Below are 288,358 nucleotides of genomic sequence, written 5' to 3'. Positions count from 1 at the left end.
AGATAAGTTTTTCTAGGAAAACTCTCTTGATCATCCCAGCTCACATCTATCTCTTTTTATGATTTTATTCCCAACAGGCTACAGAATACTCTTCACCTGATGCTATTACTTCTCTACATGCAAATCTTCCGTTCAATCTTACTGCACACTTCTGAAGAAGAAGAACCTCACCACCCATCTATAGAGTATCTTCCATCATACCTAGCACAGAGCTATATCCATTTGGAAAAGGATAAAATTCGAGGGAAAAAAATGGACCATATTAACAGTTAATGAGGGAATCAATTAGATGGGCCCCACAGAGGAGACAGAGTCTTCACAGGGATAAGCCTTGGACAAGGCATTTGGAAGGTCTGCTTGCCAAGACTCTCTTTGATTAGAGCCCATTAGCTCTGGAGAAAGTAGGGAATGCCAGTCAAATCACTTTGAGGAGAGCTAAGTCTGTCCACCTTTTCCTCCTATTTCAGGGTGATTGGTAAGAATAGAGGGACCTGCCTTCAGCACACTTACCCTTAGAGGTACTCTGTAGGAGACTATAATTTATGGTTCTGAAATAAACTTGGGTAGATATTACTCTCCTAGCTGATTTTTCATTATAGGTAGAGCCAGCTTCATTTGGACAATACTATCAACCATAACTCTAGCTCTAATGAACTTCTCTTTTTGGCTTCAGGCTATATACACTTACAGAAATTTCCTAAAATCCTTCCTGGGAGAAGATAAAGAGAAGTGAAGTCACTCAGTCGTGTCCGACTGTTTGTGACCCCATGGACTGCAGCCTACAACGCTCCTCCGTCCATGAGATTTTCCAGGTAAGAGTACTGGAAGGGGTTGCCATTTCCTTCTCCAGAGGATCTTCCCAGCCCAGGGATCAAACCCGGGTCTCCCGCTTTGTAGGCAGATGCTTTACCATCTGAGCCACCAGGGATGGCAAATGCCTACTTGAAGATAATTTGAGTCATTCTAAAAATCAAACTTAAGTGACATATGCTATTTAATTTTTCACCCTTAGTTCTATATTTTCTCTTGCTATTCTTCATTTAATCCATTTTTTAAAATAAAAATAATATTATACTTTTAGAAATTATAAACAAAATACATGTTTATTTATGCTTACATAAAATGCTTAAGTAATAAAGGAATTATTTGAGAGTCCTATTTGGCTGGAATCTTCTTAAACAATTTCTACCTTTATTATGTAACTATATATTTACCTGATGCACAGTGCTTGTAGGGCTTCCCTGGTAGCTCAGCTGGTAAAGAATCTGCCTGCAGTGCAGAAGACCCTGGCTCAGTTCCTGGGTCAGGAAGATCCTCTGGAGAAGGGATAGGCTACCCACTGCAGTATTCTTGGGCTTTCCTGGTGGCTAAAATGGTAAAGAATCTGTCTGCAATGCAGGATATCTGGGTTCAACCCCTGGGTTGGGAAGATCTCCTGGAGGAGGGCATGGCAACCCACTCCAGTATTCTTGCCTGGAGAATCCCCATGGACAGAGGGGCCTGGTGGGCTACACCCAGACCACCAACATGCTGGGCTGGATGAGGCATAAGCTGGAATTGAGATTGTGGGGAGAAATATCAATAACCTCAGATATGCAGATGACACCATTCTTATGGCAGAAAGCAAAGAAGAACTAAAGAGCCACTTGATGAAAGTGAAAGAAGAGAATGGAAAAGCTGGCTCAAAACTCAACATTCAAAAAACTAAGATCATGGCATCTGGTCTCATCACTTCATGGCAAATAGATGGGGAAACAATGGAAACAGTGACAGACTCTATTTTCTCGGGCTCCAAAATCACTGCAGATGATGACTGCAGCCATGCAATTAAAAGATGCTTATTCTTTGGAAGAAAAGCTATGACCAACCTAGACAGCATATTAAAAAGCAGAAACATTACTTTGCTAACACAGGTCCATCTAGTCAAAGCTATGGTTTTTCCAGTAGTCATGTATGGATGTGAATGTTGGACCATAAAGAAGGCTGAGCACTGAAAAACTGCTACTTTCAAACTGTGGTGCTAGAGAAGACTCTTGAGAGTCCCTTGGACTGCAAGGAGATCCAACCAGTCCATCCTAAAGGAGATCGGTCCTGAATATTCATTGAAGTGACTGATGCTGAAGCTGAAACTCCAATACTTTGGCCATGTGATGTGAAAACCTGACCCCTTGAAAAAGGCCCTGATGCTGGGAAGGATTGAAGGAAGGAGAAGGGGATGACAGAGGATCAAATGGTTGGATAGCATCACCGACTCGATGGACATGAGTTTGAGCAATCTCCAGGAGTTGGTGATGGACAGGGAAGTCTGGCATGCTGCAGTCCATGGGGTTACAAAGAGTTGGACACAACCAAGTGATTGAACTGAAATGGAAAGATATACCATGGTCATAAACTGAAAGACACAATATTATTAAGGTGAAAATTCTCCCAAATCTACCTATAGATTTAATACAATCCAAATCAAATCCTACCAGAATGTTGTAAAAATCAGTTGACTGATTCTCAAAATCATATAGAAATGCAAAGTACCTAAAATAGCCCAGACAACATGGAAAAGATAAAGCTGAAGAATTTACAGTGCCTAACTTCAAGATTTATTCAAAAGCTACAGTGATTGTGGCGTTGACATCAAGATATACCAACAAGGCATTGGAAAATAATTGAGAAACAAGAAACAGATTTATGCATATAAGTCAATAATTTTCAACAGAAGTATAAAAGGCTATTCAATAGAGAAAGGATAACATTTTCAACAAACAGTGTCAGAACCATTGTATACCCATTTTAAAAATCCTTGATCAATATAATTTACCGTAAACATCTAAAAATCTAAAACTTCTAATGAAAGAAAATAGGAAAAAAACCTTTGTGAATTAGATAGGATAGGATTTTCTAGATGTAACACCAAAATATAATTCATTAAACAAAAATTTGATAAATTAGGATTCATTGTAGTAAGAAATTCTTCTCTTTGGCAGACAATGTAAATGAAAAGATAAGACACACTATGATAAAATATTTGCAAGTCACATATCTGATACAGAACTTGCATCCACAATATAAAATGAACACTCAAATTATACAAAAAAAAGTGTCGAATACTCAATAAGAATGAGCAACAGACTTAACGGACACTTTAGCAAAGAAGATATGGATGACAAAACATATGAAAATGCTCAACATCATTATTCATTAGAGAAATGCAAATTCAAGCCACAAATCATCTTACCTTTTAAGATAAGTAAATAAGTGTTAGTCGCCCAGTTGTGCCCAACTCTTTGTGACCCCGTGGACTGGAGCCCACCAGGCTCTTCTGCCCATGAGATTTCCCAGGCAAGAATACTGGAGTTGTCATTTCCTTCTCCAGAGGATCTTCCTGACCCAGGGATCAAACCCAGGTTTCCTGCACTACAGGCAGATGCTTTACTGACTGAGCTACAAAGAAAGCCCCAACCTTTTAAGATGGATAATATTAAAAAGACAGATCTTGCCAAATGTTGGCAAATATGTGAAGCAACTGGAATTCTCATATACTCCTGGTGGAAATGTAAACCACACAACCACTGTAGAAAAGAGTTTGTTGGTTTCTTAAAAAGTTAAACATCCCGCCTTTCACCTGACCCAGCCTTGTCATTCCTACACATATATCAAGAGAAATGAAAGCATATGACTAGGCAAAGGCTTCTACATGAGCATTCACAGCAGTTGTAATTGTAAAAACTGGAAACACAAGTGTCTATCATCAAGAGTAGGAATCAACAATTTGAGAAATAGTACTGAACAATAAAGGATAATGATCCATGCAACAACATGGATGAATCAGAAAATAATTACACTGAATGAGAGAAGCTAAAGGGAAAAAAAAAAGAGTTCACCCTGTATGTTTCCATTCACATAAAATTCTAGAAAATATAAACTAATCTATAGTGACAGGAGCATATCAGTAGCTTTCTGGGAGTTGATGGGGGATAGGCTGGGAGGAGGGCTGAAGAGGGGTGAGATGAGAAATTAGGAAGAAACACAAGGAAACTTTTTGAAGTAACAAATATTTGTTATCCTGATTATGATAATGATTTCACAGGTGTATATATGTCAAAAATCATCATATTATATAATTTGAATATATGCATTTTGTTTTGTCACTTACATCCCAATAAAGCTGTTAACATTTTTAAAAGGTGTTTAACTAAAGGAGTAGAAAGTCCAATTCATTCAGTAAAAATTGATTGGATTTTAACTGTTGATCAGGTTTTTTAAAACAGGAAATTTAGAGTAATTATCTAGACTGATTAAATGCAGATAAATTTTAAGTTGAAGAAACCAGAAAAGGAATAAAATAAAAAAGTATAGCCTCTGCAGTTAAAAGGATGTAGGTTCAGATCTACGCTCTTCCACTTAATGCCTATGTGACCTTTGGAAAGTTGACTAACGTCTCTGAGTTCTGTTACTTCATCTGCAGAAGAAAGAGGCATATATCTGAAAGCCACCATGATGTTTAGAAAGCATGTACACAAAGTATCTGGTGCAAAGCCCTTAAAAGAAAGCAGGTGTTAGTTGCATTTGTGAATAAATAAGAAATATATTTTTGTTGGTCAGACATAAATAAGGTTATAGAGGCCAAAATCAGGGAAAGGAGACAAAGTAAAAGATGTAAGATACCTGTCGTTGTTCAGTTGCTAAGTTGTGTCTGACTCTTTGTGACCCTATGGACTGTAGTACACCAGAATTCCCTGTCCTTCACTATCTCCCAGAGTTTGCTCAAACTCATGTCCACTGAATTGGTGATGCCATCCAACCAGCTCATCCTCTGTCATCCTCTTTTCCTACTGCCTTCAATCTTTTCTAGTATCAGGGTCTTTTCTAATGAGTCAGCTCTTTGCATCAGGTGGGCAAAGTACTGGAGCTTCATCTTCAACATCAGTCCTTCCAATAAATATTCAGGGTTGATTTCCTTTAGGATTGACTGGTTGGATCTCCTTGCTGTCCAAGGGACTCTCAAGAGTCTCCTCCAGCACCACAATTCAAAAGCATCAATTCTTTGGCACTCAGCTTTCTTTGTAGTCCAAAATACTTTGAATTTTATATAAAAAAGACAAGATGTTGTGACTAGTTATGTTTTGGAAATATGGGAAAGGCAAGTATCAATTACTAGAAGAATGATAGCTCCATCACTAGAAGTTTTTCTAGTAATCCGGGGAAAGGGTCAAGGTCTATAGGAGGATGATTAGAATAGTGTAGACTAGATTATCCACACAGATAGATCCTTCAAGTGTTGGATGCAAGTCTGAAGTTGAGTCTACTATATGCTATTAATAATTGGAAATCTCCCTGGCTTCAAGCCTCACCAGCTTTGTGTTCCTGCAAAGGCTATCACAGCTCCAAGATCCAGCATTGACCAGAGTGGGCATCTCTGGGAAGGTGCTTCCTTGCTGCAGCTGCTGGAGACCAGAATCGACACATTCTACGGCTGCCACGGCAACCACCGGCAACTGTGAGTAAGCACTGCCCTGTGGGGTGGGGGAGAAGGTCCTACCTCTCTCCTGCTTTCTGACCACTCCCTGGTGCCTCTACGGCCCAAGTTAACAGAAAACCAGCTATTGAGAAAGCCGAGGGAGGAGAGAGTTTGCTGATCCTCAGCCCTGGCAGCACAGAGCAGAATATTAAAGGGGACAGGTAAATAACCAGCACAGCCTCTGTAGGAGTCACTGCAGAGAGAGAACAGGAATGCAGCTAGAAATTGCAGCAATGGAGAAAGAGAAATGGTTAGAAACAAGTGAACCAGAAAAATTAAGTGTCCCAAAAGTCCAGTGAAGAGAGAATTTGAAAAGGCAGACATTCAAAGGTATCCACTGCCAGAGAAAATGCAAGGTCTAAGAGAAGGCCACTAGATTTGATGATTAGCAGTCCTACTTACCTTGAAAATCTAGTGTTAGTTTCTCAACTAGATTTGCAGGAGCAGATGCCAGATTTCTTAAAAGGATCAATTTCAGTATATAAGATGGTGAGCATAAACTGCTCATCGTTAAGTTTAGCACGAAGTGTGAGAAGTCAACTGACTTATACATCTTTCTCAGAAACTGTACTCTAATAGGGTGAGCAACCTTCTGCATTTGTCTAGAACTTTTGCAGACTGAGCTTGGAAAGCTCCTGGTCCCAGGACCCCTCAGTTCCAAGCAAGCTGAGATGGCTGGTGACCATGACCCAGTCCTTGACCTGGGCCGTGACCTGCCCTAGAGAATGTGCTCAAATGAGCTATGTTCAGACTTCCGCAAAGGATGTGGAATATTTGGTTACATATAAGTTCTAATGCCTGGTGGCTCAGAGGTTAAAGCGTCTGCCTATAGTGTGGGAGACCTGGGTTCTATCCTTGGGTTGGGAAGACCCCCTGGAGAAGGAAATGGCAACCCACTCCAGTACTCTTGCCTGGAGAATCCCATGGATGGAGGAGCCTGGTGGGCTATAGTCCACGGGGTCGCAAAGAGTCAGACCCGACTGAGCGACTTTAAACATAAAGTTCTAATGCATTTCCAGAATAACCATTGTTTTGCTCCCTGCTTCACTAACAGTGCAGTCATTCCATTTGACTTTAAATGTGATTCTTCTTCATTCGGGTCTCACCCTCTTTAGTCTGTCTACTGCCTGCAATGACATCCCAAGAGAAACATCCTCCTACTTGGCTTTTTTCAAGCTCAACATTTTCACGACACCCCAGTTAATTAATATCTGCCCTGGGTCACCCTGGAGGGAAACACATTGAGCTTGGAGATTTCCATTTGAACATTGAACCCCAGGAAGGAGCAAAGCAAATTTATACCAGTGGATCTAATTGCTAGAAAAGTAATTCTGCAAAGATGGAAATCAGCTGAAAGATTAACACTGCTCTACACCAGCTAGAGTGCCCTGGCTAACAGAGAGAAAATAATGTTTCAATTAAATGAAAGGATACTGAATTAGGTAGAATACTCAGGAGACTGGTAATGGAGTCCAGAGCCTTTCACCTCCAGGTCACCATCAGCAATCTGGTCCAGGGCAATTCTAGACCATAGTTTTGAGGGGCTGATGGCTCACCCCAGCCCTTACTGTCTGCAGCACTTGATGAACTGGTTTCCCAAAGCACCTGCATCAGCCTCACAGGTCACTGTGGTTCACTGAAGATGTAAGAGGAGGCAAAGCCCCTCTTTGGAGGGGAGAGGCTGACCCTGAGGGTAGCCAAGGGCCACTACAGGGAAATTAGGATGGGGAGATGATTGAAGATGGGGAGCCACACAGAGAGGGGACTTAGATTTCAGTTCACACAGAGGGCAGTTAACCATTTCATCTGAATTTAGGGTTGAAATGGAAGTGAAAGTGGTCATGATGAGTTTTCTTTTTGTGTGTTGGGAGGGAGTGGCAAGGGATGAGATTTGCATTTAGAAGTCAAAACTTCATTAGAGGACAGAATACAAGCAAAACTGAGTCATGAAATCACCTGTTATCACCCATTTAACTATGTCCCAAGGCTTATCTCATTTCACACAATATTACCACAGATGGATAAAGTCCGATATGAGGAGATTAGCTTAATTCCTGATGCCATTGTAACAAAAGTCCTCCCCTATTATGGAACCCATATGTCAGCTGAGGTCTCTGGGTCCTTTACATTCCAGATAAGACGGTCTCAAACCTTATATTCCATGCTTTGTGGGAATCTAAAAAGTCCCCAAGATTTCTGCAAATTCTCAGAGGTTGCCTCTGAATCAAAAATCCTGCTTTTCTTATATATGTTCAGTGGACAGGTTATCCTACCAATCTGGGCTTGCTGTATTCGAGAAGAGCTAAGCAAGAAACTAAGCTTTTTCCTACATCTCTTATGATTATTGTATTAATATACACAGAAACTCCATTCAAAAATGGGATATGGGGTGTGGATGGGGTGGAAGCTGTTTCTATCATAGGAACATAGACCACAAATGGGTGGAGCCCCTATTTTAAAAGTTTGAGAACATCCCACCATAGGGACATTCTCCTGGCCCCATCACTCAGACTGTTACTATCCAGCTGACTTTCTTTTTTCCCCTTGACCCTTAAGAGTGCCCCAGAAACCCTACATTCTTATTTCCTTCACATTTCTCTCTTCAAAGTCTCTGGGACTTCCTCGTTGGGCCTCTTGGCAAGGCAAAAGGGCTTCTAAGTCAGAAATCTGCCCTGTATAGGATGTGATCTGGGTTTTAAGAAACACTGTTTTTCCTTCCCATTACAGAATTATACCAAAGAACTATATCAACAATAGCCCAAGAGACAAAATTCTAACTTAAAAAGATACTCACACCCCTGTGTTTATAGGAGCACAAATTACAACGGTCAAGACATGGAAACAATCTAACTGCTCATCAGTAGATGAATGGATAAAGATGTGGTGTACACACACCCACACACACACACACACACACACACACACAATGGAATACTACTCAGTCATAGGAAAGAATGAAATAATGCCATTTGCAGCAACATGGATGAACCCAGAGATTACATCTCATACTAAATGAAGTAAGTCAAAGACAAATATCATATATCACTTATATGTAGAATCTAAAACATAATATAGATTATCTTATGCATGAAACAGAAATAGACTCACAAACACAGAGAACAGATTTGTGGTTGCCAAGCGAGTAAGGGAATGTGAAGGGGTGGATGGGGAGTTTGAGATTACTGCTAAGTCACTTCAGTCGTGTCCGACTCTGTGCGACCCCATAGATGGCAGCCCACCAGGCTCCCCCATCCCTGGGATTCTCCAGGCAAGAACACTGGAGTGGGTTGACATTTCCTTCTCCAATGCATGAAAGTGAAAAGTGAAAGTGAAGTCGCTCAGTCGTGTCCGACCCTCAGCAACCCCATGGACTGCAGCCTTCCAGGCTACTCCGTCCATGGGATTTTCCAGGCAAGAGTACTGGAGTGGGTTGCTATTGCTTTCTCCCTCCGAGTTTGAGATTAAGAGATGCAAACTATTATATACAGAATGGATGGATAACAATTTCCTACTGGATAGCACAGGAAACTTTATTCAGTACCCTATGATAAATCATAATGGAAAAGAATATAAAAAAGAATATGTGTATATATATATATATATATATATACACATACATATAACTGAATCACTTTACTGTAGTAACATGACATTGTAAATCAACTACACTTCAATAAAATAATTTATTTTAAAAGCCTGAGGAAAGGAACTTCCCAGTTCAGCTCAATTCTTAGGACATAAAACAGAAATACATAAATGTAGTAACAGTCTAATACATTGGCAGATTGAGTTCCCCCAAGTAGGATGTATGACTAGAATTTTGGCACCTTGATGAAGAATTCCATGCAATACTGAGCAAGGACTGGCTGTGACCATGTTACTAGACATGAGTGATCCTACAGTAATTCCACATTGATGAACCAAACCTTTAATAAACACAGTTTGGGGACATTTGTCTTGAGAGGGACTACTTAGGGTTGGGTGTCTTGGAATGTGTTTCTGATGGTGGAGTGAGGGGAGACTTGTTACTTCACTAGAGAATGCAAGTTTATCATCACTGGCTGTTGCAAAAATCTATAAGCTCCAGTGCTGTTTTCTAAAAGTATAGCATTTATCAGTACTCAGTTTTTCACTTTCTTATTAAATGCTATAGCAATGTGTTCTTTAAGTATAAGATACTGCTGAAAATACCTACATTCTCATCTAACTCAAACCTTCATTTTATAGATAAATAAACTGAGGCCCTAAGAGGCTGATGGACCTGGGGCAGGCAAAGGGAGCTTTTCTCCCTATACGCTCATGTTACCATCCCCCGAGGTCTCATGCATTAAAGCCTTGTAGATTTATAAGAGCAAAAATGATTTATGGATCCCGGGGAATGACAACAAGGAGAATTTTTTAAACATATGTTTAAGTATCCCGTGCCCTTGATTTGATGGGAGATGTAACAGAGTAGGGGTAAGTTGACCTATAGATCATTGCGATGATCCAGTTGAGCCAAATAAGACAGCTTTTCATTAGCTGGGTACTTTGGAGTAGCTGGGATACTTTTATTCTGGTAATAGAGAGATAGATATGGCCTCTGGGAACACTTCTTGAAAATTGTACTTTCTCCAGATGCTCAATTTGGGTGTGGGACAGATCGGCTTCGAGGCCAAGAGCAACAAACATTACCACAATCCCACTGGTCAGAGAGCGGAGGCTCTTCAAAAGTCTGGAGGCTTGCCATGAGACCCTTGGGTTTTTGTCATCAGTCTGTACAGCGACCTTAAAATTCTTAGGACAGCAATAGCCATCAAAGCTGATGGTCAATAGAGCCTGCACAGGCAGAAGTGAGCCATGGCTCTCGAGCTCTGGTTGTTAATGCCCCTCTCCAGACACTCACTCCATCAGGTTCCAAGATCCAAGACAGGCACTGAGCAAGGTCAGTCATTTACCTAATGATTCCCTAGCACTAAGTGGGAGGCAATAAAGTCCCTCCTGCCTCAGGCTGCCACATTTACTGGTAGAAACTAGTTGGATAGAAAATATCTGGGAGTATTTTTAAGTACATGATCTGATCCTGATAAGTGGTTATCTCAGGAAAGTCTTCTAATATTGAATTTTATTGAATCTTTTCAAAAGCACATTTAAAAGTGGGGAGGGTGAGTAATACAAGAGATCAGAAGTCTATTATATGGGCAAATATAAACATCAGCCTCAGTAATAGATATGCACAAAGGTCCACACATTGGTAATATAGTATGAAGAATGCAGACAGTTCTTACCCACATCTGTATGGCAAGTCTGTAGGGAAATAGAGTATATGCGAATCAGTAAAAAATAAATAAATAACCTCTATGTGCAGCAAAATACATACTCACAAAACATGTCATTCTAGTGTCAAAAAATTTCATCAGATAATTGCCCTCTTTCTTGTCTGACTTTCATATACATCAAACCCTCACTTATGGTATGTTGGCACTTGCCTTAATCTAGATAAACCTGAATTCTAGAATTTGTTGGAAACAAAAGCTGTTTTGCTAGTTTTAAGAATGTACTTATCTGTGTATTTCAGTGAACTTTCTTGCAACTTATTTTCTTTTAGATTGAGGTAACACTGGTTCACATTGTTATACATTTCATGTGTACACACTATATTTTGACTTCTGTATACATTATAGAGCGTTCACCAATAGTTTAGTTTCCATCTGTTACCATATGGTGATTGCAGCCATGAAATTAAAAGAGGCTTACTCCTTGGAAGAAAAGTTATGACCAACCTAGATAGCATATTCAAAAGCAGAGACATTACTTTAGCAACAAAGGTCCGTCTAGTCAAGGCTATGGTTTTTCCAGTGATCATGTATGGATGTGAGAGTTGGACTGTGAAGAAGGCTGAGCACCGAAGAATTGATGCTTTTGAACTGTAGTGCTGGAGAAGACTCTTGAGAGTCCCTTGGACTGCAAGGAGATCCAACCAGTCCATTCTGAAGGAGATCAGCCTTGGGATTTCTTTGGAAGGAATGATGCTAAAGCTGAAACTCCAATACTTTGGCCACCTCATGCGAAGAGTTGACTCATTGGAAGAGACTCTGATGCTTGGAGGGATTGGGGGCAGGAGGAAAGGGGGACGACAGAGGATAAGATGGCTGGATGGCATCACTGACTCGATGTACATGAGTCTGAGTGAACTCCGGGAGTTGGTGATGGACAGGGAGGCCTGGCGTGCTGCGATTCATGGGGTTGCAAAGAGTTGGATACGACTGAGTGACTGAACTGAACTGAACTGAAGCCTTTCCTTAAACCCCCTTCCTCTCTGGTAATCACTACTCTGTTTTCTGTATCTATGTGTTTGTGTTTGGTTAAGTTTGTTCATTTATTTTTTTATTCTACATATGAGTGAAATCATATGATATTTGGATTTCTCCTCTGACTTATTTCACTTAGCCTAATACCTTCAAGGTCTATCATGCTGTCACAAATGGCAAGATGTCATTCTTTTATCTGGATGAATAATATTCCAAATGTATATATATAGAGAGAGGGAGGGAGACAGAGACAGAGAAAGAGAGAGAATTATTTAAATATCCAGAAGTGGAATAACTGGACCATATGATAGTTCTAACCTTCATTTTTTTGAGGAAACTCCATACTATTTTCAAATTGACTGTACCAATTTTCATTCTTACCAACAATGATGGTTTCCATCTATCCACATCCTCTCCAAAATGTATTATTTCTTGTCTTTTTGATAATAGCCATTCTAATGGCATGAGGCTATATCTCACTGTGGTTTTGATTTGCATTTCCCAAAGAATTAGTAATCTTGTATATCTTTTCATGTGCCTGTTGGCCATCTACATAGCTTCTTTAGAAAACTGTCTATTCAGATCCTCTGCCCATTTCTTAATTGGGTTATTCATATTTTGTTGTTGAGTTATTTGAGTCTTTTATATGTTTTGGAATTTAACCTCTTTCTGGATATATGACTTGCAAATATCTTCCCTCATTTAGTAGCTTATTCTTTTGTTTTATTCAGAGATTTCTTTGTTGTGCAGAAACTTTTTGGTCTCTTGTAGTCCTATGTGTTTATCTTTGCTTGTTTCTTTTGCCTGAGGAGACATATCCAGCAAGACATTACCATGAATTATGTTCAAAGTGTGTACTGACGTGACATACTGCTAGGATTCTTATGGTTTCGTTCTTACATTTAAGTCTTCAATCCATTTTGATTTCAGTTTTGTATATGGTATTAGAAAGTGGTCCAATATCATCCTTTTTTCTGTAGCTGTCCAGTTTTTTTAATTTCTCCTTGAATTTCTTCATTGACCCAATGCTTGTTCAGTAGCATGCTGTAATAATCTCCACGTATTTGTGATTTTTCAAGCTTTCTTCATGTAGTTGATTTCTAGTTTTATATCATTATAATCTAAATTTAAAAATAAGTTGCTCATCCTTAAATATGAATTTATCTGATGATGATTCCAGCCATTTTATAACCTAAATTCTTAATTTTCTTCCCATTAATATAAAAATAGACCTTGGCCTATTTCCTAACCAAAGACATACCCATTCCACTGAGTTTTCTACTCTGCTCCCCTGCTTTCATTGCACTTCTAGTGGTTTTATCTTTCTACTTGACTTACTCTTTTCTTGTTTGTTTGTTTTGTTATTTTTCAGGAACATCTTAAAATTGAACTAAGATGATTTAAATGAAGAATGTCAAAGCCAATTTTGGCTTGACTGGAAATAGTTGAAGATTTGATAGATATGATGTAATAAGAGTTCTCCCTCACAAAGAACATGCGTTTTTTCCAATTGATCTCATTATGAAGATGGCACAACTTCTATATAATTGACTTATTTTATAGGCAGGATGGTGAGTTGAACTGAAGGACTAACTGCTTTCATCACTGTCAAGTCACCACAGATGTTCTGCTGAAAAAAGAGAAATAGCCTTGCTGAATTGGTTTGAAGCAGAGACTAATAGGCAATTAGTCTTGGTCTGGTCTGATGGCTTGGTGTAGCAAATGCCGGCAACCAGTGTGTTGTATTAGTGAATGCCCAACAAATGAAATGGTTGCATCACTCTTCTTAAGCTGCTCGTTCAACTCCGTCATCTACCAGAAGCCAAGGGAGAAAAGAACACTGATTGCTAAAGGTCACAAACTTTTAGCAAACATTAATGTGCAAGTGTGATGGAAAATTTTATCTAATGAATTCACCTAAAACAGAGCTCTTATTTTACAAACATAGAGGATATTTTATTCACCTCAAAGCCTGAAAAGACTATGGGGCTTAGACCCAGAAGATCTGCATCAGATCTGGCCCCGCCAATAGCTAGCTGTGCAACTCCTGATTTGCTAGCGTCTACATCTCCAGAAGTTGCACCATGCGGTGGCTCCAATGGTAAAGAAGCTGACTGCCAATTCAGGAGACACAGAGATGCAGGTTCAATCCCTGGGTCGGGAAGATCCCCTGGAGGAGGGCATGGCAATCCACTCCAGTATTCCTGCCTGGAAAATCCCATGGACAGAGGAGCCTGGTGGGCTACAGTCCATGGGGTTGCAGAGTCAGACACCACTGAAGAAACTCACCACACAACCATGCACATCTCCAGGAGTTGCATCCATGACACAACTACTGAGAGAGGGAAGGCATTAGTGCCTGGGAGGTAGAAGCTTTCGATTGCCGTTTTTGGTTGTTGGTCTGTCAGAAAAAAAGATGTTCATTATCCTGAACCCTCCCTGGTGCCTCCCTTTTTCTCAGTTTCAGCCCTCTCAAATCTTTCCTTTGCTATCCATAAACACAGAATTCTAAAGTGAGAGGCTTTCAGGATATATTGTACTAATACATCATCAACATTGTCATTATGATGTATTAACACAATGCATCATCATAGGCCTGTCAAAGCTGTGATTTATGACTCAGAAGTGTGTTGTGGTGTAGCAAGGCATCAGGGACTTCATTGACTGAATGCTTGTTTATTTTTACACTGAAGGGCTTTGAAAGTAAGTTTCACACTACTTTTCCAAAAAGAAGAATTAGGGGAAGACTTTGAAAGGAAGACTCCATTGCAAAACACTGAAGGGGCCAATGGGTCACACTTAAGATATATAAAGGTTTGTGTTTTCCCAGACCACTTTAAATTCAGAATCAGACTTCCACACTCCAACTCATTTGGTTCCCACTGGAAGAATCTAGTCTTTTCCATACCTTTCCACCCCTCTATTTAAACTCCCTTCAGTTAAGTGTGTGAGGTATGGTAGGAAAGGTATACATTAGAGGCTTTCTTTCACTGCCAAAAGTAATAAGGATAGTGTTATATTTTATGAGAGTAATTAATGTGATTTTGCAGGGAAAATCTGCTTGCAATGTAGCTGGGGACTGGCATTACACATTTTCTTTCTGAGCATTAAGTTCTTTCATAATGTCCTTCTCAAAGTATTAAGCACATACTGCATGAACCACATACACCATTGAGCATGGTGCCAAGAGAAAGACAGAAGAGTTAGGTGGAGCCATTGCAGAAAAATAAAAAGATATAAGAAGGGAATTTAAAGCCAGCTAAGGAGAAATATACAGAGACTTCCCTGTAGCTCAAATGGTAAAGAATCTGCCTGTGAGGCAGGAGACCAGGGTTCAATCCCTGGGTTGGGAAGTTCCTCTGGAGCAGGGAATGTCAATCCACTCCAGTATTCTTGCCTGGAGAATTCCATCGACAGAGAAGCCTGGAGGGCTACAGTCTGTGGGGTTGCAAAGAGTCAGACACGACTGAGTAACACACAAGGAGAAATATTGTATCACTCGAATTATAATAGCCCCTTGAAAATGACTGAGATGGAAGAAGATTCATCAGAAAACGCTTCTGGAAAAGATGAGTCATTGGGCAAAGTCCTATGTTAAGGAAGAGATGAGAAGGATGTCTGATTGTCTCCAACTCTAGGATGATAGTTCTTTCTAGAATATAGTCATTCCTTGGCATCTGTGGTGAGTTGATTCCAGGACCCCTGTGGACACCCAAATCCACAAATGCTCAAGTTCCCTACATAAAATGGCAGAGTACAGTTGGCCATTGGAATTGGCATCTGTACACTTTCCCCTCCTTATTCCCCAGAGCCTGGTTTCTTAAGAGCTTAAAGGATATTAAAGCTGGAGTCTGAAAAGTTGGTTTGACTGAGGTCCTTTTAGCCTCCTCTGTAGAGCTCACCTTCACCTTTCAATTTGTCTAGCCAGCAGCATTATCACTTTCACAAGTAGCAAAATCTTTAATCATTAGAAAGATAGAAAGTGCCTTTGGCCAAGTATTTTTATTGGATGCAAGGACCTAGGGCCCAGCCCCCAAACTGGCAGATCAGAGTGAATGTCACCTTAAGGATATCTGAACACTATGACACACTTTTTCTTATTGCAAAAAAAGAAAAAAAGTTCTTAATGTAATTACAGCCAGGCCTGGTTTATCCAGGCTTATTCATCCCCCTGTCTGGGGAGCCGGAAATGTAACTAGCAAAGAATTCACTAGCAGGAGAGGCAGGGAATTTGCCAAGAGTTTGTTAATCTAAGGGTTTATTTTTTTTTTTAATCCAAATGTAAAGGGAGTTTGCAAACTGATTCAGATTAACCGGGTCAAGTTGTATATTTTATTAACTTTAAAACATTTTTAAAAATCCTTTTCACATTAAAAAAAAAAAGTGCCTAGAGTTAGATGGGGCTGGTAAGGGTGAAGGAAGGTTGTCTGCTTAATAAAAGTTTAATATAAGGAGAGATGTGTCAGCTGCTTCATTTCCACTTTCTGGTTTCAGCCAGAAACAGCTGCAAAATGTCTACTCTAACTCAAGCCTTTTTATGACTTTTACTAACTTATTCAAAAATTCCTTTTATTGATTTTTCTAAGGAATCTCACCACCGTGGAGAGAAGAAAGAACATATAGAATACTTTATGCCTCATTCACCATCACAGATGAATCAAAATATTCAAGATAAGTTGGTTATTGGTTTCAGGCATTTCTGTTGACTTTTGTATTTTCCAGAAAAGCAAAATTACCCTGGTTCCTCATTGCCTGCATCCTAATCACTGAAATGGCTGCCATGATTGAAATTCATCCTTGGAGCCCTATTGTCCCCAAGATAGCATCTACCTCCCTGGTATGGATTCAAATACCTTCATGAATTAGTCTTTCTTTACCTGTATCCTCCATTATTTTCATGCCTAAATTCTTGCTATCACAAATTATTGACTGTTTCATACTTGGCCAGCCTCTCTTTTGTCTCTGAGAATTGCACGTGCCATTCTCTCCATCCTTCTTGCCTCAGCTTTCCCACATTTTGTCTGGCTCACTCCTCTTCCTCTAGGTTGCAATTTGGGCACCACCTTTCCCAGGATGTTTTCATTATCACCTTAAGACAAGACCTCGTTGCTCCATCTGTGTGCCGTCATGTCAAAATTTGCCCAGATGATCAATTTTTCCACAGTGATCATACTGGAGTGGAATCATCTTACTTGTATTTGTGTTCCTGACCACACAGTTGGCCCTTCCAGTTCAGACTGTGTCTGAATCTTGGCTCTATCTCCCAATAGTACATGATGGCTGTACTATTCATCCCTCAGATAAATATTAATATCTATTGTAAAATGAACACAGATAAATGAATAAAACACATATATCCATCCCAGGTCTTGCTGCAAACCTTGCATTAACTTATATGACTTTATGATCCAGGCAGATCCCCTGGAGAGGGAATAGCAACCCACTCCAGTATTCTTGCCTGGGAAAGCTCATGGATAGAGGAGCCTGGTGGGTTATAGTCCACAGGATCGCGAAGAGAGACACGACTTAGTGACTATGACTGAACGACAACAAAAAAATTAATACATTAATTTATTTTGAGCCATTTACACAGTAGCAAGACCTCTTATCTTCATCCCAACACAAAGCCTTGGACACAACCAGTGCTCAATCAGTATTAAATGATTGACTAATGAACTGAAGTTCATTATGCCCCGTGGAATAACTGACATCTTTGTTAAGCAGAACCAGAGACCTTGCCTAATACCCTGTGTTACTGCTATTTGTATCATGTTGGAATTCTTGATTATTGAAACACTAACCTTTTTTTTTTCTTTTCAGTTAAGCCAACTTAGATATAAGCTCCTTGGGTATTTACTGTCTTGATCAAAATTTGATTCATCATAAGGAAGACTTTGGTCTGGTGCAGCTTTTATTTTAAGAGAGCCTAGAAAAAGGCACAGTTGTCTCTTTATTACCTTCTCTTAAGTGTACTGGCTTTAAATGTCTAATGAGGGTTTTACCATTTGAGTTTAGGGCTTTGATCTCCATAAAAATGTTGACGGCTCCTGGCAGAGAGGTTCTTGGTCTGCTTAGTCACCAAGACCCTAACATTGGCAACAACACACTAACCTCTCTTAGATAGGTTTATTATCTTGATTAAGATCCTTAGAAGGCTAGACAATTAATCCAGTAGCAGGCAGTGTCTGCAAAGCCACAGCCTCATAACGCCATCTGGCAGAGAGCAAAGTCCAAGGACATGGGATTGGAAGTGGTAAGATTCAGCAAGGGGGCAATGCTTGGGGAATGCTCAGATGATTGCTCTGACTAAGGGCGGTGCCTTGGGATACTGATGTCTGGAGCAGAGTCAGACCTGGAAGGGTGTAGAAAAAGGAAGGAGAAGGGAGAGGAGAATGCAACACAAGCTACACAAACTTCAGAGTTTCTAACTATGCCTCGGCCAGAGGTGGCATTTGGGAAAAACAGCAATGCTAACCCTGGTAACCACCTTCAGCTAACATAAGGATACCTTAGGAGCTCAGTGGAAAGAGTGGGGATATTTGAATCAGAAGGATTCATGCTCCCTTTGGTAATTAGCTGATCTTGGACAGGTCATCTTAAAGATTGGTTTCTTCATCCCTAAGTAGGAATCGCAATGCTTATGTCATAAGCCATTCTGAGAACTGGAAGTAATATACACCTGACAAATACTGGAGGTTTAGTAAGTTTCCTTTCCCTTCAATGGGATTGCAATGCCTTTTCAATTTGGCCTTTAATTCTGAGCTATCGTCACTGTTGGCCAATAGAATGCTGTTACAGCCTTTTTACATAATGAGAGGAAAAATAGGGAATATCCATAATTGAGAACTCAGATGTAGAGGTGCTTGTTACCAACACTATAAAGTGAATCCCATCTTTGTTTTGTCCATGACACTGGAAAAAAAAAAAAAAGGTGAAAATTCAGCCAATTAATTGTTCCCTCTATCTCCAAATATCCAGGTATTTAAAGTCATTTGAGAGAAACAGTATATGACCTGATGACTTTTCCATTGATCATCTGTACAACTTGGCCTTTTAGAGGAAGAGTCATCAATATAGATACCAATGTCATTTTGAGTCTTCAAAAGACTCAAAGATTTTTGTCCTCATCAGTCCAGATCATGGGCCAAATTACTGACTCTTTCTTGCTCCCTCAGAAGGTCCAAGTGTGTAAGTTTGTTAATATTTTAATGAGTCTTTTTGTTCTATTTCAGAGCAAGGTTCTTTAAAAAGAAGATTTTTTTTTTAATTTAGATTTTTTAAGCTGCATTAATTTGTTTTGCTAACTTCTGTTGGACTATTTAAAAATTCTCTGAGTGATGATATTTTTCATGAATATCACTGTTTTTAAACTCATACTTTCTCGGCATGTTTGGGATGTCTTCTGCCAAATCACATGTAGAATTGCCAACAGTTAAACAGGTTTTTTTAAGAGATGAGTCAGAGGAAAATTAATCGAAGACTTTGAGAAATGAAAGAACCTCCAATTTTCTAGCCCAATTCTTCATTTCACAGATGAAGTTGAGACACAGAGTAGTGAAATGATTTGCCCAAGGTCACATAAATAAACTATGGCAAAACTGGGATAAAACTCAGCATTTCCAAGTTCAGTTTCCTTCCTCCTAAAACAGAAACAAAAATCCAAATGTATGGAAAGAAGCAATAAATTTATATTTTAAAAAAAAAGAAGAAGAAGAAGCAATAGCTAGCACAGTCATGACAAACTACTGGAGGAAACTGGGACAAGGTCCACACCAAAGAACTATAAACAGCAGTTTTAAAGGACACGGGGAAGATGTTCATCAATAAGTAATGGTACGTGCCCCCAGTTCACTGCAGCACTATTCACAATAGTGAACATGGAAGCAACTGACGGGTCCATCTATAGATGAATGAGTAAAGATGTGGCGTATATGTATATAATGGAATACTACTCAGCCATTTTAAGAATGAAATAGTGCCCTGGGCAGCATCATGGATGGACCTAGAGATTATCATACTAAGTGAAGTAAGTCACACAAAGACAAGTATCATGTGATATCATATATATGTGGAATCTAAAAAAATGATACAAATGAGCTTATTTGTTAATTGTTGTTCGGTCACTAAGGTGTGTTCAACTCTTTGTCACCCCATGGACTGCAGCATGCCAGGCTTCCCTGTCCTTCACTATCTCCTGGAGTTTGATCACACTCATGTCCATTGAGTTGGTGATGCTATCTAACCAGCTCACAAAATAGAAACAGATTCATAGACATAAAGAAATAAACTTATGGCTACCAAAGGAGAAAAAGAAGAGAGGGTGAGATAAATTGAGTTTTGGATTAGTAGAAACGAACTATATGAAATAGCTAAGCAACAAGGTCCTACTGTATAGCACAGGAACTATATTCAATATCCCTGGTAGCTCAGTGGTAAAGAATCTGCCTGCAGTGCAGGAGACCTGGGTTCAATTCCTGGGTAGGGAAGATCCCACGGAGAAGGAAACGGCAAACCATTCCAGTATTCTTGCCTGGAAAATTCCATGGACAGAGGATCTGGCTACAGTCCATGGGGTTGCAAGTGTTGGACACAACTTAGCGACTAAACCACCACCACCATAATAAATTATAATGGAAAGGAATCTGAAAAAGAATACATATTTTATATATTTATGAATCACATTGCTGTACATCAGGAACTAAAACAACATTGTAAATGAATTATACTTCAATTCAAAAAACAATAAATTTTAAAATCTGTAAGCAGTTGGGGAAAAATTCAATAAAAATAAGTAACGGTGAGCCAGAAAAAGCAGCGCCTCTGACAATTCTAAAACTCTTATAACTTACACTAATGCAATGGTTCACAACTAGGGATGGTTTTTGTCCCCCAGGGCCTATCTGGCACTGTCTTGAGAAATTTTTGGTTGTTATATTTGGGTATATATCAGGGGAATATTTCTAGCATCCAGTAAGTAGAAGCCAAGGATGCAGCTAAGGATCCTACAAAACACAGGATAGATCCTCACAACAAATAATAATCCTACCCAAAATATCCATGCTGCCAGGGTTGAGAAGCCCTGGGCTAATAGTCTGCAATTTTATCAGAACCAACATCTACTTCTTATAACCACTTTTACTATCTGAAAATGAAATCCATATGAATTATCTGCATCCCTGACTAAACATAAAAGAGAAATAAAAGCATAATAGTTTATAAGAAAATTATCTATAATTCAGTTTGTAAAACTCAGAGACAAGGACACTGGAAGGTGTTTGGACTTACTCACTGAATCACCGCTAAGTACCCTACCTATGGAGAGCTGCTGGTGGTGCAGGTACCATAAATGATTTTGCTGCCAAATATATGACTTTCTGAAATGATGATCAAATCTTGATAAACTTGGAACAAACTATGATAAGATAGAATCTCTCACTAATTTTAGTGTCAGTATATGTTAAAACCATGCAAAAAATGTTCTGTACTTCCATTAATATGTGTAACAGAGGAGGTGTCTAGTAAAATGCCCAGAAGTCCTGCAGGTCATGGCCAACGGCATTTTCTGTAGGACACTCTCCAGCATATCGTATCACATGCCACATCCCTGACTCCCATCTGATTGCTGCCAGAAGCACATGCCAAATATTTTCACAATATTTCCACCCCCACACATATCTAAAATACCTCTGAGAAGGCAAAACTGCTCCTTTTAAGCACCACTAATTTGGACAATAATATAAATGCAGGCATATCCTGGTATCTCAGTGATAAGGCATCCTCCTGCAAAACTGAAGACATGAGTCTGATTCTTGGGTCTGGAAGATGACCTGCAGAAGGAAACGGCAATCCACTCCAGTTCTCTTGCCTGGAAAATCCCATGCAGAGGAGCCTGGCATGCTGCAATCCACGGGGTCTCTAAGAGTCAGCCATGGCTGAGTGACTAAACAACAGCAAGTACATAAATAAATTTAATAATTGTCTTGAATATAAAACAGCTTTCTAAACAATAACTTTATTCTTTCCTTGGTAGGCCCTTCTTTGGTTTTAACAAACAGCCAGATTGACTCCTAAAGCTTCCTGTGCCCATATTCTTTCTTTCTTTCTTAAAAAAAAAAAAAACAAAATCACATGGCATCTCTCGCAATAATAAAAAATGGTGGTTTCTCTGATGATCTTATTTCCAAATAAGTGCATTTTTTCTTGAAAATGTCTCTTGTTAATGAAAGAACTTCAGATTTTTTTTTTGATGAATTCCACAACGTTTAGTTATAGATGTGATAAGTAAAGCATAAAGCAACAACAAAACCATCCATTTTCTAAAAAACTGCTTCTTCAATGAGTGATAAACATAGTAATTTCTCTCCCGTTAGAATGAATGTGTGTGGATTTTAATAGTGCAGTGAAGGACTATATTTCCTTGCCATAATAAGATTTTACAACAGCAAAACCTCAGCAGTTGATTAACTTCTGTTTTTCAAGCCAAGACACTATTTAAAAACACCAATTGCTACTGTTTCTCGATTCCTAACTGATGTACAAATTGGAAGATTTAAGTGGTCATTTCATAGATCTGGTGGAAGAGAATATTTTCCAGGTCTTTTACTTATTCTTGACTAGATAGCTTTAAATCTTACTAAAAACAAATCATTGACAACATCTTAAACCATGGCCCAAACATGTTATGTGTGCCTTAAAATAGAGGGTGGTGATAAGAAACTGGATGAGCTTGTGAGGTTTGTAGGTTATTTATACTCATAATCCTTCACCTAGAGCCACATCAATTTTATCTGCTTTATTTGTATGCTTCTGCTAGATTTTGTTCTAACAAAGGATTTCTCCATCTAAAAAAATTTGAGAACCACAGCCCTACAGAAAATTAGCAACAGATGTAAAGAAATACAATATAGGTCAAATTTCATCACAACAAACATTATTGGGTCAAAAAATCTCTATCTAGCAAAAGATTTCTTCAGTTCAGTTCAGTTCAGTCGCTCAGTCATGTCTGACTCTTTGTAACCCCTTCACTTCTCTTTGACTCTTTGCTCCTCTTCACAGCACGCCAGGCCTCCCTGTCCATCACCAACTCCGGGAGTCCACCCAAACCCATGTCCATCAAGACAATGATGCCACCCAACCATCTCTTCCTCTATCGTCCCCTTCTCCTCCTGCCCTCAATCTTTCCCAGCATCAGGGTCTTTTCAGAGGAGTCAGGTCTTCGCATCAGGTGGCCAAAGTATTGGAGTTTCAGCTTCAACATCAGTCCTTCCAATGAACACCCAGGACTGATCTCCTTTAGGATGGACTGGTTGGATCTCCTTGCAGTCCAAGGGATTCTCAAGAGTCTTCTCCAACATCACAGTTTAAAAGCATCAATTCTTCGGTGCTCAGTTTTCTTTATGGTCCAACTCTCACATCCATACATGACCACTGGAAAAACCATAGCCTTGACTAGATGGACCTTTGTTGACAAAGTAACGTCTCTACTTTTTAATATGCTGTCTAGGTTGGTCATAACTTTCCTTCCAAGGAGTAAGCATCTTTTAATTTCATTGCTGCAATCACCATCTGCAGTGATTTTGGAGCCCAGAAAAAGAAAGTCAGCCACTGTTTCTACCGTTTCCCCATCTATTTGCCATGAAGTGATGGGACCGGGTGCCATGACTTAGTTTTCTGAATGTTGAGCTTTAAGCCAAATTTTTCACTCTCCTCTTTCATTTTAAGCATTACTTTACTAGCGTGTGAGATGAGTACAATTGTTCCATAGTTTGAGCATTCTTTGGCATTGCCTTTCCTTGGGATTGGAATGAAAACTGACCTTTTCCAGTCCTGTGGCCACTGCTGAGTTTTCTATACTTGCTGGCATATTTATTGAGTGCAGCACTTTCACAGTGTCATCTTTCAGGATTTGAAATAGCTCAATTGGAATTCCATCACCTCCACTAGCTTTGTTCATGTCCTAAGGCCCTCTTGACTTCACATTCCAGGATGTCTGGCTCTAGGTGAGTGATCACACCATCATGAATATCTGGGTCGTGAAGATATTTTTTGTACAGTTCTTCCATGTATTCTTGCCACCTCTTCTTAATATCTTCTGCTTCTGTTAGGTCCCTACCATTCTGTCCTTTATTGAGCCCATCTTTGCATAAAATGTTCCCTTGATATCTCTAATTTTCTTGAAGAGATTGCTAGTCTTTCCCATTCTATTGTTTTCCTCTATTTCTCAGCAATGATCACTGAGGAAGGCTTTCTTATTTCTCCTTGCTATTCTTTGGAACTCTGCATTCAAATGGGTGTATCTTTCTTTTTCTCCTTTGTTTTTTGTTTCCCATTTTTCACAGCTATTTGTAAGGCCTCTTCAGACAGCCATTTTGCTTTTTTGCATTTCTTTTCCATGGGGATGGTCTTGATTCCTGTCTCCTGTACAATGTCATGAACCTCCATCCATAGTTCATCAGGTTCTTGGTCTATCAGATCTAGTCCCTTAAATCTATTTCTCACTTCCACTCTGTAGTCATAAAGGATTTGATTTAGGTCATACCTGAATGGTCCTATGGTTTTTTCCACTTTCTTCAATTTCAGTTTGGATTTGGCAAGAAGGAGTTCATGATCTGAGCCACAGTCAGCACCCGGTCTCATTTTTGCTGACTGTATAGAGCTTCTCCATCTTTGGCTGTAAAGAATATAATCAATCTGATTTCGGTGTTGACCATCTGGTGATGTCCATGTGTAGAGTCTTCTCTTGTGTTGTTGGAAGAGGGTGTTTGCTATGACCAGTGCATCCTCTTGGCAAAACTCTATTAGCCTTTGTCCTGCTTCTTTCTATACTCCAAGGCCAAATTTGCCTGTTATTCCAGGTGTTTCTTGACTTCCTACTTTTGCATTCCAGCCCCCATATGAAGAAAGATTTCTTAGCCCTTGGCAATAACCCATTTGTCTTAAGAGGTATACAATACAACAAAATAAAATCACGTGGACCATGTTTGTTTGTTTATTTTTAACAGTAGTCTTTGACTTGTGTTCTTTGCAAGGCAAAAGAGAGAATCTGTAAAATGGAATTCAGTGTTGTTAGTTTCCTCTAGGTGTAACCACTTTCTTTTCTATCTGCTTGATGTCTGACAAATATTTATTGTGAAATAAAATACCTGAGTGGTTAAAAGGCCACACCTAGAAGTGTGCTTCATAAACTCTTAATTATTACTCAACTTTGGTGGCAAGAACAAGAGGAATGATAATCATAAAAGAAACACTGAGGTCCAACAGGATTAGGACAGCTGGTTGCCACCCAGTTTCTCCTTCTTCCTTGTGATCCAAAACCTGATTTTACCTGCAGACATTAGCATCTGACATACAGCCTACTCCTTCCAGCCTCCCTTGATATTCAGTATAATGAATGAAATATACAAGTGTTGGGTGGGTCTTCAGAAAAAGTCACTTAAAAGGAAAAGTCTAATAAAGAATTACCACCTCCCTTCCTTTTTCTAGAAGTTAGTAATAATGGCTAGAATTTCCTCTTCCATCTGGGAAAATTAGTTGTCCTTGAAGATGAAAGCCATGTGTTGTGAAGTTGAAAAATAGAATCTTGAGTTCTAGTGATTTCAGAGAGCCACCAAACAGCCCTGGACTGCCTATCTCTGAACCACTATTGCAGAAAATAATAAATGCTTGTTAGATTTATCTTCTAGAATTGGGATTCTGTTACTAGCAGTCAAATAAAATTGATACATCATCCTATCCTACCTGGTATATCCTTCTTTTTTCATACTTTGGGATTATATTGCTTTTATTTGTCTATCCAGTCAAAATATACCATGTACTTTCATGATGACCCAGGATCTACACTGAGACTTAAGGTTTTAGCAACTGAGATAAATGACATGCAACTTTCTTTCATGCAAATATCTCTAACTCAAATCATTCTGCTAAACAACATTATAACCTTATTGAGATTATAGGGCCACACTGAAAAATGCCTTGAAACTATAAGATTTTCTTACATGCTAATGCTATTTCTTAAGAACTTGCAATCATTTTCAGGTTGATTGAAGTATGATTGATACAATAAGCTGCACACTTTAAGGACATAATTGAATAAGGCTTGGAATATGCACACGTCCATGAAATCATCCACACAATCAAGATAGTAAATACATCCATCATCCCTAAATATTTTATCGTGTCCTTGCAAAAACTTCCCATCAACCCTTCCCACCTTCAACCTACTCCTCAGGCAACTATTAATCTGCTTTCTTTTCCTATAATATTAGCTTGTGTTCCACTTGATAAAGTTTTATATCAATGAGCTAGTTTTGTTTTGTTTTCTCTTACCAACAACTCTGATGGTAAGGCACATGGTATAGACTCGCATGTTTTTCTCTCTCCAGAGTGCTCATCTGTTTTCCAGATTTCTAAAATGGCAAGCTATTCCATTATTGTTTGTTTTCCTTAATTTATAGGACTATATCTGAGGTTAGCTATATGTAGATAAGAAAGGAGGAAACTTTGATGTTCATCCTTTCAACCATATTCATGATCAATGATAAATATTCTTATTTATAGGTATGGATGGATGCCAAGGTGAGACTTACATTTTATGATTGCTGGAACAGGGAAGTTACTAACAAGAATTCCCACTGAATTCAGGATTCTTCCTGGCTTCTAGACTCTCTATTTGTATCTGAAGGTATTACGAGTGCATGCACATGTATACACACACATACACGCACACAGAACTCTAACTTTTTAAAAGAATTTCAAATATCACAAATAAAAGAAGATTTATGGTATCATATATTTTTTCCTTAATGATTTCAACTTGTATATTTGACATACAAATAAACTCTTGGTTAAACTGATAAGCCAAATAGTTCATAGTACTTGTGGGATAAAATTTCCCAAGATTATCTTTGATAGAAGGTATTTTTTAAAGGAAGAGGAACTCCTTATACTACACAATAAGGTTCTGGAAATTGAAAGATGTCTAATTCCTACAGTTTTCTAGCTCTGGAGAACTTGCACGGTGCCAGGTTAGGAAACCCTATTTGAATGGATTTGACTAAAACTCATAAACAATCCCATCCCATGTGATGGGGAAAACAACTTAAGAAAGCCTCCTTGTAAGCTGCCCGACTTCCTGTTTCTTCCAGGTCATTAGCCACTGATGACTGCTATGCCAAAGACAGCAGATGGGGGGGGGGTGGTGTGGAGTAAGCTTTTGGAGTCCCTTATTCTTGAATATATTAATATTTCCTTCCTACTCTTGGACCTCATTCTGAATTCCTCCAAGCAGTGTTGTTTAGATGTTTGGATTAGACTCCCATACTGCCAACAGCACATCTGTTTTCTCCCTCCACTAAAGAAATCAAGTGTAGGTTGGAAACAGCTCATTGACTATGTAAGAAGATAGGTCCCTGAAAACCAGAGCAGAGCCCAAACCATTAAGCCATTACATTTTGTATTCTCATGTTTTATAGCCCTCTTATTCACCCTCTGCAGTGGGAGATTTTCAGACGTGTTTCTGACCTCTCAGGGATAAGTCATTGACACTTCAGCCCGTGGAGTAAGCACACAAGGCTCTTTGTTCATTACATAGGATGTGCCACCTGACCTTGTGGTCTGGGCTCACGTAGGAAACAAATTAGATGGTGTGATTTGAGGGGTGCTGGGAAATTTTCTCCCTCCTTTTCTTTTTCCTACCCCCCAGCTGCCAGCTTACTAAATATTTAAAATATCTCCCCAACCACTGATACCTGGTCACCAAGTCATCTTAAACTGTCAAGAGTGCAAGTGGTCCTCACACTGGAAAGGATGACCATTAATATAAATGCTACCTGATTAAATTCACAGGTTAGAGAATACTGATTATACCTCTTAAAGCTGTTGATAGGCTGTCATCCATTGCCACTTCTCTGATTCTTTCACAGTGCCCTGCATTTATTATTTTTAATATAAATTTATTTATTTTAATTGGAGGTTAATACTTTACAATATTGTATTGGTTTTGCCATACATCAACATGAATCTGCCCCAGGTATAAGTGCTCAGTATTACTTGTTTACTTGACAAAAACAGATGTGAAAAGAGTGCATGAAACCTGACAGGTGAGCTCTCACGTAGTTTGCTAGACACACAGGGACTTACCTATTTCCTGACTGGATGAATATCCACTATGATATTTGACCAATTTGCCATAAATTCTCCTCCAGTGAATTTCTAACCTGAACTTTCTTAGTGTCCATCATATCTTTCCTGTTCCTCTTAGACTTGTAAACACACATCTCCAAAGGTCTCTGGACCCACAAGAGCAAATTAATCAGGAACCTATTTGAAAAATAAAGTTCATTCCAGCTCACTCAAGGAAAGACAGTAGAAGATAGTTGCAGGGACGGTAGACTAGAAACCAAGATTTGGAGAGCAATCTTTGCTGTGCTGTTCTGAGGCCACCACTGATGGCCGTCATGCAATTTATTGTTCCAAAAGGACAATGAAAATTGCTCAGAAAAACTAAGCTAGAGCAACAGGTCTACACTAAGCCAACCAGAACACAATGTCACCCACAAGCTAGGCAAGTCAAACTCTGGGAACTTCCATTTCATTATCTATAAAATTGAGAATCAGACCAGATTATCAGCTTGTTTTCCTCAACTCTAAAGCATTTAGTTGAGATCCAATCTTCATTTCCGGAGAAGGCAATGGCACCCCACTCCAGTACTTTTGCCTGGAAAATCCCATGGATGGAGGAGCCTGGTAGGCTGCAGTCCATGGTGTCGCTAGAGTCAGACACGACTGAGTGACTTCACTTTCACTTTTCACTTTCCTGCATTGGAGAAGGAAATAGCAACCCACTCCAGTGTTCTTGCCTGGAGAATCCCAGGGACAGGGAAGCCTGGTGGGCTGCCGTCTATGGGGTCGCACAGAGTCGGACACGACTGAAGCGACGTAGCTGCAATCTTCATTTCTTATTCCTAGCTTCTCAGCTACACTTTCAAATAGAAATACATACTTTCTGTCTTTTCAGTTCTCTTCCATGTCTATTCAATGCAAACTTCTGGCCATGCAAAATCCTCTTGGAGATTAATTTCAGGGGAGTCAGTTTTTCCAGTGGTCTGTCTGTAGGTGGGGAGTAGTTTTCAGCACATCAGATATGATGTTATTCAGAAAGCCAGTATTTCCATGAAGTCTTCCCTGAATATATTTTCAATTAATTATAGCAGGAAAAGAGTGATGGAAACAGTGATGGCAAGACTGTTGCAAGATATTTATTCTTCACAGCTAACCCAGTTCTATTCCCTTGGACTCCTGTTTTCTAGAACTGCTTTATTTCTGTTCATCACCATCCTTCAGCCACAAAGATGCATTATACAGTTTTATTCTGAAATAGCCAGTAGTTTACATATGGGCCTTCTTCCCAGACAACAAGAAAAACAATTTATTGTTTACACATGTATTACTTCACTTGATCCTCACATCCACTCTGCGAAAATTAGATGATTCAGAGAAAACAAGTACTTATCTAAAGTGACATAGCTGGCAAGTAGTGGTCAAAACTGGATCCCAGTCCAATTTTGTTATGCCATGCTGTCTCTCAGGAAATCCTATGATGGATGAAGTAAAAATATTCATAACACTCAGTAATTTTCTTTTATAAAATATTTAAATTATTTTTAAATATCAGAAATATGACCGTACAAAGGGCAAAAATATGGTCAAATACGGTCCAGGTGTGAAATTCTTTGTAAGCAGCATTTAATGAGTTCTTCAGACTTCCCTTGTGGCTCAGCTGGTAAAGAATCCACCTGCAATGTGGGAGACCTGGGTTCAATCCCTGGGTTGGGAAGATTCCCTGGAAAAGGCAGAGGCTACCCACTACAGTATTCAGGCCTAGAGAATTCCATGGACTGTATAGTCCATGTGGTCACAAAGAGTCAGATACAACTGAGCGACTTACGATTATACAGTGGAAGTGAGAAATAGATTCAAGGGATTAGATCTGACAGATTCAGTGCCTGAAGAACTATGGACAGAGGTTCGTTACACTGTATAGGAGGCAGTGATCAAGACCATCCCCCAGAAAAAGAAATTCAAAAAGGCAAAATGGTTGTCTGTGGAGGCTTTACAAATAGCTGAGAAAAGAAGAGAAACAACAAAGGAGAAAAGGAAAGACATACCTATTTGAATGCAGAGTTCCAAAGAACAGCAAGGAAAAATAAGAGCCTTCCTCAGTGATCAATGCAAAGAAATAGAAGAAAACAATAGAATGGGAAAGACTAGAGATCTCTTCAAGAAAATTAGAGATACCAAGGGAATATTTCACTCAAAGATGGGCACAATAAAGGACTGAAATGCTATGGACTTAACAGAAGCAGAAGATATTAAGAAGAGGTGGCAAGAATACACAGAAGAACTATACAAAAAGGATCTTCATGACCCAGATAACCATGATGGTGTGATCACTCACCTAGAGCCAGACATCCTGAATGCAAAGTCAAGTGGGCCTTTGGAAGCATCACTATGAACAAAGCTAGTGGAGGTGATGGAATTCCAGTTGAGCTATATCAAATCCTAAAAGATGATGCTGTGAAAGTGCTGCACTCAGTTCAGTTCAGTTCAGTTCAGTCGCTCAGTCGTGTCCGACTCTGCAACCCCATGAATTGCAGCACACCAGGCCTCCCTGTCCATCACCATCTCCCGGAGTTGACTCAGGCTCACGTCCATCGAGTCCGCGATGCCATCCAGCCATCTCATCCTCTGTCGTCCCCTTCTCCTCCTGCCCCCAATCCCTCCCAGCATCAGAGTCTTTTCCAATGAGTCAACTCTTCGCATGAGGTGGCCAAAGTACTGGAGCTTCAGCTTTAGCATCATTCCTACCAAAGAAGTCCCAGGGTTGATCTCCTTCAGAATGGACTGGTTAGATTTCCTTGCACTCCAAGGGACTCTCAAGAGTCTTCTCCAACACCACAGTTCAAAAGCATCAATTCTTCGGTGTTCAGCCTTCTTCACAGTCTAACTCTCACATCCACACATGACCATAGGAAAAACCATAGCCTTGACTAGACGGACCTTAGTCGGCAAAGTAATGTCTCTGCTTTTGAATATGCTATCTAGATTGGTCATCACTTTTCTTCCAAGGAGTAAGCGTCTTTTAATTTCTTGGCTGCAGTCACCATCTGCAGTGATTTTGGAGCCCCCCAAAATAAAGTCTGACACTGTTTCTACTGTTTCCCCATCTATTTCCCATAAAGTGATGGGACCAGATGCCATGATCTTCATTTTCTGAATTTTGATCTTTAAGCCAACTTTTTCGCTCTCCTCTTTTACTTTCATCAAGAGGCTTTTTAGCTCCTCTTCACTTTCTGCCATAAGGGTGGTGTCATCTGCATATCTGAGGTTATTGATATTTCTCCCGGCAATCTTGATTCCAGCTTGTGTTTCTTCCAGCCCAGCGTTTCTCATGATGTACTCTGCATAGAAGTTAAATAAGCAGGGTGACAATATACAGCCTTGACATACTCCTTTTCCTATTTGGAACCAGTCTGTTGTTCCATGTCCAGTTCTAACTGTTGCTTCCTGGCCTGCATACAGATTTCTCAAGAGGCAGGTTAGGTGGTCTGGTATTCCCATCTCTTTCAGAATTTTCCACAGTTTACTGTGATCCACACAGTCAAAGGCTTTGGCATAGTCAATAAAGCAGAAATAGATGTTTTTCTGGAACTCTCTTGCTTTTTCCATGATCCAGTGGATGTTGGCAATTTGATCTCTGGTTCCTCTGCCTTTTCTAAAACCAGCTTGAACATCAGGGAGTTCACGGTTCACGTATTGCTGAAGCCTGGCTTGGAGAATTTTGAGCATTACTTTACTAGCATGTGAGATGAGTGCAATTGTGTGGTAGTTTGAGCACTCTTTGGCGTTGCCTTTCTTCGGAATTGGAATGAAAACTGACCTTTTCCAGTCCTGTGGCCACTGCTGAGTTTTCCAGATTTGCTGGCATATTGAGTGCATCACTTTCACAGCATCATCTTTCAGGATTTGAAACAGCTCCACTGGAATTCCATCACCTCCACTAGCTTTGTTCGTAGTGATGCTTGCACTCAATATGCCAGCAAATTTGGAAAACTCGGCAGTGGTCAGAGCACTGGAAAAGTCAGTTTTCATTCCAGTCCCAAAGAAAGGCAATGCCAAAGAATGTTCAAACTACTGCACAATTGCACTCATCTCACATACTAGCAAAGTAATGCTCAAAATTCTCCAAGCCAAGCTTCAACTGTATGTGAGCCATGAACTTCCAGATGTTCAAGCTGGATTTAGAAAAGGCAGAGGAACCAGAGATCAAAGCGCCAACATCTGTTGGATCATAGAAAAAGCAAGAAAATTCCAGAAAGACATCTACATCTGCTTTATTGATTAGGCCAAATCCTTTGACTGTGGATCACAACAAACTGTGGAAAAATCTTCAAGAGATGGAATTACCAGACCACCTGACCTGCCTCCTGAGAAATCTGTATGCAGATCAAGAAGCAACAGTTAGAACTGGACATGGAACAACAGACTGGTTCCAATTTGGGAAAGGAGTACATCAAGGCTGTATATTGTCACCCCACTTATTTATCTTATATGCAGTGTACATCATGCAAATTGCCAGGCTGGATGAAGCACAAGCTAGAATCAGATTGCTGGGAGAAATATCAGTAACCTCAGATATGTAGCTAACACCACCCTTATGGCAGAAAGCAAAGAAGAACTAAAGAGGCTCTTGATGAAAGTGAAAGAGGAGAGTAAAAAAGTTGGCTTAAAACTCAACATTCAGAAAACTAAGATCATGGCATCTGGTCCCATCACTTCATAACAAATAGATGGGGAAACAATGGAAACAGTGACAGACTTTATTTTCTTGGTCTCCAATATTACTGCAGATAGTGACTGCAGCCATGAAATTAAAAGACACTTGCTCCTTGGAAGAAAAGCTATGACCAACCTAGACAGCATATTAAAACGCAGAGATATTACTTTGCCTACAAAGGTCCGTTTAGTCAAAGCTATGGCTTTTCCAATAGTCATGTATGGATGTGAGAGTTGGACTATAAAGAAAGCTGAGCGCTGAAGAATTGATGCTTTTGAACTGTGGTGTTGGAGAAGACTCTTGCGAGTTCCTTGGACAGCAAGCAGATCCAACCAGTTCATCCTCAAGGAAATCAGTCCTGAATATTAATTGGAAGGACTGATGCTGCTGAAACTCCAATACGTGGGCCACCTGATGTGAAAACCTGACTCCTTGGAAAATACTCTGATGCTGGAAAAGATTGAAGACAGGAGGAAAAGGGGATGACAGAGGATGAGATGGTTGGACAGCATCACTAACTCGATGGACACGAGTTTGAGCAAGCTCTGGGAGTTTGTGATGGACAGAGAAGCCTGGCGTGCTGCATTCCATGTCGTCCCGATGAGTCGGACATAACTGAGTGATTGAACTGAACTAAACTAGTGAGTTCTTCAAGGTTGCTATCCTTAATCCCCAGTTTAAAAAAGTAAAAGTGTTAGTCAGATCTGACTCTCTGCGATCCCATGGACTGGGGCCTGTCAGTCTCCCCTATCCATGAAATTCTCCAGGCAAGAATCCTGGAGTGGGTTGCCATCCCCTTACTCCAGGGGATGTTTCAGACCCAGGGATCAAACCCTGGTCTCCCACACTGTAGACAGATTCTTTACCAGCTGTGCCACCAGGGAAGCCCCGGTAAAAGGGATGCTATAAGTATCTCGTATCTCGTTCTTGCAAGAGATTGGAGCCAGCTCTTGCAGAGAATTCAATACTGTTATAACCTAATTAAAAAAAAAAAAACATTTCTCATTGAACTGTAAATGGACAGAATGGGAAAAAGTATTCAGTGTTACAATTGCAGATTTAAAAGGAATGAAAAGGATTTCAATCCTTGAACTTTTAAAAGCCATATAAAATACCTCATTTTAAAAATGGTGAACAATTCAAGGGCTTTTACATGCTCATTAAGAGAAAGAAAGTTAATTAGACTAAAGACTCCCTGGAAAAACCCACTGGGCTATTTGAAAGTATCTTCCTGTTCCCTGTTAGGACTGCCAAGGAAACTGAGTTAACAATCTCCCCAGAAAAGACGTGGGATTGATTTCAAAGTTTAGATGCTTTAAATAAGCATGCAGTATATTCTGATTGATGTTAAATGCTGAAGTATTCATAAATATTTATTTTAAATACATAGTTTTTTAGTTCACCCAGACAGGTGCTGGGATATATCACTTGCCAATAAACCGTCAGAACTTTTCACAAAGAGTCATCAAACTGTGGCAATGATTTTAGAAGAGCACAGGTCGTTGTGCGACATAAAACCCAATGCCAAGGAAAAGTACCAACTCCATTGGCAGTAACTCGTTAAAAAAAAGATTTAAAAAGAATTTTCAAATTTCTGCAGATGTCATTTGCCTTGCCAAGAAATGTAGTCATGTAAACCATTACTATGCCTGACTTAGCCTTAAAACCTGCTGGACCTAATAAACGATCAAGGTGTGGGAACCACAGTCTAAATTCTGGTTCTCCAAGCTGAATTATGAGCCTATGACAGATTCAAGTAATCTTTGCCAAAGAACAGTGAAGCCACAAGAGATTGGAATCAGAGAGGAAACATGCCAATACGCTTTTGAAGAGTCACAACATAAAACAGGAAACTTAGAATAATTGTTTAGAGTGCTGTTGGAGCATTAAATTCATTACATACATCAAAGTAACCCCTCTCATAAGATGTGTTTAGTCTATGGACTGATTCTGATATTTGTTTTGTACTTTTCTCAGCTTTACGCAATAGGTTACCAGGATCAGAGATAAATATGCTCAAAGATCACAGGTGAGTTTCATGTTTATCAATCAGCCAATATTTACTACAGACTCAATAAAGACAAGGGGCTCCTGCTAGGAATCAGAGGACATTTTTTCTGAATAACGTGACTCAACAGCAATGACAACTGTGGTGTGACTTTAACTTTTAGAGTCCATCCTCTAGCTGGGGGAGTCAGATTACCTACCAAGAGAACCCATAAGTAAAGATGATAAAAGGTAAGAGCCCAGTGGAACCAAGACATAACTGTTGGAGAAGTTCAGGAAAGGAGTAGGTCATTTTAGGAAGGAGTGATCAAGAAACGCTTAATATAAGAGGAAGGTTTGAAAGTGTTCTCTGAAGAATGTAAATAGAGAGATAAGGAAAATAAAAATAAAGAAGTAAGGAATATAGTGCTAATAGGGAAACAGCTAAAGTAAATGAGCAGATGTGAATAATGCGTGATTTGAGTGGAAAGTAGAGAAAGTAGTGAAATTTTGAGTAGAGAAGTTTGATAACAGAGACAGAAAAGATGAGAATCTTTAATGCAGGTTAAATAGTTTGGACTTAAAGGCTTTAAAAGTCAGGGAAGATTTTTGAAGTGGAAAATATATATGAGGCCTTCCCTAATGGCTCAGATGGTAAAGAATCTGCCTGTAGTGCAGAAGATATGGGTTCAAACCCTGGGTCGGAATATTCCCTGGAGAAGGGAATGGCAACCTACTCTGGTACTCTTGCCTGGAAAATTCCATAGACAGAGGAGCCTGGCTGACTACAGTCCATGGGAATCACAAAAAGTCAAGCACTATATTTAATTACCATATGAGGTTCCAGTTGGATTTAAAATACAAAAGTTAGAGATGAAGATACCAGGTAAGAGTTTATTCTGAGTCTTAGTTTGAGTTTAAAATTCAGAGAATCAAAATTATGGAAACCATAATCCAAATTATATCTGAATCACTATAGTAGTGGCTCCAGGACACAGGGAATTGGAAAACAAATCACTTTCCTTTGAGAATTAGGAAAAATTACCCTGGAATATCAAAAGAAAAAAAATATCTCTAGTTATGCCGGTAAATTCTTATACTCAAGTACAAGGCATGAATTCTATGGAACAGGAGTGGAAAAGTCATATGAATAAAATAAAGTGAAAAGGTAGCACAATGGTAAAAAAAAATATGACAGAGTGAGGAAATTACAAATATTACAGTAAGAATAAAACATCTTGAAGGTGAAAAGATACAAGATTATAAAGAAGAAAAAAGAAAATCTGTAAAACGGTGGACAAATTTAAGAACTTATTTTTAAGAAAAGAATATGTAATATAGATAATAAAACTTCAACAATAGTATTGATTGGAAATTACAGATTATATGAACAGGAGCTAAAATCCAAAAATAGAGGAGACTTGAGAAGAAATAAAAACTTATATAATGCCCCCTTTTATATAGTAAGAGATTAAAAACTATAATTTTTGACTCTAAAATTAAAACAAAATAGATTAAAGAATGATTTTGAACAATTGAAAAATAATCAATAACTGAATTAAAACAAAATATACTCTTCCTAATACACTAGAAATTAATATAGCAAATAAAATATGGCTTATATCTTGAATTTCAGAAAATAATAAAATATAAGAAAGCATTATTAAAAGAATTATAGAAAGTGACAGAAGGACAAACATAGCAGTTTTAACAAGTATAAAAGTGTTAAATATTCCCTTTTTAAAAACATTCAGTTTGAAGAAAATAATTTAACTGCTTCAATTAACAGGAACATATCTAAAAAGCATACAAATAAGTTAATAGTAAAAAGTTGAACAAAACAGATTATATAAATAAAAAGAAATGGAAAGGTTACAACAGTAACATCATATCAAATATCAAGGTAAAGAAACAGAAAGAGATACAGTTAATTAATGCTAATACAGGGTTACTAAATGCATTACTATAATTTGCCACATAAGTAATTTTATTATATCAAAATATGATATATAAAATATAAAACAAATATACACAAATAAATTTTTAAAAAGTCAATAGAAGAGAATCAAGACAATCTTCGATGAATCAAATAGCAAAACATAAATATAAAAAAGATATAATAATATAGATACTTGGTCTAATAACTATATCAGGCTTTGTATCCGCCAGTGAAAGAATAGAAATAAACTTTGCTTTTGTTGTTATCCTTGTCTATGTTTGGTTTTGTTTTATTTTTATAATATCCCTGTAAAATTTACAAATTCAATCATTTAATTGGTTATATACATGCATACACACACATATACACAGACAGACACACACACACACCAATCTCAGCAGAGAGAGCACACAGAGAGGCACATTCTAAGGTGGAGATTATCATTTAGGAGGTTCAACATTTATGGGGGAGAAGGAAAGGAGCCAGGATTGGACGAGGGAGTAACAGAGCTGTGAGTTAAAGAACATAGACCAGTCTTTGAATTTGGCTCCCCAGGGAAGGGAGTAAGACATTGGGCAGGACAGCCTTTCAATGGTGACCATCTCCAAGAATTGTGATGTTGCTGTTGTGTTCAGCTTTTTTATGACCCCATGGACTGCGGCTCATCAGGCTCCTCTGTCCATGGGATTTCCCAGACAAGAATACTGAAGTGAGTTACCATATCCTGCTCCAGGGGATCTTCCGCATCCAGGGATTGAACCTGCATCTCCTGCATTAGCATGCAGATTCTTTACCACTGAGCCATCAGGGAAGCCCAAGGATTGTGATAGCTGAAAGGCTATTTACCTGCCTCAGTCTCGGCAGGAATAAATGTATTTTTCCACTCCTAAAAGAGAGCCTGAAGTGTGCATCATGTCTATCATATAAAGATTAAAAAATTAGAAATAATAAAACAAATAGAAAAGGAATAAACAGGCTAAAAATAAAATATAAATTAACTCCTAAAACTAGAGTTTTAAAATCATGTTTCTAAATAAATTTGTTCAGAAAGAAAACCAAAATTGAAATTACTTTGTATTAATTAATAATGAAAAAGAGTAACATACATATCAAAATATAAAATATGACTAAATATACGCAAAATAAGATACATATTTGAAATATTCTGTTTAAGACATATTACATCAAAATATTAAATAAGTAAACAAACTGAGGACATGGAAGAAATATTTTTAGTGCATGTTTGACAAAGGATTTGTATACATAATATATAAAGAGCTCCTACAACTTAATAGTAAAAAGACAAACAACTTAAAAATGGGCAAAATATTTCAATAAACATTTCACAAAAGATATACAAATGGCAAAAATGCACATAAAATGACTTAGTCATTTTAATGACTTGATATTAATGGCTTAATATCATTAGTCATCAAGAAATGCAAGTTGAAATCAAAATGACATACTGTCTCACAGAAAATTAGAATGGTAAAATTAAAACAGTTGAAAATGTCAAATATTAATGAGGCTGTGGATCAAAGGGAATTCATATACAATGTTGGCAGTAATGCAGAAGTTACAACCTCTGGAAAAGTGGTAGTTTCTGATAAACTTAAACTCATTACTTGCTCTAAGATTCCTCAGATTCTACTATTAGGTATTTAGAGATTACTGTAGGAAAACTTGCAGAAGAAATGTTTAAAGTAACTCTACTTATAAGGGCTTAGAACAGGAAAGAATTAATATTTCATCAAGAAGAAACTAGATGAAAAAATTAGTGCATATTCATACAATGAACTATGACCTGGCAATGCAAAGTAATGAATCATGAATATATGTAACAACATGAATTTCAAATGTATGATTTAATTTATATGAAGTACAAGAACGGGCAAGTGATGAAAATCAAAGCACACACCACTGTGAGGTGGAGCAGTCTGGAAAGTCACATGACAAGACCTTCTGGGATGGTGGAAATGTTTTAGGTCTGGATTTGGGTGTGAGTTACATGAGTGTATGCATTTGAACTGCACATAAAAGATCAAATGCATTCCATTTGGTGCATTCCACTCTCTGCAGATCATTCAGAAAGAACAACAAAAAATAGTGTTTTTCAAAACTTCATGAATTTGATTTCTATGTTATTTAATTTCTTAGCATCAAAAATATGGAAATCCCTTTCATTTTCTAATGTTCTTGTACCTCTGACTATAAAACCAGGTATCATGGATGAAACATACACACACAACCTCTACCAAGTTGAATCTAATGTTATGCTAAAAGAACGATAAATTATGAGCAAATGACCTTTGTTTCTGGAAAATAAGTACAACAGCAAAATCAAAGTGTTAGAAAACACTATTATCTGATAGGTGCCATAGAAGAACTTAATAATAGTTAATATTTATTCTTGACTTTAAAATATAGCTAGATAGGGTAATAAGGCAATTTATTAAATGTTAAAAGTCTATCATAGCACACACATACTCAATATCAGAATAATGTGAAATATTGGAATCATTTCTGTTAGATTCAGAAACAAGATAAGCCTAATATTTCAAAAATTATTTCTATTCTTCAAGTTCTATTGTAATAAAACAAGAAATAAGAAAGAGTACAAGCTTTGCTGCTGCTGCTGCTGCTGCTAAGTCACTTCAGTCATGTCCGACTCTGTGGCCCCATAGGTACAAACTTTAAAAATGTGAAAATAAGAAACAACTATTAACTTTCTTGTATGTGTTGAAAGGATGGGTTCCTTAATAATTTCATTGGTATAACTGCCTAATATTAAAAAAAAATAAATTTCATAGCACATCATAAATAAATTAGAAATAAGTTGCATTTTAAATTAAATGCAAACAACCATAAAGCCACTAAAAATAATTATAGGTTAAAATACACATAATTTTACGTTGGTTGAAAATACTGTAAACTTGAACTTATGGCAAAAGTCTTAAAAAGAAAACAAACAAAATCTGAGCAAATCTCTTTTAAAAAGTCAAAATTTTCTAAAGGATTTTTTATCACAAAAATATGAAAAGCATTTGTTTGTAATTGGTGCAAATTATAAGCAAAAGATAATATGAAAAATAGGCAAATGACATGATAGAAAAATGAAAAATAATAGATAGAAGTAGCTAAAATTTCTTGCTTAATTTCTAGCCAGTAAATTTAATTAACTATTTTAACCACACAAATCAAATTGATAACATTTAAAATAAAAATTACCATATCAATAACCAGCAATACTTTGAAAATGACCCAAATGAATAGAAATATGTAATTGGCTAAACAAATTATGTTATGACTGTGTCATGAAAAATTATGCTTCAATTATAATTATATGTTACATAAGAAAGCATCAGTGAAAATACAGAGAATTATTGTGTCATGAATAAAATGTTACCTAATACCTTTGTATTTGACATCATTTTTTTGAAAAATAAATATTCATTTTCAAAAAGACTAGAGCATATACACCAAATGTTAAAAACATTTTTCTTCTGAGTAATAGAAATAAGAATGAATAATATATTCATCTTGGTGGGGTTTTTTGTTTTTTGTTTTTTTTTTGGCTGTACTGTTTAATTTTGTCTGCCTCAAAGAAGAAAAGGGTTTTTTGCAGAAAAAAATACCCAAACAAATGATAAAAATCTGTGCCATAAAATTTTAAAGCTAAATATAACCCTGATTAATGAAGGTAAATATTCTGTTATTCTTCAGCTGAAAAAGACACAGATGCATTTTCTAATCCTAATATACTGTTTAAAGGAAAAAAAGAAAGAAGGAAAAAGTAAAATAAGGAACATCAGCCTAAGTTCTGACAGTAAGATAGATTAATTTTTTTATTTCAGAGTTTTATGGGTTTTTAATACCAAAAGTCACAATGATAGAAAGTATCCAAACTTAATTACTGCTATAGACAACTTTAGGAGAAAATAGGAAGATAGTTATCCAGAGTTAGATCCTACAGAAACACATATTTCCCTCTTATATAAGAAGCAACAGCCATACATTGTAGGTTATTTTTAAAATAAGCTAGGCTTCATCAACTGGTGTGAGTGAGAGTTACACAGACTATAGAAATTTAACATGACCACTAATGTTTTCTGAAAACATTTAAGTCTGAATCCAACATGAACTATCAGCATGGATACCTGTGCTAGATCCAATTTTCTGTTGGCCCTAGGAAGTAGAAAAATATTCTCCCAAGTGTCAGCAGTGTTTGCAAGGTAGTAAGCACAGAAAATAGGAAATAATTTAAAGTGGCTCTACATGGTACTTGGGAAATGTATTTTAAAATAAATCCTTTCTGACTCTTCATTATATTGCACAAATGAGAGGCCCAAAAATTATGGCTTACTACCCATTTTACATTCAAGGTCAGATGGGCAACAATCAGGTGATGATATTTTATTCTCCTACACATATGAAATTCTGTTTAAATTCATCAAAGTGAATTTATAGATGTGCTAAACTATCCAATAAGAAGATCGGGTGGAAGTGGGACAAGTTCCCTCCTTGGTTTTCTAATGCAAGTAAATTACTTAGCCAGGCTTGATTTCACTTGATATAGAGGGAAAAGTTAATAATTTTTGTCCCAACCTTGACCAAAACACAGGCCTGAATTTTTGAGGACAACATATTTTAAAACCTTGGCAGTGATCATTCAGGGATATTTCTGAATAGGATACATTCCCATGAAGCCTTTATCCTTTTGCCAGCATCTCTACAACTACTAGGAACTTGGGAGAATGAAAACAAAATATCTGAGTGTAAACCGAACCAGAGTTGGATATTTATCCACTGCAATTTAATCTGAAGAGATGGTCTTCTAGCATTTAGGGTTTGGCTGATTCCCACAAAACCCAGCAATATTTAGAACTAAAATGGCCCTCTGTCCTTAGTTCACCTCCCAATATCAGACTTATGTGGGTGCAAGTGAATCTCATGATGTCAAATTCCATTTTGACATCCCTTCCATTCTAGCAGATGTCAAAATGGAATTTAACATCTCCATTGTGGTTGAAATCGTGTTGTATTTTTAATTCGAGTGTTTCTTCTTAATATTTTAGAGGTATAAAGTTACAGAATCCAAAAATATTCCTCTCTGGGTATAGAGCAGAGGCTCTGAGAAGGAGAAGGACACAGTCTTACAAATGAATAGTCAGCTGAAGAAAATGTTTCGTTAATCCTTAATAGCAAAACAATAGAGAAAAGATTTGAGGATACCCCATATAATTAATAGAGTAGAACTAAGCATACCACACACGCTTCTAAGAAGATCGCAAAATGCACTGTGGATAAAAAGCAATACAATGGTTAATCACCTCAGAGAAATCATGCAGAAAGTACTACATGTACCGCATCCAAGATAATGACCAAACCTCTTCAAAAATCATCCCATCTGGTAAATCTCTTCCAAAGCTCCAATTGCACCAGGCCTTCCTTTATCCATCCTTGACCCTTCAGGCCCAGAGAGCTAATTTTACTTCCACTGCTTCAGCAATGAAAGCAACATGCAAATCAGCAACAACAAAATCCTCTCGCTCATCTTAAAGACTCAAGAATGTTTGTAAGCTTAAGAATGAAGAGGGGAAAGGTTGGCAAACTACCAACTTGGATTTTCAAAGGGGATGAAATGAGACAATGGCTTTTGGGTCACACTAAGAACACACACACACTGACCTCACACACGAGGAAGATGATCCAAACTCAAATCAGAACCAGGCGTTTCAGAACACTCTCAGGAGCAATACGTGATCTTCTGGAATAATGGAACTAAGAGCAAATGAGTCATAATCATGTTAAATATTTATGGTTTTAAGAAACAGTCTTTTCCATACGAATTATTGGTAAACCTACCATCCAACTCTAAGAGAGATTTTATGTCTCTGTTGTAATTCTTGAAATCACCATTGCTATCCAGTGTTACCCAAACTCATAGGATTGAGCTGTATGATTTTAATTGAACTTACAAAGTGGCATATTAAGAGCAGATCTAACCAAAGAGACAAGGAAGCAAGAGGGTGAGGCTAAAACAATATTAACAACTAGTGTTTTGTGGTTTCTCTTCAAATATCAAAGGAGATTGAATTGGAGTGAGGGAAATATTGGCCAATAAATTGCCAGAGGGAAAAGAAACTACCTCTATCTTCAACGTGTGAGTATGAGGGTGAGGAAGCACTTTAGTTCAATGTTGTTTATAATGTTTTTCTTAAGTTCAATTCAGCATAATGAATTTGGTGACACCCCAAGGAGTTCTGCAGCAAGGTTAAATTTTGCACCCAGGATATTTTATGTTTACAGCATACACTTAGAACTGAATTTTCTTAAAATATGCATAAAAAATTCAGAGGAAAATGCCAGTAGATTCTTAATCTTGGAGGGCTAAGTGTACACCACTGTCTCCTTCAAAATATAGACAGTCGAAAATGCTAAACAAAAGGTTACAGGTCAATTTTACTTCCTTCTTCTTGCAGCTCTTAAACAAGTTACACACATAAGTGATACTATATGCATACGATTTTGCATTTAGTTGCAATGTCAGATTTGTTTATAAAAATCATGTTTTTAACCACTGGCCCCTGGGGCTCTGTTTTGGGCAGTTACAAGTTCCAACCAGTTCAATTCTGAATTTTAAAAGATAGTTCTTGTTTCCATGAACTTCCAATGGAGACATTTCAGGCCTTGGCACAAAACTTTTGGTTTATACTTTCTGTGGCCTTACAAACTTACAATTAAGTTTATTTACTTAGCACAGAAAGCACACTTCTGTTTGCCATGACTGGAGGGTGACCGCTGCCAGGCTTAGGGGGATCTGTGGAGTTTTTATTCCTTTTCTTTCTCTCTCTCTTCCCCTTCTCTCTTTCCTTCCTCTGCTCTGCCCCGGGTCTGGGCACCACTACTATGAAATATTTCTTCATAGTGCTTTTGAGAGTATTTACCACCTTTTTTTTCCTATTCAGAACTTTTAACTCCATTCATAAAATTAGTGGTCCCACAGTAGTTAATAAGGGGCAGAAATCTTTATAGTCTTTTCCACTGTGGCTGAAATCGTGGCTTCTGTAATTTATGCCCAAGCATAACAAACTCATAAGCAGTTGTGGAAAATAAGAACTTCCATTCCTGGATTTGCTGCCACTTCAAGGAAAACGCAGAGATGTTGCTGAATATTTATGAGAAATAAGTCCTTGTACTTGCTTTGCAGTCCACTCTAACATGGCAACACTGTGGAGTTTTTGCTTTGGTCTTACCCACAGAACTTAAATTAACATTTTTCTCTATCCATTCCCCACCCCCCACTCCCTCCTCTCTTTAGCTTAAGAGCACCAAAGCATAAAGTAAACGTGATCATTATGAGGTTCTAGAAATATATTGTAGCTGGGCTTCCCAGATAAGATGTTCATTAAAGGGCTAGCCTTTTATGTTATGAACACTATGTGGATTTCTATAATAAGTCTTAAAATGTCAATATGGGTTGGGGGCCAAATGGTCATGCCTCTCACAGCTAATTACTCATGCTCAGTCCAGGAAGTACTGTTGTTTGCAATGTGTCTTAGGCTAGTATAAACTTGATTCTTTGATATTAAAGAAATTATCCAGGGCAAAATATGTGTGTGATGCAGCTCCACAGGGTAAGTGTTCAGCTTGCATTGACTCAGGGAAACGGGAAGAATGGAGACCTTTCTCTGGGCCGCCGTCTACAACTTCCTTACCATCTCCCCTATCTATGCTCCTCTGCTGAAGCCTATCCAGAGAACTCTAGAATATTACCTGAGTTGCTACTATTTACAAGGCAATCCCTGAGTAAAAAGAAATGTCATTTTTTTATATGGCAATTTCTACAACCTCTGGAACTGAGTTGAGAGGTGGCGCTAAGTGCACGAGGCACCATCTGTGATCACTCATTTCATAATGCAGTAGTGCTAGACCTCAGAGCTGTGTCATGGAAGCACAGCAGTAGGGAGGCCAACAGGAGTTTATCTAAGTCCATCAGTGCCTCCTGGAAGACTCCCTAAGTGTAGACAGTTGTCTATCATCTTACAAAAGACCAGTGTCAACATGATCAACCTCATCACCAATTTCAACTCCAGCATAAAAGACTATTTACAAATGACTGCTTATCAATAGTACCAGGATAGCCCTCTTATTTAAAATATAAATAAATAAAATATATGAGATGTCACCGTTGTCCATTAGAAAAGCCCAATCTAAGACACTGTAGTGGATAACCATATATTTTTTTTAACTTCGTGCCCATTTCTTCTTCTTGGTAGTTCTTAGGTTTTCTCTGGAAGAAACTATCTGTTTTCCATGGAGAGTAGTTTGAGCAGGATGGTAAAGCAACATTCTGCTAGAGAGATGAAGTCCTTGGATATTTTTTCCTCTTTTATTTTCTCAGGTCTTAATCATGATCACATCACACAAAAATCCCCATGAGTATAAGCTAAAAATTTTGGAGACATTTTCATTTCCTGAAATCTCAACTCCCATAGCCATCAGACTCTGTCAATCAGTCTGTAAATATTTCTTGAATCCCCTTTTTATCCCCATCTCTCCTGCTACCAGAGTTAGGGCCTTTGACATGGGTCCCCCTTATTAATGGGATGGTTTCCTCAACAGTATGCCTGTCTCCCATCTCTCTCCACTCCAACTCTTTGCAGTAATAGAAGTAACTCTTTAGTACATGATGCCTTATTATGGACCAGCTTAAAAGTGCACTTTTAAAAATCTAATCTTCATAACCCTCCTGAAGTAGATACTACTTTTCTCATTTTATAAACAAGAAAACCAAGGCTAAGAGATATTAAAAACTTAGCTATGATCACGCAAGTACTACCTATTCTAGCTAAGATTTGAATTCACCTCTGCATGTTCCAAATTCTTTGTTTTAAAAGATATAGAAATAGTCACTTTGTACAAACGTCATCACTTATTCCTCTGTTCACAATTCTGTGTGTGTATGTGAGTGTGAGCTCAGTTGGGTCTAACCCTTTGTGACCCCAGAGACTGTAGGCCACCAGGCTCCTCTGTTCATGGAATTTTCCAGGCAGGAATATTGGAGTGGGTTGCCATTTCCTACTCCAGGGGATTTTCCAAACCCAGGGATTGAACTTGCATTTCTTGCATCTCCTGTACTGGCAGGTGGATTTTTAACCACTGCACCACCTCGGAAGCCCCACTCACAATTCTAGTGGTTCGTAATGCATTGCCTATACAATAAAGTCACAAACAGTTGGGGCTTTCCAGAGTCTGCCATTATTTAGGCTTTCCAACCACCCTTCTTGCCAGTCACCATGGTCACCTGAGACACAGACATCCAGCGCTCCTGAACTACTTGGTGTCCTTCAAACAAGTTACATTCTCTCTGCCTAGCCATCCCTTTGTAGACACTGCTCCTTCGGTCAGCAATGCTTGTTCTGTTTTCTTCCATCTGAAAAATTCTCATCTTCAAGATGCATTTAAGGTTTGATTGCTCTCTGGGATCCTCCTTGGACCCTCTGGCCAAGTTCATTTCTACCTCCTTGAGGTATCCATCACCCTTTGAAATTCTTCTCCTGATTCTTCCTCTGAGCACTGTACTCTGAACACCTATGGGCATGTCTGTTTCTTTGTTGGGTTGTGGTTTCTTCAAAGATGGGGGCTTCGCTGGTTTCCCTATGTTTCCTGTTTCTACTCTGTCCTACCTTGTTCTCCACATATGTCAAGTCATATCATTGCTCTATTCAAAATGCTCCAACAATTGCCCATTATACTAGAATAAGACCAGAAATGCTCAACAAGTGCATGAAGCCTGATGTCACCTGAACTTACCCACACCTTCCATGCCTCTCCGTCTCCAGGTTCAGCCACATGGCCTGCAACATGCCTACTCAGAACTCTGACACTGACCACTCTCTGTGCCTGGGAGGCTCTTTGCTCAGAGGTCTACCCAGACATTCTTCTCAATTCATCAGACCTTGGGCAAATGCCAGCTCTTCAGAAAAACCTTTCCAGATCAGCCACATCATATATAGAGAATCACAGCCACCATCCAACCCCTCAGTTCAGTTCAGTCACTCAGTCATGTCCGACTCTTTGTGACCCCATGGACTGCAGCACACCAGGTCTCCCTGTCCATCACCACTCCTGGAGTTCACTCAAATTCATGTCTGTTGAGTCAATGATGCCATCCAACCATCTCATCCTCTGTTGTCCCCTTCTCTTCTGCTTTCAATCTTTCCTAGCATCAGGGTCTTTTCAAATAAGTCAGTTCTTCTCAGCAGGTGGCCAAAATATTGGAGTTTCAGCTTCAGCATCTGTCTTTCCAATGAGTATTCAGAACTGATTTCCTTGAGGATAGACTGGTTGGATCTCCTTGCAGTCCAAGGGACTCTCAAGAGTCTTCTCCAACACCACAGTTCAAAAGCACCAATTCTTCCATGCTCAGCTTTCTTTATAGTCCAACTTTCACATCCATACATGACTACTGGAAAAGCAATAGATTTGACCAGATGGACCTCTGTTGGCAAGGTAATGGCTCTGCTTTCTAATAAGCTGTCTAGGTTGGTCATAACTTTTCTTCCAAGGAGCAAACATCTTTTAATTTCATGGCTGCAATCACCATCTGCATTGATTTTGGAGCCCAGAAAATTAAAGTCTGCCACTGTTTCCATTGTTTCCCCATCTATTTGTTATGAAGTGATGGGACCAGCTGCCATGATCTTAGTTTTCTGAATGTTCAGTTTTACGCCAACTTTTTCACTCTCTTCTTTCACTTTCATCAAGGGGCTTTTTAGTTCTTCACTTTCTGCCATAAGGGTGCTGTCATCTGCATATCTGAGGTTATTGCTAGCAATCTTGATTCCAGCTTGTGCTTGCTCCAGCCTAGCATTTTTCATGATGTACTATGCACATAAGTTAAATAAACAGGGTGACAATATACAGCCTTAACATACTCTTAGCACTGACCGTGATCTATCATTATACAACACATTCAGGTGCAGACCTCTCTGCTGTGTCCATTGTAGTGTAAGCTGCATGAAGGCAGGCCTGTGTCTGCTTTCTTCATTGCTAACCCCCACAGCTTTTGCCAACTGCTACTAAGTCAGCACAGATGAATTAAGCAAGTCTCTTCTCGACTTTCTAGTGTTTACGTTGCCCATCACACTGCAGTGGCTCAAAACATACTTAGTATACAGGAGTGGGTGGTCGTGCAAAGGACAAAGAATTGCAATGGAATATCTCCTTACCAACCTGATATGTCAAAGCTTCTTACATCCAAAGGGACATTTCAGAAGCAAAGAGATGATAAGAGGATGCTGACTTGATAGACAGTTGAGACAGAAGAGAAGGCAAAGAGAATTACAAAATGAACTCAGGGAATTTTTCAGAGATGTCATATTTCAACATCTTGTGATCCACCCTGTCACAAATGTCTTCTTTATATCTAAGTCCTTCCTGGCGTCATCTCCAGATGGAAAGCAACTTCTCCTTGTTAGCCCATGAACCCCTTCACAGAGTGGAATGTTCTAAATCAGGAATTCCTAATCCTTTCCTCTCTAAGTGAAACAAAGCTGGCATTCTCATCTGGGACCATGTCCCAGAAGTGCATTTAAGTCAATTGCGGCCTAACCTTTGAGCTACCATTAATTCTTCTTGACCTTTAAGAAGCCAGGTGTCGTGAGAAAATACCTCTTTTACTGTCTGCAATGATTTTCATGATGTATTAGGAGACTCTAAGATCCCGTCCCAACTTTATTCTTTCCTAGTTTCTAAATGTCCTGTGAGTTTGGTATACTATATTAATCCTTCATCTATAAATGACTCCAGTTTTCTCTTTAGCAACAACACTACTTACTTGATATTTATGTCTTGTAAATATAAAATATATGCTATATATTTCAGTTCTCAGTTCTCTCTCATGCACATGCACTATTGATACTTAGAATCTGAATGAGATGTCACTATATCAGAAAGTCTAAAAAGCCTGGGAGAGAGATTTAGTTTTGAGGGAAAGGGGATGAATTTTTGTTTTGAACACTTAGATTTCAAGATGGTTTTGGAAAGTTAAATTCAGCTTCTCCAGAAGCAGATAAATGTTGGTGCCTAGAGCTCTAGTCATACTCCCTGCCATTTCCAATTCACCCCAAACAAAAATAAGAGACAATTCTTGCTCCAACATACCTTGGTGATCTTTCCTCCACTACTAAATGAAAAAGAAAATTCCCCATAATTCCAGAGATAAACCAATCAGACTCAAACCTAGGTACTGAGGAGCTCTTGTGTTCTGGCATCATCGTTAAATTTTTTATATATACAAGGGCCGACATAGTTCCAAGCCATTTAGTAGTCACTCAATAAGTATTACAAGGTCTGAGTCTTTAATTCAAAGACTGAGTCTTTTTTCATGTTGAAGATGGGAAACCCTAGCACTTAGCATTCAAGTCTCATATGTTAGCACATCGTTTCCAAGTCTTGAGTTTTGTCCCCGCAGACTTGTGTCTCGCCCAGTTTACGCAGCTTGCTCCAGCTGCCTCAGTCTGACCTAGGATGCTCTCCTGGCTCCTCTCCTCAGTCTCATCCTCTCCTCAGAATCCAAGTCCCAGCTCTTCCAAGGGACATCTCTGAGCGACCCCACTCTCTCTGATCTCAGCGGGCTCTAAAAGTCTGGCCACGGCTTCAGCATTTCCGTATACGCCCTCACCCACCTTTTGCTCTTTCATGTGATCTAGTCATCCCTCTTTGACTTGAGTGCAGATTCCTACAAAACAGCAAACCAGCCTCGCATTCATTTGAGCTTTAACCTCTTTTTTCACAGAACTCCAGGAGTACTGGTTGTTGAAATGAGCCACCAAAGTCCCCAGGAGAGCCATGTATATTTGAGAGGACAGAGTACTTATGTTCTGATGGAATTATCCCAAACAAGCTCTTGTTCTAAACGAGTTGCCACAAGTGACTCCCTAGACTAGACCACAAGGAATAGGGTAGTAGACTAGCTGGAGGATCTCCCTCTTGCACCAGCAACTTGGTGGGGAAGGGCCTCCAGTCCATTCCAACCTGGACTGAGAGATGGCTTCAGCAGTACCTGGAAAATAGGACATAAGGGAGGTGTCAGCCAACACCCTTGGCGGGTGGTTCTGGGCTGCCTCACTTGCAGCTGAGTGCCAGGAGATTGTAGAGTGAACTCAGACTTTCGGAAAGGAGGGGCCCCATGGAAGAAGTGTTCCAACACACTCTACATCCTCAGAATCTATTTCAAGATTGGCAGCTCACCCATTGCTCTGCCCAAGCTCACTCCATGCCCTATCTATCTAAGTGCTTCCTTATTCCTCTCAACTCAATCTGAAAGAAAGGCTCCAAGTCATTTTGACAAATGGGAGAATCTTTCTCCTTCATTTTACCTACCCCTCCTGATTAGAATGCTTTTTACCTCTTTTTCTCCCCTCCCCCTTCCCCTCTCTTACCTTCTTTCTCCTCTCCCCTTCTCTCTTCTCTTCTCCCTTTCCTAATCATTTCTGTGTCCAAACTCAGCCTTCTCTGTAGCTCACCTTCAGCACAATGACATTTTCTTCCCAATGGCATTGACAAGACTTGTGTTTGTTTTTCCCACTTGTTTGTCAAGTTTTCCAAATTGGACTGAACTCTCTCCTTCTATTTGCTTTTACAACATCACAAGGCATGCAGGGTGAGGTGAATGACTTGGCAACATCCCTTATAACTCAGGGAAAAATTCAGCACAGGGCTAGCTCCAGCCAGCTGCTCTCTGGACTGACCTCATTCACCTTGAAATCAGGGCACTGTAAGCAGGAAGGGGAGAGGCAAGCCATGTGCATGGCTGTGTCACTACATACTCTGCTAGAACATGTCTGCATGTAGTGGGAGTGAGAAAAGATCTTTGCACAGAGAGGAGAAAGCTACAGTAGTGGGGTGAGGGGCAGACCCATCTTTGTGGCTGTGACAAAAATCAGGAGAAATATTCCACTCAAAAAACTTCTCCTGTACCTGCACTAGAGGATGGCTAATTCTATCCTACAGCATGAGTTGCCTCATTTTTGCTGATTTATAATGTTAGGTCCATAGGCATGCAATTAAGATTTTCCTGGAATCACCCCACTTAACCCAATGACAATGGGGAACAGGATTTCCCCATCTTAACAGCTGGTTCAGAGCCCAGGTGGCAGTCCACTAGCAGCCAACGCTAGAAGAAGCTGAGTGGCAGTTCTAATTGACCATTTCTACCCAGGCTCCTCTTAGGAACATACAATATGAGCTGTCACAATCTCCTGCCAATCACAAGAAATCTGACCCAGAGAAAGCCCCATCTCAGAGTGAGGGCTGTTTATACATCCAATGAATTCAGTTTCCATTGAGTGATCTTATTTTTAGGCCATGGCAGAGAAGAGCCTGCCTAATCATATCATAAAATCATGAACTTAGTAGATTATAGATGATAACTTCAAATCTAAATCTGTCCTCTGGCTGCCTAAACAGGCGGCCACTTAGCGTTTGACCTCATCAACTCTTAGAGCTCTAAGACTGTTGTTGGGGGTTGCTCGGGAGCTTTCACAGAGTTGCAGCTTACCAAATACTCAGGAGGCATTGCTGTTTTATGACACAGAAAAAAGAAAGACAAATCTGCATTTTGATGCACAGTGGATAGAACTACTAAACAAGCTGTTTTCCTGAAATGCAAGGGATGAAGGCAACACGGGAAATTTATACAGACACGTTCCATGCCACATTTGCCCATTTTTCTCTCAGTCAAGAAGAGATTTTTTCACTCTGACACCATTTCAACAACACACATGTCATAAGCAATGGGGGCTGGAAGGAAAGAAGCCCGCAAAGGCAAACTAACTAGACAGATAGCAGCTCATTGGTGGCACATACGCGTGCTCAGCTCTGGTGGAATGATCTGGCTGTAATAAGGCTAGACACATGAATTTCTAAACATCTCTACAAGTAGTTAGTTAGCAAGGTGGCCACACAGTCACAGACGCACTGACAGGGGAACAACAGGGGAAAACATGGTATTTCCGTTTGCAGCTGTCATCTCCACTCCACTGAGGGGACACAGCCAGTGTCTTTTCTCTCCAAGTTAAGAGGAGGCTGGGGAAAAGATAACAGAGCTTCAGATTCCCCACCCACTCAGCAGGAGGAAAAGAGGGGTGATCAGACCAAAAAACTGCTTCCGAATTCTCCATCTATGGATGGACACACACAGCTATGCTTCCGTTTTTTCAGGCTTACATCATTCAGCTTGTTTCTGAGCAGTGATGAATTCTGCAGGAAAATAACTATGGCAGCATACTGTTTCCAAATATACACAGGCTCCTCCCTGCAGGAAAATCATAGTTCAGTCCCTTATGGACAGGGCTTAGCCATGCAACCAACTCTAACCAGTGAAAACTGTGGAAAGTGACTGACATGCAGAAGTTTTAGGGCTAGTATGTAATCCCCAGGGTCTCTTTTTCCTTCTGCTTAATGACCAGCAGTGTTCCAAAGAGGAATTGCTCTATTAGCCTGGGTCCTAGAGTGAAAACAACACCAAGTAGTATTAGCATGGACCCAGGATGAGTATGAGCAGGAAATGACTTTTATTGTTGGGAACCACTGAAATTTGGGTGTCATTTGTTACTGAAGCATCAAATAGCCTAGCCAATTCTGAGTCAATTTAAGAAAGCTAATGCACCACCTATAATAGATATAAGGGTGGGTGACATCCTTGTTTGTGAATGTCACACATTTCCTTCCTCTTGTCATGATCTCTTTCTTATCTCTAGTCAGTCAGTGTCTGATTTAGTTCTGTCCTTGGTTTATTCGCCTGATCTTCCTCAAGTGCAGTTTCAGGCTGGGCAGCTCTCTTGGGCCTCAGGAGTGAATACATGTTAGGCTGATGCTATGACTAATTCAACTGGAAGAAGCAACTGTGGATCTGACTATCATAGCACATAATTATCCTCTTTGAACATCGGCTTATTATCTTTGCAATGGACACATTTATCCAGTTTTACACAAAAGTATGGCTCAGTGGTAAAGAATCCATCTGCCAGGGCAGAGGCTGCAGGAGACAGAGATTCAACCCCTAGGTCAGGAAGATCTCCTGGAGAATGGAATGGCAACCCACTCCAGGATTCTTGCCTGGAGAATCCCATGGACAGTGGAGCCCGGCGGTCTGCAGTCCCTGGGGTCACAAAGAGTCAGAAATGACTGATCATGCATGCACATGTGAAAGTATACAGATGTTATCTCTTAATATTAGAATGATATGTCCAGAGAGCTATATGACAAGAAGGACCTATCATAATATAACATAATCGTTTTAGACATTATATACAGAAAAAATGTTAATATTAAAATGATTGGGAATTAGGAACATTCTAAGAATTAGAGTAAATGGTGGATTTCTAGGCATAAAATCACTGCATTGTAGGGTACTTTTATCTTACTTAATCCAATTACTATACATCAATTACCCTCTATGGGCACATCATTATGCTTTTTCAGGAAAGAGATTTGAGGCTCACCCATACCCTTTATTTGCTAGCAAAAGACAATGGCTACTTATATCTCATCCAAAGCTCATAAAATTTTATCTTATTCTTCTCCTTCAGATTTTTTTTTCTCCTTCAGATTTTAAGAGTTAAATCACCTCACCAAGGAGATCTAGATCTCAGTGGGTAAGGATTTCTCAGGGTTTAGCAATTACACCATTAATTATAAAAGACAAACAAAGATAGGAAAAGTTAATGGCTTCACATCACAGGAAACAATATTCTAGAACCATGGAATATTGGATTTGACCAAGAGGATGTATATGAGATCTTGAGACACAGAGAGGTTTAGTAACTCACAGACAGTAAGCCCAGAGCTTTGGTGTCCTCCCTAGCACATTGGTGCTTTACTTATAACTGTGTGCTGAGGATGGGCTAAGGAATCCCATTCAAGATGAAATTTGCTTTAAAAAGAACATAGAGAATAGGAGAATTAAGAATATGGGAATCAGGAGTACAAGTAATATCCAGAATAGGTGCTATATTTAAAAAAAAAAAAAAAATCCCTGACAGTCTTAGCCTTTGCTTGGATGCAAAATGACCAGACACTCCTCTGTTCTGTTGTGGGACCTTACTGATTAGTAATAAAGAAAAAACACCTTCTTAGTGGGCTTTTAGGAGCAACTGCATATCCAAGGAGCAGTGGCTGCACAGGTGCAGGAGGGCCTAGAGGAGCTATTCCACGTTCAAGGCCAGGAGGGGTGGCAGTGAGGAGATATCCCTTGTCCAAGGTAAAGAGCAGTGGCTGCTCTTTGCTGGAGCAGCCGTGAAGAGATACCCCACGTCCAAAGTAAGAGAAACCCAAGTAAGATGGTAGGTGTTGCAAGAGGGCGTCAGAGGGCAGACACACTGAAACCATAATCAAAGAAAACTAGTCAATCTAACCACACAAGGACCACAGCCTTGTCTAACTCAATGAAACTAAGCCATGCCTGCAGGGCAACCCAAGACGGGCAGGTCATGGTGGAGAGGTCTGACAGAATGTGGTCCACTGGAGAAGGGAATAGCAAACCACTTCAGTATTCTTGCTTTGAGAACCCCATGAACAGTATGAAAAGGCAAAATGATAGGATACTGAAAGAGACTCCCCAGGTCAGTAGGTGCCCACTATGCTACTGGAGATCAGTGGAGAAATAACTCCAGAAAGAATGAAGGGATGGAGCCAAAGCAAAAACAATACCCAGCTGTGGATGTGACCTGTGATAGCAGCAAGGTCTGATGCTGTAAAGAGCAATATTGCATAGGAACCTGGAATGTCGGGTCCATGAATCAAGGCAAACTGGAAGTGGTCAAACAGGAGATGGCAAGAGTGAATGTCGACATTCTAGGAATCAGCGAATGAAAATGGATAGGAATGTTCGAATTTAACTCAGATGACCATTATATCTACTACTGCGGGTAGGAATCCCTTAGAAGAAATGGAGTAGCCATCATGGTCAACAAAAGATTCTGAAATGCAGTACTTGGATGCAATCTCAAAAACAACAGAATGATCTCTGTTCATTTCCAAGGCAAACCATTCAATATCACAGTAATCCAAGTCTATGCCCCAACCAGTAACACTGAAGAAACTGAAGTTGAATGGTTCTATGAAGACCTACAAGACCTTTTAGAACTAACACCCCAAAAAAGATGTCCTTTTCATTATAGGGGACTGGAATGCAAAAGTAGGAAGTCAAGAAGCACCTGGAGTAACAGGCAAATTTGGCCTCAGAATGCAAAATGAAGCAGGGCAAAGACTAATAGAGTTTTGCCAAGAAAATGCACTGGTCATAGCAAATACCCTCTTCCAACAGCACAAGGGAAGACTCTACACATGGACATCACAGATGGTCAACAATGAAATCAGATTGATTCTATTCTTTGCAGCCAAAGATGGAGAAGCTCTATACAGTCAACAAAAACAAGACCGGGAGCTGACTGTGGCTCAGAACATGAATTCCTTATTGTCAAATTCAGACTGAAATTGAAGAAAGTAGGGAAAACCACTAGACCATTCAGGTATGACCTAAATCAAATCCCTTATGATTATACAGTGGAAGTGAGAAATAGATTTAAGGGACTAGATCTGATAGATAGAGTGCCTGATGAACCATGTATGGAGGTTTGTGACATTGTACAGGAGACAGGGATCAAGACCATCCCTATGGAAAAGAAATGCAAAAAAAAAACAAAATGGCTGTCTGAGGAGGCCTTACAAATAGCTATGAAAAAAAAGAGAAGCAAAAAGCAAAGGAGAAAGGAAAGATATAAGCATCTGAATACAGAGTTCCAAAGAATAGCAAGAAGAGATATGAAAGCCTTCCTCAGCAATCAATACAAAGAAATAGAGGAAAACAACAGAATAGAGAGACTAGATGTCTCTTCAAGAACATTAGAGATACCAAGGGAATATTTCATGCTAAGATGGGCTTGATAAAGGACAGAAATGGTATGGACATAACAGAGCAGAAGATATTAAGAAGAGGTGGCAAAAATACACAGAAGAACTGTACAAAAAAGATATTCATGACCAAGATAATCACAATGGTGTGATCACTCACCTAGAGCCAGACAATCTGGAATGTGAAGTCAAGTGGGCCTTAGAAAGCATCACTACAAACAAAGCTAGTGGAGTTGATGGAATTCCAGTTGAGCTATTTCAAATCCTGAAAGATGATGCTGTGAAAGTGCTGCACTCTATATACCAGCAAATTTGGAAAACTCAGCAGTGGCCACAGGACTGGAAAAGGTCAATTTTCATTCCAATCCCAAAGAAAGGCAATGCCAAAGAATCCTCAAACTACCACACAATTACACTCATCTCACACACTAGTAATGCTCAAAATTCTCCAAGCCAGGCTTCAGCAATATGTGAACTGTGAACTTCCTGGTGTTCAAGCTGGTTTTAGAAAAGGCAGAGGAACCAGAGATCCAATTGCCAACATCTGCTGGATCATGGAAAAAGCAAGAGAGTTCCAGAAAAACATCTATTTCTGCTTTATCAACTATGCCTAAACCTTTGACTGTGTGGATCACAATAAACTGGAAAATTCTTCAAGAGATGGGAATACCAGACCACCTGACTTGCCTCTTGAGAAACCAGTATGCAAGTCAGGAAGCAACAGTTAGAACTGGACATGGAACAACAGACTGGTTCCAAATAGGAAAAGGAGTACGTCAAGGCTGTATATTGTCACCCTGCTTATTTAACTTCTATGCAGAGTACATCATGAGAAACGCCGGACTGGAAGAAACACAAGCTGGAATCAAGATTGCCAGGAGAAATATCAATCACCTCATATATGCAGATGACACCACCCTTATGGCAGAAAGTGAAGAGGAGCTAAAAAGCCTCTTGATGAAAGTGAAAGAAGAGAGTGAAAAAGTTTGCTTAAAGCTCAACATTCAGAAAACAAAGATCATGGCATCTGGTCCCACCACTTCATGGCAAATAGATGGGGAAACAGTGGAAACAGTGGCTGATTTATTTTGGGGGCTCCAAAATCACTGCAGATGGTGACTGCAACCATGAAATTAAAAGACGTTTACTCCTTGGAAGAAAAGTTATGACCAACCTAGATAGCATATTCAAAAGCAGAGACATTACTTTGCCAAAATGGTCTGTCTAGTCAAGGCTATGGTTTTTCCAGTGGTCATGTATGGATGTGAGAGTTGGACTGTGAAGAAGGCTGAGCGCCGAAGAATTGATGCTTTTGAAGTGTGGTGTTGGAGAAGACTCTTGAGAGTCCCTTGGACTGCAAGGAGATCCAACCAGTCCATTCTGAAGGAGATCAACCCCGGGACTTCTTTGGAAGGAATGATGCTAAAGCTGAAACTCCAATACTCTGGCCACTTCATGTGAAGATTTAACTCATTGGAAAAGACTCTGATGCTTGGAGGGATTGGGGGCAGGAGGTAAAGGGGACGATAGAAGATGAGATGGCTGAATGGCATCACTGACTCAATGGACGTGAGTCTGAGTGAACTCCAGGAGTTGGTGATGGACAGGGAGGCCTGGCGTGCTGCGATTCATGGGGTTACAAAGAGTCAGACACTACTGAGCTACTGAACTGAACTGAACTGTACTGAAGCTCATGAAGCTAGTGATCAGATTGACCAACCAGACCCAAACCCAGACCTGACTAATCTCAAAACCCAGGCTATTAATCCCCAAAAATGTGCTCTAACCCATCCTCCTAAAATATGGATAAAATGGCACATTTTACAAAAGAGTAGCAAACTACCATGAATTAGCTAATGCAGCCATCTTAATATGCGTGCACACATCTTGGCAGGAGATCTCACTTCTTTGCAACCTAAGACCAGAACATATTTTGCAAGAAAACAAAGCTCTTAGGAGGAATGCGTCTCATATTTTAGGCGGCAAAAGCTTTGTGTGTTTTCAATAGTCTCTCTGGCAAAAGCAAATCAACAGCAAGGTGAAGAAAAGAGAGGTTTCCTGCATTCTCATGATTCTCTGTCCCACTCAAAATGGAAATCTCTGGTCTGGACCATCCCAGATTCATGAGTATCCAGGGACTTTCCATTAGAGAGTGATGGTTACAAATTGTTGTGCCTTTGGCATATCAGGTTTATTTTTGTTTCAAAGCAGTTTGCGTAGTCTCTGCTCTGTGCTTCTACATTTGCACCTTAAAGACTGGAGCTTTTGAGCTTAAGACTCATGGATTTTTTTTCTTTAGAAAAGGGTGGGCTATATTTTTTTCTTTTGGCAGCTCTTAAATTAGTCAAGTTACCATGTAATCTTTGAGTTTCACCAAGTGGCTTCAAGGATTAGATACTGAAAGCCCAAGAAAAGTGCTTGGATTACAAACTTTCAATATGTTGCAACTTAAAGCTGGTCTTTTCTTTCTTTTACAATCCAGGAATATATTTCTACTATATTTTATATAGCATTTTCCTGAAGACAAGAAAAACTCTGCTAGCAGAGGTAAGGGAGGAGTCACCTGGCATTTAGAGGGTGAAGCTCTTTTGGCAGAAGAACTCACATTAAAACTCATCATAATTTCACTTTCATTTTTAAAAGTAAGAGTCTTTGATATTGGTCTCTTTTTGTCAGTGTAAATGTCTCTTCTTTCCTTCCTCCTGGGACGATCTCAGTTCTTCTCTGTAGAGGAGACAGAGAATTTTCTTCGAATGTACTTCTGAAAAGATGTCTCTTGATTTCATCATTTACCCACCCCCATGTCCCCAAATGTTTCTTAACGTTGATTCTCCCAGTGCTTTTCCACCTACTCCTAGTGACTTGTTCTCACTCTTCCAAGAACAAGGCCTCGATCAACGGTAACAGAAGGGAGAGCTGATTGAGCTCAGCACCATTAAAGACAGACCAGAGGATTTCCCTGGTGGTCAAGTGGTAAAGAATCTGCCTGCCAGTGTAGGGGACATGGATTCAAGACCTGGTCTGGGAATATTCCACATGCCACAGGGCAGCTAAGCCCATGCACCACAACTACTGAGTTTGTGCTCTAGAGACCATGCTTTGCAACTACTGAGCCTGCCTGCTGCACCTACTAAAGCCCAAGAACCCTAAGGCCTGTGCTCCACAGCGAGAGAATCCACAGAAGTGAGACGGCCACACAACCTGACAAAGAGGAGCCCCCACTCACTACGACTAGAGAAAGCCTGTGCGTAGCAACAAAGAGCCAGCTCAGCCATCAATAAAAACTAAGTCAAAAAAAGAAAAACCGGAAAATCCAAGCCCTTCCTAAATCATGCCAACTCCTCAAACTGCCCAGTTGATTTCAAAGTCTCTAGTAGGGATCAGAAAACTTTCCTTGTAAAGGCACGCTGGCCATGAAACGGAATAATTTTTGCTCTTGTGTACCATGGTTTTCCCTGCCTGACTAGCAATATCAAATAGGTTTTAAGAGAATTAATTGAGATATATGCCTGAAGTCTTTTAAATCATGGTAAGATGGCTCAAAATTCAAAGGATGAATATTACTACTAAGTAGGAGACCACGATCAAAGCAAAAATCCCATCCAAGTAGATGTGAAGAGAGAAGATGAATCAAATAAACAGCCCTCGGACCAAACACTAGCACTTCTTGGAAACAATTCTTGAACCTCAGACTTAGCTGAATCACCCTCACCTGGATTTTTCCAATGAACTTGCACAGCACTTCTTGTGTGTTCTCTCATAGCAACGATTGGGGGTTTTCTCATCTGTTGCCCTATTGTATTAAAAGCTCCTTATAGTGGACAGAAGCTCATTTGTCTCTGTCCCCAGTGCCTAGCGCAGAGTCTGCTACATAACAGGCACCCAATAAATGCTCATTGATTTAATTAATGAGTTAGCTAATTAATAATTAACACAAGCCAGCATTTACTGAGTGCCAAATAATAGACAAGGACTTCCCAGGTGACTCAGTGGTAAAGAATCCTCCTGCCAGTGCAGGGGATGCAGGTTCGATCCCTGGGTTGGGAAGATCCCCTGGAGAAGGAAATGGCAACCCACTCCAGTATTCTCGCCTGGGAAATTCCATGAACAGAGCAGCCTGGCAGGCTAGGGTCACAAAAGAGTCATATATGACTTGATTAAACAACAATAATTCATATAATTCAAAGGATAGCTGGTAAAACACAAAATACATTAGTAAGATAAAAGATTTATAGAATAGCTTGGAATTAAAAGAAACACAGGGATAAAATCCATCAATCCATTCATTCAATAAGTATTTCATCTTACTACAAGACAAAGAAATGCATAGACTTGGGGATTCAGTTTCAAGGAGGGGAGATGGCAAATGAAAACCTTGGAAAATCCTAAAATATGAATATATTTAAGCAATGAGCAAAGAGGTTTGTCTTTAGATGCAGGCTAGTGTCAGATGGTGCCTTGCATGAGCTGCTTGGCTAAAAAGTTTGTAATTTCTTCTACAAACCACAAGAAGATAGTTTTCAGAAGGACAAGATAGATGGGTTTCAGACAGCAAGCACTAGAGGCATGGAGACCTGTTAGGAGGATATTATAGAAAGTCACAGAAGAGGGAATGGCAGTCTCCATGATTAGGCTACTAGGTAATTATCCCCTAGGGTCTCTCTCCCTGCCCTAAATTAAGCTGTAGATGCTCCTGCTACGACATCATGCTTAGTTGCTTTTTAAGATAGACCTGGGCAAGAGGAAGAGGAACCTGTGGGTATAAAAGTTAAGAAGCAACATTGAATTCAAGGCTTCACACTATTTCAGCTTGGGGGCAGCATCACTCAAGTGGTTAAGGAGACTGGTAAATCCTAGGGGTAGCTATCAGCTCTCTCCTCTTTTAGGCTTCCCTCTATAGAAACCATGAACATCTTAGTTTGAAAAGACACGTATTAGACAATGACGGTGCTCATTTTCAATTACATCTTTATTTCTGATTGGAATTAGATTACAAACATTCCTTGATAATTCATATGTTCACCTATTCATTCACTTTCTACTAGGATGGTGAAAATGAATAAAACATAGGCCTCCTAAATTATTAATTTTCCCTTGAAATTTAAAAAGCAGAATTGATCCTCCCAATGAAACACTGACATGATTATTATTATTTGTATCTTATAAAGTTTGTATTTTAGATAAAATTTATAGCCAATTCAAGAATATTTTTAGGATATTTAGAATCATTCAAGAAATGCCTCAATATATTTTAAGAAAATAAAATTTTTCCTTCTCCTAGCAGTTGGGTCAAGTGACAGAAATACCCAAATCAAATGACAGCCTTATCTTCCCAAACATTTTCCAAAAGGCTCTTGCATTTGGGGTCCAACAGTTAATTCTCTGTGACTAGTTCTCCTATGTCATCCCTCCATTCCTATTTTTACTTTAAATGCCATCTCTTTTTGCTGTTTCCCACAATCGTTTTAGCCTTTCTTGGTAATCTAATGCCCCAGCCAATTTCCTGAGGTAAAGATGTGTTTATATAAAAATTGCTATCAGGAAACAGTTCAAGTATTGAGAAAAGTCAGTGTACATTTTAACTGACAACTCCATAAATAGATGAAGATGGAGTCACATTTCAGGATCCTGAATTGCTGGGTACATTGCCTTGTCCCCTTGCCTGGACCTAAGCCTGGATTTCGTTCCCACAGAAATTTATTCGTTGGATGTTTTTTGAATGCCTACTATGTGCTGGTCAGCGAGGCTGCATCAAGAGGCAAAATTGTAAATTACCACAATAGGTGCTGCTTGCTAACTTATACTTTATCTGTTGATACACAGGAATTACGCTGGGTTAGCCTAATAGTTCATTCAAGTTTTTCTGTTACATCATATAGAAAAATTTGAACAAAGTTTTTTAAGCAAACCAATGCTTTCCCAACTTTTGATTTTAAGTTCTGAGAGGGCAGAGACCATGTTTCATTCATGCCTTATTTACCTCTGCTTTTCTTAGACTAGGCATGGACTAGGGTGTTAGGGTGAATATTATAGCGTGGACGAGACATGGACTAGATAGCAACAAGGAAAATCAGAATTTCCTTCTCTAGTGATGTCCCTTGCTTAGAATTCCTTCAAAATGTCTATACTTACGTGAGTTGTCTAATCTAGGCTTTGACATGCCAGTAAGAGTTGGCTATTTACACATGCAGAAGTTCAGCTTTCTCATCTCATCTCTAATGACAGTTGTGCTCATTTTAGGTGATTATCTTGAAGCTTAAATAATAGAATGGCCCAGTAAAGCTTTTTGTAAGTTTTTAATAACGTAAATGTAAGAAATTATTTTATATACTCTTAAGACGACTTGGAATTGTAATTTAGTTGTTTCAGAAATGAAAGCTTTAGCTCTTTAAATAAAGCACAAAGGGCTTCCCTGGTGGCTCAGATGGGAAAGAGCTTGTTCCCTACATCAGGAAGATACCCTAGAGAAGGAAATAGTAACCCACTCCAGTACTCTTGCCAGGAAAATTCCATGGACGGAGGAGCCTGGTAGGCTACAGAGTCGCAAAGAGTTGGACACGACTGAGGGACTTCATTTGCACTTTCACTTTTAAAGCACAAATCTCTTCGAAGACTATGCTTAATATCCCCCAAGGCAATGGTGGGCTTATCAAAAAACATGGAAGAGGAGAATGAATGGGTGAATGCAGAATATTGGTTCCAGTACTCGCCTGGAAAATCCCATGAATGGAGGGGCGTGGTAGGCTGCAGTCCATGGGGTCGCTAGGAGTCGGACACGACTGAGCGACTTCACTTTTTTCACTTTCCTGCGTTGGAGGAGGAAATGGCAACCCACTCCAGTGTTCTTGCTGGAGTATCTCAGGGACGGGGGAGCCTGGTGGGCTGCCGTCTATGGGGTCGCACAGAGTCAGACACGACTGAAGCGACTTAGCAGCAGCAGCAGCATGGTAATATCTAGTGCAGAAAGGCATGCACACAGAGCTGCCAACAAGAACATGAGTGTATTTAGAGAGCAAACCAACCAGGCAGTGAAATATATAGTCTCAGTTACCTCATATGGTTGCATTTAAATACATGTTACACATGAACCAGTGGAATGTGGCTAGTTGGTGAACTGAATCTTTAACTATTGACTTGTAAATAATTTAAATGTAAATAGCCACCTGCAGCTGGTTACCACTCCACCAGACAGCGCAATTTTCAATCTCAGCTTGGCCTTTAGTTATGCCATTAGCTGTGCAACTCTGGGAAAATCGGTCACCTTCTCTGGGCCTCAAAGTCTCAGAGGAAAATAAATTAAATCATCTCCCAGGTATCTCTTTCAGGCAAAATGTTGTGTGAATCAAAATACAAGAATAATATTTAAGACACAAGAACAAGTCTCAGCTCCCTTCAGATTTCCTAGTTGCATGAAGCACGTGAAAAGTCTGTCACCGCTAGTTTAAAACATTTACCCCTCTGTGCCTCTGTTTTTTCCTTCTATAGAGAGCATATAGTAAGAAAAACTACCTCTTGGGGTTATTAGAGTTAAATAATTTAACAAATAGAAAGTAATAGCACAGTTCTTGGTACACAGCAGTAATAAAATGTTATAATAAACATCTAAGTCTGTTTCACTTTCTCCATCTCGACTGCAGAGGCTTTCATGAGAATAAAACGAGATGATACACACAATCAAGGTGAAATGCTGAAAAAAAGAAGCAAACATTAGTCATCTTATTTTTTACAATTATGAGTTTAGTTATGCTTAGACTCTCAGTCATGTCTAACTCTTTGTGACTCCATGGACTATAGCTCGTCAGGCTTCTCTGTCCATGGGATTCTCCCAGCAAGAATACTAGAGTCAGTTGCTAAACTTGAGATTAAATTCGATGTCTCATCATGCATTCAACATATATTTATAATGTGCCTACTATGTGCCAAGGACTATTTTTTTAAGCTGAAGTTTATAGTAGAGAGCAGAACAATGGCCTGGCCTTGGGGAGTTTGCTTTCTGATTTGTGGCCATGCATGTGCCTGTGCTCACACACACGTGTACACACACACACACACACACACACATTCTTTCTGTCTTCTATAGAGTCAGCCTGCCTTAGTTTGAATCCTAGCTCTGCTACTGACCATCTGTGTGATTCTAAGCAAGTTGCTTAACTTCTTTAAGCCTCTATCATCTTCTCCGCAAAAGGAAGCTAAACAATGAAAATTTTAAGGATGAAATGAAAAAGAGTGTAAAGCCCTTAGCACAGTACCCAGCCCTCTGTAAGTGGTACATAAATTATTGTTTTTATTATTAGTGCAGAGACAATTTGCTTTCCTCCCAAGGCTCAATTCTTTGCTGGGTTGTGGGAAATGCATGTGAAATAACAGCTAAGAGGCCATAGGCGACCCCGTTTCTCGTTTTCCATGTTCCTCTGCAATTTCTGATAGAACACTCAGAAGTACTAGGCTTTGAGTTCTTGGGATAGTTTTGAAGAAGAGGGATCCTGATCTATTCTGCCTCGGAAAGTGAGTCTTCCTAGGGAAGAAAGGGAAATGGGGAGAAATAAATAGCATGAGCATTAAGAGGGGAGAGGGAAGTCCATGGTAAAAGTGGAGGCGCTTACTGCCTCCTAGTCTGTGATCCCCTGGAGAAGGAAATGGCAACCCATTCCAGTATCCTTGTCTGGAGAGTTCCAAGGACAGAGGAGCCTGGTGGGCCCAGTTTCTGGGGTCACAAAGAGTCGGACAGGATTGAGCAACTAACACTTCACTTCAATCTGTGCTGATCGATCTCTGTATTTCCCCAGTTGTTTCCTGAGCTGCTTTTGATGAACATCAGTCAATGCCTAGAAGAGAAACCTATAGGGGAAGTAGAGGCAGTTCTGCCAGCTAGTTATTAAAATAATGGCCCTTGACTCACTGAACAGGCTGCTAGTAACACAGCAGCAGAATCAACCATGAGGACCCCTTCTCTTTTCTGTATTTGACATAAAGAATCTTTTTTGTGATGTTTTCCTCCCTTTTATGACTCAATTTGATGCTCGTTTTAGTTTCATTTTTTTCAATGCATGCAAAGAAGTGGGAGCTGAAGAAGGAAGTACCTTCCTAAAAGATGATACAAAATCCTCGCTACTCCCAGGAGAGCTTGGGAGTATCCAACTCCCAAAATCCATGACAAATCAACAGAGCTGTGTTCTGGGAACAGCCAAGCCAACTGTGCAGAGGTGGCTGCTGGGAAGCAATGTTTAAAGAGCTAACAGAAACCTAAAATGTATATATCACTGTTTATATCACTGCCCCCGTGTCTACAACGTCACGGTTGATTCTTTCCTTTGAATCATGGCATCGAAGACCTCAGATAAAACAGGAGACTTGCCTGGGAACTGAGCTATGAGACCTCATCAGTACTTACTCCTCAGAGGTCCACATACAAGAGGACTTGGATGTGGGAGAAAACTAAGGTGATGGGTCCAGGAAAACAATGAAAGGCTGCTCAAGTGGGTGCGCTTCAAGAGATCAGCATCAGGGGTCCTGACTGTGGGGCCTTAAGTGCTGGGGTCAAATAAGGACAGGTACAAAATAAGGAAAGAAAAAAATGTAGGAAGGAAACAGAAATTCATCTCTAAGATCATCACCTTCACTATTTTGCTAAGGGAGCAACTAACTGCCTCATTACATAAAGGACTGGTCAGGGTAACCCCATAATTCATGGAGTTTATTTTTCCTTTCTGGAAGTTGCAGTGGTGCACTTTGGAGATCTGGCAACAGGAGGCAAAGATGCTGCCAGTGGGAGGAAAGATCGAGTGCAGCCCCACATGGGCCATCGCTTGCTCAGATCTTACAGAAACCTTGCCTTGTATGGCTTTGGAGCCATGGCTCTCTTTCCATCAGATCAAGTCCTCCCTTAATCCCTTGTCTGTGTCTCCAGTCGTGCACTCCATAAACGATCATAGCTGCTCCACAGAGTGTTTAGACAGCAATGGAGCAGGGGCTCAAAGCCTGTGAGAGCACGGAACTCACTCACTCTTCCTCCTTGAAAGCCCTGGGCTTGAACTTCAGGTTCTGCTCCCAATGTCACATGTGGATACCAGCCCCCTCCTGTTGGGATAATTTAGTAAATCTCTTTGCCCCCAGTAAAACCATTTGAGAGACTCGAAATTTCTCAGCAGACACTTATAGTTAAACAAAGCATGTCACATACCTCTAGGAAAAGGGTGACATTTCTTTCTTTTTTTTTCCTTATTCCTGAAGCAACTTTCGTCTCAAGGCTGAGAATAGAGAACAGTTCAGAGAACAGGTTCAGAGAACAGTTCCAACATGGCAGAGCTCACACTGCGTTGAAGCTGAAGACGTCACCCACAATAAACATGAACTGCTGTGACAATGAGAAGGGAGGGGAAGAATTGCCTCTCTGAGTGGGGTCGGGGTGCTCAACTCAGGAGAAAGGGAAAGATGCATTTGATTGTGTTTACAAGATTCATTCACAGCCCAGCAGGCAGTATTCACACTATAATATTCACCCTAACACAGATAATTTGATTTTCAACCTGGTTATCATGCATTCAGACATAGCAATACATGAAAATATATGCTTTAGCAGTGCATTTTAAACAAGGTTGCACACTTTAAGTCGGAATATATTAGAGGTGAATGCTGAAGTTAGTTGATTGTAGAGGTCTTGGAAATCTCCATTCAACACATGGTGTAGGTTTTGAAACGACTCAAAAATTTTTTTACATTCTGTTCCAGCTGCTAACTGTATATTTTTATATCAATCTACATACAGGATGCAGTGAAACTGATAAACTTGCTTGCTTTTTAAATGTTTCGTGGTTTGAAGAGTCTTTAACTTTCTTAAGAATCCCAAAGCAAAATGGAAACGTAACCCCACCCATACACCTTGAAATGATAACCATTACTATTATAACTAAGTTGGGGATGATGGATCGTCAGGCCCCGCCTGAGCAGGAGGCTTTATGTGACTTTTCCAAGGTCACACAATTAATAAATGAAGAGTTGAGGTTCTACTCTGTCCCTTTCTGCCATCCTGCCTTTGGAATACACGCGTGCATGCTAAGTTGCTTCAGTCGTGTCCGACTCTTTGCGACCCCATGGACCTGTAGCCCGCCAGGCTCCTCTGTCCGTGGGGTTCTCCAGGCCAGAATACTAGAGTGGGTTGCCATGCCTTCCTCCAGGGGATCTTCCCAACCCAGGGGTCGAACCTAGGTCTCCTGTGGCTCCTGCATTGCAGGTGGATTCTAAAAGCCTTGCCTTTAGAAGTAAATAAGTAAATTTACTAAGTGAATAAAAATAAATAAATAAAACATGAATGATAATGTATTTCAATCATATAGTTAAAATCAAAGTTTTCTTCTATGGCCCATACCCACCAAGGGTCCATTCAGCCTGGCCTCTCGACCTCAACCCTGAGAGTCGGCCAATACTTTCAAAAGATTAATTCACTGCAAAGATGACGTCCCCAGTGCCTTCATTCTTTCACTGCTATTCTGTTAGCCAATCATGGATATTTCTTGACTATGGCGAAGCCAGAATGGATAGCACTGGTCTTGGAAGACCTTGGTCTTATACCACTATAGTGTGACCTTCTGAGATGATTCAACTCCCAGAGAAATACAACTTGAAGGTCCAACAGATTGTCTTGTCTTTTCAGGCATGATAAATCTCTTTATCAAGTGTGGTGACTACAGACCTTGATTTGGGTCCTGGGTCAAACACTGGCCCTCCGCAAGCTGAAGATAATTCCTCCCTAACGTTAACGAAGTGGATAGATGGCTGAGACATATCAGGAGACAGGAGACTTCAGGAGGAAAGGGGCACCTGGGCAGGGGAAGGGGAGGCCCTTGCCTCTCCCTAATCCACACATTCTGGAGCTTTCCATACTCTGCGGGAGCCACATTCCGTTCACATTACAAACTACTGAATTAATTTGCTCTCAGACTTCTGAGCAGTTAGAAGTCAATAGCGGGACTGGACATCACCCAAGAGGCTCAGGGAGCCACTGAAGTTCATGAAGACATAAGAAGGGGTGACCCAAAGCCTCCATCTCCATGAGCCCTGGGTGAAACCTCTGGGGGAAACGATGTAGGCCACTTGGGAGAAGAGAGGTTTCTTTTTATGCCTGTTGGAAATAGGCATTTTAGAATTGTCAGGTCATAAAGTGTTTTAAAAATGAATGTTTTTAAACAGTCTAGGAAGTAAATGAATCCTGAGCAAGCCATTAGCAACCATGGGCTTTGTGCAGGCTGGGATGCAGCCTGGTTTGATTGGCCTCCAGCATCTTCTCACAATGTAGTCTTTGGGAAGTTACTGAACCTCTCTCTGTGCATCAGATTCTCCACCTGTAAAACTGTCATCTCTCCCTTATTGGGTTGTCAGGATTTAAATTATCTCATTAGAATAGAGTATTTAGAACAGTAGTTGTTGTTATTGTTCAGTCGCTCAGTTGTGTCTGACTCTTTGCAACCCCATGGACTACAGCATGCCAGGTTTCCCTGTCCTTCACTGTCTCCCGGAGTTTGCTCAAACTCATGTCCATTGAGTTTGTGATGCCATCCAACTGTCTCATCATCTGTCGCCTCCTTCTCCTGCCCTCAATCTTTCCCAGCATCAAAGTCTTTTCCAGTGCCTGATGCACATTAAGCACTCAGTAGAATGTCTGAGTCCATTTGTTATTCTACTTTGATACAAGGGTTAGGCCACAAAAAAAAACATGTCAATGATGCTTTTTTTTTTTTACCACTCAATTTATTCATAAATAGTTCCGAGAACCACCAGGCTCTGGTATTTCTTCTGGCTCCACCCTCCAAAATAGGCTGATAGTCTCTCAAATTGCATCTTGCTTTAGAGGCTATGGGGCATTCGTGTGGTGGGTTAGGGCATGCTGCTTGCCTGTACCACACAATTAATAGTGTCTTATGAGCATTGATATTAGGATGAGAGTGGTGACAATAAAATGGAAGGAAGGCAGACAGTATCAGCCAGCCATAAAAGGAAAACGCTAGTGCCATACACACCCTAAAGGCAGAGGCAAAGCCATCGTCCCTCCTTCCTATTTTCTTGGGTTTCCTCCATACTCTGAGCTCTACCAAGACAAAAGAGAGAAGCGTTCCATGGAAAATGACAGTCTCCACGGCTGCTTCCAACAGGGCGCCCTCATTTTTCTAGAATCAGAATGTGGACTTAGCCAAGCCACCGTCTGCTCCTAGAGGAGGACTGCCCAGGAGGCTAGCATGGGCCCAGGCTCACTTGGCTCCTGCTGTGCTCCTGCAGCCTGCCTCCTCCCCGCACCTGCCCCGCCCCCATCTGAGCAAACCTTGGCAGGCCCCACATTGCCAGTCTGCCCCTCTGTATAATGTGGAAAGCATCAACTCAGCGGTGGTTTAAGTGCAGCAGCAATGCTTTCATCAAAGCCCCTGTTCCCACCTTGCACTCAGGAAAGCAGCTGGTGAACGTCGTGTCCTGTGCTACAGATGGACCGGTGGAGGCAGGCCCAGTGCTCAGTCTATCAACTTAGACAGGTGTGTGAGTCTGCGTTTTCCAGGTGGCCAGAAGGAAGCTGATCATTTGGTGAAAGAGGAAGTCATGCGGGAGAGGAATAGTTCCCCCACACTGGCAAGAGCACAGAGCCAGCCACTTGGCTTTCATCCATCTGTTCACCAGACATGGTCTTAAAGCCAGCACATGTTCCCTTGGGGGTTCATTCTTCCTTTGAATTTTAATGGCAAGTAAGGGGATTCTGCTGTCAGCTCCCGCTCTTTCAGTGAGAATGGTCTTTTGGTCTGGGGAGTTAACCAGGTCACCAAGATTAGTGGCAGCTGGCATTTGCAGTCGGGGCATCTCAGCTCCATCAGTCCAGGCTGCCAGGTGTGCTGTGAGAAGCTGAAGGAGACGCATGGTGTGTTTCTCTTCCTCTGTGTCCACCTTCATGAGTAGAGGGCAGTGCAAGGGACACTTTCTGGCCCCTGGAATGACAGATGCTATCCACAGCTAGCCTAGCCAGGAAACCACAAACAAAGACAAAACAGCTGCTCCTTGGAAGGCAAAAAGCAAGGAAGCACCCAAGAGCTTTTTTGCAGCAAAAAGATTCACAAATGATGTTTCTGTATAATCAGAAGCAAAGGGGATCAGTAACCCCCTCTATTGGGAGTTTCAATGACCTGAGCTCCCATGACTACACAAGGTAAAAATGCCCCAAATTTCCAAGGTGAACCCAGGAAACCCAAAAGGCTAATTGGGAGAATTTAAGGGAATGATAACAGGGGATTATTTGTGTCATACAAATGATACAATTTAAGGGAATGATACACAATGATACAAGGGAATGCTCACAAGTGTAGAAATTAAGACCAGAAAAGTCCTCCAGGAGGACTTCCAGAGAGAACAGGGAGGGGAGAAAGCAAGCCTGCAAATCCCTGAGAACTCCTATGAAGGAATTTGGCACTCTGAAACTATCTTCAAGGTGGGGAGGTAGAACCACCTTTCTTAAGTTCTGTCCAAGAGTTCAGGGTAAACAGAGTACATTTGTCATAACATAATGGGAGAAAGGGGCTCTAAGTGGGTGGGAAGGGGCCTTCTCATAAGGCCACCTGCCCCAGAGCTGGCACTGTGGGGCTCTGGCTCCTTCTGCTTGAGTCTCGTGGGGGGTAGGAAGGCAACTGTCAGTTTTCACACAGCACTCAGTTCTGGCAAGAGAGCAGACTCAGTGGAAGCCAAGCCCTTGTCAGGAGCATCCGTCAGCCCCAGAATGCTGCAGCCTCCACTTACTGGTCATGGGTCACAGGACTGTGGGAGCTTCTGGCCTCTTACCTCTGACCAGAGAAATCATACTCCCTCCCCCGGAAAGCCCAAGGAAGCCTGTTTCTGGGATTTGGGGTACAGAATCAACCTGTCCAAATAAGTGAGAGTATCCCAAAGATCAAGGCTGGTGCCATCTATTAGCATTTATTTATAACTCATATTCTAAATTCTTTCAAAAGAGATCAAAGAATAATATATAATTGGGCTTCCCGGGTGGCTCAGATGGTAAAGAATCTGCCTGCAATGCAAGAGATCCAGATTCAACCCCTGGGTAGGAAAGATCCCCTGGAGAAGGGAATGGCTACTCACTCCAGTGTTCTTGCCTGGAGAATTCCAAGGACAGAGAAGACTGGTGGGCTACAGTCCACGGTGTCACAAAGCGCTGGATGCAACTGAGCAACTAAGCACACGTATACACATGTGCACAGGTTAGTCCGGTTAAAACAAGGGTGGCACTCAGCCATGACTCTATTAAAATTTGGGTTCACATGGCTCCTTGTGTGAAGCCTGAGGATGTCCTGCACGTGTGAGATGTTTAGCTGCATCCCTGGCTTCTACTGGGAAAGATTGAGGGCAGGAGGAGAAAGGGACAACAGAGGATGAGATGGCTGGATGGCATCACTGACTCGATGGACATGGGTTTGGGTGGACTCTGGGATTTGGTGATGGACAGGGAGGCCTGGCGTGCTGCGGTTCATGGGGTCGCAAAGAGTCGGACACAACTGAGTGACTGAAATGAACTGAATTGAAGTATAAGAAACACTCTAAATTTCAGAGATCTACTGAAATGATATTTTGACTATGTTGGATTAAACAGAATACATTGTTAAAATCAACTGTGCCGTTAACAAATTTTTTAATGTGGCTACCAGAAATTTTAAAAATACAGATGTAGCTTGCATTAAATTTCTATTAAACAGTGCTGTGCTAAATAATACTATCTCCCCTTGCATCAGTTTTAAGAAAGGCTGAAAAGGAAAAGAATGTACTGTGGGCCAAGAGGTAAATACCCTTAGCAATGGAACCAATATCATCACCTTTGGTCACCAAACCAGAAATAAATACAAGTCAAATCAAAGAAATCTTTTCTTTGAAATAAAGTTATCTGTAAAGTTGGTAAAGAGTCAAATGAGAAAAAATAAAAAAGAGTTTCAAAGTATTTTTTATCAGGTTCATATATCAGCACAGTTTTCCTCTTCATTGATATCAAATGCTAAGTTCTTGGCCCCGAATCAGCCCTGAGTAGACCTGCTGCTGGGCCAGCTTAAGCACACCCTCATTTTCTTCCTCCTGATCATTCTATTAACTTCATCTTTGTGCATTTCAGCTGGTCCAGGGCAAAGGGAAATTTCCAATCATCATATAGTTCCATCACTGGCAGATTAAAAAAAAAAAAATCATCCATGGATATATCATTCAGAATGAGTCTCAGGGGCTTTCTTGCTATTTGTTCAACCCATAAGGTCCCTTGTGCCTTCTCCCCTTGTCTGGAGATACCAGCTTCCATCACAATCCCACCTCTTCTCCAAGGCCAGGCCACATGCTCAGTAGGTAAGCTGGTAGACTTAGGTGTCCTGACTCTGTTTCACTGTGATCATGGACTAGATCTGCAAAATGGGCTTGATGGTAGTACCAACTTCATAGAGTTGTTGCAAGGATTAATATATGAATGCACATACAACCTGTGGAACACTACCTGGAGCGAGAGTGCTAAGTGTTTTCTAAATTCAGGTGCTGGCATTTTCAGTTGTCTTTGCATTGAAAGGGAACTGAACTATGTAGGTGAGGAAACTCCTGTTCCCATTAACCCATGAACCTGAGCTAACTGTCTGAACCCCTGGGGAGCTCAACGTGACGGCAGAGAGCAGGCAGTGCACTAGGGATGGAGCTACAGCAAGAAGAAAGCTGCTCCTACCACATTGTTATTAGTGCCTGATGAACAACTCTGATCATCACACAGTTTAAAATTATGGGATTCGGGGCCAAAACCAAGGGATTTGTTTCAAATCAGTAAATCCCCTGAAGAGGAAGTCTCCAAAGCAGACACCAGGAGAGCACACCCAGAAGGCTCACACAGAGAGCTGCAAAGGGCTTTGTTGGAAAGGGATGGAGGTTGTGTTCTATTCCAGTGTGGGGAGGGTTACAGGATAGAACAAAAATCAGGCAGGCAGGATATGGAAGAATGGTATCCCACCTCCCTCTTCGATCAATAATGGGAGATGGATGATGGTACCCGCTGAATAACCTCACTTTACAACTTTTATGCGAAGGTTTGACAAATGACACCAGTGAAAGGTACAAGGGAGTGATTAAAACCAGCCCTTGTGAAAGACAGAGATAACTGTCCCGGGGCTCAAGCCTCCATGAATTCCCCCCATTCTCACCCCCAATCCCTGACACTGCCATGAGTTTTCCAGAGTTTTCCAGAACCTTTTCATCTAATCACATCCTTCATCCCTCCCTTTACTGCTCTCCATACACTAACTGTCTTTAGGACCATTTTATCTAGTCCAGTCTGTCTTGCTGGACTTAGAATAAAAGCCTTCACTCATTTGTTCATTCATTCAGTCACCAAAATACTCATCAGCTTGCTATTGAGGCAGGAATTTTCTGTGTGTGTTTAGCAGTTACAACTTTTCCTAAATCCTTACAAAGAATTTTTCCTATTGGGGAAAATCACCTGGAACTCCAATTAGAAACAGATTCTCAGATCTCAAAGGAGATTTATTGAATCAGAATCTCCCTGGGAAATGGTGCTTTCTGGGAAGACCCAGTGAATCTCATCACCTGGGAAGAGAGATGGCTGAGCTTTCTTGTGCCACTTCATCTGCAGGGACGTGTTGCTTGGGGTGGAGAAAGTCACTTATGCTCCGATCTTTAAGCTCTGTCCCTTACTTGACTGAAACTCTGAGTCAAACTCTGATTCAAATGGTGACCCATGAAATAGACAAAACCAGAGATTTTTTTTTTTAACCAGCTGAGCCATCAGGGAAGCTCACGAAAGAGGCAAAACCCATTAAAGGCAAAATCACAGGGATCCAGACTTGCAGACATGTGAACGGCTCCCAGGGATGGAAATAAACCAGATCAGAGCCATTGCAGCTGAGGGCTGTGCCTACGAAGAGTCCAGGATGTGGCGAGAAATGTCAGAAGGCATTCTGACATGGAGAGGAAATGAATTATACTCAGAAAAGGCAATCTTCAACATGGTCTTAGTCTTCTCTGCATTACCCAAAGGTGTTGGAAAATGTCACCCTACCTGCTGGTAAAGTTGCATCTTTACTTCCTTCTACTACACTCATTGGCAGGAAAACAATTCACACAAGCCCTGTTTTTTTTAGCATGTTCTGACCTGCTTCCCGGAGTGAGAAGAATATGGAAAAGAGCTGCATATAAACACCTTGAGAAAATATGCTCAGGAATCCAGGCCTAAAATAACAAATGACTTGACTCCAAATATGCGGGCAGCTTGTCAGAAATCAAGCCCCCCTCCTGCCTTTACCCTGAGTAAAAGGAGACACGGACTATGCTTTAAAAACCTTTCCTTTGTCCAGGCAGAGGCCTCACTGGGCGCCACATTGATTATTTCCTGCAAAAACTTGGCGGACGATGCTAAGATAAGCCAGAGCTAGGTTTAGCACGCAGTTTATTGATACTGGCTCTTAAAAATAAATAACAAAGTGACTCCTACCAACTCTATCTTCCCTGTCCCCAACTATCTCCATATGCTCTACATCTGCTGTATTAAACATAATACAGCTATTATTATGTGTCAGTACATGCTCAAGAAACCCTGGGGGGAGGGGCAGGAGGAATAAGTGAGCACCCTTCCAGGGTGGCCCATGGGACATGAGAGGACAATTAAGGCATTAAGAGAAAGGATCAATGAGCAGGATTCTCAGGAGGCCCTTGTAGCTGCTACAGTTGGTAACACCTGTACAAGCTAACATGAAAAGTAATGGAAAGGTAAGATGTTTGAAATTAAGAAACACTTGCTCTCTGGAAGGAAAGCTATGACAAACCTAGATAGCATGTTAAAAAGCAGAGGTATCATTTTGCCAACAAAGGTCTGTATAGTCAGAGCTATGGTTTTTCTAGTAGTCCTGGACAGCTGTGAGATGAGCACTGAAGAATTGATAATTTCAAATTGTGGTGCTGGAGAAAACTCTTGAGAGTCCTTTGAACCACAAGGAGACCAAACTAGTTAATCCTAAAGGAAATCAACTCTGAATATTCATTGGAAAGACTATAGATGAAGCTACAATACTTTGGTCAAATGATGCAAAGAGCCGACTCATTGGAAAAGACTCTGATGTAAGGAAAGATTGAAAGCAAATGGAGAAGGGGACGACAGAGGATGAGATGGTTAGATAGTACCATGGATTCAATGGACTCGAATTTAAGCAAACTCCAGGATATAGTAGAGGACAGAGGAACCTAGTGGGCTACAGTCCATGAGATCTCAAAGAGTTGGACAGGACTTAGCAACTGAACAATAACAAAAACATTCCTGATCCTTAAAAGAGAGGCCAAACTTGTTGAAGGTGACAGCTGTTATTAATACAAATGTTTATTTCACTGTTTTGCACATGTGCTAAGTCACTTTAGTCGTGTCTGACTCTTTTTCGATCCCATGGACTGTAGCCCATCAGCCTGCTCTGTCCATAGGATTTCCCAGGCAAGAATATTGGAGTGGGTTGCCATGCCCTCCTCCAGTGGATCTTCCAAACCCCAAAGATTGAACCCATGTCTCTTAATATCTCCTGCACTGGCAGGTGGGTTCTTTACCACTAGTGCTGCCTGGGAAGGTTTTCACTATTATGGGAGGGGGTTAATCTTAGGCACTGGAAGGGGCAGGATGACCTGGAATACAGAGGAAGAGCATTACATGAGCCCCAGATCTACCCTTGGAACAAAGAGACAGCCACCACATGCCTCAGACTGTGGTTCACAAATGATAACTTCCAGAAATTCAAAGAAAGAAAACTCCTGGGTGAAAGAATGAGCTTGGTGTTACCTGCCTAGTTGACGACATTTTCCCTTTTATTTATTTATTTATCTTTAACTGTCCTTCAAGGGGACAGAAAAGCAATTTTCATGCTATGGCTCTAAACATCAGTTTATTCCTCCAACAGTGTTCTGAGCATGCCCAGTAGGAATGATTTAACACTGTACTGACGACTTGCTACAGAAGAACGTCATGTGGAAAGGTAGTCTGCCACAGCTAATGGGCTCTTGTTTCAAAGGGATGCTGTGTGTACATTACCAGTGTATGAAGAAGGTGCAGAAAGGCCCAGGCAGCCATTAGGAATGGAGTGTTGTTGATGATGAAAAGGCACTTTGCCGGGGAGGGATTGGTGGGAGAGAGAAGGCTTATCTGTCTTTTTGATTAGAAATGCATGCTTCCTTTCATCATCTGAGCTGAAAAATTGGCTTCTGCTCTTGGTTTATGAAACCATTTTTCTTTTTCCTTTCTTCTCAGGTTTGCAAACTGCTTAATAAATTAGTTACTGTGAGGTACATGGGTGCCACAATAACCTTAGTGGCTTTTCCCAAATGCACCCTTAATATTTTATAAGTATTTAAATAGATTTATTCAATTTGAGCCAGCTGATTTATGAAAGCTGGCATTCTGGCATGAAAAGGGGGTTCAATGCAGATTAAAGCTGATCCAAACAAATTTAACAGGTATTCCCAATTCATATGATTTTTTTCCTTAGGAGTTAGAGTAAAACTTTTGGATAAAGTTAACTGTGCAAACAATGTAAAAAAACATCTAAGGCTAGAAGCTTAAAGTGGGAGCATCAGGCCTGTGGTCACATAGAACATTCTGAACAGTTCATTCATTGATTGATTCATTCAATCAACCTAACAGAGAATGCTGGGAATTGTGCTAGGTGCTGGTGCCTTTCTGTCCATCCGTTTGGTCCACCTTTAAAAGTTTATATGATAAAATGAAAGTGTCTATACAGCTCTCAACTCATGGAAGAAAATAAGAGTCAAATCATCTTGTATAAATTACCATTCTAAATCGCATATATGTTACCACCTCACCCCACCCTCTCACCCCATTTGATGGAAAGGACAAAGATTTTGGCTCCAAACAGTGGTTTTCATCTCCAGTGAAAGTGTAAGAGTCTGGTGGGAGTTCCTATGAGATGACTCCCAAGCAGGTATGGGTTACACAACACCAATCCCCCAGTCATACGTTAGGCATCCATTACATCCTCTGCTGGAACTAGTGCTTCCAAAGAACATCCAGAGCCTCTCATCAAAATCAGATTCCAACTGATTCACTTTGCTGTATACACAAAACTAATTCAACATTGTAAACCAGATTATTGTTCAGTCCCTAAGTCATGTCTGACTCTTTTCGACCCTATGAACTGCAGCACACCAGACTTCCCTGCCCTTCACTATCTCCCAGAGTTTGCTCAGGTCCATTGAGTAGGTGATGCCATCCAACCATCTCATCCTCTGCCGCTTCCTTCTCCTCCTGACTTCGATCTTTCCCAGCATTGGGGTCTTTTCCAATGAGTTGGCTCTTCACATCAGGTGGCCAAAGTACTGGAGCTTCAGCTTCAGCATCAGTCCTTCTAGTGCTATTCATGGTTGATTTCCTTTAGGATTGACTGTGTGATCTCCTTGCTGTCCAAGAGACTCTCAAGGGTCTTCTCCAGTACCACTGTTCGAAAGCATCAGTTCTTCCATGCTCAGACTTCTTTATGGTCCAACTTTCACATCTGTACATGACTACTGAAAAAAACCATAGCTTTGACTATAGGTATCTTTGTCTGCAAAGGGATGTCTCTGCTTCTTAATACACGGTTTAGGTTTGTCATATCTTTTCTTCCAAGGAGCAAGTGTCTTTTAACTTCGTGGCTGCAGTCCACAGTGCTTTGGGAGCCAAGAAAATAAAATCTGTCACTGCTTCTCCTGTTTCCCCATCTATCTGCCATGAAGTGATAAGGCTGGATGCCATGACCTCTGTTCTTTGAAAGCTGAGTTTTAAGCCAGATTATTCACTCTCCTCTTTTACCCTCATCAAGAAGCTCTTTAGTTCCTCTTCACTTTTTGCCATTAGAGTGGTATCATCTGCATATCTGAGGTTGTTGATATTTCTCCCAGCAATCTTGACTCCAGCTTATGAGTCATCACATAAACCAGCTATACTCCAATAAAAAAATCAGATTCCAGACTCCAGTGTCATCAGACACTCAAACAGAATCTCTCCCTGTATGTCCAAGTAATCTATACAAAACTAAATTCTATGCTATGACTACAAAAAAAAAAAAAGCAGACTTGGAGATTTATATCAGGTCATGAAAGCTTCGGACAGTATTGTGTATGTGTGTCTGTGTCTGTGTGCATGGATGCCCAGTTGCTAAGACATGTTTGACTCTTTGTGACTCTATGGACTATAGCTCGCCAGGCTCCTCTGTCCATGGGCTTTTCCAGCCAAGAATACTAGAGGAGTTTGTCATTTCCCAACCAAGGGATCGAACCCAAGTCTCCGGTGTCTCCTGCATTGGTAGTCAGATTCTTTACCAATGAGCCATCAGGGAAGTCTCAGAGAATATTAGCCAGAATTAAAGAAAATATAAATCATCTTCTCAAAATATATTTTTTGTTATTTACCAAATTTCTACAGACATAATATTTGTCAACTTCTAAATCTAAATAGTCAAATCCAATGGTAAAGAAGATGAAATATATTAGAAAGTACACAATGATCAATTTCAAGCAGCATAATAGATAATACCCTAGTGATCCTTTAGAGAGTATATGAACAATTAAGGTAATTATCCATACCAAAAACTATTTTATGGAAATGTGCTACAAAGAAACAAAATTACATTAAAGTCTAAATGATCAAAAAGCAGCAACCATGTGGGCAATCTTTCTAAGGCCTTACTTTTTCTTTTCTCTACTACTATCTGTTGGACTAAGAGAGCTGAAAATTATACCATTTGTGTTAGTATCAAATGCAAATGGAATAATTGTCCCTTCTCTAATCAAAACGCATTTGTGGATTGAAATACCACACAGGGCAATTTTCAGTTAATCATGGATGTTAATAAATATGACTCTAAGCTCATAAACAAACATTACTTTGGCTAATATAATATAGGAAATTATTGTTAAGCTTGATCAGACATGTAACAAAAACTGAACTTTGAAGAAAGTCAGCAAATTAGCTATCTGAAATAGAGATAAGCAGCAACAGTAATGAAAGATTAGATTTAGCTAAAAAGCTTCGACAAATCATGCATTAGCACTAGGAAATATTTAAAGCTGGCTTTGCTGAAAATGGCAAATATTAAGTATTATTAGAGTATTAGCTTCTTTAAAGAGCAAAACCCAGATGCTTAGCGATTGGAGATTTAAAAACTGGAAAATCAGGTTTACCAAAGTCAGTTACCCAGAGCCTGAATTATATCAAAGCCCCTAACAACAAACAGTGTTTTCAAATGAAATAGAAATATTTAATACTCATTCTATTTCCATCACTGAGCTTATAAACCAATATGAGATTCCTTCCTTTAGCCTTTTCTAAATGTAAAATAGGTATTTATTTTGGTGACAAAGTATCTTAAATGTCTATAAAAAGTATTCCAATCATATATAAGGCCAGGGCTAAATTCAGACCTGTAGAGACAGTAATACAAGAAAACCTTATGGCACTATTTCTGCCTCTTGCCACATATTTAAAACACTAAGCTTAAACCCCAGACTTCTTAGGTATGCTAAAGCCAAAAGATCTTTTTTCTAGGTTTACTATTTCAAATTCTAATATGTTTCTTTAGAACAGTTCTAATATGAGCTTTTCTCGTTTGCAAGAGTGAGGAAGCCTCCACTTGCTTTGTGAGTACCCTCTGCAGAGTCTGCTGTTAGGTCACAGGAGAGAAACGCCCTTGAAGCAACAGTAGGGTGAGCAAATATTAACATATAGGTTTTAGAAAGAAGAAATGGTGTTTTATCTGTTACAATTTATTTTCATCTCTAGGTCAATCTGCAGATTAATCTCTACAAATCTAAGCAGATAAGTGAAGCATAAGATCATATTCTAAGCATCTATGAAGTGCAAGCTTTCATCTGAAAAACTGCAGTAAGGAAACCCCCAAATTGGCCCTTCCTTTGGATGATTTGGGTAGCTATCTCACTCCCTTGCTTTTATTGAAAATGTAGAAGAAAATCTAGCATTTCCTGGAGCCTGAATTGTATCAAAGCCCCTAACAACAAATGGTGTTTTCAAGTGAAATAGAAATATTTAATACTCATTCCATTTCCATCACTGAGCTTATAAACCAATATGAATAACAGATGAGTTCATACTAAGGGGGCCATTTTCAATATGTGTGGAATCATTTTATGAGCTACTTTCCACTTTTTTAGAAACTCCAATATTCTCAAGGCTGGCAATCAATCATACGATTGGTAAGAATAATTGTTTCTATTTACCAAACACTACATATTAATATATATCAGGCTTTATATATCAGGCTTTGTGTTTCTGTTGCTTTAACTTTCTAAACACAACAATCCTATCAGGAAGATACTATTATTTAACCTGCATTTTTGAGATGAGAAAACTGAAGCCTAGAGAGGAAAAGAAATTTATCCTAGTTAATGGTCTAGTTGGGATTTGAACCTAACCAGACTTTGGAACTGCTAGTGACAATTAGTGAAAGCATAACCTTTTTCAACATACACTGTTAGTATTCTGAATTGCTTACATTAAAATATTCTGTGCAAACCAAAATTGCAAAATGTCCCCATTCTACACTGAGTAAGAGAAAATAATTACCTCTATTAAAAAAAAATAGAATTTCTGTTTTTAGCTTTAGGATCACAGCTTGTTGCCCCATTTTCTCCATTATCATGGAAATAGAATAAAAGAAATATTTATTGTGCTGTGGGTCCTTGCCTGAGTCCACTTGTCCTCCTTCCTTACTGAAAACCAGACTAAATATTTTGAATATCTATATTTTTATATTTCCAAAAGTAAGGAATAAATTGTATCTGGAATTCTCTAACCAGTTCCCCAAACGGTTAGCAGGCCCCACATTCTATTGATATAATTGCACCAGTGCACACTCATGGCCTGACTCTTTCTGGGTCCATCCATCCTTGGACCTTCTGATATGAAATCCATGAAAAGTGCTGGATGCTCTGAAATTCACTGTTGGAAGACCATGAAGAAGACAATGAACTTTCAAGGCCGAGTATCTTAAAGGGACCTATAAATGAAATAGGTCAAGGATGAGGCACGTAAGTGGCTAAGGAAAAAGAAATCTCCGTTTAGTTTATACAACTTCAGCTTCCCTGTCTGTTCAGAGTCCATATAAGGAATAGTAACTTTTCAAGCCAGCGGGCCTGGACATATTTCTTGGCCTTATAATTCTCACAGTTCTAGACATTCCAAGGTAGAGGGTCATTCAAACAGAGTTGTAATTTCTTGTGTATATTTATTTCCAAAGTATCTTATGCATAGTTTCCCAATGAAATCATAGAGGGGAGTTGGGGAATGTTAGCTGGGTTTTTTCCAATCATGCCCAGAAGAAACAGTCAAAAGGACTTCTCTGGGCTCCTCAAGCAAAAGGGCCAGACTGGAATTTCTCCCATGTCCCATTCACTGGAACTGCAGCTTTTGTCTTGGAGATGATGTAAGAAGAGGAGAGAGAAGAAAGGCTTTCATGAGATTTAAGGAATAAACTTCCCTATAAACACTTAAACCAGATTTCTAGGTTTATGATAGAGTCCAACGCAGATATGCTGAGAGTCCAGCCACTGACACACCAGCAACTCAAATTCCAACCACTCGCTGCCTTCGTGCTTGGTCACCTCATCTGTGAAACAAGCAGGACAGATCAAGATGGCAGCAAGCCATTACATTTTCAAGAAACTCTTCCTAATTATATGACAGAGACTACAGAGACGGTAAAGCGTCTGTCTGCAATGCAGGAGACCCAGGTTCGATCCCTGGGTTGGGAAGATCCCCTGGAGAAGGAATGGCAGCCCACTCCAGTATCCTTACCTGGAAAATCCCATGGACCACAGAGCCTGTAGGCTACCATCCATGGGGTCGCAAAGAGTCGGACACAACTGAGCGACTTCACTTTCACTTTCACAGAGAATATAACCTGGTGTTGGAAAGCATGAGGGAGTGAGTGAAACTCACTCGGTCATGTCCAACTCTGTGCAATCCCATGGACTAGAGCCTGCCAGGCTCCTCTGTCCATGGAATTCTCCAGGCAAGAATACTGAAGTAGGTTGCCATTTCCTTCTCTAGTTGGAAAGTTTAGGTGTAGCCATTTATTTTTGCTGTGACTTTGAGCAAATAATGAACCTGCTAGAATTTGAGATGGAGAAAATCTAGCACAGATTGAGGTACAGGGATATTTGGGTGCAGGGAATCCTCAATTGTATGACGTAAGTGGCTGCCTCCATCTGCTACTATGTTCAGCATGGAGGTTGGTGAGAGGGACATTATACAAGTATCCTTGGTTCCCAAAGCTGGGCCCATGGCCAGTCAGAGATCTAGCCTTGAAAGGCAGGATCAGACACCATGCACGTTAACACTCAGCCATAATTTAGCCCACATCTTGCATGTGTCTGGCTGCTCTACACCACCCCCACCCTCAGACCTCCTACCTTTTTGTTACAAGGACTGCAGGATACAAGATAAGAACTGTGTCTTAGAAGACTCCCGAAGAAGGCTTCCATGCTGAAAGCAAGCAAGTATCCAATGGAGCCTAGAGGGCACTATCTATGATACCCAATTAACTGGGAGTTCATTTAGCAAACACAATTCCCTTTATTTGATGTGGTTTCAACATTGCTTATGAGCTATATCCTACTCAGGAGTATGAACTCTCCAATTATTTGCCTTACATTATGAATCATTTATCTAGTCAATCTAATATTCTTCCCTTATGCATCTTAATACCTCAATTAACTATTATGAGTCATTTGTTATTTGTATACCAGAAAACTGCTTTTCAACTTATTACTTATTGGTCATAATCAATTAGGGAAGTTTTAGACTATGGCTGTCTTATATAAATACACTGGTAAAGTTCAACTCCTATGATTTCTGACAATTAAATTGTTCTGTCACTTGGGGACTCTCATTAATCTCAACTTGTCATCCTTGTTTATGCAGGTTATAATGGGCTATGTGTGCAAGTGAAACGAGATGTTAAAAGCCTTGGGCTTTTTAACTCTTTGATGAGAGTAGAATTGAAATACTTTCTTAAAGTGGTCACTTTGATTAGTACAGTCTGAAGAAACTGTGTTATAGATAGCAGCTCATCAATTCTGCTATAATCCCCAGCAATTTTTATGTAGATTTGTGATTAAGAAATCAGAAATAGATGAGTTAGCTCCTACCGACCTGAGGCTCTTTTTTCTATTTCTTTCTGTTTTATTATTTTTTTAATTGAAGTATAGTTTATCTTGGGGCTTCCCTGGTGTATGGATGTATATTCTTTTTCAGATTCTTCTCCCTTATATGTTATTACAAAATACTAAGTATAGTTCCCTGTGCTATACAGTACCAAAGGGGAAAGGAGAGGGGAGGGATAAATTAGGAGTTTGGGATTAACATACATAAAATATATAATGAACAAGGACCTATTGTATAAGCCCCTAGATTCTTGATGCTTCTTTGTCCAGAAAAGGAAATCTCAGAAAAATATCTACAAAAAATCTAATTATATTGCTCTCTGTCTTTACCAGTCAACTTTTAAAAGCTCTGGATATAACTATTACATAAGTGGGTGAAAGAAAAGAGGCAACAGAGTGGTCAGAAAGGTCCTGGGGAAAAAATGTAGATGCCAAGTGTCATCAAAAAGGATTTGATCCATGGCTGGGATTTAAATGCAGGGAGTTGTTATGAGGGCTACTACGGGATTAGTATTAAGATACAATTTATTGGACATCATTATTTATGATGTGAAATATGCAAACAGTGCACTAATTAAATTCAGGTGTTCCTACCTATAGCAAAACCTCTGACGATAATTAAATTATACAAAGTGACCCAAGTCAACAGATTAGAAATCTGAACAGAAATCTAAGAGCTTTAATAAAGTCATAAATCACTGTAAAGGAAATGGTAGGTATTATTATTACATTGAGAGTGAGCCTGAAAAGAATGTGTAATAATAGAGCTGATGAAAAACGGACCTGAAATAGAACTGTAAGGAACAAGGGGAGTTCATTTGCTCAGATCAAGCTGGTAATCAGAAATTGGTTTGAAAAAAGAACAATTTGGCAATTTTTTAAAAAAAAATTTTTAAAGAGTCCACATTCAGCACTGTTGACTTTCCAAGATAATTCAAGCTATCTCATGTTTATTAAGCATGGTAGAGGAGGACCAAGTTCATTCTTTGGACCAAGCTTTAGTAAGAGTGTTCTGAGTGCTGTGATACCTTTGGACTCACTTCAGAAAAGCAGTCACTCTTACGCAAGGACTTTGCTCCCAAAGTTGGAATAAAATCACTACTTAGCATCAAACATCCTTTGTTGTGACTCTGTGATTCTATATTACTATTCTGTTCTCTCCTGCACACAATGCCACTAGTGACTTTCCTATATCAATACAGCAATCATTGATTGAGTGCACTGTACTACATTCTAATTTATGTGCACAACAACCCTAAGAAGCAGATATTCTTATCATCCCCATTTTATTCTCAGATAGGAAGGTTCAGTAATTTGCTCAAGGTTAAGGCAAGGATGTGAGCCCAGTCTGCCTTCCTCCAGACTCTAAGTTGAGCCACTCCACTAGCTTGCCTCCCCTGCCTAATTTACCTTTGAACCCCATGTCAATCCCCACTGACCCTTTCTGGACTAAGGACCTTAATAGCAGCTGAGTTATCTATGGTGTCAAGCCCTTGTCAACAAGAACAGTGCCTTGTTTACTCTTAAATCCCTCTCCCCCACAGCACTAAACCCAAAGTGGTTATTGATAATATTGGAGGGAGATAGTGAAAGAAAGGGGCAGCTCACAAGAAGGAACTGTTAAACTTAGTGACAGTGTACCAATTCAGCATGGAAGGCACTGTGATAAAGAAATGCAATGGAATATCAGTTAGGAAACATGGTGGCTCACCCACCTCTACTACTAGGCGGTGTGTGTTATTGAACAATTTAGCTTATCTCGGCCTCCATCCCTCATGTGTAGAATGAGGGGTTGGCCCAAGTGACCACTCTGATCCCATGCAGCTCCCACATGCTCTGATCTCATACTCATTTAAAGGTGTTTCTTCACAGCCCCACCAGTGACCAAGATAAACCAGTCTTGCACAAAATCGTTTCCATGTTCCAAGCACTTTGTATACATTATCTTCCCGTTATCCTTGTAACAGCTCTGTAAGGATAGTATCATTCTTCTCCAGCAGAGAAAGTGAAGCTTAGCAGGTTTACAAGCTCAAGATCATGTGGTCAGTGAGTGGCAATAAGGTAAGCCTGATCTCATACATTTAGACATTTACAAGTCTACCAGAGCTTGAGAATTGTTGAAACTCTTAGCTAAATGGCTTCTTAGAAAGCACAAATACTATCCTGTGACCCCAAAAAGTTTCCAATGTGTTTTCCTCAGTCAACAGAAATCTGGGACTTGACTTGAGAAAATGAAATGATCACTGAAATGTGATTTTTGGAATTGCAATGTGCACAGTCACAGCTACATCTCTAACCCTGGGCAAGCATCTCACAAAAACATCAGATCACTGCAAACCTGTCAACACTTGGCTGTCCCCTCCATGTCTCCAAAGGCTGGGCCCCAAGGGTACTTTCTGTCTGTACTATTTGGTTGTCACTTAATCATAGACTCCCTCATCTAGCCTGTTGCTTCACGCGCCTTACTCTGGCCTGGCCAACACAAACACATATTCCTTAAGAAAAGAAACTCAGCTTTGTATTTTCTTCCAGACTTACAGTATCCACAAGCAAGTTGAGCTCATTAAGTGGTCTTCCCTTTCATCCAACTTATTTCATCACATTTTCAGCAGAGGATTGAGATACATGTTCCTGCTCTGCCCCAATTCTGATGCCCTAAGAGTACTAGGGACTCCACAGTTCACTTGTTACTTAACTGGAAACCACCACAAAGAGTGTTTGGCATCACATCGTGCTGCTGAGCCTGGCATTTGAATGCCAAGGAAAGCATGGTGTCAAGGTGAGAAAGATGAGAAGAGATGCCTCCTGCCTTCCAGAGGGGTTTGGTTTTAATAGCATTCTTCAGGTGATAGCTTCCTATCAGTTCAAGGTAAGCTTAAAAACAGGCCCAAGAGAGATAGAAGATGATGGAATCATCCAAAGATCTCAGGGAATCCTGCCAGTCCCTTCCTTTCCAGTTATGCTGTCCGCGCCTTACTCCTATCCAAGCTGAGGGCAAACAACCTAAGATTCCTTCTACTTAGCAGTCCAGATGACACATTGCCTGACTTCTGGTTGAACAAACAGTGCACAGCAGAAAAATTCTTCAAAAATCCTAAGCAGACAGGATCCCAGGTTTTTGTTTTTGTTTTTTAATGTATTCACTTAAAATCATATCTCTGCCTAGAGAGCAAATGGGGCTTGGGGTAAAGGTCTTCGAAGACGATGAGCTTTGCAAATCAAGGGAGAAAAGTCTTAATTCAGGAAGATTCTGCAGTATGACAACAGGCAGTTGTCACATAGGACAAAGTTGTTTGATTCCAATAACAAAATCAGAGAGATCCTCAGGATACATCCTAGAGTATAACTGCTTTCTTCCTTACATCTGGAAAGTTCAGGTGCAAAATGTTAAGATCTATCATGGCAGTTGTAAAACAATTTGTATTTTTATTCACCAAAGAAATAGATATCAACTGAAGACCAAAAGACACTAGAACCAAGGATGTTCAGTAAAAATAGCTACTGTGTGCTAAGCATATACTATATGCCAAGCTCTTTGATATGTATATTTTTTCATTAAATCTTCACAAAGACCCTATGAAGTAAGATCTATCCTGTTTTTGTACATGAATACTTCAGAGACCTCTAGTCATAGTGATAGACCCTGCATTCAAATCCAGACCCTTCCACCTCCAAGTCCAGGCTGTTAATCACCAAAATTCAGTCTGTATCTATCCTGACAGATGATCAGACAGATGAGCAGACTGATTCTGGTGTCTGATTTGCATGATTAATAAAGTTGAAGGGATAAGGAATGATTGCCAACTTCCCTCGACACCTCCACTGTGCTGAGCAGGAGCTGTGGATCCCTGCAGATTTGCTAGTAAAGGCATAGTGCAGTGATATAAGGCTGGAGTGAAAGGGGAGGCTGGGAGTGCTGACTTTGAACATGGTCATTGAAAGGGCTATTACTTGAAAAATTTCACAGTGTCAGGGCTGAGCAGAGATCCAGCTGTGAACAGCCCTCTGAAGAGTGTTGATAGAATCTGGGCTGTCCAGCTGTGGGGGGCCCGGAAGTGCTTGAGAAGGTGACAAGCACTGGAGTCCTCCCTTAGCCCTTCCCGGCAGCTGTGGCCATGAACAACAGAAGCTGCAGAGACTCCCTGCAGTCCAACAGAAGAAAGAAACTTCTTCCTGGATGGCAGAAAGAGAACACAGAGGTCCATACTGGAAACTTGAAGTGACTGCTAAACTCAGCTCCAAATGAGCAAATTGGGAGATTAGCTTCCTTAGAGCACGTGATTCCACAGTTGGCAGATGGGCTGAGAGTGAAGATGCATGATAACTCCAAAGCAAGTTGGGGTATTGCCCTTCATAAAAGTAGTATGTATACTGCACAGAGAAATCAACCAAAATCTGCCATTACATCCAAGCCCCAGGGAACAATGGCCTTATATCCTGTACACATTTACTGACTTTCTTTGCGTCACTCATATAGTGTTTATGAACTTGGTATTTTAGGTGAATGATTAGTGCCTCAAGGGCAGAGATTGCTTTCAATGCCTTTGTCTTCAATCACATTGTCTTTCACAATGCTTTGCTCTCAGTGAGTAAATTAAGGGGATTTCATAGAAATCAATGAATTTAACACACACAACCATTGAACATGAATAATTGAAGTCAAAAGTTGAAATAGTTGACCTGTAGAAGAGATTAAGAGGAAACAATGTTAGACTTATACGATTTCTGGAGGAGTGGAAGGAAAGGAAGTCAGGAGCTCTTTATTCAAAAATTGTTGTCAGAAATCCCCAAATTCCTTAAGGAATTTATTAAAGAGATTGAAAGGGCACATTGCTCAAGACCACCAAAAGTCCTTCATGGAAAGGAAAGCGGAACATTTCCAGTCAAACCATCAGGATAAATAACTAAAGAAAAATATTTCCAAAGGTGAAGGAGGCAAGTGAATTAATTTTAATGGAAAGAATAAGGAGTAGGGAGAAGGCAAAGGCTCTGAAACAATTTTTTTAATGGTTTTCTGATAACTCTATCAAGAATTTGAGTGGGGGAAAAACTCAGATAAGAAAGAAATTTACTTGCAAAATTACCCAAAAAGTCTGTTTGCAGGATTAGATCTGGTCACCATCAAATCCTATATAGAGGAAGTCCTCATAGCTACATGAGACAGAAACATTGATTAAGTCTCTTAACTACATTCACACTCTTTTTTAATTAACCTTTGGACCACCAGGGTCATGGAGTGTAGATTGCTTCTATTTTAGTAGATTGCTTCTATTTTATTAGCAATCACGAATTTTACCTTGTCAGGACTGCACAGCACACAAACAAGTGTAAGAAATTCATTACAGCTCTATTGTTGAGAAAGACATTTCAACTAAGAATCTCCTTTTGAGAAAAAAAAGCTTTAACATGTCTTTGGGTCAGGAGAACATGTGGCTACATAGAACAGGAAATGACCAATCTATGTCCAATGGGTCAAATTCAACTTGCTGTCTGTTTTTATAAAGTTTTATTGGCATAGAGTCATGTGCATTTGCTTACCATTATCTAATGGCTGCTTCTAGAGCCTGTATGGACAGAGTGAAGTAGATGCAATAAGGATCGTATGGTCCAAAAGGCTTAAAATAAATTTATCATCTAGACTTTTTACACAGTCTGCTGATTCTTGCCATAGAAGAAAGAGAATCCCAGCCTACAGAAAATGAGTGGTTTTTCTACTAGTTCTCAAAGAATCAGGCATGTATACAGCAAGATAGTGGCAAGATAGTTTGCCATTCTCAGTAATGACTTAAGCACTGTGAGTAAAAAAGCAAAAGAGAGAAAAAGAATACAGGAGGTCTTGTTGCTGGAGAGAAGTTTCACTGAGAAACAAAAATGGAGCAAGATACAGGAGGGGAAGGGCATGTTGGACCTCTTCAGAGAAAGAGAAAGAATGAAAAGAGCAATTAGTAGAAAAGCATCCAGAGCCTTTGTCTGCCTCAAAGTGTTTCTCTTGCCTGCTCCTGCTGCACATTTGAATGTTTTATTTCTTCGACCCTCCGAGCATTACCAAACAGTTATTATCTGAGCTTCTAACAAACAATTATTCCAGCTTCTAATTTATATTTCAATCATTTTAACTACTGATCTTATGATCACATCCAGGCTCTGATCACATTAGTGTCTATTAACTATGCAGCAACCAATAAAATCTGCATGAGAGACTTATTTCATATATACTCCCTTAGAGCAATTTATTAAAATAATGTAGACTATTAACATTTAAACTAAATGTAATATATATATTTAATATAAAAATTCTCATTACTGTGATTAATAAAATTTTTAGTGTAAGCTGATATTTAGTTAGAGAAAATGAACAAGTGAAGCCAACTGAACTATTTCAGTTACATTAATTTAATTAAATATGACTTTTACATGATGTAGGATTAGGGACATACCACTGATAACTCTAACATATTTAAAGGATCAAAAAGTTGAATCCCACTATCAAAGTTATAGTCAAATCACCAAAGGTCATTCTAGATAAAACGTTTGAACTTCTCTCACTGAAGCACACTCACTTTTCTAAATATGCATCCAAGAATTCCAAAAATTAAAAAGTAATGTAGTAATACTGCACGATTTTCCTCCTATAAAAGTTTCATTGTTCAACTTTTTCTTGTGAACTGCACTAGGGCCGTGTGTGTGTGTGTGTGTGTGTGTGTGTGTGAATGTAGGGAAGAAAGAGACAGTAACACAGAGATAAAGACAAAAACAGATTTCATTCTGGTTCTTAGAATGATCTCTATTTATATAGAAATATTTCCCAAAATGATTTTCTAGGAAGTACTGGCTGGTCAAACACCACTTTCTCCCATCAGGACTCTCAGAACCACCTTGACATGGGCTGGTATAACTGCCCTGACACTTCCTAACTTCACAAACTTTGGCAAATAACTACTTCAACCCAATGTCTCTATCAGGAAAATAGGAATGAGGGATTGTTAGGTTAGAAAAAAAAACCTTACATCTGATTGCTGTCCCTCAGAACTGGATGTCTTTGTGCCTGCTTCAAAAAATGTGGGCTTCCCTAATGGCTCCAATGGTAAAGAATCTGCCTGCAATGCAGGAGACATGGGTTCAATCCCTGGATCAGGAAGATCCTCTGGAGAAGGGAATGGCAACCAACTCCAGTATTCTTGCCTGGAGAATTCCATGGACAGAGGAGCCTGGTGGGCTACAGTCCATGGGGTAAGAAAGAGGCGGACACGACTGAGCAACTATCACCAAAAAAATGTTATGTTTTATTACTTTTTCTTTCAAGCATAATCTCATGACCAGTGTGGCTATATTTTCTACATTTCAAAATTCTTAGATTGCCAAGACCATGAACCCATCTTTCCTTTCTCCACCTTCATCTTTTTCTACCTTGTCTTCTATGCTATTGGTATTTTACTGACACCTAACTTGTCCTCTGACCATTTGGGGCTAAAAGGTAAGAAAGGAGATTGAGGAGAGCATGAACACAGAGGTATGGTGGATCTGTGTTCAAGTCCCAGTTTACTTGCTACAAGGCCTTGGTTAAGAGCTGAGTCTTTTTTAAGTCTTGATTTCCATCCCTGCCAAATGCGGGTGGTCAATCATGATACCTACTTACAGGGTTAGTGTGAATACTGAATAGTTACTACCAAGAGTGCTTTAATTGTGTCTGGCTCATATTAAGAGCTTAATAATAACACTATCAATAATAATGGGGATAGTAATTCTTAGAATAAAATCACTGCTCTTCTGGAGACTGGTTCACACGTTGCTGATGAGTTCTGAACTTGAGGAGACCCAGAAATATCTCTGCAACCAGCAATGTACTCTGTGACAATTCAGTTCCCTAGATGGGAGAGAGAGCTCTTTCTCTAGTATCCCAAGGACAGTCACTGATGCCCCCTCCTTTGGCTTGAGTGGTTTATTTCTAAAGTGTGTGCTTAAGAATGATTGAAGATACTAGTACAGCTAGAAATACAGTTAAGATAAAAGCAAAATGAAGAAAACTTACCCTAAAATCTCCCACTGTTGGAAATGCACTAAGAGCCCTGATGTCCAACAATCTGGTTTCACACACAAGGCGAGGTACTTCTGCCTCTGCTGATAAGAGGGACAAGGATGATGTGCAAACAAAATGCTGACTTTCAGGCCTATGATCAACACTCATTATTGCAATTCTGAAACCGGGAGGAGAACCAGAACCCAGGCTGAATTATCACCCAATCTCCTTAATAAATGTGGACAGAGAAATCTCAAGAAAGGTGCTGGCTAATAGGCTGGAACAGATATTCCCACACCGAATCCATCCCAATCAGGTGGATTTATTTGGAAAGGACAGTCAGGCAATAATGGGAAGCAATTATTAAATGCACTGCAGCGAACTTCTGGAGACAGAGAAGAGCCTATGGCTGCTATTTCACATCCTTCCCTGAAAGGCCTTTGATCACCTGGCCACTTGTTCCCTCCCCTTCATTTAGCAATAATTTAGACTGAAGGCAGCATTGTTCAGGTGGAGCTCTCAGGCCTAACAAGTCCTCTCCTCCCCTTCTGTAACAAACTAGTTAATAGGACTTGTGTCATCACCTTTGTCAATTTCCCCTGCCCTGTGACCCTTATTTTATTTCAAAGTTATGTTAGAAAAACTTGCTTGGCCAATAAGCCCATTAATTTGAGGAATCCATCTCTCGTTGGCAACTCCATTATAAGAAGTTGTTTAGGAACCCATGACATGGAGTCAGACTCCCTGATCTGAACTCTGGACCCAACACATATTAGCTGGGAAGTATGACTTAAACTTTCTGAGCCCAGGGTACCCATCTGTGAAATGACGATGACATAGTACAAGCTACATTGCGCGTGTTGTACAAATGATTCATGAAAGTTAAGGACAAGTTAATTAAGTGAATGTCTTTCTTATGAAAAGTGCTCAGGAAATTTTAGCGATCATTGTCATCATCACTGTCACCATCGTAATAATTATCATTATTCTGGGAGTTATGTTTGCATTTGAGACTCCATATTTCTTGGAATTTGGGAACAAGGAAAAGAATCTGACACTGGGAAAGACTGAGGACAGGAGGAGAACGGGGCGACAAAGGATGAGATGGTTGAACGGCATCATCAACTCATTGAACATGCTGCTGCTGCTGCTAAGGCGCTTCAGTCATGGCCGACTCTGTTCGACCCCATAGACGGCAGCCCACCAGGCTCCCCTGTCCCTGGGATTCTCCAGGCAAGAATACTGGAGTGGGTTGCCATTTCCTTCTGCAGTGCATGGAAGTGAAAAGTGAAAGTGAAGTCGCTCAGTCATGTCCAACTCTCAGCAACCCCATGGACTGCAGCCTACCAGGCTCCGCCATCCATGGGATTTTCCAGGCAAGAGTATGGAGTGGGGTGCCATTGCCTTCTCGGCAATAAACATGAGTTTGAGCCAACTCCAGGAGATAGGGAAGGAGAGGGAAGCCTGGTGTGCTGCAGTCCTTGGGGTCACAAGGAGTCATACATGAACGAACAACTGAACAACAACATCATTTAAGATCTTAGAAAGATTTATGACATGGGATTGTGGCTGAAGCATTAGACTGGGTTTAAATACCTGACCCTTTGTAAAATGTACACAAATAAACAGTTATTACAGGGAACTTAAGGACCATCTTATTCAGCTGTAGAACAAGGACAGAGAATTAAGTCTACTGAATCATGTTTCAAGGCCTCACATGTCTTCCTTGGTCTTCTTTGCAGTCAACCACTCATTTTTTGACTAGGGTGAAGTATACGGTCTGTGCACATGATCTGGGACCAACATGGTCCACTTCCACCTAATTATGACTATGCCTTGACTACTGGAGCAGTCAAGACATAAACTCCACCAAACAAATCATACCCTCCACCAAGAAGCCAGCACTGTGGTTTCACAATCTTTCTCAGACTTTTGTCTCACTGTCCTTCATGGTCATACTACTATTTGGCTTCCCCAAGATACCACATAGGACCTTTGAGTTATTTTGCAAAAGGAGGGTTATATCAATCATAAAAAGAAGGATCCATTTCAACAATAAATACAAAGTAAAAGAAGAAAAAACAGCTGTCTCAAAAATCAGACATTCTTAAAACCAATTCTGATTTTATGAATGTACCATGATTTTCAAAGCCAGCAGACCTTGTTTCCTGTGCCTTGTTGCCATCTGCCAAGTTAAAGCCCATGAGAAGCTTTGAACCATCACCAACAAGATGCATCAAGACCTAAAAAACACCAGTAAACACCATCTTACAAAATCAACCTTCCCCAGAAGGATACTCAACTCAAGTCTTTACCAAACTTAATCAAACTTATGTAAATAATCCAATCTCAGTAGCTTAGTGCCAGAGAACTTCCTCTTACCAAAATCCATGCAGGCCCAGATATCATAACAGGATTAGGACCTGCTTTTCAGTAGATAAAACATGGTTTTGTTTCATTAATGAAATAGCCTTGTGTTGTCTGAAACAATAAAGACAGAAATTAACTTGGTCTGGGTGGCAGTTTGAGCCTGCATTTTGAAAAGCTGTCTCTTAATTTCACTCTGAGTTTAAAATAGGGCACACCTGGACATTCTGGTTCTCTCCAGGGAACACACTAACTCAGGGTTGTTTTATGCATTTGAAGTCTACCATATGGAACAACTGTGTCATTAAAATGGGCATTAAAAAGATTTGTTCACTCAGCTAGATTTAGACAGATAATAATACTTGGCACTTACATAGCACCTTTCACCTGTCCATCTCAAAATAAGCCATTTGTAAACATGTATTGTTACAAACTCTGTATAAAACAAGACTCTATTTGCCTTTTTCTCTCTGCAGAAAACATTTCCAACACACCATACAAGAAGTCCACACCAAGATAAAAGATGGTACAAAAATAACAACAATGACAACAAAGCCATCCAAGAATGTTAAATGTGTACTATGTTAAACAGTAATTACAATCTGTCCACCCCTGGCAGACAAAGAGAGGTTCTGCATATATCTCAAGAATTTGTTTTCTTTTGTCTCACCTTGGACCCTTCATAATAATGATGAATTCTGTTAGTAATATTTAAATTATCAGTGAATAAAATTGGTGGAAATCTCACCACCACTTTCACTTTAGTAATTCACTGTTTTGATGGCAAAAATTAATAGGATATCTATTCAATTTCTATTTGGATTTTCATAACTGTCATACTATTTGTATATCTAGATCATTAGGTTTATTTCTTAAAAGGTCAGGACTCAGAGGACTATTCATTGCACCTTCCAAACTGTTAATATTCTTCCTAGATTTAAATATATGTAAAATGTATTAACATGTATCTTTTCCCCTAACCCCAGTCTCTGTGATGCATACAGTGCCCATCTTCTCTTAATTTGCCATCTTTATTTGTGACTTCTTTGCTTGCATGGTACAAAAGATTTCTCATAAATATTACAAAACCAAGAAAAAATTCTGAGCTTCAGACAGCTCATTTATCAAATCATATGTTACTATAAATTACAATATATAGATAGATAGATAGATTTAAAATCTATCCTATATATGTACAGCAGAGTTTGTCAGATGGGATAGGACAAAGATCATTGTATAAAGCTCAGCTACTAATGTGTGCAAAATGGATCAATGATAATAGTAGAAGCTTGTATGCAAGGGAACATTCCACAAAATATAAATGGATAAAATATAACAGCCAATCATACAGTATACCAGGCAACAGGAAAAGAGCCCTGTAAATATAGTCTAATTAATATACGTTTAATGTAAGAATCTTGTATTCAGTTCAGTTCAGTCTCTCAGTCGTGTCCAACTTTGTGCGACCCCATGAACTGCAGCACGCCAAGCCTTCCTGTCCAAAACCAACTCCCAGAGTTTACTCAAACTCATGTCCATTGAGTCGATGAGCCATCCAACCATCTCATTTTCTATCATTCCCTTCTTCCCCCACCTTCAATCTTTCCCATCATCAGGGCCTTTTCACATGAGTCAGCTGTTCACATCAGATGGCCAGAGTATTGGAGTTTCAGCTTCAGCATCAGTCCTTCCAATGAATATTCAGGCCTGATTTCCTTTAGGATGAACTGGTTGGATCTCCTTGCTGACCAAGTGACTCTCAAAATTCTTTTTCAACACCACAGATCAAAACCATCAAATCTTCAGCGCTCAGCTTTGTTTATAGTCCAAACATAACATCTATACATGACTCCTAGAAAAACCATAGCTTTGACTAGATGGACCTTTTTTGGCAAAGTAACATCTCTGTTTTTAATAAGCTGTCTAGGTTGGTCATAACTTTTCTTCCAAGGAACAAGTGTCTTTTAATTTCATGATGGCAGACACCATCTGCAGTGATTTTGAAGCCCCCCAAAATAAAGTCTGACACTGTTTCCACCTTTTCACAATATATTTGCCATGAAGTGGTGGGACCAGATGCATGATCTTAGTTTTCTGAATGTTGAGTTTTCAGCCAACTTTTTCTCTCTCCTCTTTCACTTTCATCAAGAGGCTTTTGAGTTCCTCTTCACTTTCTGCCATAAGTGTGGTGTCATCTGCATATCTGAGGTTATAGATATTTCTCGTGGCAATCTTGATTCCAGCTTGTGCTTCTTCCAGTCCAGCGTTTCTCATGATGTACTCTGCATAGAAGTTAAATAAGCAGGGTGACCATATACAACCTTGATGTACTCATTTCCCGATTTGGAACCAGGCTGTTGTTCCCTGTCCAGTTCTAACTGTTGCTTCCTCACCTCCATACAGATTTCTCAAGAGGCAGGTCAGGTGGTCTGATATTCCCATCTCTTTTAGAATTTTCCACAGTTTATTGTGATCCACACAATCAAAAGTTTGGCGTAGTCAATAAAGCAGAAATAGATGTTTTTCTGGAACTCTCTTGCTTTTTCGATGATCCAGCAGACATTGGCAATTTGATCTCTGGTTCCTCTGCCTTTTCTAAAACCAGCTTGAACATCAGGGAGTTCACGGTTCACATATTGCTGATGCCTGGCTTGGAGAATTTTGAGCATTACTTTACTAGCGTGTGAAATGAGTGCAACTGTGTGGTAGTTTGAGCATACTATGGCATTGCCTTTCTTTGGGATTGGAATGACTGGAAGAGACTCTGATGCTGGGAGGGATTGGGGGCAGGAGAAGGGGACGACACAGGATGAGATGGCTGGATGGCATCACTGACTTGATGGATGTGAGTCTGAGTGAACTCCAGGAGTTGGTGATGCACAGGGAGGCCTGGCATGCTGTGATTCATGAAGTCACAAAGAGTCAGACATGACTGAGTGACTGAACTGAACTGAACTGAACTGAACTGAGTTCCTAAAGGTCTTATAGGTCTTCATAGAATCTTTCAACTTCAGCTTCTTCTGCATCACTGGTCAGGGCATAGACTTGGATTACTGTGATATTGAATGGTTTGCCTTGGAAATGAACAGAGATCATTTTGTCATTTTTTTAAAAATTTTATTTATTTATTTGTTTGTTTTTTTATTTTACTTTACAATTCTGTATTGGTTTTGCCATACATTGACATGAATCCACCACAGGTGTACATGCATTTTGATATTGCTTCCAAGTACCACATTTCAGAATCTTTTGTTGACTATGATGGCTACTCCATTTCTTCTAAGGGATTCTTGTTCACAGTAGTAGATATAATGGTAATCTGAGTTAAATTCATCCATTCCCATCCATTTTAGTTTGCTGATTCCTAAAATGTCGATGTTCACTCTTGCTATCTCCTGTTTGACCACTTCTAAGTTGCGTTGATTCATGGACCTAACATTCCAGGTTCCCAGGCAATACAGATCTTACAGCATCAGACTTTATTTCCATCACCAGTCACATCTACAACTGGGTGTTGTTTTTGCTTTGGCTCCATCTGTTCATTCTTTCTCAAGTTATTTCTCCACTGATCTCCAGTAGCATATTGGGCACCTACTGGCCTGGGGAGTTCATCTTTCAGTGTCCTGTCTTTTTGCCTTTTCATACTGTTCATGGGGTTCTCAAGGCAAGAATACTGAAATGGTTTGCCATTTCCTTCTCCAGTGGACCACATTTTGTCAGAACTCTCCACCAAGACCCGTCCATCTTGAGTGACCCTACACAACATGGCTCATAGTTTCATTGAGTTAGACAAGGCTGTGGTCCATGTGTTCAGATTGGTTAGTTTTCTGTGATTGTGGTTTTCAGTCTGTATGAACAATTTCCAGATAATAAAATTTTAAAACATCAATTTTAAAGAGGTTTTAAAGAAGTTAGTTATCATTCATAGAGTTCCCATAGTATATTAAAAATGACTGAAAGCTTAAATGGTAACAGGCACTAACTAGTCATCATTAATGAATGACACGTGCAGGTGTACATATAACATCGCGGAGTGCATTGTAACAATAGTGTGCTGTGATGTGTATCCTAACAGAAAGTCTTCTTTGAACATATAAACATATGTTCATACATACATTGTTGTTATTGCTTAGTCTCTCAATCATGTCCTGCTCTTTGGGACTCCATAGACTGTTGCCCACCAGGCTCCTCTGTCCATGGGATTTTCCAGGCAAGAATGCTGGAGTGGGTTGCCATTTCCTTCTCCAGGGGATCTTCTCAACCCAGGGATCAAACTCATGTTTCCTGCATTAGCAGACATTGGCAGGCAGATTCTTTACCAATGAGCCACCATGGAAGCCCTTATACCTGCATCAGTTCAGTTCAGTTCAGTCGCTCAGTTGTGTCCAACTCTTTGCGACCCCATGAATCGCAGCATGCCAGGCCTCCCTGTCCATCACCAACTCCCAGAGTTCACTCAGACTCACATCCATCAAGTCAGTGATGCCATCCAGCCCTCTCATCCTGTGTCGTCCCCTTCTCCTCTTGCCCCCAATCCCTCCCAGCATCAGAGTCTCTTCCAATGAGTCAACTCTTCGCATGAGGTGGCCAAAGTACTGGAGTTTCAGCTTCAGCATCAGTCCTTCCAAAGAAATCCCAGGGCTGATCTCCTTCAGAATGCAGTGGATGGATCTCCTTGCAGTCCAAGGGACTCTCAAGAGTCTTCTCCAACATCACAGTTCAAAAGTATCAATTCTTCGGCACTTAGCCTTCTTCACAGTCCAACTCTCACATCCATACATGACCATAGGAAAAACCATAGCCTTGACTAGACAGACCTTAGTTGGCAAAGTAATGTCTCTGCTTTTGAATATGCGATCTAGGTTGGTCATCACTTTTCTTCCAAGGAGTAAGCATCTTTTAATTTCATGGCTGCAATCACCATCTGCAGTGATAAGTTTAAAAGTAAATGCATGGTAATTAAATGCATACACTCACACATATATCTGCCATCATTTTTTAAATTAACAAGGGTGAATCCTATTGAGACAGAAAACACACATGTACCTTTGAAGGGAGTAGCTGCTCCTCAGTACTAGGTAACCACTTCTATGCGAGAATGAAGGCCCAGTGGACAGATATTCTGACCTCCCAACAGGAACTGAAAATCTGAATTTTTTAAACTTGAAAGCTTTTAATCTTTAAATGTTGGCTCCAATGTTTTAAAAATCCTATACCTTTTGATCAAAAGTACTTCAGTAATTTAGTATCCCAGCACCACAGAAATATTTATAAGTTAAATTTACTATTAGAAATAGCTATGTTTCACCAACAAAATGAAGAGACAGTTTGCAGAATAGGAGAAAGCATTTGCTAAACCATATATCAGATAAGGATTGGTAACTAAAGTAAAAAGAATCATACAACTCAATAACAAAAAGAAAAAGACCCACTTAAAAATTGGACAAAGGACCTGAAAAGAGATTTCATCAAAAAGGATAAGAAATGGTCAACAGACACATGAAAATTTGCTCAACATCACTAACCATCAGGAAAATGCAAATTAAAACTACAATGAACTACCACCTCACACCTGTTTAGACATCTATCACTTAAAAAAAAAGATAATTGTTGGAAAGGATGTGGAGGGAAAGGGTCCCTAGTATACTGTTGGGAATGCAAATTGGTTACAGCCATTATGAAAATCAGTATGGTAATGTCTCAAAAAATTAAGAATTAACCTACCATATTATCAAGCAATTCCACTTCTGGATATTTATCAAAAGGAATTGAAATCAGAATCTCAAAGGAAAATATCTGCATTCCCATGTTCATTGAAGCTTTACAAGTATATCTTATTTTTTTTAAGTTTCCTTTACACCACTTTACTTCTACAAAAGACCTATGTTAGTAACTATTTTCACTAATAAACAGAAATACAAAGCAAATTTTCACTTTTATGAAAAGAAAGCAAAATTAGTGACAAAGAAGGAGTGGAGCATCAGACAATAGTATGTAAAATTGTTCTAAAAATCTCGTTTCTAGAGATCTGTATTAGAAATAAATCTGCACATATAAGAAAATAATATATCTACAAGATTGTTCATTGTGATATTATTCCTAATATAAAAGATTAGAAACAACCTCAATGCCCAGCAATGGGCCACTGTTGAATAAAGTATAATATATACACAAAGAATACCATGCAGCTGTGAAAATAATAAAGAAGGTGTCTATGAACCTATTAGAAAAGATCTTCAGGGGAAAAAGTAAGGAGCAAAAATTTTGTTACAAGAAAGGGAGGAATAAAAATAGCATATCCACATGAATTTGCTGGGTTTTGGATATTTTTTCATAAGTACTTGAAAATTAAAAGTTAGAAGGAGAGAAAAGAGATAAGATGGATTGAGGAATGAGTGAAAGTGAGATTCTCATTTCAATAATGCTTGACCTTTAAAACATGGTGTTAAATATTTTTTAATCTAATTTTATTAACTCTCAAAAAAATTAAAGATATACATATAAACCATTGCTTGGTAATTCACCACTGCAAGAGCAACAGCAAAACAGATAAACTGCAAGCTCACAACTTTTCTTGATGCCATTAGACAACTGTAGTCACAGAACTAATTAGCTTGAAATCTACAGAGAGACAAGTGCTGGAGGGAGTAATAGGATGTGAACACATGCTTACTTAGGACAGACAGAGACAGACACAGGAAAGAAAGAATCTGCTCAGAATGTCAACAAATTTGTGGAGAACACGTTTAGGTTATAAAGAGAATTGTGGAGCCACTTAAGCTTTAATAAAGGCAAATGGTATCCATTTCCATACATAAAAACTATTTACTTCAGTTTCTAGTATTCTACATATGATTTCTAGTTTTCAACAAAAAAATATGAAACGTGAAAAAAAAACAATAAAAATCAGTCAATTGTCAAGAGACTATACAATCAATAGAACCATACTTGCGTATAGAACAGATGTTAAAAATATCAGAGAATTTAAAATAACTATTATACCTATATTAAAATCTCTATTAGAAAAGATAAACATGAAATACCAGGTGGATAATTTCAACACTGAAGAAATGATAAAAAGAATCAAATGGAAATGTTATTAACTAGAATATAGTAAGAGAGATGAAAAATGACTTCAACAGTGACTTCACGTAAACTTGACAGCCTGCAGAAAGAATCAGTGACCTTAAAGGTATGTTAATAGAAGTCACTCAAGCTGAATCACAAGAAAAAGTGTAAAAATAAAGGGACAGAATATCTAAGAACCGTGGGATAATATCAAACAGCCTAATATATGTACACTTGGAATCTAAAAATGGTGAAAGATTAGCTGCTTTAGAGGCAAGAAAGCCCTCTCTCAACACTTTTCTCAGTCCTGTCAGACTCTTTGCAGACCCATGGTGTGCAGCACACCAAGCTCCCTGTCTGTCACTGTCTCCTGGAGTTTGCTCAGAATCATGTTCCATTGAGATGATGATGCTGTTCAATAGCACACTGAAATTCTTAGCCTGTGCAATAAAGAAAGTAAAAGAAATAAAATTCATACATATTTAAAGGGAAGAAATAAAGCTATTCACAGACAACATGCTTCTATACATGGAAAATGCCAAAGAAAGTTTTCAAAAGCTCCTAGAAATAATAAATGAGTTTAGCAAATTAGCAAGATATTAGGTCAATAAACAAAATAAATAGTATTTATATATCTGAGCAATAAACAATTGAAATACAAATTTTCTAAAAAAGTGCCTACTACAATAGCTCAAAAGAATGAAATTCTAAATATAAATCTAACAAAATATATTCAGAATCTGTATTCAGAAATCTTTATAAATCTATAAAACCTAAATAAATGAAAATATATATCATGTTAATAGTTGAAGACTTGATAAGGATAAGGCAAGCATCGATTCTTCCCAAAACTGATCTATAGGATGAATGTGTCATTGTTTTTACTCACAAGTTTCTCAGGCAATACTGAAGTGTGGATCAATTTGCCACTCCATAACAATAAAAATATTAAAAAGCATTTAAATACATCTCATGCTTTTTAGGATGACTGCTATTTGTCTTGACTACAGTTTCTCAAGTTGTTGTTCACTGGGCTTTATTAGCCTCTTCAAGTTTATTGTTAGGATCATCAGGCAGGAAAATAATACCTGCCATAGCCTCAGTGGTTTCCAAGAGTTCTAAATTTCTCTCTTAAAAAAAAATAAATAAATAAATAAATTTCTCTCTTTATTTTGCTCACTGAGGAATTATCTTCAACAGTTGTGGGTAAGTTTATGTTCCAAATATGTTTACATTATTAAACATTTAAAAGGCAAAGAAAAATAGCCTGCAAATTCTAGAGTTATCAGGGTTTTTTTGTACTACCAAAGAATTCACTGTGGAGGGAAATAGAACTAAAAATAGGAGTATGTTTGCAAACAAACATTGGAGTATAATTATAGCAGAAAGTTGAACAAATACGTGGGAAACATTTTGCATGTGTACAACCAAATTTAAATATACATGATCTCAGGGGACAAATTCATGTTCCTAAAATCCTAGTCATGCAAATCTTCTGGGACTTATCAAAAAAACTCCCCTTCTAGTTGGTTATATCAGGACACACATATTGGCCCTAAGTCATAGTTCTGCGACCTCCCTCAATATCATCCTCAGTTATTTTGGATGAATCCGCAGCACTAATGTAATGAGGACATGCTCATGCTTGCTCCGTGTGTCTGACTCTGCAACCTATGGATTGTAGCTTGTGAGGCTCCTCTGTCCATGGAAATTTTCAGTCAAGAATACTGGAGTTGCCGTTTCCTACTCCAGGGATCTTTCCAACCCAGGGATCAAAGCCATGTCTCTTGAGTCTCCTGCATTGGCAGGTGGATTTTTTTTTACCAGAGGGCCACCTGGGAAACCCAATGTAATGAGAGCACAATGGCAAAGTACTACATTTTGCAGGTATTCACTATACATGAGTGTTCTACATTCTGTGTTTTTGTGAAGGATTCAAAATAGTGTGACATGGAAAATGGAATTCTGCTAATTTGTCTGTATATGCAAAATCACATTTACTCCTCCAAATCTTTCTTTCAGAGCTTCACATGACATTGATGCTCCTGGGCACATTGCCATGTCTATCCTGCACGATTACATGACACCTAAACTTTCCTACTTAGCAAGCCATCTAATCTCCAAGGCTAGTGGGATCAACCTGAGAAGAAAAGCAATGCACCATACTTTAGTGGCAGCTACCTAGTAACTTGTACAACAACATCATTACATCATTAAGATGCCCTAGTGAGTCATGACTAAATATCTCAAATTAGCAAATCAACATGCAGAATCCTCTACATATATTTGACTTTCAAAGTGAGACAGGAATAAAACACACACACTGGTTGAAGCAACTATTATTTCCAGTATATTTTTAACGAAATAGAGAGGGAAAAGAGATTTTTGACATACTAAATCAAAATTCAAAAAGATTTGCACATCAAATATATTTATGACTATATATATCAGTTCAGTTCAGTTCAGTCGCTCAGTCGTGTCCGACTCTTTGCGACCCCATGAATCGCAGCATGCCAGGCCTCCCTGTCCATCACCAACTCCCAGAGTTCACTCAGACTCAGGTCCATCGAGTCAGTGATGCCATCCAGCCATCTCATCCTCTGTCGTCCCCTTCTCCTCCTGCCCCCAATCCCTCCCAGCATCAGAGTCTTTTTCAATGAGTCAACTCTTCGCATGAGGTGGCCAAAGTACTGGAGTTTCAGGCTTCAGCAATATGTGAACCGTGAACTTCCAGATGTTCAAGCTGATTTTAGAAAAGACAGAGGAACCAGAGATCGAATTGCCAACATCCGCTGGATCATGGAAAAAGCTCTTGAATTCCAGAAAAACATCCATTTCTGCTTGATCGACTATGCCAAAGCCTTTGACTGTGTGGGTCACAATAAACTGTGGAAAATTCTGAAAGAGATGGGAATACCAGACCACCTGACCTGCCTCCTCAGAAATCTGTATGCAGGTCAGGAAGCAACAGTTAGAACTGGACATGGAACAACAGACTGGCTCCAAATAGGAAATGGAATCCATCAAGGCTGTATATTGTCACCCTGCTTATTTAACTTATATGCAGGGTACATTGTGAGAAACGCTGGGCTGGAAGAAGCATAAGCTGGAATCAAGATTGCTGGGAGAAATCTCAATAACCTCAGATATGCAGATGACGCCACCCTTATGGCAGAAAGTGAAGAGGAACTCAAAAGCCTCTTGATGAAAGTGAAAGAGGAGAGTGAAAAAGTGGCTTAAAGCTCAACATTCAGAAAACGAAGATCATGGCATCCAGTCCCATCACTTCATGGCAAATAGATGGGGAAACAGTGGAAACAGTCGCTGATTTATTTTGGGGGCTCCAAAATCACTGCAGATGGTGATTGCAGCCATGAAATTAAAAGACGCTTACTTCTTGGAAGAAAAGTTTTGACCAACCTAGATAGCACACTGAAAAGCAGTGACATTACTTTACCAACAAAGATCTGTCTAGTCAAGGCTACGGTTTTTCCATTAGCCATGTATGGATGTGAGAGTTGGACTGTGAAGAAGGCTGAGCGCTGAAGAATTGATGCTTTTGAACTGTGGTGTTGGAGAAGACTCTTGAGAGTCCCTTGGACTGCAAGGAGATACAGCCAGTCCATCCTAAAGGGTGGTGGGTGTTCTTTGGAAGGAATGATGCTAAAGCTGAAACTCCAGTACTTTGGCCACTTCATGCGAAGAGTTGACTCACTGGAAAGACTCTGATGCTGGGAGGGATTGGGGGCAGGAGGAGAAGGGGACGACCGAGGATGAAATGGCTGGATGGCATCACGGACTCGATGGACATGAGTTTGAGTGAACTCCGGGAGTTGGTGATGGACAGGGAGGCCTGGCGTGCTGCAATTCATGGGGGTCGCAAAGAGTCGGACACAACTGAGCAACTGAACTGAACTGAACTGAACTGAACTGAACCCTAATTGACAAATGACTTCATATCAGATATGCATTGCCCTTAACCAGCACACACTACTATAAATCAGAACGCAAACACCAATCAGGTGGTGTTGCTGTTCAGTCACTAAGTCGTGTCTGACTCTTTGAGACCCCATGAACTGCAACACACCAGTCTTCCCTGTCCTTGACCATATCACAGCATTTCCTTAAACTGATATTCATTGAGTCGCTGATGCCATCCAACCATTTCATCCTCTGTCATCCCCCTAATAAGGTAGTACATTAGAGGTAAAATGAGAAGTGATCTATGAGTAGATGGATGGGAAATAACAAAGGAAGATATCTATACTGATGAAAATGTGTTTTCTGTTCTATGTATACTAAAAGCTTTATCATTTGTCTTTATTTCATTTTAGCCCTCTTCTTTCTTAGCCTCCCTTAAAAACTAAAAAAGCCCTCTCTTTTGTCATTCTTTTGTAAAAGTGCCTTCATTATTAATTCCAAAAATAGAATTCCCTTTGTTCCCTTGTCTTATATGTTTCCTCCAACTGTTCACTGCTTTGCTCAAGGCTGACCTGTGCTCAATGTCAGATTTCTCCCCAAGCATTGCACCTGCCCTGATTATACCTGACTTCTATCCCAAGGGCTTTTTCCTGGGGACCTCAGGTCCCTCTCCAGCTGAAGCTGGACTACTGAAGACAAAGGCAGGCCATTTAGATGGGAATAGGGGGAGTACTCATTTGCTTTTCTTGCATCACATCTCAACAACTAATGGTATTTACTTTGTAGCTGCCCATATCTTCTTGTTTTTACCCTTCTCTTGGTTTCACAAAGTGCCACTTAGCTATGCCTTGAACACCTCAGGAACTGCTTACAAATGTCCATCCAATTTGTTCCTATGTCATTGTTCGGAGCTACCCATGCTGCAAACTGCCAATGTGCCCTTCCTTTCATCTGGCATTCCTCAACAGTGATCTGAGCCCTTTTCTTTCAAAGCATCTTCCCATGGGACAGAGACCAGAAAATTCCTCATAGTCATCAACTCAGACTGCTGAGTCTTCTGTCTTCAAACTCATGTCAAGCTCTATCACACCTACATCTGCAAAAAGTCAAGAGTATTAGGACTCATTTGACAATCCCTGCCACCAGTTATTAATAGCATGTTCAGGATAAAATGAAAATAGTGACACATTTTTTATTTCAAACAATATGAAGTTGACATATGTCTCCCTATTCCTTCTCAAGTACAGCTAAATCCTTAAGTGTTATATATAAGAAGACACTGAAAGGTAGGGGAAAAAGGCAAACTGGCTAGGGAACTTGGTACTCAAGACATGGTAGTATGTTTCCTATATTTTCTTCCCACTTCCTTTATATCCCAGACTGGCAACTGGAGAAGCTTGTAACATGGTATATCTACTTTGGAAAAAGTACTGGCAGTTTTTTATAAAACTACATATATGCCTACTCTATGGCACATCAATTCCAATATTCCATTTATGCAAATTAAATTAAATCATATATCCACAAGGGACATAACACTCACAGTAGTTTTATTCATAACAACCAAAAACTTGAAACTGCCCATGTGTCCATGAACTGAAGAATGAACTAACAGTGATTTACTTTACACTCTCAATATATGAAACAATATGGATAGATCTTAAAGATGTCACGCTGAGTTGATGAAGCTAGACACAAGAGTAGACACAGTAGATTCTATTTATATGGAATATTAGAACAAGAAAAGTTTCTGTGGCAAAAACAAATCTTAATTCTTGTATCTGGGGAATGGGACAGAAATTGGCATAATACAAATTTCTGATATAATTAAACTATTGTATAATTTGAGTGGATTGTGTATCATAAGTTTATGTATTTTTCAAATTTCAGCAGATTTAATTGTTCATTTCATTATATGTAAATTTTACATCAGCAGTAAAGAACTGTAAGGAAATATTAGACTCTAGCTAATGGTAGCAATGTTGAAGTATTTAGAGGGAAGTGCAACTAACACTTGTAATTTACTTTTAAATGCCTTAAAATATATGATGTTTGAATGGATGAATAAATCTATGATAAACAAGCCTTGTTAAATGATAATAGCAGAATTAGGTGGTGAGTATTACTCACTGTAAACTTCTTCCAATTTGCTTTATGTTTGAAATTTTTGTTGGGTGAGAGATTGACCATGTGTATGTGTACGAGTGGTTGTCTTTCAAGACGTTTTATTCTGTTATTTATTTATTCTTCAATTAATACCACACTATCTTACTTACTCTAGCTTTATATTAAATTCTTCTTCAAGATCATCTTCACCACTTTCAGCCATTGCTTCAACTATAAATTTTAGAATCATATTGTCAATTTCTACAATAGATTCTGTGAGATTTTGATGGGATGGAATTGAATCTCTGGATCAATTTGGAGGAAATTAATTTTAATTTGTGAACATCCTCTGTTCCTCTATTTCTTTAATATCTCTCAATAATGTTCTGAAGATTTTAGTGTAGAAATATTGAATCTCTTCTTGGTATGTTTTCTCAGGTACTGGAATTTTTAATTCTTTTGAAATGCTATTTTATTTCACTTTTGTAGCATAGTACTTCCCTCTTATTGGCAGAGGACTTGTTACAAAACCCTAATGGATGCCTGAAACTACAGATAGTAGCAAACCATTCACATACCATGATTTTTCCTATACATACATACCTACAATAAAGTTTAATTTGAAAATTAGGCACAGTAAGAAATTAACAACAATAATAATAAAATAAAAAATAAGGGAATGTAGTCTCCTTCTCTCTCTCTCTCTGAGTATTTTATTGTGCAATTTAATGCTTTCTTCATTGTAACTAAGCACTTACCATGCTCTGTGGCCATAAATTTGCAGTTTGAGATGTGACAGTAGCAAAACTAACATGAATTTCTTTTTTCTTCTTCACAATTTCACAAATGAAAAACTCATTCTTACCATAAATCTTAGCAACCACAGCATACATTTTTTTCTTTCTTTTCTGAAGACCCCAAATAGCCAAAGCAATCTTTTTTTTTTTTTCAAACCAGTCTTGAGAAAGGAAAGATTGACTTCAGAGCATACTGCAAAGCTTCAGTCATCAAAACAGTATGGTATGGGCACAAAAACAGAAACACAGATTCAATGGAACCAGACAGAAAGTCCAGAGATAAATCCATATATCTATGGTCAACTAAACTATGACAAAGGAGGCAAAAATATACAATGGAGAAAAGATTGTCACTTCAATTAGTGATGCTGGGAAAAATGGGTAGATACATGTAAAAGAATAAAATTAGAACACCACACACAAAAACTCAAAATGGATTAAAGCTTGAAATATAAAGCCAGACATAATAAAATTCTTCAGTTCAGTTCAGTTCACTCTCTCAGTTGTGTCCAACTCTTTGCGACCCCATGAATTGCAGCACACCAGGCCTTCCTGTCCATCACCATCTCCCGGAGTTCACTCAGACTCATGTCCATTGAGGCCATAATGCCTCATCCTCTGTCATCCATCTCATCCTCTGTCATCCCCTTTTCCTCCTGCCCCCAATCCTTCCCAGCATCAGAGTCTTAACCAATGAGTCAACTCTTTGCATGAAGTGGCCAAAATACTGGAGTTCAGCTTTAGCATCATTCCTTCTAAAGAGCACCCAGGACTGATCTCCTTTAGGATGGACTGGTTGGATCTCCTTGCAGTCCAAGGGACTCTCAAAGAGTCTTCTCCAACACCACAGTTCAAAAGCATCAATTCTTCAGCGCTCAGCCTTCTTCACAGTCCAACTTTCACATCCATACATAACTACTGGAAAATCCATAGCCTTGATTAGACAGACCTTTGTTGGCAAAGTAATGTCACTGCTTTTGAATATGCTATCTAGGTTGGTCATAACTTTCCTTCCAAGGAGTAAGTGTACTTTAATTTCATGGCTGCAATCACCATCCACAGTGATTTTGGAGCCCAAAAAATAATGTGCCACTGTTTCCACTGTTTCCCCATCTATTTGCCATGAAGTGATGGGACCAGATGCCATGATCTTTGTTTTCTGAATGTTGAGCTTTAAGCCAACTTTTTCACTCTCCTCTTTCACTTTCATCAAGAGGCTTTTTAGCTCCTCTTCACTTTCTGCCATAAGGGTGGCATCATCTGCATATCTGAGGTTATTGATATTTCTCCTGCAATCTTGATTCCAGCTTGTGTTTCTTCCAACCCAGCGTTTCTCATGATGTACTCTGCATAGAAGTTAAATAAGCAGGGTGACAATATACAGCCTTGACGTACTCCTTTTCCTATTTGGAACCAGTCTGTTGTTCCATGTCCAGTTCTAACTGTTGCTTCCTGACCCGCATATAGGTTTCTCAAGAGGCAGGTCAGGTGGTCTGGTATTCCCATCTCTTTCAGAATTTTCCACCGTTTATTGTGATCCACACAGTCAAAGGCTTTGGCATAGGTGATAAAGCAGAAATAGATGTTTTTCTGGAACTCTCTTGCTTTTTCCATGATCCAGTGGATGTTGGCAATTTGATCTCTGATTCCTCTCCTTTTTCTAAAACCAGCTTGAACATCTGGAAGTTCATGGTTAACATATTGCTGAAGCCTGGCTTGGAGAATTTTGAGTATTACTTTACTAGTGTGTGAGATGAGTGCAATTGTAAACTCTTAGAGGAAAACATACTAGAACACTCTTTAACATAAAACACAGCAATATTTTCTGATCCACCTCTTTGGTTTAGTAGCTAAGTCATGTCCTCCTCTTGCTGCCCACTGTAGCCTGCAAGGCTCTTCTGTCCATGGGATTTTCCAGGGGAGTGGGTTGCTATTTTCTTCTCCAGGGGATCTTCCCAACCCAGGGATAGAATCTGTATCCTGCACTGCAGGCAAATTCTTTACTGCTGAGCCACCAGGGAATTCCATATATATGTATCAGATGTGTGTGGGGGTGTGTGTGTGGGTGTGTGTGTGTGTAGCTGTGTTAAGCCTTGGAAACCCAGCATGCATGTCATACCTACAGTACATCTCAATTTGGACTAGTCACATTCAAGTGCTTTGCTTCAGTGGGACCAGTGACTGGTGGCTCCCATGCAGGGCTCTAGACTTGGCCCATACTGTCCCTTCTGCTGGAATTGCCCCCCATTGAAGCCATGCCCACTTCACTCACTCCAGCCTCAGAAGTCTGGGATGCTTCCCTATCAGATGCCAAGTCATGGTGTTCCATCCAGGTGGGAGAGTCATATCTACAGGGTCATGTCACCCTCACAGGGGCCTCTCCTGCAGGACCTCACCAGCCCACACCTCCTCTGCAGGGTCTCTTTCATGCTCTACACAGAGAAGGTGCTGAGGAAATATGTGCTGAAATGAAATGACAGTATGTTTGCATGTTTTCTGAGCTTGGCTTAGGATGGCTCCTTCTTTCAGAAAGGAAAGTCAAGGCAGTGGCTGGATGGGGTGGTGGCAGTGGGCAGGGGAGTGTTTTGCAGAGGTTTCCTAGGCTTAGCTTTTTCTCCTTAGTAAGTTGTCTTTTCTCCCCATAAAAGACAAACAACTTTGTCAATGTTTTTTAAAATTCAAATGCATCATGTCCATTTGGAGAGAACATACTGAGTTGTGAACTGACCGCATTTTTATTGAAACAGTTTTATTCTGGGCATCATTAGTGGGAACCAAGCTGGTGATCACATAGGGTACAAAGCACATGAGGAAGGTGCCTATGAAGATGCTGATCTTCTTGGTGGCTTGCTCCCACCGCCTCTTCTGCTCCTCCAGACAGCAGTCCCACACACTACACACAAGAGAGAGAGAAGGTGAGTAACGGGGCAGGTCTGCCAGTTACAGGGACTTACTGTCATGAATGCTGAGTAATGAAAATAAAAATAAATAAATGGGGCTGAGTTAAACTTAAGAGCTTTTGCAGACCAAAGAAAACAATAAGCAAAATGAAAAATGAGCCTACAGAATGGGAGAAAATATTTGCAAATGAAATGATCAATAAGAGATTAATCCCCCAGATATACAAATGACTCTTGCAGTTCAATATAAAAACGACAACAATCAACAAAAACTCAATTTAAGAAATGGACTGAAGATCTAAATAATCTTTTCTCCAAAGAAGACATGGAGAAGGTGGAAAAAGCATATGAAAAGATGCACAGCACCATTAATTATTAGAGAAATGCAAATCAAAACTACAATGAGGTATCACCACATAACAGTCAGAAGGTCTATCATCAAAAAATGTACAAATAATAAATTCTGGAGGAGGTGTGCAGGAAAGGGAACCCTCCAACACTATTGGTGGGGCTGTAAATTCAGTTCAGTCACTATGTCTGACTCTTTGTGATCCCATGGACTGCAGCATGCCAGGCTGCCCTGTCCATCACCAACTCCTGGAGCTTGCTCAAATTCACCTCCATCAAATCAGTGATGCCATCCAACCATCTCATCCTCTGTCTTTCCCTTCTCCTCCTGCCTTCAATCTTGCCAGCATCAGGATCCTTTCCAGTGAGTCAGTTCTTTGCATCCGGTGGCCAAAGTATTGCAGTTTCAGCTTCAGCATCAGTCCTTCCAATGAATATTAAGGACTGATCTCCTTTAGGATGGACTGGTTGGATCTCCTTGCAGTCCAAGGGACTCTCAAGAGTCTTCTCCAACACCACAGTTCAAAAGCATCAATTCTTCGGTGCTCAGCTTTCTTTATAGTCGAACTCTCACATCCATACATGACCACTGGAAAAACCACAGCTTCGACTAGACAGACATTTGTTGGCAAAGTAATGTCTCTGCTTTTGAATATGCTTCAGTTCAGTTCAGTTCAGTCGCTCACTCATGTCTGACTCTTTGAGACCCCATGAATCGCAGCAAGCCAGGCCTCCCTGTCCATCACCATCTCCCGGAGTTCACTCAGGCTCACGTCCATCAAGTCCGTGATGCCATCAGGCAATCTCATCCTCGGTCGTCCCCTTCTCCTCCTGCCTGCAATCCCTCCCAGCATCAGAGTCTTTTCCAGTGAGTCAACTCTTTGCATGAGGTGGCCAAAGTACTGGAGCTTCAGCTTTACCATATTCCTTCCAAAGAAATCCCAGGGTTGATCTCCTTCAGAATGGACTGGTTGGATCTCCTTGCAGTCCAAGGGACTCTCAAGAGTCTTCTCCAGCACCACAGTTCAAAAGCATCAATTCTTCGGCGCTCAGCCTTCTTCACAGTCCAACTCTCACATCCATACATGACCACAGGAAAAACCATAGCCTTGACTAGACGGACCTTAGTCGGCAAAGTAATGTCTCTGCTTTTGAATATAGTATCTAGATTGGTCATAACTTTTCTTCCAAGGAGTAAACGTCTTTTAATTTCATGGCTGCAGTCACCATCTGCAGTGATTTTGGAGCCAAAAAAAATAAAGTCTGACACTGTTTCTACTGTTTCCCCATCTATTTCCCACGAAGTGATGGGACCAGATGCCATGATCTTTGTTTTCTGAATGTTGAGCTTTAAGCCAACTTTTTCACTCTCCTCTTTCACTTTCATCAAGAGGCTTTTTAGTTCCTCTTCACTTTCTGCCAAAGGGTGGTGTCAGCTGCATATCTGAGGTTATTGATATTTCTCCCAGCAATCTTGATTCCTGCTTGTGTTTCTTCCATGCGTTTCTCATGATGTAATCTGCATATAAGTTAAGTAAGCAGGGTGACAATATACAGCCTTGACGTACTCCTTTTCCTCTTTGGAACCAGTTTGTTGTTCCATGTCCAGTTCTAACTGTTGCTTCCTCACCTCCATACAGATTTCTCAAGAGGCAGGTCAGGTGGTCTGGTATTCCCATCTATTTCAGAATTTTCCACAGTTTATTGTGATCCACACAATCAAAGGCTTTGGCATAGTCAATAAAGCAGAAATAGATGTTTTTCTGGAACTCTCTTGCTTTTTCCATGATCCAGCAGACGTTGGCAATTTGATCTCTGGTTCCTCTGCCTTTTCTAAAACCAGCTTGAACATCAGGGAGTTCGCGGTTCACGTATTGCTGAAGCCTGGCTTGGAGAATTTTGAGCATTACTTTACTAGCATGTGAGATGAGTGCAATTGTGCGGTAGTTTGAGCATTTTTTGGCATTGCCTTTCTTTGGGATTGGAATGAAAATTGACCTTTTCCAGTCCTGTGGCCACTGCTGAGTTTTCCAAATTTGCTGGCATGTTGAGTGCACCACTTTCACAGCATCATCTTTCAGGATTTGAAACAGCTCAACTGGAATTCCATCACCTCCACTAGCTTTGTTCACAGTGATGCTTTCTAAGGCCCACTTGACTTCACATTCCAAGATGTCTGGCTCTAGATTAGTGATCACATCATCATGATTATCTTGGTCATGAAGATCTTTTTTGTATAGTTCTTCCATGTATTCTTGCCACCGCGTCTTAATATCTTCTGCTTCTGTTAGGTCCAGACCATTTCTGTCCTTTATCGAGCCCATCTTTGCATGAAATGTTCCCTTGGTATCTCTAATATTCTTGAAGAGATCTCTAGTCTTTCCCATTCTGTTGTTTTCTTCTATTTCTTTGCGTTGATCACTGAAGAAGGCAATCTTATCTCTTGCTATTCTTTGGAACTCTGCATTCAGATGCTTATATCTTTCCTTTTCTCCTTTGCTTTTCGCCTCTCTTCTTTTCACAGCTATTTGTAAGGCCTCCCCAGACAGCCATTTTGCTTTTTTGCATTTCTTTTCCATGGGGATGGTCTTGATCCCTGTCTCCTGTACAATGTCATGAACCTCCATCCACAGTTCATCAGGCACTCTATCTATCAGATCTAGTCCCTTAAATCTATTTCTCACTTCCACTGTATAATCATAAGGGATTTGATTTAGGTCATACCTGAATGGTCTAGTGGTTTTCCCTACTTTCTTCAATTTCAGTCTGAATTTGGCAATAAGGAGTTCATGATCTGAGCCACAGTCAGCTCCTGGTCTTGTTTTTGTTGACTGTATACAGCTTCTCCATCTTTGGCTGCAAAGAATAGAATCAATCTGATGTCGGTGTTGACCATCTGGTGATGTCCATGTGTAGAGTCTTCTCTTGTATTGTTGGAAGAGGGTTTTTGCTATGACCACTGCATTTTCTTTGGCAAAACTCTATTAGTCTTTGCCCTGCTTCATTCCACATTCCAAGGCCAAATTTGCCTGTTACTCCAGGTGTTTCTTGACTTCCTACTTTTGCATTCCAGTCCCCTATAATGAAAAGGACATCTTTTTTGGGTATTAATTCTAAAAGATCTTTAGGTCTTCATAAAACCAATCAACTTCAGCTTCTTCAGCGTTACTGGTTGGGGCATAGACTTGGATAACTGTGATACTGAATGGTTTGCCTTGGAGATGAACAGAGATCATTCTGTCGTTTTTGAGATTGCATCCAAATACTGCATTTCGGACTCTTTTGTTGACTATGATGGCTACTCTATTTCTTCTGAGGGATTCCTGCCCGCAGTAGTAGATATAATGGTCATCTGAGTTAAATTCACCCATTCCAGTCCATTTTAGTTCGCTGATTCCTAGAATGTCGATGTTCACCCTTGCCATCTCTTGTTTGACCACTTCCAATTTGCCTTGATTCATAGACCGACATTCCAGGTTCCTATGCAATATTGCTCTTTACAGCATCGGATCTTGCTTCTATCACTGGTCACATCCACAGCTGGGTATTGTTTTTGCTTTGGCTCCATCCCTTCATTCTTTCTGGAGTTATTTCTCCACTGATCTCCAGTAGCATATTGGGCACCTAATGACCTGGGGAGTTCCTCTTTCAGTATCCTATCATTTTGCCTTTTCATACTGTTCATGGGGTTCTCAAGGCAAGATTACTGAAGTGGCTTGCCATTCCCTTCTCCAGCGGACCACATTCTGTCAGACCTCTCCACCATGACCCGCCCATCTTGGGTTGTCCCACGGGCATGGCTTGGTTTCATTGAGTTAGACAAGGCTGTGGTCCTAGTGTGATTAGATTGACTAGTTTTCTGTGAGCATGGTTTTAGTGTGTCTGCCCTCTGATACCCTCTTGCAACACCTACCATCTTACATGATGCTTAGAGCCATCATAATTGGTGTTATTTCTTCTTTAAATTTATGGAAGAATTGATCAGTGAAGACATCTAGGTCAAAAGATTTGCCTGTGGTAAGACTTAAATTGCAGATTCAATAGTATTACTATATCTGCTGCTGCTGCTTATTTGCTTCAGTCATGTCTGACTCTGTGCAACCCCATTGACTGTAGCCCGCCAGGCTCCTTCGGCCATGGAACTCCCCAGGCAAGAGTACTGGAGTGGACTGCCACTTCCTACTCCAGGGGATTTTCCCAACCCAGGGACTGAACCCAGGTCTCCTGCACTGCAGGCAGGTTCTTTACCACTGAGCCACATCTAGGACTATTTATATGTTCTATTTCATCTTTTGCCAGGTTGAATATGTTTTGAAATTTTTGTAATTAATGTAATTCAGATCCTCAATCTTATTGCCATAAAGTAGCTCTATGTCTTCTGTTTTGCAAAGCCAAACAGCCTGTAATGATGACTTATTTTAACTCCTGACATTTATTTATGACTGCTCTCCTTTTTGTTAATCAAACTTGCCAAGAGTTTATCAGCAATTTCTTTTTTCATTTTAAAGATACAGCCTGTGGTCATATGATATTTCCAAAATCTAGTTGAATGTGTATGAGAAATATATGTCTTCATACCCAGCATTATGAAATCCCCAAGTATTCATATTTATAGGAACAACAAAGTTTAAAAAAAAAAACACTAAAAATGAAACAAATCAAAACCCCTTTTTAACACTGAGCATTTAAATAGAGAATAGTAGAAGGCATTATGGTAAGGGAAAAAGCTAAACAGAATATCTATTTGAAATTAGTGTGATTTCATGCAATAAGGGATGATAACTAATAAAAATTCTTTCTTGCAAGTTGTCCAGTTGTCCCTTGGAGCTTCATCTGAGATGAAGTAGACTGGCCAAAGAAGTATAAAAATTATGAAGTAGTCATCCCTTGAAACCAATCACTAAACTTTGGTGAGGAAATTGAAAAATACACATATACCCCAATGTTCACTGCAGCACTATTTACAATAGCTGGTACAGAGAAGCAATCTAGATGCCCATCGACAGATAAATGGATAAAGAAGCTGTGGTACACACATATAATGGAATATTACTTAGTCATAAAAAGGAACGTGTTTGAGTCATTTCTAATGAGGTGGATGAGACCAGAGCCTATTATACAGAGAGAAGTAAGTCAGAAAGAGAAAAACAAATATCATATATTAACACATGTATATATGGAATATAGAAAGATGGTACTGATGAACTTATTTGCAAGGCAGCAATGGAGACACAGACATAGAGAACAGACTTATGGACATGGGGTGCAGGGAGGAAGGAGAGAGTGGGATGTACGGAGAGAGTAACAGGGAAACATATATATTACCATAGCTAATGGGAATTTGCTGTGTGACTCAGGGAAATTAAACCAGGGCTCTGTAACAACCTAGAGGGCATGGGATAGGGAGGGAGGTGGGAGGGAAGTTCAAGAGGGAGAAGACATAGGTATACCTGTGGCTGATTCATGTTGACATTTGGCAGAAACAAACACAATATTGTAAAACAATTATATGTCAATTAATAATAAATTTAATTGTTAAAAAATAAACTTTGGTGAGGATGATGAGGAAAATCTGTAAATTTCCCTGGAAGCATTTAAGAGCAGAAAGTTTTCTCACTGCTGTATCTGTGTAGAAGCTGGGAGTACTGGATTGAAAGAGATGACTTAAGGTTTCCTCTAGTTTGATTCATTCATAATACTGAGAATAAAATTCAACTTAAGATATTGAGACTTTTGGATTGATTTCAACTCATGTACATTGAACTTCAGTTGTGAAATTGCCTTGAGAAATTAAAAACTCTATTAGTGAATTATTGCCTGTTAGACAATCATATCAAAATACCATTAAAAAGCTCATGAACATGAATAGCAGGAATAGGAACTTCTAACATATCTTGTATAATCAACATACATAAAATCATATATACATATATATGTGTGTGTATATATGTGTGTGTATATATATGTATATCCATGTATATATCCATATGCCCTTCCATTAAAAATAAAAAGTATTGTCTTTAAAGAAAAACTATTTCCTAATAAAACTACACACTGACTGCTTTGCCAGACAAATGCTCCTCAGAAATTGACACATTTCAGTCTATCTATATGTACGGTGTGTCCTACATCACAATGCTAACACAGGCATCTTTACTTTAAATGAGACAAAACAAACAGAAAATTAACACTGGTGGGAACCCTCTGCCACTCAGTTTGTATTGGGTTTAACACCTTCTTATTTTATATATCCTTTCACATAAACAGTTTTATATTAGCCCCTGATATGGTACCTTCCAACAATTCAGTGTTGAGCTGTTTAAAAGCACTAATTAGCAGCTTAATATAGAACATATATATTAGAAAAATCTTGCAAACCTGAAGTACCCTTTGGGCCTTGTCATTTGTGTGTGAAATAACTCAATAAAAAATATACTATATTGTTAATCACAAGACCTTCCAGGAATATAATCAATCACACAAGAAATATAAACTGTACCTTTATAAACAAAAGAAGAAAAATGATAACTCCATTTAAGTTGAGCACAGGAATCATCATAATGAGCAGATGCATTTATAAAACTAAGCACACTTCATAATAATGATAAAAAATATTACAACTGTATATACATATAAATGACGCACATGTATCGCATTCAATTTTAGCACAACTGGCAACACATTTATTAAATTAACACTTCATCTATTTTTTCCTATCGCTTCCAACAATACCAAATCCATATCTACTTATACATAAACTTTAACAGAAAATAAATAATCATCAAGTATTTTACAAATAAAGAAATATTTAACATTCAACGGATTCCAAGAACAAATTTTTCTATTATCTGGAATGCTGACATAGCCTAATTATTTTTTTAAGCAACATTATAATAGCTTATCCATCTATAATTTCAAGGAATATTTTGCTTCTCTCCAGCTTTCACATACCTTGATCAGATAGTTCTAGTTAATATTTCTAGTACATGTAAATAATTATATCCTTGAGTGCTTTAAAATTACACTAATTCCTACAACATTAAGGAAGGAAAATGTTTCTAGTTTTTGATGCATTATGAGTGGGAGATATTAATTTCTAGATGAAATTATGCACAAGCAGGGGAAAAGCTTTGTACCGTGATAACATTTAAACATAAAATGTTAAGTATCTCAGGAATTATGGATGATTAAAAGCAAATAGGACAACACGATCATATTGTATTTGGATTGGGGGACCCTCTCCCATCTCTGCAAACTTCTAGTCCCCAAGGCAAAAAGCATCTTTATATTTTAAAATTGTTTAACTATCAGAATAGTTGGCTCGAACAGTAGCAAACACTCAAAATCAAGGAAATGACATACTTCAGTAAATATGTTTATGCTGTGTAATATAAACGAATTATAAAGAGTAGAATAACCTTTTTTGTTTTCATTTGCTAATATAAAAGCATTTTGTTTTCATTTGTCATTTGCACAAAACTGCCACTAAGCAATATGATTTCTAAAGCTAGTTTTGAAAACTTGAAGGAAATTAACTCATACCAAGTTATTTGTGTTATTTACTAGTATAGTACTAATAATACTTTACTATTTTAGGTAAATAGCTTTTTAAAATTATACTGAGATGATGAAATTGCCCCTTTTGGGGTAGAAATTTATACATAATGGGTAATTTCAAATCGTTCCAGCTTTATCCCACTAGTAGGAACAGATCTAGTCAAAGACCCTACATATTTGCTATGAATATATTTTAATGTATTTTCTCCAAAGGAATAAAACTGGCTGACACATAAGTTTATTTCTCCCCTCATGCCTTAATGTTTTATAATATAGAGTAGTGAATATTTTATGAAGTACATAATGTGACTTCAGTGTACTTCGTGGGCTTCCCAGGTGGTGCTAGTGGTAAAGAACCCACCTGCCTGTGCAGGAGACATAAGAGATGCAGGTTCGATCCCCAGGTCGGGAAGATCCCCTGGAGGAGGATATGGCAACCCACTCCAGTATTCTTGCCTGGAGAATCCCATGGACAGAGGAGCCTGGCAGGCTACGGTGCATAGAGTTGCAAAGAGTCAGACGCGACTGAAGCATCTTATCATGCACACACAATGTACTTCACCTACGATGTTTCACTAAAAATATTGAGCACTGGTTTGGGCAGGGGGAGAGGGGGTTCCATGACACTGATGAGCAATTTTACACAGACTAGGAGTATATTTAAAGATAGTGAAGACTTTTAGGAGACAGGTTCTCTGTTTCTGGGGAATATGGAGCTATACTTCTTTCACAATCTGTTGACAGGTGACACTGTCTCTTAGTAAACACTTTCTGCCTATGATGATAGAATTGGAATAAGACTATAAGAGTTTAAGTCAAATACAAAAGAGAAGGTTTGCAGTTGGCCTGGCGTGCTGCGATTCATGGGGTTGCAAAGAGTCGGACACGACTGAGCGACTGAACTGAACTGAACTGAACTGATAAGGCTGTGATGTTGAATTATAGAACTATTATGTTCATTTCCTAGGACTGCAATAACCAAGTAACACAGAGAAATTGACCATCTCATAGTTCTGGAGACCAGAAGTCCAAACTGGAGTGTCAGTGGAGCCTTGCTCCCTCTGCCATCCAAAGGGTAGAATCCCTCCTGGTGTCCTTGTAGCCTCTGGTGGTGGCCACTGATCCTTGGTCTTTAGTTTGTAACAATGTAACTAATCTCTCTCTCTCTGAAGTCACATAGTAGTTTCCCCTCTGTATCTTCACATCATTTTCCTATAAGGCCACTGGGCATAGTGAATTAAGAGCCCACTCAACCCCAGCATGACCTTATCTTCATTAATTACATCTGCAACAATCCTACTTCCAAAGAAAATCACATTCTGAGGAACTGGGAGTTAGGATTTCAGCTTATCTTTCATGGTGGCTCAGGTGGTAAAGAATTTTCCTGCAATGTGGGAGACCCAGGTTCAATCCCTGGGTTGAGAAGATCCCCTGGAGAAGGGAATGGCAACCCACCCCAGTATTCTTGCCTGGGAAATCCCATGGACAGAGGAACCTAGTGGGCTACAGACCACGAGATCGCAAAGAATTGGACAATACTGAGCAACTAACACATATCTTCCATGGGGACACAATTCAACCCACAGCACCATGGTTCAGTTCAGTTCAGTCTCTCAGTCATGTCTTGATTCTTTGTAACCCCATGGACTACAGCATGCCAGGCCTCCCTGTCCATTACCAGCTCCCAGAGTTTACTCAAATTCTTGTCCATTGAGTCGGTGATGCCATCCAACCATCTCATCCTCTGTTGTCACCGCAACCATAGTTAATATCAGATGAAACCTAAATGGGGAGACTTAGGCCTCAATTGCTAGCTAGAATTATTCTCTGGATCATCTCTTCTTTTCCTGGAAGAGTTCCATTGCCTAGAGATGGAAGGCACTTTTCACATCACAGAGGGAGGCACTTTCCTCCTTTAAATACCAATCAGGAGGAAGAAGAAAGAGTAGAGCAGAGAGGTTAGCACTGTTAAGAATCATTCATGCTCCCCAGTGTATCTACAAACCTTTCATCTGTAATGACTATCTTTCTGGAGGAATTAATGAAGGCAATGGCACCCCACTCCAGTACTCTTGGCTGGAAAATCCCATGGACGGAGGAGCCTGGTAGGCTACAGTCCTTGGGGTCGCTAAGAGTCGGACACGACTGAGTGACTTCACTTTTACTTTTCACTTTCATGCATTGGAGAAGGAAATGGCAACTCACTCCAGTGTTCTTGCCTGGAGAATCCCAGGGACAGAGGAGCCAGATAGGAGGCCGTCTATAGGGTCGGACAGGACTGAAGTGACTTAGCAACTAAGCAGCAGCCAGACAGAAAAAGTAAGGAAAGAACCACCCTCTCTCTTGTGGTGGTTAAAGGTTATATCTAAAAAGTTCTTTTGGAGGGACTTCCCTGGTGGTCCACGGGCTGAAACTCCATGTTCCCAATACAGGGGTCTGGGGTTCGACCTCTAGATGGGGAACTAGATCCTGCATGCCACAGCTAAGAGTTTGCATGCCTTAACTAAAGCATCCACATGTCCCAGCTAAGACCCAGTGCAGTCAAATAAATAAATATGTCAAAGAAAAATTTAAAATTGCTTTGGAGAACGATTCCATCAGTCCACTAGGTGTGGCTTGCTTTCTGTCATCTCTACCCTGTGGAGGTCACTAATCTCCAGTCATTAACATTCTCCAATTCAGCAACAGAGGAAAGGAAAAAAAAAAAAAAACACCATGAAGAAAGGGTTCAAAAACAATGTGTTGGGGGTGGGGGTAGATTTGCATTACTTCCCACTTTAGTCTTTGTCTTCAAAGTCCTTTCTGCAGAGTATTAAATGGTGTTTGGCTTTTCCCCATTTCTGTTTTTCTCCTTTTAGAGGGGAGAAGTCAATGAGATTTTTGAAAAGGCTCAGAATAGAGAGGTCACTTTTGAACAAATGACATGTAAGGCAAGATAAATTTACATTTTTCGGACCTCATGGAAAAACAAGGCCAGCTTTGTCTGGGATTCTCTGACAAGTCATTGAAGGTAAGCATCAACTGCCCACTGGTCGTGATGGAGCCAAACCCAGAGAAACATGAGCTAAAACGAGTTTCTCTGTGACCGTAGGTTGATCATCCCCAACTTCCCACAAAGGCCTTTCATTCCCATCTGGAGTGAATATAGGATAACCTAGATGGGCCAGCCCCTCAGTCACCAAGCAAAACTCTTGACATTTGCCTAATTATCTTTTCTCATCATCAGTCATTTCTTGAAGTCTCAGCTTCATTCAGATGCCAGGTATTTCCGAAATTAATCATGTCACTGAAAGCGGCATCTTTTCATGTAAATGGACTTTATTATGTGGATAAGAACACCCCCCTCCTTTGAGCAGTGAAAGCCCATTTGTAGAGAAAGTGTCTGAAATCTGACATGCTGCCTTCCCAAGAAAGATTCTTACTGTTGACCTCCCAGCAAGCACCAAGCATCAGTCACTGTGAGTGTGACTGTGAGTGTGAGCGTGTGTGTGTGTGTGTGCGTGCATGTGTGTGTGCTTGTGTGTGTAGCTAAGAGCCTGGGGCTGGCTGCATGCTAATTTGCCCCATTGTTTCAGGGTGACTGCCTTTCCAGTATTTAAGAACAAAGCCTTTTTGCATAAGCCCCTACATACAATTATTTTATACTTACTTCAAGGACCATCATCCTATCTTCATTGAAACTATAGCAGGGACACGCCAAAGTTTCTTTGTCTCCTTTTAAGGCTGCAGATTACAGATAGGGCAGATACCAACACACTCCCCTTTCATTTGAAAGCATTTTTTAAATGTTTGAGGACCCTGCACTTCTTCTACACGTGACTTTGCTCAGCCTTTTTGAATTCAGAAAGAGGAGGAGGAAAATGCCTGTAAGAATTTGGTTAAGTGCCATCAGATTCGGTTTTCAGGTGTACAACCTATAGACATAAAGAATGGGGAAATGAGGAATAGAAAGCAAGAAATTCCTACTTGTAGAAGTTATCACCAAACTGTAACATGGTCTCTAAAAGGGTTACATACTCAGCTTCACAGCACTGGCTGGGATGTTATCTAATTAGCAAGTAAGATGCCTGACAACCAACCAAGTCCAGTAAGGCCCCTCGCGTGTGTATAGTGACACGTGGGGAAAGTTCTTCCTACATCTCAGAATCACTTTTCTTTTGTCCTGTTCTTTAACAACCCAGTGTTAATGATGGGGTATTTTTCCTCTGGGAGGAGTACTGAAGAGATATTAATTACCTGCAACCCTCCTCTTTTGTGGAAATAAAATTAATGTTGTGACATAAACTGACAAAAACCAGGAAATTAAAAGTTAAGGCTGAGACTCCTTCATGATGTTTTCCCTTTTTTGGTCATTGAAAAATGAATATAGGGAGGATAATTTGCTAGAGGAAAGACTGGATCATGGAGTTCATCAAGAAAGAGGAAAAAATCATTTTTAAAAATCTCTTTGGCTCTCTTCAATACCAACTTGGTTTTGTCTGACAAACAGAAGCAAATTTTTTAAAAAACAAACTTGTTTCACAATTTGCTAGGGTTTGGAACCTAACCTGATCCCAAGCTGTATATTTACATCTGGGTGGTCAGGTAAACAAGGGTAAAATTTTCAGTTCATATTGTCCTAAGAAAGAGATTTTAAAAACACTGGTTAGTGGATAAGAATGGTCTTCTGAAGACATCTCACATGATTTCCCATTGATAATTGCTGTTTCCTTTGATAGAAATGTTTAAGCATGTTTAAGTCTTCCTAAGTTCAACATTACAGATAATGTAGTAAGGATCGGATTGTGTGTTTTCAAATTCGTTAGTGCCAATTTCACACTTTATTTAGGTTTCCTTAGTTTCTATCAATTGTTTTAAAAGTATCTTACTTTAAAAGGTAAAAACTATCATGAATAAAATAAACTAGAAGGATATATAGTACAAGACAGGGAAATTAGCCAATATTTTATAATAACTATAAATGAGGTATAACTTTTAGACTGTGAACCACTATATTATACACCCATAACTTATATAATAGTGTATCTCAACCATGCTTCAAGGAAAAAAGGTCACTTTTGCTCATCCACTTCATTTTCATGAATCTGAAGTCTTTCTGAAACCAAGGGAAAACAAAACCGCCTCTTCATAGTCTTCAAAAACGCTAAGCAATACTTTTTTCATCATTTTGAACAGCTAGACACTCAAGAAAGTCAAGAATGTCCTAAATTGGAATCGGTAGAAAGCACAGATGGTCTTGAGAATAGTTTTGGAGTGTTGCATCAACATCCAAATTCCTATAGGAAAAACAAATGCAAAAATCAACTCTTGAGGGGCTGTATTTCAGAAAGGACTCAACCCCTCCATTCTTTTGTAGCGTTTGAAGATTAGCCAAAAGAGAGAAAAGGGAGTGTAAATTCTAGGATGAAGCTTTAGGCTATAGGCCAGAAACTGTGAACATTCATCTTCCCCCCACCTCCTTTTCTGAGAAGAATGTTTCTGGGGAAGACGTTCCATGAGGGGCTTTTTGTACTTCTAAGGACTTTCCTGAACTTTACCTTCCTCTTCGCATCTGCCTTCAGTCATATTAATCTTGGGTTCCTGTCATCTTTTGGCTGCCCTCTCACAAATGCAAACAACTCATTCTGGTGCATAGGAACGCCCTGTTTCGCCATCTTTTCTATTTGGATATATCATTTCCACTTTATCTTACTTTGCAGCAACAACACCACCTCCTGGGTCACTCATGATTTCCATAGTTGTCTGCACAACATAGGAGAAAGTTGCTAAACCCCAAAAAGAATTGTTAACCGTAATAATTAGATTATAAGTTTCTTGAAGACAAGCTTCTCAAATTCAATGGCAGTTCTTACCAAATCAAAGGGCAGGCCACATGGTCTTACAAAGGATACCTTTATGATGGATGAATTTATTCAAATAGAAAAAAAATGACATGACAAACAAATGTAACATGGTATCCTGGAGGGGATCTTAGAAAAGCAAAAGTACATTAGAGGAAAACTGAATAAAATGTGAAATTGGCACTAACAACCTAGAAAACAAAATCTTTGTTATGTTACCTATAATATTGAACCTAGTAGTACTTATAAAAATGTTTAAAATTTCTGTCAAGGAAAACAACAATTATCAGTGGGGAAATTATGTGAAATGTCCACAAGAGACTATCCGTGGCCACTAAACAATGATTTGTATTTATTTTTTACAATAATATGAGCTGAAAATGTTATCCTTGTTCTCCTTACCACACATATGTATTAATAGATACACAGGGATCAGGTCAGGACTCAAACCCTAGCAAATGGTCAATTGTTTTTTTTTTTAATTTTTCTTATATTTGTGAGACTCAAACCCAAGACTGATGGGAAAGGTGGGTTGTGTTTTAATGGAAGTGGCATACCTAGGAATTTGGGGAGTTAGCAACATTCTGGATAAGAGGGTGTAGGAGGGTCTTTGACAGAAGTGCAAATCATCTAATGTAATTATCAAGGGGGGCTGTCAGAAGACAGGGAGCAAAGCAGAGTTTAGCTCTGATATCAGTTAAATTCATCGTCAGGAATTCCAAAATTATTCTGATTTGAAGTCATATTCCTGGGCTGAGGGTTTTTTTTTTTTTTTTTAAGAGAGAGAGGAGGGTTTATAAGCACTAGAGCCCTCTCTTCTCTCTCTACAGCTACTGTGAAGAAGTAGAAAATTTTTCCTGCAAAGTGAAGTCAAGACATTAAGAATTGGGTCTGCAGATCCCATCCAAAGTGTCTGGAGCTTAAGGGCCTTTATGTGCCATAGTCCTTGTCTTTAGAGTTCAGAGGATGGAATTACAAATGTAATTCAGCTAAATGTCATTGTATAATCTGATATTTCAGAGCTAAAACACTGTTTATCACTTTGGACCTCTATTTCTAGACTGTGAAGTCCCCCAACACTTTTTTTTAAATTAAAAACCCAAATTATTGTTCCTTAGAAAAGCAATATTCCTAAAGAATTTGGTAAGCTTCAAGAATCATACTGGCCATCATACTAGCCATTTCTAACATGGCTCCAAAATTGAATTAAATAGCATTTTTCTTGCTTCTCAATCATCCTAAAACCAGGGAATCTGTAGTTTCATTGTCTACCTTAATTTCAAATGAATAACAATCTCAGAGCCTAGGAGGAAACATTCATTGCTTTTCATCTTTCCTAAACTGGAATAGTTACAGCAATACTGAGAACAATTTCACACTTTATCCAAACCTCTCCTCCCCAAGTCTACTCAGGGTTCAGCCCTAACTAGTGCATAAGAAAATGAAATCGTTTCTCTACCTCTGAAGAAAAAGTCCATATATTTCAGTCAGGTCACCTGCATAATGACAATGGACCTGTTTGTGAAATATCACCCATAATCAGGAGAAACTTGGGAATATGCACCATCTTATAGCTTCATAGTCCATCTTTTCCTCCGCATATTTTTAATAAGAATGGTGGAGGAAAATCATGCAATTTAGTTATTAGACTATTCTAGGTCCATGGTTTGTTCCTGTTACTTTGTTGCTAAGTCATGTCCAACTCTTTGCAACTCCATGGACTGTAGCCCTCCAGGTCTTTCTGTCCATGGGATTTTCCAGATGAAGAATACTGGAGCGGGTTGCCAATATTCTTCTCCAGGGGATCTTCCCAACCCAGGGATCAAACCCACATCGCCTGGATTGGCTCCCCTTTACCACTGAGCCGGCAAGGAAGCCTCAGTTCTATGGTGGTTTGTGACAATAGATACGCTGCTAAAATGTATAGGTAAATCCTTTCCCTCTTTTTAGTTTTTGGTAAACTCAGTCTTGATTTTACATTTAATTTATTGAATTTCAGAAATTGTAGTTCTTTAGTCTGAAAAATCTTCCTTTTTTACAATTAATAAATTCTTCAGGATTATTTCAAGATATTTAATTCACTGAACATTCTCCGATCTGTATACATCAGACAAGAGCTGGGGGAAGTCATGCTTTTACGGAGAGCTATAAAATCACACACACACACACAGATTTTTAATAAAAACTCTTTTTTTTTCATAAAAGCAGTCTAGCTGATTGTTAAGGTTAGGGTTTCATTACCAAACTATCTGTGCTCCAGGCCTTGGTCTGTCACCAACTAGCTGTGAGGCCTTGTTTGTTTTTCTCAGATGTATAATGGACATGATAATAGAACCTAGTCAATTATATTCAGCAAGAACAATGTCTGTGACCTAATAGACACTGAGTTAACATTAGCTAATATTGTTTACACATCTATGGACAGAAATAATAATACTAATTTTTCTATAAGATGATTGGGAACGTTAGATGGTTTCAGGAATTTGAAGTTTTTTGATGCTGTCATTATTATAATCAGCATTAAAGATGTATTATCAAAGTACTATAAGGAGGTTGAGGGTTAATTTATTAGATGGAGAGTGTTGGCAAAGGTAAGAAGAGAAATCCAAAGTTCTCTAAAGGATGAGTAGGATTTTGCTATGCAAAAAAAAAGAGGAGGGCTTTTCTGGCAAAGACAAATGAAAACAGTCTGAGTAAAGTTCCTGAGAGAGGATAAGGCGCTTTGGGTAGATGTGGTTTCCCAGGTGGCACTAGCGGTAAAGAATCTGCCCTCTAATGCAGGAGACATAAAGAGACATGGGTTTGATCCCTGGGTTGGGAAGATTTTCTGGAGAAGAAAATGGCAATCCACTCCAGTATTGCTGCCTGGAGAATCCCATGGACAGAGGAGCCTGGTGGGCTGCAGTCCATGGGGTCACACAGAGTTGGACCCAACTGAAGCGACTTAGCACGCATGCACAATTGGAGGGCCATAGGTGAAGGCTTAGGAGAGGAATTTGAAAGTTAGTCAGGAAAAGTGTATTTAGATCTTATAATTGAAGGCCTTCAGTAGTCTGCATAAATAGTTAAACAAACAAATAAATGAACTTCATCCCTGTAAACATTTTGAAGTGTCTTTTTTAATGAGAAGAGTCATGTGATGGAATCATTTTAGATAACATTGGTAGCAGCATGGAAAGTAAATCAGACAAAAAGTATAGAAGCAGAAAGTTGAGCCACAGCAATAGTGTGGTTAAAAGATTAGTTGATAAGCAAACAGGAGAGGCATAAAGTGCTTGGCATGGAACCTACAGATCAATAAAACATGTTAAGATCTTATTTGGAGTCTAGCTGGAAAAAATCTTTCTAAAAACATTTATAACATTTATAAGACAATTGTAAAGATGGGTAGTGACTAGAAATTCTATGAATTAAGAAGTTATTACTATTTTTAGAAGTGAGGGTAGTATTATGGTTTTTTTTTAAAGTGTCCCTATCTCATAGGGAAATATATTGACTTATTTATAGATAGAATTACATAATGCCTGAGATTTGCTTCAAAGGTGATTTGGGATATGGAGCAGGATTGATTTGGGGGTCTGGAAAATGGTTGCATGTGATTTGTTATACTCTCCTGTGTACTTGTATGTATGCCAAAATTCTCCATAATAATAACTTTTTTAAAAAAATAGGAAGAATGCTTTAGCAATGGGACCCTTAAAAGAAGAGGTGGATATCAGAGCCATGGCAGAGGTAGAAATAAAAAACACTGGCAGTTATTTGGAAGAAGAGATGGAGAAACAGGATTTAAATTTAATCCCAGATTTCTAGTTTCAGTGACTAGTTGGTCGATAATGGCCAGGACCTAGAAAATAATAATGTGATCTCTCTGAAGAAAGTTCTTAACAGTTTGCAAACTGCTCTTGAGTTTGCTATTTTATTTAATCCTCAGAACAGCTCTTTGAGATAATACTTCCATTTGACAGATAAGGAAATTAAAACTCATGAATTTAAAATATTCAAATAGAGAGATAGGTTTTAGGGTGAAAGACAGTAAATGGTAGCAGGGCCATTTCCTCTGAAGAAAAATATTAAATTATGTTTTATGACTGTGTTGGTACAAAGTATGTACTAATATGACATATTAAGACATTTTTCTTTGGCCTAGAAGTTCACTTTTTATTTTAGTTTTTAAAAAAATTAAGACATTTTCTGTGGACCCCTAAAAGTATTGTGGCACTTGGCACTATGTGTAATACATAAGGTGGCTTTGAATGGAGGGTGAGGACTTCAGGACTCTTTGAATGGGAAATGCTTACATTTTCCAGAGTCATCCTTGTGAATAGCTCATATTATGACAATTAAAAACTTAGGCAAACTTGAAGAGCTCTGTTTTTAATTTTTTTAATTTTTAATTGATGTATAGTTGATGTACAGTATTATGTATGACCTTTGTACAGTAACATACTGTTATTCAAATTTTTAAAATATTATACCCTATTTATAGTTATTATAATTATAATATATTGGCTATATTCCCTCTGTTGTGCAATATATTCTTGTAGCTTATTTTTCACGTGATAGTTTGTACCTCTTATTCCCCTACCTCTCTATTGCCCCTTCCCCATTCCCTCTCCTCACTAGTCTATACTTCATATCTATGAATCTGTTTCTTATTTGTTATATTCATTAGTTTATTTTTTAGATTCCACACATATGTGTGTCATACAGTACTTATCTTTCTCTGTCTGACTTATTTCACTTTAGCATACTATCCTTTAAGACCATTTGTGTTGCTGCAATTGACAAAATTGTATTCTTTTTCATGGCTGAGTAGTATTCCATTGTGCATGTATATATACATGTACTATACATACAAATATATACACATACACAATAAACATTGGTGTTCATGTATCTTTTCAAATTAGCGGTTTTGTTTTTCGCATGTATATACCCAGGAGTGGAATTGTGGATTATATTGTAGTTCTATTTTTAGTTTCTTGAGAAACCTCCATATTGTTTGGCATAGTGGCTATACCAATTTACATTCCCACCAACAGTGTATGAGGGTTCCCTTTTTGAGGCAGCAGTGCATTTTAAAGATCTACCATTTAATGATCTCATTCTTTGTTGCCTTAAAGGGATATATGCCTTTCTGATGTCGAAAATTCCCTTAGAAGGTTTCTAAGTACAATTTCCTTGACTGTAGAGTAATCATTCTCATTTGATAGCTTACAATTTTACATTAAAATGTGAGATGTCAAGATGACATTATTCTTGCATTAAAATGGCAATTTCTTCAGCAATCTCTTTGTAACACCCCTTTTCAACCTTCCAGATCACACAATGGACATCACATGCAGGGAACTTAAAAGACTAGAAAGGGGAACATTAAACTTAAATCTTGATGATTATTCTCGGGCAAGTTAATGTTGGGGTGTTGCCATGCAAATTAGCGTCTAGTTGAAATTTCAAAAATCTCGTTTGAAAAATTCCTGAACGCCATTCATAGCCAATCATTCTTTGAAGATTTTCCCTTCTAAGTTCTACTGTAAAGAGAAAAATAAAGGAATAATAAAGATGAGGGCTATTTATTTTAGTTTAGTAATGTGTGACTTCTCCATTATTTTCTTCAAAAAATCTGGTTCTCTAATGATAATCATTGCATCATCATATTAGTTAGTCATGAAGCTGAACTTTAGGTTTTGTTTTGTTTGAGCATTCCTGTTGCTTAACTGAACTCAATGAGTGCTGTCTTTTTTACTTCTGAAAAATTCTTTAGAATCATAGACTATTGTATCCTGAGGGAACCATTCATTCCTTCTCATTGTGCTGAAAGAGGAGAGCGAAAAAGTTGGCTTAAAGCTCAACATTCAGAAAACGAAGATCATGGCATCCAGTCCCATCACTTCATGGGAAATAGACGGGGAAACAGTGGAAATAATGTCAGACTTTATTTTTTTGGACTCCAAAATCACTGCAGATGGTGACTGCAGCCATGAAATTAAAAGACGCTTACTCCTTGGAAGAAAAGTTATGACCAACCTAGATAGCATATTCAAAAGCAGAGACATTACTTTGCCAACTAAGGTCCTTCTAGTCAAGGCTATGGTTTTTCCTGTGGTCATGTATGGATGTGAGAGTTGGACTGTGAGGCTGAACGCCGAAGAATTGATGCTTTTGAACTGTGGTGTTGGAGAAGACTCTTGAGAGTCCCTTGGACTGCAAGGAGATCCAACCAGTCCATTCTGAAGGAGATCAACCCTGGGATTTCTTTGGAAGGAATTATGCTGAAGCTGAAACTCCAGTACTTTGGCCACCTGATGCGAAGAGTTGCCTCATTGGAAAAGACTCTGATGCTGGGAGGGATTGGGGGCAGGAGGAGAAAGGGACGACTGAGGATGAGATTGCCTGATGGCATCACGGACTCGATGGACGTGAGTCTGAGTGAACTCTGGGAGATGGTGATGAACAGGGAGGCCTGGCGTGCTGCGATTCATGGGGTCGCAAAGAGTCGGACATGACTGAGCGACTGAACTGAGCTGAACTGAACTTCTCATTGACTGTAAGCCACTCTCTGATCCTTCACCAGCCTCCATATATAAACACACAGACCTCTCATAAATTCCTTTTTCAATTATTTTTTGAAAATTGCTTCAACATAAGACAATTTTTGCATATTTTACCAGAAAGAGAAGATTCTATTGATCCTGTGGCTTGACATTTTAAAATGTCGAGTTCTGCTACCCTATGTGAGATAAGGTATGTTTTCTCATTTTTATTACAGTTATTTTCTTTTCATTGATGGAATAATTTTTCCAGTTATTAGTTAGTACATATAAGGTGAGAACCATCCCTGCCCCTCCATTCTTTACATTAGCCATGTTTTCGATATGTCACCCCAGCACATCAGCCATCTAAGTTGTCTTGGGCTCCAGAACAATTGTGGTCAACCCACAAATCTTCCTGCCTAGGATGGCAATACTCCAGATTGATTTCTTCAGGATCCACTTCTCAGGGAATGAAAGATTTCAGTTCAGTTCAGTTGCTGGGGCAACAAAATGGGCTTCAGTTCAGTTCAGTCACTCAGTTGTGTCCAAATCTTTGCAACCCCATGGACTGTAGCACACCAGGCTTCCATGTCCATAACCAACTTCCTGAGCTTACTCAAACTCATGTCCATTGCGTCGGTGATGCTATCCAACCATCTCATTTTCTGTCATTCCCTTCTCCTCTCACCGTCAATCTTTCCCAGAATCAGAGACTTTTCAAATAAGTCAGTTCTTCGCATCAGGTGGCCAAAGTATTGGAGTTTCAGCTTCAGCATCAGTCCTTTCAATGAATATTCAGAACTGATTTCCTTTAGGATGGGCTGGTTGGGTCTCCTTGCAGTCCAAGGGACTCTCAAGAGTCCTCTCCAACACCACAGTTGAAAAGCATCAATTCTTTGGCACTCAGCTTTCTTTATAGTCCAACTCATACATCCATACATGACTACTGGAAAAACCATAACTTTGACCAGCAGGACCTTTGCTGGAAAACTAATGTCTCTGTTTTTTAATATGCTATCTAGGTTGGTCATAACTTTTCTTCCAAGGAGCAAGCGTCTTTTAATTTCATGGCTGCAATCACCATCTGCTGTTATTTTGGAGCCAAAAAAATTAAATCTCTCACTGTTTCCATTCTTTCCCCATCTATTTGCCATGAGGTGATGGGACCAGATGCCATGATCTTAGTTTTCTGAATGTTGAGTTTTAAGCGAACTTTTTCACTCTCCTCTTCCACTTTCATCAAGAGGCTCTTTAGTTCTTTTTCACTTTCTGCCATAAAGGTGATGTCATCTGCATATCTGAGGCTATTGATATTTCTCCCGGCAGTCTTGATTTCAGTTTGTGCTTCATCTGCTCAGCATTTCTCATGATGTACTCGGCATAGAAGTTAAGCAAGCAGGGTGACAATATACAGCCTTGACATACTCCTTTTCCTATTCGGAACCAGCGTATTATTCCATGTCCATTTCTAACTGTTGCTTCTTGAACTGCATACAGATTTCTCAGGAAGCAGGTAAGGTTGTCTGGTATTCGTACTGTTGAAGCCTGACTTGAAGAAGTTTGAACATTACTTTGAAATGAAAGTGAAAGGGTAGAGTGAAAAAGTTGACTTAAAACTCAACATTCATAAAATTAAGATCATGCCATTTGATCCCATCACTTCATGGCAAATAGATGGGGAAACAGTGGAAACAGTAGCAGATTTTCTTTTGGGGGGCTCCAAAATCACTGCAGATGGTGACTACAGCCATGAAATTAAAAGACGCTTGCTCCTTGGAAGAAACGTTATGACCAACCTAGACAGAATATTAAAAAGCAGGGACATTACTTTGCCAACAAAGTTCCATCTAGTCAAAGCTATGGTTTTTCCAGTAGTAATGCATGGATGTAAGAGTTGGACTATAAAGAAAGCTGAGCACCGAAGAATTGATGCTTTTGAACTGTGGTGTTGGAGAAGACTCTTGAGAGTCTTTAAACTGCAATGAGATTCAACCAGCCCAAACTAAAGGAAATCAGTACTGAATGTTCATTGTAAGAACTGATGCTGAAGCTGAAACTCCAATCCTTTGGCCACCTGATTTGAAGAACTGACTCACTGGAAAAGAATCTGATGCTGGGAAATATTGAAGGCAGGAGGAGAAGGGGATGACAGAGGATGAGATGGTTGGATGGCATCACGAACTCAATGGACATGAGTTTGAATAAACTCTGGGAGTTGGTGATGGACAGGGAGGCCTGGCATGCTGCAGTTCATGGGGTCACAAAGAGTCAGACACGACTGAGTGATTGAATTGAACTGACCTCGCTAGTATGTGAGATGAGTGCAATTGTGTGGTAGTTTGAACATTCTTTGGCATTGCCTTTCTTTGGGATTGGAATGAAAACTGACCTTTTCCAGTCCTGTGGCCACTGCTGAGTTTTCCAAATTTGCTGGCGTATTGACTACAGCACTATCACAGCATCATCTTTCAGGATTTGAAAAGGCTCAACTGGAATTCCATCACCTCCACTAGCTTTGTTCATAGTGATGCTTCTTAAGGCCCACTTTATTTCACATCAAGGATGTCTGGCTCTATGTGACTAATCACACCATCATGGTTATCTGGGTCATGAAGATCTTTTTTGTATAGTTATTCTGTGTATTCTTGCCACTTTTTATTAACATCTTCTGCTTCTGTTAGGTCCATACCATTTCTGTCCTTTATGGTGTCCATCTTTGCATGACATTTTCCCTTAGTATCTTTAATTTTCTTGAAGAGATCTCTAGTCTTCCACTCTATTGTTTTCCTCTATTTCTTTGCACTGATCTCTGAGGAAGGCATTCTTATTTTTATTGCTTTCTTTTCTCTTCTTGCTATTCTTTGGAACTCTGCATTCAGATGGGTGTATCTTTCCTTTTCTCCTTTGCCTTTCACGTCTTTTCTTTTCTCAGCTATTTGTAAGGACTCCTCAGACAACCATTTTGCCTTTTTTTCCTTTCTTTTTCTTGGGGATGGTCTTGATCACTGCCTCCTATACAATGTCACGAACCTCAATCCATAGTTCTTCAGGCACTCTGTCTATCAGATCTAACCCTTTGAATTTATTTGTCACTTCCACTGTATAATCATAAGGGATTTGATTTAAGTCATGCCTCTATGGTCTAGTGGTTTTCCCTATTTTCTTCTATTTAAGTCTGAATTTGGCAATACAGAGTTCATAATATGAGCCACCGTCAGCTCCCAGTCTTGTTTTTGCTGACTGTATAGAGCTTCTCCATCTTTGGCTGCAAAGAATATAATCAATCTGATTTCGGTATTGACCATCTGGTGAAGTCTATGTGTAGAGTCTTCTCTTGGGTTGTTGGAAGATGGTGTTGGCTATGACCAGTGTGTTCTCTTGGCAAAACTCTTTTAGTTTTTGACTTGCTTCATTTTGTACTCCAAGGCCACATTTTCCTGTTATTCCAGGTATCTCTTGACTTCCTACTTTTGCATTCCAGTCCCCTATAATGAAAAGTATATCTTTTTGGATGTTAGTTCTATAAGGTCTTGTAGGTATTCATAGAACCATTCAGCTTCAGCTTCTTCATCATTACTGGTCGGGGCATAGACTTGGATTATCATGATATTGAATGGCTTGCCTTGGAAACAAACAGATCACTCTGTTGTTTGTGAGACTGCATCCGAGTACTGTCTATTGGACTCTCTTGTTGACTATGATAGCCACTCCATTTCTTCTAAGGGATTCTTGCCAACAGTAGTAGATATAATGGTCATCTGAGTTAAATTCATGCATTCCACTCTATTTTAGTTTGCTGATTCCTAAAATGTGGATGTTCATTCTTGCCATCTCCTGTTTGACCACTTCCAATTTGCTTTGATTCATGGACCTAACATTCAAGAAAAGGCCTGACTCACAGTAGAAGTGGCTTTCCAAGAATATGCTGACATTTCTAGATGGTTGGAATGGTCAAGAAGATCCAAGTTGGAAAAACCATCAACCTATTTAGTTTATAATTCATAGGGTTTCATGTCTTTGCTTTACTACATGTAGTAATGTATTCAACTTGAGTATCTTGAAATGATAACATTTTAAATGGGAAGGGGGTGGAGTAGGGAGCTAGAGAGACTAGCTTGAATAGAATATACTAACAGACACACACGCACATACACACACATGCACAAAATCTCCTTAAAACTATTGCCTATATTGGGAAGTAAAAATTTATAAAAGAGAGGCAGACATAAAAGAAGAAATTGTTTATTCATTTGTTTGCCTTTATAAAACTCATTTGGGAGAAGCATCCATATATATACATCAGTTATTCAGCTTGTTCTAGTTACATTGATGTTAGAGATGTCCTTTGTTAGAAATTAATGTGTGTAATAAAGTTTTACATTTTTCATATGTTCTGAAGTATATGAGCTATATTTCTTTTGACTGCATAATTACTTTTTGTACACAAGAAAAATGAGGTGCTTAGCCCTAAGTAAATAACCTCAAAACAAACCAAGAGTAGTAGTTACATTCTTTTCATCTCCTAGGCTGCATACAATAAATATTTCCAGAAACTTTTTAAGTTACATTATTGTGACTTGTTGCAAAAAAAAAAAGAAAAAAGTCCAAAACCCCAAAACAAAACTCTTTTATTTAATCAGAACTAAACTCAGACAAAAATATGCCCCACTCCATATTAATATTTTGTTGTTTGTTGAGAACTGAGACTAATTACCATTATCAGGTTTTTTTTTTCCTGGTTTATGTTAATTTCCAAAGTATTTTCCCTTTATACTGCAAAAGCATCTCTCACTCAGAATAAACATTTTGGGAAATAAAACTATAGATTTATGGCACTTTAAGTAGTTTATTTTTTTGGATAGTTGTTCCACTAATTCCTAAATGTTTGTAGAGTAGAATGTTATCAATAAAATGTCACTATATTGATCAAAGTTTCTATTTTTTGCATAAACTGCATCTTTAAGGCTAAGCATTTAGCTGCTTCTAAACAATGGGGAAGGCAATGGCACCCCACTCCAGTACTCTTGCCTGGAAAATCCCATGGACAGAGGAGCCTGGTAGGCTGCAGCCCATGGGGTTGTGAAGATTTGGACACGACTGAGTGACTTCACTTTGACTTTTCACTTTCATGCATTGGAGAAGGAAATGGCAACCCTCTCCAGTATTCTTGCCTGGAGAATCCCATGGATGGGGGAGCCTGGTGGGCTGCCATCTGTGGGGTCGCACAGAGTCGGACACGACTGAAGCGACTTAGCGGCAGCAAACAACGGGGCTGCTCTCTTTAATAAAGGAAACTACCTCTGTCATTCACAACTTGAAGAATCAATTTGGGTCTTTAAAGATATTTATGTGTAAAATCTCAAAGTAGGAAGGGGGTGGACAGTGTTACAAAAGCTAACAGACTTTTTGAGACCCTTAACTCTTTCTGGTAGCTGGCTGCACTGTAATTACCAAACCACCTGTTTGCTTTTCTCTCTGCAGTACCACCTGTTACAACCTTGATTCTCTAAAATGTATTATTATTGAATTTAGTAGAGAAGTTCTAAGTTTTGCCAAACTTAAATAAACCAGGAAAATATTGATATTTTAATTTACTCATGATGGACTCTATATAAATATTCATGTCATCTATTTTCCCCTCATCTTGAGTAACAATGACTGTAACTCAGGGTTTCTTTTATAAGGAAAAAAAACCAACTATAGTGTTTTTTTACCTCCTTCTTTAATTCCTAGATGACAATTTGTGTATATATGGGCATGCCTGTGCACGTAAATATATAGAACAAGAGAGGAGATATCATAATCCATATATTAATAATAAAATCTCTATAAATTAGAATTCTCAGTAATTTGATTATTTCTTACTTCTTGGAATTTAAATATTTTTAATAAATGGTTGTCATTTTATAATAAAGCTATTAATGTTTTAAATTATTGTTCCTAAGTTTCTCATAAAATTTGAAAAGAGTTGGGGTTTTTTTCATCTCTTTGCAAAACAGAAAGCATTACCTTTCTTCTAGAAATTGTGTCTGCATTGAAGACAGTGAGAACAGATGGAGTGATCTGGTCAGAGTAAAAAACAATGAAGATAAAAGATCAGTAGGGAACTGTATCAGGAGGTAACTGCTTTTGAAAAGTTGGAAAAGAGAAAACCAATATAAATAATAAGAAAAAATTGATCTCAACATCTTGCCAAAAAAGAGGCTAGCATGAGGAATGATGGCAAGGATCTTTCATTAGTTGAGGTTTGCTTGTTTGCTCATTAATTTTTTGAGGAACATACATATAGATGATTTTAGAACAGTACCAGCATCAAACACTGAGGGGAAGTGGAGAGATTAAAGAGAGAAATTATTTTAAGTTTCCAAGTACTGTGAGTTTCCAGAAGGGTCATTCTCTGCAATAATGGAGAAAAGCCTTAAAATTAAGTGTTACTCCTCAGGAATGCAGTACATCTGACTCTGCCTTGAAATATAACCGAGCGAGCGAGAGAGAGAAAAGGAAAATGAATAAGACCAGAGAGACTGACTCATCCTCTTTGCCTTGTTAGTGAGCATCTGCCATTGATACAGAAGCTTCTGATCAGTCTGGTGAATTATTAACATGCATGTTAAGTCACTTTAGTCATGTTCGACTCTTTGCAATCCTATGCACTGTAGCCAATCAGGCTCCTCCATCCATGGTTTTCTCCAGGCAAGAATACTGGAGTGGGTTGTCATGCCCTCTTCCAAAGGATCTTCCCCAACCAGGGATCAAATCTGCATTTCATGTCGCCTGCGTCAACAGGCAGGTTCTTTAGCACTAGCGCCACGTAGGAAGCCCATAGGTGGTTAATAGACTTGTTTTTTTCCATCTACCCTTGCTAACACACATCACTGGTTCTTGGCCAATGTATTTGTACGCCAAAACCAATACAGAATTGTAAAGTAAAAAAAAATAAATTATATTAAAAAAAAGAGTAAAAAAATGAATAAATTTAAAAAAAAATAAATTTTGCTAAGAGGCGTAACCCATCATTCCTATCCCCATCTTCTCACACATTCACTTTTAGATAGTAATTTAAAAGTCTTTGGTGGCTTCCAGCGGTCATTGAAAGAAGTCCCAGGCTCCTTACTTGATACTCCCTGCCTTTGCAACTCTCACCACTCCCCAACACAAACCCTTCTGCATTCAAATCAAATGTCTCTGAATTAAATACCACCTTCTCATCATCCATAAATACCTAACTTACTCTTATCTTTCCAATGTTGCCAATCTTGCCAGAAATACCTTTTCTAGATTCCTCTGCAACCTACCATTCCATATTACATTGAAGATCACCCCACAATTCCACACCACACTAAACAACCCCTCCCCCAAACCCTTGCAGACTAGTGTTTAAACTCCGTTTATTAGTTTCCCTATATCCAAGCTTTGATAACATACTTCTCACCTCTATATCTGGATCTGGATCTGGTCTCTTGGAATGAGCATCCCTAAGACAGAGAGAAAACACAGTGTAGAACACTCTGCACAGCTACATTATATGAATTTCTTGTGGGTCTTCCTGCCTCCCTTTTATCCTCATCCTGCAGCCAAGAGAACTGGAACACTGTTCCAGAAGTGTGACCTAAGTGTTCACATCTGGCTGACCTTCCTTCCAGACTGCAGTGCTGCAAACCTGGAGCTCTTCAAGGGAATTAAGCAAAAAGACTCTCTGCTTCTTCTGTCCTCTTCCCACCTCCTATTGCCTCCTCCATGTCCCTCTACACGGTTCCAATTTAGACTTGGATCAGTTAACTTGATGGCTTCCCTTATGTCCTATAGCAATTAGAAACATAAATAACACCAACACTGTCATCCCTCCTCATGATGAAGGTACGTTTATTTTTCCCTTCAGTAAGAAAAAAAAACAAATTTCACACTTTGGGTTTGTTTACTGGAAAGAATCCAAAGACAGAGCTGTAAGACAGAGGACAGAGTTTGAAATGATGACTTGTCTGTTTATACATGAGTAATCGGCCAAGCTGCACTGGCGCTGTGGGATGGTGACTTGCAGGTCTGATATTTATTTACATAATTCACTGAATGTAACAGATTGGAAATATAGCTTGTAAATATTTAGAAAATATTGTTTCTAAGTATCTGCAGCTTCTTTACAGTGTATCAGGCTATTTATTTTGAAACAGCATCTCTTTTTATTGAGAGGTAAGGTAGATAGCTGAGCAAAGATGCATGCAGCATGGAACATAATTAATTTTGTGGGGGAGAAAAGAGAGGAGATGGCTGTTAGATGGCAGACAATCAGCCCTCCTTCACGGGAAAGGCTTCTTGAATATGCAGATGAGGATGTTAGCCCTACATGTGCATTTGAACTTTATAGATAAGGTTGCCTTGATGTGATGATGCTTTAGCAGAAGAGGCACTTGTCTAAATCAGGGCTCAGACGGCCCTGATGGCTTGGTAGTAGATTCCAAAAGTGACCACAAAATCTTCCTTTGCCTAAATCCACTTTCAAGAATGCAGGCTTTGCAGTGCCATCCTTGTATAGGTGGACTTTTCCCCTGTCAGTTGAATCTGGGCTGCCATGATGACGTGCTTTGACAGAGCCTCTTTGTACTGGTCTTGAACATTTGCCTCAAAAGGCTTCCACCTTCTGCTCTTACTCTTGAAACTCTGAACATCTGTCATGCAAATAGCCTGGGCTGTCCTGCTAGATGAAGACACATACCTTGTCACTCCTATCATTATAGGTAACAGTCAGCAAACCCCCAGAAGCACAGCCACATAGCTAACTCAGAGCTGACCTCAGGTGCATAAGCAAGCCTGGCTAAGACCAATAAAACCACCCAGCTGAACATTCAGCCCAAGTCCCAGTCCCACAGATTATAAGCTAATTAGACAATTGTTTTGAACCGTTATATTTTGGGGTGGTTATTTAAGCAGCAAGTGCTAACTGGTTAGTACAAGGTTATGATAATGCAGTAAGTCCCAATCAATGACCAATGTTTGGGTCATGTGCATAGAGCAACTTTCTTTCTATATGAAATCAGCAAGTCATTTCTTCAACATAAGTTTATTGAGCACCTAATTTAGTTCAGGTACTGTATGTTCAAGGTGCTGGGAACACCATCATGAACAAGACAGACCAAGCTCCTGCCCTTTTTGAGCTTATATTTTAGTGACTCATAGAGACAATAACAAGTAAATATATAATATGATGTCCACTAGAAAAAAAAAAGAACTGCTATGAAAATAAAAATAAAACCAGGAAAGGAGACAGAGTGAATTTGTTGTTGTTCTTTAGTCACTCAGTGATATCCAGCTCTTAGCAACCTCATGGACTGCAGGACACCAGGCTTCCCTGTCCTTCCCCATCTCCTGGAACTTGCTCAAACTCATGTCCATTGAGTCGGTGATGCCATCCAACTATCTCATCCTGTCGGCCCCTTCTTCTCCTGCCTTCCATCTTTCCCAGCATTGGGGTCTTTTTCAATGAGTCAGCTCTTTATAACAGGTGGCCAAAGTATTGGAGCTTCAGCTTCAGCATCAGTCCTTGCAATGAATATTCAGAGCTGGGCTGAATCTGAATATCCAGATCTGCTGGAGAAGAGATAAGGTACCCACTCCAGTATTCTTGGGCTTCCATTGTGGCTCAGCTGGTAAAGAATCTGCCTGCAATGTGGAAGACCTGGGTTCAATCCCTGGGTTGGGAAGATCACTTTGTCAACAAAGGTCAAATCATCAGTTCTTCAGCACCCAGCCTTCTTTATGGTCCAGCTCACACATACATGCATGACTACTGGTAAAACCATAGCTTTGACTATGTGGACCTTTATTGGCAAAGTGATCCTCCCAACCCAGGGACTGAACCCAAGCCTCCCACATTGCAGGCAGATTCTTTACCAGCTGAGCCACAATGGAAGCCCAAGAATACTGGAGTGTGTAGCTTATCCCTTCTCCAGCAGATCTTCATGACCTAGGAATCAAACCGGGTCTCCTGCATTGCAGGCAGATTCTTTTAAAACTGAGCTATTAGTGAGGAAAGAGCAAACCTATAAATGAAATGAGAAATTCTAATTGAAAAAGTTGACACAGAAAAAACAAAGAAATGTATCTAAGCCTTTAGCCTATTCATTCATTCACACTTGCCAAGTAATTAAACATGTCAGGCCCAGGAAAAGTAAAGGAAGTACACAGAAAAATAAATCATACCCCACCCATGTGCTCAGTTGCTCGGTTGTGGCCAACTCTTTGCAACCCCATGGACTGTAGCTCACCAGGCTCCTCTGTCCATGGAATTTTCCAGAAAAGAAGACTGGAGTGGGTTCCCACCCATGAGGATTTCACTATTTAAAGGGGAAAGTAAATAGAATTGCTACTAAAATGAAGTTAATACACTACCAACATACACATGCATGGCCACCTGGCTCAGCTCTCCTTGGAAAACTTGGCACAATGGGTAAGGTGAGAATTTTTTCTGTATTACCCTGGAGAGACTAAGTGTATGCCTGTTGGCTTGTTATAACTGTTAGTGATGCCTCGTTTCACTGCAAAATTGTTGGGCTTTGGATGATAAATTATGTGGCAATATTACTCCCATGTCCTTTAACAAAAGAAACTGAGATACACCTTTGGAGCCAAGAAAGTCTTTGAATTTGTATTACAGAAGTTGGGGAAATGTTATTCATAGGAACAGACGTGTGAACTTAAAAGAGCTCATCTAAACTGGATAAAAACAAGGACTATACATAGACCTCAGTACTTCACCTGTTTGTCCTGTTTTTTACTAAGACTTTTATAGACTTTCTTTTAAAAAAATTGAATCAAGATTGCTGGGAGAAATATCAATAACCTCAGATACGCAGATGACATCACCCTTATGGCAGAAAGTGAAGAAGAACGAGAGAGCCTCTTGATGAAAGTGAAAGAGGAGAGTGAAAAAGTTGGCTTAAAGCTCAACATTCAGAAAACTAAGATCATGGCCTCTGGTCCCATCACTTCATGGCAAATAGATGGGGAAACAGTGGCTGACTTTATTTCTGGGGGCTCCAAAATCACAGCAGATGGTGATTGCAGCCATGAAATTAAAAGACGCTTACTCCTTGGAAGGAAAGTTATGACCAACCTAGACAGCATATTAAAAAGCAGAGACATTACTTTGTTAACAAAGGTCCACCTAGTCAAAGTTTTGGTTTTTCCAGTAGTCATGTATGGATGTGAGAGTTGGACTATAGAGAAAGCTGAGCACTGAAGAATTGATGCTTCTAAAGTGTCGTGTTGGAGAAGACTCTTGAGAGTCCCTTGGACTGCAAGGAGGTCCAACCAGTCCATCCTCAAGGAAATTAGTCCTGAATATTCATTGGAAGGACTGATGTTGAAGCTGAAACTCCAACACTTTGGTCCCCTGATGCAAAGAGCTATCTCATTTTAAAAGACCCTGATGCTGGGAAAGATTGCAGGCAGGAGGAGAAGGAGACGACAGAAGATGAGATGGTTGGATGGCATCACTGACTTAATGGGCATGAGTTTGGGAAAACTCCTGGAGTTGGTGATGGACAGGGAAGCCTGGCATGCTGTGGTTCATGGGGTCGCAGAGTCGGACATGACTGAGGAACTGAACTGAAACTTAAAAACAAAAAATAGGCTTAATTTGTGAGAGAAGTTTTACACTCACAGCAAAATTGAGAAAAGTTCAAAGAGATCCCACATACAATCTACAGTCACACCCCTGCCCCACCACCAAGCCCAATCTTCTCTACTATCAACAGCCTCCACCAGAGCAGTACATTTGTTGCAAATGATGACCCTATACTGGCATGTCATTATCAATCAAGGACAGGCATAGTCTTTGCCCTTCAAGAGTTTAAGATCTAGTGTGGGAAGCATCCATTAAAACAAGTAATTGCACAAATAATTTAATAAGAAGGTATGGATTGCCTGGCACAGGGCAGGTGTTCCAAACATTTATCCTGCTAATATACATTGAGTAGAATCACCAGACTTAACTAATAAAAATAATGAATGATATTTTACATTAGAGTTTACATTCACTAGTTTATATTAGGGTTCACTTGCAGTATTATATATTCTGTGGGCTTTAGCAAATGTACAGTGACATATATCCACTCTTAAATTATCATACAGAACAGTTTCACTGGCCTAAAATCCTCCGTGTTCCACCTAATCTCAGCAATCATTGGCTTTTTTTTTTTTAACTTTTTCCATATTTTGCCTTTTCCAGCATGTCACAGAGTTGGAATCATACAGTATATAGTATGTAGCCTTTTCAGATTGGCTGCTTTTACTTAGTGATATACATTCAATGTTCCTCCATGTCTTTTCATGGCTTGATAGCTCATTTCTTTTTAGCATTGGGTTATATTCCATTGTCTACATGTCTACATCATAGTTTATTTATCCAATCACCTACTGAAGGACATCTTGATTGCTCGTAAGTTTGGGCAAGTATATATAAGGGGGTAATAAACATCTGAGTGCAAGCTTTGTGTAGGCATAAACTCATTTGTGTGGATATTGCTTATTTTAGTAAGTAGCCAGGAGCATGACTGCTGGATCATATGGTAAGAGTAAGTTAAGTTTTGTAAAACACTGTCACACTGTCCTCTAAAGTGGTTGTATCATTTTCACTCTCACCAGCAATGAATGAGAGTTTTTGCTGTTCCGTAGCCTCACCACCATTTGGGGGTGTTTCGGATTTTGGCCATTCTAATGGGTGTGTAGTGGTATCACATTGATTTTTTAATCGACAGTTCCCTAGTGACACATGATGTTGCGCATCTTTTCATAAGCTTAAAAACAGTTCAGTTCAGTCATTCATTTAGGTCCAACTCTTCGCAACCCCATGGACTGCAACAAACCAGGCTTCCCTGTCCATCACCAACTCCTGAGCTTGCTCAAATTCATGTCCATTGAGTCGGTGATGCCATCCAACCATCTCATTCTCTGTCATTCCCTTCTCCTCCTGCCTTCAATCTTTCCAAGCATCAGGTTATTTTCCAACGAGTCAGTTCTTTGAATCAGGTGGCCAAAGTATAGGAGTTTCAGCTTCAGCATCAGTCATTCCAATGAATATTCAGGACTGATTTCCTTTAGGATGGACTGGTTTCCAAGGACTCTCAAGAATCTTCTCCAACACCACAGTTCAAAAGCATCAATTCTTTAGCACTCAGCTTTCTTTATAAACCACCTCTCACATCCATACATGACTATTGGAAAAACAATAACTTTGACTAGATGGACCTTTGTTAACAAAGTAATGTCTCTGCTTTTCAATATGCTATCTAGGTTGGTCATAGCTTTTCTTCCAAGGAGCAAGCGTCTTTTAATTTCATGGTGGCAGTCATCATCTGCAGTGATTTTGGAGCCCCAAAAATAAAGTCTCCCACTGTTTCCACTGTTTCCCCATCTATTTGCCATGAGGTAATGGCACTGGATGCCATGATCTTAGTTTTCTGAATGTTGAATTTTAAGCCAACTTTTTCGCTCTCCTCTTTCACTTTCATCAAGAGACTCTTTAGTTCTTCTTTGCTTTCTGCCATAAGGGTGGTGTCATCTGCATATCTGAGGTTACTGATATTTCTCCTGGCAATCTTGATTCCAGCCTGTGCTTCATCCAGTCCAGGACTTCACATGATGTACTCTGCATATAAGTTAAATAAGCAGGGCGACAATATACAGCCTTAATGTACTCCTTTCCCATTTTGCAACCAGTCCTTTGTTCCATGTCCAGTTCTAACTGTTACTTCTTGACCTGCATACACATTTCTCAGGAGGCAGATAAAGTGTCTAGTATTCCCATCTCTTCAAGAATTTTCCACAGTTTCCATATATACATACTTGTCATCTTTATATCTTCTTTAATGATATACCTGGTCAAGTCTTTTGCTCATTTGTTAAATCAGATTGCCCATTTTCCTGTTGTTGAGTTATAAGAGTTCTTTCTGTGTGTTGGATAATTATTCCTCATCCAGTATTTCTAAGGCAACAATTTTTTCCCAGTCTGTAGCTTGTCTTCTCATTCTCTTGACAGTGTCTTTGCAAAGCAGAAGATTTTAATTGTAATGAAGTCTAGCTTATCAATTATTTCTTTCGTGGATAGTTCCTTTGTGTTTAATATTCATCATCATATTTATTGTCACCTAGGTTTTCTACTGTGGTGTCTTTAGTTTTATAGATTTACATTTAATTCTATAATTCATTTTGAGTTGATTTTGGTAAATGATGTAAGTAAAACTTAAAGTCACTCAGTCATGGCTGACTCTCTGTGACCCCATGGACTGTGAAGTCCATGGAATTCTCCAGGCCAGAATACTGGAAGTCCGTGTCTGAATTCATGATTTGTATGTGAATATTCAGTTCTTCCAGCATCAATTGTTGAAAAGACTGTTTTCTCTATTGTACTGCCTTCGTTCCTTTGTCAAAAATTAGTGGACTTTGTGGATTATTTTCTGGGCTCTCTATTCTATTCTACTGATTTCTTTGTCAGTTTCTATGCCAGTCATATGCCGTCTTGATTATTGTAGCTTGAGAATAAGTCTTAAGCTTAAGTCAGGTATTGTCAGTTCTCTGATATTGTTCTTTGCCTTTAACGTTGAATTGGCTGTTCTGGGTCTTTTGCTTCTCCATATAAACTTTAGAATCAATCAGTCAGTATCCACTAAATAAGTTGCTAAGATTTTGATTAGGACCATTTGAATCAATAGGCCAAATTATAAACAATGTTTAGTCTTCTTTTTCATGAACATGGAATAGCTCTCTTTATTTTGTTCTTATTTAATTTCTCTTATTAGAGTGCTGTAGTATTCTTCATATATATATTGTACATAATTTGTTATGTTTATTCTTAAGTATTCATTTTTAGGTGCTAATGTAAATGGTACTGTGTTTTAAATTCCACTCATTACTGCTGATATGTAGGAAAGTGACTGAATTTTATTTATTAACCTTGAATCCTGCAACCTTGCTATAATTGTTTAGTAGCCTATTCTTTCAAATACTCTACATAGACAATCATGTCACTTGGGACAAAGATGGTTTTATTTCTTCTCAATCTGTATATCTTTTACTTCATTTTTCCCCCTTATTATATTAACTAAGACTTTCAGCACAATGTTAAAAAAAGAAGAGGGAAAAAGAAATATCCTTGCCTTATTCATGATTTTAGGAGGTAAGTGTCTAGTTTCTTCCCTATTAACTATAAGCTAGGCTTCTTGTAGATGTTCTTTATTGAGTTGAGGAATTTCCCTTTTTATATTGCCAAGAATTTTTCTCTAGTGGGTATTAAATATTTCTATTTTTTGTACATTTATTGATGTGATTGTTTGATTTTTCTTTAGCTTGTAGATGTGATGCATTACAATAACTGATTTTCAAATTTTGAACCAGCCTTACATACTTGGGATAAATCCTACTTGGTTGTGATGTATAATTATTTTATGCACTGTTGGGGTTGGTTAGCTAATTTTGTTGAGGAGATTTGACTATGTGTTCATGAGAGGTCTTCGTTTGTACCCTTTTCTAGTAATGTCTTTGTCTGGTTTGGTATTAAGTAATGCTGGCCTCATAGAAGGAGTTAAGAAGTGTTTCCTCTATTCCAATCTTTTGAAAATGAAAAAAGAATTGGTATCATTTCTTCTTAAATTTTTGGTAGAATTCATATGAATCCATGTGGGCCTTGTGTTTTCTGTTTCAGAAGTTTATTAGTTATTGATTGGATTCTGTAATAAATTTAAGACTCTTTAGATTGTCTATTTATTCTTATGTGAGTTTTGGCAGGTTATGTTTTTTGAGAAATTGGTTCATTTCATCTAGGTTATTGAATCTGTGGTTTAAAGTCATTCATAGTGTTCCTTTATTATCCTTTTGATGTCCATGGTGTCTGTGATGGGATTCCTTCTTTTATTTCTGATATTAGTAACTTGTGTCTTCTCTACTTCTTAGTTAGCCTGGAAGGAGGTTTATCAGTTTTATTGATCTTTCAAGGAATCAGCTTTTGGTTTTGTTGGTTTCATCTATGATATATTGTTTTCAATTTCATTGATTTCTACTCTAATTCTTACTATCTCTTTCTTTTACTTACTCTGGATTTAATTTGTTCTTCTTTTTATAGTTGCCTATGGCAAAAGCTGGGGCTTCCCAGGTGGTGCTAGTGGTAAAGAACCTACCTGTCAATGTAGGAGACATAAGAGATGTGGATTTTATCCCTGGCTCAGAAAGATCCCGCATGCCAACCCACTCCAGTATTCTTGCCTGGAGAATCCCAAGGATAGTGGGCTATAGTCCATAGAGTTACAAACAGTCAGACGTGACTGAAATGACTTAGCACACACACATACAAGGTGGAAGCTAGACTATTAAGTTTAGATCTTTCTTCTTTTCTAGTATATGCATTGAATTCAGTGCTATCAATTTACCTCTAAGCACTGCTTTTGCTGTATCCCACAAATTTTTATAAGTATTTTCATTTTAATTTAATTCAAAGTACTTTTTAATTTCTCTTTAGATTTCTTGTTTGATCCATGTATTTTTTAGAAGTGTGTAATTCAGTCTTCATGTATTTTAGGATTTTACAGCTATCTTTCCACTATCTGTTTGTTCTATAATTCTTCTATGCTTTGAGCAGTCACTGATGGATTTTTATTATTTTAAATTTGTTAAGGTGTGTTTTATGTCCCAGAATGAGGTCTGCATTAACAAATATTCCATGTGAGCTTGAGAAGAATGTGTATTCTGCTATAGCTGGATGAAGGAATCTAAAGATGTCAATTATATACAGTTGATTGATGGTACTGTTGTATTCAACCATGTCCTTATTGATTTTCTGCTTGCTGAATCTGTCCTTTTCTAATGGAGAGCTGTTGAAGTCTTCAAATGCAATAGTAGATTCATCTATTTCTCTTTGCAGTTCTATCAGTTTTTACATATATTTTGTTCTATATATTCCAGTCTTTTTTTCTCTTTGCTTTTCAATTCTGAAAAAATTTTATTGATATATCCTGAGGCTCAAATTTTTTTTTTCAGCCATATCCATTCTGGTTCAACAGTAAAGAATCAGCCTGGTAGCAGGAGACATGGGTTCAATCCCTGGGTTGGGAATATCCCCTGGAGAAAGAAATGGCAACCTACTCCAGTATTCTTGCCTGGAGAATCCCATGGACAGAGGACGCTGGCAGGCTAAAGTCCAAGGGTTTGCAAAGAGTAAGACATAACTTAGCAACTTAACAACAGCAATGTCCATTTTACTAACGAGCCCAGGAGAAGCATTTTTCATTTCTATTACAGTGTTTTGATCTCTAGGATTTTTTTTTATTCTTTTAGAATTCCCATCTCTCTGCCTATATTTTATATCTGGTCTTGTATATTATTTACCTTTCCCATTTAGATCTCTAGCATATAAACTACAGTTGCTTTAAATACATGATCTGATGATTCCAACATCCCAGCCATATCTGGGTCTGGTTCGGATCTTTGCTCTGTTTCTTTAAGTTGGTTGGTTTTTGTTTGCTTCTATTTTGGTTTTTTGCCTTTTAGTGTGCCTTGTAATAGTTTTTTGAAGAGTCGACATGGTGTATGGGTTATAAGGAACTGTAATAAATAGATCCTTAATAATCCAATGGTATATCGTGACAGGAGGGAGAGTATTCTATAGATCTATGAATCGATCTCAGTTTTTTAGCAAGCCTATTTCTCTGGGTTGTGAACTTCAAATTTTGAAGTACTTCATGGTTTGTTTTTTTTGGGGGGGGGTTGTTTGTTTTCAACCCCCTTCATGATACAAGATGGCTAGAGCTGGCTGGAGTTGGGGGATTTCCTTCCCCCATGGGGACTAGGTTTGGATAATATCCATAGTGAGAGCAGGCTTTCTTAAGAAAAACAAAGAGATCTGATATATATTTCAAAATGGTTCCTTTTTTCTCTCTCTCTAGCAGAAGCCCAAAGAGATTTTTTTTTTTCCTCTGATATTCACTGTGAGAACCCAGTTGAGCTCCTGATGATAAAACTCACAAAAGTGTGAGGGCCACCTAATGACTGAGTTGCCTGGAATTTTCACCTCTCAGGCTTGTCCACACTTAGCCTCAGCAATTCATCAATCCCAATGTAGTTTTCTTATCCCAGTACTGATTCCCACAGAACTTTCTGCTCCTCTCCATTGTGGTTCTCTTTATCCACCATCTGTCTCTCCAATTTTAGGGGCAGAAGTCGGCCCTGTGACCCCAGTTCTTTGACATATCTAAGAAGGGTTGTTGACTTTTCAGTTTGTTCAATTTTTTATTTGTTGTTATGATGGAGCAATAACTTCTAAATTCCTTATATACTAGACTAGACTACTTTTTAGCAAAATTACCATCACGGTCATATAAGATAGAGTATGTATGAGTAACCAGAGCTTGAGACCCAAGTTCAAAACATAGCATCCCCTCTTGTTTGTTATAAACTGTTGTCAATTTACTCCACCTGTCTGACTCTAGGCTCCTCTTATATAAAAAGGGGTATTGATATGTTGTTTTGAGGTTTTATGTATACATAGATGTATATTTTTTCAGTTCAGGATCTGATGAGTCATAAGTCTTTAATAATTGTTAGTTCTTTTCTCTTTTCCTCTTATCAGTTGCCATAATAAATCGCTTAATCTCCCTGAGGCTATTTCTTCATCTTTCAGATGGGGATAACGATGCCTAAGCTTACCAACTCACAGAACTGTTTTGATAATCAAAGAGCCAATGTATGTCATCATATTTATAAAGAAAGAGGATAAGTTATTAAACAAAGACAAGGCAAGAATATTAGCACCATAATAATAATTATTATCATTACAAATATTCAAGGCTGTGGCTGACTCACCTGTCTTTATGAAGTTTAATACAAAATCATAAAAGTCTTACATGACGATCCAGCCTGAGTAATTTTCCAAACCATTACTTGCTTTAACTTTTTTTTTCTGCAATAATCAAAGCTCTTCATCTCCAAGAATTTATAAGACTTATGAAAAGAATGCCTGGTTATCTTTCCTGAATTTCACAAAACTGCACAACAGAGGACTGCAAACAAAAAGCTACAGTTCTGCCCTTTCCCCCACCTCCAAGCAGAGCTGTTGAATCTTACCTTCACAGAAGTCAGTATTTTTCCCCACCCTCTAGTTCCTGCCAGTGAGGATATTTTGGTGTACTTAAATGTGTAACCATCAAGACCGAAGGCATCATTGAACATTCTAAGCCCTGCACAACCGAAAGGCCCAAAGAGACCTCAGAAATTGTTCAGAGTCCTTCTCTACCATCCTCATTTTACGGGTATTTCCGCCAAGGCTTCCCATTTTCCAGGATATCCTACTCAATATTTTCACCCCACCAGACTTAAGTAATTGACTGGCTGTTCCCAGTACTACAAGATCTAAAGAAAAGGTTATTTTTGTCTCACTGCACAAGGACTTCTCACTACTTGAAGAGCTAGAGTATTCTCCTGGAACTCATGCCCTTAGAGCTGTCAAATTAGGTCTTTCTTCAGCATGTTAAACCAAAAGGCCAACAACACAACCAGCAAAGGTAGTCCCTTTACCTGCATCCTTTTCTGCTATTTCAAGTGAAAGAGCTCTGCATTGCCAATGGATACTAAGCATCTTGCATAACTACTTATCATTGAACTGTTACTGTTGGTATGTCTTTCTAAAAAGAAAAGAGAAAGCTCTTTTTGCTGGATCTTGCCTAGCCAGCAGTTTTCTTTATAGCGTCGTTCATTACCATCCTCACATTAATCCTGAGCACTGCAATGCCTCCCTGGGATGAGGTTTCCCTTCCTCTCCATATAGTTTGCTTTTCACTGTAGCTGCTGAGCGGCATAAATCAATACAATGCACACCATAAACACCACAAGTGCTAACCCTGCCAATTGGCTCTCTTTAATTGGTTTCAGCTAAAAACCTGTAAACCTATTTGAAGTGAAAAGGCAGACAAATCAAAGGCAAGATGGATGACCTGAAACCCTCGCTGGGCCAAGGGTTGCGAGCTCCAACATGGTATTTTTCATCTCTGTCATGGGTTTTTTCCATTTCTCTCTGGATCCTTTCTACTTCCCAGGTATTATTCATCAGCTGCCTCCACATTTATAATTATGGAAAGGAAAGCGTATATACTCCAGAGGCTGGATGGTGCATTTTAGAGATTGTACTAATGGAGAAAGCAACTTGGATAGAATAAATACTCCCCACAATAAGTGCTCTATTGACAATTTTTCATAGTTGCCCTCTTTACAAGTAAACTTAAGCCCTGATGAATTCTCCCTCAAATGTCACACACAAATGACAGATTTGCTGGACATTTGTATCACCAGGCTGACTTTTACAATCCTATGGCTTTGTTTATTCAAAATGCATTTACTTTTCGATTTGCGCTGCTGCAGGGAGAGCCCATGGTTCAGATATTTGTCCATTTGTTTATCTACAGTGACAACAGCGCCGGGGGTACAGCTCAGTTTCCAGAAACCTATCGTTCAGCTGAGGCTGAGGAGATTGGATGAAGCTATTTCACCTGAGGGGTTCTAGGTCAAAGGCCTCCAGGAATGGCCTGTTCACTAAACTGGTCCTGAGTTGATGACAGTCCACTTTCTTCCCCTGGCCTGAGGTGAATCCTCTAGTCAAGCAAATTAGATAGTCCATGATCAAAGCCACTGAGCCAGGGACCTTTTTCCAGAAGGTTCCAAATCTTGTCAAGCATGCAGTGGTATTTGAAAAAGTGAGCTCATGTGTTCAACAAATGATAATTTAAAATATGTGTTAAAGTAACCACAGAGAAAGCCCCTACGTAGAAACAAACCAAGACTGACACTCACTGAAGCACTTGTCAAACAGTAAGACATGAGCATGCATGCGCACACACACACACACACACACACACAACTTTGGAGAAAAGAAGCTTTCACTGGGCATGTTTCATAAACAGGGAATTTCTTAGGCAGTTACCACATCTAAATTAGCATTTCAATAACACAATCGTTTCATCACACTCTTGAAACCACTTTTATCTTCCATTTTATTTAAACAGGGCAGCAGCCAAATTTTATGAGAGGCTAGATGCTAAGGCAGCCCCAAACTTGATTCATAAATCTTCCACCCAATTCAGGGAGTACAAATGCAGTCATCTGGCGTGTTCATTCAGATCTTTCTTTAGTGTTATTTTATGGTTTTCGTTAGCAGCCCCCAAAATTCTCCTGGCATAGTTTTCTGGGTTCACTGTGAGGCTGAATTTCTAGTCACATCTTCAGGATAAGGCTGATGGTACTAATATAAGGTTACATATATTATATCTCGCCCACCCAAAGTTTACATGCATGTAGAAGGAAGATCCCTATTAGAGTACTTTTAAGCCAAACCAGCCATCAGGACCTGCCCTTTGATCAGAGATTCAGAATAGGATCCTCAGAACATCTCATTATAACAAGTGCAGGTCAAGGTCAAGTTTTCTGAAGCACAGAGCCCACTCCTCTTGTTTTGGATTGAAATCATCAAGAATATTTCTTTTCTTCAGTTTTTACCTCCTGTGATGGCACAACACTTCCCCCCATACACACTTACCTCCCTCTTTAGGTGACCCAGGCACAACTTCATTTATTGCAGGCATTAAGTTTCCCCGTTTTATTTTATTTTTAAACAACTGAGATTTTTTTCTTTTTTCTGCACAACACAGCATGTGGGGTCTTAGTTCCGTGACCAGGGATGGAAGTGCTGAGTCTTAAACACTGGACCACCAGGAGAGTCCCAGTTTCCTCATTTTAAAATGACTTCAAGAAGCTGTTTCAAAGCCAGTGGTCACAGAAGATGCCATAATACCGGTGTGCTATTCATTATAAAGTTTTTCCCAGCCTGTGTGTTTGCTACTATGTAAAAGAAATTGAGGGGAGATGAGGGTGCAGTTGGGAAAGACCCTGATGCTGGGAAAGATTGAGGGCAGGCAGAGAAGGGGACGACAGAAGATGAGATGGTTGGATGGCATCACCGACTTAATGGACATGAGTTTGGATGGACGGGGAGGCCTAGAGTGCTGCAATTGATGGCATCGCAAATAGTCAGACACGACTGAGTGACTGAACTGAACTGAACTATCCAGCAATAAACAGTTGAAAAGAGTTGGAAGGTGCTGTCTTTTGCAGCCTGTATTACAAGTTTACTGGAAGTGAAAAACAATCACCTCATCATTCTTGTTTCTGTGAGTTGAGCTATTCAAAATGCAGCAGAAGGGGACACAACAATTTTCCACAGATAAGCCTGCCTAGATGGTCAGAGACTATCAATTTACTTTAGTTTGTTCACAAACACAGAGAAATAGCGAGATTTCTCAGCACAGAATTTCTTTTGTAACTTTCTCTTTCCCTAACATCCCTACCTCCACCTGAAAACACACACACACACACACACAATTGTCTGGGTTTTGGCAAACGTTCTGTTGACAATCCTTATCTAATTGTAGGCTCATTAGAAGGAGATGTTGAAAGTGGAATTCTTCTGATCTACCATTCGGCTTTCTCTTTTTCTTTTTTTCTTTCCATGGCTCATTTCATGTTTAATCTTTAAAGTGAAGATAAATCTCTACAGGAAAAGCAAAATATCCCTTTAATACCAGTGTCTACATAGCTTAACCTTTCCCTAAAAGGATTTTTCATTTCGTTCAATAGCTTAAATATGAATGCCCATTGAAACAGGCTAAATGCAAGATTGCAAAAAGTAGAATGACTGTGCCAACTTCTAGCTCTAAGACAAGTTTCACTCTCCCAGGGTCACCATGTTACTGAATTAGTCTGCTCCAGTGCAGTGAGCTGGGGGTATGTGTTCAGAGTGTGAGGTGTATTGAGAATGTAAGGGGGCTGTTTTGCTGGCAACAGGTCCCATTTATGTTCACTGTTCCTATAACCACCCAGAATCAAAATGAGGTCCTCATAATACAGTTAGAGAAAAGGCACTGATTCACTTTGCAGTACAATAGAAACTAAGACACGGAGAAGGCAATGGCACCCCACTCCAGTACTCTTGCCTGGAAAACCGCATGGACGGAGGAGCCTGGCAGGCTTCAGTCCACGGAGTCACTAAGAGTCCGACACAACTGAGCGGCTTCACTTTCACTTTTCCCTTTCATGCATTGGAGAAGGAAATGGCAACACACTCCAGTGTTCTTGCCTGGAGAATCCCAGGGACAGGGAGAATCTCGTGGGCTGCCGTATATGTGGTTGCGCGGAATGGGACATAACTGAAGCAACTTAGCAGCAGCAGAAACTAAGACAACATTGTTTCAATTATACTCCAATAAAACTTTTTTAAAAAGAAGAATTTCAGGATGAAAGACCATTATAAAAAGACTGAAAAACTACTGATGTTTCATACTTCCAGAGAAGACTGGAAACACCTTTCTATCTCCTAACACTAATGCGCTGTAGCCAAAGTGAAAGTAAAGTCGCCCAGTCGTGTCATGGAGTAGTAGCCTACCAGGCTCCTCCCTCCATGGGATTCTCCAGGCAAGAGTACTGAGTACTGGGTTGCCATTTCCTTCGCCAGGGGATCTTCCCAACCCAGGGATCGAACCTGGGTCTCTCGCATTCCAGTCAGACGCTTTAACCTCTGAGCCACCGGGGAAGCCCGTAGCCCTTTAAAGTTCTAGGGAGTTCTCTTTCTCTTGATTACATGAGTTGTCAGGAAAATCAGTCTATCCACCTTTCCTTCTGATTTCATCAGTCTATTCCTACCTAGATTTTATCTAGAACTAGATGTCAAAGAGAAAGTGTCTTGACCACATTTTCTCTCCAGTCTAACTGGTAATTCTAAGCCAAATGTCCCCACCAACCAAATGCAATGGAAGATTTGACACAGCTGTATTATTCCAGACATCTGCCCCTCCCTTGTCTTCTTTTTGAATGCCAACCGAAAGCACATTTTTGTCTTATAATAAGAATTCTGCAGCAAAAATGAGATGGGCTAAAATTCTAGACGACATTCTCCAATGGCTTCCAAAATAAATGCATCAACATTTTTATTTAGCCCCACCTGCAAGAAAAGTCTATGGTCAGCGTTCAGGCTTAATAATATAAAAATGAAAATTATTAGCTGGGAAATAGGTTTCAGGATCAGGTCTACAGAGGATAACTTTAAACAACAGAAAAATCCCTCTTGGATACAGAGTCTTTAGAATCCTTTATAAGCATGCTATATTTGGAATTTATGTATTAACTCCGTTCCCCCTTTGACTCACACACATTCTTCTAAATCAAATGGCTTTCAAATACAAACTCCACCACATAAACTATGGAAATCTACTCTTCATCAGCTTTTCCCAACTGAAGTTCTTTAAGAGAATTTAGCCCCACAGAAAATGATTCCATGGATTGTTCTCTCAATTTTCCCAAAGAAGATACTTAGCTAATACTACTCTAGAATGAAGAGGAAATAAGTTCACTCATTAACATACAATAGATGTCTTAGGACTTAATTCTCTAGCAAATCTTAGAGAAGTTCTGCTGGTTTTTTTAAAAGCATAGAAATGTGATCACAAACTATTTTGCATAATGCAATGGCACCCTACTCCAGTATTCTTGCCTGGAAAATCCCATGGATGGAGGAGCCTGGTAGGCTGCAGTCCATGAGGTCGCTAAGAGTTGGACACAACTGAGCGACTTCACTTTCACTTTTCACTTTCATGCATTGGAGAAGGAAATGTCAGCCCACTCCAGTGATCTTGCCTGGAGAATCCCAGGGACGGGGGAGCCTGGTGGGCTGCTGTCTATGGAGTCGCACAGAGTTGGACACGACTGAAGCGACTTAGCAGCAGCAGCAGCAGCCAGTTTCTCTGTCCCCAAATACTCCTAACACACTACTGCTGTAACAACAAATCCTACTACTTGTAAGGTGAGAATGCTTTCCATATGCCAACCAGTCTCTATACTAAATCCTTAAAACTCATCTTCTCATTTAAACAACACAACAGGAATATGATGTGGGTATTATTACTATTAACCATTTGACAACTGAGGAGTCGCTGGTTAGAGGGAATAACTGGCAAAATCAATTTTGAACCTAGAGCCTATCTGACTCAAAAATGCCAGGAGAAAAGAAATCCATTTAGCTGTGACAAATGCCATGAGGGTTAGAGTTAGGAAGCGGTCAGACGGAGGGCTTCCACTCACCTCCTGGACCAAGCAGGAGGAGGAGGAAGGTCAAGATGCAGGCAGGATTGGTTGATAACCATAGCCAAATAGGTTGGGTCACCAAAGAAGAAAAATTGCCAGGAAGAGGACTGGGACCCCAAAGCCAGAAATAAGGGGAATCAAACCAGGCACCAGACTAGAGCTAAATAGCTGTTGTAAGTCAGGGCTCTAGGACAATAGTTCAAGTCAAAATCAAAAGAGCGTTTTTAAATGGTATGTAGATTCAGTTTCTTTTTTTAAAGAAAGTATAAGGGTTTGAACAACCTCTTTCTCTCATTTCCCTCCACTGCCTACCTCCACCTCTTTTTGGTTCCCAAGAGATAGTGTCTTTAATATGACTCAGTGGAAAGGGTGTCAAGAAGGAAGTCAGTCCAAAAAATTGGAAGCAGCTAATGGTTGACTGAGAACAGCCTGGAGTTGAAAGCAACTTTAACAATAAAGTTCATGGCTGCAAACCCAATGGCTTCCCTTCATGTCTAACTGAATCTCTGGTGTCAGTTTCCCTGCCCCAGCCCTGATAAGAGCCTATTTCTAAGATTTAAAAAAATATAGAAATCAACTAATTTCTAAGAAGAATAAAGCATGTCGATGTTCTAAAAATCAAAATCTAATGCTCTGCAAGGAAACGTCCAGGTGAAACATCTGTGCCCCACTTTGTAATGACTGCCATGAAAAACTGAATTACTTTGATGACAACAGACTCACTAACTTAAAGTTCTTCTCAACATTGGACTTAGCAGTGTCGAATATTCAGGATATCATCTTTTTCTTCTCATGTTTTATTCAATGTAAGTCTTCATAGATTATAATATGTGCCATTGTTTTGTGTACCAATAACCAGAGCTACTGTTTCAACAATAACCAACCACTCTTTGTAGGAAGTATCTGGCCCTAGAGTTGCTAAGACATGGGAGGGTAGGCCTCAGAGACAATGGAATATGGCAATTCTTTCTCCACAGAGCCCCCAGGGAGCTTGAGGGCTGCTATGGTAAATCAAACATCTGCCAATATGCCAATCAAACATCAAATATTGCTGACTAGGGTAGCCCCACTAAGGCACCAGACCCCACCAATGCTTCTTCCTGCTTGAATTAGCCTCTCATCCCACTGAGAGCTGAGGACTAGGGTCCAGAGTCCTTGCCCATTCCTGCATGAGCCTAGTGAAGTCCAGGCCCACAGGAAGCACATGTCATAGGCATTCGCAGTTGGCAAAGCATGTTTACATCCAGATATAAAGCAGCCACGTTCCTTGTGCTCCCTGACACCTGTCATACTCCTGAGATAAGCAAGGCAGAGATTATTACCCCTGCTTTCCACAAAACACAGGTATAACCAGATGAAATATCTTCACCTGCCCAAGGACACACCATGAGTAAGTGATGTTCCTGGGAGGAGAGCTCAAAGTTTGTAACTCCCAGAGCAAGACTGGTCCTTTTTTCTGTTACCTTTCTCTGTTCCCAAAGTAAATGCCAAGACTAAAGTTCTCATCTGGTGTTTCACACCCATCTGGAGACCAAGGTGCACCAGAAGCGCCTGAGATGAATCTCCAGGACCTGGCCCCTGTGTGGCTGCCCAGGGCATCTCAGGACCACACCTTTGGGATGTCCGTCCTGCTTCTCCATGGACCCTGCCTTCCTCCACCAAAGTGTTCTGCCGTATAGTCCAGGAGGCAAAGGAAGTCACAACCACAAATTTAGGATTTGTATAGTACTTTCTGAAATATATATTATATAAAGATTATATTTTACGTATGTTATAAGGAAAACAAATCCCAAATCCTAGAATACTTGATTTCTCCTTATTGAGATACAGAATCAATGGCAGGCAATACCACAAAAACAAATGGATTTCATGGCCCCATAGAGGCTTTTTTCTGTGGAAGGGGAAAAAAACAGTTAAAACACATTATCTTTTCACTGTCCTTTCCTTATGCAAAAGGGGAGCTTTACCAGCAGAATCAGACCATCCAACTTATGAAGACCAAGGGCAGAGGAGAAATTTCAGGGGGTAATTCTCTCGAGTCAAATTCTTTTTCTGCATCACACACCCCAACACACACATACATACACACAGTTTTTTTTATGCTTTTTTCAGAACATAAAGAAATACACTTCCTTTTCCATTAAGTAATAAAATATACTGTAGAGTTGCACAACTCCACAGACCGAAGGGACATTAAAGCAGGCTCATCAAGCACCATCCATGTGGAAAGGTATGAATATATTTTTACCTGGCACAGACAGAGTTCCTTTGTAGTTGCCCCAGCACCCTTGCTCACATGCACTCCTTCCCAAAACACACAGAGGGAGGGAGAGGGGAAAGAGAGAGAGAGGTTGAGAATTGTATGGAAGATCAGAGGAAATGATAGATTTGTAATATCTGCAAAGAGCCCAGCATGAAACAGCATGCAGAATTCTTAGTAATGCAGCTTCTATTTTTTGTTTTGTTATGTCTTGTTTCATTTTCACTTGTTAAGTGAATTTTTAAATAACTTGAATTTTGTTGCTGCAGGCTAGATTTGGAATCACTTTCTCTTCTATTATTTGAGAATGATCAGTTATTTTATCTCTGCGCGAGTTCTGTATATTTTTCTATTTTGGCCCCAAAGCACCAAAATGTTATGTTTAGGAAGGACCTGTTGAGGCTTCTTTGTTGAAGCCAAGGGAAGATAGAAACCATGAATTCCATCACAAAGCCCACTAATTGTCAGACTTCTGTTGAAGACTCTAATTAAATCCCGTAGGAAAAGAACGCCAAGCAGTGGAAATAGAGAAATCAGTCATTTAAATAACTCTGCTAAGAGCTTAAAATAGACACCAAAAAACATCTGAAAAGTTTGGTTTTGGTTTGTTTTTGTTTTTGTTTTTTTTCAGGCTAAAAGAAGAAAAATTAGGAACAGAGAAATGTTGGGCTAGATAATAATATTCTAAGCATCTGAAAGGTAGCATCTATAAAAACTTTATGAGATGTGCTAAATTTATTCCAGACAAAAATCTTCATTGACTGGCTGCCTATTAGATTGTCTTTATTGTCTTTCTTTCTTTATAGAGCTGTCATTGGAAGATTCCTCCTGCTCAGCCAATCATGGAAGATTCCCCAAAGTCCCTAGAGAATAAAGAGATTGGTCCATCAACCTAATCCTGCACACAGAAACCCCTCCTCCAGTTCTACTGAGAGCAGCTGCACCTCAAACAAGTGTCTTTTATAAGATGCCCTTCAATGGAACAAATGAAAAATCCCTCCAAATATAAAACACATTTCTCACAGAGGAAAAAGTACTCAATTTGAGCCATAAAACCCTCACAGGGCTGAAAATATCTTTCTCACAGATGTGAATAGGAAAAGAGATCTCAAAATTGTATTCCTCACAATTTAGATGTCCTAAGATTAAACAGGTCAACTCACAAATTTTGTATTTGTGCCCCGACACCACTCACAAAGTTTCCAGGTCCAGGCCCTGGCTTCAAAGTCAAGCTCCATTCAGAACCAATCAAAGAGACTCATCTCTTAGCCTCTCCCTGACTTTGGGCATGGTCTTTCGAGCCTGGCTTGGGGGTGTGTCAAGATGTGTGAAAGGAGATCTGGCTCAAAGGGACTTCCTGGATTTCATTTTCCTCCTGCCTTGTCCAAAAGCAAAGCTCTCCCTAGATGTTGCGTGAATGAATGAAACACACGCACGCTTAGTCATGTCTGGCTCTTTGTAGCCTGCCAGGCTCTACTGCCTATGGGATTATCCCAGGCAAGAATACTGGTGTGGATAGCTATTTCTGCCTCCAGGGGATCTTCCCAATCCAGGGATTAAACTCCTGTCTCCTGTGGCTCCTGCACTGGCGGTGGATTCTTGACCACTGAGCCACTCAGGAAGCCAGGATAGGAGGAAATTAGGGATCAAACCCAGGCCCCCTGCATTGGGAGCAGTGTCTTAGCCACAGGATCACCAGGGAAGTTCCATGACATGAAAGTATCTGTCAGTCGCTCAGTCCTGTTGTGACCATGTGGGCTGTAGCCTGCTAGGCTCCTCTGTGCATGGAATTCTCCAGTCAAGAATACTAGAGTGGATAGCCATTCCCTTCTCCAGGGGAATCTTCCCAACCCAGGAATTGAACCCAGGTCTTCTGTATTGCAGACAGATTCTTTACTATGTAAGCCACCAGGGAAGTTCAGTGCAGATGTTATATGATTGATCCCAAATGGGTACAATGGCAATTTTGGCAAAGTTCCTTGTGACCTGGGTCTTCTCCATCTTTCCTTCCTCCTGCAAATAAGTTTCTTGTATGGTTAGCAATGTGAGGCCTCCAGAGTGGACCTCACCCTCTAGCCCCATCTCATCCATCTCTATAAGGCCCCATTCTCTCTTTCTTCTGCTTACTTCAAGGAAGAGAGCCCCTCCTCCTATCAGAGACTGACGCTTGCACAGGAGATTTAGCCACAGAAGGCGCCTTGCTCCAGCAAGAGTAAATCTCTCATTTGCACCATGAACTTTTCTGTCTTTGTGAGCACTTTCCCTTCTACATATAATATATAATATAAATCCACTTATAATACAAATTTCTCCCCTTGTAACACTTTTTTTTTTTTTTAATTCCCTGAGGTTATATCCCTATAAGAAGCTATCATCCTGCTCACCGGTGCTTCTGCAGCTTCTTGGGAAAGAGTCTGCCCCACAACAATCTAGCTTCCATTTCCCCTCTATCACAGAGGACCTCACCCAGGTCAGTAATAGCCTGATTTACGGCATTCATAGAACTCTTTGTTCATCCTTTTAGCTGCCTCCTCTGTGAACTTTGACACTTTCCCCTTCCTTCCTTTTGGAAATGCTCTCCTCTTAGGCCAGACCTTCTCTCCTATTTCTCCTTCTGTTTCTCTGACTGCTTGTGCCCAGCTCCTGTATCTGCCTCTTCTGCACAGCAGTTTCATGGGCATGTAACACCTTGCAGGTTCATTCTTCTTCTCCTTCCTTCCTGGCTCCCTCCTCTGTGTCTGGCTTCCACAGTGATTGACAGGATGGCATTTACCATCTATAACTTTACCATTCCCCACCAGTCTCTACCACATCTTTGTTGATGCCTGGAAAAAATTTTCCCAAGAGACATAGATTCCATTTAACTTTAAAGTTTGAAATATAGGTAATCCTTGGAGAAGTGAAATACCTGCAAGTTCCTTCCTAAGTGAGCATTTTGATGGGAGAAGAGAAGCAGCAGCTCAGATATTCTCTATCACTCGATTTTTCACTTATCACGGGGGATAAAAATAATTGCCCTCCCTACAGCAGTCATAATAGAGTTGAAAGTGCTGTGAGAATTTAAAAACTTAAATATTATTACTAACTGGCATGAAAACAACTGGTTTTTATTTGGGAGAAGCTTTATATCTCTCACATTCCCACTCTTTTCTGAGGCTTAACACAATTTTGATTAGAATACCACTCAAAGTTTGTCCCAACATCCGCCTTTGAAAAGATTGTGAGTCTTCCCTTCCTGACCCTGATCTCACTAGCAAACTGAGTCTCAGGAAAGATGGGAAGGAGACTATGAAAACATAGAAGAGGCAGGAACATGGAAATTCCTACATTAAAAAGGCCTCAAAATTTATTTTGTATCCCATCAGGATTATTAGGGTAGAGAGCATCCATCCAAGAGAAGGCCCCTATGTCTTAATGTTGTTTATAGATCTGTGTAGTGTCTAATATCCAATACAAAATAAATTGTGTGCTTGCAGTGAACACATGCACAACTTCTCAGAATTTGGAATGAGAATGCTTGAATTCTTTGGGATGTAGATGTTTGAATATAAATTAAGAGGCTGGCAGTCATTGTCACCTCCTTGTTTTAAAATTACTATTGAAAACTGACTGATGAAATTCATCAATTCTGATTCATTCTTTTTACCTTTGAAGTTAGGTGTGTCCAGGTGACTTGCTTTGGTCAATGAAATATGAGTAAAAATGAAAAGTGACACCTTTTGAACTGAAGTTGTAAACACCTTCGTGCAATTCATGGTTTTCTGCCATTACCATTGGCAATGTTGCAGAAAAGATGTTCATTAGCCTGGATCCTGAGGTTGGGATAATGCAGAGAAGCACCCTACAGTTTTCACACCCCATCTCTAAAGAATATGGAACACAAGCCATCCAGACTTATTTTTTTACAAAGTGTATCTGGATCTCTACTGAACACTGCTGCTGCTGCTAAGTCGCTTCAGTCGTGTCCGACTCTGTGCGACCCCATAGACGGAAGCCCACCAGGCTCCTCTATCCCCGGGATTCTCCAGGCAAGAACTCTGGAGTGCGTTGCCATTTCCTTCTCCAATGCATGAAAATGAAAAGTGAAAGGGAAGTCCCTAAGTCGTGTCCAACTCTTAGCGACCCCATGGACTGCAGCCTACCAGGCTCCTCCATCCATGGGATTTTCCAGGCAAGAGTGCTGGAGTGGGGTGCCATTGCCTTCTCTGCTACTGAACACTACACTTTCATAAATTCAGCATCTTAAATCCTACCCAATTAAGTCTCTCACTAAATTTGTGTCCTTATCTCCCAACACACTCCAACATGAAACAATCTAATGAAGAGAGGTGCATTCATTTTCTATTTGCTGTGTTTCTAATTTACCACATATTGAACTGCTTGAGACAATAATGGTACTGGCATTGGTCAAGTCTGTAGTCTTATAACAGGATTTGGGTCCTCATCCAAGTTCATCTACAGTGTCGACAGAATTCCATTTTTTGTGACTATAAGACTGAGACCCTCAGTTCCTGAAGGTCACACTCTGCCTTGGACAGTTCACACTGTGTGATTTCTTCCAGGCAAGTAGAAAAGTCTGTCTCCTCTAAAGACCCACTTAATGAGGTCAGGACCACCCAGAATAATCTTTCTTTTGCTTAACTCACAGTCAGCTGATGAGGGACCTTAACTGCATCTGAAAATTCCCTTCAATTTTGCAAATAATATAATTGCAGAAGTGACATTCCATCATATCACAGCTCCTTGCCACACTAAAGGGGAGAGGCTTATGTAAAAGTGAGTGTTTGGGGGGTCCTCTTGGAATCTTGCCTACCATAGGAGGCGACTCTATGTCCACATACCAGCTCTAGCTTCTCTTGTAGCTTTGCTTATGTAACACCTTCATAACTTTGAACCCTTTTCTGTCCTGAATTTTGGTCCAAAATTTTTATATTCTTTACCATAATACAGCCATCTCATCTCTAAAGCCTGCATGAACATTGAACAGTTGTGGTCGACTGGCCATCCTGACATCTAGTTCGAGACTGTGTTTCTTTTATCTTTAGGTGGACACTGAACATGTATCATCTGAAAGGAAGCAGAAGGCCATGGGACTCTCTAAAATTTTGTACAGTGGTAGGGGAAAACCTTTCTTCATTGAGTAGGTTTAAAGGGAAACGTCAGGACAAAAACAAAGTTGCTTTTAGGATCCTGCACCATCATCCCTGTTCATTCTTGTACTAGATCCTGTCCAACACACCTGTCTCTTCATGTGGCTGTGAGCGCTTTTAGGAGGCTGCTTGTTGATTTTAAAGTTCAAAGTCATGGATTACTATCAGTCTTGTCAGTTTCATGAAAAACCAAGATGTGGTATTTCTTGTCTCCATAGGGAAGACAGAAGCAGAGGAGATTTCAGCTACTACACAAACATAGACAGAGACACATGTAGGCAGGCACATACACAAACACACACATACACACACCCTCAGGTCTTCTTGAAAGTGTGCAGCATGATCCAGAACACCACGTGTGGAACCATCTTATTTCTCAAGCAGACAACCTCCTGATCTTGAATTAAAGACTTCAGCTGGGCCTTTTCCCAGCTCCTCAGCTCTGATAAGGGGTGGAAACATGAATTTCAGAGGAAGGAGATTAAAAGAGAGGTCAAAGTGAGGACCAGAGATTTTATGCAAATATGATGCAAATTGTGAGAAAGCAATCTAGTTTAGCTCTCTCAATGTTTTTCAGATGTTTGGGGGATGAAAGGGGACAGTGGATGTCTCAAATGCCAGATATAAAGAAAGTTCACTCCTGCAAGTAATTCAATTGAAGAAACATATAATAGGCTACTTCTGTACTCACTAACAGATAATTTAAGGGGAAAAGTAAATATGTGGTGAAAAATATCACAAACGCAACACACAAAGAACTGACTTTATATGTATATTTCACATATATGTATAAAATATATATTTTTATATATATAAATATTTACATTTATTTTTTAAAAATTTATTTCCTATGACCCCTCCCCTACTCTCATCCCCACCTCAATAAAAGGAAAAATCAACTAGTAAAATCAAATATTATTTCTAAAATGTCAATTTGTGTTTCCAATTATGTATCCAGTCAAGACCTCTGTTCTACTTTTATACATGTTTGGTGTTTGGGGCCAGGAATCCCCAGCCACTTCAGCTCACTACAATGAACTGACATCTGTGACATAATAGCATAAGAAATAAACTCAAATGATTCTTTTATTAAATGACACTCTGCAAGGCATCGCCCCCTGTCAAGAAGGCAGAAAGTGACATGCTCCCCTGAATGCCCTTATGCGGGGCCAGCCTTAAGTGGAACCAGCTCTCTGGAAGTTTATATCACTGGTATGGCTCTAGATGACCAGGCCTGCTGGTTTCATCATATACCGCTGGATTGAGAAATCAGAGCTGGATACACTGAGAGACTGAGAGGAGGAGAGGGGCCAAGGAGCATATCTATTTGTTTTGTGAATTATCAGCACATTTCCTTAGGGGGCAGCTGATAAAGTGATAAAGATCATGGCATTATGGAAGAGGAATGAGTCTGAGATACAAAAGAGACTGGAAGTATGTTATGAATATTAATACTTGTGTTAACAAGGCCTTCAATGTGCCTTCCTCATATTGAAGCCTCAAAGGAAACTATGTCTCAAAATGGAATTGAACAGGCTCTCTGTTGAATCATAATCTTCTCAAAGCTGATAAATTGTTGTCTTCTGGGAAAAGAAATGAACTTCAGAGTGGACATTCCCAGGAATAAGGGTTTAAAGGTTAAAAAATAAAAATAACTTAATTAAAATGTTGCCAAGCAAAAAACTATATTTCAACAGTTTACCATTTACTAAAATGGAATTATTAATAAAACCTCAGTCATCAATAGAGACTAGGAAGTCAGGACACTAAGAATGTCAGACATATGCACTCATCTGTTCACTGAATGGGACTTCCCAGGTGGCGTCAGTGGTAAAGAATCTACCTGCCAACGCATGAGACATAAGAGACGTGGGTTCAGTCCCTGGGTCAGGAAGATCTCCCGGAAGAGGGCAACTCACTCTAGTATTCTTGCCTGGAGAATCCCATGGACAGAGGAGCCTGGCAGACTACTGTGTCCATAGGGTCACAAAGAGATGGACGTGACTGAAACAACTGAGTATGCACATGTTTACTGAACAACTATATCATGGTGCATGCAGCACCTAGGGAGGTATCAAGCTTATAGGGTGGGAAGTAAAATTTGTAAAGGAGCAGTTATACCAAGAAAGCACTGTACTAAATGACAGGCATGCACTCCTCTTTCAGTTCTTCAAAAACCACTATAAAGTAAGTTCTTTCATCATTCCCATTTTACAGATGAGGAAACCAAGTCTTGGAGAGGATAAAGAACTCATAAAAAGTCAAGCAAATATTAATTGTTTGGGGCCATGATCAGATCACATTTTAACCCAGCTCCAAAGTACATGCTTTCAATCATTACCCCTCTGTGAACCCAGGAAACCTTGTGTTGCAGGGGAGTTGAAGGAGTGGCAGTAAGGGAAGAAGAGGTCACATGATGAGGTGAGAGAGTCATATGAAGACAGGAGAATGAATCCATTCTTCTAAATGTACCATAACCACCATGGCTCCCTTACACTGTGAAGGCTGATCTCTCTGCTGGAAAACCCTTCCTCTTTCTTCATCCCACTCCAGTTTTTGTTTTCCAAGTGGGCTCTCCATTGTCTTTACCCTATGCCCCTTCTTCCTGTGAGGACTTCTCATCTTGTATCTGCAACATTTCTGTTACAATCTGTTGAATTACATAGAGTTGTTTACCTATGTCTTTGACATTAAATTGATAACATCTCAAGAGCAGAGCCAATAGAGAGATTAATCAGATTTAATTGCCTCAACTTTTAGCACAGTGTTAGCACCAAACAGGCATCTATAAGATAAATGAATCAAAGAATGACTATAAGGATATGAGAAGTTTTTATTTTGTTTTGTTTTGGATGATAAAGTCAAGTTTATTACTTTCTTAGATCAGTAGAGACAGAATCTGGGGTGAGGAAAGGGGGCACAGGAAGTAAGGGAATGTATCCTTTTGGCCATGGCTGAATTCTTAACAACTTGGGAGGCCAACCTGTGCACTGTGGATGGGTCTGTGGATCATCTGCTCATGGACTAGGTACCCACTGAAGTTCAGGTTTCAACCCAAAGCTGAGAAACAGGGCTCCTCCCCATGGTTCTATTGGTGGGGTCACCTGCACAGGTCTGAGCATGGAGAAAGTCTGTGGTAATGACCTCCATTGAGGTAATTACAGTCGTTATTCTTTTTTTTTTTTTAACTCCACCCCTCTCCCATCCCAACCACCAGCAAGCCCTGCCTCCAAATATATCTCTATCTACCGACTCCTCTCCATTTCCTTTGTTTCTGCCCTGGACTAAGGCACCATCAGCTCTCACCTGAACAGCATCGATCATCTACAGATATATATTCCCATTTCTTGCCCTGTACAATCTATTCTCGACACAGCACCCAAAGTAATCTTCTAAAAATTGTCATAACTCCCATCATTCCTTGCTTAAAAGCATCCAGTGGCATCTCTTACTTCTCTTGGTCCTGACCAGTGGCATTTGGTCTTCTCACTCCCTGGAATGTTCTTCTTTGCACAAATGATTTCTCATCAGTCAAGTCTCAGCAACCATCACATCCTAGAAAAGCCTTCCTTGACCACTTTGTCTGAAGTCACCTGCCAAGTACTTGCTATCACATCACAGAGTCTTACTTTCTGCATAACTTTCAATTCCACCTGAATGTATCTTCTTTACTGGTTTATTTTCAAGTGTCTGAGTCTTTCATCTGAAACTTAACTCTCTAAGCACAGTAGTTTTATCTCTTTATATAGAGTAACTGGGCTTCCCAGATGGCACTAATGGTAAAGAATCCTCCTGTCAATGCAGGAGACATAAGAGATACGGGTTCAATCCTGGGTCAGGAAGATCCCCTGGAGGAGGGTATGGAAACCCACTTCAGTATTTTTGCCTGGAGAATCCCATGGACAAAGGAGTCTGACGGGCTATAGTCCATGGGATCACAAAGAATCAAATATGACTGAAGTGACTTAGCACTCACACACACACCTAGTGACTAGAACAGTGTCTGGCGCAGAGTAGGTGCTCACTAAACAATTGGTGAATGAATGGAATAGTGACCTGCTCCTATTCTCTGTATAATAGATTTTTGCCTTGCTAAAATCTACCCTCTAGGGGGCTCATGAGATTTCTACAATATGAACTATGTGAAGTACGTAACACAGTAATTTGCACATGTCAAGAGTTCAATGCATTTCTGTCCATTTATCAAATACACAGAATGCATATACATGTGTTACAACATTTCCTTCATTATTTATTTCACTGCTTGCTTCTGTTACTGATAAACATCCCTCCTGCTCTCCAGCACTTGCCTTCTCTAGTGCTCCATTATGCATCTTTTTCTATTGTCTGAAACAGCCCTGGGAAAAAAGGTGCTCCTGGGGTGGGATCATGTGATCACAAAAGCAGATTTTGCTAGTCAAAAGTGTCCAATAAAAATGGGAAGCTGCTTCCTAAATGTCTCTGGAAGTCTGTGGTTTAGCTCACAATATCTTAACAGATTAAGTTAATGCAAATAGCAGATGTATTTTGTAGCAACAAGACAAATGTTCAGCAGAATTAAAGTTATTCGTGTGTAGTCACACTGGGAATATTTGCATGATATTTTGCTAATTGCTCCAAAATCTGACTTGTAGCGAATAAACAAATGGAAAAAGAAAATAAACCAGCAAAAATTAGCCCCAGGCCTCCCTGATTTCTCTTAAGCTCCCAGTGTCTTTCTTCAACCACTCAGCTTGTGGCTTGAAAAGCCCGGTGGCCTTTCCCAGTCTCCCAAGCATATTCTTGGACCTATTATTTCTCCAGAGACATTCATGGTTTCCACCTGGTGACAAGTGCTCTTCCAAAAGCACTGGATATTTTTTCTCTCCCTGACTCTCAGCACCCTCTTCAGACTTCAAATATCTACTTAGATTTCCTAACAAAAGCATCATGCTGGTAGATTGTACTACTTGAAAATAGTGTAAATTTGTTAAGTTTTCTTAAAATATTTCAGACAATTTTTTTGTCAATATATACTAAGTGAATTACTTTCTGAGGGTTGACATAACAAAGTATCACAAACTGGGTGGCTTAAACAGAAGAAATGTATTGTCTAACAGTTGTGGAGACTAGAAGTCTGAAAGCAAGGTATCAGCAGAATTGGTTTTTTCTAAGGGCACTGAGAAAACATGTGTCCCATGCCTCTCTCCTAGCTTCTTATGACACTGGCAATCCTTGGTCCATAGACGCATTGCTCCAACTTCTTCCTCCATCTTCACATGGAGTTTTCCTGTGTATCTGTCTTCATGTGGCTGCCTTCTTATAGGGACACCTATCAGATTGGATTAGGGGCCTATCCCAGTATGACCTCATCTATAATGTAATATATCTACAATGGCCTTATTTTGAAATCAGATCACTTTTTGTGGCTTTAGGGGCTAGGGTCAACATCTTTTGGGAGGGGAAAGTGAAAGTGTTAGTTGCTCATTCATATCTGACTCGTTGCAACCCCACGGACTATAGCCTGCAGTCTCCTCTGTTCATGGAATTCTCTAGGCAAGAATATTGGAGTGGGTAGCCATTCCCTTCACCAGGGGATCTTCATGACCCAGGGATTGAACCTGGGTCTCCTGCACTGTAGGCAGATTCTTTGCCATCTGAACCACCATGGAAGCTGTTTTTGTGGGGAGTTAGAGAAGGCAATGGCACCCCACTCCAGTACTCTTGCCTGGAAAATCCCATGGATGGAGGAGCCTGGTGGGCTGCAGTCCATGGGGTCGCTAAGAGTCAGACATGACTGAGTGACTTCACTTTCTATTTTCACCTTCATGCATTGGAGAAGGAAATGGCAACCCACTCCAGTGTTCTTGTCTGGAGAATCCCAGGGACGGTGGAGCCTGGTGGGCTGCCGTCTATGGGGTCGCACAGAGTCGGACATGACTGAAACAACTTAGCAACAGTAGCAGTAGACACAATTCAACCCACACACAATTCAACCCATAACATTAAGGGTCTCCAAACTTATGGGCCTGTGTCCCTAGAAATGAAAACATCTTGTGCAAATACTTCAATAGGTCTGCATGTGTTTGTGTGATAGTTGCAAACATAAATATGCATATTATACAGAAGTAATAGACTAGCCTATTAATATGTCATATATATTATACAATAAACACAAAAATAGAATTTTTTTAACTTATGAGGAAAAAAGAAATTAGAAGTGATAGTACAAACTTCCTCACTCACTGTGGATCACTTTGTTTTCCCTTTTCCTGAAAACCACTTTCAAAAGGAAGGGAAAGTGAAATTAATTCTATGAGGCAGTAAAAAGGAAAATAAATCATTAAAGAAAGAGAAAATGGGTGACCAAATTTGAAAGATCTGGACTGAAACAAAATTGAAGAGCTTGTGGTTAAATGCATAGTTTAAGTTTAATTTCATCATCTTTAAAGTAGCCTACCATTACTGCTGGGCATATATCTGGAGAAAACTAATGCAAAAAGATACATGTACCACAGTGTTCATAGCAGCACTATTAATAGCCTAGACATGGAAGTAACCTAAGTGTTCTCTGACAGATGAATGAGTATGACGATGTAGCACAGTGGAATATTACTCAGCATAAAAAGGAATGAAATAATGCCATTTGAAACAATATAGATGGACCGAAAGATTATCATACTAGGTAAAGTCAGAAAAAGAAAGACAAATATGATATCACTTATATGTGGAATCTAAAGCATTATAAAAATGAACTTATTTACAAAACAGAAACATACTCACTCAGAGACATAGAAAACAAACCTGTTTACACAAAAGGGGAAGGAGAGGGGAGGGATAAATTAGGCGTTTAGGATTAGCAGATATGAACTTCTATATGTAAAATAGATCAACAATAGGGTCCCTGTCCCTACAGCACAGGGAACTGTATTCAATATCCTGTAATTAATAAACAATAATGGAAAACAACATGAGAGATGCATACATATATATATGTACATCTGAATCACTGCTGTACACTGGATACTAACATAGCATTATAAATAAAATATACATCAACTTAAAAATAAATTAAAAATAATATTAACCTCTATTAAATTGGAAGTGGGAATTTTATTCTAAAAAAATCAGAATTAATACATTCTGCCAATTCTGTTAGAATCATGGAAGTCTGAATATGAAAATCTCATTCCCAGAGGCAGAAGTCCTATTTCCCCTGTTTGCTTATTTTAAGAAGTGATTTTTCACCAATATTGTTTAATCACCATGAAAGATAGGAATCCAAATGTTATAGTGAAAGGCCTTGGTGACCTTGGCTGTGGGTAGCCCAAAGACACAGAGAAAATGAACTCTCTTCTCAGGTTTCAGCTTTCTCATATAGGAATTGGTAGTAATACCTGCCTTACCTGACTCTGGGTTCTGATGAGCCAAATGTGGTTCCAAGTGAGAAGAGGTTTTAAGAGCATGATTCACACAACCACTCCTCATTTTCTCTATCTGTAAAATAGGGGGAAATAATCTGTTCTATTTCAGGAGGATTTGGTAATACTTAAAAGGATGGATGTCAAACCAAAAGACACAACCAAGCCAAAGATTGGGAGAAGAAAGGATTTATTACTTGCAGCAAATAAGAACACTGGGAACATTTCCCAAAAGAGTAACTCCCCCCAAATTGAGGAAAGTTTTAAGCAAAAAAAGCACATGAATATTTAAGAAGGGGCTTGAGCAGAGCTGAATTCAATAGAATTGGGGCAAAGGTAGACAGAGTCTAAGCTTCAGTTGATTGAATTTCAAAAAAGTCAACAACCTCATTCCATTCTCCACCTGAGTGGAGGCCGTAGTTCCTGTAGAACTCAAAGACTGCATCAGATTTTCATTTTTTGAGGTACATTCTTAATTTTTAAAAAAATTTATTGGAACATAATTGATTTATAATTTTATGCTTGTTTCTGCTATACAGCAAAGTGAATCAGTTATACATATATATATATATCCACTCTTTTTTAGATTCTTTTCCCATATAGGTCATTACAGAGTATTGAGTAGAGTTCCTTGTGCTACACAGTAGGTTCTTAGTAGTTATCTATCTTATATATAGTAGTGTATATAAATTAATCCCAGTCTCTCAATTAATCTCTACCTGCCACCACTTTCCCCCTTTATAACGGTAAGTTTTTTCTATACCAGTAACTCTATTTCTATTTTGTAAACAAGTCCATTTGCACTATTTTTTAAATTCCTCATATAAGGGATATAATACGATATTTGTCTTTCTCTGTCTGGCTTACTTCACTCAGTATGATAATGTCTAGGCCCATCCATGTTACTGCAAATGGCATTATGTCATTTTCTTTTCTTTTCTTTTTTTAATTTATTTATTTTACTTTACAATTCTGTATTGGTTTTGCCATACATTGACATGAATCCACCATGGGTGTACATGCATTCCCAAACATGAACCCCCCTCCCACCCCCCTCCCCACAACATCTCTCTGGGTCATCCCTGCGTACCAGCCCCAAGCGTGCCATATCCTGCATTGGACATAGACTGGCAATTAGATTCTTGCATGATATTATACATGTTTCAATGCCATTCTCCCTCATCTCACCCTCTCCCTCTCCCTCTGAGTCCAAAAGTCCGTTATACACATCTGTGTCTTTTTTGCTGTCCTGCATACAGGGTCATCATTGCCATCTTTCTAAATTCCATATATATGTGTTAGTATACTGTATTGGTGTTTTTCTTTCTGGCTTACTTCACTCTGTATAATCGGCTCCAGTTTCATCCATCTCATCAGAACTGGTTCAAATGTATTCTTTTTAACGGCTGAGTAATACTCCATTGTGTATATGTACCACAGCTTTCTTATCCATTCATCTGCTGATGGACATCTAGGTTGTTCCCATGTCCTGGCTATTATAAACAGTGCTGCGATGAACATTGGGGTACATGCGTCTCTTTCAATTCTGGTTTCCTCAGTGTGTATGCCCAGTAGTGGGATTGCTGGGTCACAAGGCAGTTCTATTTGCAATTTTTTAAGGAATCTCCACACTGTTCTCCATAGTGGCTGTACTAGTTTGCATTCCCACCAACAGTGTAGGAGGGTTCCCTTCTCTCCACACCCTCTCCAGCATTTATTGCTTGCAGATTTTTGGATCCCAGACATTCTGACTGGTGTGAAGTGGTACCTCATTGTGGTTTTGATTTGCATTTCTCTAATAATGAGTGATGTTGAGCATCTTTTCATGTGTTTGTTAGCCATCCGTATGTCTTTGGAGAAATGTCTATTTAGTTCTTTGGCCCATTTTTTGATTGGGTCGTTTATTTTTCTGGAATTGAGCTGCAGGAGTTGCTTGTATATTTTTGAGATTAGTTGTTTGTCAGTTGCTTCATTTGCTATTATTTTCTCCCATTCGGAAGGCTGTCTTTTCACTTTGCTTATATTTTCCTTTGTTGTGCAGAAGGTTTTAATTTTAATTAGGTCCCATTTGTTTATTTTTGCTTTTATTTCCAGAATTCTGGGAGGTGGATCATAGAGGATCCTGCTGTGGTTTATGTCGGAGAGTGTTTTGCCTATGTTCTCCTCTAGGAGTTTTATAGTTTCTGGTCTTACATTTAGATCTTTAATCCATTTTGAGTTTATCTTTGTGTGCGGTGTTAGAAAGTGATCTAGTTTCATTCTTTTACAAGTGGTTGACCAGTTTTCCCAGCACCACTTGTTAAAGAGATTGTCTTTACTCCATTGTATATTCTTGCCTCCTTTGTCAAAGATAAGGTGTCCATATGTATGTGGATTTATCTCTGGGCTTTCTATTTTGTTCCATTGATCTATATGTCTGTCTTTGTGCCAATACCATACTGTCTTGATGACTGTGGCTTTGTAGTAGAGCCTGAAGTCAGGCAAATTGATTCCTCCAGTTCCATTCTTCTTTCTCAAGATTGCTTTGGCTATTCGTGGTTTTTTGTATTTCCATACAAATCTTGAAATTATTTGTTCTAGTTCTGTGAAAAATATCGCCGGTATCTTGATAGGGATTGCATTGAATTTGTAAATTGCTTTGGATAATATACTCATTTTCACTATATTGATTCTTCTGATCCATGAGCATGGTATATTTCTCCATCTATTAGTGTCCTCTTTGATTTCTTTCATCAGTGTTTTATAGTTTTCTGTATATAGGTCTTTAGTTTCTTTAGGTAGATATATTCCTAAGTATTTTATTCTTTTTGTTGCAATGGTGAATGGAATTGTTTCCTTAATTTCTTCTTCTACTTTCTCATTATTAGTGTATAGGAATGCAAGGGATTTCTGTGTGTTGATTTTATATCCTGCAACTTTACTATATTCATTAATTAGCTCTAGTAATTTTCTGGTAGAGTCTTTAGTGTTTTCTATGTAGAGGATCATGTCATCTGCAAACAGTGAGAGTTTTACTTCTTCTTTTCCAATTTGGATTCCTTTTATTTCTTTTTCTGCTCTGATTGCTGTGGCTAAAACTTCCAGAACTATGTTGAATAGTAGTGGTGAAAGTGGGCACCCTTGTCTTGTTCCTGACTTAAGGGGAAATGCTTTCAATTTTTCACCATTGAGGATAATGTTTGCTGTGGGTTTGTCATATATAGCTTTTATTATATTGAGGTATGTTCCTTCTATTCCTGCTTTCTGGAGAGTTTTTATCATAAATGGATGTTGAATTTTGTCAAAGGCCTTCTCTGCATCTATTGAGATAATCATATGGTTTTTATTTTTCAATTTGTTAATGTGGTGAATTACATTGATTGATTTGTGGATGTTGAAGAATCCTTGCATTCCTGGGATAAAGCCCACTTGGTCATGGTGTACAATCTTTTTAATGTGTTGTTGGATTCTGATTGCTAGAATTTTGTTGAGGATTTTTGCATCTATGTTCATCAGTGATATTGGCCTGTAGTTTTCTTTTTTTGTAGTATCTTTGTCAGGTTTTGGTATTAGGGTGATGGTGGCCTCATAGAATGAGTTTGGAAGTTTCCCTTCCTCTGCAATTTTCTGGAAGAGTTTGAGTAGGATAGGTGTTAACTCTTCTCGAAATTTTTGGTAGAATTCAGCTGTGAAGCCGTCTGGACCTGGGCTTTTGTTTGCTGGAAGATTTCTGATTACAGTTTCAATTTCCGTGCTTGTGATGGGTCTGTTAAGATTATCTATTTCTTCCTGGTTCAGTTTTGGAAAATTGTACTTTTCTAAGAATTTGTCCATTTCTTCCAGGTTGTCCATTTTATTGGCATATAATTGCTGATCCTCTGTATTTCTGTGTCGTCTGTTGTGATCTCTCCATTTTCATTTCTAATTTTATTGATTTGATTTTTCTCTCTTTGCTTCTTGATGAGTCTTGATGAGTCTGGCTAATGGTCTGTCAATTTTATTTATCCTTTCAAAGAACCAGCTTTTGGCTTTGTTGATTTTTGCTATGGTCTCTTTTGTTTCTTTTGCATTTATTTCTGCCCTAATTTTTAAGATTTCTTTCCTTCTGCTAACTCTGGGGTTCTCCAATTCTTCCTTTTCTAGTTGCTTTAGGTGTAGAGTTAGGTTATTTATTTGACTTTTTTCTTGTTTCTTGAGGTATGCCTGTATTGCTATGAACTTTCCTCTTAGCACTGCTTTTATAGTGTCCCACAGGTTTTGGGTTGTTGTGTTTTCATTTTCATTAGTTTCTATGCATATTTTGATTTCTTTTTTGATTTCTTCTGTGATTTGTTGGTTATTCAGAAGCGTGTTGTTCAGTCTCCATATGTTGGAATTTTTAATAGTTTTCCTCCTGTAATTGAGATCTAATATTAGTGCATTATGGTCAGAAAAGATGCTTGGAATGATTTCGATTTTTTTGAATTTATCAAGGTTAGATTTATGGCCCAGGATGTGATCTATCCTGGAGAAGGTTCCATGAGCACTTGAGAAAAAGGTGAAATTCATTGTTTTGGGGTGAAATGTCCTATAGATATCAATTAGGTCTAACTGGTCTAATGTATCATTTAAAGTTTGTGTTTCTTTGTTAATTTTCTGTTTAGTTGATCTGTCCATAGGTGTGAGTGGGGTATTAAAGTCTCCCACTATTATTGTGTTGTTGTTAATTTCCCCTTTCATACTTGTTAGCATTTGTCCTACATATTGCAGTGCTCCTATATTGGGTGCATATATATTTATAATTGTTATATCTTCTTCTTGGATTGATCCTTTGATCATTATGTAGTGGCCTTCTTTGTCTCTTTTCACAGCCTTTGTTTTAAAGTCTATTTTATTGGATATGAGTATTGCCACTCCTGCTTTCTTTTGGTCTCTATTTGCATGGAATATCTTTTTCCAACCCTTCACTTTCAGTCTGTATGTGTCCCTTGTTTTGAGGTGGGTCTCTTGTAAGCAGCATATAGAGGGTTCTTGTTTTTGTATCCATTCGGCCAGTCTTTGCCTTTTGGTTGGGGCATTCAATCCATTTATGTTTAAGGTAATTATTGATAAGTATGATCCCGTTGCCATTTACTTTATTATTTTGGGTTCGGGTTTATACTCCCTTTTTGTGTTTCCTGTCTAGAGAATATCCTTTAGAATTTGTTGGAGAGTTGGTTTGGTGGTGCTGAATTCTCTCAGCTTTTGTTTGTCTGTAAAGCTTTTGATTTCTCCTTCGTATTTGAATGAGATCCTTGCTGTGTATAGTAATCTGGGCTGTAGGTTATTTTCTTTCATCACTTTAAGTATGTCTTGCCATTCCCTCCTGGCTTGAAGAGTTTCTATTGAGAGATCAGCTGTTATCCTTATGGGAATCCCCTTGTGTGTTATTTGTTGTTTTTCCCTTGCTGCTTTTAATAGTTGTTCTTTGTGTTTGATCTTTGTTAATTTGATTAATATGTGTCTTGGGGTGTTTCGCCTTGGGTTTATCCTATTTGGAACTCTCTGGGTTTCTTGGACTTGGGTGATTATTTCCTTCCCCATTTTAGGGAAGTTTTCAACTATTATCTCCTCAAGGATTTTCTCATGGTCTTTCTTTTTGTCTTCTTCTTCTGGGACTCCTATAATTCGAATGTTGGAGCATTTCATATTGTCCTGGAGGTCTCTGAGATTGTCCTCATTTCTTTTAATTCGTTTTTCTTTTTTCCTCTCTGATTCATTTATTTCTACCATTCTATCTTCTATTTCACTAATCCTATCTTCTGCCTCTGTTATTCTATTTGTTGCCTCCAGAGTGTTTCTGATCTCATTTATTGCGTTATTCATTGTATATTGACTCTTTTTTATTTCTTCTAGGTCCTTGTTAAACCTTTCTTGCATCTTCTCAATCCTTGTCTCTAGGCTATTTATCTGTGATTCCATTTTGATTTCAAGATTTTGGATCATTTTCACTATCAATATTTGGAATTCTTTCTCAGGTAGATTCCCTATCTCTTCCTCTTTTGTTTGGTTTGGTGGGCATTTCTCCTGTTCCTTTACCTGCTGAGTATTCCTCTGTCTCTTCATCTTGGTTATATTGCTGCATTTGGGATGGCCTTTTTATATTCTGGTAATTTGTGGAGTTCTCTTTATTGTGGAGCTTCCTCACTATGGGTGGGGTTGTATCAGTGGCTTGTCAAGGTTTCCTGGTTAGGGAGGCTTGTGTTGGAGGTCTGGTGGGTGGAGCTGGCTTTCTTCTCTCTGGAGTGCAGTGGAGTGACCAGTATGGCTGTGTTATATTCCATTATATATATGCACCATATCATCTTCATTCATCCATGATGGACATTTAGATTGTGATGTATATCCCTTGAAGAGGAACAAAATTCTGCTTTATTGCTAAACTATTGTTTCTTGTCTGTTTTTCCTTTGTTCCTGCATTCCTTTACTTTCCTTAAAATCACTGAGATCTATTCAAGAGTAAGCATTGTGACCAGGCTCAGATCCCAAAGTGGCTTAGGCCAAAAATGGCTTCTCTTACGTCAAGAAAGCCATGCTTAATACCCTTTCTCTGGGGATTTCCTACCCAGGCTGCTTACATTATAAAAAAAACAGTTCTCCAACTTAAAATTTTTACATATTACAGGATGAAAAAAAGTGCCTACTCAGCTTTATTTTGGAGTAAGAAAGGGCCCAAAGTTTTGAAGTTGATAGTTGCCATTGGAATCCTAGCCTTGTGATTAAAAACTCTGTGTTTGGGGGCAAGCTATGTCCTTTTCTGAGGTTCTGTTTCCTCATCTATAGAAGGAGGACAGTAATAACCACATATGTAATTTTCATGAAGATTAAATTCAGTTAAATGACATGCCAAGCTCCAGACATACTGATAACACTCCATTAATTAATGTACAGCCTCTCATTTTGCATAGTACTAAATGCATATCTATATGCAGTGAGCTATTCTAATGATGAGGATGAAGTTAGCAAGGCTCTAGATTAGAGATTCATAACCCTGGCTGCACAATTAATTCACCATAGGAGGAGCTTTAAATATTCCCATGCACAAATCAGTTCAACTAGCCTCTGTAAGACACCTAGACATCAGTATCATTGAAGCTCCCCCAGAAGATCTCAATGTACAGCAAAGGCTGGGAACAACTGCTTTAGGCAAAGGTATTTTTTTCAAAGTATGGAAAGTGAGGAACTCTCAGCTGCCTTACATTGGATGGAAGTGGGAGGCTGAAGAGAAAAATAGGCTCCAGAAGTGTTTGGTTAATACAATTGAACTTTCAAAAAAATGCAACTCCATTATCCAAATACATTCCTTTCCATGGAGGGGTAAACATATAAAAGATCCATCATTGGTCACCATATTTTGTTGAATAAACCTACCATGCTAGAGATTAAAATGTCAACATCTGTGGGATCATCGAAAAACCAAGAGAATTCCAGAAAAACATCTATTTCTGCTTTATTGACTATGCCAAAGCCTTTGACTGTGTGGATCACAATAAACTGTGGAAAATTCTTCAAGAATTAGTAATACCAGACCACCTGACCTGCCTCCTGAGAAATCTGTATGCAGGTGAGGAAGCAACAGTTAGAACTGAACATGGAACAACAGACTGGTTCCAAATAGGGAAAGGAGGCTATATACATACAACATCAAGGCTGTGTGTTGTCACCCTGCTTATTTAACTTATATGCAGAGTACATCAACAGAAATGCTGGGCTGGAGGAAGCACAAGATGGAATCAAGACTGCTAGGAGAAATATCAGTAACCTCAGGTATGCAGATAATAATACTCTTATGGCAGAAAGTGAAGAATTAAAGAGCCTCTTGATGAAAGTGAAAGAGGAGAGTGAAAAAGTTGTCTTAAAGCTCAACATTCAGAAAACAAAGATCATGGCATCTGGTCCCATCACTTCATGGCAAATAGATGGGGAAACATAGAAACAGTAACAGACTTCATTTTTGAGGGCTCAAAAATCACTGCAGATGGTGACTGCAGCCATGAAATTAAAAGACGCTTTCTCCATGGAAGAAAAATTATGACCAACCTAGATAGCATATTCAAAAGCAGAGACATTATTTTGCCAACAAAGGTATGCCAACAAGGCTATGGTTTTTCCAGTAGTCACGTAAGGATGTGAGATTTGGACTACAAAGAAAGTTGAGCACCGAAGAACTGACGCTTTTGAACTGTGCTATTGGAGAAGATTCTTGAGAGTCCCTTGGACTGCAAGGAGATCCAACCAGTCCATCCTCAAGAAAATCATTCCTGAATATTCATTGGAAGGACTGATGCTGAAGCTGAAACTCCAATACTTTGGTCACCTAATGCAAAGACACGACTCATTTGAAAAGACCCTGATGCTGAGAAAGATTGAAGGCAGGAGGAGAAGAGACAACAGAGGATGAGATGGTTGGATGGCATCACCAACTTGAAGGACATGAGTTTGAGTAAACTCCGGGAGTTGGTGATAGACAGGGAGGCCTGGTGTGCTACAGTCCTTGGGGTTGCAAAGAGTCAGACAGAACTGAGCGACTGAACTGAACTGAACTGAGCCATGCTAAGGTCAAGAGCAGACATCAAAATCATACTTCAGTATGAGTAAGAGCATTGCCCCATATCCATACACACTTAGAAATCTAGACTCTAGGATGCGTTGATGTGTTTGTTTTCCTTATGACTTTGAGACCGAAATAACAAATTAAAGTTTCTCCTCAGCCAAATATACAAAGCCTTATCTTATATTTCAGAAGCCAAGTCATCAAACACAGCACAAACACTACTTAGTTTTTCTTTCTCCAAAAAAGACCCCAAATAGTATTCCTACAGGAAGCATAAATTGTATTGCTAGAAGTAATAGCAATCTCTTTAGCTATATCCCCTAGGACTCACTTCAGTCTATTTTCCTAAGTGCTATATTTTTAAAGCTCTGTTGCATACCTGCCTCTTAAACATGCTGAACTGAACATTCTAAATTCTGAACACTTAGTGGTCTAAGGTTGGTTGAAAACGTACCCTTAGAAAAATGGGTCCCTTTATCAGTCACTATTGCTATGCAAGACACTGGAAAAGAAATTATTAACAGAGCTGCCTGCCTCAATTTAGAATTTATTATGTTGTTATATTTAATAGTAGATTGATTATTGCTCAGAAATATTTACTCCCAATTGCCTAGATCCATAGAAGGAATATATTTCCCTGACTTTAGTCTCAATCATATGACTTGCTATGCCTATGGGATATTAGCAGATATGATATAAACAAAGGCTTAAAATGTGCCTATACAGATGAGCTTTCCTCTTGTGCCTCTGTCTTTCCTAAACATGAAAAGAGCTTGTGCCTGGAATGAATGAACACATAGAGAGAAGACCTGAACCCAGCCTATAAGACCAGTTCCTCACTGTAGGCTTTCCAGGTGGTGCTAGTGGTGAAGAACCCACTTGCCAGTACAGATAGACATAAGAGACACATGTTTAATCCCTGGGTCAGGAAGATCCTCTGGAGAAGGGCATGGCAACCCACTCCAGTATTCTTGCCTGGAAAATCCCCATGGACAGAAGAGCCTGGTGAGTTACAGTCCATAGGGTCACAAGGAGTCAGAAACGACTGAAGTGATTTAGCACACATGCACGGGCCTGACCAGACCCACAGCTTGAAACATAATCACTCAGTCAAGCCCAACCTCGCTTACCCAAATCCCACACAACCCACAATTGTGTAAAGAAAGAAAGAAAGTGAAAGTTGCTCAGTCGTGTCTGACTCTGTGACCCCATGGACTGTCCATGGAATTTTCCAGGCCAGAATACTAGATTGGGTAGCCTTTCCCTTCTCCAGGGGATCTTCCCAACCCAGGGATCAAACCTAGGTCTCTCACATTGCATGTGGATTCTTGACCAGCTGTGTGGATGAGAATAAAAGACTTTATTTTAAGCCAGTGCGTGTTTAGAATGGTTTATTATACAGTAGTACCTGACTGATATACACTGCAAGGCATGGTACTGAATAAGAAAGAACCCACAGAGAAAAACTGGCTTGAAAAGTCACTTCTTATAGCCAATTTAAAATATTTTTTGAAGTGGGTTGCTAGCATGAAAGACTCATTTTATGCTACAAGATAAGCATGCTATTGCAATGAAAATCTAAGGTTACTACATGTACAGAAAGAAAACAATGATTTTTCTGAATGACAATTTTAGATGGTACAAAATTTTACATCTTTGAAGCTGAATGGAAAAGTCATCGGCAGTTTGTGGTACACAGTTTTGCTCTTAGTTGTAAAATAACCATTATAGCTACTCTTCCCTGAGAACTTAATCCATAGACCTTACAAATATCATCTCAAAATACTACTCTTACATATTTGTGATTATTTATTCCCATTTTAGAGATAAAAACACAGGCTTGGGATGTTTAAGTAACTTGCCCAAGGGTACCAACGTAGGAAGCAGCAATGTTGGGATCTTGCACAGATCTTTCTAGTTCAACAGCCTAACTCTAACTACTGCTTCTCGGAGTTAAAAAGACAAATGTGTGGGAAGAATGATGCCATAAGAATAAGATCATTAACAGTGTTCTGTTCCAGTGCAAGATAAGTAAATCTCTGTGACAAAATATGGCTTTCTGGTTCACCTCTTCTATCAACCATCTTGAGTTACTGTCTCAGACATAAATATTCAATGCAATTGAACAAATATTTCTTTGTGTTCACACTCAGAATTACAGTTGAGTTTAGGACACAGTTCTTTCTTTATAGGAGCTTTCAGTCTAGTAAATAATTGATGTTGAAAAGATCTGAACCAAAAATCCCAGTGTGAGCTCTATCATGTTCCAAACGCAGGGTGAACAGATGTTCCGACTAATGATTGCTGGGGTGGGAAGAGGGTGAAGGCTGGGGAGTTAGTTACATTTACTCACTGAGAATGCTCATCCCTTTCTGAAGGCAGCCAGCAGCCAAGCAAGAAGACAAATTCTAAATTAAAGGGGGGGATCAAGCTGTGCGAGATTGCTGACTCGAGTGAGAGCGGAAAGATAATGGCTGCAGATAATACTGAGCTCTGGTCCATGATGGTTGGACCAGAGGAGCAGCACGCCCAGACCTGGAGATTCATATGGGATTGTTGTTGGCCAACAAATAATAAATTAAGGAGGAAAGAAGAATCATGGCTCTCTTGAGTATTATAATAATCTCCTTTATAAAAGAATGAAAAGTTTATTCAATCAAGATAGTTTGTTTAAGAGAAAAAGAATTGCAATACAATGTTACAGTGCTCTTATCTAAATGGGTCAAATCAAGCCCCAAGGTAAAAGATCATAACAGATCCTAACATAAGACTCATCCACCAAAGAATCTGACATTTCCTAGCCCTTTTTTTTTTTCATCCAGTCTAAAGGGGGAGCTTCATCACAGCCACCTCCCACTTATCCATACCAGTTAAAGAAAAGGAAAGAGGGAATTTGTTAAAGGCATTTCATAAGTAGAATGTTGATGTCAAAATGTATTTACCATGGAGAGAAACCAATGAGTGTTCCGTAATTTTTCTTAACCAATTCAAAATACACTGTTCCAGTACTAACGGCCCCATATATATAATCCCATACAGAAATATCAGTCATTGTTATCAAACACCATATACATCTTTGCAGGAAAAAGTCAAGTGTGCACTTATTAGAACTGGTCATAATTCTAATTCCAAATGTGACATCATGCCAGCAGTATCACTTGCTACTTTATATAAATTACTTAACTGATCTGAATTTTCAGCTTTCTTACCTATAAAGTAGGAATAAGGAAACAATTGAAAGTGTTGTTATAAGAGTCAAAATTAAGACACATAACATAGTTTATGAGACACAGAGGAGAAAAATTGATAAATGGTAGTTACTATTATTATTGAAACTGCTCATACTTGAAATTCTGTTATTGCTTATATATCTTTATTTTTGTCATATGCTTTGATAAGTTTCCTTCTGAACATAAAAGTTAAAGCAAAATGATTTTAACCACGTATCACCTTGCTGTGGATCACCCCTCCTTTGAATTTCAAAACGGCTCTACCCTTCACACCACTGTTATGTGAATAAATACCCGGGGTTCACAACCTTAGTCTTATTCCACACAGCTTTCTTGGAGCCTTCATGGAACCAAAGCACCCTATATCTGACTTGCTCAAATGATGAATTTACTACCTACTTAAATAGTATCAAATTCTGATGCAGATATAGGATTTGGAGACATCTGCAGCCAGTGACTGGAGAAGGCAATGACAACCCACTCCAGTACTCTTGCCTGGAAAATCCCATGGACGGAGGAGCCTGGAAGGCTGCAGTCCATGGGGTCGCTAAGAGTTGGACACGACTGAGCTACTTCACTTTCACATTTCACTTCCATGCACTGGAGAAGGCAATGGCAACCCACTCCAGCGCTCTTGCCTGGAGAATCCCAGGGATGGCAGAGCCTGTTGAACTGCCATCTATGGGTTCACACAGAGTCGGACACGACTGAAGCGACTTAGTAGCAGTAGCAGCAGCAGCAGCCAGTGACAAGACCCAAAGAAATCCTGGCAGCCAGCCTCTCCCTTAGTGAGTGGAGATTTAGTTCCTCTCCCAAAGGTTCACAGTTACTAGAAGGGGACATGAATGAGCTCATAAATACCAAAGCCAACCCTACCAACAGGTTCAATCTGGCATTGGAGTTGGGGCACACTCCTTCTCTGAGCCAATTCATCACTATCCTCACATCTTAGTACAAATTCACTTATTTTATAGGCTATTAGTTTAACCTAGAAAACCTCAGTCAAAAAAAAAGGTCAGGGTAGTTAGAACAATAATTCAGTAATATTTTCTCGTGATGTTAAAAATACACTTTTTTTTCACTCAAATTCCACTTATCTTCTTTGGAAACCAGCAACTTCTTTTAGTCTTTCTACCTAAGAAAGAATCCAGTGAGTCAGATTTTGGAGTCTGTTGTTTCCGCCCAGATCTATGTCCCTTATCTTTTGGTAAAAGTAGCCAGATTTCCTTTGGGGACCAACCATATGCAGTCTCAGTGGGGCCATCATACAAGATGCCACGAGGCCAACAATTGACTCATCCATTCTCCTATGGATGGATTTTGAGGTTTTCCGTTTTTTGTTTTGTTTTTCTATTGTGAACAGAACAGCCATGAATAATTTTTTTGAGCTTAAGTTAGCCAAAGTGAATTTTTGTTGCTTACAACTACAAAATACTAACTGGTCTATGTGAGAATACAGACAGTTCTCAATTATTATGCACCATTGTTTATAGGTATTGTTCATTGGGTGCAAATATTTTTAAAGTATCAGATTTCAGCAATCCCTAAGGATACTCTTGCACACTGCTCTGCTTTCACAGAGAAGTTATTGTACTCATCTTAGTTCTAGTCATCTATCATCTACCAATTGTGGACTTCATTACTAAAGGCTTTAATCAACTGGTTTCTCTTTTCCCTCCTAATGAGCACTGGATAGGTAGTTACCTTGCTAGTTGAAAAAAAAGCCAAGGGTGACACAAATTGCTGATAAATATTTGCAAAGATCCTCAAATTCATTAGCAACCATGGAGATGCAAATCAGACCACAATGAAATACCATTTATATGCTTGATTTGCATAAATTAAGGCATTTTCTAATATCAAAAATTGAAAGAAGTGAATCTATAGGAACTTTTATTCATGTACATTGTTGAAAGGAAAGTAAATTTGCACAACTACTTTGAAAAAAAAATGTGGCAGTTTGTTCTAAAGAATATAAAGTTGAATATTTACCTAGAACACAATTCAGTGTAATACACAGTGAAACTTCTACCCTTGTGTCTCAGGAGACATGAACAAAAATATTCATTGAAATTCTGTTCACAGCAGCAAAATAAATTACCAAAAATCAAGCAAAAAAAAAAAAAACAAAAACCCCTGAGAAACAGCTCAAACACCCAACAACAAGAGAAGTAGATGAACAAACTGTAGTTTAATCAGATAATCAAAAATTATAGAGCAGGAAAAACAAATAGACTAAATTTCACAAACAACATAGATGTATCTTAGAATACTGAGCAAAAACAGAAATTCTCAGTAAACTACATAATGTATATAATTTTCATAAAGCTCAAAAACCCATCAAAACCAAGCAACATGCTATATGGATATATGTGTATGTATGTGTATGTACATGTATGAAAATAATTTTTAGTAAAGCAAGCAATGCACAACACAAAGTTTAATATCAGGTTGGGAGGAGGCAGAGGTTTGTGACATGGGAGAATTGTATAAAAAATTACAATGATGTTTGTGATCTTAAATTGAGTGACAAATTCACAACTGTTCATTTTATTATTCTGCTTCATCACTTACATGTATGTTACATACAATTGCACATTGAAGAATAAATTAAAATAAGCCAATAAGAAGTAATAGCTTCATCCAAGGACAGGAGAAGAGACTGATGTACAAATTTCACAAGTAACACTGTGGATGTCTTGGACACCATCTGAGTTTCCACTTAACTAATAACTCAATAATCTCTCTTGCTCTGAGCTTTCTTTTTCATTTTTAGGAGAAAGGGTATAGTTTAGCTCTAACTCTTTGTATACCTTTCATGGACCACTTCCCCTTGAACAATCTGCAGTATTTTAACCACTTACTAACCCTATAAGGTAAGTACAGTGAGATGGTAACCAGTCTCTCATGATTTTGTGAGTCACATATGTTTAACGTGTGCATTTTCTTCATAAGGGAAGAGGCCATTTCTATCAGAACTATGAGGTTAATGTATTCCTTCCTTCCCAATCTCCCACTCTCCAGGTACCAACCAATCCTTCTGGGAAAAAAGCTTTTATCTTATCAGAGACCTATACTTTGGGGATAATGCAGCAATATTTTATTATTGCTGCTAATCCGTGCATGTGGCTAGGGACAGAACAATAGGCAAAGAGTATCGCTTTGTTCTATGAAAACATAAACCTTAACAGTCAGCTTGTCTTCTTTCCTTTACCAGCTGCTTTCTCAAAGGTCTGAAAGTGCCTAGGCCTAACTGGAGACCTTGGAAGAAACTCTTGCCCATAAAGAGAAGAGAAAAGAAAGCTATTGCTACCTAAGCCCGCTGCAACTAAACATGTCCAAGTACATGATTTGTCCAAGTATGGTAATAGCCTCAGTCACTCTGAATTTTAAAAGGCGACAAATTGTTAACAATGATAATGCCTGGGCTTAAAAACGAGTGCAGAAATAGATTAAGTGGACTGGCATATACAAAAATGTGTTTTTCTGGCTAAATCTTTGTCTTAGCTCCTCCTCCATTCACATCAACTGTATTTCTTGTAATAAAAACTTGGACTGGAGCACTAATCCATATTTATATTATCCTGTTATGCTATATTATGCTGAAAGCAACCCAATTTGCTAATAGCTTGTTACTTTCTAGCAGCATTTCCCCCAGGTCTAATACCATTCAATTCTTTCTGAAGGTTGCTTTCTCCAAGGGATACTGATGGAGAGCTGGACTGACTCTCACACATTCAATTTCTAAAGTATTCTTTCAAATGTCTTCTTTCTGGGGAATAACATAAATAGGGAACAACAACAACAGCAAAAGTGAGCAGACAGAATAAAGTGTGTATTGCATCCCAGAGGCATACTAATATAAAATCATTGACTAAAAGGCCAGGCCAAACATTCATATAAGTCTCTTTGGAAAATAATTGATTGTTTCTCCCACTATGGAGAATTCAAATCATTTTTTAATGCCACCCCAGACATACTGAATCAATCAGGAAGGGCCAGGTTATGACGGAGTAACAAAAGACACCTCAGATCCCAGTGGCTTAAGACACAAAGGGGTATTTCTTGCTCTGACTATGTGTCGTGCACAGGTTGACTGAGGGCTCACCTCTACTTCACCCCACTCTGTAACCCAGATGTGCAGAGCTTGCACTATATGAAATGTTGCTGATTGAAGAAAAAAGGAAGTGATAGCAGTGATTCACACGCGGGCTCTTAAAGCTTATAACCAGAAGTGATCCTCAAGACTTCCGCTCATATTTCAGTGATCAGAGCAATTGCCATATCTAACATAAAGGAAGCAAAAGAATATTCTACCAATTATTTGGAAGTAACAAAAGAGAAATGTTTAACAATAGGTACTGAAATATATCCTAACAATTCCCAGAAATGTAATCCTCCCAAGATGGAGGGTGGGCATGAGTCTTGGAACAGTTTACTTTTTAATGCTTACTAAACTCTATGTTTAATTCTGATGAAAAAAGTAGGGGGCAGATGATCAGACTCATTAAACCAGAAGCCAACTCTGGAGTTGACATTGTGAAACGATGGTTATTACTTCCAGATCCCTGAATAAATTTTCAAAATAATGGAATGATATGAACCCAATGATACTGATAGTTTTAGAACTCTAGCTAGTAGACTTTCATTTCTCATACGCAGACTAAAGTGAGCATTTCCAAAGGAAATTTTATCTTCTGAATTAACATATACCAAAATATTTCCAGCTTTTGGTTCAGAGCAAAATTGTTCATTATTTTTAAGGAGCTAAGAAAAGAAAATATTGTAACTGGGAACTTTAAAAGATGAATGTGAAAAGCCAAAATGCTATAAATGTTCTCTATATGCCAGAAATGTCTGAACTTTCCATTTTTACCAAATTACATCTAATGTAAGCACATTTGGCCTTTTCCTTGCTTCCTTATACTATGATATTCCAATCAAACTATTTTAATATAAACTAAATCTTGATCCAATACTATTATCTCAACCCAAAGTTCATTTTAAAGCAGTGTAACCTTTAATGAGATATATGTACAATGGGTATGAACAGTGATATACCTAAAAACCTGTTTCTCTAGAAAGGGAAAATATATTTAATATATTATTTTATCATCACTTTCACATTCCAGTTGCCATGGAATTAGAAACAGTAGTCTACATGAGTTCTCAAGGAGTGGGAATCTTCTGCTATAGAGCTTCTGATTCCTCTCCTGCCTTCTTTCTTTAACAGAATACTTGATTTTCCAGGAAAGGAGGGAGTGCACTAGGGCCCATGAAGTGTCATTGAAAGTTGGCAGCAAGGAGAGAAAAGAAGTAAACTCCAGAAATGAATATTCTGTCCAATTTTAATACGAAGCAAGTGCACTTGCTCAAGGGCAGGGTTCAGTGAACTTTGTAAAGAGCCAAGTGGTGAATTTGCTTGTCTGTTTAGGCCATGCAGTCTCTGTTGCAACTATTAACTGTGCCTCTAATAGCATGAAAACAGCCATAAACAAATAAGCATGGTCCTGTTTCAATAAAACGCTATGTATAAAAACTGGAGACTGAACATAGTTTGCCCATGGGCAAGTGTTTGCTGATCCCTGCTCTCCAGAAGAAATACAACCTAGTGCTTGAATTGTTGATGTGGCCATCAGTCTGCCTGGCTTCTCATGTTCTTTTGTATCCACTTGTGTGCATGCTAAGTTGCTTCAGTCTAGTCCGACTGTTTGTAACACTATGGACCATAGCCTGCCAGGTTCCTCTGTTCAGGGGATTCTCCAGGCAAGAATACTGGAGTGGGTTGTCATTTCCTATGCCAGAGGATCTCCCCGACCCAAGGATCGAAGTCATGCCTCTTATATCATCTGCATTGGCAGGCAGGTTCTTTACCACGAGTACCACCTGTGAAGCCCATTTATGTGCACTCTACTACAATATCAACATGGTGAGTTTTGCCTAGCATCTTCTGCAAAACATCTCTCTTGAGCAGAATGTCTATCCTTTTCTCTGAGAGCCAAGGGGAAACATTAAAGATTTCTGTTCCACAGGTGTGTTTATACCCAAGGAAGAAAACCTCAGCATGTTTGCTTAATCTAGTTAATGACATGGAAGTGCAGTTAGGACCCTGAACTGATTGTGAGGACTCTCAACCTCATCATCTTCCAGCTATGCATCCTTGGAGTACGGAGTGAACTTCCCGAAGTTTCTGAATCCTCATCTCCAGAATAAGCATTATTACTTGCTCTACCCATTTACAGGACCATTAGTAGGATTAACTAAGATAATGGTTATATGACCAGTTCTATAAATTGTAAAGCTGTTTACAATATTATGAGGTCATAATTGCCATAATGATTGACATTACAGGTCTTAACCAAACTAAATAGAACACTAAATAGAACAGCTCTAAGCCAATATTAATGTGCCTGATAGATTCAAAAAGCATTTATCAAACCAAGGCTTTGCAGATGACTGCTCTGTAAGATTTTCATATTTATGCCATTAAAAAGGTATTCCAAGGGAGTCTGAAAATATGGCAATTGTGGAAGAGTAATTGTTAGACCTTCTAGAATCCTTACTTAAAAATTGGCAGACCAATTAGATAGCAAAATCAGAAACATGAACAATATTTAGAGCAAAACATTCCCACAAGTCTCATATAGAGCCCCACACTGCGGAGAAAATACTAGGAATGGAATCAAATTTGAACATGTCAGGATTGATAGAGATGAAAAAAAGAAGGTCCAGATAAAAGTGGGAAGGGAGGCAGAGTCAGGAATCTCTGAAAACAACCCAGAGTACTTGTCCACAAAAACAACAGAAGATGGAAGATCTATGAAGTTAGAAAGTTGTCTAGATCAAGCCTCTTTATAAAAAGTTCAAGAAAACTAATTTCACATCAGAAGGATTCACAGAAAAAAAGAGAATGAGTAGAATATAATTACTGCAGAATATAAAATCATGCCACAGAGGCATATTCAAAAAATAGATCCAAAATGAGCTAAAAGACTTTAAGAAAATGATACATAACATGAAAGAATACATTACCAAAGTAAAAACTCAGAAATTAAGTAATAGAGCTCAAGAAAAAAATAGAATTTTTTAATCATGAAAACTAAACTATTTTTAAGGTGGCTGATGTTAGAAATGGAGCAGGAAATATAAGATGTGAGATCAGAAATTCTAGATACCAGAAAGCAAAAAAGCTCTCAAAAATTTGCAATCATGTTAAAAGGACTCAGGACACAACTGGAAAAGGCTGTCTTAGCCAAAAAGATGCAACAAGTTGAAGTTCAATATTATCACTATTAAAATCATAATGAATTGAAATCTAGCAATATGTTTTTATGCCTGAGTTCATAAAGATATTTATCCAATAAAAGCATTTTGAGTTACAAAATAGGGGAAAAGCTAAATTAAACAGATTTCTGTGGGACTTTGAGCTAATAACATGTACTGTCAAACTTTAAAGGAGAAGATAAGCTAAGTATTCTACGAATCAGCGAACTAAAATGGACTGGAATGGGTGAATTTAACTCAGATGACCATTATATCTACTACTGCGGGCAGGAATCCCTCAGAAGAAATGGAGTAGCCATCATGGTCAACAAAAGAGTCTGAAATGCAGTACCTGGATGCAATCACAAAAACGACAGAATGATCTCTGTTCGTCTCCAAGGCAAACCATTCAATATCACAGTTATCCAAGTCTATGCCCCAAGCAGTAACGCTGAAGAACCTGAAGTTGAACGGTTTTATGAACACCTACAAGAACTTTTAGAACTAACACCCAAAAAAGATGTCCATTTCATTATAGGGGACTGGAATGCAAAAGTAGGAAGTCAAGAAACACCTGGAATAACAGGCAAATTTGGCCTTGGAATGAGGAATGAGGCAAGGCAAAGACTAATAGAGTTTTGCCAAGAAAATGCACTGGTCATAGCAAACACCCTCTTCCAACAACACAAGAGAAGACTCTACACATGGACATCACCAGATGGTCAACACCAACATCAGATTGATTCTATTCTTTGCAGCCAAAGATGGAGAAGCTCTATACAGTCAACAAAAACAAGATCAGGAGCTGACTGTGGCTCAGATCATGAACTCCTTATTACCAAATTCAGACTCAAATTGAAGAAAGTAGGGAAAACCGCTAGACCATTCAGGTATGACCTAGGTCAAATCCCTTATGATTATACAGTGGAAGTGAGAAATAGATTGAAGGGCCTAGATCTGATTGATAGAGTGCCTGATGAACTATGGAATGAGGTTCGTGACATTGTACAGGAGACAGGGATCAAGACCATCCCCATGGAAAAGAAATGCAAAAAAGCAAAATGGCTGTCTGGGGAGGCCTTACAAATAGCTGTGAAAAGAAGAAAGGAGAAAAGCAAAGGAGAAAAGGAAAGATATAAGCATCTGAATGCAGAGTTCCAAAGAATAGCAAGAAGAGAAAAGAAAGCCTTCTTCAGTGATCAATGCAAAGAAATAGAGGAAAACAACAGAATGGGAAAGACTAGAGATCTCTTCAAGAAAATTAGAGATGCCAGGGGAATGTTTCATGCAAAGATGGGCTCGATAAAGGACAGAAATGGTATGGACCTAACAGAAGCAGAAGATATTAAGACGAGGTGGCAAGAATACATGGAAGAACTGTACAAAAAAGATCTTCACGACCCAGATAATCATGATGATGTGATCACTAATCTAGAGCCAGACATCTTGGAATGTGAAGTCAAGTGGGCCTTAGAAAGCATCACTACGAACAAAGCTAGTGGAGGTGATGGAATTCCAGTGGAGCTGTTTCAAATCCTGAAAGATGATGCTGTGAAAGTGATGCACTCAATATGCCAGCAAATTTGGAAAACTCAGCAGTGGCCACAGGACTGGAAAAGGTCAGTTTTCATTCCAATTCCAAAGAAAAGCAATGCCAAAGAATGCTCAAACTGCCACACAATTGCACTCATCTCACATGCTTGTAAGGTAATGCTCAAAATTCTCCAAGCCAGGCTTCAGCAATACATGAACTGTGAACTCCCTGATGTTCAAGCTGGTTTTAGGAAAGGCAGAGGAACCAGAGATCAAATTGCCAACATCCGCCGGATCATGGAAAAAGCAAGAGAGTTCCAGAAAAACATCTATTTCTGCTTTATTGACTATGCCAAAGCCTTTGACTGTGTGGATCACAATAAACGGTGGAAAATTCTGAAAGATAGGAATACCAGACCACCTGACCTGCCTCTTGAGAAATCTGTATGCAGGTCAGGAAACAACAGTTAGAACTGGACATGGAACAACAGACTGGTTCCAAATAGGAAAAGGAGTCTGTCAAGGCTGTATATTGTCACCCTGCTTATTTAACTTCTATGTAGAGTACATCATGAGAAACGCTGGGCTGGAAGAAACACAAGCTGGAATCAAGATTGCTGGGAGAAATATCAATCACCTCAGATATGCAGCTGACACCACCCTTATGTCAGAAAGCGAAGAGGAGCTAAAAAGCCTCTTGATAAAAGTGAAAGAGGAGAGTGAAAAAGTTGGCTTAAAGCTCAACATTCAGAAAACGAAGATCATGGCATCTGGTCCCATCACTTCGTGGGAAATAGATGGGGAAACAGTAGAAACAGTGTCAGACTTTATTTTTGGGGGCTCCAAAATCACTGCAGATGGTGACTGCAGCCAGGAAATGAAAAGATGCTTACTCCTTGGAAGAAAAGTTATGACTAACCTAGATAGCATATTCAAAAGCAAAGACATTACTTTGCCGACTAAGGTCCGTCTAGTCAAGGCTATGGTTTTTCCTGTGGTCATGTATGGATGTGAGTGTTGGACTGTGAAGAAGGCTGAGCCCTGAAGAATTGATGCGTTTGAACTGTGGTGTTGGAGAAGACTCTTGAGAGTCCCTTGGACTGCAAGGAGATCCAACCAGTCCATTCTGAAGGAGATCAACCCTGGGATTTCTTTGGAAGGAATGATGCTAAAGCTGAAGCTCCAGTACTTTGGCCACCTCATGCGAAGAGTTGACTCATTGGAAAAGACTCTGATGCTGGGAGGGATTGGGGGCAGGAGGAGAAGGGGACGACAGAGGATGAGATGGCTGGATGGCATCACGGGCTCAATGGATGTGAGTCTGAGTGAACTCCGGGAGATGGTGATGGACAGGGAGGCCTGGTGTGCTGCGATTCATGGGGTCTCAAATAGTCCAACATGACTGAGCGACTGAACTGAACTGAACTGATGGGGCAAGGATATGTGGGGCCAAGTGGATATGCCACATAGATCCCACATCTTTTCTAGACCTGGGTACTTGGGAATCTGAAATTGTCCATGTCAATGACCCTGGCCTGGCTTCCAAGACTGGGTGTGGATACCTCACTGCTGCCATGCACACTTAGGCCCCCTCACAGTCCTCCACCTGCAGAGCAAACATTCATGAGTCAAGAAAGCCACCTTAGGCTCAGTGCTCCCAAGATGCTTTCGGATGAGTGCTGTGTGGCCACGTGGAGGTACGCTGTGTACTCGTGATAAAACAAGGTATTGTGTTGCCCAGGGCATACTTAGGGTTTTTTTTTTTTTTTATATCAACCTGCTTCAAAGTTCTGATGGAATATTGGAATCAGAACTCAAACTTGGGACCCTCAGCCCAGTACCTTTTCCCTGGATACTTTTCCCTTTTATACTTTCCTCATTGGATATGGTCACTCCCCTATATTCAGTTTTTAGGGTTTTCTTGAAACAGGCACTGAAGTAGGAAAAATAACAGAAATAATTGTTTTTCTACCAGCTCCAGCAATTCCTATCAAACCCTTAACACCATTTTTTCCCCTTTTTTAGTTTAGAGAGAATCAGAGAGGTGAGAAGAGAGGAGGGCAAGGGAAAAGGAGTAAGAGAGGCAGACAGAACACTTTCCTCTGGGGCTGGTTGTACCTGCCCCAAGGAATAGAAGTAGAATTGTTTGATGGAGCAGAAAAGGCAGAAAGAAGGAATTCCCTGGTGATCCAGTGGCTAAGACTCCATGCTCCCAATGCACAGGGCCCAGGTTTGATGCCTGATCAGAGAACTAGATCCCACGTGCATCAACTAAGAGTTTGCCTGCCACAACTAAGGATCCTGCATGCCTCAAGGAAGATCTTGTGTGACTGCACTAATGCTGGCACCACCAAATAAATAAATATTTAACAACAACAACAAAAAGAAATGGCAGAAATATGCTCTTATGTCTATTATATATCCATGTAGATATGAGGGCTATCTATCTATCTATCTAATCTATCCATCGATCATCTATCTATTTCTTCATCCTTTCTTCCTGTAACCTCCAGAGCTGACGTAGAATTAAGATAATCTCCTTCTCAATCCAGTGCCTGGAACAGAAACCGGTGGCAGGAGGCCGTACTTCAGGCCGGGTACATGTTGTCTGACTTGCTCTTGTGGTTTGGAAAAAAACCCTTCTTCTTCAATGACTTTCTAGATGTGACTTTCTGAAAGAAAAAGCTTCAATTCTTTCCACAGTGGCCCTGTTTCTGGCACCTGTACCCAGGCCACTGCCAGCAGTTAATGAGTGTGGGGAGCAGGTGAGGAGGTGGTGGAGGTCAGCTTCCTTGGTGTTTTATTTGTGTGTCTTTAGGAGTATGGGCTATGTGTCAGAAGCTACTGTTTTGGTTTTTGTTACTCTATTTTTTGTTTCTATTGGGTCTCTCACTGAAAATGTCTTTTTCTTTTGTCATCCACAAAAATCTGAATTTAGTGGCCTCTCTGTAAGGATTGGCTTTCTCCAGCATTGTCAAGGTGTCTTGTGATAGGGGACATATTTTGGATGAGATGACCCAGGTACCATTCAAGAATTCATGAGTCCAGACCTCTGAGACCCTAGAATAGCATAATAAAAAAAATTTGAAAAGAATGGAGATAAAGTCTATATTTTCAACATATCCATTTTAAGGGAAATTTCAGCAGAAAATGAATTATAACAATCAGCCATTCAAAACTGACCACTTTTGGGAATTTCGTGGCAGTCCAGTTAAGATTCTGTGGTTTCCCTGTCATGGTCCAGGTTCAATCCATGTTCAGGGAACTATGTTCCCACAAGCTGTGTGGCACAGCCAAAAAACAAAAGAAGGAAAAAAAACCCCAAACAAAACCAAAACCAAAACTAACCACTTTTAAAAGACTGCTTAGGCTTGGGTTGAGTTATGAAACATACATAAGGATGTGGTCACTGCCCACAATGGGGCTGGTGATGTAGGAAGAGCAGTCAAGAGATAAATGACCAAAAAAGAAAGTGTATTTTTCAGGTGGAGAAATAAAATATGTGTATGTTAGAAGAGTTTAAGGAGATTTTGAAGGTAAATGTGTGTTTTATTCAAATACAGCATTTCCTGAGCTGGTGTTCTTCAAAGCATATTTTTGAGAACTGTTAATGTTCTGTGGAAAATGTCTTGGTGGCAGAATGAATGAAAAGGAAGCACGCCACTGTGTTTCACCAAATCTCAGAGACCTTTGAGTGTAAGATGCATCATTATTTTATCTTCTACTAAGACAGAGAAAGTTCTACAATATAAATTTGGTGATGCAGTTGATGGGAAGATGCAGCCCAATTTCACAGATATTAAAGTATAAAAAACAAAAGTGAGTCTTAGGCTTGATAGTTCAGTTCAGTCACTCAGTCGTGTCCGACTCTTTGCGACCCCATGAATCGCAGCACACCAGGCCTCCCTGTCCATCACCAACTCCCGGACTTCACTCAGACTCATGTCCATCGAGTCCGTGATGCCATCCAGCCATCTCATCCTCTGTCGTCCCCTTCTCCTCCTGCCCCCAATCCCTCCCAGCATCAGGGTCTTTTCCAATGAGTCAACTCTTCCCATGAGGTGGACAAAGTACTGGAGCTTCAGCTTTAGCATCATTCCTTCCAAAGAAATCCTGGGGTTGATCTTCAGAATGGATTGGTTGGATCTCCTTGCAGTCCAAGGGACTCTCAAGAGTCTTCTCCAACACCACACTTCAAAAGCATCAATTCTTTGGCGCTCAGCCTTCTTCACAGTCCAACACTCACATCCATACATGACCACAGGAAAAACCATAGCCTTGACTAGACGGACCTTAGTCGGCAAAGTAATGTCTTTGCTTTTGAATATACTATCTAGGTTAGTCATAACTTTTCTTCCAAGGAGTAAGCGTCTTTTAATTTCATGGCTGCAGTCACCATCTGCACTGATTTTGGAGCCCCCAAAAATAAAAGTCCGACACTGTTTCTACTGTTTCCCCATCTACTTCCCATGAAGTGATGGGACCAGATGCCATGATCTTCGTTTTCTGAATGTTGAGCTTTAAGCCAACTTTTTCGCTCTCCTCTTTCACTTTCATCAAGAGGCTTTTTAGCTCCTCTTCGCTTTCTGACATAAGGGTGGTGTCAGCTGCATATCTGAGGTGATTGATATTTCTCCCAGCAATCTTGATTCCAGCTTGTGTTTCTTCCAGCCCAGCGTTTCTCATGATGTACTCTACATAGAAGTTAAATAAGCAGGGTGACAATATACAGCCTTGACAGACTCCTTTTCCTATTTGGAACCAGTCTGTTGTTCCATGTCCAGTTCTAACTGTTGTTTCCTGACCTGCATACAGATTTCTCAAGAGGCAGGTCAGGTGGTCTGGTATTCCTATCTTTCAGAATTTTCCACCGTTTATTGTGATCCACACAGTCAAAGGCTTTGGCATAGTCAATAAAGCAGAAATAGATGTTTTTCTGGAACTCTCTTGCTTTTTCCATGATCCGGCGGATGTTGGCAATTTGATCTCAGATTCCTCTGCCTTTCCTAAAACCAGCTTGAACATCAGGGAGTTCACGGTTCATGTATTGCTGAAGCCTGGCTTGGAGAATTTTGAGCATTACTTTACTAGCATGTGAGATGAGTGCAATTGTGCGGTAGTTTGAGCATTCTTTGGCATTGCCTTTCTTTAGAAATTGGAATGAAAACTGACCTTTTCCAGTCCTGTGGCCACTGCTGAGTTTTCCAAATTTGCTGGCATATTGAGTGCATCACTTTCACAGCATCATCTTTCAGGATTTGAAACAGCTCCACTGGAATTCCATCACCTCCACTAGCTTTGTTCGTAGTGATGCTTTCTAAGGCCCACTTGACTTCACATTCCAAGATGTCTGGCTTTAGATTAGTGATCACATCATCATGATTATCTGGGTCGTGAAGATCTTTTTTGTACAGTTCTTCTGTGTATTCTTGCCACCTCATCTTAATATCTTCTGCTTCTGTTAGGTCCATACCATTTCTGTCCTTTATCGAGCTCATTGTTGCATGAAATGTTCCCTTGGTATCTCTAATTTTCTTGAAGAGATCTCTAGTCTTTCCCATTCTCTTGTTTTTCTCTATTTCTTTGCATTGATCACTGAAGAAGGCTTTCTTTTCTCTTCTTGCTATTCTTTGGAACTCTGCATTCAGATGCTTATATCTTTCCTTTTCTCCTTTGCTTTTCTCCTCTCTTCTTTTCACAGCTATTTGTAAGGCCTCCCCAGACAGCCATTTTGCTTTTTTGCATTTCTTTTCCATGGGGATGGTCTTGATCCCTGTCTCCTGTACAATGTCACGAACCTCATTCCATAGTTCATCAGGCACTCTATCTATCAGATCTAGGCCCTTCAATCTATTTCTCACTTCCACTGTATAATCATAAGGGATTTGACCTAGGTCATACCTGAATGGTCTAGCGGTTTTCCCTTTCTTCAATTTGAGTCTGAATTTGGTAATAAGGAGTTCATGATCTGAGCCACAGTCAGCTCCTGGTCTTGTTTTTGTTGACTGTATAAGCGCAGGCGGCTGAGAGGAGCTACCCCACGTCCAAGGTCAGTGGCCACCGGGAGGAGCTACCCCACATCCGAGGTCAGGAGTGGCCGGGAGAAGCCACCTCGCACCCGAGGCCAGGGGCAGTGACCCTGAGGAGCCACCCCGAGCCCGAGGCCAGGGGCGGCAGCTGGAAGGAGCCACCCACACTCGAGGCCAGGGCCGGCGGCCGGGAGGAGCAACCCAGGAGCTGTGGCTGCGCAGGCACAGGAGGGCCTAGAGGAGCTATCCCACGTTGAAGGTTAGGGATGGCGACGGTAAGGAGATACCCATCGTCCAAGGTAAGGAGCAGCAGCTGCGCTTTGCTGGAGCAGCCGTGAAGAGATACCCCATGCCCAAGGTAAGAGAAACCCAAGTAAAATGGTAGGTGTTGCAAGAGGACATCAGAGGACAGACACACTGAAACCATACTCACAGAAAACTAGTCAGTCTAATCACACTAGGACCACAGCCTTGTCTAACTGAATGAAACCAAGCCATGCCTGCGGGGCAACCCAAGACGGGCGGGTCATGGTGGAGAGGTCTGACAGAATGTGGTCCGCTGGAGAAGGGAATGGCAAGCCACTTCAGTAATCTTGCCCATGAACAGTATGAAAAGGCAAAATGATAAGATACCAAAAGAGGAACTCCCTAGGTCATTAGGTGCCCACTATGCTACTGGAGATCAGTGGAGAAATAACTCCAGAAAGAATGAAGGGATGGAGCCAAAGCAAAAACAATACCCAGCTGTGGATGTGACTGGTAATAGAAGCGAGATCCAATGCTGTAAAGAGCAATATTGCATAGGAACCTGGAATGTCAGGTCCATGAATCAAGGCAAATTGGAAGTGGTCAAACAAGAGATGGCAAGGGTGAACGTCAACATTCTAGGAATCAGTGAACTAAAATGGACTGGAATGGGTGAATTTAACTCAGATGACCATTATATCTACTACTGCAGGCAGGAATCTCTCAGAAGAAATGGAGAGTGGTCAACAAAAGAGTCCAAAATGCAGTACCTGGATGCGATCTCAAAAACGACAGAATGATCTCTGTTCATCTCCAAGGCAAACCATTCAATATCACAGTTATCCAAGTCTATGCCACAACCAGTAACGCTGAAGAAACTGAAGTTGAACGGTTTTATGAACACCTACAAGAACTTTTAGAACTAACACCCAAAAAAGATGTCCTTTTCATTATAGGGGACTGGAATGCAAAAGTAGGAAGTCAAGAAACACCTGGAGTAACAGGCAAATTTGGCCTTGAAAGGGAGAATGAAGCAGGGCAAAGACTAATAGAGTTTTGCCAAGAAAATGCACTGGTCATAGCAAACACCCCCCTTCCAACAACACAAGTAAAGACTCTACACATGGACATCACCAGATGGTCAACACCGAAATCAGATTGATTCTATTCTTTGCAGCCAAAGATTGAGAAGCTCCTTGCCCCATGGTCAGGGCATTACATAGGACAGCCAAGGTGAGGCCCTCTAAAGCCTGGGCCCCGGGGCAGACCCTGTCCTGTCCTGACTTAAGCATAACAATTCAACTCTCTAATCTCCCATCTCTTAAACATGTATTCTCTAGAAAGTCTCCTGGGCATCACAGACAAAAATGAATTCTGTCTTTCTTCCCATTCCACTTTGAGATGAATACCGCTATACAGTGGGAATATGTATGTGTATGCCCACCAGGGCTTGCTTGTAGTTTCCCGAATGTAGGAACAATTCCTCATACCTTTTTATAGCCTTTGCATTACCTAATACAGTCCCAAGCACATTAGCAGGCACAAAAATGCATGTCAATAAATGTTGATTTTAGAACTCTGTTTCAAAATTGTCTAATATATTTTTGCCTACAATATGTAAAAAGTGTGCTATGTACATGCATATATAGAGACTACAGATACTTTCCATCCCAATTGCACTAGCAGGTTACTAGGCTCACTCTTACTTTCTGAAATCATCTCCTTGCTAGACCCATGCCTAATACACAATGTAACTCATTGTCTATTTTTTCTGATCGAATTTCACAGAGTAGTCTGGTCCTTTAAGAGCTTTTGAAATGGAATGATTTCAGTTGTGCAATAGTCCCAAATATCTGAGTTTGCATACCAATAAGAGGAGCTTATGGTTTCTATATTTTCTGGTTTCACAACATAGTATACCTATTTCAATGAGTAATTTTTGGCTTTTACCAAATTGGTCTTTTATTTAAAGCTTCTTTTTATCTAAAACTCTAGAGAACTATATTGTAGGACATGACATGTGCCAGAAAACTCAACCATATAAATGAAAAAAAAATCATGCTAATAGAAAAGGCACATATTTCTAGGTTGAATATCTGGCCAGAAAGCAGAAATAAGGTAAAATTGTTCATGGTTAATATCTGCATGTTAGACCCTACCAAGCCAGTTCCCCATCACCAACATTTATTTTTTCTTTTTTTCCTAATAGGTACAGAATCTCAAGGCACCAAGTCAATTTTCCCTTTACAGAAGTAGAATTAGCTTTCCACCCTCCTCCTCCTCCATCCCCACATTAACCATCTCCCCAGCGGCTACGCACAAGAACCATTTATATTTACATTAAAAATGATTTGGCCTATGTACACTGCATTGTTTGACAGGAAAGATGGATGTTCACTTATAATTAAGTTTCAGCATAAATGACATCATTCTGGAAGATAAGAGTTCCCTTATTCCCTCTCTGCTGGTTTTCTCATAGGATACCAAGGGGTTGGTGGTGGGGGGCATGTACACAGATTTTAATGATTTTTCTAGGCCTTCTCAGCAGCAGACAGTTCTGCAGCATTTCAGTTACCTCTGAAACTCTGAAGGAAATTTTTCCTATCTAATTCAGCAGATATCCATTGGTTCTCTGCTTTTGCACCAAGAACACGGAGGAGTGTACAGCCTCGCCGTTCAGAAGTATGGTCTGTGAAACAGCTACATAGGCATTACCTGGAAGTTTACTAGAACCGAGGATTTTGTGGCCCCTTGGATCTATGGAATCAAAATCTGTATTTAAGGGGAAAAAAAAGATCTTCAGATGGTTTTTCTGCATGTGACAGTTTGAGAAACACTAGTGTAAAAGACACACCTATGTGCAATGGGAAGCTTTATGAATCAGGTGCATTGTTTGGATTTTTCTCTGCCTTTGTACATCAGAGTTTGAGAACTAAGGTTTCAGACTTTTGTATATTCTTTTCCCTCACTGTAGTACGGTACAGTCCATGGGGTTACAAAAGAGTCGGACACAGGTTAGCGACTAAACAATTCTCACGTGACTGTGTGGATACCCTAATCTTCCCAATCAAATTATAAGGCAGAAATAAGTGATTCCACCTTTATTATGTGCTGAATACATTTAAGATATTATACCAGATACTAGGGAGATGGTGTTACAGAGATATATAAGGTGTCATTGAAAGTGAAAGTCGCTCAGTCGTGTCCAACTCTTTGCCACACTAGGGACTGTATAGGCCATGGAATTCTCCAGGCCAGAGTACTGGAGTGGGTAGCCTTTCCCTTCTCCAGGGGATCTTCCCAACCCAGGGATGGAATTCAAGTCTCCTGCATTGCAGGCGGACTCTTTGCCAGCTGAACCACAAGGCAAAGGTATCATTGCTGCCAACAATAAGTATTTCTTTGGTTTTTATTCACTTGTTTCTTGTACTTCATCACCCCTGGACTGTAAACTCCAACAAGATTGGGATTGTGTTGTTCACTGTGGTTCTTACAACTCCTTTCACAATGTCTGCTGCTGCTGCTGCTGCTGCTGCTGCTGCTGCTGCTAAGTCGCTTCAGTCATGTGCGACCCCAGAGACGGCAGCCCACCAGGCTCCCCCGTCCCTGGGATTCTCCAGGCAAGAACACTGGAGTGGGTTGCTATTTCCTTTTCCAATGCATGAAAGTGAAAAGTGAAAGTGAAGTCGCTAGCACATATTAAATTCTCAATAAATACATGTTCAATAAATGGATGATTTTACAACTTGATAGAAAACATACAATGCATATACAAATATCTAAAAGCCTAGCATAGAGAATAAGTGCCATACAACCACATTGTTCAGACTTCTATTCACGTCTGTAAAACTGATCTGCCTAAAAAAGAGCTGGATCAATCATTCACAAACTCTTAAAAAACAGAAGAGGAGGGAATACTTTATACCTCATTCTATGAAGCCAGTGTTCCTCTGATACCAAAACCAGGCAAAGACATCCCAAAAGAGGAAAACTAAAGAGCAATATGCCTTCGAAATATATACACAAAAATCCTCAACACAGTGCAAGCAAACCAAAGCCATCAGCATATAGAAAGGATTATAAGGCATGACCAAACTGGATTTAGGGATTCCCTGGTAGCTCAGCAATAAAGAATCCACCTGCAATGCAGGAGACCTGGGTTTGACCCCTGGGTTGGGAAGATCCCCTGGAGAAGGGAATGGCTACCTGCTCCAGTATTCTGGCATGGAGAATTCCATGGACTGTATAGTCCAAGGGCTTGCAAAGGGTTGGACATGACTGAGCAACTTTCACTTCCCTTCAAACAGGATTTATTCCAAGAATACAAGATTGGTTCAACATATGAAAACTAATTAATGTAATATGCCATAATATTAAATAAAGGGGAAAAAACACATGATCAACTCAATGTAGTAAAACTAATTGACAAAATACAACATTCTTTTGTGATAAAAACATTCAACAAGCTAAGAATAGACGGACCTTCCTCAACCTAATAAAGAGCATCTACAAAAAACATGCAGCTAATGTCATATTTAATTGTAAAAGACAGAAATATTTCCCCCAGAGATCAGGTACAAGCAGTCTTATCATTTCTATTTGTCACTGTAGTAGAAATTCAAGACAGGCAATTAAGAGAAAGGAAAGGAAAGGAAGAATGAAAAAGAAAAAAATAAGATAAAACATTCAGGTTGGAAAGAAAGAAGATTGTATTTATAAATAACATGATCTTATTTATTGAAAATCCTGAGGAATTCACAAAACAACTTATAGGAACCAAAGAACAAGTTCATCAAGATTGCATGGTACAAGATCAATTTATAAAAATAAAGTATGTACACTCACAATAAATAATCTGAAAATGGAATTAAGAAAACTATTCATTTAACATAACATCAAAAATAACATACTTAAGGATAAATTCAATAATAAAAATGCAACATTTACACTGAAAACTACAAACATGATGAAAGAAATTAAACAAGACCTAAATAAATGAAAAAACATCCTTTGTTCATGAATTGGAAGACTTAATATTGTTAAGATTACAATGCTTTCCAAATTCACCTAGAGATTCCAACAGTCCTTATCAAATCTCAGCTACTTTTTTTTTACGGAAATTGATAAGCTGAAAAATATTCATATATTACTAGAAGTACAAGGGAACTGGAGTAATCAAAACAATCATTAAAAAGGACATAACTGTATTTCTTCCCAATTTCAAAACTTTCTATAATGTTACCATAATCAAAATTGTGTGGTAGTGGACTAAGATTAGACATACATCTAGATCACTGGAATAAAATTGAGTGTCTAGAAATAAACCAATATATTTATAGTCAACTGATTCTTGCTGAGACAATGACGAGGGTGGATCCAAAGCACATATAGTAGGCATAAACTAAAAGAAACAGAATGGTGTAATGAACATCAATATGCCCAGCATCACCATTGACAATTATCTTGTTTTATCTGTACTTTCTACCATACACTTTTTGTTGTTCAGTCAATAAAGCTTGTCCAATACTTTGCGACTCCATAGACTGTAGTATAACAGGTTTCCCTGTCCTTCATTGTCTCCTGGAGTTTGCTCAAATTCATGTTCATTGCATCACTGGTGCTATCTAACCATCTCATGCTCTGCTACCTTCCTCTCTTTTTGCCTTTAAAATTTCCCAGAATCAGGGTCTTTTCCAATGAGTCGGCTCTTCACATCAAGTGGCCAAAAGTATTGGAGGTTCAGCTTCAACATCAGTCTTTCCAATGAATGTTCGGAGCTGATTTCCTTTAGGGTTGATTCGTTTCATCTCCTTGTAGTCCAGGGGACTTTCAAGAGTCTTCTCCAGTACCATAGATTGAAAGCATCAGTTCTTCTGTGCTCAGCCTTCTTTATAGTCCAACTCTCACATCCATACATGACTACTAGAAAAACCACATCTTTTACTACACAGACCTATGTCAGCAAAGTGATGTCTCTCTCTGCTTTTAAATATGCTGTCTACATTTATCATAGCTTTTCTTACAAGGTGCAAGCATCTTTTAATTTCATGGCTGCAATCACCATCCACAGTGATTTTGGAGCCCAGGAAAATAAAATCTGTCACTATTTCCACTGTTTCCCCATCTATTTGCCATGAAATGATGGGACAGGATGCCATGAAATGATGGGACAGGATGCCATGAAATGATGGGACAGGATGCCATGATCTTAGTTTTTTGACTGTTGAGTTTTAAACCAGCTTTTTCACTCTCCTGTCACTTTCATCAAGAGGCTCTTTCTTTCCTCTTCCCTTACTGCCATTAGAGTAGTATCATCTCCATATCTGAGATTGTTGATATTTCTCCCAGCAATACTGATTCTAGCTTGTGATTCATTCAGTCTGGCATTTCGCATCATGTGCTCTGAATGTAAGTTAAATAAGCAGGATGACAATATACAGCTTTGTCATACTCCTTTCCCAATTTTGAACCAGTCTGTTGTCCCATGTTCAGTTATAACTATTGCTTCTTGTTCTACCTACCGGTTTCTCAGGAGATAGGGAAGGTGGTCTGGTATTCCCATGTCTTGAAGAATTTTCCACACATATCATATGCTTAACTCATTTTTGGTCTTCCCTGGTGGCTCAGACAGTAAAGCATCTGCCTACAATGTGGGAGACCTGGGTTCAATCCCTGGGTCGGGAAAATCTCCTGGAGAAGGAAATGGCACCCCATTCTAGTATTCTTGCCTGGAGAATCCCATGGATGGAGAAGTCTGGTAGGCTAAGTCCATGGGGTCACAGAGTCAGACATGACTGAGTGACTTCACTTTCACTTTCTTTCACATAACTCATTTTTAATGCAGTATTTAAATTTTTTAATTGAGTAAGAGATTGTTCCATAGTGCTTTACAAGTTTCAAAAGTTTCACTCTATGATTTCATAATATCCCATAATAACCCTTTTTAATCCCCTACCCCTGTGGTACTCTCCCTTCCCTCTATCCATTGGTAACCACTAATTTGTTCTCCACATCTGTGAGTCTGCTATTTTGTTTTATTCATTAGTTGTATATTTTTAGATTCCATATATAAATGGTATACTGTATTTGTCTTTTTCTGACATTTCACTTAGCACAATGCCTTCCAAGTCCATCTCTGTTGTGACAAGTGGAAAATTTTCATTCTTTTTTTGTGGTTGAGTAGTATTCCCTTGTAAGTGTATACCACATCTTCTTTATTCATTCATTTTAATTTCCATTGAATTTTGAAGTAAACCCCAGAGATCATGTCACATTATCTACACATATTTCAGTAGGGAATCTCTAAAAGATAAGGGCTATTTTTAACAAAACCCCGATTATGACAACCTTAGATTTTATTTTTTCTGATCTCTTGAAAAAAGTATATCATTTTATTTAAAATCATCTTTCAATTATTTCTTCCTCTGGACTTTTTGAGGCTAGCAATGCAGTTTAATCAAAGACAGATGCCTTAAAATCTAATCTATATTTACTTATGACCTTAATTTGATTGGGTCTGTTGGTTCTAGGAGGAGAAAAAGACAAAAGACTCAAAAACCCACAACAACAAAATGCCAAAAAGCAAAAAACCTCACTTCTTAATTAGACTTCTTGAAAAAGAAGAGAAAGAGAAAATAAACCATTGGTCACATTCCCATTTTTCACTGTTAATAACTATTTCATGTTTCCCATAGTTGTTTTTAAACAAGTCCCAATATTTTAAAATTGTGATCCTAATACTAGGATTTCACATTTTAGACAATAGCAAATTTTTTGTTAACTACTTGGAATGATTCTTAACCTTCCAACTCAAAATCTATGGAACATCTCTGCATGTTTGTGCTCAAAAAATATAATCAATGTAATCTTTTAATGAATTGTTATGCGTTCTGGGATTATCTGGTGCCTTTGTTGACATACGTCTGACTTTTGCTTTCTATATCAAGCCTCAAGCTTCCCTCTGGAGGTACATTCAACTACCTATTAGAGATGAGAGGGTGTGTTTAATCCAAGTTTAGAAACCACTAATGCTCCATAGGTATAGGGTTACAAACCAACTTGAATCTTTTGGTGCTCAATTTTGTTTGTTCTTGGCAAAGCTCGAAAAACTTAACAGTGCTGAAAAGATTTCTTGGACATGAACTTTAAGAAAGAGTATTTTGATGAGTAAAGCATAAATGAACCAGAACCCATATGGATCAAATTTTCCTCAAAATGCACATGGGTTTAATAATTAATGGAAAAAGTGCTTCTAGCATGCATTTGGGGTTTTATCAAACCCCAAATATTCATGAAAAAAAATAGTCTGATAGGTTCAAAGAATCCAAACTCTGTTTTGATGCACCCACATTAATATCTCTTGATGTTGAATAAAAATGAGAACTATTTAGTTGTAATGCAAAACAGGCAGAACTTGTTCAAAAATTATGTGAATGAAAGAAAATAACATTAATGCCACAAAGTTCATCTTTGTTCATATTAGTTTTCTTAAATCCTTCTTTTGGGAATATCCAGGAATCTTTTAACTATATCTTAGCATATTAAGAGTTCTCAAAGAAATTATTGATTGCAGTTGAAAAAGAAAAAAAAAAAAAGACTGAATGAAATCCTTTGAGATACATAATATGTCATGAAATTTTCTAAGTTATTTGCAAATGTTTCTGCCAGTATCAATAAATTCCTAAAATTACAGGATAAACTGCATTAATTAAAGAATGGCACTATGTATTTATAAGTTCCTGGAAGCTGTGTTTTTGAATTCACAGTGGCACTGCTGTGTATCTTAGCAAAAGTTAATTTTACCTCTTTACCACTAAGGCAATTATGTTCAGCTATAGGGACATGTTTTCCTCAGCAGAACCTCAACATTTAAACTTTATGTGACCTTTACTATGCTTATATCTTAATTAACTCCCTTAACTTTGAAGAACTTTATCTAATTTCTAACTTTACATTTTTTCTAAGTTTTTCTTTTGAGCATATGATCCTTCTACAAATCTTGAATCAACCACAAATAAAAATGGCACTGTGTTTTCTCTTTTATTATTATTAAATGTATTTAAACTAAGAAACAACATAAATAATTTGTCCATTTCTCTCACCCTACTTCCTACACCAGCAATCACCCATATATTGTCTGTATCTACAAACTTGTTGTTTTTAATATACAGATATTTTTGGATTTCATATATAAGAGAGATCATATGGTATTTTTCTTTTCCTGTGTGACTTATCTCACGATAATGTCTTTGAGGGCCATCCATGTTGCTTAAAAATGTAAGATTTCATTTGGTTTAGGGCTAAATAATATGTGTGTGTGTGTGTGTGTGTGTGTGTGTGATTATGTCACAATTTCTTTATTCATTCATCCATTTATGGATCCTTGGGTTATTTTCATGTCTTGCTTCTTGTAAACAATGTTGCAATGAACACAGCAGAGCAGTGTTTTCATTTTCTTTGGCTAAATACCTGGAAGTGAAATTGCTGGATCATATGGTAGTTCTATTCTTAATCTTTTGAAGAACTTCCATACAGTTTTCCATAGTGACTGCCCAATTTTCATCCTCGCCAACAGTGTACACATGTTCCCTTTTCTGCAGTTTCTCATCAGCACTTGTTATTTCTAGTCTTTTTGATAGTAGCCTTTATAACAGATGTGAGGTGATGTCTCATTGTGGTTTTGATTTGCACCTCTCTGATGATTAATGATGTCCATGTACATGTATTAGTGATCTTTGTGTACTTGTTGACCATCTGTATGTCTTTGGAAAAATATCTGTTCAGACCTTCTGCTCATTTTTTATCAGATTGTCTGGATTTTTGCTATTGAATTGTATAAGTTCTTAATATAATTTGAGTATTAGCCTCTTATCAGATAAAAGATTTGTAACTATTTTCTCCCATTGAGTAGCTTGCCTTTTCATTCTGTTGGTTTCCTGCAAAAGCTTTTCAGTATGATGTAGTACTTCTTGCTTATTTTTTGCTCTTGTTTTTGGTGTCAAATTCACATCATTAAGATTTATGTCAAGGAGCTTTCTGCCCAAGTATTTTTAATAGGAGTTTTATGGCCTCAGGTTTTGCATTCAATTCTTTAAACCATTTTGAGTTAATTTTTGTGCACAGTGGAAGTAGCGGTAAGTTTCGTACATTGCATGAGGTTGTCCGGTATTTCTAACACCACATTAAAAAGTCGTCTTTTACTCACTGTACATTCTTTGTCATACATTAATTGGCCATATATGTGTGGGTTTATTTCTGGCCTCCCTTTTCTGTCCCATTGATCTATGTGTCTATTTTTATGACGATAGTACACTACTTTCATTACTATAGCTTTGAAATATTGCTTGCAATTAGAGAATATAATCGCACTGACTTTATTCTTCTTTCTCAAGATTGCTTTGACTATTGGGTGTCTTTTGTGATTCCATACAAATTTTAGAACTATCTGTACTAGTTCTGTGAAAAATGTTGTGGGACTTTTGTTACGGATTGCATCTGCAATTTGCTTTAGGTAGTGTGAACATTTTAACAATATTATTAATATTCCTTCTAATTCATGGGCACAGAAGACATTTATTTGTGCTATCTTCAATTTATTTTATTAAAATCTTATAGTTTCCAATATAGAGATCTTTCACTTCCTTGGTTAAATTTATTCCTAAGTATTTTATTCTTTTTTGATGCAATTATAAATTGGATGGTTTTCTTAACTTATCTTTCTGAGCATTCATTTTTAGTTTATGGAAACAATAGATATTTTGCATATTTTGTATTTGCAACTTTACTGAATTTATTAGTTCTGATAGAGTCTTTAGAGCTTTCTATATATTAATAATACCATATCATCTGCAAGTAATGACAGTTTTGTTTCTTTCTTTCCAGTTGAGATTCCTTTTGTTTCTTTTTCTTGCCTAATTGCTCTGATTAGGACTTCCAATAATACCTCATATGGTGGATGCTTACTCTTTGTGACCCCATGGACTGTAGTCTGCCAGGCTCCTCTGTCCATGGAATTTTTCAGTCAAGGATATGGAATGGATTGCCATTTCCTACTCCAGGGGATCTTCCTGACCCAGGGATCAGCCCTATGTCGCTTGCATCTCCTGCATTAGTAGGCAGATTTTTTACCACTAGCTCAACCTGGAAAGCATAGAATTTCCAATACTATGTTGAATAATAACAGTGAAAGTAGACAAGCATTCTTGTTTTGTTCCTGATATTAGAATAGTTTTTCAGCACTGAGTATAATGTTAAGTTGTAGTATTGTAATCATCCAGTGGACATGAGTTTGAGTAAACTCCGGGAGTTGGTGATGGACAGGGAGGCCTGGAGTGCTGCAGTCCATGGGTCGCAGAGTTGGACACAACTGAGAGACTGAACTGAACTGGCTGGTAATGTTAAGCATTGGCTTGTTATATATGGGCTTTATCATGTTGAGGTACATTCCCACTATACCTCCTTGTTGAGAGTTTTCATTATAAATGGATTTTCTCAGATGTTTTCTATGCATCTATTGAGATGATTATTTTATTTTTATCATTCATTTTATTAAAATGGTTTATCACATTGATTTTGGGGTGTTAAACTATCCTTGAATCTCTGGGATTCATAAATTCCACTTGCTCAAGGTATATGATTCCTTTAATATATTGTTGAATTTGGTTTGTTAATATTTGTTGAGGATTTTTGCATCTATATTCATCACAGATATTGGCCTACAACTTCCTTTTTCATCATGTCTTTATCTGATTTTGGTATCATGGTAATGTTGGTCTTATAAAATGAGTTTAGAAGTTCTCCTTCCTCTTCTATTTTTTTGGAAGAGTTTGAGAAGGATTGATATTAATTCTTTGAATGCCTGGTAGAATTCACCAGTGAATGCATCTGGTCCTGGATTTTTATTTATTTGGGAGCTTTTGATTACTGATTCAATCCTCTTAATAGTAATTAATCAGACTTTCTTTTTCATTATGATTGCATCTTGGTAGGTGGTATGTCTTCAGGAATTTAACCATTTATTCTGGATTATCCAGTTTTTTAGCACATAATTGTTCATAGTAGTCTCTTATGACCCTTTGTAGTTCTGTGTTGTCTGCTGTAGTCACTCTCTTTAATTTATGATTTTATTTGAGTCCTCTCTCGTCTTTTATTGAGAGTCTAGCTAAAAATTTGTCAATTTTATCTTTTCTAAGAACCAGTTCTTAGTTTCATTGATTTTTTTCTATTTTATTTTTAGTTTCTATTTTTTTCTATTTTATTTTTAGTTTTAATTTTTATTTCACTTATTTCTGCTCTAATCTTTGTTATTCCCTTCCTTCTACTAACTTTGGGCTTTGTTGGTTCTTCTTTCTCTAGTACATTGAGGTGTAAATTTAGATTTTTTTCTTTTTAATTCATTTTTTTAATTGAAGGTTAATGCTTTAAAGAATTTTGTTGTTTTCTGTCAAACCTCAACATGAATCAGCCATAAGTATACATATATCCCCTCCTTTTTGAAACTCCCTCCCATTTCCCTCCCCATCCCATTCCTCTTGGTTGATAGAGCCCCTGTTTGAGTTTCCTGAGCCATAGAGCAAATTCCCATTGGCTATCTATTTTACATATGGTGATATAAGTTTCCATGTTACTGTTTCCATACTCACCGTCTCCTCCCCTCTCCCCATGTCCATAAGTCTATTTTCTATGTCTGTTTCTCCATTGCTGCCCTATAAATAAGTTCTCCAGTACCATTCTTCTAGATTCTGTATATATGTGTTAGAACACAATATTTATCTTTCTCTTTCTGACTCACTTCACTCTGTGTAATAGGTTCTAAGTTCATCCACTTCATCAGAACTGACTCGAATGAGTTCCTTTTTATGGCTGAGCAATATTCCATTGTGTATATGCATCACAACTTATTTATCCATTCATCTCTTGACAGACATCTAGGTTGCTTCCATGTTCTAGCTATTGTAAATAGCACTGCAATGAACAATGGGATATACGTGTCTTTTTTAATTTTGGTTTCCTCGGGATATATGCCTAGGAGTGGGATTGCTGGGTCCTATGGTGGCTTTATTCCTTATTTTTTAAGGAATCTCCATACCACCTTCCATAATGGTTGGATTAATTTACATTCCCACCAACAGTGCAAGAACATCCCCTTTTCTCCACACCTTCTCCAGCATTTATTGTTTGTAGACTTTTTGATGGTGGTCATTCTGACCAGTGTGAGGTGGTATCTCACTGTAGTTTTGATTTGCATTTCTCTAATAATAAGCGATGTTGAGCATCTTTTCATGTGTTTGTTAGCCATCTGTATGTCTTCTTTGGAGAAGTGTCTGTTTAGGCCTTTTTCCCACTTTTTGATTGGGTTGTTTGTTTTTCTGGCATTGAGTTGTATGAGCTGCTTGTATATTTTGAAAATTAATCCTTTGTCAGTTGTTTCATTTGCTATTATTTTCTCCCATTCTGCAGGTTGCCTTTTTACTTTGCTTATAGTTTCCTTTGCTGTGTGAAAGCTTTTAAGTTTAATCAGGTGCCACTTGTTTACTTTCGTTTTTATTTCCATTACTCTAGAAGGTGGGTCATAGACGATCTTGCTTTGATTTATGTCATCAAGCGTTCTACCTATGTTTTCCTCTAAGAGTTTTATACTTAGGTCTAAACTTTAGGTCTTTAATCCATTTTGAGTTTATTTTTGTGTATGGTGTTAGGATGTGTTCTAATTTCATTCTTTTACATGTAGCTGTACAGTTTTCCCAGTACCATTTATTGTCTTGATGACTGTAGCTTTGTAGTATAATCTGAAGTCAGGAAGTTTGCTTCTTCCAGCTCCATTCTTCTTTCTCAAGATTGCTTTGGCTATTCTAGGTTTTTCGTGTTTCCATATAAATTGTGAAATTTTTTGTTCTAGTTCTGTGAAAAATCCTACTAACATTGCTGGGTTTTCCCGCTAGTTCCTTCATCCTGGGTTTTGGTTGGCTCTATACATTCGTTTCCACTGGTCAGGTACTCCTGTCTGCTCTCAGCTGGTGTTCCACATGTACTTCTGTGTCCAAAGGTGTATTCCTGATGTATCCGTGGAGAGAGATGTGCTCCATGTCAACCTACTCCTCTGCCATCTTGTTCTTCTAAAGTTAAATTTTTTTAAGACTTTTCTTGTTTCTTGACGTAGGCATTTATTGCTATATGCTGTGTTTTCTTTATGTAGCCTGGAAGATTACTATAGAAAATAATATTTAACATATTTTCAGAAAATGGACATGGAAATTCATATAACTTTCAGCTAAATTTGAGTAGAATACTTCAGAACAATAAAATTTAGACAAAAGTATCTCATCCTCTACCTCCTTTCTAAGCAACTGAATTTTTTTATTATTTTATATTCAGTTTATATTCCACACAAAGAAGTAATGATCTCTTTTTTTATACTTGCACATCTATAAAAATGATATAAAAGGAACAATTTAATATTGCATCAAAGGCACTGAGCTGAAAGAATTTTCTTAAGAGACAAAATATTTTCATCATGAAAAATGAAAATATAGATTGTTGCTACTGTTTTTTAAAAAAAAATTAAAGAAGTGAGGAAATTTTACCATCTTTCCTAATAGAAGTAAAGCTTGGTATCTTGCGGAGAACTCATCTGGGTATTTCTCTGCTACGGTTTTTTTGACCTGTGGGTCAGCAAGTCAGCTATCACAACCTTAAGAAGTGAGCCCTCAGAAAGGATTTCCCTAAAGATGGAGGAAGAATTCTATGAATAGGATAATACTGTTTTGACCAAACACAGTTGCTTGGAACCATTTATGAATGAGCCATAAATGGAATTGAATGCTATCCCCAGTTTAATTTTTTTTCCTCCTCACATTCTTGCACACCAAAAATCCTATCATAAGAGGCAGCCGTGTAAGTTGCCAGAAGCCCAGCAAAGACATATTAACGATATGACCCTTTATGGTGCAAGTTTATTTATATTCAGTGAAGTAGGTTACTGACAATTTGGCCATTAATTTTCTGTTTATAAATCGTATTTTCCTTATGTAGTCACCACAAGACTTTGACATTCACAGTCGTGTTGAAAGAAACAAGTTTATTAAAGAAGGCAAAAGAAAAAAAGATTGGTCCTTTAAAGTTCACCAAATTGCACATGTCAGCCACTAAGTAAAATTCTGGTTCTGAAAAACAGCAAAATGCCTAGTATAGTGAAAAGAGAAGGGAACACGCTGTGTTCAGCTGTATTCACGCTGTATTCAACTCACCTATTGAAGAGGAATCAGACCAGCAAAGAAAATCTAAGTATTCCAACCCCTAAAGAAACATAATCCAGAGTTTATATCAGATGGTTTATAGGAGTTTATTGGAATATACAACAGGGTTCATGTCGTGTGTCACAAGGTGAAGCCTGTTCACTGGTGATTTACAAGCCGCATGTGCTGGCGTTACTGTAATTTATAGTACGCAGATGGTCCTGGGGTGCCCCGCTGACTTGTAGCTGAGTCAGGACCTAAGCCCTATGTGTCATCTGCTCTGGGTACCTCAGGCTCACTTCCAAAATTACGCACCAACATATTTCTGTTCTGAACTGGAAGATTCCAGAAACCTTTACCTTGTAACAAATGCAGCTTAAAGAAAAAAAAAAATGCAGTGGAGGTGGGAAAAGAAGCTAGGAAGGGACTTTTTTTTTTCTCCCTCTGCCTGAAGAAAGGTAATTTCAGTCTCTTCCTCTGGGAATTTTCATCAATAGGTTTGTCACTACCTTATTGTTAACAGGAAAATGAGATGCTGCCTTCCTTTTTGAATGAGTCTGGGAAAGAGGAAGGCTGAGATATTTAAAAGTTTTGCCTATTTCTGAAACGAAGTGGCAAAAAGGTTCTTTCCCTAGCCACTTTCAAAACCCTTATATAATTGTGTCTTTATTACGAATCCTCTTTATCAATCTCAAAGATTATGGTTCAGAGAGATGGTGTAATAATATGAGATGGATGTTTCCAGAATCTAATGTAAATGAGTTGACCTTTTTCAAAAGATTGTTTTATCAGCACTTTAATTCACAAATTAAGGCACACGTGTTGGTTTTGAACCAGCTTTCAGTACCTTCATCTGAAGTTTCTAGCACTCCTTGTTCTGGTGCTAACATATTTCATGTTGCATTTGAAACTTTGTTGGTCAAGGAGGGGCAGTTAGAAGAAAGGACCCTTGAAGTTCCATTTGTGCTGCTCAGATATCTCCCTTGGAGCCTTTTATTGAGAAATTGAGTTGAACAATCTGGCGATCACAAACGTGTGCCTTAATAATATGTTCCAGCACCCATGCACACTGCCACCAAGAGCTCCCTTGTCTCCACACCAGCTGGCCCTCTCAGCCCTGGGGATGGTGGAAAAGAGAAGAAAAAGTATATCCAGTGCATCCTTGCCCAGTTCCATGAGGAGCACAGCACTCCAGAACAGTCCTGCCCATGTAAATGTCTTGTGAGCTACATACATCATTCTAAACTATCTAGTAGCCACGCTCAAAAAAGTAAAAAGCAATAAGTGAAACTAAACAATAAGAGTGTTGCTTAATAATAATATGTTCAAACTACTATAAATAAAATAGATAAACTACAAGATACTACTGTATAGCACAAGGAACTGTATTCAATATTGTATAATAAATTATAATGAAAAAGAATAGATATGTATATATGTGTAACTGAATCACTGTGCTGTACACCAGAAACTAACACAACATTATAATCCAACTGCACTTCAATAGAAAAAATAAAACAATATATTTTTATACAAAGCAATACACCCAAAATTATATCATTCGATAAGTAATTTAATGTTAAAAGTATCACTGAGATATTTTTAATTTTTCTGTACTACATCTTCAAAATCTGGTGTGTATTTTACATGTACAACGCATCTGAATTCAGACTAATCTCAGTTCAAGAGCCCCATGGTAATATGGGGCTGAAGACTAGAGTACTGCATAGCACCTTTCTGGAATATTCCTCCCAGGAAGAAATTGATCTAGAAAATCTGAAACAAGTAATAACTTTCCATAAGGAGTAGCCATTCATACATGTTTTAATATATTAAAAAAATAGATGTATGCCATGTGTGCATATTTGTTGTTTTCTTATCAAGCAAAAGGGGAAAAAAAAAGAGTCCAAGAGGAGAAGCTGGAGAGCTGTAATGGAAATAAAATTGACAGTCTCTCAAAACTCAGGTGGCACTTTCCTTTTCCAGTTAATTACGGTTTTAATTACATGGCTTCTTGCGACTCCTTGATACCTAATAAACCAGACTCTTTGGGGCGGCCAAGTTGAGTTTTGCTTGAACTGCAGGTGTAAGACTCAGCATGAAACATAAATCAACTTCTTAAACATGCTCCCAAGGTGTGTTCAAGCCTTTTCTTCCTGTTTGCTTGTAAAATCACATCTTTTCACCATTGTTGGCACAAAAATGATTGAAGCAGCTAGGAGCTGAATAATGGCTTTGTGTTTTTGTCTCCCTTGGCCTGGCATGAAACATTTTGCCTCAGATGAAATGGAATAGTAAAATAGAAGATGTGATTTTTTTCTCTTTCAGTCTTATGAATAATATATACTTCTAAATATTGACCATTTCACTTAAGAAAATAAATACCTGTAAGGGAAAGTAAAAAATGAAGACTCTGGGAATACATTAGGGTTGCCAGTTTGAGTATCTGGAACCCATGAGATCTCAGAAAATATATTTATTCCAGAGAAGTGCGGCATGAGGTCAATCAAGTTCAAATACGGTAGAGTGTGGACCAGAGGTGCCTGGGGGCTCTGCTGCCACAGAGAACAGGGAAGAAGAGAAGCTTTCCCAAAGCTCTCATTGGCTGAGAACTGGTAGCATCTGATGGCATTATGAGCAGCTTGCAATTTAGCCTCAGCGGCAGGAAAATCTGCACTTGATCAGCTCTGCCATAACCAGTAAACGTCACCATGGCAAATGCAGACTTCACTGGAAGGGTTTGCAGTGCCTAGTGATAATTCTGCCAATTCTCCCTCCTTCCCTCCTCCACCCATAAAGGGAAAGTGCGACATATGGTATTTGCATGTTATCACAAAATATGAGATACTGGCTGACATAAATTACGTGTGAAGGGGGTTTAGCCCATAATTTCTAGTAATTTCAAAAACATGAAAATGGCTTTTGAAGTAGGAGAGAGGGCCTTTCTCCTTGGGGAAAACTTCAAAACACATCACACGCTGTATAAACACAAATGCGTTTACCTTGCCGGGGCCTCCCTTTTTTTCTCCTTGGAATCCTGGCTAATTGTCAACGTTGTCTGTGTTCTAACAAGAGGTTTCTTTTTTCAGACCTGAATTACTTGAATTTGAGCTCTGTAACGTGAAGTTCTGCTGTGACTAGGGACAGCAGGGAGGGGGTCGGGGGGAGTTTTGCCAGGGAAGGAAGTTGCTGCAGATGAATCACAGTCTTTTTATGAAAAAAGATCTCATGCTGGTTCAGGATCTGTGGTTCCTCCAAAATTCTCATCAATAATGCAAAGTTTTAAAATGTCTTTCTTGTCTCTAAGGGATCTCTACTTGTTCTGCTTCTCCCATTAATTTTCATAGCCCTCTGTTCCTGCCTGGATACACCAAGGATCCAACTTAAAGACCCAAGTTACAGGGCATGATGTAAACCTTGGAAAACCTACACGTCTGGTTCCTAACAGCCCCCACCATCACTGTTTTTTGGAAAATATTTCTAGGGTGTGTGTATGGGTATATATGAACTCTAGGCCAGTGGACACTTTGACTTTATATTAGCAATGAAGAACTAGAAATGCATTTGTTGCAGGAAGGGGAACCCCTGCCAGGGCCTTGAGAGTGGGCTTCTATCAAACACTCAGAAATGAACTGTCCAAGGAGACACACATGCTGACAAACATGAGACTTTATTGCGAAGGGGGCACCTGGGAGGGGGCTGAAAGGTAAGGGAACCCAAGAGAACTGCTCTGCCGTGTGGCTCACAGTGTCAGGTTTTATGGTGATAAGGCTAGTTTCCAGGTTGTCTCTGGCCAATCATTCTGACTCGGGGTCCTTCCTGGTGGCGCATTTATTGCTCAGCTAAGATGGATTCCAACAAGGAGGATTCTGGGAGGCTGGCAGTATATATGGACTGGCATCTCTTTTTGATCATTCCCAAATTCTTCTAAGTCGGTGGTGCCTTATTAACTCTGTGTGCCTTACCAGGACCTTCTGTCATAAAATAACTCCCACAAATGGTAACTATGGTGCCTGGCCAGGGTGGGCAGTTACAGTCAGTGTTTCTCCTAATACATTCATTGGTTTTATTGTAACTGCAGTCATAAGAGTTACCTAAGTGTTTATCATCTATTTAAAACAAATGCCGATTTAAAATTAATGCTATGTACAATAGTCAATTAACAAATATTTGCTGATCTGTTCTACTGTAACTCCAAGGGACAAGAGAATTCTCCTGATCACCTAGCCCAATGCCTATCACACAGTCTGAGCTCGGTAACTCCTGGCTGACCAAATAAATGAATTGGCATCAGACCTTTCCGTCTTTCCTAGACAGGTGAAAATAAAGTAAGAAGCTTTGAATCCCAACTCCACAGTTGTGCCAGGATACAGAAAAACCAAGTCTGCCATAATTAAAATGCTCATCAAGTTGTGAAAAAAAGACTGATAGACTAATTTAGACCTTCCTTGATTCCTGAATTCCTCCCTCTCTCTTCCTCATCAGTGCTTCCAGTTGGCCAGAAACTCTAAGGAGATTATTTACACTTCAATGCCAAACACATCCTTCCTGAGGCCATCCTTCCTTGGATGGGGAGGGGGGGGTTAACTGGAGAAGCAAAGAGAAGTATCATTGAGAAGATGCTGCAACTTAGTAATTTACTAGCAATTGGGTGGCCCTTGAGAGCTTAGAAAGTGCTTTCATAGACTTTTCCAATTTGCATAACAATCTTGTATGACAAACATCATCATCTTCATTTCACAGAGGAGACTCAGGGAAATGAAGGGCCTTGCCTAAGATCACAATGCTAAGACATAAGAGAGCCTGAATTTATACCAAAATTCTGAAACCAAGGAGAGGAGTTGCTTTTTGTAAGTCGTATTTTAAAGTCGAAATATAGTGTATGTGACAGCTCTTAAACATTACCTGGTAAAAATGTTTTTGTCTTGATTCAGTTCAGTTCAGTTCAGTTGCTCAGTCGTGTCCTACTCTTTGCAGCCCCATGAATCGCAGCATGCCAGGCCTCCCTGTCCATCACCATCTCCCGGAGTTTACTCAAACTCACGTCCATCAAGTCGGTGATGCCATCCAGCCATCTCATCCCCTGTCGTCCCCTTCTCCTCCTGCCCCCAATCCCTCTCAGCATCAGAGTGTTTTCCAATAAGTCAACTCTTTGCATGAGGTGGCCAAGTACTGGAGTTTCAGCTTTCGCATCATTCCTTCCAAAGAACACCCAGGGCTGATCTCCTTTAGAATGGCTGGTTGGATCTCCTTGCAGTCCAAGGGACTCTCAAGAGTCTTCTCCAACACCACAGTTCAAAAGCATCAATTCTTCGTTGCTCAGCCTTCTTCACAGTCCAACTCTCACATCCATACATGACTACTGGAAAAACCATAGTTTTGACTAGATGGACCTTTGTTGTCTTGATTAGATCTCCAAATTTCCTTCCCCAAGGCAACTACTACCTATAACATCTTCAGTATTCTTAAAGAAATGTAGGTATGTATATAAACATATGTAGGGCTTCCCAGGTGACTCATTGGTAAAGAATCTGCCTGCAGTGCAAGACACACAGGTTCCATCCCTGGATCTGGAAGATCCCCTGGAGGAGGCCATGACATCTACTCCAGTATTCTTGCCTGAACAATCACCATGGATGGAGGAGCCTGGTGGGCTATAGTCCATAGTGTTGCAAAGAGTTGGACATGACTGAAGCCCCTTAGCAGGAACACATAAACATATGCACGGTGGACATACACGCACATGTGCACATACATACACACACAAGTAGGGACATAATACTGAGTTCTTCTGTTTTTCTTTAATTTTTTAAAAAATATTTTAATTTATTTATTTGGCTGTGCTGAGTCTTAGTCGCAGCACACAGGATCTTCAGTCTTCATTGAGAAATGTAGAATCTTTAGTTGTGGCATGCAAAATCTCAGTTGCACTATGTGGGATCCAGTTTCCTGACCAGGGGTAGAACCCAGGCCCCTTGCATTGGGAGCTTGGATCTTAGACACTGGACCACCGAGGAATTCCCCACCATGTTCTTCTAATCATAACTTTCTTCACATAACCCATAGTTTGATGGACACATATGTAAAGTTTCCCAGCACATTTCAATCTACATTCATGCATGCTAAGTCACTTCAGTCTCAATTAGAAACGAATATGAGGGCATGGCAACCCGCTTCAGTATTCTTGCCTAGAGAATCCCAAGGACAGAGGAGCCTGGCAGGCTACAATCCATAGGGATTGCAAAGAGACAGATGTGACTGAGCAACTAACTCTTTCACTTTTGACTTTACAAATATAATGTGTTTCCCTTTTGGTGGGCTTTTAAATTGCTTCTAGGAATTTGTCATTGCAAAAATGCTAAAATTCAAATTCAGGTTCATGACAACAATCATTGATTTTCAGTCCTGGTAACTGGGGTGTCCCCAGCCTTGGAATGATATAAAATACCCTGAGGAGACTGAGGAAGGAGTTTCAGTTCTGGGCTGCCTTTCACTAGTTGGGTGACTTTTAAGCCATCCCTTGAAGTCTCTGGCACTCAGTTTTCCCAGATGCAACATTAGAAAGTGACACAGCAGGAAGTTCTAAAGAAATAGAGCAGTATGGTGGGAGGGTATTCCATGTAGTATTAGGAAACCTGGGTTCTGTGATAACAAACCCTCTCAAAGTAGGATCTGAGTCCTCCTATCGCCTCCAGGGGAAAAGAACAACTTTTTCCAGTCATTACATTTGCTGGCAGTACTTTCAAAGTAATGAAGACAGTGTCATCAACACTGTGGTTGTATCATCCATGTCTCCCTTTTTAGATAGCCACATCTCCCCTTTACAATTCCCATGTATTGGAGAAAGCTGACATCAGATTGGAGCTCAAGACTCAAGCCTAAATTTACTAATATAATCCCCTTCCCAGATCTCAGATCATGATGGACCAAGTTGAATCACAAAGACAGAAAGCTCTGGAAAAAAGAGATTTCTCACTCTTTTAGGAGGCTCCTTGGAGAGGAAACAGGTAGATCAGAGAAGCATTTGTGGTTATTTTCAACCACAAAGAGATGCCAGCCTTGGGGTTAAGTTAACACCAGAAAGGAAGGATGGAGAGAAGGAAATGTAAGCCTTAGTGATATTCCTAAAATCACTGAAACACACCAACCCAAAGGCCTGCCTGACTTTGCTTTCCATTTGGATGAGTCAGTAAGTCCATTTTTGGTTTAAGTCTTTATGGATAAGTTTGAATCAGATTTTTCTCTTATACACATTTGAAGTCAAATTAACACAGAATTAAATATCAATATAGATACTTATATAAACAGTTTATTGATGCTTATTAAGTACAGGCTGTATATTACATACTTTATAAACATTATCCCCTTTAACATCATTGCAACCCAAAACACAGATACTACATCTGGTAGATGAGAAAACAAGCTCAGAGATGGTACGAAACTGTTCAGGTTACACAGCTAATCAGCAAGGGAGGTGGGACTGCTTGTCTCCAAACCTTGCCTTAAATCTATACACCTCTTCTAGCCATGATGAGTAGATGTGTTTACCCACTTTATCATCATGCTAAGCTACATCGTGAAGGGCGAGATCAGTCTCTGACACCCTGCTCTGTCAGAACCTGTCCCCATAGAGACACTCAGGGTGCCAGGTGTCCCAAAACCAAAGGCAAAGGATCTGCTCTCACACACAGGCCATGACCCTACCTCTTAAGCTTCCTGTAGCCTCACATTCACTGGATCAGAGTACCATTCTCCTGTTGCTAAGTACCCACTCAAATAAATTACTTATGGATAAATATGTTTTATATGATATACTCTTCACAAGAGCATAATTACCTTTTACCAGAAACCTTTGTAATCTTCACTCAAAGGAGAGACTAATGGAGAACGCTGCAGGTACCAGCTACATTAGAAGATGGGAAGATGTGACTTTCAAATAGTTCTCTTTGGGTGATAACGTTTATCACTCACAAGACTACATCAAGCTCACATTTAATTAACTGAAAATTTGTAAGTTGATTCAAATCTGGTAAAAATTAAGAAGAAACTAGTTAACCAAAAATAAGAAATAATTACAGAGAAAACTGACAAACTATTGGAAAAAAATGAAGGCTTCTTTGAAGTCTTGTGTCTAATTGCTTATAAACTAACAAACATACACACCCACAGTATACAATATCAGCAATCTTTTTTTTTTCTGTTTACTGGATTAATTTGTAGAGCTCAAATTAATCATTACTGTCCATTCCTCTTTTTTTTGTTTTTCTGCAGCATATATACTTTGCTTAATTTCTTCCATATAACATTGTTTTCCTTATTGTATTTTGTTTATATAAATCAGAAGAAGCAAGAAAAGAAGGAAGAAAGGAAGGAAGGAAGGAAAGGAAATGATAAAAGGGGGCAAAATCAAGTTAATATCAAAAACAACAGTTTGAACAGACTTTCAGAATTAAAATAAAAACTGATGCTACATTTGTAAATTTTCTTCTGTGCCATAATTTAGACTACGGTGCATATTTTGTTAGGTTGGTTACCACAAAGAAATAAGAGAATCTCACCAATAATTAATTAATTGTGCAATTAAAACCACACACCTGAATCTTCTACAAAGGTTTAAATAAATCATTTTTAAGAGAATTACTATGTAGTTGCTTTCCCAGATGTTCCAAAGGCAAACAGATGTGTTATTTAGCATACTTTAGGACTTGAACCCTCCTTGTCTCTTCTTATAATTTTTCCTTTTATTCTTAACTCTAAATTCCCTGGGTTAATTAAAAGGGGGGCGGCAAAGCCTGTATTGGTACCAACAATTAAGAGTCAAAAAGAAAAAAACAAACCTCAATACATGTTTTGAGAATCAATAATTAAAATTAAACTACAAATAAGTTAGGGCTTCCCTTGTGGCTCAGCTGGTAAAGAATCCGCCTGCAATGTGGGAGACCTGGGTTTGATCCCTGGGTTGGGAAGATCCTCTAGAGAAAGGAAACGCTACCCACTCCAGTAATCTGGCCTGGAGAATTCCATGGACTATATAGAGCAACTTTCACTTCACTTGTCACAAATAAGTTATGTATTATTTGATACATATTTTGGGAAAATCTATCAAAGTAACATTTAGAATACAAACAACACAGAGACCTTTACCAGCTGCACCACAAGGGAAGCCCAAGAATACTGGAGTGGGTATCCTGTCCCTTCTCCAAGGGATCCTCCCTGCCCAGGGATCGAACCGGGGTCTCCTGCATTGCAGGCAGATTCTTTACCAACTGAGCTATCAAGGAAGCCCAGAGACATAATAGTAATAGTAAACATGCCCAAACAGCCCAAAACACTTTCACATTGTATTATCTCAAGGAATCCTCACGACCTCTCAGTGAGAAAAGTACCTTTTATTATTCCCATTTGCAATTATGGAAACCGAGGAGGGGAGATTCCTCAAGTTTTCACAGCTCATGAGTTGCAAAACTAGGTAAAACTGGATCCTAAAACCTCTAGATCCCATGCATGCTCTTTCCACTGTATAATCCTTTCTTCCAGGAAGTGAAGATTTTGACAAGTGGGAAAGAGCTGAAGAAAGAGATGTCAAGGCAGACAGCAGGGAACATTGATATAAAGTGGAAAGAGTCTATGAGAAAGAATTTGATGGACCTATGGAAACCCAGTGAACATGTATTTAGAGTCACATGGGAAGGATGAAAAGCTACGAAGCTTTAGAATAAAGATTTATTTTCTGGTGAAACAAAGTGAAACTGCCCCACTTTAACAAAGTGTATTTGGTGGCAGGATGGGTTGAAGGCCAGTCTGGCAGAAGGAGCTTTGCTGAGAAGGTTGTAAAGACCACTAATACTTTGGGGAGGGGTGGGGGTGGGGGTGGTAGAAGGCCACTAGCTGACTTACAGCCAGGCAGGAAGGGCTATTTCCCTCCAGTATCATTTCTCCAAGAGGAAAAATGGTAACATGGTTGCTATCAAAAGTTGCATGACCATTAACCAGAAAACAATCTACATGAAAGTCCTCTGGCCTCAAATCTATCACTTTATCTTTTTAATTAAACTCACAGACCCATCCCCAAAACACCTTAAGAAAGAGAAGAAGCACACTCAACCAGAAAAATAAAGCAAGGTGGCTCACATAATGAAGAATCTGCCTGCAATGCTGGAGACCCAGGTTTGATCCCTGGGTCAGGAAGATCCCTTGGAGAAGGAAATGGCAAACCACTCCAGTATTCTTGCCTGGAGAATTCCGTGGACAGAGGAGCCTGGCAGGCTACAGTCCATGGAGTGGCAAAGAGTTGGACACAACTGCGTGACTAACACTTTCACTTTCAGCTAGACATCCTTATACCAGGATTCCAAGACAGGACAGTTCAGTTCAGTTCAGTTCAGTTCAGTCGCTCAGTCATGTCCGACTCTTTGCAACCCCATGAATCGCAGTACACCAGGCCTCCCTGTCCATCACCAACTCCTGGAGTTCACTCAGACTCACGTCCATAGAGTCAGTGATGCCATCCAGCCATCTCATCCTCTGTTGTCCCCTTCTCCTCCTGCCCCCAATCCCTCCCAGCATCAGAGTCTTTTCCAATGAGTCAACTCTTCCCATGAGGTGGCCAAAGTACTGGAGCTTCAGCTTTACCATCATTCCTTCCAAAGAAATCCCAGGGCTGATCTCCTTCAGAATAGACTGGTTGGATCTCCTTGCAGTCCAAGGGACTCTCAAGAGTCTTCTCCAACACCACAGTTCAAAAGCATCAATTCTTTGGCGCTCAGCCTTCTTCACAGTCCAACTCTCACATCCATACAAGACTACTGGAAAAACCATAGTCTTGACTAGACGGACCTTAGTCAGCAAAGTAATGTCTCTGCTTTTGAATATGCTATCTAGGTTGGTCATAACTTTTAAGGGAGGATTAACAGACTTAGAATTCATCCACCCCACTTCTCCAGGCTTCAAGAGGACTTCTTTACCAAGAAGATGTGGATCCAAAATCTAACTCCACATTTGCTTACACACTGAGAAAATACTCAAAGTGTGACACATACCTTACAATTCAAAAGAACAAAGAAGTCAGTGAGAAATCCAATAAGATCTAGAGGGGAAAATTTACATTGAAAGGACAATGCTTTCAAATATGTATAGAGACTCTTTTTGCTACTTTCTCCATCCATGTAACTCACCTCCCCATGAAGGAAAAATAGTCAGCTATGACAGACATGATGCTCATCATGAAAACATTGAAATCAATGGTCCAGTGATCTGGGCAAAGTTATGTAGGAATTAATGGTCAAAGCAAATATTAGAGAAACAGACCCAGGTGTTCTGGTTCCATTACCCAGGACTGCAGCCATCACGACACTGTCTGCAAGAGGAATTAAGCACCCACTTACCAAAACGGAAACCCCAGGTGTACCAACCCCACCCTCCCATCCCCAGCCAAAAGCAGTGGTTCACACAGTTTCACATTTTGTTTTCACTTTCAGTGCACCTGTCAACTTTTCCTGGGAGGGGTCATTCAGAAGTCCTAAACCTGATTTACGAATTATTTTAATTAAACTACCCATTTGCTAATGTCTGTGACCTTCCTTGCCTGGTGGCATGACCCTTGGCAGGAATCATCTATAAAACTGCCTCTCACTTTGCAGGGTAGCTAACTCTTTGGTTTAGAGGCAGCAATTTCCAAAGGCTCCCATTTGGGGCCAAGTTCTCACTAGGCCAACTGTGAATTCCAGTCTAGAACATCACACAATCAATGTTTTTGGTATGATCAGAGACTGGTAATGTCACTGAGAGAGGGGACCAATGACAAACTTTTATGGAAGAGATCATGAATAAGTGTCAGGCTTCATTTAAAAAAAAATCATCCTGTGGGAACAATTACATAAACACCAATAGAGTGAGCCTTGGAATTCTTTCAGAGCAGAAGGATAAAGAAAACCAGATAGCTGTAGCGCTTTCCCTACTATGAATAGCTATAATATTGCTGCTGCAGAGTAAGGGAAGTATTTACAGTAAAGACAAGGAGAGGAAGATCTAAGGCATTTGGCAGACATTGATAACAATGATTTGAAAAAGTGGGGAAAAGCCCTGGAACGTTTAAACAGAATTACAAAGGATTTTGTTAGATTCAGATGGAGAGAAAAGTCCATAGTTGGAGATGAAGTTGAGGTTCTGCTCAGAGGGAGCAGAGCAGCTTTGATGCCGAGCTGCGAGTCTGTCTCTCCTCTGACGCCTTGCGTCAGGCCTTTGAGGACTCAACCGTGGTCTGATTTTCTTGGCGCCAAGATATAAATGTTGCTTAGAGATAGTCTCAAATGTGTAGCAAATGTGGAAGGCGGGCGGCAGTTAACTGAACTGGGAGAATTGAATTCAGACTTCTGAGAGCAAACCTAACTGACTTGGGCCCAATAAGGGAGAGGAGAAAAATGTGTGCTTAACTCTCCTGCAAACTGGGTGGGTTGCACCAAGGTTAGGTTGTACAGTTACAGAGGACCCCGAGCTCCAAAGGGCCCGGGGCTAGGTTCAACACTCTACGGTTGCCATCTTGATATCTGTAATAATTTTCCAGCATAGAACCTCACATTTTTGTTTGAGCCCGGCAAATCATGTAGCCCACCCTGCTCTCATAACAGAGCAGCATATGGTATCTAGGCCGCAGGACCACATACAAAGCTGAGGACTTCTGACTCCTGACCTACCCGCAGGCACAAAGAAATATGGAGAAAGTCGAAGTTGAGAATTTTATGGACAAAGTGAGACATTTGATGAGATGGAATATTTTTTCCTTCTTGGTTGTAGCTTGACCAAGGATTTGTCTTATGTTCTTTACTGGCGTTACAGCTTTCTTAAAGTCATGCAGACTGTGGTTCATTAGAGACAGGATTGTAATCCCCAGGCCAACAAGAGGAAAAATGCCCCCTCAGCTCAGTCCTATTCAATATGCATTAACTACCTTGGATGGGAATCTTTGTTAGGCCCTATTGTGACTGTTTTAGAAGAGGCTGAACTGGTTCATAGAGTTGACGAAAGAATGGCACTGAATTGGTTGACTACCAGAGCAGGGTGAGTAATATTCAAGGAACTCTTTGAATAAAAGTTGGTCTGGAGACATTGAAGAATAGATCACTGCTAGATTAAAGTAGATGCTATTTCCTCCAGATCCTCCCCTCTACAACCTTTCTGCAGTGTCCTCACAAAAGAGCATACTGCTACTGTAACCCAGAAGAGCCATACAAAAATATTACATTTCAATAAATAAGTAATATAATTAAGAGTAATCTTTTCCATATCCCACACTCAGCACTAAAATTAAACAAGCTCGCCTATATTCCAGAGACAATAACTGAAGGGGAGGGGGGCTAAGGAAACAGATGAAAACAATATAAAGACACGCAAAACTGCTATTAGCTTGGAATAGATAAAAGAATTTCTAAATTATAGCTTTTGGTAATGTTTAAGTGGAGAGTCTAGTAATCTGGGTGCAAATTGTACTTGGGGACATTGGTTCTTTGTAAAAGAAAATAGATTAAGGAGGAAAAAACAGAGTTGCTAAGCCCACCCCCAGAAAACAAATCTTCGGAGGAGGCCTCCAGAGCTTTGAAACAATGCAAAAACTCCATCACCACAAGGCTTCGAAGTTAGGACACCAAGCGTAGGCCTGCCTGGTGATTTTTAGAACTGAAAGGGAACCTAGAAGTCATTTAATTTATAAACTTTTTCCTGGTAGGAGAGGTCTTTGGTGGGAGGATCTCTTCTACTAAAGTCCTCAATGCACAGAGGAGGTAACAGAAAGAAAGGAAGCCTCCGTGGTCAGCGCCATCTTGAACCCAGAGTGGACGTCATCTGACCAATTCTCCTGCAGATGCCCCAAAGAAGATGGGACTTGCCTTAGGTCACACAGCCTAACAGAAGTGGGTCTGGGTCCTCAGCCCGGGCAGCCTGAGGCTGTGCTGTGCCAAGGCCCAGTCTGGGCCCTCTCTACTGTGTGGGTCCAAAATGAAGATTTTCCAGGAATTCAGATTAGAAGCTGATGAAGGCAATCTTGAGAAATTATCTCTGCCCTGTTCACTGAGTCATTGGTGTTAAGAGTTCAGAAGTCTCTGAACAAGGCCTTTCGTGTTGTCACTCCTACCCCCAAATGCCACACACACATACACACACACACACACACACACACAAATGTGCGCATATTCGCTGTTTTAATGTAACCAGAGCCTTTCTTTACTGAGGAAATACTCCACAAAAATGTAACATTCATCTAATTTTGATAAACCCCCAAAATAGACTCATCCAGGTTTGTGAGGAGCTGAAGTTCTATAACCAGTAGTTCTCAAACTGGAGTGTACTTCAGAACCCCCTGAAAGTTTTTTCAACAGATTGCTGGGCCCTTTCTCCAGAGATTCTGGGGTGGAGCTTGAGAATGTACATGTCTGACAAGTTCCCAAGTGATGCTTGATTTGTGAGTCCAGGGACCACACTTGGATACACCATGGCTGAAAAGTGTTGGAGGGAATTTTGGCCCCAGCAGGCATGCTACAGGGCTGAATACCTCTTCCAAAGAGATGACATCTAAAACACTGTTACCTCAGTGCTGTTTTAGAGTGTGCTGGAGTTGTCTTCAACAGGAAACATCAAGGGCAAGGCTGGCTAATACCCTCAGCTTCTTATGATACTTTCTTGCCCTGCAAGATGATCTGACCAAGGGATGGATATCAGATCTCTTAAAGGACTCCTCTGGTCTTCACTGAGTGCAAATTTAACCAGTGGGGCAGGACGGGTTGGCTGTGTCAACAGTGGCAAAACCAAGAATGTTGACAGGATCATTCAAGGAAAAAAGAGGAGGGCATGGAGCCATGCTCAAGGGAAAGGGGATGAAATTGGCTTGAAATTTCCAGACCAGCTATTTCCATGGTCTCAAATCTCAGGTTCAATCCCATGTTTCTTTGCCAGGTGAAGTGAAGTTGCTCAGTCCTGTCCAACCTTTGAGACCCCATGGACTGTAGCCCACCAGGCTCCTGCATCCATGGGATTCTCCAGGCAAGAATACTGGAGTGGGTTGCCATTTCCTTCTCCAGGGGATCTTCCTGACCCAGGGATCGAACCCAGGTCTCCCACATTGTAGGCGAGGCAGTAAAATGTTAACTAAAGGAGGAAAACTAAAAGCAAAACCTTCTAGAGTTGATAAAGCTGGTGTTCATTAACATTTAAAGAGGCAGTACTTTTTTATATTCCAATAAGTCTTTTATTCTTTTGGATAAATTTAATAGACAGATTTCTCCTTCCAATTATACTTTCTGTGAAAACAATGCAATTGATTTCAGAGAGACGTTATTTCCAAATTAGCTTAATTTCTCATTTGTGTTTTAATTTCTTGCTTAGTACTCATCAGAAATCCTGTGAGCTATGCATTTTAATTTATAATTAAATAACCAAGTAATAATAGAACATTACTAATATGCTGGTCATAAAAGGGAGTACTTTAAAAGAAATACATAAGGAAAAAGCATGATGAAGAAAATAGAGAAATACAGGTTAATTTTAAGTTGAAATTTGGTTCTTAATTTGCCATTATTACAGTCTCAACTCAACTCCATAATAATTGCCCAGCTATGTACTAGTAATTTAATAGACATGAGAGAAACTCACAAATGTTTAAATGTGGGGAAAAGTGCATTATAATTATTTAACATAAGACCCTTATGGCAGAAAGTGAAGAGGAACTAAAAAGCCTCTTGATGAAAGTGAAAGAGGAGAGTGAAAAAGTTGGCTTAAAGCTCAACATTCAGAAAATGAAGATCATGGCATCTGGTCCCATCACTTCATGGGAAATAGATGGGGAAACAGTAGAAACTGTCAGACTTTATTTTGGGGGGCTCCAAAATCACTGCAGATGGTGACTGCAGCCATGAAATTAAAAGACGCTTACTCCTTGGAAGAAAAGTTATGACCAACCTAGAGAGCATATTCAAAAGCAGAGACATTACTTTGCTGACTAAGATCCGTCTAGTCAAGACTATGGTTTTTCCTGTGGTCATGTATGGATGTGAGAGTTGGACTGTGAAGAAGGCTGAGTGCCGAAGAATTGATGCTTTTGAGCTGTGGTGTTGGAGAAGACTCTTGAGAGTCCCTTGGACTGCAAGGAGATCCAACCAGTCTATTCTGAAGGAGATCAGCCCTGGGATTTCTTTGGAAGGAATGATGCTAAAGCTGAAACTCCAGTACTCTGGCCACCTCATGCGAAGAGTTGACTCATTAGAAAAGACTCTGATGCTGGGAGGGATTGGGGGCAGGAGGAGAAGGGGACGACAGAGGATGAGATGGCTGGATGGCATCACCGACTCGATGGACGTGAGTCTGAGTGAACTCCAGGAGTTGGTGATAGACAGGGAGGCCTGGCGTGCTGCGATTCATGGGGTCGCAAAGAGTCGGACACGATTGAGCAACTGAACTGAACTGAACTGAATTGAACGTCACTATCCTTAAAATAGTTTGAAATACCCCTAGCAGCCAGCCATCTGATTCAATTTTTTCATAACATGAGTGTCTTTTCTATAGCAGCACTGACCAGAGACAGCATACACTATGTAAACCATTTGAAATGTTCAGGCATCTTAGAGAATCCACGCTGATGGCCAATCCTAGGAGAACCATCTAAAACTTGAATGTGGCTTTCATAGCCATCATGCTAACCTTTCAGCTACAGATTCAATATTACCAGTTGTATTAGCAGGGTTCTCCAGAGAAACAGAACCAGAAGAAGAATACACACACACACACACACACACACACACACACACACGTGTACACACAGAGACACAAAAGTGAGCAAGAGAGAGCGATTGAGAGAAGGAATAGGTTCATGCGATTGTGGGGACTGGAAAGACTGCAGTCTGTGAGGCAGGCTGCAAGTTCAGGTAAGAGTTGATGTTGCAGTTTTGAGGTGAATTTCTTCTTCTGGTAACTTCAGCCTTTGCTGTTAAGGCCTTCAACTGATTAGATGAGGCCCACCCATATTCTGGAGCTTAATTGACTTTACTCAGAATTGACATGTACACACTGTTGTATTTAAAATGGATAACCAACAAAGACCTACTGTATAGCACAGGGAACTCTGTTCAATATTATGTAACAATCTAATTGGGAAAAGAATTTGAAAAAGAATAGATACACCTATATGTATAATTAAATCACTGTGTTGTACAACTGAAACTAGCCCAAAATTGTTAATCAACTATATATACTCCAATATAAAGTTAAAAGTTAAAAAAATTAAAGATAAATAACTTTTAATCACATCTGAAAAATACCTTCACAGCAGCATCTAGATGGGTGTTTGACCAAATAACTGGGCACCACCATCCAGTCAAGGTGATGCATAAAATTAACCATTGCATCCTCTCTCCCTTTGGTTTCATTGATATGTCAGTTAACATTCAAGCCACTGCTAGGGACAAGGACTTCATTCCCTGGTTTTATGCTTGAGATTTAGAGTCACACTGGCGGCCGGCCTGATTGTTGAATCCAGGAGACAGTCAGTAGCATGCCTGGCTGAGTCCACACAGGGCTGGTAGCAGACCCACCTGCCTGCAGAGTCTGACCTTCTCCCTGCCTATGTTGAGCTTACCCAGCAGGCTCAGCCCCTTCCAGGCAGGAGCCTGTGGTTCCAGCAGCTACATTTGATCCTTGCACTGGGGGAACAGGATTCACATGTCCGTTTAACCATGGTCTGTATGAGGCTGCCCCTTGTTGGGCTTCCCTGTTTGCTTAGACGGTAAAGAATCTGACTGCATTGCAGGACACGTGGGTTCAATCCTGAGTCAGGAAGACCCTCTGAAGAAGGGAATGCCTACCCACTCCAGTATTCTTGCCTGGACAGTCCCACGGACAGAGAGGCCTGGCAGGCTACAGTCCACGGGGTTGCAAAGAGTCAGACACAGTTTAGCAACTAGACACACACGCATGCCCCTCCTTTACTCCTTTACCTTCAGGGTCACCCCATCAGTGCTGTCTCTTCCAAGCCGTGTGGCATCAGTCTCCGTTTTGGCTTCAGTCTCCTGGTTCACAAAATGGGGCTAATATTACCTACATCATAGAGATACTGTGGGGTTTAATAAATGTGGTTATGAATTTAAAGCATCTGATGAAAATATCCAATTGATAGTAGGTGCTCAATGCACAGTTTCAAAATTGTTGAAAATTTTTAGGCAGTTTCTATCTGCCTTGAACCAAGATCTTGCAGTCTTGGTTCATTTGGGGTCACTTCCAGACAAGTTTTCCTCCCACAGTTTGTATTAGTTTAATGAACTGTTAGCCCAAAAAGCAGAATTTTACACCTCATCAGTTTCAAAGATGAATCATTTGGGCATATTACTTGTTGAAGAAATCATTCTCAGGTTCAATGGCCTCTGCATCTTACTTCCCACCCTTTCTAAGTCTTACAAATCATCACCTTAGGTCTGCCCTCTCCAAATTCTTTGGGAATAGTTTTCCATCAGCTATGCATACCTAATTCTAATCCCCAGATTTATGGTGTCTCAAATTATTCACAAGGAAGATCTTGTCAAATCCAGGCTTCAAATGTTTAGTGACCTTGTTGCCATGAGCAGACTCTGGGCTGGTGCAGGACTTGCCAAAATGCAAGATCCAGTGTCTGTCTTCAGAAGCTTCCACCAGTGGGCAACAGAAATGCCACAAAGCAAGTATAATGCAGCACGAACAGTGCAGCAGCGGGAAGCAAGGAGGATCAGATGGCACAGAACAGAGATGTCCCGTCCCTTTCTGAGGTCCAAGAAGGGCCCCAGAGGACACAATGCCTGAGTTTAATGTATAGGAGGAGAAGGATTTAGCCAAGCAGGGAAAGCGAAGAAGCTTGTTAGTTTCAGAGGAAAGAATCCATCCAAAGGCAGGGGATAGGGAAGAGATAAGATGGCAAAGGAGGTGTCCAGCTTATTAGGGCCAGATCCCAGGGGACCCATGGGGCAGTGGACTGCACAGGCCCACATGAAGGGTGTGAATGCTACGCACACACTGCTCTATCACACTGCACACCAAGAAGAGCAACTGAAAGAGTCTACACAGGGAAGTAACTGGATCCAAATGGCATTTCGGAAAATGACTAGAGCCTTGCATGGGAGGAGAGTAACATTTCTTTGCAAGAAGATTTTCAGTGCCACAGCTTAAGGCAAAGAAATCCAGAAGAAAATCCATGGCAGAAGATTTCTTTACTCAAGGGCTAGATTTTAAAGATGTTACAACTGGGAGGAGAGGTTACAGTGTTCTCATAGTGAAACAAGTAAAAGGAGTCATGGATTTAAGAGTTGGGTGGGACCTTACAAGGCCACCTGGACCACGTCCCTGCTTGGATATAGCCATGGTCGTTGGGATGGCATACTGGTACCAAGACAGCTGAGCCTTGGGAATTGACGTGACAGGCCCACAGGACAGAATCATGGGTTGAAGGCCAGGACATTGGTTTGTGCTGTGCCTGGAGACCTCTGTCTACCACAGACCTTTGCCATGACAACATGGCAAGTGGAAGAGAAACAGAGCTGACAACTGGCTTCTTCCTTCAGATCTGCCAGAAGGGAACAGAGCTGTATTCAGTTTCTTAATGCACAGTCATGTCGATATGATCCTTACACAGGGAGTTTTTCTTTTGTTCTCCTTTTTGGAGAGGGATAGCCATGTGGGATACTCCATCACAGGCACTCTGGGACAGAAATGTTTGAAGAGGTTTATTTTAGGAAGAGAAGCGTTTGCAAAGGTTGCTCTTATTTTCTTATAGATTTCTAAAATCCATCAGGTCTTCTCTAGTGCCCTTGCTCATTCTACAGTGTCAGGAAATTAAAAAAAAAAAAAAAAACACTGATTTCCAGAGGAATTAGCCTTGAGTCATTTTCTGGCGCTAACCTATCCCTATTAAGGGGTCAGTCAAAGTGAGTCAGATCTGGCCAAGAGAAGAGGAAAGGAAGCATTCTCAGAGGGGAGGAGGAAAGGAGCCATCTAAGGTAAGAATGACTGAAGCTGCAGAGATGGACGAGGGTGTTCTCTTGTCAAAATAAAGGAAGATAAGACCATTCCTAACAATAGGCAGGTGCTTTATTTCACTATTCAATAATCACAGTTAATATTTATTTAGTTCTTATTCTGTATGCAGCACATGCATTAACTTATGGGAGTCTCACAGAAACTCAAAGAGACATACTATTATTGTCCCCATTTTACAGGTGAGAAAACTGAGTTATAAGGAGATGGAGCAATCTGTCTACCATCACACAACAAGAAATTAAATCCAGGGAACTGGGCTCTTAACCTGATACTGAGAAGAGTTGCATTTAGCTGTAGTTCATTCTTATTTTATTAATTTATAATTTATATGTATATTAATATATAATTTATAATTATATAATAGAAAATATATAATTTATATATAAATCATATAATTTATAACAAATAATAAATTCATTGTTTTTATTCATTAAAATATTGATTTTATTAATAGTAGTTGCAAACAGGATTTTAAGATCATTTGTTCTGAGTTGAAAACCCATGCCTTGGCCTTAATTCACATCTGGGGGAATTTTAATTCCTTGGTTGTGCTTCTTTGTGGCCCATATTATTTTCAAAAGTATAATTGGAAAATATAAAAATAATTATGAATACTGGCTTCTAGATTAAACATCTGTTCAACTTGGGCAAACAGATCAAATTAAGGCTGAATCTCTTTCTTATGAAAATTTTACTTCTTTCATATGTAAGAGTTTGTTTTTGTTCTTGTTGAACTTCAGTATTTAGAAGTAGACATATTTATTTAGTTTGGCCCAGATCTAGTATGTGTTTCTTGGTCTATTCTTTTTAGTTTATTGTATCTCTTAATCTTCTACACATGCAACCAGAGACCTCAGTGATGAGGGCATTGGAAAAATCTAAACAAACAATAAATTCTGGCTACATGATTCCCTATAAATGGAGTGCTTAAAAAATAATGATTGGAAACGTGATGTTGGAATGATCAGATCTTTATGAAGTCACCAAATTATAAATTTCCAGTGCTCGCCATAACTGGTAATATTTTTTCTTATTGCCTGAAGTGTTTGTGATCAGTATTTTGTACATGATAAAAACAAAATAGTTCCTTGTTTTAAGAAGTAAATGTGATTCAATCTTAGATGGTTCAAATAGACCTAGAGGCCATGATGATTTACTGTGAATTCTCAAGATTCAGTTACCAGCCCCTTCTTCTTCGTTGCCCCACTGGAGTTCAGAAAACTGCCCCAGTCTCCTGGCACTGACTGAATACCCTCACAGGAAGTTTCTCTGAATTTCCACCTGGTGCAGACCTTGGACACTCAGGTGACACCTGGTGTCTGTCCTCAGTGGCACCTGGTACTGAGAACAGCACCCCAAATTGTCAGTAGTCTCACCTGGGATAGAACTTTGTTTGAACTGATTTTCCTGCTCCCAGCTCTCCTCTTTTTCTTGTGTAGTCTGAATAATTTAGCCATTCCTCAAGTGATTAGTAAGTACCTACTCTGCTCTAAGGACTGCGGAAAGGATGGTAAGTTAGAAAGACAGCCGCTGTCCTCACAGAGCTGATGGTCTGAAAGGGAAAACACAATAGCAATAAAGCATGAAGATAGAAATGTAGTATACATTGGAAATGTATAGAGAATATAAATAACAGAATAAGTACACTAAAACAGGGGTCCCCAACTGGAACTGGGCTGCACAGCAGACGGTGAGCGGTGGGCAAGCAATCACAGCTTTATCTGTATTTACAGTTGCTGTCCATCATTCACATTTCAGGAGGGAACCCTACCATGCTTGAATCTTCTGGAAACCAACCCCACCCCACCCTCGCTCCACGGAAAAATTGTCTTTCACAAAACCCATCCCCAGTGCCAAAAAGACCAAGATGATTTAGAAGGAAGTCAATCAAACTGAAGCAGCATCCAGAACCTTTACGGATGCTTTGCTGTTGGCATCTGCTTGGTAAGATGGCTTTTTCCAATTTGAAAGTAGAATTTTGTGGTCCTTAGTTCTCTGTAATGCTAAAAGTAAATCAATAATAATTTCCCCAGGTGTTAAATATATTTTCCTAATAATAAAAGTAGTAACACAAGTTTGTTAGAAAGATCTTACCTAGTACAGAAAAAGTTTATTGAAGAAAACAAAACCCTCCATAATCCAACTGAGAGATGGCAACTTTAACTCTTTAAGTCCCTGTAGAGTTGGTTTTATACTGACTGTAGGCTGCAAAAGAGATGCAAAAGAGACAGAAAGAGAAGAGATGCCGCAAACAGAGAAGTGAAAGTGAAAGTTGCTCAGTAGTGTCCAACTCTGGGAGAGAATTCTCCAGGCAAGAATACTAGAATGGGTAGCCTTTCCTTTATTCAGGGAATCTTCTGGATCCAGGAATTGAACCAGGGTCTCCTGCATTGCAGGCAGATTCTTTACCAATTGAGTTATCAAGGAATCCCAAACAGAAGCAAGTTTTTTGTTACCTGTTCCATCAGTTTGACTTCCCTGGTGGTTCAGTGATAAAGAACTCATCTGCCAGTGCAGGAGAGGCAATTTCAGTCCCTGGCTTGAGAAGATCCCCTTGAGAAGGATGCCCTGTATTCTTACCTGGGAAATCCCATAGATGGAAGGAGCCTGGCCAGCTACAGTCCATGGGGTTGTAAGCAGTCAGACACGACTTAACGACTAAACAACAATCGCTTTTACGGTCTTCTGTTGGCCATTACAGGAGGACCACATGAGAGTAAGAATACAAAAAGAAGGAAGTGATTTGGATTTTACATTGAAACCATAAAATCTTGCAGACTGTCTACGACAGAGTAATTTTTATGAAGATCCAAAATGCATTTGTAAAAATCATCTGTCAGAAAATCCTTCATGAGCTGCTACTTAGAAGAGAGTTTACCACATCTAGTAAATTTGAATGGGCTTCCCTGGTAGCTCAGCTGGTAAAGAATCTGCCTGCAGCACAGGAAACCCTGGTTCAATTCCTGGGTTGGGAAGATCCCCTGAAGGAGGGCATGGCAACCCACTATAGCATTCTTGCCTGGAGAATCCTCATGGACAGAAGAGTTTGGAGGGCTACAGACCATGCTGTCACAAAGAGTTTGACACGACAGCGACTAAGCACAGCACAGTAAATTTGAATATTCACATGTCCTACAATTTCATCCCTGAGTTTCATTCCCGAAACAAAGTCTTTCAGTCGTCCACATGTGCACCAAAGCACATGGAATGAGAATGTTCCATGCAGCAGTGTTTGTAATAGAAATCAATCAGTAACAGTCTAGATGCCCATCAATATAAAAAAATAACAAAATTAACTGTGAGGTGCTAGTATAATAAAATGCTGTATAGCAGTGAACCTGATGGAATGGGAGCTACACACATCTGTCCAGTTGCATCCATTGATTGAAAAATGTAGGGCACAGGTTTGATATATTAGAAAATTTAAGAAGCACACCATATACTAAAACATTATGATACTTTCAATAAGAAAATAGCGATTAACAGATCTGAAGCTCTCACTATGCAACAAGCACTATAATAAGCATGTCAAGTTGTTTTCATTTAATTCTTACAACAGGTAAAGTGTTAAAATTAGGCTTTTTTTCCCCCCTCATTTGCCAGATGAGAAGGACATATGGCTACCTATGGCTGATGTTGTTGTATGGCAGAAGCCATCACAATACTGTAAAGTAATTATCTTTCAACTTAAAGTTAAAAAAAAGAAAAAGAAAACATTCTCCCAAGGTTACATGACCAGCATGTCACAGAGCTAGGATTTTAACCGAGGCAGAACAATTCTGGAGCCCACTGCCCTAACTGCTAAATGAAAATTTGTTTTCCCCTAGATTTAGCTCTGTGTGTCATATGAGGAAATGCTAAATTGCTGGAGTGTTGGAACGATGTCTGAATGGATAACTAGTCCTGGCACAGGTGAATGGGCCAACTCCTCATCTCTTCAAGCTCTCTGCACTGTGCTCCGGTGACGAAATCACCCTCACTCTTCTACCAGAATTTCAGGCACCTCGCCTGTAAACATCAACTGGGTAACATATTTGACATTTTTATTGAGCATTTATTGTAAGCCTGGCATTTATCTAAGTATATGGAAGCACTAATTCATTGGATATTCATAGTACCTTCTGTGGTAGATGTTACTATGATGCCCACTTTCCAGATAAAAGGACAGGCCCTGGGAAAACTGTTGCCAGCGATTAGACAACTTGTAGGTGGCAGCACCCAGGCCTTCCAGCTCCCAAGCCTATGGCTGTGTCCTTATCCATACACTGCCTCCCATAAAATATTATGCCTAGAGTAAGGACAGATAAGCAAAAACTGGCTAGTGAGCTATATCAAACATAGAGACCTCATTGATATTCTAAAGAATTTCCATTTTCTTAAGGTGCCAGAAAAATGTACTATTTAACATGTGTACTCGGAGAAGGCAATGGCACCCCACTCTAGTACTCTTGCCTGGAGAATCCCAGGGACGGGGAAGCCTGGTGGGCTGCCATCTATGGGGTCGCACAGAGTCGGAAACGACTGAAGTGACTTAGCAGCAGCAGCAGCAGCAACATGTGTACTAAGAAAAACCAGGATGGCTTCATCTTGGAGACCGTAAGAACAATACAGTTGCACTGGAGTTTTTTATTGAAGTATAGTTGATTTATAATGCGTTGGTTTCAGATTTATAACAAAGTGCTTCAGTTATATGTATATACATATATATGTAGCTTTTTCAGATTCTTTTTCCCTTATAGATTCTTATAAGATATTGAATATAGTCCCCTGTGCTACACAGTAGGTCCTTGTCATTTATCTGTTTTGTATATCACAGTTTGTATCTATTAATCCCAAGCTCCTAAATTCTCTTGAGTTTTTAATTTAATTTTGTCACAAGTTCACTGTCTCATCCAAGCTAACAAGACTTAATTCAATTAGCAGCATTGTAAGCATTTGATTCACATTTGCTTTAAGTCATATTTAGGGTGAGGAATGCCATTTTATAAATTAATCAAAATTTGGGGGAGGAGTCCCACTATATGTGAGACTCTAGAACAAAAGATACAGAGCTGAAAAATATACTGCCTCTGCCCACAGATGTTCACAGCCAATGGTTACAACATTATGATGACAGTGCCTGTCATTCAACTGTTCAACATGTTAGATTCTGAAACAGAACATATACACTCTACATGTGACTAACTCAATGTGTGCTGCCCTAAAAAATAGGTAACTTTTGAACTGAGATATACAAGATCAGTGCCCATCACTAGGCAGAAATGGAAAGGAAGGGCATTGCTGGTAGAGGGGCACAACATGGTCAGAAATCTGGAGGCTCAAGAGCATATCATATGTATAAATTTTTTGTCACCAGAGTGCAGATTGCTTAGGGGGACATGATGGAAAATAATCCTGGAAAGGCTAGTTGGCAGGAAATTACAAAGACTTTGCCTGACTCCATAGTTAGGCTTGAGGGCAACAGGGAGGCAAAGACTTTTACACAGGAGGGTCTCATAGGTATTATTTTGTAATGCTAACTCTAGCATTACATGGAAGTGAGGAGGTTGGATGACAAGAAGGAGAGAAACCAATCTGAAGGCTGTTGTAACAGTTAGGTGAAGCAATACCAGGGGTCTGAACTAGGCTACTTTATGAAATAAGTAGTATTTTGGGACCCATTTTACAGATGAAAAGATCAAGGTACATAGGAGTAAAGTACGTTGTGCAATGCTATGTGCATGCGTGTTAAGTCGCTTAAGTCACGTCTAACTCTGTGCAACCCCATGGACTGTGTAGCCCACCACGCTCCTCTATCCATGGAATTTCCCAGCAAGAATACTGGAGTGAGTTGCCATTTCCCTCTCCAGTGCAATGCTGCACTGCTGGTAAATAGAGGGGCCAGATGCAGACCCAGGGAGTGAGACAGTAATGCCCCCTGCACTTGTCACAGCTCTGCCAGGCCAGCTGATGATCATGGCAGGTGAGAAGGGAATGAGCTGAGGCAGCAAGAGAGAGCCTTGAGCCTGAACTACAGAGTGGAGCAGACAGTGGTGCTCCCAGGAAATATCACATGGATCACAAAGAAGCAGATTGGGTGAGAAATCAATGAATTCAGTCTTAGATATGGACTGCAGGAGTTCTGTGATAGTCAGGCCATGACACCAGAGGGCTGTTGAAAAGGTCAGGCCTAGGCTTCAGGAGAGGTGTGGACAGAGAAAATCAACCCAGACACAGAATACCCTGCTAAATCGACACCGTTCCACCCAAGACCCACATCCTGAAGAGGAGAACCTGAGGCCATAAGAACTGAGCACTCTGGGGTCGCACTCATGTTTGAATTCTAAGCTTAAATCTTTGTTCTAGGAGATATGCCTTCACTTTTCCAATCAGAGTTTTTCATTCATAAATGGAGATTACAATACTTCATTTGCCATGTTATTATAAAGGTTATCCTCCAATTAAAAATTAAAATTAAAAAAAAAACTACCCATCAAGAATGAAAAAAAAAAAGATTAATATGTATCTAAAGTACCTGACAGGTTGCTTTCCAAAAGTAAGTGCTCAATTAGTGGTGATCATTATTATGATTGTTTCCATGTAAGGATTTGTCTAAGGCAAGGCTAGAATGTAGCGAACAGTCTGGGCAGCCAGCCCAGTTACTCTCTTGGCAGTTTTTCCCATAAAATTCTCTTACCTACATGGAATTGTCACTACATTTCAACCCAAGAAAGTCCTTTTGAGGAATATGAATTGGGCTTAAAAAAAAAGATCAGTTCTTTATTTGCCAAAAAAATAACCTAGAGAAATGAGATAAAAATTCTATATATGCAAAAAAAATTTAATTCTATATATGTACACGATAAAATTTAAAATATTGACTGAAAACAAAGCAAGTGCCACATTTCCCAGATTCTTCTTTTTTTAATTTATTTTTTTAACTTTTAGGAAAACAGCTTTACAATGTTGGTTTCTGCCTTACAACAATGCAAATCAGTCATAATTATACATGTATCCTCTCCCTCTCGGTCCCTTCCTCCTCTCCCCCATCCTGCCCCTCTAGGTCATCATACATTTCCTAGATTCTTAAGTGACAGAGGCAAGTGTGTGGTGTGGCTCATCACCTCTGAAGCAGAATCAGGTCAGATGAATAGTAGAAGGTATGTTTTCAGCCATAGTCACCATGTTCAAGACTTTCCATTATATTTGTCCACAGGGGGCACACATCCCAAGAAGGACAGTCTTTCTGGAATCATAGAAAACTTTGAGATTTGAAACTTCAACAGAAAAGACTTGAATTTGGTAATAAAGTAGAAACGTTAAAGATTGAAGGCCATGTACGCATTTATTTATCACTTTGTCATTCCCAACTCCTTCAGACATATTTTACTTGAGGATTCAATGTGGTGACTAACAGCATGGTTATTTAGGAAGAGACCTTTAGATCTGAAAAATTACAGTAGAATAGAATTTCTAGGAAAAGGTCTCATTTACCACACACACACACACACACACACACACACACACACACACAGCATACATGCACAGAGTTCAAAATACAAACCAATACACTTAAGGAAGAAAGACATCGGAAATAAATAAATGAAATTTATTGTTTAATTTGATTGCCTCAAAGATAATATGTTCAGTAAGGATATGAGTATAACCAATATGGAAAAAGTAAAAAAAAAAAAAAAAAATTAAAAGGAGGAAGCAGGGCCAACCTCATCCTTTAGAAATAAGAAAAGATGTTTCAAGACAAAAATCTTTTCCTCTCCACACTAAAGATTCTTGGCCTGTTCCGTTCTCGTCTCAAGAGCATGGCTGCAGAGCATCAGGTTCACTAGTTCTTGTTGATTCCAAGCGCCCGCCCCCAACCCATGCTTATCTGAATATATAAGCCTGCCCTTTGCTCAGATTTATGGGTCGGGCCAGAGCTGTGTGTATTTACAGTGTTCTGACCTGAAGACCCTGGGCTGAAGGAGAAGAGGAGGAAACCAGGCCCATTCCATAAACAGAGACAGATATGAGGGGGAGGTAGAAGGCCTTGCTAGCACTTAACATTTTTAACTATTTGGCCAAGCTTAAGAATTAGTGATTAGATTAGAGCAAAAGTAGAACGAGAGACCGGAGTGCAGACTTGGTGGGGGGAGTAAACTGTATTTTTGCTGGTTACTGGGAGGGCCCAGGTTGGGGGATGGGAGTGGGGTTAAATGTAATGTGGAAGGTCTGAGAGAAAATTGATAACTCAGATGCAGAGGGAGCTATAAAATGCTTTGGGAAGGCAGAGGGTGTACAAAGAGGAGGATATAAACTGCCTTCAATAAGTTAGAAAATTTCTCCAACCACAGCTTGCATTTCTTGTGTGAAGCAGGACTGCTTGCATTCTTTAAACTGTAAAGGGTCATCGAAGAAAAATCTCCTGCTCCATGCTTAAATGAGAACACATTGCCATAGATTACCAAAACCTAATCAATTGTGAGTTGAAATATTTTTCTCAGGGTCTGGTGGCCACTTGAAAGCAATTCCATTTTCAAACAGGAGTGCTTGGTAAAGGGACCACCCCCATGCAGAGCTCTGGTCCACGCCCCAGTTCAAACGGGAAAGACCATGCAATGCAATGGTCTTTCCTTCTACCTCCCCCTCATACCATACTGTAAGCAGTGCTTGGCACCCAAAAACTGAACCCCACACCCCCAGGGTGGCATCTTTACCCATGAACCAAATGTGAAAGTACAACTTCTGTCTGAGCCATTCTCAAATAATCTACTTGCTGGAAAAACTTGAGTGCATGTGGAAAAACTGGCCTACTGACTGGCTAAATTAGAAATAATCTGGCATCCATAAGTAAAGGCCTCCATATTCACTGGAGACCTCCAAAGCCAAGCAACTGGGACAACACAGTAAGTGGCTCATCCACAGATCAATTTACATTGCAACAGAGCAGAGAGCTGTGGTGTACGTGATTTAACCCATGATGGGAGAATTTGTGAAATACCATGAAATGGTTTCCTTTCGCTCATTTTAATATCAAGCAATCTGGTTCATATGATGTTCCCTGTTAAAGCATCTGCTAGAATGATATTGCTTGACTGGACTATTTTCTCAGGTACACTCTGGATCCTGAAGAGTATTCCTACTCTTCTAAATGGGTCTGTGTGACTTGGATTAAACTAACACTAAACAATTGCATGAGAACATGTGTGTGCTTAGTACTGGTTGTGGCACTTCATAAATGTTAATTTGTTTATGAGGATTACATTATTATTAAAGTCACGAGTTGGAAATAAAAAGGAAAATTGACTCTACAACCAAACTTTGAAAAATTGTATGATCCAAAAATACGCTGAAATGTATATTTTCTATTTATGTTTGGCATTTTCTGTTCAAAATTAAAATTCAAAGCAGTAGAGCTAAAGAAGGCATTTGAATTATTCTGTCAGTGCAAACTGAGTACACAACAGTGAAAACTTGGGCCAAAGGTGATGAATGGGAAGCAGCTATCCTAAACAGGTTGCATTTCTAAAGTCAAATGAAATACGTGATATTCTAGAAAACTAACTTTTTATTACTATCATTTTTTAACTTTCCCCTAAAATAACACAACTTCTGCTTTGTCAATAATGCATGCTCAAAACAGATGCAAGCACATGATGAGGATTTGGGAGGAATTTGGGGACTATTCCATCGCAGCTAAAATGCTTTTCTGTGTCATTTCTGTTGAGATCCATTTGCCGGCGAAATCATTTTTTTCTCTAATATGGTGTGGATCGCAGCAACAGTTCAGATGTAACCATTTAGGAGCAGAGGCCTAACTCAGTATGCCAGGAAAAAAAAAAAAACATGCACCACAAAGAGCATTGAGATGAATGGCTCTATTTTATGAGCCATAAAAGTTTTATTCATCTTGACACTGAAACAGGTTTAGGCAGTGAGTTGACACGCCTTAAATAAATAAGTGGAATTAATTCCCCAGCCCTTGAAACAATAGCAGCATGCATGGAGCACGGAGAAATGCCCCATTGTTTCCTGTGGCTGCCTGATATTGATATTATTTGTGTTTTCTGTGCTGCTGCCTCAGGGGCCTGGTTGATCCACTTCAGATTCATCCCCTGTTTTATTAGAGGTTGAAAAAGGTTCAAGACCTGTTTGTACCACAGCTCCCACCGACAGCTAAGGAACCAGTTTGGCGTCTGGTTTGTCTGTTGTTTTACTGCTGACCTTCAAATCAACTTTAACCCCTGACCTCCAGAGGCATCTATCATGACAAGAGGCTGTTTAACACAAATGGTGCCCATTTATAGGGGAAGAGACTCAGAAGATTTCCTTTTTATGAAGAATTTAGTTTTTCACCCCTCTTTTCTCAGTCACCACAGGTGAAATCTCTCTCAGCAGCTGGCTTATGAAATAATGGGAAGGGAGGCCTTAATGAGCAGAAAGCACCCTCAGCTGGAGATAAATATATGCAAATGAGATGCACAAACAAAGGAGCCTGGACAGAGAAATATCTGCAATTCCAGCAAAATGCTGCCTGCAGCTCGAAGATGAACAGCTTTGATAAAATGGTAACAAAAAGCACCTTTTTATTCTCCAGCGTGTTTTACATTGCAATAGGCCATTGTCATCGCAAGCCAGTGGAGCATGCAGGGGTTTTCTGCACTGTTCCAGAAAACTGTTTAAACATTTGTTTTAAGGCATTCATGAAATATAATCAATGGACTGCTTCTGTGTTGTTGTCATGGTTTTTTTTTTTTTTTTTCCTGAGTGTGTTTTAGACGTGACTGTCCTTCTTTTACCTGTTGGTCTTTTCATAGTTTCATAGGCCTCTCTCTTTTGGTGACTGTTTCTTCCACAGTCCAGATTTTTTTTTTTTTTTAATTTCAATGAAAAGAGATTTCAAGTTAATAACTAGTAGGAATCCGCTTTGAGCCACCACAGGGCAACACCAAACAACTAGTGTTAATGATGGCAATCAAGTGTGTAGAGCTAATTCAGAGATAGGCACGTAACAGGCTGATTTTAATAAGCTTTAAAAAGGCAGTCTCTAACTTTTAAAAGTCTCCTTTTAATTCAACCATCCTTGGCTCATATGATACCAAAACAAACAAAACCGTTAAAATATGTTTTCGATATATAGCCACAGTGTTATTTGATGGTATTTTCAATTAGCATTGTGTTGGGAAAATATTGATTTGATGAGCTTTAAAAATGGAAAAGCTAAATTCATTAACCTATTTGTGGGAGGAGCGGTGGGGGGCAGGGTGGGGAATAGAAACTTTTTTTTTTTTTCTTCAAAGGAATTAAGCCCCAATCCCAGTCTCTTGGTGGAAGACAGGCTGGACCCAGGACAGAGAAATTGCTGCACATGAACATACATATGATGTTTAGGTTAATAATCAAAGCAGTTAAGGTGAGAGATGTAAGACTAGACACTTCACATGTATCAAAATACCATCACTCTAAAAGCTCTGCAATATTTGGTTTTCATTTATAATCCAATCTTCACATTTTGAGTAAAGATGTACAGTCCTTTACCTAAATTATTTCATCTTGGTTGCCTGGATTGGAGCAGAGACATTTCTTCTGAGTACTGTGGCGCTTTCACATTTTATGTGCATTTCATCAGGCAAACGTCAAATTTGCTAATAACAAGAAAATCTCCTCATTTTTAATCATGCCACTCCTGTTGCATGGGTTGGGGGTTGGGGGAGGAGGGACTGGAGGAGGAAATATAAAGCATTGAGCAGTCTGACCAAAGAGCAGAAGGAGAAAATGTTTCTTTGGGTTTGGAAACAACACATGCTTGGTTATCTCCATGCCTGCATCAGCACATCATTAAATTCAGAAATTCAGGAGTTAATAGAAACTTGGTTCTATTAGAGATGCTTTTGCCAGCCCAGGTTTGAGGCAGCATAATTATGCTCAACTGCTGTTGTTTGGAAAGGGCAAACAGCATCTTAGGCACAGAACAATGAAATTACAGCTGAGATTTAGGTTAGCAAAAGCCGTCTTCTCTAGGCTTTTATGATTCATTATTTCCCATTAAATACAGTATTAGAAGTGTACACTAGATAGCTCATGGTTGCTGCTCTCGGAGCACATTATCTATATTACACAGGTCTGGGGAGCAGAATTAGAAAACTTTGGGGGAATGAGCAATATGTGTTTGCTGATAGAAGTACCATATGGCTCATCTTCTTCAATTGCTTTCATTGCGACTCTGATGCTGGAGAAATTAAAGTTTTATTTGATGTGGCACAGCTTAATGAACTGTCTTCTGTTAGGAAAATTGAATATGTTTCCTGTTATTTGAGCACAGAGCCTCCATGGTTTGGCTGATGAGGGATGCATTATGTATTGTTTATTTAGCATTTGGAAAACAAAAGCAAGATATTGAAGGTAAAATTGATTACTGTTGGATTGCATTATATAATCAAGTTTTATCCCTTTAAATTTCCCTTTACAATCCTTTGTTAATGTTTTAATATGAGATTGTTCCAGGTTTTTGTCCTTCTGAAGTACAAAGAGCTTGCTGGTTTTTTTCCCCCCTCAAGATACCTTTATTTGTAAACAAGTCACATGAAACTTGAAACCTAATATTGCTATATTTATAGAGTTTGAAGAACGATATTTGGGAAAGATGAATATAATTCAATTTGTGTGACTCTAATGGCAAAACTTCCAAGTGAGTCCCCAATCAGCTTTGAGAGAATCTAACATTTGCTAGCTGAAAGTGGAATGTCATTTTCTTTTGTTTGAAATAGACCACTTAAGAACATGCCTTATGAGAAGGAAGAAATTTTTGATATTTGGAAATACAAACCTCAAAATATCAAATTTTAGATTTTCAAGTTAGTCGTCAGTGAATGAAAAGTTGGACTCAACTTGTGAATTTTTTAAAAATGAAGTGTACATTCCAAGAATTTGATATTCTACTAAATATGATTAGAGAAAACATAATCAAAAATATACTTACATGATGAGAAAACTGAAATGTCATCCATGTGAATGTTCTCTACTCCCTGAACAATCTGCAAAGATACACATCGAGCATTTTGTTTAATTTCCCCTTTTTTGTTCTGGATCTGATTGTGTTTTAGACATAAAATCTGAATGATCTCTAAAAAGACTGAAAGTAAGATCATCTAATCACTGTGTTTCTTTCATTTTTTCAGTAAGAAATATTCCTCACATGGGCTGGTGACTCAGACACAGATCTGCAACAAGCAACTAGATAAAAAATAGTTAAAATGAATCAACATTTATCTGGAATATACAGTCCTGACCTTAGAAAAAAGTCATTTATCTTCTGTGTCCTGTGATGTTTTGAGGATTCTGGCAAATATGGCAGTTAAACAAACTTCTCTCATAATCTAAATACTGTCTGTTCAAGAGAGGCTTCCAATGTTTATAGCCCATAAGTAAAGAAAAAAAAAAATCTGGTATTTAACCAAGAATAGTGCTCTTGAAAATGTCTTCGAACAAAGTGTTTAAGCAAAACTTTGGCCACGGATATTTTCAATTCCTCATTCTTCTTCTGATTCCTTTTTTCAATGAGCTGTTTTCATATGCCATCATTTCACTCCTTTCCTTGAAATTAACGAATTCATTTCAAAAAATGAACGCCTAACTAGTGACCTGGTCATACAAACTTCCTTGAGAAACAGTTGAGAAGAAAACATCACATTTTTATGAACCCCATCTCCTGCCAGGGGCCTCGGAGGAGGAACACCATTATGCATTGTTATCAGCGTGGTGTAATTTGACTGTTGACAAAGTATCCGTGGCAGTGAGAATGAGCGCAGTTAGAAGTGTGGCGGATTGTAATCAAGAAGATGCTTAGCTGTGCAACACTGCATCTTGAGCAGATTTGAATCAACATTGCCTTAAGGGGACACACACACATACCAAAAGGAAAAAAAAAATCCATTAATTTTTAGAGGGAAAATTAGAGTGGCACTTGATGAAGTGAAATTTGACATGCGTTAATTGCTCTGCAGCTCCCCTAATTAGAGATTTTCAAATTCTTTTACTGCTGTCACCATGATGGCACATTGTCTTGCAGGACAAATAGTGAAACTGCAAATTTGTTTGATCAGGAAGTTTTACAGAGGAAGATGGGACTGTATCCTTGAGCCCACTTCCAAAAGGTGGACAGCTGGAGAGCAAGGAGGAGTTCTCAGCTCTACCTTGAGCACAGATAAAAATATGCTTATTACAATAGTTTCAGTCTGAGATTTAATGTAAAGGAAGCAGGTGCTGATGCAATTTCCTGAAACAGATGGAGATGTTCCTCTGGTACTCATGCCTCTGTTTCCAGTGAAATATTTCAGGTGGAACAAAAAGTCAGCAAGATGCTACATTATATACACATTCTCATATTTCTACTTATATTCTTCAGAAATTGGAGTGAGGCAGATTTTGAAAGGCTGTGTCATGTTTTTCCCATGTCTGAAGTCAGAGGCAAACAGCACATTTAATCCCCTTCTTAATCTTAAAGTAATTATAGTGCTGTTTGGCCCCTAGCATGGCATCAAATATGATACCATAATAATTTTGGTTTCCCTTTTCAGCCCCTCTTGTCTAGCCCTTGAACCTCTCTTAATTCATTAACATATTGAATTTTTTTCAATTTTCCATTTTCTTGCAATAACAATATTAATGCTGGGGTGAAAGCTTGATTGGAGCTAAATTACTTGTTACCTGCTGGCATTTATTTATATGGCATTGAATTATAAAGCTTTGCTATTGTCATGCCTTGGGCGAATTGTTTATGACACCAGTAATAGGAGTAATTGTTATTGTTGAAATTACCTGTCAGCTACCCATAGCAGTGGCCCTTGTCCCACTGACAAATAGTGACAAGGGAGAGGTATCCTCCATGCGTCCCCCTGATGGCTTCTCCTCTGATAATAAGAAGTGCAGGGCCTCTGATAATTTGCCTGTCACTGTTGAGTGCAGCTCAGAGAGAGTTGGCCAAATTGTTGTCATTCACTTTGACAAAGACAGCAAAATGCTCCTGTGCAAGAGTAGGATTATCAAAATAAATGAAATCGCTTACACCCCCTTTGTTTGTTTGGCTCAAGAATTGCCTGGCTTTGTATGAGGTTGTGAATTAGGGTCCAGTTCTTCTGGGTATACTGCTGTTCATTCTAAGACGAGGATCCCAGGCAAGAGAGGCATTTTATAAGACCCACTGTTTTACAATTTACATAGGTCATGAAAAAATTATATTCTGATATAGAGTCAGTAACGTTGTAACAAGAAGTCTAAACATGAGGTTGAATACCTTAGTTTAAAGTATATGTAACATTCACACCTTTTTCTCTTCTGCCTTCCTTTAATCCTTCTTTTTTTTTCTTTTTTGACCCACTCAGGCATTCAAATTCAATAGACTTTCAAAAAAATGCACACATTTCCTGGTTGTAATCAGATTTCCTTTAAAAGTGTGGAAATCTGTATCTCTGACTCTTAAAGCCTTAAAAGATTACCCAGTCAAATTTAGGATTATTATTTCATATGGCTGCTTCCTCTCCATAAGTTATCTTTTATTTATATAATATCTTCATGTGTAAAGAGAGAAATGAAACGTAGTTCCAGGTATGAAGCATCAATTATCACAGGCTAACAGAGGAAGCAAACTGACTCTGTTATTGCCAGAGCTCAAATATAAATATTTGCATTTTAAAACCCCTTGGTTGCAGTCTGTGGACCTGTCATAGAGGAGAGAAGGGGACCGGGAGGAGAGGGGATGATGTCCAGGGGTCTCCACATCTGAAAGAAATGGGCTTTAAAGTAATCAAACCTCTGCTCTTGTAAAAACCAAAATCATTCTCAGCATTTCACAAAAGGCATCATTTCACGCTAGGAAAATTCTAATTTTTAAGGGGCCTGTGAGGTTACTGCTCCTAGGTCTTCTTGACAAATGCTTGTTGTTATGAGAAGTTGCAAAGAGAAGAAAAAAATAACTAGGATAAATGTAAAATATTGGCTCCTGATAGGATAGTAATCAGCTGTTTATTGGTCTCTACCAGACAAGTAATGACCAAGCCCAGTGTTAAGTGCCAGCAACATCGCCCTGGGCTCTTCCCTCCTAACACCGGCCATTATCTGATTAAAGAACCTCCAAAGAAGTCACTATTGCATAATTTTATGGGCCTTAACAGCACGCAGGTTGGCTGGCAGGAAAACTACCTAAGAGGGTTGATAAACCAACAGTGAAACATGATTTTATTTACTCCACTCACACCTTGCTCTCTGAAAGGGTTTCTGAGTATCTCAGACATTGGTGATCGCAGAAGACAGCTAAAATTGTTCAAGTAGGAATTGTGTGAGAGGTGAAGGAGCCGGACAGGGAGAGGCGAGAAAAGTAAAATTATCTATCCCTTAAAATTTTTCATGAGCTGCACAGTCTGAAGTAATTAACAGCATCATTATAGGCAACTAGACCTTGTCTTTGGTGTTTGGTATTTCAAGCAGGTAAGTTTCTAGCAGTGCTAAAATCATACATGCAGTGATATGATGATAGGAATAAAGTGCTTCTAGTCCTTAAAAATACTGTAGTCTTCTAAAGGCAACCATTCACTGGTTAACGTGTTGAATGTCTCTGATTAACAAGTGGAAGGCAGCGACATAATTAAGAGGTTATCTGTAGTCATAAAAATGCTCAAACCTGTCTTGGAATGTGATCCCTTTAACAGATAATTTTTAAGAATGTAGCATGTCCTCGCTTTCTCTGTCAAGACCCACGTTAGTGATCCCAGGAGGGAAAATAAACATACGTTTTTAAATGAAGATATTTAAAATGTACCCCATATTTCAGTGTGTGGCTGTAACCTGGTCTTTTTTATGTTCTTCCTATAAAACCTAAATTAAGCCTCTTAGGAGTGGTTTTGCTGTAGGTTTCATCTAAAAACACAATACGTTTCAAATGATTCCAGTACTTGAGTACACGTTAACATGTAATCTCTAATGTGTGTTCTCTCCCGTCCTCTTCCAGACAGCAGCTCTTCTAAAGGAATGAGGTTTCTTTAAAATTTAGCTTCATTTGAAATGGAAACTTTTAACAAATAGTAATTGCTCCTGTAGCTCTATTGATGAAGTGACTGGCAGCAAATCTTTTCTCCTCTCTCTCCCTCTCTCTCTCCTGTAACATTTTGAAACACCCATCAGTGTCAAAGGAAACTGCACACATCTCCTTTGCTGCTCTAAATAAGGCTCAGCAATGTTAAGAAAAATGTCAGAAAAAGCTCAGTGCATTAAAGTAACATTTCTGCACCATGTCAGGGAGAATGGCAGTGCAGACTGGTCTGCATAATTCTGAAAGATATTTTGTGTAAAATGCTTACTCTATAAATGGAATGAAATTTTATTTGGAATGATTTAAGGTTGTATTTGATCACCTACAACATTCAGTTGTTTTTCCAAATCTCCTTAATACACCTTCGATATATATTTCTAAAATTAGAACAATAATACACTCTTCTCTCTGTAGAATGTTTCTCCACCCGCGTACAGCGTAAAACACATTGTGGACTCTTCAATGCATTTTTCTTTTCTTTTCTTTCTAACAGTCCTAGGATGTTCATTCAGTGAAAGCAGTAAAAACACTGGGCTCTTACACATGTAAATTCATTGAACTAATCAGCCAGATTTCCCCCTAAATAAAATTTGTGTATAACTTTGGAGATTTTCAGCACAGTTCCTTTAGTAATATGTTTTTTTTAAAGAGCATTTACATTTCATTCATGTATTGAAAATACATGACTGGTTGGAGGATTTTAGTTCGTTTTGTTCTCTTTTTCTAAAGAACAGTCAAGAATACAGTGGTAGTAAGACACCCAACAGTACAATAAGTACATAATTAAAACTCAGCAGTTAAAAAAGGAAAATACCATACAAATCCAATACCAGATACCATTAGACATGACAAGATTCGTTTCACAAAAACAAGGTAAATCTCTGCTGATTTTAAATATAAACTTTTTTCAAAACAGGTTAAAAATGAATTTAGACAAATTTGTCTCTTAACCTTTAAAGATTTCCTGCCCATTTCTGTATGTCCTTTATTACATTAATTTTTTATTTAAATTACACCATTAACTGGATATGAATTTATCAAGAATACATGTATTGATTTATAAAACAGTACCATTAATTATTATAATAGCTAGATGTAGCTGATATTACAAAGCCATTTAAAGGTTTTTAATATAACTTGGACATACATAGATAGATAGGCATTATGGACAAGACTACAATTCAAACAGGCTACCAGCAGTTAATGAAATCCTTGATTTATATTCTAGTTTAGAGATTGATTATATTGTTGCTTTGTAAAACTATTTATATTATGCCATTTTTCAAAGGATGTCTCAATAAAAAAGCTAAATAAAATATTCAGTCAATTCCCAAAGCAGATTTTGTTTTCTATATTTTAAATGCTAGTGAAAATAATTGATTGTGTGTGTTCCAAGCTTTGTCATTTCCATTCCAGAGGTGGCTTTCCTGATGGGAGACTCGTTTGCAATGCACACTTTCACACACTCTTGGATTCTTGCAGAAACAAACCCCTTCTCTTTATTTCATTAGCCGCCCCCCTCCTCAACGAACCCATGTATATTTCACGAAACCCACACATCAGGACACATAAGTCTTTTTGGCATCTTTTATGTTATGCATTTTTTTTTTCTTAAGGTTGTGGAAAACTGGGACTTACCCCAAAGCCGCAAAACAGGCAATCACGAAGAGAATTTGGGTAAGAATGCAATCTGAAGAGGAAAAAAAAAAAAATGAGGAAGAATATAAGCAAATAACAGTAACACTTTCAAATCACTTTTCAAATGGTAATTAGCCAACGAATAGATTGAAAGTTAAATTCATTTCACATTGTACTTGATTTGGGTCTCCTAGTCTCTTTATTTATATCACTTTTCCTTGCCTGGCAACATATGTTACCGATTTATTATAGCATTTTTACTGTTAGCAGACAAATCTAAAGGCTAGCTGAGAAGGCTAGCTTCATCTGATGACTTTAACAACAACTGCAGGGCATCCTTGAGGGTGAGCCAATAGGCTCTTTTGAAGCTATAATACTATTAACCATTTTGATGCCAAAATATTTCTTATAGCTAAAGTTGGTTCTGTCTTTGTGGCCATTCCAGGTTTTACATACACAAAAGTTAAATGTAAATGATTTGTTTTGTAAACATCTCAATGGCCTTCTAAGCACTTTCTTCCGTGTGTCTTAAGTTTCCTAAAAGCCATATGACTGTTGTGGTTTCTTTATTTCCCGCTTTCTTTTACAGGACATTGAACTCTGGGCACACAGTGATAAGTAAACAGCTATCAAGCATCAAGTTAAATTGTCACTTCACCCTCCCCCATGCCATTAATTTTCTGCTATGCTATTAAAAGAAACAAATATCCTTTAGAGTTTCAATGATCACATCTCTCTGACATATGTACAGTACTGAAAAGTTAAGTTCAAATGAGATTCTTTTTTGGCTAAGAATCTGAAATTCCTTTCCAAATTAGAGATGCCATATATTATGGCCATTTTAATGGATATGTAATAGTAGCCAAAAGTTTATGTCTTTTAATATGTACACATGAAAATGTCTGTTTCAGAGCTGTATTTGTTGACGGAAAGTATTCAGTTTAAAGTTGCCAAATAGCAAACTTCCATTTTTGATCATCTGTAATTTACTTCACTCCAGATTGTTTAGTCATTTTAACTTAAAATTTTTATAAATGACCTCTTTTTCCACTCAAATGTCTCACGCAGAGTTTACTTACTATTTCAGATACATTTTATAGAAATTCTCTCACACATGCATGATTTGAAACTTTTGAAATTAAATCTTAAATATTAGTGGCCAGTATTTCTTATCTGCAAGGTATTGCTCAGTAGCTAAAATTTCACATCATCTTGATACTAGAATTCCAACCAATAAAACTGAGATACTCATGATAGCTTTAGGGGTCTGACTGTGAAAAAGTGAATTTTGAGGTTTTGTACCCCTGGGATCCAAAAAATGCTAAGACATATTGTCTGTATAAACATATCTAGAGTAAGAGAGTCTGCCTGCAAATCATAGCAGTGCCTCTGCTCTCCAACATATGTAAGAACACACGATCATACCTGCTTTTAAGACTAAATCGCCAATTTTGCCATCACAACAGGTGATGAAACAACCACCATCTAAGTAACCATTCATCTGATTCCAAAATTTTTATTCAGTAAAAATATTTGTATTTATTTCATCACTTTTACTTTGATATATTAAACCCCATCAAAATAAGAAGAAAAAGTTATATTTTTACATATAAAAGTTACAGTTTTATCCTAGTCTAATTTAGGATAATGTCTGAGAGGACTTGTTATTCATATCTATTATCAGATATTTACTATATTTATTTCTTTGTCCCCAAGAGGCATCTTATGGTGATGGTGGGTAATTTTAGGTCAGAAGCAGTTATGATCAAAAGGTTTTCAGCTTCAGAGAATGAGACCAACTTTCCAAAGGCATAAACGCACAGCAATTCCAAAAATGACCATATACGTCATTGGGGGCTACTCACTGCCAGTCCTGTCTTTCCATGAATGACCATCCCATAAAAGTGCCTATTAGTTCATTTTTAAATATTAATTGTCTTTGAAAAATAAAGGGAGACAATGTTGTTGGTGGCCCTAGAGTTTTCTTCTTCTAAAAAACTTACATTCTTGAATCAAAATTGAATCTCCAGCACAGTTTTATCCCTGTGTTTGGAAGCATGCCAGTTGTGTACACGGGACTCCAAGCTTCGTGTTGTTTGATGCTGAACTTGATGCCTTTCTCCCCTGTGGCACAGTGCCCTGACAGATGGGATGGACTGGGCTGTCCCTTAATCTAGCCCCTTCCACCTATATCTACCACATTCTCTCTCTCCTCCACCTCAAAGCAGGTGCCTTTGAAAGGCTTGAATCCAAAGATACGGGTCCCTCTGGCTTCCCAGCTCAGGCTCTGTTATTATCTTTCTGTAATATATCTAGGCGGCCCCTTCCAGCGGCCGGTGCGCGCCTAAGCTGGGATCCCCCTTTCCTGTCATTCCCTCACCTCTACCCCGACCTCCAAAGGCCACCCCCTGCTTTCTGTTTTGTCCATCACCTCAGTTTCTTTTCCCCTGTTTCTGACCTGCACTTTTTCTGGATCAGACGCAGGCAGGTTGAGAGGTAATGAGAACCAGATGGACAGAGCGCAGAAATTGCCCAAATGGGTATGAGAATGTGGGAGCTGTCAGGCATGGAGAGAAGCTGGAATTTTTCAGCAATAAAATGGGATTTATCGCCACTCTACCACAGTCATTGCCGACAACCGTTTACCTTGACAGAAACCCCATTCCAATAGGCCACGCCGATGCAGATTCTTTTTTCCCAAAGAGTGATGATTGGTATTTGTTCTAAGGCTCAAATGGCCTGCACTAAAGGTGAAGCATTAGGCCAAAGTCCTGTATTCCCCACTGAGGCAAATGAACCTGCTAAAATAAGTTCCTTCCACAATGGCTGTGTAATTGAAACCAGAAAGTGAGAGAATTTGATAAATTGCTTGACCCTGAAGGAATGTTAAGGTCATAAATTTTCATTGCATTTTTTCCTCTCTCTTTTTTTTTAATTTTTATATATTGATTATATTTAGTATTTGCTTCAAAACTCAAAGCAAAGCTTACAGATCATCAGTTGTGGCCTCAGGGGAGAGCATGGAAAATCATCAATTAAGCGGGTAGGGGGCATTCTCCCCTCATCTTCCAAAGAGGAATGTCAGCTCCTCAGTATTCCAAGGACAGTCATGGAGGTGTCTTCCATCTCAGAATTATTCCAACTTAGCACACAATTTGTCCTGGCATGGACAAAGTAAAATCCACAGGAAAGATTTTTCTCAGAAGGGTGCTGCTACACTTCTATCATTCAGGAATGATGAACTGTTAAGAGGCTGGCAATCCATTTTCAGCCATCACACCCACATACCTTGCCACCCCCCCAACCTAAAATTAAGATCAATTGTATTTTAGCTAAAAAACCATGATCCTCTTGTTTAGGTAAATTGAAAGTGTGTCTGTGTACGTGTGGTTGAAAGCACCCATATTTCTGAGTGCTGGTTTTGGCAAGTCCATTTTGAAATTTTTCAAACTTACTTTTTAAAAAATCTGGGTTATCTTCATGTGGAAATAAAACATAGGTCATAAAAACAGTCCAAGCCACATGTTACATAATATAAAATCGACTAAAATACTCAAGTATCACGTAGTAGCAAACTTCTACACATCTTGCTTTAAGGTTTTACTTGTTTTTCTAAAAAGTGAATGAACAAAGCTTGCCAGCATTTTAATTTTATCTGTATTTTCTACTGATTGTTAATAGTGATACAATATGAAGATATATACTCTTTCAACCTGAAGGTTAAGTAATTTATTGATAGCCAAAACTTCTCGTCCTTGAAAATTTTAAAGCACAATCTATCTCCTGGGTATTTGTATGCTTGCCTTGTTCTCACTGTTAAATAAGTAAAATCAGAAGTATTTGACCACTAATGTATAAATTTTATGTTCAGAATTTTCAGGATTCAGGAGACCCCCCAGATGGGATCCAGGGCAGAATTTCTGATTAACTATTGGGACAATTTCCCTAATTTAGGAAAAATGGAGTCATGCTCATTTATTTTCAATTATTAATTATCAGCTTATAGGCAGAAACCATTGCTACCTCTAGGATGTATTAGAATTAAATAAGCACATGCATTTTTTTTCAGAACAATCTAAACTAGATAAGTATAAGGTAATTTATGCTTCCTTCTATAAAGTATTATCAATAAGGGGTAAAGCTAAATAATCTCTAGTCCCATATCCTACTTTCTTTTGTTCAAAAGTAGTATCACCAACATTTATTAAGAGTACATATTTCTATGTCAAAAAAATTTTTTTTGGTCAAGTAAAGAAATGGGACAAAGGATCCACAAAAGAAATGAATTTCAAATCTTTATTCCAAAAATCATATAATTTATGATTGATGGAAAATAGTAAGTAGTGCCACAGTTGTCAAAAAATTGGAAACCGCCACCAAAGTACAGGGGAAGATGAGAATTTTCATATGTTATTGCTTAGACGCATATAAATATTTTAATAAGAATTCAGCAACAATATATTTTCATCTTATAGAGAGGGGATCATGATGCACACATGATCTACTTTTAATCTTGTGGCTTTGTCAGTGTTAAAAATGAAACTTCCTTCCCCACTCTTAAAAATTTTGTCACAAGGCTGTTTCAAAAAATAAATAAATATATGCATATGTATACATATATAAGCATAAATAAAATATGAACAGAAAATGGCTTCAATCACTAATATTTTTGCAAACTAATGTTCAGCTGATGCAACTCAATTTTATTTTGCATCACATTAGTGTCATAATGGTAATGACTAGCCTTTATTCACTAACAGTTTGAGTCAGCACTTTGAGACATTTTCAAATTAGGTCATACAGCACATTTGTGGTTGATACAAAGGTTGATTAAGAGAGCTGCACAATTTTAAAGTGATGCGGTGTGAGCTGAATTAAGTTCTCTCTGATACTTACGGGAAATGTGAGCCACCATAACTAAGCAGAAATAATGTATGGGCTATAGGGGGAGAATATATTTCCACAGAGTGCTTGAAGTCGTACTCATTTACAATTTCACAAAGTCCTCTGTCTGTTATGGAAGAATTCTATCATGGGGCCTAGAAACAAGCAATGAATTACAATAAGGAAACTGGAGGCCTGGTCCCCAGCCCTGTTTCAGTGAAAGTCAGTTTTTGCCTTTATGTCCCTTTTGATCATATCCATAAAGACCTTTTTTTTTCCTTCTAGACACTGTCTACTGCTTTTCTGAAGTCAGAATGATCCCATGTCACAACAAAACCATCTACCCATAATGTAAGGAAGGCCAGGCTCAATTGCTCTATGCAAGCTAGATGTGGAGGCGGGGGAGGAGGCCCATTTAAAGTGATATTGTCATGGAAAATCCATAATCTCATCAAAAATTTGAAGGCACAGGATTTTCTTCAGTTGCCCAGCATGTCAAAGAAATTGTTAAAAAAAAAAAAATAGCCCCTACAGATAGCTTTTAATTAGGTTTAAGGAATACAAAAATAACAGCTAAAACTCCTAAATTGTTGGTTTGTCCAAAAGGGCAAAAATGCCATTATTATTAACACTGTACTCACTCCATATTGCCTTCTCCACATCATAAAGTAGCCACAGAAGGTGCAAATGGTCTTAAAAGCCAAGAAACCGGAAAGAAACCCTAACAGTGGATGTCACTGAACTGAAAGAAAGTCTCCTTGGTTTGGCAAGCTTTGGTCCCAGGATGCAAAAAAAAGTTAACTATAGTTTCTCTTTGCACATACACCTTGCTTGCTTTGCATTAGCATCCTGAAACATAATGCAGTCAAATCACATTTCACCTCATGTGTTTGATGAGTGTTTTCCAATTCTAGCCTCCCATTCAGAACCTTCTGTATTCCTGGATTCAGTCCTTGCCCAGAGGCTAGGACAGTATGCACTGCCCTGCCCCTCCGGACCTGTTCCCTTCAGTGTATTCTTAGTTTCTTTGCATCTGAGTTTTCACAGAAATTTGGACTAAACTTGTTTTCTTGGGCAAGACCACCTAAGCAAAGTAAGAGGAAGGGTTCTACCAAAGAAAAGGTGTACATGTTGATTGTTTTTTAAAATAAATGCACCTAATTAGGAACATGAAGTCTGAACCACAGACCACAGTCATTCTCAGTGTTTATAAATGTATTTATAGTCCTGTCTCCGGAAGATTTTCACAATGAGAGAAAAACAGCTATCAAATCTTAGAAGGAATATAAACAAGAACTCTTGGAAAGTAAGAAGGAAGTGGGGAGGGAAGGGAAAAGGGACAGAGGGAGGGAAGAGAGAGGAAGAAAGATTGACTTCAGCCCCTTTCCCTCTATTCCAACAAAGAGCTGCTCGTTGGACACCAACCCCTTCACAGATTTCTGTCCCTGAGCTGTGAAAGATCACGGTCCAGGAAAGGAATATACAAACACTGTCTTCAACTTTGCTGATTACTTGTGACACCACATAGCCAATATTTTTAATTTTATAACTTGAATTTGAATTCAAGCTGGGCATGACTGATAGCACCTTACCTATTGATTTGCCATTAGGGTATTTTGATCTGCTCTATTTTTGTCATTTAATACAGTTGTATTCTAGAGCTTTCATTTTTCATTTCAATCTCAATTCTAGAGCACTCAGTTCCAAATAGTCAGCTTGTCTCTTCAGAACACTGAGTAATTCTTATTTTAAGGTACCGTTTTGAATTGTCTGTCCTTAGTTACTGTATGACCATCTATGCCGTCTTCTGCCTGGTTATTACCAATACTCACCATACATCCTCTTGTTTATGCTAATAAACCCACTGTACTTTTTTTAGTACCTTCTTCTGCCAGGATCATTTTGTCAACTTATAAGTTCCATGTGCTTATTTTTCAGGGCTTTACCCAGAGACTAGTAACTATATATGTAAATATCAAAAACAGACATAATTATTAGAAGAAATAAACTAGACAATATGAATGCTCCCCTACTTATTAAAAAAATCAACTTCTAAAAAAAATTTGAAAAACCCCTTGGTCTTGCTAAACTCCAAAGGTTGCTCTGCCCAACTCTGATTATTTATCGTGAAAATAAGAGTCATGAGTATCTTCAAGTGGAATTTCCTGTGACTCTGATGAAAACATGAAAACTGGATTCAGTCTGCCAATTAATACTTGAAGCGATGGTGGCAGTATGTCTCCAACACGTACATTTTCATTTTCAACACACCCCTGGTGTGTGCAATCACTTAATTTACATTTTCAAAAGGTCACTTGTGGTGCTAGGGGGGATGAATTGTATATTTTACTTATTTGGAAGTAGGCTAATTTGCCCAGCCAGGGAGACACACTTTTCCAAGCCACTAGGATGACATACATCTGAATCAGCCATCATATCACAACGAGTAGGTAAAAGTAGTTTTGCCATTTTGTTAAGCAATTATGGGAATACTTGAGTTTCTCCAACAGTTTAATTTAGTACATGAAAATAGCATCTAGTGAGGCATATTTATTAATAGTGAGGTTTTTTTAATTATTATTTTGCAGGATGGATACAGCAACATTACCGGAGTTCAATATGACTTTTGATGATCTGGCATGCAGAGATTAAATAAGGTTAATCCTCATTTTATATGCTAATAGGATATTTATAATCTCTACAGCATATCCAATTTAACGATTTTATTCTCTGTTGTTCAGACAGTATTTCTTATTAGTGAAAGAGAATACTCTTACATTCACCACAGACACTAGTTTAATTGGGCTTGAGTGCATTGTGTATAATTAGTCCACTTCTCTAATATTTCATCTATAATTACACAATGAACAATGTGCTTAAATTTCATAAAATTGGTGGGTTCAAAGAAAGACTTCCCCAAAATGAGCAGTCTGTTTTCAAGCTTTCCCAAGCCTTACTAAGAGCCTGATGAAAATATATTTCAAACCAGTGTGAATTTCTTGAACTCTGAATGGATGCCGTAAGCCTCTGAGGCTAAAAGCAAGAAGAATGTCCCCTCCGGCTCCACTCATGCCACCCAATGACAATGTTAGTGGCAGAGCAGCCTGGACTGGGCCCAGCTGCCATTGGAGAAACAGAATCAAAGTCCCCACATGCTGTGTTCCCAAGGTCTCTGTAAATGTCAGCCTTGAAGATGGTATTTTGAACAGCAGCTCTATTTGGTTTGGGGTTTGGCTATTTAGAACTGTTTTGGGCAAACTCATGTCAAGACAACAGCCCATGAACTTTTATCACGGAAACCAACTTTTAGTTTTGTTGGGGAATGGGATCACATAGGGAAAGAAGGCAGGAAAAAGAGAGAAAGAAACTGATTCATGATTTGGGGAGTTCCTCTACCAGGACCCTGATGGGCTTCAGTCCATAGTGTTGCAAAGAGTTGGACATGACTGAAGCGGCTTAGCACGCTACTGATCAAAGTTAGTTTGGGCCTCTGAGTGTGCATGTCTGAATTGCTTATCTTAGTTCAAACAAGGTTATTTTTACACTATCTTGATACTTACTTGCAAAATTTTAAAAAATAAAAAGACTTCAAGGACAAAAGAAAAATGGATTATAGGGTTTTAGGAGTGTTTTTTCAAGGGACATAAGAAGCCTCCATTTTCAGTGCTATCCAGTTAAGGGGAGTCAGCCAAAGTCAACAGTGTGTTCACATGGCCCATCAATGTTCCTTCTCTTATATCCATAATATATACATCCTATAAAGCCCTTCCATGGTTCTTACTTCCTCACTTGCCTTTGAACATGTTTCTTTCATGTCTACCAAACAGTGTGCCAGTTGCCAAAATGACTACTGTGAGCCAGCAGCCTACTAATGGCCCAAAAGAGCCTGAAGACTTCAAACAGAATCTCTTACCTTTTGAACCAATAACCTACAAATGAAAAATCCATTGACTGCTCTATCAGTTAAGGCAGGAAAACAGAATCATCATCAGGTACTTCAACAAAATGATTTAAACTGGGACCTGCTTCCAAAAGTGCTGGAAGAACTGAAAGGCCAAATGGAGACCACAAGAGTTAGCAGGAAGCCACTGCCACCCTTAGACCAAAGAGACAAAGGGAAGAAGGCAGGTTCTGGACCTCAGAGGAGATGCTGTCATTGCCAGTGAAAGTGTTAGTCACTCTGTCGTGTCCAAGCCTTTGCAAACCCATTGACTATAGCCTGTCAGGCTCCTCTGTCCATGGAATTCTCCAGCCAAGAACACTGGAGTAGGTAGCCATTCCCTTCTCCAGGGGATCCTCCCAATCCAGGGGTTGAACCCGGGTCTCCTGCATTGCAGGCTGATTCTTTACTGTCAGAGTCACCTCCAAACCAGGTTGGAGGTTGAACGGCTGGGGTATCCCAGTCTCCCCTCCTCCTTGCTCAGAGTCTCCATTTGTGGAAGCCAGATGGCAATGTATCAATACTTTGAGTTGGTAAAGAATCCACCTGCAGTGCAGGAGACCCCAGTTTGATTCCTGTGTCAGGAAGATCCGCTTGAGAAGGGATAGGCTACCCACTCCAGTATTCTTGGGTTTCCCTTGTCGTTCAGCTGGTAAAGAATCTGCCTGCAGTATGGGAGACCTGGGTTTGATCCCTAGGTTGGGAAGATCCGCTGGAGAAGGGAAAGGCTACCCACTCCTGTTTTCTGGCCTGGAGAATTCCATGGACTATAAAGTCCATGGGGTCGCAAAGAGTCGGACACTCAAAGAGCGACTTTCACTTTCACTTCACTTTCAAGCTCCCTAAAAGACCAAAGAGCAAGGAGATAGCAGGAATTGGTCTAAGAGCAAACAGATAAATGACCAAGCACAGCTCCTTCTCAACAGCCTTAAGACTTTTGTATGAAGATGAAATTCGCTCCAGATATCTGGGTAAATACAGTAGAAGGAAACTGATATTTATTTTGGATTCAAATTCCTAAGGTGTTATTCTGAGGATCACAACTAGGAAAATGGCTGTCATGTTGAAGCCAAACTTTCGAACAGACTCAGCACAGTTTAGCTGTGTGGATTAAAGAGGGGTCAGGGTAATGCGTCATTTTCTATCTCATTGTGGCCCATGGACCACAGAGTGAGGCACAAGTAGAGATCAATTGACTTCAACATGGAAGCAACCTAAATGCTCATTGACAGATGAATGGACAAAGAAGATGTGGTACATATATATAATGGAATATTACTCAGGCATAGAAAGAGTGAAATGACGCCACTTGCAGCAACATGCATGGACCTAGAGATTATCATATCAAGTGAAGTAAGTCAGAGAATGACAAATATCATATGATATCACTTATATGTGGAATCCAAAAAGAAAGATACAAATGAACTGACTTTGAAAACAGACTCACAGATGTAGAAAACAAACTTATGGTTACCAAACAGGAAAGGGGGAGGAGAGGGATAAATTAGGATGTTGGGATTAACATAGGCATGGTTCAGTCCCTGAGTCGGGAAGATTTCCTGGAGGAGGGCATGGCAACCCACTCCAGTATTCTTGCCTGGAAAATCCCATGGACAGAAGAGATTGACAGGCTACAGTCCATAGGGTTGCAGAAAGTCAGACATGAATGAAGCAACTGAGCACACACACACATATAAAATAAATAACAAACAAGTACCTACTGTATAGCACAGGGAACTATATTTAGTGTTTTGTAATAACCTATAAGGGAAAAGAATCTGAAAAAGAATACGTGTTTGTGTGTATATGTCCTGCTCAGTCACTCAGTTCTGTCTGACTCTTTATGACTTCCTGAACTGTAGCCCACCAGGCTCCTCTGTCTGTGGTATTACCCAGGCAAGAATGCTGGAGTGGGCTGCCATTCCTTCCTCCAGAGAATCTTCGAGACCCAGGGATCCAACTCCCGTCTCCTGCAACTCCAGCATTAGCAGGCAGATTCTATGTGCATGTATGTGTATGTATGTAAATATACACACACACACGCATATATGTATGTAAGTATATAAAACTGATCACTGCTGTATACCTGAAACTAACATGATATAGTAAATCAACCATACTTTAATTGCAAAAAATCTTGACTTCAAATGCTCTGGTTTCCATGGATTTTGAACACCCCAAAGTTTGAACAAGAAAAGGTTTTGTCCAGAGACACCTTGCTGTAAGCTGAATGGGCATCAATGTGTGGCCTGTGTTCTCCACCTTGCTTTCCACTGTACTGCCACTACTTAGCCAGTTCAACTAATTTTAGACATTGTTTCTATTGTGCTCATATTCCTCAAGCTCTTCTCCCTAGACACAAGCTAACACTAAAGGGCTTGTTGTTCAGGCTTGTGAACAAAGCCTCCTCGAAACCCAGACACAGGTACACTTTTCAAGGTTTAGCATCTTATCTTCTTGCTCCTCTATTTTCTGCCATATCACCTGCCCATTAAAATGCATGCTGCAGTTAAAAGAGATTTGCATTTGGTCCTACAAAATGAAGAATTCATAAGTTGGCTTTTTTCCCCCTCCTAACGAGAATCCATATTACTTGGAAAGGGAAAGGCCAAAGGGAAATTATTGCTATTTTAGACAGCAGCATAAATTTTCTTCCTATTTTTAACCTAGCTTTTAATTTAATAAGTTTTATGACCCTTATATTAAGTACATATGTTTTACAAGACATTGTGTCCCTCGAGTCACCCTGAATTTGCTCTACTGTACTAGAGTTAAATGAATGAATACTGTGTTTCTGATTGAAGTTTCACCCTGTATTTGATCCTTATAATATGCCAGGTAAACCTTCATAAAACAAAGAGGCACAACACAATTTAAAGGCTATTTAAGGCTAACATACTCTGGTTTAAAAGAAATGAATGAATGGGTGTCCCTTTGAAGCATTTTAAATTTCAGATTTCTCTCCCACTGGTACTTGCAAAAAACAACTAAAGACAGAAAATACTGGAAATGATGTCTGGTCTTCAGAATTGGCAACTAAACATACAAGCCCTTTATGTATTTATCCCATTGGCCAATGCAAAGGTAAATTTTCTTCAGATTAAACCCTCAAACTCAAATATGGTTCTCTTTTTGGTAATCTGAAGTGATACTAATTTCCTTACACAAGATGCTTCTGCTCATTTGAAAATGAGTTTGATACTATTTAAACATAAACAGGGTCCCATCAATCCTAAAACAAAGATTATTTGACTAATAACTCTGGTTATTTAAAAGAAAATTGTGAGTTTATAGCAGAATGGAGAAAATCACCTACAATGTTAGTGTGGAGGGACATTGGTAGTAAGTAGTTCATAAGAAGATAAATTTTCCTGCGGAGGAGCTGGAGGAGCAAAGCTCAAATTTGGGCTCAAAGTCACGTGTGTAAATATTGTAAAAATGTAACAGCCTTGGACTGGTGACAAAACTTGTTTTTTTAATTATTAAGATGTAACAGATTTTCACATTCTACCAGAGTATTGTACAGGAGTTATTGATTAGCTGAATATTCATCCAAAAAAATCTTTATAATGTAATAAGATTTGTTTTGAAAGATGCTTTATAAATTTTCAGCTTCAATTCAGATTTTTAAAATGATTTTCCTATGCATGCCAAAGTTTAGTAAATCAATAGCCTACTAAAAGTGCATTTTAGGTCAATGGATTAAGAGTGATACAAACTCAAGATGGCAAAAATTAGCCTTTATACCACAATTTCAGATTATGTGCCAGATTGTATAACTGTGTACACTTAAATTTAGTAATGTATCCAATCCAATTCAAGACGTCATTAATTTCTTTCCCATTCATTTTGTTTGCTTTCATCCTACTTCAGTGACTTTGAAGGACATTACTTCAGTGTGACTGGTGAGTCAGTAGAACCTCCCTCAAAACTCTATTTAAGAATTGATGTTTATTTCACAGTCATATATAGGCTCAAGAATGGATATGTCATCCTGTGATCCTATTGTGAAAAGAAACTATCCATTATTTTCCAAAGGAAAGAATCTCAGCTTCTCTATATTTCTTTTCAAAACTAAGTGGCCAATATATTAGACCTGTTTGAAATCTGTTTAAGTATCTGGCACCTTGGAGGTTGTTTGCCTTTAAAAGGTTTTTTTATTTTTGTTAGCTTTTAGGAAAAAAAAAAAATGGGAGGGTCTCTCAAAGAAACTCTGGGTCAGTCCAACCATCCACATTCTGGCCACACGGCTGAGAAACACAGGTTAGAATGGAATGTTGGCATTACGCTCCAGAAAAACAAGGCCTGACCATTTTAGCCCGTCACAGGGAACTCCTGGTCACCTCCCAAGGGGCAAATTGATGTCAAGTTCTGCTGTCTGTCAGGATTAAGTGCCTGTTTGCTTTTTCACTAACATGTGGTTTGAGAACAAAGCAGCTCAAATCTCCTCAGCCCCTAACAAAGCATCTCAAATTGCTGAGTAAAATTCCTTAATCCCCCATCTTAATCTGAAAACACCAGCAGCGCCTGGTAGAACACTGTGGTCTCTTTTTGTACTGCGCTGCACTCCACCCACCCCCAACCTCCCCATTCCTGACCAGCTCCTCCTCAGCAGGACCATTCACATGTGCATTCAACTTGCCCCGAATGTGGTTCTTCAATGGAATATCATTACATCTGAAATCAAGGTCACTTGATCCAAGATCGTGCCGGCTCTAGTCATTTTTATTCCTTATGCACTTCATCGTATAATTCATTATGCTGTATAGTAGGAACTATCACAACATTGTAAAATAACTATACACCAATACAAATTAATTTTAAAAAGAAGTATATGGGAAATCTCTCTACCTTCTGCTCAATTTTTGCTGTGAACCTAATGCTGTGAACCTAAAAATAAAGTCTAGGTTTTTTTTTTTTTAATGTTTTTTAAAAAGGGGAGAAATAAAGATCATCACAGAGAGATGAATTAACCACTTTCACATAACCTTAAAGGTATATGTATGCAAAGAGTATTGTCATAAGTTTCAATAGACAGGACTTAACGGCTTGTTTGCAATATATCTCAACTCTCAGTCAGAAGTCAAAAGGATATGGGGCTTTTAAGTACCAATTTAGAATATTTTTGCTAAGCTAAGAGAAGGAAGTGAAACTAACTTCAAAGACTGGTTGGAAACTGTGAAACAATCTCTGTTAACACATGGCAAATGAATTGGCAATTGGAAAATATTTTCCACTATGGGCATCTTTTCACTGCATATTGAGGATCAAGGTTTTTATCTCTCGACTAGAGTTGAAAGGCTCCAACGTTTTGCTACCTGAATTTGTAGTGTTGAAGTCTGCAAGTTGAAGTACATAAAACCTTACTTTCTCTGAAAAAAAAAAAAAGCCTTATGAGTTCAGTGCTTTATTTGGGTTGTATTTTCTTACCAACTTCAGTTGAAAATAGGATTGGTAGATTTTAGTTGGGGAAATTTAGGGGGGCAGCTACTAAATTAAGTTCTGGTCTTGGGGATGCTGAGATTCATGGCAGTTATCTTTGTTTCTATTATTCTATAAGAAGGTTGAACAAGAGTCACTATAAAAGATAAATAAAATCAGAAAACTCTACTCCTTCACTCCAAAAATTTTATTCAACCGAACACCAAGTTAAGATAGATCCTGATCTAGTAGGCTTTCACTCTTTTCCCCTTCTCTTTCACTAAATTCTCCTCCCTAGCACAAGTAGAGTGAGTAACACTCCTTTCCCTAGTAATCTTGTACTCTGTTGCAATATGTATATCTCTGAAAAAATGGTAAAAAGCTTCATCGAGAGTATAAAAATAGGAGAGCTAAAACTTCCCAGCACCACAAATATCTATGAAAATAGCACCTGTGCTATATTTAATAGTATCACTTTCTTCATTTCTCTTCCTGGCATTTTTACTTTGTACAAAGTCAGGCAAAGAGATAGAGCAAAAGGAGGAAGGAAGCATATACAAGCATCCTCACTTCAGTTCACTCACTCAGTCGTGTCCAACTCTTTGCGACCCCATGGACGGCAGCACGCCAGTCTTCCCTGTTCATCACCAACTCCCAGAGCTTGCTCAAACTCTTGCCCGAGTTGGTGATTCTGTCCAACCATCTCATCCTGTAGGCAAACATTCTTGTTCTAGTTTAAGCTTTCAACTGTCCATTTGAGAAGTAAAGTTCCATTAGAAAAAAATAAAATATTGGAATTCAGACACAAAACAGTACATTTTTTTCAATAAATTCAGTCATTCCTATAACACCACTATTTAAATAGTAGAAAAAGCACCCCCCTCCCAATTCAAGAATGATTATTCTTTACAAATGTCAGATTTTTAAGCTCATCACTTTAAATATGAGGAAAATAGACAATCTGGACAGTTGCTATAGCTCCTAATTCATAAATCATCAAACATGAACCTTTCTACCTTAAGCCCAGGGTTGGAGACAATGACCTTGGTTGGTCTAAACAGAACAATAATCTCAGAAAATCTTCACAGTACATTACATAATACATGGGTAAGAGCATGGACCCTAGTAAACCTATCTATGTTTGAATCTCAGTTTTTCTGTTTCCTGTGTAGAAGCTGTGTGGCCTTGAGAAAGTTACTTAACTTCCCTGTGCCTCATTTTTCCCTACAAAATGAGACTAATAGTCATACTAAACTCATATAATTATTAAATGAGTTACTACTTATAAACTGCTATGGGAGTGACTGAATTTTTTTTTTAAATATACACTTTTCCAAGTTAGTTTGAAAATAAGATCTTTCTTCTACTTTATTCAAAGAAAAAAACATTTTACATCCTAAGGTGACAGCATGGGAAGAAATAAAATAAAATGGTAGAATAAGTTTTATTTTTTTTCTAGTTAGCCTTACCATAACAAAATAGAGAAGAATATGCAAAGGCAAAAAATTTTGCAAATGTGTGAAATACATGAAAAAATATCATTTTAGAAGTTCAGAGAGTTTAGAAAAGGATATGATGTGTTTCATGTTTTACTAGCCTACCTTAATTGTAACAAATAGTTCTTTGAGAACTCTTGATTATTCTAAGCAAACTATTTTGTTAAATAAGCTGTTGGATATTTAGGCCACATCTACCTTGGCAAATATTTATTACCCAGAGTTAGAGTTGAGCAAATAAATGCCATATTTTGGAATATCTTAACAACCTGAATTGAGATCTCCAAACAAATATTTCTGGTAGACTTGTTTGTTTGTTTTACTAATAGACATGCTTACCTTAAGCAATGAATAAAATGGGCATCTGGGTTAAATTTTCTATAAAGTTTTTGGCAAGCTTTCTCATATACCCTCTGCTGCTGCTGCTGCTAAGTCACTTCAGTTGTGTCCGACTCTGTGTGACCCCATAGACAGCAGCCCAACAGGCTCCCCCGTCCCTGGGATTCTCCAGGCAAGAACACTGGAGTGGGCTGCCATTTCCTTCTCCAGTGCATGAAAGTGAAAAGTGAAAGTGAAGTCGCTCAGTCGAGTCTGACTCCTAGTGACCCCATGGACTGCAGCCTACCAGGCTCCTCCGTCCATGGGAGTTTCCAGGCAAGAGTACTGGAGTGGGGTGCCATTGCCTTCCCCCATATACCCTCTAGCTGTCATTTAAACCAGCATTCCTGGTTGACTCATTGAAATAGTCATGAAAATGTTTTCCTTCATTCACTCTTTTAGCAAGTATTCATTGAATCTCTATCTGTGCTAGAATTTAGTTAGGTTTTTTCAGACAGCAGTAAACTAAATAGACACAATCCATACCCAAAAGCATGGAATTGGCAAAGATGCCTTGACAGCAAACGTACAACCATGTTGGAAAACGTTCTCACCCCTACTCTTCCAACCTGGATATGTTTGCTCAGCCTCTTCAGGAAAAGGTTTTGACTGGGCAACACAATCTGTGAATTCTCAAGACTCTAGTTAAGAGATTTGAGTAACATTTCAAAGCATTCATCTTGCATGAGTACAGCCAAGCTCCACAAAGCTAAGACTGAGTGAAAAACAATGAAAAGTTCCTTTAATATAGCTCAACTTTAATGAGAGTTAAGGAATGTCCTCCATAGTCCAATGGTAGCTTAATATTTTATTGATTGAAAATTTTTTATAAACGATAAAGTTCAGAACAAGAGATGCTACAAACCACATATGAACTGCAACGACATCAGTTAAAATGTTTGAATATGGAAGGAGGAACTGCCACTGGAGAGGGACAAGGCAAGCAGTCAGAGAAGAGATTCTCTCTCTCTCTTTAGTCGCTAACTCATGTCCGACTCTTGTGACCCCATGGACTGCCAGGCTCCTGTGTCCATGCCCAGGCAAGAATAGTGGAGTGGGTTGCCATTTCCTTCTCTAGGAGATCTTCCCGACCCAGGAATAAAACCCGGGTCTCCTGCATTGCAGGTAAAATGTTTAGGAGAAACTTTAAAAATTCCTCAGGTTATAACTCTTCTGTATAGGAATTCTTCAAGGCTTGATCCAATTATTCCATCATAAAGCCAAAGCAAAGGGTGCCATTCTCAGGCTCTTTAGTTAATTTTACCATATCTCATAGATATAAATTACTCCTAAACCTGAATAATCTTTCTAAAAATATATTTGTAGTCACAGCCAACTAAGGGAAAGATACCAGTGAATCAACCTCAATATAAATTGAACAAGCTTTCAAAACGTATTTCTTAAGAATACCAAGGCTGCATAGTATGATTTCTTTTGGAAGAATTTTTCTCTGTTGTGTATAAGAAACAAAAGTCTGAGGAAAAAACACAAAGAAAATAATGGTTATCTGTTTGAAGCATTTCCGTCCCCCCTTTTTCTTTGTCCCCACCTGTGTTTTCTGTTATTTGTATGAGCTGAACACTTATGACATAAACCCAGGTGGCCACAGCCAAAATGTCAGCTCTGCACATTTGTGCCTGAACAGAGGGCACTTTCATCTCCATCTATGAGACTGATTATCCAGAAACCTACAAACAGCTGTCAGCCAATGTCTTACATAAATAAATACATAAATGAATGCATTGTTATATGCAGACATCCATACAAACTTTTAAAAACACCGTTATGAATTGCTAGGATTATTATTAGTAACAATCACACATGTCTGATCAAAACTATTGCATTAGTAGTTCTCAAATTTTAAGAAGCATGAAAATCCTCTGGAAGGCTTAAGCCCCAGTGACTGGGCCTACCCTCAGGTTCTAATGAAGCAGGTCTTGGGGGAGAGGCCTGAGAATCTGCATCTCTAGCAGGTTACCAGAAGATGCTGGTGCTTCTACTCAGAGACTCACTTTGAGAACGACCTACGTTATCAAGAGCTTCTCAGGTGCCACCTGCCAATGAAAGAGACACAGGAGATGTGGGTTCAATTCCTGAGTCAGGAAGATACCCTGGAGGAGAAAATGGAAACCCACTCTAGTATTCTTGCCTGGAAAAATCCCATAGAGATGGGTTAAAATCCATGGGATCGCAGAGTCAGACACAATTAAGCATGCCCAGCATACTTTGCCTGAATGATGCAAGTCCAAGGGGAACTGGATGGCTCTGTGTTTAGGTGTGTTCAGTTCTACTCTGAGGAAGACAGTGAACAGCTGTTCTTCCCCCTCACTGGAGAGAAGAGAGGAAATGGAATTAACCTGCATGAAAATGATTTAGGTTTACTCTAGAGGGGAAACGTCCCTCCATAATGGTTATTAAGCACTGAGACAGGCTCAGAGGGTTACCAGGAGGAAGTGTTTGTTATCTGTCTCCCTCGAGGTTTTTAAGAATTATAGACCTTACTTGAATGGAGAGGAAGACAAAAGAGATGATATAAGAGACACCAGCTATTTTCTGGGGGACCCAAACCCATTCCAATACCTTTTGGCAACCAGGGATAACTAAATATTTTCTTTTCCTCTGCTCCCCAAATAGAGCAATATAAAATTGTTCTGTGTTTTTATTCTCACTTCAAGGGGAGGGTTTCAGACTCACATAACATTGAAAGAGTTAAATTTATACGCTTGCCTTGAGACATAAGAACAAATCAACAAGGGCAAGATGCTTTTCTGATTTTCTATTTCCCATGCTAAAGTGAAAGTGTTAGTCTCTCAGTCGTGTCCAACTCTGCAACCCCATGGGATGTAGTCCACCAGTCTCCTTTGTCCATGGAATTCTCCAGGCAAGAGTACTAGAGTGGGTTGCCATTCCCTTCTCCAAGGGATCTTTCCTAACCCAGGGATCAAACCCGGGTTTCCTCCATTGCAGGCAGATTCTTTACTGTCTAAGCCACCAAGGAAGCCCTTCCCATGCTAGGTGGTGGCCTAGTCACTAAGTCGTGTCCAGCTCTTGAGATCCCAGGCTCCTGGGATCAAACTCGGGTCTCCTGCATTGCAGGTAGATAATTTACCCAACTGAGCTATGAGGGAAGCCCTAGGGAAACACCAAATCAAGAGGTTTACATCTATCTCCTTGGGGAAAAAGTCCAGATATCAACTCAGTAAAACTAGCAAAAAGTTGCTTTCAACGTAGGCTTGGAGCTTCCCAAGAAAATCTTTGGAGAATGAAAACAGATTTAATGTTATATTGCATGCTCAACTAATTTTCTTCAGGTTAAACACTTCATCCTCAGCTCTTTGCCATCTCAGAGTACTAAACCAGTCACAATCAGCAGCTGGACTCGCCTTTTGTCACTGGACCTCTGGACTTTTCCATGGTTTTCATCATGGAACTTGGACAACTGGCACACCACACTCGCACCAGCTATGACAGCTTGGCCACTGGCAGGTGACGTGAGGATTCAGAGTCCTATCCACCACTCACTGCCTGTGTGACCTTGAGCAAGTCATTTAATCCTTCTGTTCCTCTTCTGTAAATGGAATCAACTCTACCTGCCTCCCTGGGCTGCCTTGGAGATTAAATGTGATATAGTGTGGAAAGGACGTTAGCCCAATGCCTGCCTCACGAACAGGGCTCAACAAATGTTAGCTGTGTCTCCCTTCAAAACCTAGTCCCTGAGGCAAAGATGGTCTGGAAAGAAGCCATCTGAATGGCTCTTAAGTCCAATTCTAGAAAAGTAATGCTCAAAATTCTCCAAGCCAGGCTTCAGCAATACATGAACTGTGAACTTCCAGATGTTCAAGCTGGTTTTAGAAAAGGCAGAGGAATCAGAGATCAAATTGCCAACATCTGCTGGATCATTGAAAAAGCAAGAGAGTTCCAGAAAAACATCTATTTCTGCTTTATTGACTATGCCAAAGCCTTTGACTGTGTGGATCACAATAAACGGTGGAAAATTCTGAAAGAGATGGGAATACCAGACCACCTGACCTGCCTCTTGAGAAACCTGTATGCAGGTCAGGAAGCAACAGTTAGAACTGGACATGAAACAACAGACTGGTTGCAAATAAGAAAAGGAGTACATCAAGGCTGTATATTGTCACCCTGCTTATTTAACTTCTATGCAGAGTACATCATGAGAAACACTGGGCTGGAAGAAGCACAGGATGGAATCAAGATTGCCGGGAGAAATCTCAATAACCTGAGATATGCAGATGACACCACCCTTATGGCAGAAAGTGAAGAGCCTCTTGAGGAAAGTGAAAGAAAAGAGTGAAAAAGTTGGCTTAAAGCTCAACTTTCAGAAAACGAAGATCATGGCACCCAGTCCCGTCACTTCATGGCTAATAGATGGGGAAACAGTGGAAATAGTGTCAGACTTTATTTTGGGGGGCTCCAAAATCACTGCAGATGGTGACTGCAGCCATGAAATTAAAAGAAGATTACTCCTTGGAAGGAAAGTTATGACCAACCTAGACAGTATATTAAAAAGCAGAGACATTACTTTGTCAACAAAGGTCTGTCTAGTCAACGCTATGGTTTTTCCAGTAGTCATGTATGGATGTGAGAGTTGGACTATAAAGAAAGCTGAATGCCAAAGAACTGATTCTTTTGAACTGTGGTGTTGGAGAAGACTCTTGAGAGTCTTTTGGACTGCAAGGAGATCCAACCAGTCCATCCTAAAGGAGATCAGTCCTGGGATTTCTTTGGAAGGACTGATGCTGAAGCTGAAACTCCAGTACTTTGGCCACCTGATGCAAAGAGTTGACTCATTTGAAAAGACCCTGATGCTGGGAAAGATTGAGGGCAGGTAGATAAGGGGACAACAGAGGATGAGATGGTTGGATGGCATCACCAACTCAATGGACATGATTTTGGGTAAACTCCGGGAGTTGGTGATGGACAGGGAGATCTGGCGTGCTGTGGTTCATGGGGTCACAAAGAGTCGGACACGACTGAGTGACTGAACTGAACTGAAGTCAAATTCAACATCTGTTACCAAGAAGATTTTGTAAATAGATTTTTGGCCATCGATATTTTCTCCCAGGTCAACACAACTTTGCTTCAGTGAGCGTCTCTGAATTTCAACTGGCCTGACTGTGTACTGGAAAAAGCCTCTCTTGTAGTGGTATATTAATAAACTGTTTTGGATGCAACTCTACAATTAACTCCCAATCAACTTTTCCTTTGAAACTTATTATTTCTTTTAAGGTGTAATGAGAAATGGAGAAATAACTTTGGAGTTAACTTTGGTATTCAGATTTCCCTGCCTTTTTTTTTTTTTTAAAGAAATACTAAGCACCAATTGTTTCAAAAGGGGACTTACACAGATTATAACTAAAATAATAAAATAAATAGCTATAAAATGGAAATGTGAGCATATATCTGAAAGCATCATTATGAGGATAAAATGGGATAATTGGTGCAAAATGCCACGCAGAGTTCATAGCACATAACTGGCAGTAATTATTGTTATTATGATGGTTTTGAGTATGTGATGAAGTCCTTTCAAATCTCAGAGTTGATGCTTAGAAGTCATTTAATCTTCAGGATAACCTATCTCATTCCTTCATTCTGTAAATATCAGCTTCTTAGACAAAAACACTTTGGACCTGTGTGACTACATCTACAGCAGATTTTACTTGTTCCCTGACTTCTTTCTTTTTTCTTAAGCTGTAGAAGCAGGAATTCGTGGAAAATCTCTAAATGCATTTCTTTTCAATTGATGTGTGTATTCCATACTTAAGTTCCTAGCTGATGCTGTGGAAAATTATCATGGGATCATAGTGATTTAGAGCTGAAAGGATCTTAGGGGTCATCTAATCCACTACTGTTATTTTGAAGATGAGGAAATTGAGATTCAGAAATGTAAGGTGACATTCCATGATGGTGCTTCTTCAACAAGCACCATCAAATCAAGAAGCCCAATTCTTCCTTCCCATCCCAACAGAGAGGCGCTAAAGGAAGTACTAGTAGGTTTGGGATATTTCCTGAATGGAGAGTGTGTTTGTCTTTATTTCCATATCTCCAGGAATTCTGTTATTTGTGAGTGACAGAAAGAACCCAAACTTTAAGGGCAGATTAGGATTCCATTGGTTCATCTAACATAGCACCAGGCTGCAGAAAAATTTTGGACATGAGAGACTTGAAGATCTGGCCTTGTTCTTGATCTCTTGACTCTTTCTTCTGTGGATTGACTTCATTTGCTTAGACTGACCTTCTCTGTTGCTGTTCAGTCGCTAGTCATGTCTGACTCTGCAACTCCATGGACTGCAGCACTCCAGGCCTCCCTGACCTTCTCTGTAAGCAGCCTTAACATAGGGAAAGGATCATACCCATTAGGACCGTGTCCTTCTGAATGTAACAGCAACTCACACACAGTAAGGTAAGTAAATAGAGGTTTTCTTTTTCTGATATAACAAGAATTTTGAAGGTGAGCAGACTCAGGCTGGTGCAGATCCTTGAGATGTTCTCAAAGAATCAAGGTCCTCCCAAGTACTACTCCACTGTTCTCAGCAGGCTGAAGACATCACTCTGTGCAAGTTTCCAGTAGAAGGGAGAGGAGTGAGGGCAAAAGCCACTCATCAGCTAAGTGTGGCCCCTTTCATCAGGACAATAATTTTCCAGAATTATTTTCCATTTATATCACACTGGCCACATACGGTAGATAAGAACATCTGTGGTTCCAAAGACAGTATGAGGAGAGGAGGATTATCAACTGGGAACATTCCCATGCTAAAAAAAAAAAAAAAAAAAGTAAGACTTTGTTCATAAGGTAAAAGGGGGGAAATAAACATCAATAGACAACTTGTTTGCCACAGAACATTCCGCTTAATTTTCAACTGGACAAATCCTGTAAAGGGTTGTGAATTAGTTCTCTTGGGTCCCAGGCCTATCCCTGTAGCCAGAAGAGTGAGAGAGAGTGAGAGATCACAGCCCCAACCGGAACCACAGGCAGGTTAGAAGAAGATTCCGGCATATGGAAGAGCTACAGCTGCCAGATGAAAGGAAGGGGTACACAGCAAAGAAAACAATAGATATAGGAGAGTCCAAATTGCAGAAAATATTGGTGGCTCAGATGGTAAAGAATCTGCCTAAAATGTGGGAGACTTTGTTTTGACCCCTGGGTCAGGAAGACCCGCTGGAGAAGGGAATGCCTACTCACTCCAGTATGTTTGGCTGGATAATTCCACAGGTGGGCTAGAGTCCATGAGGTCATGAAGAGTCAGACATGACTGAGTGATTAAGAAACACTTTAACATAACTATAATACATGTAATATATATATATTATTTTGAATACTATTAATAATAATATTGAATAATAGAATACATATAATACAAAAATCTGCTCAATATTGAAAATGCTGGTCATAGTCATGAATTTTGAAAAAAACCAAGACTTTTCTCTAATGAAGTGCACCAACACACCCCAAAGCCATAGGGAAACCCACAGCAAAAATATGTATATATAAATGTTTAACCAAAATATTAAATATATGAGATTGCATACCCATTAGTCAGGGGCATCATTTTATAGCCTACGGGTGAGTAATAGGTCAATGCTAGGTATCTGCTGCCCTCATCCAGTGATATTATCTTCAATCATGTTAATTAAATTAATATGACCTGCACTAATGAAAACCGCAAAAACCTATTTTGGTATCTCCCAACACATACATTTTGATAATTTAGTCCTGTCAGGCTTGTGTGCCTCTCAGCACCAGACTCAATGCTCATAATATCAGGATAATTTTAAGCATTTTCTACACAAAATCAACAAAGAAAATGACTCGTGAACTAAATTTCATTTCGGTTGAGCAGCAAACCAGATCGAGAATTAGAGATTCATGATGACTTTAGTGATGCTTCTGGTCTTATCCATCTATCTCTCTTTCTTAACATATATTCTTATTTGACATGTTTTCTAAATGATTAGCCACCTGAGAAAATATTTAAATGACCAAATCATAAGGTAAGAAATTTATGGCTTAAATTACATTAAACAAATTCAATATGTTATGCATATGGAAATCAGCAGCTTTCAGATTATATTTTTGCCATTAAAATGTGCCTTAAAAATATTTAGTTTCCGTTTTCCAACAGTCTGATTTTCTTTTTGCCTGCTCATCTGATGGCAGATTCTCAGAGCAACCAAGCGAACACAAATGACTTAGTCCTTGGTTCAGAGAAATAATGGGTTACTAGCATAATTAATTTTATGTTTAATTACTGTAGAATGAAACAATTCAACAATATCCAATCAATCCTTAGAATGACAGAACAGAAGGTCAGCAGTTGCTAAGTCAATTGTTTTGAAAGAGAAATTTATGTCAGGTTCTCTTTTATGTGCTATGGAAAGAAATTGGATAAAAGTGGTCAAGCAAACATTAATTAATTGTATAAATGTAATCTGGTTGTCATGCTAAATCATACAGGCAGGGGATACAGTTCTCAGAATGGTGGGTATGCATCAATTGCAAATTTCAGTGACATGTCCAACCCCACCCCATTGCCCAGTCACACACAGTCAAAAGCTCTGGCGTCAAATATTAACATCTCTAGCATTATTTTCCTAGTCTGTACTGACAGTTCGTAGGAAGGAGTTGATGGTTCCAGTCCATTTCCTTCCACACCACCTCCCAACACTGGGAGCTGAGACTAAACTCAACTCTCCACTCCTCTTCCTGCTCCCCAACCACCACCCGGTGCAACTCCTCTTATTGTCCTATTAACAGCAACAAACTATTTCACAAAAGAGTTTTGCTTTTTCTTTTTTTCTGATCCTAGCACTGATCACATTTGGGAGCTCATGTAGACAATAAGGGAGATTCCTGGGTGGCGCTCGTGGTAAAGAACCAGCCTGCCAATGCAGCAGACATAAGAGATGCCAGTTTTATCCCTGGGTCAGGAAGATCCCTTGGAGGAGGGGATGGCAATCCACTCCAGTATTCTTGCCTGGAGAATCTCATGGAACAGAGGAGGCTGGCTGGCTACAGTCCATAGCGTCGCAAAGAGTTGAACGCAACTGCAGCAACTTAGCATGCACACATTGCAGACAATAAGACTAGAGGATATAGAAGATGGTCCACACTTTTTAACATTTAAAAAAATTCATTTTCTAAGATTTCCTCCTAATTTATGACTTTCCCCAGCATTTAAAGGCATTTAGATACTCTGCCTACGTGACTCAGAAAACCCCAATGTTCTCTCTGCCATATCTAAGGTATCCATATCAGCATGACTATATCCTTATCGCAGGACCACTCCTTCTGCCTCTATTATAATGTTTTTGGGAGATGACCCCAACATCCTATTTTATTTTTTTTCAGTGGTTTCCTTCTGAAACTGAGTATGAAGTAGCCTTTTCTCTGCAAGCTATGGTTTTTCCAGTAGTCATGTATGGATGTGAGAGTTGGACTATAAAGAAAGTTGAGCACTGAAGAATTGATGCTTTTGAACTGTGGTTTGGAGAAGACTCTTGAGAGTCCCTTGGACTGCAAGGAGGATCCAACCTGTCAATCCTAAAGGAAATCGTTCCTGATTATTCATTGGAAGGACTGATGCTGAAGCTGAAACTCCAATACTTTGGCCACCTGATGCAAAGAACCAACTCATTTGAAAAGACCCTGATGGTGGGAAAGATTGAAGGCAGGAGGGGAAGGGGACAACAGAGGATGAGATGGTTGGATGATATCACCAATGCAATGGACATAATTTTGAGCAGGATCCGGAAGTTAGTGATGGACAGGGAAGCCTGGTGTGCTGAAGTCCATGCGGTCACAAAGAGTCAGACATGACTGAGCAACTGACCTTACCAGAAAGATGAAGAAGAATTTGTGAGCATTTAATTAATGGGGCAGGGCAAAATGAAGGAACAGGCTCCTTCATGGAGATTAAAATCAGAGAGTTACAAAGATTTCCCTTGTGTCCATCCTAATGAGGTGGATGAACCTAGGGTCTATTATATGGAGTGAAGTAAGTCAGAAAGAGAAAGACAAATATTGTATATTAATGCATGTGTATGGAATCTAGAGGGATGGTACCGATGAACCTACTTGTGGGGCAGCAATTGAGACAACAGACATAGAGAACAGACTTGTGGCACAGTGGAGGAAGGAGAGGGTAGGACGAATTGAGAGAACGGTATGGAAACATACATTATCATATGTAAAATAGATAGCAAGGTAGAATTTGCTGTGTAACACAAGGAGTTCAACCCAGTGCTCTGTGACAACCTAGAGGGGTGGGATGGAGAGGGGAGTGGGAAGGGGGTTCAGGAGGGAGGGCACATGTGTATACTCGTGGCTGATTCATGTTGATGTATGGCAGAAACTAACACAATATTGTAAAGCAATATCCTCCAATAAAATAAAATAAAATAAATTCCCCTTGGGGAAGTTGAATTGAAGGGGCATGAGGGAGGCAATGGAGAAGGCAATGGCGCCCCACTCCAGTACTCTTGCCTGGAAACTCCCATGGACGGAGGAGCCTGGTGGGCTGCAGTCCATGGGGTCGCTGAGGGTTGGACACAACTCAGTGACTTCACTTTCACTTTTCACTTTCATGCATTGGAGAAGGAAATGGCAACCCACTCCAGTGTTCTTGCCTGAAGAATCCCAGGGACGGCGGGTCCTGGTGGGCTGCCGTCTATGGAGTCGCACAGAGTCGGACATGACGGAAGCGACTCAGCAGCAGCAAAGGGAGGCATCAGATGAAGTGAATCAGTAAATGTTCTGATGTTTGAGCCCGGTACTGCTTGCAGATACATTCAGTTTGTGAAAATTCACTAGCTGGCCTTATAATTTATGTATTTTTTTCTGTTTGTAGATAGATTTTAAGAAAAAGTACTCAAAAATAAAAACTAAAGCCTCTGTCATACAGGCCTTGGTGTCCAGGAGTCTGGGACAAAATGTTTCTCTAAGAGGATCTTGGATTCATTATAGAAAATTATCTGGATGCCTCCAGTTTTTCATGAATCAGTTAAGGTTCTCTGCACACTCTGAGGTGACATTCCAGAATTGCAGCCCCACTCAATCAGGCTGGCTTGGGCCATGAGTGAAATTTGCCCATTGGTTCCCTGGGTCGGGAAGATCCCCTGGAGAAGGAAATGGCAATCCACTCCAGTACTATTGCCTGGAAAATCCCATGGACACAGGAGCTTGGTAGGCTACAGTCCATGGGGTCGCAGAGTCGGATACGACTGAGCGACTTCACTCACTCACTCATTCATGATAGTAGCAATGTAGTCTTTTGAAGCTGTATCTTCAACATAGGAGTTTTACTTGAGAGGCCAGAATTACCCTAAATTACATGAAAACTGTACACTGTTCAGGACCTGTGCATGTACCTGGAAGGCTCTACAGACCAGAACAGGTGGGAAGCCCTCATGACAACACACATCTTCCATCTTCTGTAACAGCACTGTTATCCAGGATCCAAAATCTCCCACGATGCTGAAACAGTTGTTTTCCCTGGGCTACCACATTTTCCAATAGAAGAATTCAGCTAGTTTTCACCTTCTTAAATACAAAGAAACACTGCGACTACAAGTTTAGTATCTTCAAAATAATCTGTAAATTCGTCCTTCCCCTGTTAAGATTGTTTTCAGTAGCAAAAAGTTTGTCTATAGAAACCTGCTTCTCAGAGTGAGTGGATACCAGGCTGACATCCACAGTGCCTTGAAAGCATTATTTACGGTAATAGAAATGGTAGATGCTCTGAATGAAAAGTTGATACCCTCTAAATAAATTCAACCAAAACCAGAAATAGAAATGCAGGTGCTGACTAGGTTAAAACCAGTCAATTATATTCCTCAAAAAGGCACTTGATAAGTCGGCCACTAATATTTCTGAGTAAATCTAATTTAATGTTTGTTTATTTAGCCAAAGATAAACCATCCTTTCCCTGGAGGAGGTCATGGCAACCCATTCCAGTATTCTTGCCTGGAGAATCCCATGGACAGAAGAGTCTGATGGGCTAAGGTCCACAGGGTCACAAAGAGTCAGACACAGCTGAAGCGACGTAACATAGTACAGCACTCACAAACCATCTTTTGTATGATAAGGTCTTTGGGACCACCACGTGTCTAATTTTTCAACCATACAAATACTCAGTACTACAATGCTCATAAAAACTACGTCCCTTTGCTATGAATTCTCATAGATGGTATATATAGTATGGTATATTATATTGTTCAGCATTTTATTTCATGGAAAGTAAGAAACCATCAACTATAAGAAGCACAATTACTTTATATAATATCACTAAGAAAGGAAAAATACTAATTTAAAATTTTTGTGATCTCTCTTTTAAGATACAGCTTTATTTCAAATATTAAAAGGTGAAAATATATCTTAGATGTGATGAAATATGTCTTTTTCTACTACATTTTCTCCACTTTTTTCTACTATGGAGGAAAAATATTCTAGTTAATTTTAAAATTCAATAACAATCACCAGTGGACAAGGATTTGGTGGGGGGTTGTTTTTTAAAATATATTAAGTTGAACATAAGCCTTTTTATGATTTAATATGAAAAAGGATAATATTGTTTTGCTACTTTGAAAACAAAGTTACTGTCTTCTACCAAGTGAACATAAAAGGTCACAATTCCCCTCTTCTATTTTCTGTAATAGTTTTTGCACTGCAGATGAAAATATGACATAAAATAGAGTACATAGGATCCACACAAACTGTAACTTACAAAACGCAGCTTCTCAGTATTTAAGTACAACTCTAAAGCAGTTCTACAGCCACTTTACAAAACCCTAGATACATGTTATTATACATGAGAAGTGCATTTGTGACACTGAATTCAATCACATTCCTTTAAACTTGATCTTTGAATGTCCATGGCAATAATAAAATCATCATTTGCCCCGGTGAATGTTCCTTGAAATTAATTTTCCTTTCCATTTTTAATTTAACACATTCTGCTTTCAAGAAAATAAGCAGAAGTCTAAGTTAGAAGAAAACTCAATTACCTGAAACTTGTAATTCATTCTAAATATATCTCTGAAAAGCTCTGCTTTAAGCAGAACAGTTCATGATTCTTTTCCCTTTTTGTGTAGAGCTGGAATGATTCCTCTAGATTGGGATTTTATTCCTACAAAGATTTTGAAACCTTAGAATAAAACATATATCTCAATGAGACTGAAATTTTTTTAATCAGTAATACTATTTCCCATGTCCACCAATTTAAATATAGTAAAGGGAAATAGACTGAAATATGCTAGGGAAAAAAAAAAAGACCACTAAGATGGGTTACATACTTTGTAAGTAGAATCTGTTAGAAATACTTTCAGTTCAGTTCAGTTCAGTTGCTCAGTCGTGTCCAGCTCTTTGCGACCCCATGAATCACAGCACGCCAGGCCTCCCTGTCCATCACCAACTCCCGGAGTTCACTCAGAAATACTTTAGTATAAAGCATTCCTAACAGTTTATCGATAGCCCTTTCAGATCATTGTGGATCAAAGCTGTTTTCATTTTTACTGGTAAAATTCTGTATAATTTTATATATAAAGTTAAAATTATATATATTTTATAATTTTACTGGTGGAATTCTGAATAAATACTTAACAACCAAATGCAAAGTGTAAATTTTGATTCAATTCTGCATTTTAAAAAGATAGCTTTAAAATACATTTTGGGGACAGTTGGGGGAACTGGAATATAAACTATATATTAGATTATATTATTGCATTGTCCTTTTTCTTAGTTGTGTGTTAATGGTGTTTTAGTAATATAGGAGGATGCTCTGATCATCACAGGATACAAGCTGAAACATTTTAGGAGTGAAGAATCATAATATCCGAATCTACTCTAAAATAATACAAATGCACACACACAGAGTATACAAAGATGACAAAATATTAACAATTAGTTGAATCTAGGTGAAAGGTATACAGATATTCATGGGGCTATGTTTTCTACTTTTCTATAGGCTTGAAAGTTTTTTTTTCAAAATAAAAAGTTGGAGGGAATATTGCATAAATTTATGGAAAGGCTCTTCATCTGAAGAACATTAAATACATGCATATTTTTTTGTTCTTTCCCTCCATTTCGATAGTTGATGTTAGTATGTGCTTCTCTGATGCCCCAATAAAATACTTCTGGAAGAATGGCAGGTCAGCAGGCCTTGTTTTTAAGTTTGTTAACTGACAGCCTACTTAAAAGAAAATGTTACCTAGGCCTGTTTTAAGCCCTGATTGTCACCTCACATGGTCAATGTGTCATGTAGGGTACACTTCATTAAGGAGTGAATTACTTCGCTTGTAATGTGAGCTAAATGAACATCAATGTCAGGTTGTATAAATCATAGATTAAAATGTATCACTAAGTGCAATCAGATAAGCAGCAGCACCCTTTGCCCTCCAAAAACAACCCCAAATCGGGGCTTATTTTATACAAGTGGCAGATAGAAAGTCTCTTTTGTACCACAAAGAAACAATTCTCCTGCCATTGAAAGGACTGCTGGGTTAGGTGTAATATTTACATGTTTTCTTGTCAGTTTTTCGTAACTGGCAAGATTGAAAATTAAAATTTGTTCAAGGGTACATTAGCTAAGAGAGTAAACTGTCCAGGTAAACATCCCATGTAATGATAAGAGAAACAACCAAAAACCCTCTGCAAAGGGTCAATACTAGGAAGCATGCTATTTTGGCAAGATCCCTCCCATGTCCTGTGCATTATCAAAAGGCAAATTCACCATCAAAGATGCTTTCCGAAGATAAGGCCCACGAAACGTGAAACACATCTAATTGTCACGCACTTATCCTAGGTCAACTCAGTGAAATGCATCTTTGTCTCAGCTGTTCTAAACAAGGCAAATGGATTCGGTACTGCATTTACCCAATCAGGTACCGAGTGACCGTGTTGATGATTTTGAACATGGAAGAGGTTTGGTAAAGTGGACAGAGGGTTAACTCCAGCATCAGATAAGAGGTGGCTTTCCATCCCGGGTTGCCAATTTCTGTCTATATAAGTTTGAGCAGGTCAGTTGCTGTTTCTCAAGTTCAGTTTCTTCATCTCTGAAATAGGTATAACAATGCCCACCTCTCTAGATTTTACCATGATTAGAAATAAGATATGAAAAACACCTTGGAGGGGCCTGACACTAGGAGGGTACACAAAAAGGGGGAATTGCCAATTGTATAATAGCAGTCCATTTTATTTTTAAAGATCTAAGTGGTTTTTGATTGAGCGGATTACACTGGTTTAGAGTGAACCATTCAATACATATAGTAGTGAGTTTGAAATATTTAGTAAGGCATATTATGTACTACACCAAGTGAGGTAGAAATTTGGCTAATTACTGTGGCATTTCATCGCAGCTCAAGGAAGATCTGAATTTTCTGACTAGAAGGAATGTCAAGAAACAGTCAAATACCTACATCATTTCCTGTCCTGTACCTCTCTCTAAGTGAGAGCTCCAAATTTTGGTTGAAGAGGATCAGCTGCTTTGTATTTCTCAGAAATCCAGCATGGGAAATGAACCCCAGCACTGACTTCCAGAGAAGGGGATCAAGTGAGCCCCGAAGTCCCATGAAGTGTTCCCAAACAGAACATTTCTAGAGGGACTTACTTAGAAATTTACTAGGCAAGACTTTTTGTTCATCTCCTACTTGTGGAATCCCGTTCTACATCCAGTGATTTCACTATGAAATCACTTTTTCCCAAGGAAAATATAAGCAAAAGTAAAACAAGTTGAATCTTCTAGAATACCAGGACTAAAACTGCTGTTTCGTGCTGAGATGCACCCCAATATCTGGTCTATCTGTAGACATGTGGAAATACTTTTTTTTAACTTTTATGCAATTTTTAAAGGTTAAACTCCATTTATAGGTATTAGGAAATACTGGGCTATATTCTGCACATTATACGATACATCCTTATAGCTTATCTTACACCCAGTGGTTTGTAACTCCCACCCACACCCCTCTACTGCCCCTCATACACACTGATAACCACTAGCTTATTCTCTGTATCTGTGAGTCTGCTTCTTTTCTGTTATATTCACTAGTTCCTTGTACTTTTCTACATGTAAGTGATATCATACAGTATTTGTCTTTCTCTGTCTGACTTATTTTACTGAGCATAATGCCCTCCAAGTCCATCCACGTTGCTGCAAATGGCAAGTTCTCATTCTCTTTTATGGCTGAGCAGTATTCCATTTTACATATACATATATATCACATCTTCTTCATCCATCTATCTGTTGATAGATACGTAAGTTGCTTCCATATCTTGGCAATTGTAAATAATGCTTCTAGAAACATTGAGGTGCATGTATTTTTTGAATTAATGTTTTTGGGTGGGTTTTTTTTTTTTTTTTGATATATACCCAGGAATGGAATGCTGGATTCTACAGTAATTCTCTTTTTGGGTTGTTTTTGGGAAAACTTCATACTATTTTCCATAATGATGGCACACATTTACATTCCTACCAACAGTGTACATGGTGGAAATAATATTTTTGAAATGTGATTTTGCTCTCTTGGCAGAGGGATAAAATTGGGTAGAAAGACCATGTCCAGGGCTGGACATATGGCAAGCGTTCAATCTGTAAACAGAGAAGGAAACTGTACCATAGTCCTTTCCTTCCACGTTAAAGCCAAAAGAGGAAAAAAAATAGTAATTATCATCCAACAAATGAAAAGCTATCTAAAGAGCGTCATTTAGAAAAGCACCCTGGCCAGGCAAGTTTACATTTTCAATGTTAATGTAAACAATCCTTAAGCTGGCTGAAAGGTCAGGACAGCAGCTAATAAAATCAGCAGCTGAATTTAAAATAAAGAAATGTCCTTCCCCTGCAGAGGGAATTTTTAGCTTGTCCTCTCCTTTGGTCACAGCCTGCATGCGAATTTCTTTAGATTTTTCAAAAGTGAAAGTTGGAGTAAATAAGATGTGAATATTGGAGGCTGAGATCTGCTAGATGTGTTTTTTAAACAGCTCTTTAGATGGGCGAATACGGCAGTTTGATTAAGAGATGCATACCTTGATCATCTGTCATCTGCATGTCTTTAAGCCCTGAGGGGTAGTTTGTGCCAGAACCGGAAAGAAGTATGCCCCAAGAGACTGAGGACAGCACTACCTGGTAATCAAAAAAGAGAAATGAACACGGCATTGAAGAGACTTAAAGAGGCGGGCACAAAACTCATTTGTTTATCCCCTAATATAAATTTCCTCCCAGATCTCGTTCATTTCTGCTACCCTTCTCCTTAGCTGGAAAAGAAATTGCATCATTTCTCTTCCTCTGCCTTTACATCTCCATTTTCATAGGGTGCCCCTTTGCATCCTCATGCATGCTGGATGTCAACATTACCCACAGCTCTGGGCCAGCCCAGAGAGAGGGGGAGGGGATCCCTAGTTTAGAATGGCTTTTGTAGATATTCAGGGAACGAACCTTAGGAATCCAGGAACCCAGGAAAGGAGAATGCAGATGGGACTGCACAGTTTGAGAGGTTTGTTGCTCTGAGCTACAGAAGGCCCTGACCCAAATCCAGCTCCTGCCACCCCATCCCAGACTGAGACAAGTCTGAATAGCTCAGCAAACCACACTCATTCATTCTCTAGTATGGCTGTTCACAAGGGGTTTATGCACATTGTACTTTGCTGCATTTCCTCTTTGGAAATTGGCTAAAATACTTTTGTTTTGCATTGTGTATTTTACATTTTGTTGAGTAATTTTTTGTCCATCCCAACACATCATGTTACTTATCCCAGTGTAATAACATAGTAGTCTTAATAACACTTAATCAACGAGTAAATTATAGAATTCTTTGGGGGAAAAAAAGAGTTACAGCAGCATTTATTTAAAATCCTGTGTTCCACATCATTAATTAGGTTGACATAACACCACGTATTTGTTTGAGAAGGTAAACCTGCCTTCTAAGAACAATTCATTGACACATAAATTTTGAAATCTAAGAGCACCCCTCCCCCAAACTTCATTTCTTAACCAAAATCTATAACTTGGCCACCGGTGAAGGTGAATGAATATCAGAAATTTAATAATATAGAGACTAAAAACCAATTATCATCTTACTGCAATGAACAATTTTTGTTTATTTATTATAAAATATTTTAATATCTAAAAACATATGAATAACAATATAGAATACCTTTGGGGTCACCATCCAGCAATTAAATACTAGGACTTCCCTTGTGCTCCAGTGTTAAAACTCTGCCTTCCACTGCAGAGTTCCATCCCTGGTGGGGAAATTAAGATCCCATATACTACACAGTGTTGGGGAAAAGCCCTGCCCCAAAATTAACTACTATAAGCATAATTGTAGTTCCTTGTGGTCCCCTCCCAGATGTATTCCTCTCCAAATCCCCACCAGAGGGAACCCTGATTCTGAATTTGGAGGTTATCATCCAGAAGCATATTTTTAAACTGCTATAATATGTAAATTTCTCTAGATGATATACAGGATCATTTTGCATATTTAAATTTTTTGCATAAATAGTACCATATTGTACATATATAATTTGCAGGTTTTTTAACTCCATAATTTTTTTGGATACAAAATGACTACGCTTTGCTAAGTGTTGTTCTAGTTTATTCATTTTTTATTTTCACATATTATTCTGCCATAGGAATATACCACAGTACAGTCACCCATTGAAAGCCTGATTTTCAAGAGAAGAAATAATCAATGTCATGAGGAAGGAAAGAACAGTCAGATAAAACTAATCCTGTAACTATACACATCATAGCTCCAAACCATGGCTTGGTTGCCCTGATATTTCCCTTCTTGCTGCTCAGGAATCCTATGTAAATAGCTGAGGCAAATGTTAAGGAAACTAATGAAGAGTTTAAGATAGGTAGTGACCTCCAAATACCTCTGGCTAGTCCCAGGCCTCTCCCTGGTGCTAATGGCCTTCTTCACTGCACCAGGGATGCAGAATAATACCTGCAGGAGATCATGTATCAGCTAACTGGACCCTGTGCCACATCACCCTTCAAAATGCAGTGTTTCTCTAGAAAAATAATTTATCTTTTTTTTTTTTAAACCTGTGCACTTGGAGTTATGCATCCTCCAAACACCCATAGAGTATGCCTTTTTCACACTGTAAACACTTCCTCAGATAAGCCAGGCTTGCTCTATTCAATAACTGATCAAAAGGAAGATGAAATGCTTTTCAAAGACAAGCCCTAAAATGAACAGTTTCTCCACCCTTCTAAATCTCAGCTACCCTATTCTGCCCATCCTGACATTCAAAGGAGCAAGTGGGATGAGAAAAAAGAGCCATGAACTAAATAAGGGAGGAGCCCAGGGAGAATCTCTTCAAACTAGGTAAGTATAAAACCGAACTCCTTAGTGCCAGATACTGTAGCTAAGGACATGAGATTGCAGCTCCATCCTGCAGTATTTGGGGGTGCCTGGGCAAAGGAAGTGGCTGGCAGATTGCACATCTAAGAAAATGGATTGGCAGGGATGAGAAAGGCCTGGTGAGTCCAGACTCCAGGAGTGGAAGCTGGAAATAGCCAGGTGCCTGAAGGGCAAGACCAAGATACTGACAAGGGCCTCCTTTTGACACTCAGAAGAACAAGAAGCCCCCCAACACTAGTTAAACATGAGAAACACAATGGGTGATCCAGCAGTGAGGTCACCAGGCAGGTCCTTTAATTCTACACGTCCCTTTCAGCAGAAAGATTCTGATCCATATTTGTGGGGTGGAGGAGGCTCTCATTCATGAAAAGTCTCTATCTAAAAACCAAGTAAATCTACACAATGGAATTAGTGTTGATGTTCAGTCATTAAGCTATGTCTGATTCTTTGTGACCCCATGAACTGTAGCCCACCAGGCTCCTCTTTCCATGGGGTTTTCCAGACAAGAATACTAGAAAATACTAGGAAATTGGTTTGCCATTTCCTTCTTCATACAATGGAATAGTACTCAGCAATTAAAAGGTACAAAATACTGTTATAGAAAGCATAATGGACAAACTTCAAAATCAGGCCAAGAAGAGACAAACCAATATATACAGTATGTTTCCATTGGTGGCTTAGCTCATAAAGAATCTGCCTGCAATGTGGGAGACCTGGGTTCAATCCCCGGGTTGGGAAGATCTCTTGGAGAAGGGAATGGCTACCCACTCCAGTATTCTGGCCTGGAGAATTCCATGGACTGCATAGTCCATGGGATCACAAAGAATCGGACACGTTTGAGCGACTTTCACTTTTCCATTTATGTGAAGACTGAGAACAGGCAAAACTCTCTTTGATTATGAATGTGTGTGCTAAGTCACTTTAGTCATGTATGACTCTTTGTAATACCACGGACCATAGCTTGCCAGGCTCCTCTGTCCATAGGGATTCTCCAGGCAAGAATACTGAAATGGGTTTCCATGCCCTCCTCCAGACCCAGGAATTGAACCCATATATCTTACATCTCCTGCATTGACAGGAGAGTTCTTTACCACTAGAGCCACCTAGGAAGCCCCTCTTTGATTATACATGTCAAAAATTGATTTATGTGTCATGGAGGGGGCAAGAAGTTGACTGGAAGGAGGAATGATGTAATGATATGCTCAGTCACTTGTCATGTCTGACTCTACGCAACCCTATGGACTATACCTGCGAGGCTCCTCTGTCCATGGGATTCTCCAAGGCAAGAATACCAGAATGGATGCCCTCTTCCAGAGGATCTTCCCAACCCAAGGATTGAACAAGTAGCATCTCCTGAGTCTTCTGCCTAGCAGGTGAATTCTTTACTGCTGAGCCACCCAGGAAGCCTGATGGAATGATAAGAATGTTCTTTATCTTGTTTTATGTGATCATTACACAGGTCACTGTGACTGTTAGTATTCATCAAACCAGTCTTGAAGATTGGGAGTTTTTTTTATTGTGAGTACATTATAATTCAATTTTTTAAATTGTACATGAAAGATAAATAGATAAATGAAATCAAGTCAAAGATATATTTGGCTAAAAAAAAAACAAGTTTTCATGGAAAGTATGAACTCCAAGACAGTTACATGGGATTTCTTTAGGTAAGTCCAACCCTGTCCTGTTGGAAATATGCATGTCTAGATAGTTTTCTGGACCACATCATTTAACGGTCACTCCACCTTCGAAGTTCCCCTTTCCTTTCTTTTCATATTTCTCCCTCTACTGCTCTTCCCACCCTCTGAAATACACATATATGTGTATTTGTCTTTCTCCATCTAGAATGGAAACTCCACAGGGCAGGTATGTTTATCCATTTTACTCACTGCCATATCCCCATGCCATATGCATAGCACGTGGCATGCCCTCA

The 288,358-nt window shown here is 39.3% G+C and overlaps 2 long non-coding RNA genes across 3 annotated transcripts; both read right to left on the bottom strand.

Annotated features, from left to right (window-relative positions):
* Window positions 1-109,706: 109,706 nt before the first annotated feature.
* On the bottom strand, window positions 109,707-285,296 carry LOC120851350. 2 transcript variants are annotated; one of them, XR_005718294.1, is made up of 5 exons: window positions 285,214-285,296; window positions 284,087-284,183; window positions 250,933-250,984; window positions 245,191-245,245; window positions 109,707-109,854 (listed from the first exon to the last, which is right to left on the bottom strand). It is a non-coding gene; the product is annotated as an uncharacterized LOC120851350 (long non-coding RNA). The 2 variants fall into 2 exon arrangements; XR_005718293.1 differs by lacking the exons at window positions 284,087-284,183; window positions 285,214-285,296 and having other exon boundaries at window positions 250,933-251,346.
* On the bottom strand, window positions 265,484-277,371 carry LOC120851351. The gene is made up of 3 exons (XR_005718295.1): window positions 277,246-277,371; window positions 273,236-273,243; window positions 265,484-265,495 (listed from the first exon to the last, which is right to left on the bottom strand). It is a non-coding gene; the product is annotated as an uncharacterized LOC120851351 (long non-coding RNA).
* Window positions 285,297-288,358: the final 3,062 nt, after the last annotated feature.

This window comes from Oryx dammah, unplaced genomic scaffold, assembly GCF_014754425.2.
Source record: "Oryx dammah isolate SB20612 unplaced genomic scaffold, SCBI_Odam_1.1 HiC_scaffold_25, whole genome shotgun sequence".
NCBI classification, from domain to species: Eukaryota; Metazoa; Chordata; class Mammalia; order Artiodactyla; family Bovidae; genus Oryx; species Oryx dammah.
The sequence above is the reverse complement of the archived record's forward strand: the minus strand, read 5'-3'. Positions and strand labels throughout refer to the sequence as shown.